Source organism: Rhinolophus sinicus, linkage group LG09 (genome assembly GCF_036562045.2).
Source record: "Rhinolophus sinicus isolate RSC01 linkage group LG09, ASM3656204v1, whole genome shotgun sequence".
NCBI lineage: Eukaryota > Metazoa > Chordata > Mammalia > Chiroptera > Rhinolophidae > Rhinolophus > Rhinolophus sinicus.
In genome coordinates, this window is record NC_133758.1 from 115,869,693 (window position 1) to 116,072,009 (window position 202,317).

Consider the following 202,317-nt stretch of genomic DNA (forward strand, 5'->3'; position numbering starts at 1 on the left):
TGTCACGTCCGCTTCGGGGCAGCGACGGGCTGAATGACGCCGAGCCGCGGGCACAGGGCTTTCCCCCAGCAGCGCGGCACCCGGCCACCCTGCCACCCTGGGCAGCCGTCTCGGCCCAGAGTCCTGAACCGGCAGCTCAGCCTCACAGCGGGAGGGGACGTCAGCCCTTCAGCCCTCTGCTCGCTGACAGGGGTGTAAGGTGTTCTCAGGGTCGTCTAGTTCTCATAGATTTCCTTTCTTTGGCTCAAACGTGTTAGGCAGCATATTTCCCCCCAGGCTAGGAGGGTGGCACCTGCGGGCCAAGCCACCTGGCCGTGCTTTGCCGCTTAAAAGTCCCAGGCAACCCGCCGTGAGGGTTTGTCTCATTGGGCTCACAAGACAGAGCCCCAGGCTGGGCAGTGTTAACACTGTTTGGGCTGAACTGTGTCTCCCCCAAATTCAGCTCTTAAAGTCTTCACACACACACACACACACACACACACACACACACACACACCCCGAACCTCAGAAAGTCATCTTACTTGGAAGCAGGGCTGTTGCTGGTGTAATGTTAGGATGAGCTCATAAGGCCGGAGGGTGGGCCCAGATCCAACATGGCCGTGTCCTTGTCAAAAGGATAAATCTGATGCCGTTTTGTCTTTTAAAAACAATGCAAATTTTTCACTTATCTCCACAATAGTCACTGTTTCTTTTCATATAAAAAGAAGGCATTTTCCCCAAATAGTTGAGTAAAATTGTCAGAAGAGGGAAAAAAGGATAAATTTTGACACTAATGTAGAGGGATGACCATGTGAGGACAGGAAGAAGATGGCGTCTGCGTGCCTGGGAGTGAGGCCTCAGGAGGACCCTGCCTGCCCACGCCTGCACTGAACACTTCCAACCGGGGAACCGTGATGATGAGCTAACCACCCACCCTCTGTGGGTGGGAGCTGATGCACCCCAACTGCCTGCTGGGCCAGGAGACGGCCCTTGTCTTGACTTAACAAGACTCCAAACCAAAGATTATTGGTTAATGAACCTCAGTCCCCCTTTCAACACCAACAGTCCATGCCAGCGACTTTCCGTGGAAACTTTTTTATTCCTAAAACCACTTACAGGTCATTATTCCTATAACCCTTTAGCAACACTTGTACCATCAGTGTGTTAATACAGTTAATGTTTGACTGTGTTGTTTGTTTTTCTCTACTATAAAGTTATTCTGCTATTTTTCAATAAATACACAACTGTAGCATCGTGTCAGAAGCCACCTGTCAATCTCTTCCAACCTGCCTCTCAGACATGGCAGGCTCCTGACCTTTCACCTCTCAATTTCCACTCACACCCTTAGCTGACCTTCATAGCAAATCTGACAACAAATAGTTAATAACTTGTAATTATACAAAACCAGCAAAAATCAATCTCTAAGGCCCAAATAATTTCTAAAAGAAATAAGAGCTACCTGACTTCTGGGGTTTGACATCTATAACTTTCTACAATTTCAGAAAAATACAGAAATCATGGCCAGCATGTTAATTGTCTCTAAAGGAAATTATTCTTTAACATTAAATTAGACTTTTAGCACCTGAATTCAGTGGTGGCCAAAAATCGCAAAGAAATGTGGGGTTTTTTGGTCTTATAAAAGGAACACACACATGCACATACACACAAAAGCTGAGGTTTGAAGTGGTTGGAACTCAGCCTGAGAATTAGTTCCCTGCATGGTAAGAAAACAAAAGTGGTTTCCCAGGTGGTTTTCTAAGGACCAGGCCCTCAGGTAGATGGCAGGAGGTGGACATGAACAGTGAGGTGCAGCCTGGGTGAGGTGGGCTTACTGGGGGTTCCCTAATGGGAGGGATGGTGGGTTTGAACTTGCTTTGTGTTGAGTGGAGAGCCCACCAGTGTGGAGCTGAGACAGAAGGGGACTCCGTGGTGAAGACACCATAGTTTGTGTTTGTATCTAAGAGAAAGTGTGGCCTTTTAAAGCCAGAATATGGAGGTTTATGCATGGGGAGGGATCTGGGATGCGAGGGCAACAGGCAGAAGTGTGTTCCTACTGAGACGGTGGCCAGTAGACTTTTGTTGTTTCCATCAGCCTCTAATGACCCACGGCTGGGAGAGGGCCACGGGTTTTTAGGATTAAACTCAGCTCCAATCAAAGTCCTCAGGGAAAGTGCACCAAACCCAAGAGGACTGCATCACCTTTCCTCGATGGAGTAAGGAATCAGAGCCCTGTCCAACTGGGGGTGGGTACAGCGCAGCCACAGGACGCCAGGTGCAGACAGAGAGGAAGATTCTCACACATGCAGAAGATGGGAGGCACCGTGACCTGCAAACGTCACTGCTGCATGACATGAGGGGCTGCGGGACGGGGCCAACCAGCGGGAGGCTCTGGGTCAGCTCCTCTCTGCAGTGTCAAACCCCAGAGCATGAATTGCTCAAATGAGAAAGAATGAACCAAACTGATTCACAGTTAGAAAGAAATGAATGAGCTATAAGCTCGCGTGGAAAGCATGGCTCCGGCCAGGGGTGTCAGCCAGTGCTGATGACCTTGCTGGACTCCCCGTGGGGACGCTCCTGGGACACTGTCAGCTGGCACCAACTGCTCACACGCAAGTGTCCTTCCCTCCGAGCAGAAACCCCGCTCCAGGAAGTTCATTCCAGAGAAAAATCCAGTAGAAGAGGCATCCTTCACACATAAAGATGTCATTCGCAATGAGAACCAGAATGCCCGACCTGAGGAAATGGCTGCGCAAACCACGCCTGCGCAACTGATCAGGTGCAGAGCCATCACCTAGGAGACCAAACAGCGCCTCTGAAATGTCGGGCTTGGGGGGGGGGGGGCGCAAAAAGCTATGGTTTTAATTATGAAAAAATATTGCATTCTATTCTTGCCTAATGACAAGAAAAGCATAAAAGTAGCAGACGCGCTTGGACAATGGAACTTTAGATGATCTTTAAAGCTTTCCTGACTGTTAGAGCGCTGTTTGCGCAATGAATAAAAATCAAGAAGAAAAAAAAAAGTGGTATTAAAATAGTTACAAAAGCATTCTTCTATTTAAACTAATTTTTTCTAAGAGCGGAATTTCAACAATCTATAAAGCTAAGTATGAAGACAAGCAGGACGGGTGCTAGTCATCCAGGCAACACTCTATTTTTCTGTCTGAAATGTCCATAATAAAATGTTTTCTAAAGGAACTATAATAATAAAATATAGTAAAATGAAGCGGGTTTTTTTTTAAGTAAACATAAAAGCGGACAAGTTTCCTTCAATAGTATACTCATCTTACAAGCAGTGCCCGAATCTTATTCACTAAATAAACATATATAAGTGGTCGTTTTATCACCCGGTCAGATTGGTCATCCCACAGTTTATGCCAACACCCCATTTCCATAGTCAGGAAGCTGCAGAAATGAAGAATTTACAGAGAATCATCAGAAAACAGGAGGAAGCTATGAAAAAACAGGTCAGTTTGAAGACCGTACTTCCAATGTGACAGCATGAGGAGATGAGAACCCACTCCCCTTCCCTTGGGGGCTCCTAACCCATCTTTGCAAGAAGCCTCGGGTCACCCTCTCTCCTCTCCCCACACTCCGGACTGGCTCCCTCCAATGTCAGAGGCCATCCATTTCCACTGTCCCTGAGCTTTGGCCAAATAAGAAAACAGCTCCCACTCGTAGGCCGGCCACTGCCAAGCACTAACTCATTTTGCAGCGAGGAAAACCAAGTGGAAGGGATCAGGAACGGGAACGTAAAGTGCCACACAGGGAAGAGGGTCAGTAATCCTGTAATAACTGTAAGGGGCCAGGTGGGTCCCGGACTTATGGGGGAGGTCACTTCGTAAGATATAGAAATGTCTAATCACTGTTATACACCTGAAATTCATACAGCATTGTATGTCAACCGTACTTGAAAACTAAATTTAGAAAAAGGAATCTGCCCAGCCGAGTAGACTAGAAAGCAGCGGGGGTGTGGAGCCAGTCTCTGCATGGAACCCCATGTTGCTTCTCCTTTGCTGTTACGAGCGGAGCTATAACAAATAACCTGTGCAAACACCACATGTGTGTGTGGACATCTGCAGGATGTGTCCCCAGAAGGAGGCTCACTACTGTGTTTCCCCAAAAATGGGACCTAGCCGGACAATCAGCTCTAATGCATCTTTTGGAGGAAAAATTAATATAAGATCGGGTCTCATATACGTAAAATTAGGTTGGGTCTCATATTAATTTTTGCTCCAAAAGACGCATTAGAGCTGATGGTCTAGCTAGGTCTTATTTTTGGGGAAACACAGTAGCTATGGCCTTGTATATCCCAGTGCTTCTCTCGGCCAGAACCACAGCCCGGGAAGGCTGGGCACTCATTTGCCTGGTTCACCTGGCATCCAGCATATAGCAGAGATGAAGTAAAGCTTGTATTACTTCACGCACTCATTCAACAAATATCATTAAATACCTACTAAGTGCCAGGCACTGTTCTGGGTGCTGGCCAAATACACTGGTGACCAAATCAGAAAAACTCCCTGTCATGGACCTGACAACCTCACCTGGGTTCCAGAGGAAATTAGCACATAGGTACACCTGTGGCATGAGGCCAGCAATAAATACTAAGTAGGAAGATACAGCAAAGGACGGGGTGAGGAGTCATTTAAATAAGTGGTCATCAAATAAATAATGAATGAAATATTTCTGATAAGCACATTTATCTTAGTAGCATCAACAATCGAGGAAATACTGAAACAACTCAAGTGTCCGACAGTGAAGGGGAGACGGAGCCGCTCTGAGGTTTAATTGCATTGATGACTGAGAGCAGGAAGAGTGGTGCTGGGAAACTGACCTCCCACAAGAAAACAGACTTAGTTCCCCCAAAACAAACCATGTCAATAAAATACACCGTTCGCAAACTGAAAAACACCTACATGTCCACCAGTGCCCCAACGATCAAACACAGAAGTCTCTCTGGTTCCCTCCCGACCTTAGAACTTTGGTGCAATCAAAGTTCCAGCTGGAATTGCTCTCACCCTGAAGATCATCCCATGAAAAGGAAAAATCCCCCTTAACATTGACCTTATGTTGAAGAGGAAATAAAGAAAATGAGAATTCAGAAAAATGGAATTCAATGTCAGTTACTGAATTTCTTCAAACAGAAGCAATGGTCAGCAGAAAAACCCCACTTGCTAAGCATGGACCTTAAAATCAGAAATTACGTAGATGTATGCAGGTCTACATCTACTGAAAGGGACATGTTCAGGGGTTAATTTCTAACCCAGCAGCCTCCATAGTAAAGGATGGCTCGTGGTAACAAGCCACTGGTTTCCACTTGGATAGAAGGCAGTTTACAGGGTATTTACCAAGCTTTAGCCCAAGGCTGGTTTGAGCGATTCCATCCACTTAGAGACCTTGGCAATGCCTCTGGGTACAGTTCCAAAGAGTGTGAATCAACACTGATGCTTTGACATGAAAGGCTACACTGCCAGCCCTGGGGACACGGGCTGCAGCCTCTGGCTCTGCAGTGAGCACCCGGAACTTACTATTTATGCGTAAATTGCATTTTGTGCTGCGTCCCTTCAACCAGAAGATTTGCAGCTTAGTTTTTACAAGATGCCCAAAACACCAACTAGAGCTCAAATTCCACTTTTTTTTTTTTTTTTTCAGTTTTTCTAAATTAGGCCTGTTCTGACAAAATGCCACGGGCTCGGTTTTGCACTGGTCCTGAGGGATCAGGCGCCTCGACCCTGAGGACAGGTCCTGCCCAGCACCACCCGCCTTCCCACCTCGTGGGCCCGGGGACCAGGCAGCGCGCACTCACCGGTTGCCTGAGTCTGCACAGCCAGTTCTTCCAGAGCAAGGCTCGGAACTGGCGCGCGGCCGGCCCCATGCCCGCTCCTGCTCGGTGGGGAAGCCGCGCGCCCCGGCCTTATATCTGCGGGCGGGCCAAGGCCTGCGCATTAGTCAATCCCAACAAAAGTGAGTGATGCAAAGCGGATTACGGGCGGGAGACTGAAGGAGGCGGCATGCAGGGACCCTCCCGCTGAGGACCTGTTGAGAAATCTCACCTTTCCACAGCCGGGCAGTGGGGGTGCGGTGGGGGTGGAGGTGGGTTGGGTTACAGGAGGCCCTTCCCTGCACAGTTACTTCCCAGAGCACAGGGCACCATGCGTGCGAGTGAAGTGCGCTCGCTCTCAGCACTGACCCCCTCGCCCTGATGCTAATTGGGGGGAATGACTCCTCTCCCGCCGACTGACCCCAGTCTCCATTCCCGAGAGAGCAAAGGGACAGGAGACGGCAGCCGTGTTGGTCTGGGGGGACGGAGCGAGTGTGGTTCAAGGTCAGCTGTGCTGTCACAACCCCCAATACCCCTGCTTCACCCATTTCCCCCAAAGGGCTGGACTTGAGCGTCAGAGGGCGGGAGGGGAGCCTCGGGCAGAGCAGGGAAGCTGAGTAAACCCAGCTGAACCAATAAGGCTGAACCGGGCAGCCCCTCTCGCACCTGTGACTCATCGATGCCGAGAGAGGCTGTGGCCAAGCTCGGTGAGCAGCCACAGGCGGTGCGTCCTGCGCCTTCCTGGAGGCCGGCAGGGGTCAGCAAGGCTGTGGGCTGCTCTGGACCCTGCGTGATTCCTGTACACGTTAACCTTATCGGCTTGATGGGTTCAGCTGGGGGGCGGTTGCTCCACCGTCCTGAGTTCCTGCACCCCTCCCCCACCCTGGGGCTGTGGTCAGGGAAAGAGCAGCAACCAGCGACCAGAGCCTGTGGTCTTCCGTTTCACAAAGCGATTTCCACAAGCCATGCACACTCCATGAAAGGCTTTTGCAACAGGAAACGGGGACAGGCTTCAGCAGAGGACTTGCCTCAATTATCCTGCAAACCTGCTTTGCAAAAGAACACTAGTTTTACATTTTATTCTATTATGTGTTATTTTGTAGCATGAGCACAGATGGGACGTTCCACGGGTTCTGGAGTGCAGGGACCTGTTTAAATTTGCACGAGTTTCCCAACTGTGTGGTGCTGGGAGCTCGCCTGGAACCAGGCAGCAGCGGACTCCCTTCGCCTTGCTGCCTTGTGTCCACTGGAAGCCGGACCTATGACCATACCTGCTTCGGGGTGTGGGGGAGAGTCCAGAACAATAAATTCACATGGGCATTTTTAAAGGAACGGTGCTCCCAGATGCCCACAGCAATCACCACAGAGACTTTTGACCGCCCAGGGTCGTGGATTTCCATTCAGCTAAGGTCAGAGGGGCTCAGCAGAAGCTCTACATTTGGGTCACTGGGAAAGTCAAACGCTGGGGGGGTTGCCTTCCCTTCATCTGCTTCTGAGCTGTTTGCTGCAGAGGGAGGCTGGGGCCGGCATGGAGGCCCCCCCAGTCACCCCTCAGCACAGTTTGGCCTCCCACAAGCCCCCCTCCTGTGCCTCCTCTCCGTGTGTTCAGTTGTGTCTACACCCGGCTCCCTCCCAGTCAGTGTTCTGCGTGGGTCACCGCTTGCTTTATTGTGTAAAATGTCCCAGAGGGCAGTCAGCAGGCGCACTGTGGGTCTCAGCCAGGCTGGCCCCTGAAACTTCCAGAAGTGTCAGGTCCTCAGTGCTTCCTGAGGAGCGGATGGCTGAGGGGCAGGTGACTGAGACCTAGAAGCAATCAACTGGGGCAGGTAAATGTAAGGTCCCCACGTGACCCCATTGCACCCACTTCCCCTCAGCAGATTCTGTCTTTCTCAGGGTAAGGGTCTTCTACTTTGGCCGTTACAAAAGGTCGATGAAAAGCCTGTTGTCACCACCTAGCAGCTCATTAATTGGGAAAGTTAACACCCAGCCAGTAAACTTGTTGGAAAATGATGCCACCAACACTACAGCTGGTTACCACTGAGAAAGACTTTTCTTGACCAAACTCTAGACAGGTCCCTCTGAACCCATCAAAGCCTCACCCTTGTCATGTCCTAAGGAGTGCAGTTTTAGTTTTGCCAGAACCCCCCGCTATATCTAATCAAATTCATCACACACACACCCCACTCCCCACCGTTCCCCAGATGATGTCCGATCACCCCCGGCCTGCCCTCGGCAAGAATCCTGGTAGGCCATTTTATCGAGAACTATCCTACCCTCTGTGAAGGTTCATTTGATATGTCAACTTGACAGGCTCAGGGAAGCCCAGAGAGCTGGTAAAACATAACTTCTGGGTGTGTCTGTGAGGGTGTTTCTGGGAGAATTTAGCTTTTGATTCAGTAGACTGAGTAAAGAGATCCACACTCACCAATGTGAGCGGCATCATCCAATCCTTTGGGGGCCTGAATGGAACAAAAGGAAGAGGAAGGGTGAATTCCCTCTGTCTCCTGGAGCTGGGACATCCATCTTCTCCCGCCTCAGACATCGGAGCTCCGGGTTCCTAGCCCTTCAGACACAGGCTGAACTACACACTGGCTTTCCTGGTCCTCCAGCTTGAAGATGGCAGATGGTGGAACTTCTTAGCCTCCATAATCACTGAGCCAATTCCATATATATATCACATTGGTCCCATGCCCCTGGAGAACCCTAGCACACCTTCTTAGTGCCTTTCCATCTCTCACTGTTCCCCTCCCCTGCTCTTGGCTGTACAGCCCCACTTTCTTTGTTATATTCTGAGTTGAGCCCAATCTTTCTCCCCTTTGTGGGTAGTCCTTACACCTATTGCAGTAGTCTTGAATAAAGTGTGCTTTACTGGTTTAACAAGGGTCAGGCATAATTTTTTCTTTTTCACTATTTACTCTGTATGTTTCTCTCAATATATGAAATATGCTTCCTAGAACAGTGTGAGGGTAACATATCATTACAGGGCAGTTTAAACTATGTGGCATCTGCCACAAAATTTTATCAATTTCTCTAGAAAACGTTTCAAGTGTCACATGACCCTCCCTGTTGCATATTTACCATTATGTCGGCTTTTTGCATAGTGGGACCAACTGCCACTTTCGGACATTGCACTCGCCCAGCCGTCTTGTCACATGCCCACAGCTCGCAGACACCAGATTTAATCTGAGCGCCCAGTCAACTCTGAAATGTGTCTGTGGATGGCTGTGATAGTTTAGTACATGGGAATCAAGCCTCCCACGAGCTTTGGCTTTCAACAGCCCGGGCGACTGGCAACGGGGAGGCTTCCAGCTTCCCACGAGGTCCAAGCTCACCGTGGACACAGGTGCTTCAGTGTTCTGTTGCCGAGGTAAACTGCGACACACTGGGTGGGCGCTTTCAAACACCCTTTGTCGGGGGCTGTGTGATGGCTCTATTCATGCTCAGAGGCCTCGCCCACTCCCGAAGGGGCAAGTGCGAGCAGAGGCACACAGCAAACATGCTGCCAGGAAGGACGACCTGCCAGGAGGGACCCATGCTTTTCAAAGTGTTTCCCTGCCTAGAGAGAGAAATCAGGCCAGCGGTTCCTCAAGAAGTTCAGTAGAACTTCTCCCAGATGACCCAGCAATTCCCCTCCTCAGCCCACCCCAAAAGAATCGAAAGCGGGGACCGGGAGGCACCTGCACATCTGCACTCCCACGTTCACAGAAGCCTCATTCACAACACGTACCAGGCGGAGACAACCCACGTGCTCACTGATGGATGAGTGAGGAAACAGCTGGCATGAACAGACAGCGGGCTATTCCTCAGCCTTAGACAGGAATGTGATTTCGGTATGTGCTATTGTATGAATGGGATGGACCTTAAAAACAATGAGAAGTAAGCCGAACAAAGAAGGATTAAATCCTGCATGAGTCCACTTACCTGTACCTAGAATAAGCAAACTCAGAGACAGACGGTAAGTTAGAGGTTACCAAGAGATGGGTGTGGAGTTTACGTTGGGCGTGATGAAAAAGCTTTGGGTGTACATAGTTGTGATGGTTACACAGCATTGCAAAAGCATTTAATGCCACTGCATTGTCCACCTATGGGTGATTGAAATGACAGCCTTTATGTTATATCTATTGTACCACAATAAAAAAGAAAGGTTAGCCCAGGATCTTGTTAATATCTATTACTCAATAAACTTGTCTTAACATGCAGTGGAAAATAATTGACAAGCCAACACTAATCGGTTCTATTTACTGAAGGTCAGATCTGAGCCCTCCTCAGCTCTGGGAACCCCACTTTCCATAGGAGGTTACTGGGGCTCAGGGAGAGGGCCCTGACAAGAGCTCATCACTAGTAAATGTCAAGAAGAATTAAAAATCAGAGCCGCTCAGGTAAACCCACCGCCTTGTGTCACTCCCTCTGCTGCACTTCTCACCTGAGGGACAGTTCTTAGGTTTTCTTCTGTAGAAAAAAAATGCCATGTTTCCCTAGAAAACTATATGTGTCTGCAGCTCACCCTTTCAGGTGGTATGCTCCAAGTAACCCATGGACAGATACAGTCCATCTGTCCCACCCAGTGGAGATTCTAAGTACCTTCCCCCTGCCCCTCCCTTCCTAAAATTCATTTGCATTTTTGTTTGCAATACATTTCAACATTCCTCAGTGGTTCAGATAAACCTGTGCTTTTTCCATTCTGTTCTGAACCCATTAGAATAGACTAGTTTCCTCACGTGAATAAAATATTTAACACACTTACTCCCATGTGTGTGGGGAGACCTGATTTTCCCTTTTTTCTTAAAGTTCTCTTGAACACTCCCCGTTGCATAACAGGGAAAGGGCAGCTGCGAGAGCAGGAGATAGGTGGGGCCATCCTGGGCCAAAATGAAAGCCAGCCTCCGATGACATCATGTGTCTCCCAAGAAAGAATGGACTCAGCAGATACTCAGGATGTTAGGAAAGCCCACCAGCTGGAGCTCACAGTGGGGCAACATGGACTGTGTTGGTCCACAGATAACTCATCTTCCAGGATCAGAACTCTCCTGTGTTTCCAGGGGCTTCTGTCAGTGAGGTCAGATTAGCCGTCCTGGGGCTCGAGCCCTCTACATAGTCATTAAGCCTCTTCTCTTCCTCAGAAAGGAAAACGCGGTGAAACCGTCACCGGCCAGCCTGGGCAAGAAGACAGCCGTGACCCCGATCCCTCAGTCCGTGGCCTGTCCACGGGCAGCTGACCAGTGTTCCAAACAGAAAGACCTGGACCTAATCTGAGGGTTGCTTTGCAACCCTGGGCAAGTCCCAATTCTGGGACCAGACCATCCTCTGTAGAAGGGGAAAGAGAAGACCTGCATTGCGAGGTTCTGAGAAGTCAGTGCAGCAAAGAGACCATAGCGGTGTTTTAAACATCGTGCCTGAGGCTCAGTCAACTCAGATTAAAAGAATGTTTCCTCTCCCCCCCACCCCCCCACCCCCGCCCCAGGATCTCAGGCAACCACACCTGGCCTGCGGTGGCGCTGTCACAATAAATGGCAAAGGTGTAAGACCGGACTGACTCTTCTACAGCGTTTCACTATCCTTATTACCATTTACAAAACCGAGTCTTCACTCTCACTGCTTCTGGTCAGGTGACATCACTGTCAGCGTGATGAGACGGGACTGGAGGGGGCGGCAGCAGCGAGTCAGTGGGAGGGGGCGCCACCACCTCAGGGATTCTGTGTCACAGCCCCAGCTCGACATGAGACATGAAAGCCCCGCCAGCTTCACCTGTAAGGGCTTGAACACCTCAGCCACAGGGATGAACTTACTTCCCTGTTACAAAGTGCTGCACCGTTATTCAAGTTTGGAGTCATTCTGAGTGCTTACGTACATCACGTCACCGCAGGATCACACACAAAAAAGGTGCGGTGACACTGGTTTGTGAAATCCAGGGGATTAGCTCCATTAGAACAAACCCAGTGACATCCCTAATTCTCTCTGACTTGCCGAGGCACTGAGAGTGGACTGTATTGGTGTCACCTAATCCTGCTCGGAGGGGTCCCTCGGCACCTGGAATGGAGGCAGACACAGGGACCAGGCCAGGAAACCAGGTGGGGTGGCCATGCAGGTGGAGGGATGGGTCATCTTGAGAAATCCAGGTAACACTTGCTTGAGGACATTTTCAAGGTCGGCTCCAGAGTCACCTTGGTAACGAAACCAAACTAATCCTACACGTTCCGTTGTCACAGGAATGGAATAGTTACTGTTCATCCATCAGAACAACATTTTGTTCAGCAGACGTTCCCTGCATGTGGGCACTGTCCGGCCCCCACAAGGCCATCGCGCAGCCTCACACTCCTGTGATGCCAGCAGGAGTCACCTGCGGACACAAGTGGCATCTGTGGGATAAGCAAGGTGCCCTTCTGCTCACGACCAGCAGAGGGCAGCGCAGGCACACATGGGAGCCTTGGTATGACCTCAGCATCAGAGGAAACACTGTCATCCATGGGAGTCCCATTCCCTCTGCCTGGCCCCAGAAACCGGTGTCAGAGTGCAGGTTCTAGGCCATACCTGAGAAGCCCAGCCCTTCTCTGGCTGGTAGCACCGTCCTCTTCAGTTTAAATGCCATCAATTGCCCAGTGTCTGAGTCCTCTCTGCCTTGCTACATGTCCTCGCGAGGGGTCCCCACAAGCTGGGGTGATGGGTCCTGTCTCATCCTCAGCCCAGCAGCGGCCAGGCAACAACACGCACATTAGTGAGCCTCTGTCCACAGCACACTGGCTCCCAGGGGCCACATGCAGCAACCCGTTCAGTGAGCTGGAGGCCACAGGAGACTGACCCACTCTGGCCTCAGCTGAGGTTTGACAGGCAGACATGTACCTAGAGGGGCTGGGCAACATCCAGCTGAAGTCTGGGGCACTTGGGAATCTGGGGACAGATGGGAGTATAGGGCAGTAGCCTGGGGACAGAGGGGACAGTCGGGGTCCTGCACCTTGTGCTGGAGTTGTAAGTAGACAGTCACCGCCAGCCTCCCCGGGGCTCCGGTCGGACCCCTGCCCTCCAGGATGCTTCCTCTGGTCAGCCTCTGATACTGGGTGCATCAAATAGCCACTCGACAGAGCCAGCCAAGGGAGAAACGCCGGGGTTCACCCTGCACACTCCAGCCTGCAGCACGTGAGCGGGGGGGCAGGAGAGGCTCTTGCTCTTAGCATCCCTGGGGCACAGGCTCAGTACTTGCTGAACATCTGGTTACCCACCCTCAGCTGGGGGTTCTCTCAGACTCACAGGGAGGGGCTTTGGGAAAGGAGTGTCGGCCACACACACACATCAACACCAGGGGTGTGGGATGCAGGAGGCTCTGCCTGTGACATGCAGCGTCCCAATTCTGACATCAAGGGTGCACGAGTCACACACAGAGGACTTTGACAACGGTTTTATTTGTGGCAACGACAACCACTCGTCCTGGAGACGCAGGGACTTCAGGCCCCCGCAAGGCACTTCTTGATGAAGAGGCCCACCAGCCTCTGCGGCCGCTGCTGAAACTCGGCCAGCACGTTGTGGGGGCTGCAGATCTGGTCCCCTTCCAGGCGGTCCAGAAGGGTGACACACACCACAGCCGCTGCAGAGAGAAAAGTCCAGGTCAGTGCAAAGGCCAGGACCTCTGGCTTAGTTCACTGAGACAAGGTGTCACCTGAGCCCCTCTGGAGAAGGGGGCAGCTCGGCAACCTGCCCCAGGGCATGTTGGCAGACGGAGAACACGCACGGGCTTGGAAGGCCCCTCCTCCTGCGGCTCCCTGCCCCCTCCCTCCTTGTTCTCGCCTGCCTCTGCTTCCCAGAGAGACGCAGGCCAATCTCAGGACCAGCTCGGGGCCTGTCCTGTCTTGAAAGACAAGTGACTGTGAGGAGGAGGCAGGGATCTTGGGACGCGGAGCCGGACATTGCGAGGGAAGGGGGGGCTAGGAATTTGGGGTGGATTAACCCCAATTCAGAATCCCAAACAGCTTTGAAACCCAAATTCATTGCAGGGCTGGCAGACTTTCCGTCATCGTTCTCAGCCCACTTGGTGGAGCAGGAGTCGCTGCGGAGACACAGAATCCTGCATTTGGCCACATGACAGTCAGGAGGACGGGGCTCAGGAGGGCACGTGCCAACGGGTCCAGAGCAGACCTGCGGGCAGGGTGGCTGGAAGGCAGAGGCTGGTGGGGGCTGGGAGGACCTGGGCCAGCAGGGCGGGAGGCGGGGTGGAGACCAGGCGCCCGCCTACCTCGGAGGCCACAAGCGCGGCACATGGCGGCGAAGACCGAGGACTCCATCTCGATGTTCTGGACGCCGGCCGCGAGCGCCGCTTGCAAGTACGCCTGCTTGTCGCGCTCCGTGTAGCAGCAGAGCGCGCCGTCCAGCCGGCCCTGCCCTGAAGACACACGCCGTGAGCCCCTGCTGCGTGCCCACTGGACACGGGCGCGCGACGGACCCCTGCCCCACTGGCCCCGGAGCGCTAGGGCCGCGTGGGAGCCGCGGTGAGACTGGAGCCGCCCCCTTCACCTTCGTAAAAGTCCATGGTGCACATGGTGTTGCCCACGACCGTCCTGAACTCGCGCAGGTCCTTGGAGCACTCGCTCAGTTCCTGCACCAGCCGCTCGTCCAGGTCCGTGGGGCGCACGACCCGCTTCCCCAGCACCACCTGCTCGAACTCGGGCTTGAAGTAGGCGTCCACCGCCTGCCGGGTAATGACCACGGAGCCGGGCTCCAGACCTGCAGAGAGGAGCGGAGTCATGGCCCCTGGGGCGGTAGAGGGCGCAGCGGGGCACGTACAGGAAAACAACCCATCTGCGCCCCAAAATACTGAAGCACCAGGAACATTCTGAAAAGGGATAGGCAAGGACCCATTCTCGGCATCACATGGTTTTCTCAAATGGAATTAGTGCACACGCACTGCAGAGAATGTGGAAGAGAAAAGCGCAAGGAAGAAAGTGGAAGCTGCCAGGCACGCAGCTCGCGGGCTACGGGCCCTCCAGTCACCGCTGCTTTTAACGGTGGGGCTCGCCCATACCGTCATGCACGTAATGGGTCCGTGTTTCTACCTTTTCGTTGTTTAACATTTCAAGCAAACACAAAAGTAGACAAGAAGAGTCTAATGCACCCCATGCACCTCAAGCCCAGCTCCAACAACGGCCAACTCTTGAGCACCCCACTTCCCTCCGCCTGAGGCCATCTTCCTGCCGCCTACAGGCTTTCCCGGCGCACCTCCCCCGCCTACTTTCATGTGTGTGGGGACATGATTCTGCTCCTAGTCTTTGCTCTTATAATATTAATAACTTTGCGTGGGACTAGGCCAGGAGCCCCCCAGTATTTATTTTAGTGTGAATGCTGATGTTACTGGTTTTCCTAAACAGTTAGGAAAGAGGGAGAGTCAGGAGATCCGTTCCAGAGCCCCCACATCAGCTGTTTCATGAAACATTGAAAAATGCAGCAAACTGCTGAGCTCTGCTGGCCTACCCCCTGCAAGTTTACCTGGGCTCCTTTCTCTTGCTCAGGTCCATTGTCTGCTCAAGTAAGAATCCTCTCAGAGCTTTCTCCCCAGATACTGAAGCTGGCAGTCACCTGGGCTGATGGCTTTCATGAATTCAACCCCTAGAGATCTTAGCATCGCCCCCAAATCAAGGTGGAGAGCTGGTCGCAATTTCGCTGCCACCCCAACACAGGCCCCGCACTGTCCTAGGAGAAGCTGTTGGGCTCCTTCTGTTGTCATGTCCGTCAGAACCCCCATAACCACCCTGGGATTCCTCTAGAGTGGGTAACCATGCCACCCTCCCACTGTCTCCATTTGGGGATTTGTGGGGACACAGTGTCATACTTTATCATCAATGTTTTCCAGGGGTTTGGGGTTTGGCTCTCTAGTTGACTCTCCATTTTTATGGGGCATTTTTGGGAGACTCCAAATATATTACTCCCTCTAGAATTCTCTCCGGTCATCGAGTCTAAAAATCCCTCCAAAGCCAGAACTCTGGAATGAACTGCTGGAGTTCTTGGCAGATATGGGCATGACGTGCACAGCTGTGAGTGTCTGTCTGGCTGATGGCATCACAAGTGAAGGCTCAGACGCTCACGACCTGAGTGTGTTTCACGAGAACAACGTCTTTAAACACTGAATTGTAATCTGCAAACAGATTTTTCATATGTCTAATAATGAAAAAGAAAGATGACTAATGCGTCCAGAAAACAGGAGGACCATAGCAACCCCCTCTCACAGTCAGAAAACCTGAATTCTAGAATTACCATCCAGGAGTGGTCAGAAACACGCTCACGGGCAGGCTGAGCATGGCAAAGCCCCTCCCGGCAGTTCCTGGGTGGGACCGAGAATTGCCAGGACCTGGTTCTCAGCCAAAAGGCTGGCATGGACTGGGGACATCAGAGAGGGCAGCTTATGTAACGCGAATGAGCCTAAGAGGCTTGCTTAATACCCAACACGATTGTTAGCTTGCTTTCTCATCACATCCCATTCTTTCTTTGCCATCTCTGTGGCTTCCAAAAAACAATGTTGTGGACAGGGGACTTTTTAGGCAACTTAAGGACACATCGTAATTTTGTATTCCATCTCTCTTCCCCTCCCCTCCTTCCCCTCCCCCAGACTTTGCTGTGGGTTCTTCCTGTTGGAACAGGGAGGAGGAGCAGCGAGCAGACCGAAGGAGAAAGACAAAGAGGGAAGGGGGTTAGAAAGACTAGAGAGAATCAGCAACAAGTAGGATCAAAGTGCATGGCCCCCACAGGACGACTTTCTGCAGCTGGTGGCCAGGTGCCCTTCTGCTGCCTGTTTCCAGGGTACAGGTTGCAAGAATGGGCTGCACCAAAAAGTAACAAAACGAGCTTATTTTGACACCTCCTGTTAATGAGCTTCCTAGAACAAAGCCGGCCCCACAGCAGGCTCCCAGTCGTCACCTCAGTGTCCTGTCACAGCCCCCGCACCCTTACCTATCCCGCCGGAGGTGCCGATGCGGATGATGGTGACACTGGAGCAGCGGGCGTGGTACAGCAGCTTGAGGAGCTCGTGCAGCATGATGGCAATGGAAGGCACGCCCATGCCATGCTGGAACCGGGAAGAAACCAATGTCACCCCCACTGCTGCCTGTGCGTCCTGCAGGCAGCCCCCTGGGAGTCACAGAGGGTGAACTGCAAAGCATAAACTTAAAAATGTCAACACCCGGCACAAAGCTGTGGAACAGATAGCCCCGTGTGACCCTCACACCCTGTGCAACTCGGCTGAGGACGGGAGGCTGGCCGGGCAGCAGTGGCTGCTACAGCTGGGTGACAAACAGCCCCGCTGGCACCGGGAGGCCCGCCCACACAGCGGCTGGATTTTCTCTCCTTTCACTTTGCTCTCCGCACTCTCAGCTTCAGCCAAACCAGCTGGTGGTCGTTCAGCAGGATAGATGCAGATGCCTCCTTGGTCCTGTGCCATGTCCTCCGTCTCCCCGCCCTCCCTGCCAACCTTGTGTGTCCCCAGCACAAGCAGGTGCGGCTCCTGAGGCACCAGCTGTCCTGCGAGAATGTGTCTGTACAGTGTCCTGCACAGGAAGCACTGGTGGCCGTGGAACTGAGCTCGTCTCGGCTCACTGGAGTGTCCTGGAGGTGGCGGCTGCCAGACCCGAGCCAGCACAAGGACCCTTAGCTACGCAGCATGCCATTCACAAAGCTACCTACAAAGGGAACCAAAACTACAAAACAAGAAGCTTCCTTTGGTCAAATACAGGAGATTTCTGTGTCCCCTCATTCCTAAACCAAACGTGTGAGGAAATCCCTGCGGGTGACAGAGGGCCAGAGGCTGGCACCAGGCGTGGCTCTCCCACAGCCCCGGCCCAGGCACCTCCTCGGGTCTCCAGCCTGGGAGCCTCACCGCGTGGGCACAGCCTGCTGGGTCTGCATGTGTCTGTGCTCTCACCTTGCCCCAGCCTGACAGCGAAAAAGGTGTTGAGGGGACCAGCTCTGAGGGGAGGGCAGGGGGCCTGCACAGCCCAGGTCTGGCCAATGGGAGCAGGTACTCACGCTGACGGACAGCACCGGCCCCACTTTGAACATGGCATAGCGGTCGGTCCCTTCGCAGATGTTGGGAGGGTCCTCGCCCGGGCGCCCGAGGCCCAACTCTGCGGCCACGTATTTGATGAAGCCTTTCATGCGGGAAGGGCTGCCCCCAACGCACACAAACTATGGACAGAGAACAACAGAGCCCCAGTCGGCATGGGCATCATGCCACCCTCAGGGTCCTCAGGGGGGCCCGCACCAGCAACATCAGCACCTCCCAGAACTTGTTAGAAATGCAAGTTCCCCCCCACCCAGACCGACTGTCTGGGGAGCCCTTCTGGTAATTCTGATCCTAACGCAGCTTGAGGGGCCCTGGCTCCAGGAATCACGGGAAGTGCGAGCTACGGCTCCACAAATGCAGGAGACGCAGAACCCTGCTCTCTGGGCAGGTCATTCCAGGTTCCATGCCAGGCCTGTCTCTGTCCGTCTTGTGGACAGCAGCTCGCTGTCCCAAAGGAGCCTGGGCTTGGAATAAGCTAGCACAGACTCCTGGCTGCATGACCACAGCCCCACAGCCCACCTGTGAAGTGGGCTTCTCTCCACCACCTCTCACCTAGCCATGCGATGGCCAAGGGTCCAATGACTGGAAAGTGCCAGGGAGCCGGTGGGCGCTTGGGAAATGGTAGGCATGGTGGGCGGGGGACTCTCAGAAAACTAAGCCCTTCCATCTACAAAGTGCTGTATACGAAAACTTACTTTTCATTTTGTTTCACAAGAAAATCAAATTAGCCAGTTTAAAGCCATCTGATGATCAAAGAATGACTAGTCTCGAAACACGAAGAGTGTTCAACTTAATGGAAGAACGGAAATGGAATAAATTAGGAACACATGCAAAGTGTTGAAACCACAAAAAAAGAAAGGACACGGCCCTGACAGGACATAACTGTTGTTTTATGAAGCGCCCGTGTAGCAATAATGGCTCCTGCTGTCACTGGTTTGTTTCTATTTTGAATTCAAACATTAGCCCATTTTGCCCACGGGGATTAGACATTTTTAAAGTCCTGTGCTAAGAGCAATCAGAAGCGAGGAACTTAAGACTCTGGAGGGAAGATGGGCTGAAAAGGCCGTAAGGGCAATGAACTAAATAGTATCAAGATGCATCTTAAATTACAAACAGCAGACAGTGTCATTCCTCGTTGTCCTTGCTCCCCTATAAAATGTTTAGCATCTTCTTTGTTCTATTCTCTCAATGAAGCACTAGGAAATTTAGTTTATATTGTTTCCATTACATACTAAATTGGTAGGAAATTACTTAGGGACCAACATGGCAGTACTCACAATAGTTTTCTTTCACTAGTTCGTACACCTGAAAAGTAACCCTTTGTAAAACTCTGCCAAACATAGCCCTTCATGAACTTGTCCTCTGTCACCTCAGCTTCTGTGAGGAAGCTGCCCATGCCACCTGCGAGGGGGTCGGTCTGGAGACAAATCTCCAGAGCGAAAAGCCCTGCTTCCTACCTTCACATCCCCAAACATAGCGGGGAGGTCGTGCGTGCTGGTGCTGAGGCCGAAATGGTAGAGAACGTCTTCCTTCAACGTGGCTATGTTTGGATTGCAAAGCTGTACAAAGCAGGCACTGCTCAAACCGGGAAAGCAGAAAGTTAATAGAACACCAGCGTCCAGTGGCCGACACAACGACACAAGCCGTGTCGACGGCCTGCATGCGGCACACAGTGGGAAGGCGAGACCCCACACTCACCAGGCTCCCACTCCCTGGTCTGCCTTCCTCCCCTTCACCCCTCTCCATACCCAGGGCCCCTTTGGAGGGCGGATGGGAACTCAGGGAGAGCACGAAAGTCAAGGTCAAAAGGCTCCTTCACCCCAGATAAAGAGTGTAGCCAGTTGCTACCCACCTCAAGTTCTCTCAGCACATAGACTTAACTACTTTTAAAATAAGAGATTCGTAGGAATTATGGACAAAATAGAAGAAAAATTGCCTTTAATTCTCCCTTCCAGCGCTAACCTTTCCAATCTGTACACCTTGTATTTCTTTTTCTTGCTACACAAGCCAGCACGTCTCCTATACCATGTCCAGCGGGATTGATGAGAACACACTTTTTCATTTAGTTTTTTTGTCCAACGGGGCTACTAGAAACTTTGTGTAGCTCACATGTATTTCCACTGAACAGCACGCGCTGGTCTAGCATAACAGTCAGCAAACTTTCCTTCACTAAGGGCCAGACAGTCAGTGGTCTTGGTTTTGCAGACCATGTGGGTTCTGTCACAACTACTCAACTCTGCCATTGTCACATGAAAGGAACCAGACAACACGCAAGTGTGGTTGTTCCAATAAAAGTTTATGGACAAACACAGATGCCCAGGTCTAAATTGTTATCTTCCCTGAAAAATCCCTGAGAGCAAACCCTAAACACACCTCCTCCCACACCTGTGCCTTCTGGGTGGCCACGGCCAGGTGTGCGTCCCAGAACCTGGCCCATCAGGGGCACAGGGAGAGACAGGTGCGGATCCCTGGCTGGGAACAACCAAGACCCTTTGCTTCCTTCTGAGTCCGACTTCCGTCCAGAACCCACTGACCACGTGTCCTCTTCAATCTAACCCAGTAAGAAAGAAGAAATGAGTTAAGAGAAGAACGTTCAGCTGCCCGTGACTTGGACACCCCATTCCAGGACTTCCCACGGGCCGCTCGCACGCCTCACGCCTGTGTACACCAGGCCCGGAGGCCACACGTCACAGAACCGCTGCCATCACACGTGGGGAGACGCTTCCCTGTGACCTGGGTCCCCAGGGCAGTGGCCTCTTCCAAGGGGGTACAATGTTTGGAGGTTTGTCCAACATTTCAAATCTAACCTAAAGGACACATTTCCCTATGAAACAGATGCTCTGGAGAGCTGTAATGCCTATTTTTACTTCTTTCTTTATTTTTGCTTGTTTCCCAGGGAAACAAGTTATCCCTGGGCTCTGAGTAACTGAGTCAGCAGTTGCCGCCTGTGCTGAATGAATACCTGGTCTGTACCAGACAAGTGTTAGAGCCAAGATTGCTCTAAGATCCTGACTGCGGTGTTCCAAATCCAGTAAGAAAAGCAGATGCCAACAAAACACGCCTCCTGGGGCTTCCTGTGAGATCAGCACCAGTGGCTTCTCACTGGTCTTAAAACCCTGTCCTCCCCTGGTCACACAGTCCGGTGACTCGGTCCCCTGCCCCCCGTGGAGGGTCCTGGTTGACACCTTAGCCCCTGCTCGGCTCCCCAGGCATGGGGAGGCCCTCTCCTCAGGGATCTCGTCCATTCCCCAGCTCTCTCTTCAGATGACATGCTCATTATACTTCGTCTACGTCTTCCTATAATACTTACATAATGAATGTAATCATTTTAATTATCTCCAGTAACAAACAAGTCCTGGCGGCCGTGACCATGTGTCACTGAGTCCCTGAGCAGACAACACACAGCACAGGTGAGCCCCCTTCACCCACCTTGTCATCTCTCTGGCCTGTCTACCCTGCCCGTCACTTTATCTAGTCTCCCTGCTGTCTGGCTCGGACACCAACAGCAGACACCCTAGCCCCACTTCTCTCCCTACCCCAGACCCCATTCCGCCTTCATGTTTCTCGCATTTCCCCTCCTAGTTCCCTCCAAATAAGGGCATCCAGTTCACTCCCATTCTCAAAATGCTTACAGAGGAAAGGTAAGCACAAAATATTAGAGAGAGACAGAAAGATCTTTTTATAAATGGGAGGGTGCTGGCTGACTGCCATGCATGAGTGTTAGACTTGAGATACCTGAACGCAGCCGTAGCTGCCACCGCGGTCACTTACAGACTGGGATGGCTGCACCCCGGGCACAGATGCTGGGAATCTCATGCGGGAAGGCAGGTAAGTGCCTGAGGTCCAGAGCCACACCTGTCTGCCTCAACGCCCTGACCAGTCCTGCCCGGCTAGCTGACTCTCCAGACTCAGGGCATTTCAGAGGCTTGGGGCGGGGAGGCCACTTGCAAGGGCCCAAATCCAGGCGTCTGTGTAGGGAGGACAGTCCCTTTTCAGTCTCTAGGCCCAGCAGGACTTCTGATGTCAACACAGTCACAGCATCTTAATTAAGCTCCTTTCATGACACATACTGGTGATTAATTCCGGTTCCTGCTGCCTCTCAGGGTGCTGAAGACACACACGAGAGCTAAGTGGCAAGCACTGGAACTGACACAACAGGATGTGACTATGACAACTTTGTCACACGTTTCTAAACAGAAAGCCTTTCTTTCCTGTTCAGTTCCAGGAAGAGCAGAAGGAAACGGTGCAGCTATAAGACCAGCAATGACCTCCCAGTCTGTGCAGGGGGCACGTATCACAGTGACCCAGATGTGCTCACACTTGTTTTTTAAAGGAGTTTAAAATAACAGGTCAAAGACATATTCCTTGGAAAACGGTTTCTCCAGTCTACACACAATTTCAAGTGACCTTATTTGGCTCTGTTCTGTCACTTTATTCATTTGACAACTATGCACTGACCACCTACTTTGTAACAGAAATGCATGAGATGCAAAACAAATGAAAAGTGGCTTCTGATTGCAGCTCCTCAGCAGGGAAGACAAAGTATTACTGACCCTCATGCAAACTGGCCCACGTGTCTTAGGCCAGGTGGGGAGCAGAGAGATGGGGGACAGCTGGGGGAGCTCGGGGAACCTCAGCTGAGGCTAACGCCAAACCCACGTCAGGCTGTGCGCTGGCGTAAGGAACACAAAGATGAATAAGACGGAAGGCGTTAGACTGTGTGGCAGGCGATACTAACAGCTGGTACATCACTCCTTGAGGCTCACAACTGCTGCAGAAGCTGGGTTCTACCCGAACCCCACCTTAAAGGTTCACGGTCCTGACTTTAACAAGGGGCTGCACTCAGAGGGCCAATGCCACTCACAGGCCTCCAGGCGACAATAAGACTTTCCAGGGAGGGTAAACCACAAAGCGGAGGGAAGGTGACTCTGCAGCGGAGTCACACACGTGGCACTTGGTGCCCACCCTCCTTCGCCAGCTTCATTTCAGCCCCTCCACCTTGGTGGAGCGGGGCTCAGAAACTGGAGATAGGGCATGTCTGGTTGTTGATGACTGAAAGCACAAGGGCCACTATTAGGTCCATAAAAAGGTCACCTCTGCAGGTAACATCCAAGACAGCTTGACCCATGAAGATGGACCTCAGAACCTACGCGGAGCGACCGAGGTGAGACGGGTCCGTGTGGAATTACGACCTGGACCAGTGACTACCATGTGTGTCTCCAGACAGACAGGCCTCAGGAGTCACAGAGGACTTCCTGAGAAACCCCAAGCGAGGGCTCCCAGAGGGTCAGGCACAACCCTGGGCATCGCCAAGGTCAAGGTCACTGGGACCTGGAGGCCACTGCAGCAGGATGGGATCTGCCAGGTAACCCTGGCAGAGGCAGGGGACACGAGGGTGTCGAGGAAACCAGAAAACAGTGGATTTAAAATCCATGTAGCAATCACGATTAAGACGAGAAATTCATGCTTTTCCAGCAAATGAAATAAACACAAAAAAGGCGCCGTGAGAATCATAAACTAGACTTATGAAAAACTGCAAAAAAATCAGGAAAGTATTTAAGATTCAGGACCGGGAAGGAGATGGACAGAAGCAGGGAATGAGTTTCAGGAGTGGCCAGTGGTCAGATCAGCCCCAGCGGACGTGGGTCTGAGCAGTGCACGCCTGGTCTGAGGGCAGCTGGGTCCCAGGCCAGATGCCAAGTCCGTTCCTACGCAGTTCTGACCCCACCTGGTCTTCATTCCCTCCAGGCCTCCGCCTCTGCCATGAGATCACATGTGTTAACCCGTCAGCTCTCACAAGTCACAAGAAACCCAAAATGCTGCCAGAGCCTTACTTGTCATTCTCAAGTTCCTTTGTCTGGGTCCCTGCGGAGGCCATTCTCTCAACTGAGGCAGGACCTGGGAGAAGACAACAGAGAACAGTGGTAAACGGTACACGAGGTGTGTGAAATACCAAAGAGTTCACCTGAGCACAAGCAGTCGGACGGGGCGGCACCGACCGGAAGTGGTCAGGAGCCTGCAGAGAACGAGCAGGTGGGGGAGGGAGCCGGGGGTGCCTGCCCGGCCGTAGCTGCAGCCTGGTCGCTGTTGACACTGGTTGTCCTGGGTTTTCACTGCGGGACCTCGAGGCATTTGCTGAGAGTGTCAGAGCCCCCAGTCCAGTGCCTCCTTATTGAATTAACTTAACAGTGGTGAATCCTAATGGGAGCCCAGGTCACTGGCCAGTGAGGCCCAGCTAACCTGAGCTAACCTGCAGAAGACACCCTTACCCAACAGACCACACCCATCTGTTCCACCCTTCAGGAATCTTACCTGTCCTTCAGGCCTCAAGGACAGCACAGGGGAGAGGGAAGGATCCCAGAAGGCACCAGCCCTCTGGGACCTGGCGCCCCCACCCAAAGTCAGAAGGAAGAACCACCCCACAGACATAAGCTCAGCTATTTCACTGGGTCAGCAATCAAACACCTAAGACCAGCCTCCACCTGGAGGAGGGAGAGCTGAGCCAGACCACGTGCAGGGCTGCGGGGGACCTCAGTTAAAAGGCCCCACAGCCTGGCGGGAAGGGCACTGAGCTTTGGGACAGGGTCACCCAAGGCCGGGGTAGAAAACCATGAGTGTGTCAGCGACGTGCAGACAGGCCCATCATTTCCAGGGCAGATTGTCAACCTTGCATCTCACCACCACCCATCAAGCATTGACTGGGGCCCTTGTGGAGAAAGGGGTTGGTAACTGTTATCCCCACAGTTAAATATGGGTCATTTTTAGCAAATTCTGAAAACCAGAGAAAGTTATAATAGTTGGGTCTGGAGCAAATGTTTGCCTGAGTCGTTACCTGTCTCTCACCTGGCTTTGTCCCCCCTCAGCGTTTAGAAAACACTGCTTTGGAAATGGCGGCCTCTCAGTGCAGACCAGGGGAGCTGAGGAAGCAAGTGAGTTGTAAGAGGCGCCAGCCTCACCCAGTACCAAGGCGGTGGGGCAGGAGCTGGTGGGCGATAGGCAGGGCTCCCTCCATGACTGTGGTACAGGATACAATCACCTTTGCAGTTCCCCCATTTCCTGCAGAGCTCCTAAAACCCTTGCCATTTCCTACGAGAATGATCAAGGTGTCTTTTGTTATGTAAATGCTGACTGCAGGTCCCCCACCTAAAGGCGGCTGGTGGCCAGAAGCAACTGAGATGGGAGCTGGAACTGCAGCCCCACCCCCGACTCAACTAACCGTTGAATCAATCACCAGAGGCCAATGATTTCATCAATCATGCCTGTGTAATGAAGCCTCCGTAAAACCCAAAAGGACAGGGTTCGGAGAGCGTCCGGGTTGGTGGACACGTGGAGGTGTGGGGAGTGGCCACCTGGTGAGGGCCGGGAAGCTCCACGCGCTTTTCCACGTCCTGTCCTGTGTGGCTCTTCCATCCGGCTGTTCCAAGCTTATATCTTTACACTCAATCAGTGACCTAGTGAATAAAATGTCTCCCTGAGTTCTGTGAGCCTCTCTAGCAAGTTAATGGAACCCAGGGAGAGGGTGTGGGAGCCCAGCTGGTGTGGGAAAACCCACACACTTTGTGCCCGTAATAGGTGATCAGAGGCCTCGGCCCTAATTCCAGGTCTTCACAGCAGCGGTCACACAGACAGCCCCACTACCCCAGTCTGGTCTCCAGGAAGCACACCAGCTGTCAGCGAAGGGAGGGGCTCTGCCTCTGGGCCCCGCCTCCCCAGCCCTGCCAGTCACGGGGAGTGGGCCGGCTATTCCACCTGCAGATTCCCCCAAGGTGGCCTGCACACAGCCCTCCTTGCAGCCCGCTCACTGCTGCACAAAGAGAAGCAGCAGGACTTGGGGTCGTGCAGTCACCACCCCCAGGGCCAGTGTGTGCGGGGCAGGGATGTGCTTAGCAGGACCAGTGCAGGCTCAGAGGCGTCCCCGGGCAATCTGCCCCCCACCCCAGGCTGCTCTGTATTCCTTTAGGGGTGAGGGAGAGGAGCAGCCCCAGGGACCTGGAGAAAACAGGGGTTGGAGGGCCTTCTGGGGCAACTGCAAGATCAAAGGAGACACTAGAAGACACCCTGCTCCCCAGAAGGTTCCCAGAGTCCAAACCCCACTTCCCAGGAAGACGGGCCACAGAGAACGCTCCTGCCTCACCTTCCAGAGAACCTGTCACTCTCAGTCTGGCTGAACCAGACACACCATTTTCCTGCCCAGTCTTTGCCCTCTGCCACTTGACACCGACGGCAAATCCTAACAGACCAGGTATATTAGAATGTAGTCTTCTCCTAAAATCATAAAATTAGCCCTTCTTCGAGTCAGAGCTCATTGCTATGAAGCCCCTCCTGGGAGCAACTCAATCTCTGAAAAAAACCAGACACTGTCTCTACCAAACCTCTCTTCTCCAGAGGGACCATTTATCTTTCCAAAGTCTTTCTCTTGCTTATCTTTTGTCATTTTATTTGCAGTCCTGGACAAACTGAACCCTAGAAGACAGAAGTTCCTCCGCCCCCCCCCCCCCCCCCCCCCCCGCAGCACAGGTGGGTTTGAGGGGCGCTAAGACCCAGAAGGCCAGGCATAGTCTGGATCCGGGAGATGACACCCCAGGCTGACTGACTGAAGGGGGTGCCAGCGGGAGGCTGTCAGGGCCGCCAGTATCTCTAGGCTGGGTAGGCCAGGCGCTGTCAGGGCCATTTAGTCTGAGGCACCATGGTTCCTGCATAAGGTGGCTGAGGGCATCACCCCAGGGGGGAAATGAACCCTGAGTCAGAGCACAAAGCACCTAGTGAAATGTGGGATGACACCAGGTGGGAGAAACAGGGTGGGTGGCAATTAGGGGCCTGCAAACCTGGGACCAACAACTGAGAGAAGCCCAGGACCAAAACCACAGAGGACATCAGGGAGGGAGAGGATGGCGGGACAGTCTCTGTGGACGCACTGATTAAGTCTCTGTCATTCAGAAGTCTAACCTGTGAGCAGCGTGGGCACTGGGTGTCGGCTATGACACTGTGTGCCCAGTGTCCTGAGACAGAGCTTCCAGGTGAACCCACAGATGTTCCAAAGCCCAGCCAACATCACAGAAGGTGACGCTGGACCTGACACCTGAACACGAAGTCAGCGGGAGCCTGTTAGGAAACATTTCTTCTGACACTGGACCATGATACACAAGCTTCACAACTTCACACTGAGGGAAGGGGGGTAGGGTAGTCATGTGTCCTGAAGCTAAGCCTCCCCTTGCCGGCCTCTCCAGGGCCCATTCTCTCCACAAGAAGAGGGTTTCCCTGCCTGGGGCTCCCTCCCAGGCCCCTCAGGGAGGAACCTCTGCTGTGAGCACTTGGGACTTCCCCACCTGTCCCAGATCCAATTTGTTAAAACAAAAGAGAAAACCTGAGTTGTTCTGTTTTCAGGTTTGTTTTGTTTTGTTTTGTTTTTGCTTAACAATAACCCACACCCTTCCGACCAACTTTGTTTTTAGTTTTAACTGACAAGAAAAAAAAATTCTGAGATGTTCTAAATTAAAATTACAGCGGCAGTTGGGTGACAAAAAGGGGTGGAACAGTTAGCCTGTTAAAAGCTGTGGACCAGCTCTGCCAAAAGACTGCCTGTGTTCCCGAGTATCTGTTGGAATTTAGGATTAACTTTCAGGTGGCGCTTTCCAGGAGAGAATAGCCAGGCTCGGTGGACAGCCAGGAGTAGCCTGATAAACCTTTTCTTTTAAAAAGACTTTCAGCCTTTTTACAGTTAAATTTGTTTCGTTTAATATAACCCATTAAAATAAAAATTAGGTAGGCAGATTATTTTGTGTAAATAGCTTAGTACGTAAACATTTGTAATATTTTGAATGAACATACTTCAGAAGTGAATATGTGTGTGTACAGAAAAGAGTGAGGGGGAGAAATGAAGATTGTTTACCTTCAGGGAGTAGCAGACATTAGAAGTTTCATTCATTTTCTGTTACAAGTTTGTTTGTTTTGGGTTTTTTTACAATGAGCTTGTATTAACTTTATGATCAGTAAAGACGACAAAAAAAAAGTCTACTTGGACAAAAGCCAATGTAAAGGAAAACTAGTTTATCCTTTTCAACTACAGTGTTGTTACATCAGTGGCCACCACCAGTGCTGAAAGTACTGGACGGAAGAAGAATATCATTTGCAACCAGCAAGCCAGTGCTGAATGACAGCAGCCTGCAGTCAAGAGGCTTATGCAAAGAACTGGGTCCACGGCGCCTCGGAAGAGGGAAAAGTAATCCCAGAAGATGATGGCCCTGCAAAGTGAGCAGCGGGGCACACAGTGGTCAGCCCTGGGAGGGATGAACAGGGGATGGAACCCCAGTGAAGACATTCTTTCTATGCAAGGAAATCGCAAATCTTTTAAAAGCCAAGCTCACAGTCAATGAATGGAACCAAAGGTCTCCTAAACCCAGAAGACTCAGGAAGGGTGTCAATGAGCCAGAGAGGCCAGGCCTCAGGGCAGGGGTGGGCGGGGAAGGAAGGAGGGAGGGAAACCACCAGGGTGTGCGGAGGGGAAGGTCATGGACCCCAGGCTGTCCCAATGGCCTTGCCAGACAGCCCCTTCTACTTGGCATTTCAGACGGGGCTTCTCTGTAACTCGCCCTCCAGGCAGAGCAGCCCGCGACCTCCAGCGGGGCAGGTCCAAGACAGGCCAGTTCCAGGCGTACCTTGAGTCTCCTGGCCACGACCTGACCTGGGAGGGAAATCTGGGGACAGCGGTGAGGCTGCACCCGGTTCTCCTCTCGGGGCTTTTTCAGGTCCAAGGACAGTACACCATATACAAGGATTATAAAAGGACCCTGCCCTGCACAAATTATATTCGTGTCATATAATTTATGACCGTAAAGCTTCTCTTTTGAGCTACCAGTATTTTATGCCGGAACACTTTGGTAAATGTTGGCTCAACATATTCTTGGGTCCATTTGAACTTTGCAAGTTTGCGAAGCAACCGTCTCCAAAATGTAATTTACTCCCCACATGAAAAGGGAGGGTTCTAGGTGTTCCCACCGGGTTTGGGCCGCGGGAGCCGAACCTGCCCGCTCCGCCGGCACCGAGAGGAGCCTGGCGAGGGGACCGGCAGCACTGGACGCGGGAACCGCCGGCGGGGGGCGGACTTGAGGGCGCGCTCGGCTCCCAGAGCATCCTCCCGCCCCCGCTCCCGTCTCCCGGCTCCCGCGTCCCCGCCCGCTCCCCGCACATCCTTCCTGCAAATGGCCGGGTCTACGCGAGCCGGAGTCACGTCACCGGGCCGCGGACACTCACCTGCTACGCGAGCTTCGGCAGCTTCGCGCGCCACTGGCGACAAAGACCGCGCGGGAGCCGAGGAACGCGCGGCTCTCGGGAAGCGCGGAGGTAACAACGAGCGACAATTTCGGATCCAAGTGCCAGCGGAGCCCCCTCCGCCCTCCCACCCGCCCCAGGCCGCCCCGCCCCGCCCGCTCCCCGCCCGCTCCCCGCCCGCTCCCCGCCCGCTCCCCGCCCGCTTTTGTTTCCTTCTAGAAAAACCCAGCCTCTGGCGGTACTAGCAACCACCCACCCACTCTCTTCCTCCCCACGTAAAGCACGGACTCTTGGGGGCAGGCTGACCACCCGCGGCTGCCGCTAGCGTGGAGCCCTGGTCGGTCTGGGGGTGTCCCCCGCCCCGAGCACGAGAGGGACCGGCCGGGAGAAAATGCCCAGGAATGTGGCGCCAGCCAGAGCGAGGGGTCAGGAATGGGGCCGGGCCACCTCCTGCGGTCCCCCTGACCTCTCCGGTCTCAGTTGCCCTGTTGGGGCGTGTTTCTGGGAGCTTCCTGGCCCCGGAGTGCCCCGTAGCTGGGGGAAAGCTGGGCGCCACCGGCGTGGAGAGAGGAAGTGACTCATCCATTCAGAGTCACCGCTGAGACCTCAGAACTGCCCAGCCCAGACTGCTCACTGACCTGCTTGCCGGGCACTGCCCTCCAGGGGCCTCCTTGGGTCGGGACAGCAGTGGCCTGGGCCTCAAGGACATGAAGGGCTCTTTCTTTCACTTCCAAAAGGCTGCACATGAGCTGGAAAATCAAATGCTGAAGACTTACTTGTCAAGTTAGAACTTTGTAAATGTGATAGACTGGGAACAAAATTATGTCTGGCCATTTTTAAACCACACCTGGAAACACAACCCCCAATAGGCCACCTCCTGCAGCAGCTGCTACAGGCAGATATTCAGCCCAGGATCCAGTCTGTCACCTCCAGGCCACCCTGGGGCTTTGACTCCTTGGGGGGGGGGGGGGGGCCTCTGAGAGGCCTCACAGAGAATCGATCACATGGCCAAGACCCAACCACACCAAATCATGACACCCTCCCCTGTCGGGCTCCAGGACCCAGAGAAATTCCAAACAAACGCCTGAAATTCTTCCAACCCTGGGAATATTTGGGATGCATGAGCTGAGGCTTCTTGTCTGCTGCTTTGGCCCACTCCCCACTGCTGGGCCCTTTCCAATCCAGGGTGCCTTGCTTCCTAGAACACCACTCGGATATGGAAAACCTTCCAAGCACAGTGTTTTTCAGAGTGCCAGCATCCCAGCAGTAGGTCATGAACCAATGTAGTGGGCACAGCCAGGGTTTGGATGGTTAATGAGACAGATTGGAGGAGGAAAGCACCCCCACATGGCCTGTGGGAGGCAGGTACCTGAGGGTCACACACAGAAGGAACATTCGCAAGTGGCCAGGGGCGCCAGATGGATGCGGGCAGTTCTTGCCCTCTCAGTCTTCACCTGCAGGAGTGTGGCTGGCCGGATGCAGGCAGGTGCAGGGCCTCGGGGAACTGTCCAGTCTGGGACCAAATGCAGAGGACAGCCGAGGACCCGCAGAGTCATTCTACCCCGTGTTGCCTCTCCCCCGTCTGCACGTGGTTTGCACACCCTCTGTACCTGACTGCTTTCCTTCTGTCTCACGTGGAGTCTTCGCCGTTCCACCAGGAAGGAGCAGTGAGCTTCCTGATGTTCCGCTCATGGTGCTTCCCATGACGTCTGACGTCCTTGGCCCTGCGGCTTGCAGCTGTTGATGGTCTGCAAGGTACTGGAGCCCACTGGAGCTCCGTGTAGCAGACGGAGCGATGCCGGTTCTGCAGCAGGGCCTCAGGTCGGAATGTGTTATGGCTGGCACGTTCTCGTCAAGCTAGTTTCCCTCAAGCTGCCACTCATCACACAGAACTGGCCAGGACCCCCGACACTGCTGTGATGGCTGCTTTTGTAAAATTCAGGTGTGGTTGCCACCGATAGCCACAAAGATGTGCTGGCATAAACTAGGACGGGCCAGTCATTTTTGGGAAGTGCAGCAGGCGACCAGCTCAGGGAACAGAGAAGCCCTGGGAACTGGAAGGTGGAGGGCATGCAGATGGCCTGTCCCCATGCCTCTCCATCCATGTGTTCCCTGCACACACTGAATTCAGCTCAGGCCTGTCCACTGGCGGTACACTCAGGCCACAGCATCCCCTCCTTCCTTATTTAGACCAACTGGAAGGTCATCTCCATGAGAGCCTGCCTGACCCCCAGGCCCCTCCCAGTGCCCCACCCCTGACCTTCCAGACCACTGCCCCACTGCAATTTTTAAACTGATTTTTTTACTAAGAAAATTGTGAACTGTTGAGATAATTACATGTACTGATGTTTGCTATGGTGTGAATGACTGCATCCTCCTACCCCAAGGGGATGATATAAGGACAGGGCCTGTGAAGGGGCTTTTCCCACTCAGCAGAATTCCTGAGAGAGTCGTCCACATCGCATTTAACAGTGGTTGCTGAGCTATATCCCATGACATGGATGTGACACTTTGCTTAACCGTTCACATGCTGACACAATCTAGGCTGTTTCCAGCCTTAAGCTCTTAAGAATAAAGCTGCTGTGAAATGTAATGTACAGGTTCTTGTGGGAACACACTGTTCATTTATCCGGGATAAATGCCAAGAGTGTTATTGCCACGAGGGTTTAATGGTAATTGCACATTTGCTCTTATCAGAAACTGCCAGTTTCCCAGAGCAGCTGTTATATTTATGTTCCCACCACCGTGGGTGCCAGGCCGTCTGCCCGAACCCTCACCAGAGCTCGTAATTGTCTCTGTTCGTGGCGTGCTGAGGTCTCACGGTGCTCTCCATGGGCACGTCCCGATGGCCGTGCTGCTGAGCACGTTGGATGTGTTGCCAACATCTGTACACCCTCTGGTGAAGTTTGTGTTCACGTCTGTCCCCCATTTTCCAATTGCATTGCTTGCTTTTTCGCTATTCTTGTGGGATTTAAGAGTTCTTTGTATGTTCTAGATGCAAGTTCTTTGTTGGATATATTGTTTGCATATATTTTTTCCAGTTTGTAGTTTGTCTATTTATAGTCTTCATTTGAACTTTCAAAAGGAATTGTTTTTAATTTTGATGAGATTGGTTTGTTAGTTTTCCCTTTTAAAGGTCATGCTTTCGTCATCACGGCTAAGATCTCGTTACCTCGTCCCAGATTCCTCAGGATTTTCTCCATGTTTTTTCCTAAAACTTTTATGTTTTACGTCAAAGTTAATGATTCATTTTTAGGTATGATGGTTGGGTGAAGTTGTTTTTTTGTTTTTTGTTTTTGCCAGTGCCTGTTCAAGGGTCCAGCACCATTTCTTGAAAAAGCCTTTGTTCCTCCATTGAAGTGCTTTTGTACCTTTGTCAGAGCTAGCTGAGCACATTTGTGTGGGTGTTTCTGGGTTTTCTATTCTGTTCTAGTCATCTGTGTGTCAATATTGTACTGTTTTGATTACCGTAAATGACACAGTAGACTTTTATATTGGGTGCAGTGACTTCCTTACTGATTCTTCTGTGTTAGGATGGTTTAGCTGTTCCATAGAAATTTCCATAGAAACTTTAGGTAAGCCTGTCTATGGCTGGGGTTTTGGTTAGGGAATGCCTTAAACCCTTAGATCAGTTTGGATCCTGACATCGACTCTCTCCTTGAGCCAAACTTGGGTCAGGCTCCTCTGAGTCTTCCTTCTGACTGGGCCCCACCCTGGGTTCTGCCTTCTGAGTCCAAAGTTAGCAAAAATCCTGGTGAGTCAGTTTAGTGAACATCCCCTTTCTCCCCTTAGTGTTAAGGACTGAATGTTTGGGTCCCCCCAAATTCATTAAGGAAAATCAAACAATTTTTATATCTTCGTTGTCTGTGTTGAAATTGTGTATTTCTCCTGTCGTCATGATTTCTGTCTCCTCGATGTTCAAATATTTATCCTTTACATATAAGTGGCGATTAGGGGCTTGGAATTTTTCTGCCCCGTCCCCACCATTGTCCAGAGAGGTGAGAGGGGCTGGAAATGGAGGTAAGGGTTGATCATGCCTGCAGGAGGCAGCTTCCCGAAAAACCCCCAAGGGAGGGGGTTCAGAGAGCTTGCAGGCTGGTGGACACGTGGGGGTGCGGGGCGAGGGACGTGCCCAGCTCTGCAGCCCTCCCCACTTCCCTCTCCCTAAGCATCTCTTCCATCTGCATGTCCATCTGTACCCTTTGTCACGCCCTTCGAGCACAAACCGATAAACACAAGGAAGTGTTTCCCTGATCTCTGAGCTGCGTCAGCAGGTTAATCAAACATGAGGAGTCTTGTGGGCACCCCATTTATAACCAGCTGGTACAAGGACAGCTCACAACCTGGACTTGCGGTTGGCATCTGAAATGGGGTGGGGTCATGTGTGCTTCTGAGCCCCTCACCTGTGGGGTCCCATGTTACCTGGGTAGAGTGTCAGAAGTGAGGAAACATTGTACGTCACCCAGCAGGTGTCTCAGAATTGCTTGTTGGGGGGTAAACCCCAACACATCTGACGGTCAGAAGTGTCAGAAGTAAAGTATTCCAAGTAGCAGAAAAGTGAGCAGTAGAGACACAGGAGGAGACAATATTTCCTACACAGACAATATTTTGACTTTTTCTCATTGTTTAGTAGACTATCTTTTACAGCAGTTTTAGATTCACAGCAAAATTGAGTAGAAAGCAGAGTTCCATACCCCCGCCCCCACATCTACGTATCCTCCCCCTGAACAATGTCCCCACCAAAGAGGAACGTTTGTTACAATGAACAAACCTACATTGACACTGCATAGCCCCCCAAAGGGCTTACTCTGGGTGGTGCACATTTTACGGGTTTGCACAGATGTATCCTGACGTGTCTGTCACTGTGGTATCCTACCAAGTGTGTTCACTGCCCTGAACGTCCTGGGGTCCCATTCATCCCTCCCCCCAGCCCCTGGTGACCACCAACCTTTTTACTGTCTCATAGTTTTGCCTTTTCTAGAATGTTACATAGTTGGACTCCTAGAGTATGCAGCCTTTTCAGACTGGCTGCATTCACTTAGTAACAGGCATTTAAGGTTCCTCCAGGTCTTCTCATGGTTTGTTGGTTCATCTCTCTTTAGTGTTGAGTAATGTTCCATCGTCGGGATGGATCATAGTTTATCCATCACCTGCTGAAGGACATCTTGGTGGCTTCCAAGTTTGGGGCAATTATGTCTTTGTCTGGTCTTGGTATCCAGATAATGTTGACTTCATGAGTGAGTTAGGAATTAGTCTCTTGGTCTCTATCTTCTGGAAGAGAGTGTTGAGAATTGGTATTATTTCTTCCTTAAATGTCTGGGAGAATTCACCAGTGGCCCGATCTGGATGTTCTGCTGTTTTTTCACGTACAATTTAGCCAGTTTTTGAAGATGCTTTGTGGGACCCCGGTGAGCCCACCCTTGGGGTGTGAAGTATCTTCTCCTCTTCCACCATCATAGCCGCTCTCATTTCCAACAGTTATTTCTACTTTCCCCTTTTGCTTTACACCTGTGGTTGGTACTGTTCTCCTCCTTGAAGCTATTCCCTCTTGTCTTTCCCCTGGTTCACTACCGCCTTCCGCTTTACCTTTCTCAGCTTGGCCTCCAGCCCATGTCACGCACATCACCGGGCTCAGTGCAAAAGAACATTACTGGTAACTGCGGTTCGAATCTCAGCTTTCTCCAGTGATGCTGGCTTTCCCACATGTGCCTGCGCCTTGCTTTATGGGCAAACCAACACCCCAGGGAGCCCCGGCTTCTGGAAGCTGAAGGGGAGGACAATTAGTCAGGCATCACGTTAGGAACTTTACTCTGATTAATGCCCTGCCTGGGAATTATCTCCATTTTCCATAGGAGGAAAATGGGCTCAGAGCCAAGCTCTGTGAGCTAAGGCTGTGGTGAGGTGAGGTGAGGTTGCCAGGTGCCTCCACAGAAATGTCAGAACCTGAGAGGATGTGTGTGTGCACGCAGGCACACACAATATAAAACTCGTATTGAACTAAACAGGGTTTTTGCGGGTTTTAACTGACAATTTATATTTAGCACAATCTTCAATATTTTTATCTTTTGGAAGCAAATCACTTACTTTGGAATAATTTCACGGAATTTGTAAGTTTTTGTTTTCATAATATGTTTGTTGTATTTTATGAGCAGAAATTTCACTGCAGGACTGGCTTTTTCAGTAATGGACCCTGGCTGCCCAAGATCTGATCACAGGAGCATACTCCCAATTTTGTCCTCTCCCTAAAGCTCGGGTGTCTCTTAGCCTAACAACCTAAAAAAGAATTAAAGAGTTGTAAGCTACTGATAAGGAGCTGTAAGCTACTGAGGAGTTTTTCTTAGGATGAGGACGTTGAGAATGAATTTAGAATTGAGGTAGAGGAAGAAAGAGGAGGGAAAGAAGAAAAGAGGAAAAAAATAAATGTCTTACAATAATGTTATATTCTTTTTATTCAATACTTATAGCCATTCACATCTTTTTCATATCGCATATATTCCCCACTCTACTCTCAGTTTGATCAAACAATGTAGAGACATGTGCTCAATTAAGTATCTCATTTAAAGAACTAACTTAAAACTTCTATATTTTAGGTGAGCAAAGGCATGATAAGTTTACTCTGGGAAAGATGCTAAAATATCTGTGATCTTATTTGGCTTCCTGAAAATATTCCAGCAGAAAATTATTACTTTACTATTGAATTAAGTGCACAAAATATAAAACCACATTTTAATGCTATTTACTTACATATAAACTAACAAAATTTATGAAACAAGAGAATTCAGTCTGATGATTAAACAATTTTGTGAAGACAATTTTGTGATGATTAAACAATTTTAATTTTGTGAAAATTAAAATTTGCATATTTTACTTAAAGGACGAAACATAAATCTTTAATATGGATTTCAGCCTATGCAAAAAAAAAGTTAGCAAAAATTTAAAACTAGCAAATGCGCCAATGTTTTTTATATTAAATGTTTAAAACTTCAAGGCATGATAAATTAATCTTTTTCTTAATATAAACTAGATCACAATATTCTAGAATTAAAGATTTTTCGTAACAGAAAATTTTTTTCTGCAGAGATTACAGGGGCAAATACAGAAAAGGCTGTGAGTTTCTTCTAGTTAAGCGTGTAATCAATGGGTTCCAATAGGAATGTCACCCACGGAGGTGCACACAGGAGGAGGTGATGCCAGCTGGTGACCGGGCGGAAGCGGCTGGTTCTGAGACCCGAGGCATCCCAGGCCAGCGAGGCACAGCGACGTAACATCCCGGACAAATGCAGGAAGCAAAACCCAGCACTTGTACCATCTAAGCCACGGCGACGACAGTCTGCTCTAAAACGAACTCTTTCGTAAGAATCTATGCTCACAAAGCACAACGGGAGCCTCGCAGACAGAGCTGTAACCCCGCCGGGCCACACTTAGCCGTCAGACAGCGACCCTGGTGCTCTCGGTGCAGGTGTCGGGGTTATTTGAGTCCCTGAGGCGTCGATGCGGATGGAGACGCTGCTGGGCCTGCAAAGCAAAGCAACGCAGTGAGTCGCCGGCTAAAGAGACAGGTAAGAGGGCATTTTATACATTAGAAACCGTAACCATTAATTTTCGATAAAAACCCCGCATATTTCTGCACGTATTTGTAAAGCTTTTGATGAAGTCTGCGTGACTTTAGCGCGCGGTTGTCCCCGCAGGCACCAGTCACACAGCTGGAACCCGGCTCCCCCTTGTGGCGGCGGCCAGGGGCCGAGCGCCCTCTCGCGGAAGGTCGTGTGGAAGGTCGTGGCCTGCATGTGTTGAAGTCTCCGCTGAGCTGAGCTAACAGGGTGAGCAGCTCCTGGGGAGGCCGGTGGCAGGACGGCGACCACGTAGTCGGAGGAGGCCGCCCGCTGCCCAGCCCCGGGACACTGGCTCTGGTCCCTGAACTCACGTCCTGCACCCGCATCAATGTCGGCTCTTTCAAAGTGCAGTCCTGTGCCAATCACCAAAAGGCCAGCTTTCTGGCAGAAACTTCTAGAAAGGCTGCAAAAAATTGCAATAAGGAAAAAAAAAATCCTGGGTCTTGTGGAGGGAAAGCAGCATTAATACGAAGGCTTGATGAGGTCCAGAAAGTTATGGCGACAGCGTCCCTCTAGCAGTCGGAAGGAACAGACATGCTCTGGGCCAGTTGTTGTTAGCAAGTTGAAAGCCAAAGGTGAAATAGGAAACAGGAGTGTGTGGCTGCCTAGACTAGAGGTCAGAAATTCTGGTGGGGGCAGGAGCCCAAGTTTCCGCATTGACCCCTTAGTGAACAGGGAACCAAGTTACCCCGACCAAGTGGTCATCTGCCCAGATCACAGGGCCTTTCCGCTTGCTTCCTCCTTCGTTAATTTTGAACCGTTGCGATGTTCCTCTCGGACTATGCAGGACTGCTGCTCATTTGCACACACGGATCACACAACACGCGCAGTGATTTATTTCCCCATAGAAAGGGCACAACCCTGTCCTCATGTAACACGATAGTTCCTGGCTAGGCCATACACTTTGCTGGTGGTGAGGTAAATTCCACCTGTGTAAGACCATGCAGAAAAACTGTGCTAAAAATCTTAACTACCCCGTGGGTGACCCCAGGCCCTCTGCGTCTGCCGTCTTCAGTCCGGGGCACCCCCGTGGCTTTTCACTTCTTTCTTCCATTATTTAAACCCAGCTCGCTCACGTGGTGTGTAATACAATGTACGTCTCTGAACTAAACCATGTTTTATTTTCTGGAATATGCATAAAAGGACAAAATAATCTTGGAATAAAGTGAGTGGTCCTTCTTTCGCTGCCCCCAATTCGTGTAGTCAGAACAGATGCAGTATGGAGACAGACGTCGCAGGGTGCCGAGAGACCTCCACGTCAGGTTCAAAAACTTTGCCAATCGCCTTTATTCAGTGTGAGATAGTTTTGTATTTTGGTGCAAGTTGGTCTCTATAAACACTCACTCGTTGGAGAAGACTCTGTAATAAAGAATAAGTACATAGTTGTTCAATTTAATGAAACAGACCAAGAATTAAAAGAATTAGTAGTTTTAATAATTACTTAAAGAATTAGTAAGAGGCTGTATTACTTAAAATGAGAAGCCCCAGAACACAACTGCCATTGTAAAGTTCCAAAGGGTACTTTGTACATTGAGTGTGAGCTAGTCACGATCCACCATGACAATGGAGACAGAGGGTGTGTTATCACCAGAGCTGGCCGGGCCAGCTGGGGCCAGGTCGGACCAGGGGCCAGGATGACGCCCCTCACTGGTGAAGGTGCTGCCGCCAGCGTGAGGAGCTGGATGCGGAAAGGCCAGCGAGGTCGCGCTGACAAAACATTACGTGAAGCACTTCGGATGCTTGAAGGGACAGAACACGCCGCCTTCCTCCTAATCCAAGAAATGAAGCCTCAAGAGTATAAATGACCAGCAGTCCTGGAGCTACGGGAACGGAACCTGCTGCCCGGACACTTTAAGGTGGACGTGGCGAAAGTAAGGAGAACTGTACCTGTGACTGGACTGTGAAACATGAAAGCTACTACAGTATCCTGAACATCGACAGGGAAACTTCTCAACTATCCCGTTTAACTACAAAGTTTAAGAAACACTGAGGAAGGAGCAATTTCAAGTTGGAACGTGCGTTCTTTTCAGAGACCCCGGGGCTTTCCATGAGGCTGCCTCAAAGGGACCAGCGGCTTCCACAGGTGCAAGCACCGCAGTCAGAATCTCTTGGATCCAGGAGAGTAAAACTGATATTATTTAGCACATTATTAGTTTGGTATTCCAAACGAAGGATCGACACTCTTGGCAATTCAAAGAAAACGTGAAGTGACAGCAATCATGACCTTCGCTATTCATCTGAATATAGGAAAAAGCAACACATACGTTACCCTCCTGTGTATGCACCTCAGTACTTCCCGAGGTTCTCGACATATTTTTTAGGTCACTCATTACAAGACACATAGTGAGACAAGAGAAAGTGGCTGCCACGTCAATGACCAAAACCTCGGGGCACATGGGTGGCTGGGTGCACGTCACCTGGGTCCTGTGCAGATTCCTGGGGGATCTTGGGGCCTGGGAGCTGCTCCGTATCCTGGCGCCCTTCGGGGTCTTGGGGGGACTGAGACGATGTGGATGCGGTTTTCCTGTCTGTGTCCTCTCGCTGCTGGAACCACTCATCCCTATACCCATTGCTGATGAGTTTGGAGAAGTTTGTGGGTGAGCTGGTTTTTTGACCAGGCCTCAAAAAGAGAAAAATTAACATCAAACTTAAGTATAAAGCTTAGTGAAAATCCAGAAGAGTTCTAGGCATACGGGTAATAAATTAGATGTTTATTGTGCCATAAAACATAACGGGGAGATCTCTCACTCTCTCTCTCGCCCCCTCTTTCCCTCCCTCCCCCCCCTCTCTCCACTTTTAAGCCCCAGTCAGCACACTTCCAAGCATTCCTTGTATGTGGTGAGAGCAGGCTTAGTTGTTTTCAAAGCTTTTCTTCGTGACAGCCAATCAGAAAAGAGTAATTCCAGCCCCTTTCTAAGAAAACACTGACCCTCTCCATGGTGACAGGCGCTCAGCCTCTGTCATTTTGTAACAACTGCTTTCGGAACCACTTCCTCCTCGTCTGCATTATGGACCATCTCTGCTTCTGTGCTCAGCTGTGCTTCTACCTGGCGTTCACCTGTCGCTGCATCTCTGCAGATCTTATCAGAACCTACACCTGTGCAGACCTTATCAGAACCTACACTGAAGACTGACAGAGAGGTGTGACCTGGTGGAAGCAGCTGGAGCTTGGAGGTCAGACAGGTCACACCTCAGCTGCTCCTGCGGCCTCAGGTCTCCTACTTGTAAATCCGTTGTTAAGGGTGTTCCCATTGGCCCCCTCTTTCCCTAAATATAATGTAGCTCCCTCCCTTCCTGTCTGAGCTCGGTGCTCGCATGGCGTGTGTCACATACTATGTAACTGACTGCTTGTTTTTCTCCCCACTGGATGAGAAGCTGAAGAATTAGACAACGGCTGACATTAACTGCAGCACCAGCTAGGATTCTGACACAGTAACGAGACAGATGAAAATGTCCCCGCGCCTCACAGATCTTCCTGCGCGATGCGTAGCCAGAGCCCCGGATGCGGACAGCAGCATCCAGACCTTGGTGACAGAAAACGGCAGCCCGAGCAACACCCATGTCAGGACAGGCGGCCCCACCGTCAAAGGCGAGGCTTTGTGAGGATGGGACAGGGAGGCAGGCGGGTCTCAGGAGGACCCAGGCCTGCGGCGCACAGGGCAGCTTGTTGGGGGAACTCAGCATCTAAACCAGAAGACCACCCGACAAAGATGAGGGCGAGGGACAGACAGGCCACGCAGGGCACAACCACCATCAAGGAGGGAGGGAAAGGGGCCAGGAGGCCAGCGGGCCAGGAGGGTCAGGCTCTGCAGGCCAGGCTGTGGGAACTGTGACATGGCGTCTCATTGCCACACCTGCTGGGGAGCCAACAGCATTAGGCCAACATGAGCAGAGCACGTTGTTCCCTCATTGTCACTGGGACCAGAGAGCACAGGCCGAACCCCAGGCGAATCCTGACTGTGTGGGCTGTGCGTGCACTTACATGGGGGGAAAGCAGACTCTACTTCCTGCAGGGTCTTTGGGGTTCAGCGGGCTCCCCGCTTTGCTGGGGCTCTTTGAGTTAATGGCTGGCAGCCTCTCCTGTGGGGAGAAACACACCAAGTCCCGATTTAGTGGAGCGCTCAGCAGCTCAGACGCCAGAGGGGAGGGCAGCCCACAGCTGGCTGCACAGCCGTGCAGTGCCAGGCATGGAGTGTGGCCACCTTCTCACGGGTGACCAGCCACAGGGAAGGCGACAACCCGCTCGACACACTGATTCGGAAACTCACAGCAGTGGTGGTTTTCCAGCAAAGATGCATCTACTCTGGAAGAAGAGCATGAGAAGCTCCCGGCTGAAATATTAGGGAGCCCCCTCAAGGGGCCCCAAGAGGACGGGGGTCCCTCAGCAGAGCGTGGGCAGGGCTTTTTCCCTGGATGCGTCTGCGAACAACCTCCCCTCCTTCACCCTGAACCGTCAAGTGGGAACCAGGCTGGACACGGGGCTTGGACACCTGCCCTGACCTCACCCTTGAAGATGGGCTCACACCGCCCAGCCACGGGGGGACAGTGCTGTGAACAGTGCCAGCCGCCTGGCCACCGCTGCTCTGGCATGACCCCACTGCAGACCCCTGAGTGTGTGCGTCCGAGGGACGGATGCAGACGGCCTGGCTGAGAAACCCAGGGGGGTACCGAGGAGGAGGCTGGGGCAGGCCGGTATGGGGGATGGGCTTGGGCACAGGGGACAGTGTGGCGGGAGGCAGAATGCGGAGAGCTGACTCAGAGGAGACAGACGAGTGGGCCAGAGGCCAGGAACGCCCCACCCGGATGGCGGCAAGGGGAGGAGGAGGGGGCTGACATTCAGAACAGAACCCGGGGCCTGGCAAACGGCAGGCACGAGGGGTGATGGACAAGGTGAGTCCTGAAATGGAGGCTGGGCACGTGCTGGAAAGTGCGCCCAGAGGGGCCCACTCCAGTGGGGTTAGAAGGGGGAGGGGCGGGCGGCTAAACCTGGGACGGGAGCCAGGACACTTAGACAAAGACACAGGAGGGAAGTTGTGACCTGGGACCAGGCAATGGTTTCGTGGACATAATGTCAAAAGCAAAGTCATACATGAAAAACTGATGAATCAGACTTTGTCCAAATTAAGAACTTCTGTTCTTCCAAAGATGCTGGTGAGAGAACAAGAAGACCAGGCACAGACTGGGGGAAAATAAGTGCCAGACTCATCTCTGGGAAAGGACTCATCCAGGATATGAAGACCTTTCATGTCTCAATAATAAGAAAACGAACCATTAAAAATGGGCAAAAGATGAGGACAGACGCTTCACTGACAAAGATACATGCGTGGCAATGGAGCATGTGAAAAGATGCACGATGTCACCAGGCATTGGGGCAATGCAAATTTAAACCCAGGTGGGGAGGCACCTGCTAGAATGGCTTCAACCAGGCAGGGCCACGTGCTCAGAGCGAGGGTGTGGGCTCCGGACCGCCCTGCAAGGTGGGGCCATCCCGGGCCTGAAAACAAGCCAAGGGTCTGTCAGCTGGTGACAGCCCGACTGGGATGGCTCTCGGTGGCCATGGCCGTGGGAGAGGCCAGGCACAGGACCACACATCGTGTGGTTCCCCTGAGTTGGCACCTGGCAGAGAAAAGGCTGGGAAGACTGAACCCGGACCGTGTGTGCCGGGGCTGCAGGCCTCGTCCCTGCAGTAGATGTAAGTGTAAAGGTCTGACCTGGTGCTGATACCATGGCAACAAGAGACACAGCACCGAGCAATAGCACCCCACTGACTCAGGCAGCCACCAGCAAAGGGGTGCCGTGCCATCCATTACGGCCCCGTCACCTGTTTGCTCTCCTTTTCAAGCTGCTCGGTCTCTCTCTGCCACACTGTCTTCACATCAAAGTCGAACGGGCCCCTTCTGGGCTCGTGGTTCCTGTCGGCCGGGTCTGGGGTGTACTCCTCGTGAACCATGTAGTCCGGCATGTAGGCAGCAGGCGCCCTGTGGAAACAGGGGTCACCTCCACCCTGCTGGGCGCTACCTGACCGCCCCCCTCCCCAGTCTCCCTCTCCGCCTTCAGGGAGCAAACGCCATCCTTTCTCCCCCTGCACACCCCACACGCCCGCAGCCCTCTCTCCCAGTTCTGTCCCCAGGGCCTTTTTTTTACGGGCAGAAAAAAAGCCCACAGGGACTGACAAGGGCTGAAAATAACAGGGCTGGATGGTTCGAGAAACAGGTGAGATAGTGTCAAGTTAGGCAGCTCATTGGCCCCAAAGTTTCAGGGAAGGAAAGCTCCCCCGACCTCCCTCCCCAAATGCCCCTGAGTGACCAGAAGATCACACAAACTAGATGCTATGGGACGCTTGGAAGATAAGGTCACTCAGGGACAGGAGGGGACAGCAGTCTCAGCCTTCCAATTTGGGGACAGAGCAGAAGCAGGAGGGACAGTCCAGTGGCTGGTGGGAGGGGAGAAGGGCTCCGCTGAGCACCCATGGGTCTCGTGTCCAGGACAAGAGGAACTAAGGTTCTAGGTTACTGGAAGCCCCTTCCTGGGAGCCCAGGCAGCGTCTGGCCCCTGCTTCCTTGTGTCACCTTCTCTCTGCTGTGCCCAGTCCCTCCCCTCCACAGGGGTGCACTGTGAGCCAGATGTTTCCAAGACGCCACAGGCACAGCCTCCTGGCCACACTGAGGATGCACAGCACGTCTGCCCGACCATTTTCTAAGCCAGACCAGGAAAGCCAGCTCAACAGCTTTTCACCGGATTTCCCAGCCCAAGAGGTGGCTGGGAAGCGACAGTTTGTGTACGAATTTCTTAGACGTTTCGAATCTTACAGGGACAATGGCTCCCCAGAACTCTGGTGGTCAGTGTTACGGTAATTTAGGATTGCCTGTGTTTCTGCCTTTCTCTAGCACCTCTCTCCTCCAACGAGAAGGCAGCTTTGGGACAAGCTGCTGTCATAGGAGGCAGGCCCCCTGGCACAGGCACGTGAAGCAATGCGCCCACAGCAGCCACTAGAGGTACAACTCGAGGGGGGCAGACACAGGAGATTTCCAGAACCCTGGTGCTGCAGCCACTTACCCTGCACCCCGCAGAGAGCTGGCCGCTGACAACACCGTCTGGACCCGGAGGTCACCCTGTACTGCGTATCAGTGTTTGTAAATATCAACAAGCTGTTTTTCCCGTATGAAGACAGACGATACTCACTGCTTCCCGTCGGCTGTGGGCGGCTTGCTGTGGTGGATGAACCAGTCGGGCAAGGAGTACGTGGCTGGGGTGCCTCTCCTGGTCCTCATTCCAGTCTCGGTTCCGGGGGCACAGTGCATCAGCAGGTCTCAAAACCAAAAAGCAGCCCTGTGAGTGGGGCCTGCCCACCAGGCACCAGGCGTGACGGGCAGGCGGCTCATCTTTACAAGGGCACTGTGACTTCTGGGGTTAGCTCTGGGCTCTGGGGCTCCAGGACTCGGGGCGACCAGGGCCCTCACCGCCTGTGCACATGTGCCTGGTACTCAGGAGGGACATCCGCATGCAGCCCCCATCCCGCCCCTGGTCCTGAGCTGTCATCTGAGCAGGCCAGCATCCACCTGTGACCGGGAGTGATGGTCATCCCTCCAGGCCGACATTGGGGGAGCAGAACTCAGGTCTCCAGGGGGCTGCTGGCTGGCTGGCCCTCTCAGCTGCCCACACCCATCCTTGCAGCCTGACAGTCCCACTGTTCTCTGCCATGGTGGGGCTGTCCCTGACCCCACAGCATTTTAGGGAGAAGCTGTCCCCTCCAGCCACTGACCCACCTGTCCCCTCTTGGGTTTCTCGAATTTCGCCTCCTGTCCTGCCTCCCACCACCCCCCAGGGGCTTTTTCATAGCTGGCGGCTGGGCGGGGCGCCAATCACTGGTTAAGCCCAGCAAAGTGGTGATAACAACAGAGTAACAACGGCAGCAGCCAACATTTATTGATTTCTTACTATAAGAAATTCTTAACCTATTTTAAACTTCTGATTTTTTAAATATTTCTGACTGAGAAAAAGGTGGCAAGAATAGTATAAGAATTCCCCCACACCTTTCAGGCAGACTCCCCCAATGCTAACATTTCATCACATTTGCGGTATCACGCCCTCACCTCTCTCTCTGTCTCTATCCCCTATTAGTACGGGGGTCACTGTCACTGCTGTTTGGGGACAATGGGAGTGAGCTGCAGACAGGATGCCCCTAACCCCTGTCTCCCCCAAAGACAATTACATAATCACAGCACAATGGTCAAAATCAGGAAAGCCCTGCTGCAGGCCTTCATCCCACTTGCAGACCTCAGCCCATTTGGACAGCTGTCCGCCAGGGTCCCTTTCCCCAGCGGCAAAGAGTGGGGCGGTCCTGTCCTATGGGTGACACGTGGGGGGAAGCCAAGGGCTTGTTCCGGGTTTTGTAACATTGTAGCCCAGATGTTGTCATTTTGTTTCCTTTGCCCTGTGACAATCTCCTTCGGGGTAATGGCAGCCAGAAAGAAAGGTTAGTATCTGCCTGCCACTTGTGCCACAGGCCAACTACAGGACATTTCAGTTGGGACTCCTTCCCCGGTCAGCGATTCCTCTTGGTACAAGTGGGCGGCACTGTCTCAGTGACATCATGGGTGAAGTTTGGTGTCCATGAGCGCAGCCGCTGAAACTCACCTAGGTCCCCATCATCCACACCGTTTTACTGCACAGGACGGGCAACAAGAGTCAGCCACAGGGAAGATGCTTCCCGAGCTGCTTAGGGAGGGGTTGGACACCCAGCCCATTGAAGCATAAAGACAGCCTATCATGCGGGCAATTTCCTGAGACTCTGCAGTTAGAAAATGAGCTGGGGCGGAATCACAGCCACCGTGTCCCTCGGAGGAGAAGTGCTCCGAAGCCACACCCAAGAATTCAGCCCACTGAGTCTAATTCGTCATACACGGTTAGCGGGTCCCTGAAGACCACACACATCGCCAACTGCACCAATGAACACAAGGCTCCAACGGCTGGGGCAAAACTCATGATGTTTCCAGGCACCGAAATGGTGACAAGCGGCCCTGTGGCTGCCCCACAGAACAGAGCCGGGTGTGCTTACCGGGCCGGCCGCCTTGCTTGGCCAGCTTCACGTACTCCGAGTCGGTCTCTTTGATCCAGTACCTCCGCATCCCCTGCATGTGCCCACTGGGTGAGTCCCCAAGCTCGCTGAGACCTGGGACCTGGGACGCTGGTGGCACATCCATGGCCTTCTCAGACTGCCTTGCGGGAAGGTCGTAGTACCAGTCTAGGGAGGAGGGTGGGTTGTTATGGTGAATTCAGGCTAGTTTAGTGCACTGCCTGGAAGATGGCTACGCACCCTCCCTGGGACCTCAGGGCGGGAGAGACTGACACAGGACGTCAGCCAGAGAAAGAAGCAGCACAGGACGTGCGCGCTCTGAAGGCAGCATCTAGGTGAGATGAACACACAAATCAAGGCTTCACAAAGCCCATCACCCTCCCTCATGGGAGTGGAGGCTCATCCAATCATTTCAAGGATGTAGAAGACTGCGTTCCCTAAGGGGAAGGAATCAGCCTCCAGACGCCTTCAGACCAAGCCCTGCAGTGTCAGCTCTGCCCTGCGTCTCCAGCTGCTGCCCACCTGGCAGACGGTGGACCTGCCGGCAGTAGGCACATAGGCAAATAGTGCTGGATGGGTCAATTTACGCAAGCAAACAAGGGTCCGTGAACAAGCAGGAATCGTCCTCTAAGCTAAAAGCTGACATCCCATTTCTACTTAGGACTGAAGCTGGGATCCCTGCATACAAGTAAATATTTAACAAGGCAAACCTTTTCAATATCCAAAGGACAGTAATTAGCTGGATCGACACTACAGTTTGGAAAAGGAAAAAAAAAAAAAATCCCTGGGGAAGATGTGAAGACTTGTGAGAAGCTCACAGAGAATCACTGTAAGAACTAAGAGTTTAGGAGCTTTGTACTCTCATCATATGCAGCTCAAACCATTTCCTTAGAGGGAAGGCACTTGATTCTTGCTTCGCTTTTCCTCTCTGTGTTTTGATTACTAATTAATCCACAGGGAACACCGTGCCTTCTTCCTTCTCGTTACTGGAAGCTTTGGGTCCACCATTTATAACCGTGTGCAAAGGAGCTCAGAGAGCCAGGGCCCAAGTCACTGAGAACCAGCTGTCACCAGCACACACTCGGCGTCCTGTAACCTCTGTCATTCACAGGTTATTAGGACTGTATGGCCCTGCATCACCGTGGTGTATATTTCTATGAGCACGCTTATTTTATCAGTAAGGGGACAGCTGAGAGGGACAAGATGACCCAGCACCCACAGCCCTCTGCTGTCAAGGCACCCGGCACTGTCACAGGGCCACAGACCACAGGAGATCCGGAAGCAGCCACTGCCCCTGCCTTTGGCTGCCAGAGTCTCGAGGGGTTAAAGCCTGAGTGGAGGAGCCATCTGTGAGGGGTGTGACTTCTGGCACCTTCTAAAACTGTGCCTCAGTTTCCTCTTCTGTAAACAGGAAGAGGATACCTCATGTTTTGAGGTTAAAGGTTGCTGTCTTAAAGGTACTTATGACAGTGCTTGTGCATCCAGGGGGGCCGCTCACTAAGGCATGGAAGGTCACACAGAGCCTAAGACCCCGTGGAGAAGGGGGGGCTGCCAGGCTCTCCACCCCCCAGTACCGCATGGGCCACGGTGTCACCAGCAGTGGTCACAGTCAGAGCTCTGGGCTGGCAGGCCAAGCTCTGTCTGCTTTTGGGCAGATACAGGGCTGCAGGGTGCCCGCCTGCCCCCACCCTGCCTCTCCCAGCAGATCCTCTCTCCAGCCCTCGCCCAGATGGGGAGCAGAGCAAACAACGGTGAAACCAGGCACAGCCTCGGGCCTTCCCCTCTGCCCAGCGTCAGCCCTGCTAAGTGAGAAGCCTGGAGGAGGCCACAAAGCCCTGGTGTCTGCGGCCAGGCACTGAAAGCCGGACACGCTTAACTCGGCTGGCAAGAGGCACCCAGCGGAGGCCCCGGAAGCGGCGGGAGGAGGAAGTGCCTGAGCGAGCGTTCGGGGAAGGAACTGCGCGAGTTCCGGGGTTGCGCGCAGAGAAAACGCAAGGAGACGCTATGGCGGCAGCCGCGTTGAAAACAGAGAAGAAGCCCACCCCCCGTTCCCTGTCAGTGGGGCTCGGGCTGCGGCGCGCGTGCAGCGTACCCTCTCCGGGGTGCCCGGTGCTGGTGCGGCCACACGCGCGCACGCCGGCTGCGGAGCTGTCCAGCAGCCCAGGGCTGGCCCTCCTCCCGCCGGTCACTCACCGCACGGGGCGTGGCGGCCCGCGGCGCCTTGCAGGTCCTTGCTGGAGTTCCGCATGCCGGAGACGAGTCACTGCTCCTGGGGCGCCGGAACGGCCGCCTCCACGCACACGGAGGCCGGCGTCTCCCACTCCGCAAGGGCGCGCAGCTCCACGCGGTGTACGGCAGCGGCACACGCACCAGCAGGGCCACGTCCTTGCCGGGTGGGTGCAGGGGGACAAGTCCACTCAGTGTGCAGCAGAGAACCTGTTAGTGAGAAGCCTCCCGGGACTGACCCTCCCGCCCCAGTGCCAGGTGGCACGCTCCCCTCCCCGACGCCGAGGCGCCCGCTCCCGCTCACCGGCTCCTGAGGGTCTCTGCGGGTGCTGCTTGCCGCCCAGAGGCCAAAGCCTACGCCCTGCGGGAGGCGGAGGACAGCCCCAAACTCCCAGCGTGGCGCCGACCCACAACTCCCGGGACCGCAACTCGCGTCGCCCGGGCAACGGCCCCGGTGGCCAATCGGCGGGCGCGGCTGGGGCTCCCGCTGCCGACCCAGGAGGGCCAGGGGCGGAGCTCGGGATCCGCCAGTCAACCGCCCGGGACGCTGGAGGGGGCGTGGCGGGGCGTGGCCGGCGTCCAGGCCTCAGCCCCGCCCCGTTCCCCCCACCCCCGAGTTTCCACAGAGCGAGCCAGAAAAACGAGTCAGATTTGCGCGTCGGCCTCCCGTTTATGTAATGCATTTTAAAAAGAGGACGAATATAATAAGTACCTGGGAACACTCAGCAGACAGTCTGCCAACTGCATCAGCAGTAAAACGGTCCTGCAAACATCCTTCCTCAAACCTCGCCTCTTCAGGAGCATTTGTGCTGTGTGAGCTGAGAGGCGCTTTCAAAAGCCTTTGGCCCTGTTTCTACGAAACTGTCCAGCGTCCCAGCCCTGGACTTCTTAGTAAGAGCTTTTGGCCTGGCTAGATTAGGGTTCCACACAAGTAGGGTGCTCCGTGCTCCCCAGAATGGACAGCACCTCTCAGCCCCACTGCTCAGTGAAGCCACCGGCCACAACAGCCATGGCCGTTTTGTCGGGAGACAAGAAGACAACTTGTGAGAAGAATTAACCCTAACTCTGGGGTCGAGCCAGCGCTCATGTAACATTGCGATGAATTCTCAGGGTTTTCAGCTGGCCCAGTCACACAGGCATCGGGACTTCACATTGCAACATCAAATGTTTGTTCCACTGTGTGCAGGGCCACTTCCAAGAATAAGGGGCTTTCTCTTACCTAATTCACAGCACCCTCTGCCTAGGGGGTTACAGTCAACATTGAAGGTTGTTTTTAAAAATAGTTGATCATAGTAACTGGAGCCGTTGCGACTAAAGAATATCTTTTTCTAGTTCTGAACTGGTTTAATAGAAGAGTTAAGAACTCACCCAAGTTGACAACTTTCCTTACTGACTGAAATCATAATTTGAGTTATAATGAAGACTGACCATTCCTTAGAAGAAAGTTTTGATTTTCGGAATGTGACTGAAATTACAAGTGTCTGCAGACGCCAACTCAAATAAGCTCTAGGTAAGGTGCAGTACGAATGAAAACATGACAGGAAAAGAATCTATTTGGAATGAGAATAGCTCACAGTCTGCATTTCCTACACGCTATCACACCTGGTCCTTCTGTCACATAACGGCTCTCGGTGCTTAGAAGGATCCAACATTTCCTCACAGACAACCTCAGTTTGTGCACAATTTTATTCAGTTTTATTTGTAGATGTTTAGATAAGATATGTATCTTATTAATAGAGATCTTATATACCTATTTCTATATAGATATCTCTATATGTCATCTTATATATACCTGTAAGATATAGATATATATTATACATAGACATAACAAGTATCTTACATTTTATAGAGAGAGCTCCTGCTCATGAGTATTTTGAGACGAGGATAAAAATGTATTTGAGTGAAATTCCCATTATTCAAAGCCCTCGACCCTTTGCTGCCTGCTGCTCTCTCCTGGTTCACACTGTGGTTGACCGAAGCGGCTTTACGTAAACTCCCAGGACACATCTTCACTTTCCGCTTTGTCCATTCTGTTCAGTATTCCAACCCCAAGCAGCTAAGGTGCCTGTACAATCCCGTTCCCGAGCCGTCATCACAGGGACCCAGGACCCGGGACCCAGTCTTTCCCCCTGTCAATTATGCACCATACTCTTTAGACCAGAGTTTCATGAACCCGAGGGGTTTCTAAATTTTGTTTTCTTTTTGATGGTAATCTAAAATAATTTAAAGACAAATACTTCCTTTTTGACAAATATTTATGTGTTTCAATATTATGTTGCAGTTCAGGTTTTCAGCCTAGTTGGGAAAACAAGACCATCATCTCAGTAAGCACAGAGGGAGATGGGGGTTCTTTATGTCCCTATCGGCATGTAAGAAGCCTGGGAGCCATGGGGAGCCATGACACGTGGAGCAGGGATGGCAGTGAAAGTAGGAAAGCCCACTCTGAGTCAGCCTGCCATCCAGAAACACTGGGGCACCGAGGAACCGGGCCACACAAGATGGATTTTGTTTTTCATCCAGTAGTTTGAAAGGGTTTTTAAATTAGTACACAAGACATAAAGCAATACATTGAAAATTATACTAATTTTAGAAAAAAAATTTTCAAGCAAAAGGAGGAAGACATGAAATAGAAATGGGTAGACAAAAATGCAGAACCTAGCAGAACATGGGTTCAGCCAGGTGAAAGAAAAAGCTGACTCGTTCATCAGAATGCATAAGGAAACTACTCTGAGGTACCATTTACAGATCTATTGGATTGGCGGAGAGAAGCCGTTTGATAAGACATCGTGTCAGTGAATGGAAGCGCAATCTCCTAAGTTCCTAGTGGGATGTTCAAATGGTGGTCTGTGCAGAGGACAGAGGCGGGACTTCCCAGACCACCCCCCCCCTCCCCGCACAACAGCCCCTCCGGCTGGACGGCCCTCCAGATGCGCTGCTGCCCGCAGTACAGCTGAGCACTGGACACGCTCACTCACACACACTGCCCCCAGTGCCAAATGCGCACCGGTAGGGAGTGGTAAGGCGCAGTCACGGTGAGACATAGGGCGGCCGTGGAGGAATGACGGAGGTCACTTCAGGTAGGACGACTCCCATGGCATGTTTTGAAATGAAGAAAGCAAGAGGGAGACCACCGTTTATAGAAAGCCAGCACCCACTTTACACAACGTAAAGAGATGAATCTATCCACACACACACACAGGTAGATGGACATAAACACATTTTACCTAAGTATCACTTGCATATGCAGACCATATCTTTCCAAGAAAATGATAACATGGGTGCCAGGAGTGCAGAGACCCAGAGCTCGGAGGCAGAAGGGGAACAAGCCAACCCTGCACTACGTAACATTTTGTAGCATTTGGATTTCAGATCGCGAGCTCAGGAAGCAGAAAGTCTGGGCTTCCTTGGACTATCCCTGGGCCTCACAGAGCAAAGAGCAAATGAGTGAGTGTGAAACAGCACAAGTGAATTTATCCAGACACCAGCACAGAGTAACAAGAGAAAAACACAAAACCAACGTGAAGTGGCATAATAAATTAGAAGGAATTCACAAAAGTCACAGCTGGGCCATCCCAGGAAAATAGGCGCAGTGTCAGAGAAGCAGTGTTTAAAGAAGAAATGGGGCTGAAAAATATTCCATAATTTTAGAAATGCAGGCGTACTCCAATCGAAACTGTTACAGCACAGTAGTAGGTCCGGGGCGTTCATACTACAGGGCAGGTTTGGAAGGTGGTGCAGTAAAGCTCTGTCAACACAGACAGGACCATGTGCCAGTCGGGTGGAGACGTGGCCCTGTGACACGGGCACTGTGCCATTATGACGCATCACAGAAGGGTGATGCAACAGAGCAGTCAAGACATTTCAGGATTTGTCCACTTGGGCTCCCCCTCGAAGGAGAAACACTCGTGAAGACGACAGAAAGCCCACCCCAACCTGACCCCCTACGTGTAGTGTCATGTCTCCCGCAAGATAGAGAAAACCTGTGGTGTTGTCCCTCTCCCGGTGACCTGTCACTGGGGGATGAGTGAAAGGCCGAAGCCGCCTCGGGGCGCCCCGATTTTCAGGGGCCACCCGGAAGAAGAAGGCGGCAGCAGCGCCAGTGTCCAGGCTTTCCTGCTGGGGCGCGAGGACCCGGACTCCAGCGGGTGTGTGACTTTGCAGAATGAGCCCCATACCAGTAGTCTTAGGTGCTCTGTTTACTTGGAAAATGACCCAGTGTGAACGACTCTCCTCAGAGGAAATCATTTACAAATGCTTGCTTCTGAAGGTTTGTCCTGCTCACAGCCCTTCCTGTGGCAGGCTGTCTTCTTTCTGTTCAGGGCACTGAGATTAATTACGTGGGCAGGCGACAAAGATCAGGAAGGGAAGCCCCCTTTCAGGAGCCCGGACCGCAGCGCAGTGAGATGGCTGTCACCTTCCAGCCTCACAGAGCCCTTTCCCACCAGTGCGTCCCTCTGAGGGCTGCGTGCTTGGCGATGGTGCAGGGCTGCAGACAGCTTGGCGTGTCCTACATACTTGGGTGGGAGTGGCCTGCAGTATGAGGCAAACGTGTGGGGCTCCTGTCACCTGAGCATGTGCGGAATCGCCTGCAAGGAGGCAGCAGGGACACGCTGGCCACTCAGGAGGACCAAAGGCCCACGCCCCTTGCCTGTCTCCTCTGTGCTGCCTGCTGGGAAAGCAAAAACGGAAAATAAAACAGCCTTCCCAGGGGAAACTGTGAGGCTGGCCCAGAAACATCCACAGAGTGCTAGGGAGTTGTCACACAAGAAGAGCTGACTGTGTGAAAGCCACACCCTCAGAGCGAAGCAGCTCCCGCAGAGGCAGAAACCCACAGGCAGCCGAGGCCCAGAGGGGCTTTGCAAAGCCCAGCCTGACAGCAGGGTTTTGTCACAAACCTTACTCACCTTTGGTGAGAGGTAACCTGGGAAGCTGCCTGTAATCAGCCCATTGGGAGGATCTCCTGGGTTGTAATGACCTTTGGATAACTCCCTTTAGACAATGGGCCCCCATATGGGGGGGCAGGGAAGGGGGGTTTCAAGAGTGCAAGGCCCTGGCGGGAAGAGAAGTGCTTCTCAGTGGCTTTTAGCACAGTCACAACCCTGGACGGCCAGCAGGCAGGAAGGCATGTTTGGGAGATAAGCTACTTGAGGCGTCTGCGTGGAGGCTGGGTGGCTCCTCAGAAGCCTGGTCTACTCTCCAGCAGCGCTCTGATCTGATGCTACAGAGGCAGTGTCACAGCCACAAGCGGCAACACCGCTGACAGAGCACATCTGCACATCACTTGGGTAGCTAAATGGAAAAAATTAATGTCGTAATCTGTTTACTGTCAATTGCACATGAACTCAAAGAAAAAACACAATGTAAAGATGTGCACATAGTTAAGTACAAATGGAGGAGATTCCAGACATCAGGTCACTTCCGTGGCCATTCTTCGTGGACCTGGAGCAGGGAACCGTGCCCCTCAGCTGATGGACACCAGAGGAAAACGGAAGCCCACACTGCGGGAGTGACCTGCGGGGCCCTCAGCACCAGCACCTCCCCCTCTCTGAACTGTGACCCAGCGCTTCTCCTGCTCCACCAACTTGTCATCTGTACTTAATGGGTGATCCACTCCAATCTGGTCTCACAGATGCTTTAAGTAGAAATCTTTTGTTTGCCACATTGTCCAGAAGCTCCTAGTCTCCTGTCTTAGTTTCTGATCAGCCTCTCTTAGCCGTTTGCTTTTCTTTTTCCTTTAGAGCACTGGGTGTAAAAACCTAGTTGCAACCACTCTGTAAAGCTGTGTGGCAGGATCAGCTGAGGCAAAATACACGCACAGCCGTGACTCAGCAGTTCCTGTCTTGGGAGCACACCTCGTGTGCTCATCAGAGATACATACGGGAGTGTCACAGTACCGCTGAGTATGAGAATGTTTACAATGGCGTGTTTATCATAGCCCCTGACACCCATCACACCAGGATGGATACGGTAGTGCGAAGGAAGCAACTACACCACAGCCAGAGAGCATGGTGATTCTCAGACATGCTGAGCAAAACAGCCACACACCCCGTTCTGTTTAGAGAAGTTCAAGACCAGGCTGGCCTAGTCAATGGGGACAGGGCTCGGGAGGGAGGTGACCTTCAGGGGTGGGAGTACAGGGTCTGAAGGGGGCGGAGAGGGCTGCAGGTGTGCTTGTCCTGTCCTCCTGAGATTCCGTGGGGAGTTCATCTTTGAAGGCGCACTGAGCTGTGCAATTATGGTTTGTGCCCTTTCCTACATACGTGTGTGCTATTTGGCAATAAAAAGTGGACAAGGAGCATATGATTACATTAGAGAATTTTAGCAGATAGTTGTTCATCGTCATAGTTCTTTAGCTTAATACCTAATTTCCACAAAATCAGACTCCAACTTTGGTTTCTAGTTCATTCTACATCCAGACCTCAAGGATAACCTCCTTTGTTGTCCACTTCATAAGTATTTGTGCATATATGAAAAGGCACCATCCATACACATATAAAAATGCGTAACAGTAACGTGGGTGAAAGTGAGGGGTATCTATGTATGGATGAATATATATATATATATATATATGCCATCCTGAAAACTATTTTGTATCATTGCCAAAGATAATGGATTAGGAATTAATTCACAAATTCAACCTAGAATAAGCACATTTGTTGGCTTGATTGTAGCAGTTAAAGTTCAAATTCAAGATTCATGGTAATGTACTGTTGAATTCCTTTTGTTTCTATTCTTTGTAGGTTGACTCGATCATGGAAAATCATCATAAGCATGGTGTTTACAGTGATTTTTCTTCTTATAGGTGAGTCTTACTAAGCAATGACCCTTACAGCAGGGTTCTTTTCCTTTCAGCATGTTAGATATTGAACTACCTTCTGGCTTTTATGGTTTCTGATGACAAATATGATGATGGTCTCATTGAAGACTCCTTGTGCAGGACAAGCAGTACTTCTCTTGCTGCTTTCAAGATTCTCCATCTTTGGTTTTTGACTGATTGATTATAGTGTGGCTTGGTCTAAGTCTCTCTAACTTTATCCTTGTTAGAGTTTGTTGAGCTTCTTGGATGTGTAGATTTATGCTTTTCATCATATTGGGAAGTTTTCAGTCATTATTTCTTCAAATATTCTTTCTGCTTTTTTCTCTCTCTTCTTCTGAGACTCCCATAATGTGTACACTAATATGTTAGATGGTGTCCTGCAGGTCACTTAGGCTCCTTTTTCCTTTTTTCTGTATGCTTTTCCTGTTCAGATTCAATAATTTGAATTATCCTATCTTTGAGTTCATTGATTCTTTCTTCTGCCTGCTCAAATCTACTGTCAAACCCCTCTGAAGCATTTTTATGTATGTATGTATGTATGTATGTGTGTGTGTGTGTATGTGTGTATGTATGTATTTATTTCAGTTGTACTTTTGATTGTACTTTCTTTTGTACTTTTCAGCTCCAGAATTTATATTTGGTTCCTTTTATAATTTCTCCATTGATATTCTAATTTCATTCACACATCATTTCTTAGGTTTTCTTTAGTTCTTTACCCATGGCTTCCTTTACTTTTTGAGCGTATTTAAAGTTTTTCATTTAGAGTTTTTGTCTAGTAAGTGCAATGTTTGGGCTTCCTCAGGGATGGTTTCAGTCATTTTTCTCCCCCTTTAATGGGCAGTACTTTCCTGGATTTTTTTTTGTGTGTTTTTTTTTTCCCATTTTTTTTCCTATGCCTTGCAATTTTGTATCGGAAAATGGGCATTTCAATATTATAATGTGGTAACTGGAAATCATATTTTTCCCTTTTCCCAGGGATTGCTGTTACTGCTTTTTGAGGGCTGCAGTTATTTTAGTGATGGTCACTGTTCTGATATCTCAGTGGTCAACAAATGACCTGACAGAGATTTATTGGAGTCAAGGAGAAGGAAGGAAGATAGGGAGATAGATAGATAGACAGACAGACAGACAGACAGACAGACAGACAGATAGATAGATAAACTACTCTCCCAGTCTTGACTGCTTGGCTCTAAGCTGGGCACTCTTTCAAGGCTAAGCTGAGCCACCCACAACTCCGCCTTAGCCTTCACCTCCTGCCTGCCTGGAGCCCACAGACCCGTCCAAGCTGTACCCCCAGAGTCTCTCTAGGACCTTTTCTGAGCATGCTCACTGCGTTCCCTTTTCCTTCCCAAGCCCTTATCCCCACAAGAGATTGTCTCCTCTGCCTTCTCCCTGCCATGCTTTTGGGTCTGTCTGCCACTTGCCTCATTCACTGTCCCTTGCTCAGGTGGGCATGGCCAGTTTATGACTTTAAATCTTTCAGCAGACATGGCAGTCTCCCAGAAAACAATTCTAGCCCAAGGAAATGGAATAAAACAAAGGTCAGCCTCTGCACCAGCTAATCAGGGGAACAGCAGGCAGGTCAAAACTCACAGCCACAGCATTTTCGAACAAGGCCTGTGTCAGCCCAGTGGTGCCAGCGAGCTGTGTCAGGAATGTGACTAGCGTCCCTACCACGCTGGGGAATGGGAGGTGCTAGGCAGGTGAGCCAAAGTGCCAGACTGCTCTCTTGCCAAAAAAAATCTGCTCTTTTCTTCAGTCTTCTGGTTGCTGCAAATGTTGGAGATTTCAGAATTTTTAAAAAGTTGATCCTGTTAATCTCTGCCAGCTTATGGTTGTTTCAATAGAGGACAGATTTTTTCAGAGCTCCCTTTGCTACCATTATCCATATTGTCACCCAAGGGTCTAATATTCTTTTTAAGAATATATGCACTCTCCACGCTTAGAGAAATTCCTATTAGTTCATCTAGAATATCTCATAGATGTTTTCAGATAAACTCTTTAATCAGAGTTGGTCTTTTCTTTAACAGGATTTAGAAATCACATGTGGTTTACGAAAACAGAGTTTCCTCAGAAATCCAGACGATTTTATGCTGCAATTACAGAATATAGTTCAAGGCTTTATCATTACCAGGTAATGTTTTAGTAAATCATTTTGTCTGCCATTCATTTAAAATTTAATACACTACAAGGTAAGTCCAACTTGCAATGTTATCTTTGTTTTGCAAGTGCATAGCTAATAGAAATAACGTAGGGACCAGAATTCTATTAAGTGACTTCATCTAATGCCAGTATTTTCCATGAGGATATGGTTTCACTCTGGTCATTTCATTATCGACAAGTTACTCTGATTTTTACTCGGAAGAGGGCTCTGTTAGAAACCACCTACGACTGACTGTGACTTGTTTTGTGTCACCTCTGGACAGATCCTGAGACACACGCTTTAGAAACAACTTTGTGGCTGCTTTTTATTAAATTAACAACAGATTTTAAACACGCTCCCCATCTTTACATATTGTTTTACAACAGCATTTTATGGCTGACTAACAATCCTGTGAATGATATATTCAATAAATACTTCCAAACAATCGAATCGCTTGCAATTTTTCAATATTACAAACATAAACTTCCTTGTTGCTAAATCTTTTCACCCATCCTTGATTTTTTACTGAGGATAAATTCCTAAACGAAGGATAAACAAAGAATAGTCACAATTTTAGGTGACTTTCCATAGGGAAACTTAGTGACTTAATACTGCTTTCCAAAAGCTGGATGTGTGTCCCCATCTGCTCCACCGCCAAGAAGGGGAGGACAATAACTATGGACTAGAAGTGACTGTAGGCTCGCTGAATGCATGTCACTTCACCCTTGAAACGATCCTTAATAAGAGTATTACTGAATCCATTTATTGATTGGGAAGCTGGGTCAGAACAATTAAGGAAATGAGTGTGTGTGCCTGAGGCAGCTCAGCTGTACGTTCTGGAGCTGAAATTCCAGCCGAGACTTTGCTGACACTGGGTCTGCCAGTCTGAGCTGTCTGCTGCTTATGCTGAAGACACAGTGTTACTGTCACGCGAGGTACAGCCTCAGCAGCCATATAGTCACTGTCACGATGAGCAGCTTAAACCCATGACTGCAAAGGACTTGCGCCAGCATTTAACTGGTTTCTGTCTGTAGCCTGCACAGAGCAGCATGCTTACTCGGGCACAGTCTGCAACCACTGTACCTCCTAGGATTCACCGAGAAGCTGTACAGTTTAAAGTGAGGAATCTGGTGGGAGTTTTTATAAAGGAAGAAAAAGTAAAGGTGTTTGTGAACAACTTGCATCAAGTTTGTCCCAGCTCAGATTCCGGGAGCCATGTTCTAAGGCATAAAACTTTGGGTCTCAGTCAACATGACCTGAATAAAACAAATATCATATTTGTTCCGATAATGGAAGCCACCTGAACTCCTCTGTAAATAAGGCAAAATAAAAAAATGCTTTTAAATCTGGAAAATTTTACTTTTCAAGAACTCTCAAATTCACTTAGAAGCAAATGAATGAAGGACTGTTCTGTGTATGTTCTTTTAAGGCCAGAACAGAAAAAAGCAGCAAATTGAAAATACTGCCCCTAGTGACGGGAAACTTACACAAACAGAAACTGGGAACCTTACACAAACAGAAACTGAAAAACTAGAAGACTCACTCCTACCAAAAATAAACTCCCAATCCACGCCCCTGCCCAAAGAAAACTACTGAGGAGCACGCATGAGAAATGTCACTGCTTGGCAGGAGAAACCTCAGGCTCACAGCGCTCTCTGTTCCACACTGTTCCACCCCCTCCACTGCCACGGCCTCTTGCAGATGTGCTCTGGAGCAGCACACTGAGAGCAAGTCAGTCTTAAAACCAAAGGACATTTACCAGCAGAGGATGGAGCATTATTTCCCAGATTACACACTGATGGTCACTGTGGTGGGCTGAAAAGTGACCCCCAAAGGACGAATTCCACAGCCTAACCCCCAGAACCTGACTTTTATTTGGATAAAGGCTCCGAAGATGCAATTCGAGATCTTGAGATAAAATCATCCTGATTTCCCAGATGGGCCGTCAATACAGTGACCAGTGTCCTTGTAGAGACACCAGAGGAGAAGGCCATGTGACGAAGTAGCAGAGCCTGGAGTGATGCAGCCAGAAGCTCTGAGGGCCAGGGGTCCCTAGATGCAGGAGGAGGCAGGAACAGAGTCCCTGGGAGCCTTCAGAGGGTTGTGTGGTCCTCCCGACACCCTGACTGGACTTCCGGTGCCAGGACCACAGATTTCTGTTGTTCTGAGCTGCTAGGTTTGCAGCCATTTGTGGGAGAGTCTGGAACCCACAGGGCACATGGAGCTCGGGGCACCGAGGGAGTAGCTGGGGCCAGACAGCGGGAGTGGGCAGCTGTCCCGTCGCTGAGGGGGCCTGCTCACTGCCACCTCCACCGGGGCGCAGGTTGTATGTCCTTAACAGCAGCTCTGCCCCTGGCGGCTCTCAGCCTGGACCTGCACCACCCGTGGAAACATGAGGTGGTCCTGTTCAGGTAAATGCCTGCAATTCTTCTGAGGTTACTGCTAATGGAATCCAGTCCCTCATGTGGCAAGGGGAAGCCCCCTCACTGTTGACAGGGTGAGCAGTGGCCCCCTCAGCATGGCCCTTGGATGCCTGGATGTGCGCCCCTTCCCTGCTTACCCCTCCCCTCCACCATTTCACACATCTTGCCCCTTCCGCCTCCTTTGCGTGTCCTCCGAAGGCACTCAGCACTTTCCCTCTTGAGAATCAGGGCTTGTTACACACATCTTAGAGCTCCAGTACAGGCCACTCCTCCGTCACTAAACAGACATGGGTGTGACCTCGTCACCTCCAAATACAAGTGTTTGCAGGAAGGCTGAAAAGATGAAGGCGTCCTGGAGGACCCCGTGTGCCCCGCCCATCACGCACGTCCATCAAGAGTGGATGTGTGAGTTCTTTCCCCTTTGTGAATAAGAAAAAAAAAACCTATTTGATTTGTCTTTTTTATTTTCAGGCCCGACTTTGGATGCCAAAAGAGCAACTGGAACTTTTAAAGTGAGTGAGATTTTCTGATACGTGGGGCTTTGTGGTGTGGTTCCAAAAGCTGAAATGTTTTGTAAAATTGTAAGACTAAAACCATTTCTACTTCTATGACAATTCTTTAAGGAAACATACAATGGGAAGTGCTTTCAGTATTTATGATTAAAACAATGGAAAACAACCGAGACAGGATAAATGGGCCAATGGTTGAACACCTTAGAGCATATGCCTTAATGGAGAATTACGTAGCCATTAAAAGAATTCTAAAACAGATTCAACGATTTGGGAAGTGCAGGGAGACATTAAGACTGTAGACATGATCTCTGTTTTGTTACTATATTTGCACAGAACAAAAACTTACAAACACACTAAACTGTGTTTACCTCTTCAAAAGTTTTGTGTGTTCTAAATTGTAGACATGTGATGTTCTACAAATTGGAAAAAAAGTGCTAGATAAGCAGTGCTTACATTTTTTGCTTGTTTGTTTTTTTTAAGTAAAGTTTATTGGGGTGACAATTGTTAGTAAAATTACATTGATTTCAGGTACACAATTCTGTATTACATCATCTATAAATCACATTGTGTGCTCACCACCCAGAGTCAGTTCTCCTTCCATCACCATATACTTGACCCCGTTTACCCCCATCTCCCACCCCCCACCTCCCTTACCCTCTGGTAACCACTAAACTGTTGTCTGTGTCTATGAGTTTTTGTTTCTTTGTCTTGCTCCTTTGTTGTCTTCAGTTTTATATCCCACAAATGAGTGAAATCATATGGTTCTCTACTTTTTCTGTCTGACTTATTTCGCTTAGCATGATACTCTCAAGATCCATCCATGCTGTCACAAATGGCACTATTTCATCTTTTCTTATGGCAGAATAGTATTCCATTGTGTATATGTACCACATCTTCTTTATCCATTCATCATATTTTTTTCAACATAAAGAGATACCTATTGGCTGGATATTTTCTTATTCTGTCTACCAGTAATTTTCAAACTATAAAAGTAGCAGAACCCATTCTTAGAAAGTAAATGTGCCCCCAGGGGCCTCCACCACCCTGGCCTGAGGCCAGGGCACAAACCTTGGGGGCACAGGCTGAAAACTGCTGCTCGTCCCTCCCACACTCCATGTGAGCTGTCCCTGTAGGGAAGGGGAGAGTGGGGACTTGGCACTGCTCGGTGACGTCACCCAGCCTCAGGCAGGGCGGCAGAGCTCCTGGAGGGAGGGAGGAGGGTTGGTTGAGCCCCACTTGCCTGCCTGAGCATACCCCAAGCCCCAGAACACCCTCAGGAAAGCGTCCCCTGGTGTCTCCTTCTCACGTGTGCTGAATGCAGTGTTCAGGGCACACGCCCCCGCCCCAGCTGCCCTCATGTGAGGCTTTCTGTACAACACAAAGCACCTCTTCACTTTGCTGCGGGAGCCAGCACCAGCGATGCCGGACGTGCACCTTTCCTCCTCTCACGTGGCGGGTCTCCATTTACAGGAAAGAAAGCCAGGCTTTGGAAAACAACTTTCGTGAAATTCTATTTTTAATTGAACAAATCAACGTTCTGAAGGCATTACTTAGAGAGACACAGGACGGCCTGCACAATGACAGCCGGAACGCGGATGGAGACTCCAGCGAGGCCCAGAACGCCACGGAGACCACTGACGAGGTGCAGTGGGGCTGGGGGACGGGGCGTGGCGAGGGTCTCCTGCTGGTGCCACCTCCCAGCAGGCCTCTGACAGGGCGTGGCTGTGTCCTCCTCTCCAGTCCTCCCTGACTTTGCGTCCTTTCTCCAAAGCCCCTGGAGCCACTTTGTCACCATGGCTTTGTCACAGAGAAGACTTTGCATTGAAATCGCACTTCCCACCAAAATAAAGACCTAATTCTGTTTCATTTTCCAATAAACAAACAAACAAAAGGTCATTCAGAAATCGCAGCCTCTGAATGTCCATACACAAATACTTTAAATAGCAAACTATTTTTATCCACAGACCTAAAACTAGTGTATTTGACCTAATTTGCTCCAGATTAGGCAACATTACAATGGAAAGCAATGAACTTGGTTTTGCTTCTCTTCTTCTTCTGCCCAAGGCCCAGAAACCTAACCCAGGCCACCTACTGCCTGGGACACTGTTCTGTCACTGGGGGGTGCTGTCACTTAGAACTGCCTGCTCCTGCAGGATGCTCGCTTCTCTACAATCACACGTCCTTCAGAATCCAACATTACTTCAAATGAATGAATGATTTCTAAGACAAGCAATCTGTACTTCACGTCAACTGCCTTTCTCCCCAAATATCTACAGAATGTGCGAGTGTCTGAGCAAGCAGAGAAACGAATGAAAGAGGGGACTCAGCATGTCACACACGCAGCCTCCACTGTCTGTCTCCCTGAGAGCCGACATGTGGTCATTAGGGCTTCGGAAGGGGCCGTGGGTCTGACCTTGCTCTGTAACCTTGGAGGAGTTAGGGGACACAGCCTAGCTCCCTCAGCTGCCTGAGACGCGCCAGTCACACCGAGCTGTGAGGGTGACACTAGAAATTTGTGCGCAGTGGCGGGCTTTGCGTGTGACTGAATGGTCACCGTTACTATTTTGCAGATTAGGGGACAATAGTGTGAAATGTCAAAACTCCAGCAGTGGACAGGGATTGCTAATGGAAAACTATTTTTCACTTTGTACAGGAAATGGCAAACTTGGTAAATTATGTACTTAAAAAGCTGAGAGAAGACCAAATCCAGATGGCTGACTACGCCCTTAAGTCAGCAGGTGAGTGAAGGAGTGAAAGGCCAGTGTAAGAAGCTCATACTTCAACAGCGTCTCTGATCTCGCATTTCTTTATGAGGAAAACATGTTGATCTAGCTGGTCATTTAAGGAGTGAAGTGAACAAATCTACACAATGAAGAAGAGACTAGAGCTGATTGCAGCGGATTGCTCTGAGCTGGGTGCAAATCTCAGAGGGAGTGACATTGCAATCTCATGGCATAGAAAGGGGCCTGGGGAAAGGCGGCACCCCACACCCAGGGGTCTTCGTATGTGTTTAGGGAACTTTCATAAAGACAAATTATATTCTGGGCGACAAAGCCCCTGGGATCTGAAACAGGTATGTCAGCTCCCACATTCCTATCCAATATTGTAACAGAAGTCCCAACCACCAAGAGAAGAATGGGGGTGGGGGGGAGAAAATTGGAAAGGAAGAAATAAAAATCTTTTCACAGACAATATGATGACTTATATAGAAAATCACCAAAAAAAGCTACTAGAACTAATTAGCGAGGTTAATAAATTCGATTGTATATATATGATTTTTAGATACTACTAATAAAATATTGGGAAAAGAAAATTTAAAAACAGTAATATTCATAACAGCAGTAAAAAAACACTCAGGCATGAATCTAATAAGATATGCATAGGATCTGTGTGCTTAAACCTAAAAATGTTCTAATGAAAGAGATAAAATTCAGAAATCAGTGGACAGATACAACAGGCTCACGGATTAGAAGTGGGAGGGTTGTTGAGATGGCAATTCTACCCACTAGGCTATTGATTGCAGGTGACCCCAATCACAATCAGCAGGACCGCCACTAGAAAGCTACAGGCTGTTTCTGAAATGTACATGGAACGTAGAGGAACTAGAAGAGCCCAAACAGGTTTGAAAAGAAGGACTCTTCAAAGTTGGAGGACTCACGCTACCTGATTTGAAGGCTTATTGTGAACTGTGGGAATCAAGAGGCACCAATGCAACAGAACAGAATGTCCAAACGTAGTCCCACCCGTCTGCAGTGAAGTGATTTTTGACACAGGAAAGAAAGCCAGTGGTGATGGTGGAGTTAGGCATCCCTATGCAAACATGAGCCCTGACTGCTAACTCCCACCTTACAGAAATGAAGTCAAAATGGTGATAGACCGAAATGGAAAGTTTAAGATAAAGCCTTTGTGATTTTGAGTTGGGAAAAAATTTCTTAGATAAGACACTAAAGACATAATCCATAAAAGGAAAAGAATGGCTAATTCGGACTTTATCAAAATTACAAACGTCTGCTCTGCAAAAGGTAATTAATAAAAAGATAAGAACAGGCCAGCAGAGAATATTTGCAAACCACATATTTGACAAAGGACTTTTATCCATAATTTATAAACACTCTAAAAATTTAACAATAAGAAAACAGTCAACTAAGTAAAAAGCAGCAAAAGATTTGAAAGTAAGTTTATCAGAGAAGATATATGAATATCAACAAACCAGATAAAAATGCTCAACATTATTACTCATTAGTGAAATGTAAATTAAAACCACAATGATCCCTATTAGAACACCAATAACCACCTTTAAGAACAGCAAACAAACGAAACCTGACCACAGGAAGTGCAGGCAACAATGAGAAGCACCTGGAACTCTCATGATCCTGATGAGAACGGAACACGATACAGCCATTTTGAAAGCCAGTGTGACAATTTCTTATTAAGTGAAATATAACACAAGACCCAGCACTCCCACCTCTAGGCATTTACCTAAGAGAAATTTAAACTTAACGTTCACAACAAAACCTGTACGAGGATGTGCATAGGAACTTGATTCATCGTCACCCAAACCGGAAATAGCCAAAATGTCTGTCAACAGACGACTGAGGAACTAGTCGCGACTGAGGAACTTTGTGCCCGTCCAGCGGAATGCTCCTCAGCCATGCAAAGGAATGGACTATGGGCACTCACTGCGACACCCAGGGATCTCAGAGGTGCTCCCTGTGCCGCATGACAGAGCCATACTGCAGAGGCTCCACACTGACACAGAGGGACAGCGTGTGTGTGTGTGTGTGTGTGGGGGGGGGGATCCAGAATACAGAGTAGGCACATCCTTAGCTACAGAAAGTAGAGTAGTGACCGCCTAAGGCTGGGAGGAAGTGGGGGAACTACTAAGTACTATGGGATTTGGGGGCTGATTGAAAATGTTCTAATATCAATTGTTCTCATGATGCACAACTCCAGACTGAAAAACCACTGGATGGTACACTTCAAATGGGTGAATTGTGTAGCATGTGAATTATATCTTAATAAAGCTGATTAAAAGGAAATGAATGAAAAAAGTGAAGAAATATGAATTTAAAAAACCCCACATACCACAATTTAAATGTGTTCTTGAACAGATTAAGGGGGTGGGGCATCAGCCGTCACCCTAGCCTGTGAAAGCCCTTACTGTGTGGCCAGTCAGTGGAGTAGGAATGTTGACTGAGCAGAGTATCAGCTCTCAAAGCCAGGCACACACAGGCGGCCAGAGAGAATAAAGGAGGCCCAGCTACATGTGAATTTCAGGCAAACAGCAAATAATTTGTTAGCATAAATGTATTCCAAATATTACATGGGACATACTACTATAGTTCCAAAAAGTTACTGTTTATCTGAAATTCAAATTTAACTGGGAGTCTTGGATTTTTACTTGCTAAATCTGGCAACCCTAGGTACAAATTCAGTTTCACACTGTGTCATCTTAGAAAAAGCACTGGGAATCAGACACTCAGTCAGGCACATGCATCTTAAATATTGTGATAGCTAAATGAAATCTGAGGAAATGATTTGCATTTTCTTTATGTCTTTTGTAAAAATACATTTTGCTTCTAAAATGAAGTAACCTGATGGGATAATATTTGATGAGTATATTTTATATATCTTTGACTAAAATTAAAGCTTAATCTATCTCCAGAATTGCCATCATGAATATAATGTGTTAGTACATTTATGTCCTTATTGGTTTTTATGCTTTTTTATTTTTGAGTGAACTGGGCTGACATAAAGACTTGTCTACTCTACGAGCTGTTAAAATATGTGGTTTATATGTCTCTTTGGGTAATAAACACCATCCATGTGATATTTCCATCTCCAAATCAATTGCTTCAGAATTAAATATTTTATCATAAAACAAGTTTCAGAAATGTTGTGAAACTACACAGAGCAAACTTTCTCAGAGTGACGATATTTTGGCGGTAATGAAACAGGAAGTCAGACTTTTCCTACCAATTCCTGAGTATGAATTTTACCTTATTCATAATTTGTCCAGTAATAGTTTTCCAACATAATTAAAATCTAAATGAGATGTTTTGAGTTGTGTCTAATTTTTTATTTTAAAAACTATTTTATAATTTTAGGAGCCTCCATCATTGAAGCTGGGACCTCGGAAAGTTATAAAAATGATAAAGCCAAACTGCACTGGCATGGGATTGGGTTCTCAAATTATGAAATGCCTCCAGATATTATCCTTCAGGTAAAAGTTACATTGAGAGTAACCTGTTTATATTTTACTATTTTCTTCCTATTATTTATCATGAAAATATTAATGTCTAAAATGGAGGCAACTCTGAACTTATCACAGATTCTGAAAGTCTCTTTGTATTCTTACAGTCATCAAAATACATGAGTTATTTCTTACTTTACGGTCTGTAAACTATGAGTAATTATTATTTTTTATTTTAAAACCAGTGAACTAGATTATTTACTTCTCAAGTAGGATATTCGCTTCTACATCTCTAAGTGGATTCTGTGGCCTACCTTTTCCATTGGCCAATTCAGTCAGTGCACACGCATCTACGGAAGGTGCACGCCCCCTACGTGCCTGTCCTGAGCTACGTGCTACTCAGGCCAGCACATTCTTGTAAAGTCCAAGTATAACAGGAGAAACTTCCAAATAAGATTTCCACTAACATTTCACTTCAACCCAGGAGACAGTAGACATCAACAGACAGTAGAGCTCTTCTTAACCGTAATCAACACACCTGAAGTTAGTTTCTAATTTAGAAATACCTTCCGGGGCAACCTATGGATCTCACTCCAGAGTACAGTCTAGATCTAGAAAATGGTACACCATTTTTCTTCCTTACCACCAGCATCAGCATCACCATCACTATCACCACTGCCATGCTAACCACCACCTCCACACCATCACCACCATCACCACTATTACCACCATTAACATCGCCTCCACCACCACTCCACCACCACCACCTATGCCACTACCATTACCACCTGCACACCATCACCATTACCATCACCACCACCACCACCACCATTAGCACCACCTGCGCCACCATCACCACCTGCACACCATCACCATTAAGCACCACCTGTGCCACCAGCACCAACATTACCACCACCATCCTCACCTCCATCACCATCACTACAATGACCACCACCATCACTAACTTCTCCACCATCAGTACCACCAGCCATCACCACCCATACCAACCAGCTGTCATCTAGCAGCTCATAGTCCAGTCAGAGCAATGAAAGATACTCGTATAATAAAGGGCTCAAATAAATATAAGCATAATGGGCACTGGAAGAACAATCACCCTTCTGGGTGTCTGGAAGTTTTCCTGTTTGATACGCAGAAGGGAGCTCTGTGGTCCGTAGGGGTGGATTTAATACAACCAGATAAGAGATTAACTCTTGTGTTTTCTTTGTAGCCGGATGTTCACCCTGGGAAGTGCTGGGCCTTTCCAGGTTCCCAGGGGCATGCCCTAATCAAGCTGGCCAGGAAGATCATACCAACTGCAGTCACCATGGAGCACATCTCAGAGAAGGTGTCGCCCTCAGGAAACATCTCCAGTGCACCCAAGGACTTTTCTGTCTATGTGAGAAGCTGTATCAGTCTTTGCTCAGAGTGGGTTACGATACGAAGTGGGTGGCTAGGGATTAGGAGCTGGGGTCTCATCTGAACTGTGCAACTAACTATCTCTACCACAGTGAGGAGGTCACTTATCCCTTGGACTCTGCTTTGTCATCTACAAAGTGACAGGGTTTAACCTGATGATTTCTACTACTTTACTTTTTTTAATCAAAGTGAGACACGTACAATTAAAAACTCTAAACATGTCCACACGTTTAGAATGAAACACGGTTTTTCCTTGTCCTACTACTCCCACCCCCCAATTTTTCCTCCCGGAAGCTTCCACTTGCAAACGTTTTGGCTATTTATTTGGGTTCTTCCCTGCATGTTTGCTTTTCCTAATTCTTAACTTTTCAGTTTTGGTTATTGTCTGCTGACATTCTCTGGTGGAAAACGAAGATTAGTTCTCTTCCGTGGCTCTCTCATCCTACCAATGTGTTGTGTTTTACTTTTTTATTGAGCTATAATTCAGACACCATGCAATTCATCCATTTAACCTGGATACTTCAGTGGCTCTTAGTATATTCGCAGAGCTGTGTATTCATCCCCACAATCAGGTTTTGGATATTTTTATCCCTCCCAAATGAAACCCTGGACCTCTTAGCTGCCGCTGCCCACCCTCTATCTCACTCCCCCAGCCTCAGGCAGCCACTAACTACTTTGCCTCTCTAGATGGGCCTCTTCTGGACACTTCATATAAATGGAATCACAAATGGTCTTTTGTGAAGGGCTTCTTCACTTAGCATAATGTTTTCAAGGTTCATCTATGTTAGAACATAAGTATGTTCTCTTTGAAAATTGCTGACTAATATTCCATTGTATGGATGGACCACATTTTATTTATCTGTACATCAGTTGATGGACCTTTGAGTTTTTTCCACTTTTTTGGCCATTGTGAACAACGCTGCTGTGAACATTTGTGCACAAGTTTCTGTGTGGACATTGATTTTCATTTCTCTGGATCTATACCCAGGAATAGAAGGCTAGATCACATGGAAAATGGGTTTCGTGTTTGGGGCATGGCTAGATGGTATATCTTACTGTTGGTTTCAATCGATATTTCGTGTGTTCACTGTGACTGTGGGGAATATTCTGCCCTCAGCTGAGCCCTACAGTGTACTCCAATGGTATTTGCTTCGTGTACATTTTTAGATGTTCCTGAGGATAATTGCCTCCTCCTAATGTCTTCTTCAGACGTGTAAAAATCCTCCCACTTATGTCAGATAACTTATAAACTTCTTTTTTCATGTTTCTTTTGGGACAGCCTCTGGATTGTCTGCCTGTTTGCTCCAATCTGACTTGTTGCCAGTTATGTACGGCTGCTCTCAGGGGTTTCATTTCCACACCCCAAGGGTTCAACTGATTACTGATTATTTAATCTGTTATTTTAAAAATATTTTCTCTTATTTTCCTTTTCTGTTCTATCTTCTGAAAGATATTATGAATTTCTTTTAACTTCTATGTTGGATTTTTCATTTCTGCTGTCATGATTCTTCTTTCTAAGATGTTTTCCTATAGTCTTTTCTTAAAAAAAAAAAAGATTTTATTGGGGAAGGGGAACAGGACTTTATTGGGGAACAGTGTGTACTTCCAGGACTTTTCCCAAGTCAAGTTGTTGTCCTTTCAATCTTAGTTGTGGAGGGCTCCGTTCAGCTCCAGGTCCAGTTGCCGTTGCTAGTTGCAGGGGGAGCAAGGAATCGAACCGGCAACCTTGTGGTTGAGAGCCCACTGGCCCATGTGGGAATCAAACCGGCAGCCTTTGGAGTTAGGAGCACGGAGCTCCAACCACCTGAGCCACCAGGCTGGCCCAATAGTCTTTTAAAGTCTAAATTTCTTCTTCTGTGGATGCAATGTTTTCCCTGAAGTCTCCAGAGATATTATAGTTTTGTTTCCTGTTTTTCTGCTCCCTCCCCCGTTGACAGGGTCTCTGTCCTTCTCGTTATGTGCTTTTCTCACATGTTTGGTGATGCTTGTGTCATGTTTAAGAGCTAAACAGTAAAGAGCCAGTGAAAGCTTTGCACACTTGGTAGGGTGGGTGGACCAGGATCTTCACAGGCAGTGGTCTAGTTGGGCCATTTTTTCTGGAGACTCCAGAGTGTGGGATTGGGCAGGTTGACCCTGGGAGGAATTCTACAAGCTGTGCCCAGGTTTCAGCTTGGCGACCACATGCTGGGGGCTGCTGAGAGAAGAGGAGCATGGCCCGCCATTCAGCACACAGGGTATGCCCTCACCTCTGACATGTGCAGGTCTCCTGAGCCCAGCTGTCCCAGAACTGGGAGGATGAAGGTAGTTTGTGCTGGGCCAGGCCGGGGTGATTACCGGTCAGGGGCTGGGGCCTAACTGCTTCAGCTCCCTGTCCGCTGGGGCCCCTGCAGCCCCATGGCCCGCCTCTGGAGCTTCTGGGACTTGCAGTGTACATCGTGTCAGCATGTTCCCACAGCCAGGGGAGTCTGTGTTTTCTCCAGGGCACCACACCACTCGCCCTTTGGCCACGTCCAGGCTTTGTGTCTGGTGTCTGCTCCCATGTCTTCCTTGTAGGTTTATGCTTGCCTTCAGCCCCCTGCTGTCCTGCCTGAGGGAGGGCTCAGAGGTAAACGTGGTGCTCGGCTTGCCTGTTTCATCAAATGCCTCTGAAGGCCATGCCTCTGGGCTGCAGAACAGAAAGATGACCACCACCCTCTGCTGCAAGGCTGCTGCCACCCACGATAGTTGCCTGCTGAGCCCACAGTTGAGTTGGGCTGAATTGGAGCAGGTCAGACCCCACCTCAGACAGGTGCACACAGTTGCTCATTACCGAGGAATTATGGGTGAATCCTTCAGTAATCAAAACTACTTCTCATTGTTTTTCTTATATTAGCAAATTTATGAACCAAGTAAAGTTAAAACAGGGTAATAAAGAAGGTGGAAATAAAATAAGCACTCCTCCGTACCCTACTAAAGGAACCACGTGAGGCTTGGGTTTTCTGTGTCTGTAATCATGGGTGTGTTGTTTAATCACAATATATTCAATTCTTTTAATAAAACTATGTTACAAATAGTTTGAATATTAATATGTTCATTATAAAACAATTTAATTAATGAACTCTTTATTTTGTTGTGTTACTATGATTTAAGGAACCTAAAGATCAACTTTAGATAGTCACGAAAGAAATTAATTCCCACCAGTGTATTTTCCTCTCAAAAACCTTCGATTTTGAAAGGTAGGGAAGGAAGGTAAAATAAATAAATAAATAAATGAAACTGCATACAAATATCAGTATTTTCTTTCAGTCAGCAAACACTTTTTGGATAGAGTTATTTGTATGATCAGTCTGGAAATGGATTAAGTTTATCTTATTTTGGAAAACACTGGGTCAACATAGGGACTTTTGTTTTATTTTATTCAAAGTATTCTGACTGCCAATACAGTTATTAGGCCAGAGATTTGTTCTATTTATCTATCTATCTATCTATCTATCTATCTATCTATCTATCTATCTATCTTCATCCACCCACCCACCCACCGACCGCCCTTCACCTGCATCTCAGGGATGCATCTATGCATCTACCTTGTTCCTACCTGTCTAGTGAGCCCTGTGCTCAGCCTGCCTCTTGCCTTGCGAACTCCCGAGTCCAACACCTTTGGGGCACCTAGGCCAGCACTGCGCCCCCGGAGGACCCCAAAGATGTCTGGAGAATTATTTTAACCGAGCACCCATTCCTTACGACCTGTGTGTCTGTTACTTTTTTCACAGGGCATCCTGAAGCAAAGTGGAGGAGAAGAGGTTTTCCTAGGTCAGTTTTTATACAACAAAACAGGAACCACGGTTCAGACCTTTGAGCTCCAGGTAATGAGGGCCCTGGATAGGGGTGCGGGCTCCGCTGCTGGGAGGGGTGTGTTGGGGCTGCGTGTGGAAGTGACGTGTGAGATTAACCACGAGGCTCTTCTGAGCTTCAGTTCTGAGCTCCCAGTGCTGATGTGCATTTTAATGCAAGACAGGCAAACACCAAAGTGTGTTCTAAGCCTAATTCTTCCTCGTTCGCTATCACTTTTTAAAAACTGTCTTCACCTTCTCAGTCCTTCTCTTATCAGTCTGGTTCCCTTGCACTGTTAGGTTAGACAGTCACTATCTCAACTTTCTTATGAGGGCGATGGTGCAGTAGGAGATGGTTAGAGGCAGAGAGGAACTCAGGGCAAGAGAAAACAAATATTTAATACCAGACGATACAGGCAAAACTTCTCTCCTTAACTCAAAGGGGAAAAAGCACAAACTGTTAGCATACAAGGCCCCCAAAAGTCATTAAGGTGCATGAAATATATCTTCACTGTTTCTCATTAGCCACAGGAAGTAATGAAGAAATACAGAAGGCGTCTCATATCATGTAAAAGCAAGTGTTGTATGACACTACTTGGCCAATGGTGAGAAAATCTAGGCTGAAAACAACGTATGTGTTAGAACTGAATGTGCCGGAGGAGTTTCCTACATGACTCTATAGCTGTGTCCCTCCCTCCCTCGTGGGCTGGCCATGGAGGAGCACGGTGGGGGCATCTCAGAGGAAGTAGAGCACCTGGTGTCCAGGCTGCCATATTCTCTTCCTTCCCCGGAACGTGTCTTCTTAGGAGCTCTTTACTTACGGTGGCTCATTTTCTCGGCCACTACAGTGATGTTTGAATACCCTGTGTTAGGAAGGGAGGAAGGAAAGAGTTTGAATTTCCCATTACGTCAGCATTCCTCGGGATTCTTTGAGATGGATTTCTTGATAAGGCATTAATTTTATTTTTTCTTTATTTTCAGCATGAAGTTTCTGAACCCTTATTATGTGTGAAACTTAAAATCCTCAGCAACTGGGGACACCCGAAGTACACTTGTTTATACAGATTCAGGGTGCACGGCACCCCGGGAGACCACACCTAGAGAGTTGGTGCAGAAGGTGACGGCCAGGGGGGTAGGACAGCCAAGTGTCCCTGCCCCTTAGCTTCACTACACTCAGAGGGGTGGACTCGGCAGTGGGAGGGAAACCTCAAAGTGGATGAATTTTACTAGTAAAAGTGTAAAAGTGACTCAGTCTCCATCTGGTAGCTTTGCTTTGGGGATGAATGTCGCTGGAGCCCTGACAAGTAAATCTGTCTCGAAGGCGGTATTACTCAACAGTCTTTCTCAGAGGGGCGCCTCTGCCTTCCTTAATTTGTTCATCCACCCCAGGCATGGATGGCCCGTTACCACTGTTGTTTAACACGTGTCTGGACACACAGGCCAATCTGCTTAGATAAGTGAAAGAAATCAGAGGTTAAAAGGAGTGAGGATGTCTGATCATGACTATTTGCAGATGATCTGATGAATTCCTTCAAATGCAATAAAGTCAATTAGAAAATACACCACACACAGGAAAAACTGCAGTAAGTTAGTGGAAAGAAAATTACCACATGTAAATCAACATTATGTATAAATACAAACAACCAGTTAGAGGATATAATTTACAAAAGCCACAACAAAGATGAAAAAGAATCAGATAAATGAAACAATTAAACTACCTGTTTGAAAACACTCCAAACAGCAGTGGATCATGAGAAGACGTCAATGATGGAAAGACACACCTTTCCTGTGATACAAAAACTCCGCTATCAAGAGGTCAGTGTTCACTAATCTATAAATTCAATTTAATCTCAAAGCCCAGAAAAAACGTATTTCTCAGACAATTACGGGAAATTAAGGATATTTCAGTGCCTATGTGATAATAGTATTTCGATGTTATTACAAAAAAAGAATTATTCTTGTTTAGATTTATATATTTAAATATTTACAGATGAAATGACATATGTGGGATATGTTTCAAAATAATAAAATGAGGAAATGTGTGGGAGGATCCACAGAGAAGACTGGCCACGCAATGATCATTGAAGGTGTGTGCTGGTCCATGGGGGTTCACGCCTACTGTTCTGCCTTCATTTATATAAGTAACCAGAAGTGTTGTGTTTTAAGCCAAATTGATTCTAAAGTTCATTTGGAAATATAAACTTAGTAGGAAGCCAGGAAACCTCTGGAAGAAAAAAAAAAGACAAAGAGCTGTATGATGTTGATTAAAACAATAATTAAAATTATGTGGTGCTAGAACATTGATAAACCAATGGAACAGACAAAACAATTCAGTGTCTGATATATCAGAAATAGATTTATATCTGTGTGGGAATTTAGAATATGATAACGGTGGCATCTTAAAAGCAGACGGGAAAAAGTAATGGTTTGGGACAATTACTCTGTCATTAAGAAAAGAAAATTGCACCCATTATTTCTCACTTTGCAATATGATGAATTTCCAAAATCATGATTATTTATAGGTAGGTAATGAAACCATAAAACTAAACCAAGAAAACTTGGGCTGAGTCTTGTATGGCACTGGGTAGAGGGAGACCTTTTCTACATGAGACTCACACTGACATAAAATTTAAAAACCTCTACATGGCCAACAAAGTCTCTGAAGAGCCGCTGAAGCAAGACCCATCCCTTCATCTAGCACGTTTCTCAAAAGACATTCATTCACTCACGCCACACGGTAGGCTGTCCCTCGTTTTAGTTTTCTCATGTAAAAGAAAAAAAAAGACAAATCCAACTTGAAGCTCTGAGCTATGCCCGTGTCTTTGCAGTGAGCAACTTGTTCCGCATTAACTGCTGACAACAGGGCTGCAAACGGTCCCCCCAGGGCTGGGGAAGGCGAACAAGCACGGGATTGACACGGCAGGACAGACACGGGGCAGGACAGACACGGGGCAGGACAGACACCGGGCAGGACAGACACCGGGCAGGACAGACACCGGGCAGGACAGACAGATGTGGGGCAGGACAGACAGACGTGGGGCAGGACAGACAGACACGGGGCAGGACAGACACGGGGCAGGACAGACGCGGGGCAGGACAGACAGACACGGGGCAGGACAGACGCCGGGCAGGACAGACAGACACGGGGCAGGACAGACACGGGGCAGGACAGACACGGGGCAGGACAGACACGGGGCAGGACAGACAGACACGGGGCAGGACAGACAGACACGGGGCAGGACAGACACGGGGCAGGACAGACAGACACGGGGCAGGACAGACACGGGGCAGGACAGACGCCGGGCAGGACAGACAGACACGGGGCAGGACAGACGCCGGGCAGGACAGACAGACACGGGGCAGGACAGACACGGGGCAGGACAGACAAACACGGGGCAAGACAGACGCGGGGCAGGATGCCGGCGCTTCCTGGCACAATGAACAAACATGATGCACTTTGAAAACCAAGTTGGATACAGTTTTCGTTCTATTCTTTTTTCTTAATTGCGCAACGTCATTACATCATTTACGCGTTAGGAACCTGACCAGGACCCGGGGAAGCTCATCACGAGACAAAGGCGCAGCGGCATCGCTTCCCGTCAATGCTCTTTAAACACAGTCGCGCTCCTACCGGTTTGAAAGCCGGACCCAGCGCGGTGCCCGGGCCCAGGCCGCCAGGAGCGCGCCCCGCGGTCGGAGCCTGGGAACCGCCCTGCGTCGGACAGGCAGCCGCCTGAGCGGCGACTCTGATGACCTTTTATACACACGCGGTGGGTTTCACGTCTCGCGTTTTACAGACGTGGCCACAGGTGTCACAACGTCCTTTCAGAACGTGAACCCCCAGACCCACCCCTCACACCGGGGGGAGGGCTGCGCGCCGCTGAAAGCAGCCGTGCTCCCCGCGGGGGCGGCACCGACCCCGCCTCCCCGCGCACGTGACGCAGAGCGTAACACGGGGGCGGGACGCGGCCCACGTCAGGCCAGGCCGAGCCGGGCGGAACCTACGGGCGCGCGGCGGCGTTTCCGGGGGGACGCTGAGGGCGACACCGGGTACGCGGGTGACGGGTCCCCGCGCGGGCCCACGCTCCGGCATGAAGTTTCGCGCCAAAATCGTGGACGCGGCCTGTCTGAACCACTTCACGCGTGAGCGGGGCGGCGTGGGGAGGAGCCCAGAGGGGCGGGCGGCCGGAAGGAGGCTGCGCGCGGCGGGCTTCGGGCGGGAAGCGCGCGGGGTGCGCACCCGTGGGCAGGGCGGCCGGTGCCCGGGGCTGTTTCTAAACCCGATCCCCGGCCCGGGGCGTTTCCTCGTGCGCCGGCGCGGGCCGCGGGGGGCAGCCGGACGTGCGCAGACCTCCGTGGGCCCGTGTGCTGGAGGCGTGGATGCGTCCCGCGGGCGCCGGCCCCTGCGAGCGGCGGGCGCCTTGTCGCAACCTGACGGGGGCTGCGTGCCTGGCCGGGTGCGGGGCGGCTGCCTGACTCCTCGGTGCTAAGGTGCTTTCCAGTGGGACCCCACTGCGCACGGCAGTCTGTCCGCCGGGAGGCTGCACCGTGTTGAACTAGTTCTCGGGCTGAGCTCTCGGGCTGAGCATCTCGGGCTGGGCTCTCGGGCTGAGCATCTCGGGCTGAGCATCTCGGGCTGAGCATCTCGGGCTGAGCATCTCGGGCTGAGCATCTCGGGCTGCGCTCTCGGGCTGAGCATCTCGGGCTGAGCATCTCGGGCTGGGCTCTCGGGCTGAGCATCTCGGGCTGAGCTCTCGGGCTGAGCATCTCGGGCTGAGCATCTCGGGCTGAGCATCTCGGGCTGGGCTCTCGGGCTGAGCATCTCGGGCTGAGCTCTCGGGCTGAGCATCTCGGGCTGAGCATCTCGGGCTGGGCTCTCGGGCTGAGCATCTCGGGCTGAGCATCTCGGGCTGGGCTCTCGGGCTGAGCATCTCGGGCTGAGCATCTCGGGCTGGGCTCTCGGGCTGAGCATCTCGGGCTGAGCATCTCGGGCTGAGCATCTCGGGCTGAGCATCTCGGGCTGCGCTTTCGGGCTGAGCATCTCGGGCTGAGCATCTCGGGCTGAGCATCTCGGGCTGAGCATCTCGGGCTGGGCTCTCGGGCTGGGCTCTCGGGCTGAGCATCTCGGGCTGAGCATCTCGGGCTGAGCATCTCGGGCTGCGCTTTCGGGCTGAGCATCTCGGGCTGAGCATCTCGGGCTGAGCATCTCGGGCTGAGCTCATGGGCTGAGCTCTCGGGCTGAGCATCTCGGGCTGAGCATCTCGGGCTGAGCTCACGGGCTGAGTTCACGGGCTGAGCTCTCGGGCTGAGCATCTCGGGCTGAGCATCTCGGGCTGGGCTCTCGGGCTGGGCTCTCGGGCTGGGCTCTCGGGCTGGGCTCTCGGGCTGAGCATCTCGGGCTGAGCTCTCGGGCTGAGCATCTCGGGCTGAGCATCTCGGGCTGAGCTCTCGGGCTGAGCATCTCGGGCTGAGCATCTCGGGCTGAGCATCTCGGGCTGAGCTCACGGGCTGAGCTCACGGGCTGAGCTCTCGGGCTGAGCATCTCGGGCTGAGCATCTCGGGCTGGGCTCTCGGGCTGGGCTCTCGGGCTGGGCTCTCGGGCTGGGCTCTCGGGCTGAGCTCTCGGGCTGAGCATCTCGGGCTGAGCATCTCGGGCTGAGCTCTCGGGCTGAGCATCTCGGGCTGAGCATCTCGGGCTGAGCATCTCGGGCTGAGCTCTCGGGCTGGGCATCTCGGGCTGGGCATCTCGGGCTGGGCATCTCGGGCTGAGCATCTCGGGCTGCGCTCTCGGGCTGAGCATCTCGGGCTGAGCATCTCGGGCTGGGCATCTCGGGCTGAGCATCTCGGGCTGAGCATCTCGGGCTGAGCTCTCGGGCTGAGCCGGCCCAGGGGCCGTGGGGAGCGCCCCAGGAGTTCCTTACCGTAGCCCCCCGCTGCAGGAGTCAGCAGCATGGTCGCCAAGCTCGCCAAAGCCTGCACTCTCCGCATCAGCCCGCGTCGGCTGAACTTCATCCTCGCTGACAAGGTGGCCAACGGAGGGGTGAGCATGTGGTGTGAGCTGGAACAGGTGAGCAGGAGCTCCTGAGGGGCGTCCGACGCTGCCGAATGGGTCGGAAAGGGCACAGGGGTCCCTCCTTTTCTTCCCTTAGGAGAACTTCTTCAACGAATTTCAAATGGAAGGTGTGTCAGCAGAAAACAATGCGATTTATTTAGAGCTAACGTCAGAGAATCTGTCTCGAGCCTTGAAAACTGCCCAGAATGCCAGAACCTTGAAAATCAAGCTGACCAATAAACACTTTCCCTGCCTCACAGTCTCCATAGAGCTGGTGAGTAGGAGGGGAGCGATTCTGAAACTTCCCGGAAGGAACTGAAGTGGCTGGCTGTTGGAAGTTAACTGGTTTTCTGGCACCTAAATATTTTCCACTGGACTCAGTTTCTCCTCCTACTTAATGGCATTGGCTTGTTCAACACACGTCCCAGCTCCTAACCCAGAGCAGACCACGCACACCCTGAATATTTGTTGAACAGGTTTTGATGAATGGATTGAGAACATTCCACTTAGATGTGGTATGTTAGCTTTTTTATTTTTGTCCCTTAGTTTTGTTTTTGTTTTTTAAAAATATTGACGTTATAAAAATAGTGTGTAATTCTTCTCTTGGCAGTTATCTGTGTCGAACAGTAGTCGCATTGTAACCCACGATATCCCCGTAAAGGTCATTCCTAGGAAACTATGGAAGGATTTACAGGAACCGACAGTCCCAGACTGTGATGTGAGTGATGCTCATTTTTAAAGGATACTCCACGAAAAAAAAGTGGAGTATTTGCCTTTTGCTGTTTACATAAAGATCTTCAAACAGTGCAGAGTGTAGCAGTAAAGCCACACGCCACAGGTGGGAGATAGTGTCGTGCTCAGCAGTGGCGCTTAAATAAAACGACTACACGGAGGGAGCACTGTGGGGGCTGGTTTCTGTCGGGAGTGATGGCTTAGGCACCTGTTTGGGTCTCACAGAACGTGATGGTACCTCATCCTGTAAGGAGTGATGCCTGGGGTGTGCGTAAGAGCCAAGGGCAGAGGCTGCCTCAGTCCTGGCAGGAATCCCAGGGCAGCTGGCAATAAACATGAGGCCCAAGGGTCTGTTGCTTCTTGCTTACGATTTGTTGGAGAAGAGACCGTGGAAAAGGAATTTTACTGGAGGATATCCGCACCTCCTGGGAAAAGCCAGCATTGTATCCAGCACTGTTGGTGACCTGGTCTGAGCGGGAGTGCAGGGACTTCCTCGTGGTCCTTTTCCGGGGTAAGAAGGCCTGTCTGGCTGTGCGTCCCTCAGAGTCTTATTCCCCTTGGGTAACATAGGGCCTCTGGCCGGAGTGCCCACAGGTGTGTGGTCGCCAAGGTAACCACAGAGGCAGGCGTGAGTTAGGGAAATAAAATTTTTTTTATTTATTTTATTTTAAAAGGACAGTGTAAAACCCCAGATTCCAGAGCTGCTAAGCGTGCACGTGTGGCAAACCTAGGCAGTAGGGTGCACCTGTCAGCACTTGACTACTCACATCTTTAATTCTCCTGAGTTTTCTCATTGCTTTCGTAGGTTAGTATTTATTTGCCAGTCCTGAAGACTATGAAGAGCGTGGTGGAAAGAATGAAAAACATCAGCAATCACCTTGTAAGTTACAGCTTCCTCGGAAATGAGCCCGGAGTATTGGGTTCAGGCTGCATGCCTGCCACAGGTTTGGGTCCCCTGTGGGTACCCGGAGGCCCGGTGCGGCGGGCGCCCTCACCGGCCTGTTGTTCAGAGCTGCAGTTTCACGGTGTCCGGGAAACCTGTGCTGGTGCTTTCCTCTCCCTCCCGGGGGAGGCTTTTATGTTTGCCCTGGTCCATCACACTTGTATTTATAGCATGTTAACAATATAGCCAACTTCTGGCTTCCTTCACTTGTGTTTTGGACAAACATCGCAGCTTGCCTGCTGCATGTATGTGTTTTATGAATCACTGACACTGGCAGTGAGGAGTGTCCTGTCTGCTTAGTGGACGTTTCAGCGAGCCCAGCACGGAGCCCCCCAGCCCACGCCGTCTCCCCCTCATCAGCTGTCTGCCAAGTACATGGACGTATTTCCTTTGCTGTTTGCTTATGTGGCGGTTGGTCCACTACCGTGTAACAAAATGCTACAGCATGTGACAGTGCTGGGGAAGGGTGTGGATGGTCCCCAGTCACCCCCGGGATTCTTTGAATTTGAATTCTTCCTTTACTTGACCCCAAACATTTGATTATGTCCCGAATGTTCTAAAAACCGCCATCAGCCTGACGAAGTGTCCACTTTTGATCTTCATCTGCCTGGCCTCGTCCCTTGTCACGTGGCCACACCGTCCCTGCAAAACCTCCCTCGACTCTTGTTCTTCCCCACACTGCCAGCTCTTTCCAGGCTCTGTCTCGGCCATTTCACACTCGCTGTCTTGTGTCCCACCTCCCCCCCGCCCCCCACGCTTAGCCTCTCGCCATTCGCTGTAAGTCTGTGCTGAGTGCTCCACGCTAAGTGACCTGCCAGCATCGGAAAGGGAAACGCTATCTCAACCATCTTTGTGTCCCGGCCACCACTGTAGGACTGTCACCCAGCAGGCGGTTAGTAAGTGTCACATGGACCTGGAATGAAATGTACCTTCAAGTGATCTTTGGAATTGCAAAGGTTTTCCGAGGCCTCGGAACCGTTTGTGGGCCGTTCGTATCTGTGACGGTGCTCACGTAAGAGAGATTGTCGTTCTTGGCTTAGTCGCCTAGATGTCATTTGAACTTGCAGTCGGCTTCCGCTGCCGCAGTGGGAGCTGTGCTGCGCTTGGGGTGCTCCCCTCACTGCACCATTGTTGACCCAGTTGTCAGGCGGGAAGCTTCCACTGCCAGGGCAGGGGCCCTGGGGACCTGAGACAGCTTCCGAGAGGCCCAGGAGAGGAGGCCAGGCCAGGCAATTCATCTGCGGACCCCATTGTTTTGTTCTTTCTGTCCAAGGGCAATGAGTTGGCCCAGTAGCCTGGGTAGAGAAAATCATCAGAAGTGTTTTTCTCCAGAGTATTTAAAAACAAACAAAAGTGTTTGGCATGCCTGCTGCCATCTGCCCTCCTACATGGAAAGTTGTCATGTGTGGGAAGTAGAGCCAAGGGCCTGAGGACGTCTACCCGGGTGACAGGGTCTGTGTCTGAAGGTGACAGGCAGGGGACGTAAGGCCGCTGAGTGCGACTCAGTACGTGGAAAACACCTGTCCCATGGGGAGCTGAAGCCACGTGCTGAGGCCCCACCCTCCCTCCTTTCCTTTATGGGAGCCGTGGCCGCGGGGATGGGCAGTGTGAGTCGGGTGCGAGCAGCAGAAACAAGCACCCTGTGCAGGCTTCCCGCGCTGTCCTCCTGCCCACGTCTTCACCATGACGTGGTGCTGTCAGCTCAATTCTGGCTCCGCCTCCTGTGGGCGTGGCTGGGACTTGCTTGTGGGGGAGGGGGCGTGGATAGGTACCGGCATTTCCCCACTTTCTCTGGCGTCCAGGTGTGCGGCCTCCACTTGGGAGGTGTCTGGTGAGCACGGTCCTCCTGCCGGACTCGGGGTCCCCCACTCTCACCTGCTGTCCAGATCCTCTCTACCTCCGTTTCTGTTCGGTAATTTGTATTTTCTGACTTTCTGCCTCGTCTTCTCTTCCCGCGCTGTCTGTGTGCCCACGTTCTCCTGGTTTCTTGCCTGTTTACTTTCCATTTCCAATATTTGCCCCTATATTTCAAGTTACTTCCTGAGTCCTGTCAGCTCTCTTTGTACATCTGCAAGCGGTCTGGTCACGTCATGTCGGAGTGTCCCTGATTCTGACCTATGCTCTCCTTTCGTAGCTTCACTGTCCTCAGTTTCTTCCAGTTCTTTCTGAAACACAAGTCCCTCCCTCTCTGCGTCTGCTTCGTGCAGCACCCCCAGGCCCCTGAGTGCTTTTGGCCAGTGTTGTTCCTCTCTTTCCAGAATGTCGTGGTTTGGAGTCTGACCACAATCCCCTTAGGACACGTATTCCTTTCAGGTGGGGGAACCGGGTGGGTTTGTGGCTTCAGCACTGAGGGGTTCTCTGTTCCCTCATGACATCAAAGTGTACGGCACGCGGCCTTCCCCGTGGCCAGCTCTCCTGGGCTTCCTGGCTCCTCCCCCTCCTCCTCCTCCACAGAACCCAGGGTGCCCACCCTGTGCAGGCCTCCCCAGTTCCCATCTCCTGGCAGAGCCCCCAGCGCCACCTGGTTTGGGTCTCTGCCGAGTTCTCCAGGCTCCTCTCCTGCGGGAGTTACAGGCCTCGTCTTCTCTGTTGCTGATGCTGTGTGGGTCTTGGTGCCATCGGAAGTGTTCTGGGGGTTGGTAGGGCTACCTTGTCACCTGGTTTGGTGGAAGCCGATGCCTGTGGTGTTTTTTTGGGGGGCGGAGGTCATTTCCTGTTCTTTTTTAAGACTGAAATGCTCCATTTGCAGATAATTGAAGCAAACCGAAATGGGGACCTGAACTTGAAAATAGAATCTGAGCTAGTGTGTGTTACAACTCATTTTAAAGATCTCGGAAACCCTCCATTTGGTAAGTTTCCTGGTGGGTTGTTTGCTCCTGATACATTGTTTCAGATGACCGATACATTGTTTCAGATGACTGATACATTGTTTCAGATTACCAAGGGTCTAACCACAAGAGGTTGTTTCAGTGCCTGTGACTCAGGCCTGGGGAGGGGACATGACTGAGGTTGGTCGCCTGCCACTAGCCTGTGGAATGGGAAGGTGAGGGCCTTCCCTTTCCCAGAGGTGACAGGACGTTTCTTCCTCCTGGGAATGAGAGGCCTCCCATTAGCTGCGTGTGTCTTAGCTGTTTGGTGTACGTACACACACGAGGAGACACCGTGATCTGGCCTAATGGGGACACTGGGCCATATTTTGGGTCCCCGTAAGTGAAGCTACCCTGTAAATTAGCACAGTGTTCCAGAGTCAGGACTTGGTCCGTTCTCGCTGACCGAATGATTACATCCGCGCTTTGCAGCGTTTCTGCAGCACGCTAATCAGGGTAATGCAGCTCGTTTACGTAAGTGCCACTTCGCTTCCCTGGGTTCCCTGTCATGTCTGAAGGGTGTCCCTGTGGTTTTAGCCTCTGAAGACGCCTCTCAAGACAGAAACCCAGCGCACATGGTAGAAGTGCACGTGGATATCAGAAAGTTCCTGCAGTTTCTTTCTGGACAGCAAGTGAACCCCACAAAGGCCATCTGCAGTAAGTGCGTTTTCTTCTGTTTTTCTCTTTCCAGCACATTCATCTCCTCTAGCTCCCCAGGTTGTACGCGGCCTCGCAAGTGTGTGACAGCTCGGTCATGTGGCCTCTGGTTCTCCAGGCCCCCGGGTGTTTGGGTTTCCTGGGTTCTGAGGTACGCAGAGGCACCACAGGAGACAATTGCGGGGTCGGGCTCCTGCAGGCCTGGCGGGGGTCCACACCTTCTCGCCAGGCGTCATACATGGTCTGTGCCTGGAGAGAGGCTGCAGGAGGACGGGTACTGACCACCCATCTTCTGCACTGACCCAGCCTGAGGGACGCGACACCCTGACACGCTGGGCTTGACGTTCCCATCGCGATGCCCTCGCTTCCTTCCTGTGTCTAAACCTCACCTGTCCCGTACCTGACGCCTGCATCCTCTCGCCTACCCCCTGGATTCCGTCTCCCGCAGCCACACACCTGCCTCGGCATCCTTGCCCATTGGCCGTACCTGACGAGGGCTCACTCCCAGGGTCTTCGAAGGCTGGCTTTCTCCTGGCCACAGAGATCACAAGAAACGGTCCTCTTAGTGACAGCTGCCAGGCTGATGCTCAGCCACCTGTGAGCACAGCTGAGGAGGAGGAGGGCCCAGAATGTACCTGGTAACTGTCAGATCGTCAGCACTCTGTGGAGAAGGGCTGGAAAATGCCAGGGGGCTGTGTCGAGGACCAGCCTGTACAATGAGAGGCTGGAAGAGGAGGAGAGACCACAGGAGGGCGTAGCCTGGGTGTCACAGGAAGGTGTTAGGTGGGGCGGAGGGCACCGGAGGTGGGGGGTGGCCGCGGGCCGGGAGGGGAGGAGGGCGGGCCTGGCTGGGTGGGGCAGCGGGCACCAGTGTCCGCGTGTGCGGCTCCTGGAGAGGCTGTGCCGGGCTCGGGCGCGTTTCTAGGCCGAGCGGTGGGAGCGTGCTTCAGCACAGGGTCCGTGCAGGTTTCAGACGCTTTGCACGATGCCAGCTTGCATGGCTGCCAGGGACCTTGCTGAGTGCATGTGCCTTGTAGCTCTGGGCTCGGCTGTCGAGTCTCAGTTCTGCCATGTTCTGGGGGCAGCCTGGCAGCTAGTGCCCTGCCTGCAGAGTGGAGGCGGGCAGCAGGCTCTGAGCTGCACTGTGGCCAGGAGCCAGAGTTGTGTGTTTGTCACTGGCCAGACTGACCGCCCCCACTCTCAGAGGGACCCACATGTGGCAGAGCCGCACCAGCCCTGACAGCAAACACCGCGCTTCTTTTACTGGTTCTTTACTCCCCAAATCTCCTTTTCTGCCTGCAGTTCTGTCCCTGGGCGACCTCCGTCCAGGGTCCTTTCCCCATCCCATCTCTGGCCTCCGCTGTCGTCCGTGTCCACCTGTGTGTGCCCGCACTTCTGCAGGGGATTCTGTCCCCCTGGGCCTCTGGCCCCCGCCCCGTGACTGCTCTCTCCACAGCTGGGGCCCAAGTGCTCTCGTTACCCTGTTGTCCTCACCGCGGCTCCAGCGGGTTCAGCGGGTTTCCTTTGGAGCAGCAGCTCTGTCCTGGTCCCTGTGGTGAGGGCCCTGGCTGCTGGGCCTTGTCACACTGCGGCCACCTGTCCTCCTCTGTGGCACTTGCTCTCTGGTCTTGTGCCTCTGCCTGGACTTTGCCCTGTGGCCGAGGCCTTCGCAGGATTGGCAGGTTACTGAAGTCCCTGCGCTGCTGACGGATGTGCCTCCTTCTGTCCCCTCTTGTGCTCTCATGTGTGACACAGCCTGTCCTAGGGGCAGTGAAACCGCCCGCCCTTGGCTTCCTCAGTGCACTGAGTCCCTTCCCTGTAGGAAGCACTTTTCCCTGGAAGACCATGGATTGGGGTGAATGTGGTGCCAGGCAGCTGCACTGTGGGCTGTTCACCTCAGGCCTTGGCAGCTTTGCGTCTCTCTCCCGAGCGCAGCCGGCATCCAGGTCAGCTGGCCGGTCGGTGGCAGGCACACACCGTCCTGGGGGGCCAGGCGCTCCGTGAGCACAGGCTTCTCCAGGGGGCCCCAGGGTGGACGTGGGAGCTGGGAGGCCTGCCCATCACAGCTTTCTTCTCTCCCTCCCTAGATATTGTCAGGAACAAGGTGGTTCACTTCGATTTGCTCCATGAGGACGTGTCCCTGCAGTATTTCATCCCGGCGTTGTCATAGCAACACCTGCCGGATTGGGCGCCTGGGATCTCTGGCACCACTGGCCGGAAGAGGCTGTCGGGTGATGTGTTCTGTCGTTTGTCCTCGCAGCAGCGCAGAGTCTGTACATTTCTCTTATGTTTCCCTCTGATATTTTAACTGGACATTGAATTCGTGAAACACAGTTGGATAAACATTACTTCATATTCTTTGTTCTTGTATCTGTTTTGTTGTGCTTTTAAGACATTGGAAAGAGTGTATTTATCCAAACTTTGAATAGGACTTGCTCATCGAAGGTGTGAAAATCTTCTTGTATTTAGAATTGGTCTAGAATCCAAATTCACAGAGCTGCTGTCTGGAGCACGGGTCTGCTTCCGCCTGAGCATCCGGTGGGGACAGCCTGGGCATTACGGGTCCCTGTGTCACCTGTCCTGGCCTGTCCCTGGGAGCCTGTGCCATGCCCGTGGCTCAGAGTGTGGGGGTGTCTGGCTACAGCGTGGGGCTTGTGATTCCCATGAAGCTGTCCCGGCTGCCATTCCTGCCAGTGTCCCTGAGGCCACTGTGGGTCCCAGGTTCTAAGTCTTTCTGGAAAAAGCGCCTGTGTGTTTACAGGAAGAACAAACAGGCCTCCTCAGTCAGTGTCTGTGCTCAGTGACAAGGCCACGTTTCTGTTTGTGCGTCATGGTCACCGAGCCCTGCGGGGTCCCTGGTGCGTCTCATCATAGTTCCCAGTGTGCCCGACTGTCACCTGCCCTGTGCAGGTGGACATCGTAGGGTGGCCGTTATCTCAAGATCCCATTGCAAATGGAGCAATAAGGCAGTTGCATAAGATAAGAGGAAGAAATGGGACATTAGCAACAGTGAAAATTGTTTTATGGCTGTTTCCTATGATTAGGTAAAACCAGTGTTTTTGAGTGCCTCTTCTCAGGTGCACTAACGTTAGCTCAAATAGCATGTAGTGTTTTGTTAAACTCATACTTTAAAATCACGATGTCATTTTAATTTCGCAGCCTCTCTCCTCTGGCCTATTGCAGTGATACCTGAGGCCCGTTTATAAAACCTAGACGTCTGTTACCGAGAGCGTGCTAGTGCTTTGACCGTCTGCAACATTGTTACTTCTGAATGTTTAAATGACATTTCATGTGTAATGAAAATACAGAAGGTACCAAACAAAAATGTGTACACATTTTAAGAAAGGAAAAAACTATCAAAAAATTGCAATACTCAATATGTACTGATAACAAAAGATGAATACAAGTCACGTTTGACTTCTGCAATGGCAAGAGGTGCTCAAAGTGGTTCCCATCAGCGTCCAGACACTTCTGATGACGGCGAACTACTGCTTGAGCAACGTTGACCAAAGTGCCCACTTGTATACATTTTTTTATTTTTTGGCAGCCCCGGTATATTGCTTCTTATAGAAATTAATAGTAAAAGCACATTTCTCTCCATCTGCTTTACACAGACTGCCCTTTGGTTTTCTTTCCTCAAGAATTTAGCCGGCACATCTGACCTTCCGTTGTTGGGGTGTCGGGGCCATGCTGAGGAGGACACGGGGCAGGGCCCATCCAGGTCAGAACAGCACAGACGTTCTGAGGTTTTGCGGTGTGGCCTCACACAGCCAGGGCAGGGATGGGATTAGAAGCCAGGACTTCTGACTTCTGACTGTAACCTGTCCCCTCACTTCTGCTAAGTGGCTGGAATAACAAATAACATTTCAGAGTTAACATTCACCAATCAGTTTTCGAATCTGGAAAGAGCATCTCAAGTTTTAAATCTGCTATAGAAAAGTAGGTTTCCATGGAATTTTTAAGAGGTCCTAAAGCCAGACGTAATTTCCCTCAGTTCTGTATGCTATTAATTTAAGTAATACCTGATTTTGATGATTTTATGGATGGCTCAAGCTTTTCTGTGTGGGCGTGGGCAAAGGGCCCTTCCTGGGGATTCGGGGGCAGGGGCCTATTTCTCCTGGTCCTCGGCAGCACTGGCTGCCTCGTTGTGTTTTCAGGGCCTGAGACCCCCAGAGAGCCTTGACCGGGGTGGCTTTTCCCTCCCACCTTGGGGGCGGGGGGAATGGACGATAGAACCCGAATGCTGGGAGATGCACCAAGGCAAACTGTTAGGAAATAGCGAGTTAGTCCATTTGGAGGAATGACTGCAGTTTGAACAATTAGCTTATTTCCAGACTAACATCTCAGTGTGGTGCCGGTCTCTTAAAATAGCTTTCTGGATGGCAGACCATCGCTGACTGGCTCTGCAGCCACCTGCCATGTGCAGGACTGTCCCGAGTGGTCATTCTCAGGCCACACTCCTCGGGCCCGCTCGTGATGAATGCCCGAGTGCCTGACCACCCTCCCTGCAGGGGCCACTTACCCGCCACAGCCCAGGGCCCCAAGGAGGCCACTGCTCCGGGGATCCTGGGCTGGGACCTGTGCTGGGGGGTGTGGCCCAATGGGCAGCGCGTCGTCGTGAAGAAATGTAGTTCTGTCGTTTCATACGGGTTCTGTGGGGGTTAAAAGAAAGCCTGGGCATCTTTGGGTTTCTACGGCTTCTCTTCAGTACAGCCCTGACCCAGGAGGTGGTCATATGTGACGACTGGTGTCACCTTCGCCCCTTAGACACCACTGGTGGGAGTAGGCACCGATCCCAGTGTCTTTGGGGTCCAAGGTGGTTTCTACTGTAGGTGGAGTGCCTTACAAAAGGGGTGCGCCCTTTGACCTCGTTCATCATCTTATGGGAACTTCCACAAACATTGTGTTACATCAGAGGTGTTCTGCCGTCGTACTGAACAAACATGGAATGGGACTGGTTAGCGAGTCTGTGGCTTGACACAATTTCATCCTCTAAAAATAATGTTACAGAAAAAGTGTGCTGATGTGGCAAAACATTTCTGACTTAAGTTAAAAAGGAGCAGATCAGACAGGACGCGTACTGCCTGACCCCAGTGTGGAGAGCAGTGACGTGTACATGTGTCAATGATCGGAAGACACGGGGGAAACACGCCAGCATTGAAACTGGGTTATTTCCGGATGTTTTATTTCAATTCTTATAAATGTAAGTATTTCCTAAAAGTTTTGCAATCAGCTTTGTACCAAAAAATAAATTCTTTTGTAAGGGATGTGTAATGATATTTGTTATTTGAATGTAGTCCGTAAGTAACTGGCAGTTAGAATTTTCTGAACGTCAGACTTTAGACTCTTAGTTTTCATAGCACGTCCTCATTTGCATAATTAGGAATGTGAACTTTTATTTGTCTAGTTAAAATTATAACAGGTACAAAATACTGAGTCAGGTAATGTTGCACCCGGAATAATTGCCTGTCCCGGGCCCAGTGTGAGTGAGGCTCAGTCGGTGTGTGTGACCCCGTCTTCGTGGTCATGGGGAAGGACCGACATCAGGTCCCAGGCCTGGACCAGGCTTCCCACGGCGCCTGATGACAGCAGAGCCCCAGGGTAGCGCCAGGAAGCAGAGCCTCGGCTGCTCTCTCACCCTGACTGAGCCCCTGGAACCTGCTCAGCACAGAAAGGGGCCTGACGCTGGTGCCGTCCTGGCCCTTTCTGGAAGACACCCTGGTCCTGTCAGGGTGGTGGCTTCTGGCTGACTAATGCCGCCCGCCGCTGTGGTTGGCGTTTAAAGCAGCACAGCGCTCAGGCCTTGGCTGAACTGCGAGGTTCAGTAAACGCTCCAGGAACTGGGCATGCTTGCTGACGGGGGGGCCCTGGGTTCCCAGCCAAGGGAGCTCTAAGTGTTTGGCCCTTAGATAACACATGCTTCCCTAATGGGGAGGGACCATCACCATTGTCACCAGGTGCCTGTGCTTTCCTCTGCTGTTTGAGTAAACCGGCAGGGGGGCAGGGGGGGTGTGGGTGGGGTGATGTGAGGAGGTGGCCCTGCCCTCCCCAAGCTGGGCCAGACCCTGCCCTCTGCAGCCCTGATCCGACTTCGCCAATTTCTGGAGCGTGCAGTCTTGTCCAGTAGAGAATGTGATGCTCAGTGTGTCTTACTGTGTGTCACTTACCTGTTCCTGAAGGACATGGTGGGCACGTCTGAAATAAGCAGGAGACACCCTGGGCTCAGCGCAGCTCCATGGATCTGGGAGGGGCCGTCGGGGGACCGAGCTTTGTTCTGCATCGTTCTGTGCCTTGCGCCCTGTGTTTTGGAACTCAAATTCCCCCGTGGAAAATGTGTGTTGTGCTTTTCTTAATGATGGCACTGGAACAAGATAATGCAAACGTGGTTCGGTTCATTTCCCGCTGACGGTGTGTTTCTGAGAGAGAAGCGACGTGCTCCCCAGACCCACTGGTGCTTAGAAGTGATTTGCACGATGGCCGTTGTGTCCCTTCCGTGGTGTTTCCTGTGACTTTGCAGAGACGGGGCGGGTCTCACCCCCCACATCCGCAGGGGCCACAGGACCAGCGGCCTTCGGGGTGTACCTGTCAGGGTGTTTGAATGGTACCGAGTATGGATGTCTCACTCTATGTGGATGCCAGTGGGGAGAGAGGGAGGTTTAGAACAGCGGCTGCCATCCGTTAATTCAACAACTCTGAGTCGTACAAAACATAGGCGACCTTTAGTCCCCGGTGTGGCAAAGCTGTTTTCTTCAATTTGGAAAATGGCTTTAAGTGTCCTGGGGAGGCCCTTCCTCGCCAATCGCAGAGCTCTCAGCTGTTTGTCACAGTCACCATAGTAACCTCCGTTACTTTATTGGAGCTGCTGTTGAGCCTCCCAGAGGACGCAGGCACTTAACACCCTTCAGGACACTTGCCTCTGAGCAGAAGGAAGGACCCCCGGGCTCGTGGGGGGGTGAGAACCCAGCTCCTGGGGGGAGGAGGGTTTCTCAGGACGCTGTGGTTGGCTGCTTGTCCAAGGCGCCCACCAGGAGGCTCACGGTCCCTCAAGAGGAGGAAGGGCTGCCTGTTGCTTCAGGACCGTTGGCCGTGCGAGTCCCCCACCTGCACGCCTTCCCCAGGTGCTGAGCAGGGGCCCCATGGGGCTCGGGTGGAGGGCGCTGGTCCCAGCCCTGGCCTTGCTGTCCTCAGTGCTGTCTGTCCCTGTGAGCAGCTCCGAGCAAGGTAAGGGGACATGGACCAAGATCCAGCAATTTCCCTGTTTTTGCCCCGTTTAGTTAGTTACCCAGTGTGTCTTCCGCCATCCGACGCCCATTCGTGACGGGGTGGGGGGGTGGGGTGCTGCCAAAGGCTTTGAGCCTCTGGAGATGGGATCTGGTGGGACCACAGGGTGCCCTAGGCACAGTGGCCATGGCCGCGGCTGCGGTGAGATGTCAGGCACGTGCGATTGCTTTGCAGTGATAGGGCCGCAGGGCCTCCCCCCGCTGAGTCCATTGGGAGGCACGGGGCCTGGGGACAGACAGAGCCTGGCTCTGCACTGGGCCCTGGGCGTGGAGGTGAGCCTCACGACACACGGTTGCAGTTGTTTCGCCCTTTGCACCTACGTGCACACGTGCCCGAGTGGCTAGTATCGTGCTCCCCACACCTGACCGCACACGACATCGAGCTTCTGCTCAGGAAGAGCTGCTGTCCACTGCCCTTGTCACGCTGCAAACCGTGACTGCCTTTGCGTGGACTGCTGAAACCCTCCAGCAGCAGTGGCCGCATTCCAGTAGCCAGTGTTTCTCTCGATCTGTGTATGTCTTAAGTAGTTGCGCCTTTTGTGGAGTTAGGACTTAAGTAAACTGTTAGGGCAGTGCCAAAACCAGGATTAAACCTGAAATACAGAATTTGTGGGTAAGACAATCTAAATAGATAGCTTTTGTTCATCAAAACCTAGCCCAGACAAAGGAGAGCTGGGCAGCCAGATTCTGTGCTTTGCCTTCTGGAAGGTTCCCCGGGCTGCCCTGGCCTGGTGGCCTCCGCCTTCCACCCAGACCCTGAGGACGGCTTAGGGCCTGGCAAGTCTGACTGTTCCTGACCGAGGGCCTTAGATGGGGATTTAAAAGAAGCCACTTTTGGAAACCATTTAATGTAACTCAATATTTGCACTTAAAGTACCTGAGAAACTCCAGGTGCCACTGTCCATTTGTTCAGTGTCCCCGGCTTGCCCCGACGGCCCATCCCTCGTCCTCACTGGTGACACGGCCCTTCATGCTCCTGCTGGTGGGGTCAGGCTCGTGGTGACGGCAGAGTGCGACCCTGCGCCCTCAGCCCCGTCCACACCAGCGCCGGCCACCAGAACATTCCACAGTGACAGGCTTCTGTACCCGGTCTCCCAGCCCTTGAAATGTGGCTAATGGGACAGAGAAACTAACCCTCAGTGTTACTTAGTTTTAGTTAAACCCAGGTGGCCCCTGTGGCTGGCTAGCATGGGGACAGCTCAGGGACTGTCATGTCACCTGTGCGCCTTGTCAGCTGCTTGCACCTCGGCGTAGCTCTGTGGACTTCTCACACTTCATCCTGGGCCATTGCTGAGCGGCCCCACCGTGAAGGGCAGGTGAGGGAGCAGGTGTCATTCCGTCAGCCCCCGTGTGGGTGTCAGCTCAGCGGGCAGCTGGTTCTGACAAGGGCTTCATATTTGACAGGAAGGTGACAAATGCATTTCCTGCGCATCAGAGGAGACTTTGCTTGCTAACTGCTGTGTGTTTGCAGTGGGTCCCTTCTGTAGGCACAGGGCACTTAAAAGCATGTCACTGGTAAAACAGCAAAGTCCACGTTTCCCGAAGTCTCTGGGGTTTACCCGCCCCCCAGCACAGTGGGAAGGAAGCCAGAGGGCTGGGGTGGCTGAGGGGCCAGATGAGGCGCGAGGGCCTGTGTGCCAAACCAGAGGCGGGCACCTTTGAACTCCCCAGGGGCCTGTCTGTTTGTCCGGCTGCAGCAGAGTTGTGGGAAACACGGATTCACACACATTTGCCAGCCCGAGCCCCCCGCAGGCTCTTCAGCCATCTTCCCGGGACCTTCCGTGCCTCCCCACCCCCCCAGAGTCAGCCTGAGCCACACATCAGCCCCCCTCTTGGTGTCGCTTTCTTCTCCAGTTACACATTAATTCACACACCACCCTGGAGCAGAGGAAAATGTCAGTAAGACGCCAAATGAAAGAGCAGTGGGGGGCCAGCGAGGCTGCCGGTAGTTGGTAGTCGTCCCTGTGGAAACTGGAAGGTGGCCTGTTCCCAGATGTCACAGTTCCGGTACTTTATTGTCAGACTTCCTCAGCTTCCACCAGCTGTGTCTCCTTGGGGTGGTGACCAGTGTCAGACGGACACACAGACCCCTAAGTAAGCGCACGTGATAGGAAGAGCTTTTGGAAAGCAGAGGGAGAAAGCTTTACGTTTCTGGTTAGGGGAATACTGGTGGCGCTCTGGTCTTTCCGTCCCCGGTGTGATGCCTGTCCTGACATGAGTGCTCACGGGCGGAAGTTGGAAGCATGAGCTGCTCCGTTTTCCTGTTTTCTAGGACATTTCAGAGGAGGCTGGCTGGCTGACCGCCACGGCCGTGACCCACTGACCCCAGGATGGCCCTGGATCCCGAGGGCCCAGGAGCCGGCCAAGGGCATTTCCGACGACCGGGAACGGTGAGCTGCCTTTTCTCAGATGTCAGCTGTGTCTCAGAGTATGCATTCAGCATTTTTTCCTTCAAAAGGAACATTGTACTTTTAATGGAGAAAAAAAGCAGTTTTTAAAGAAGGTGCTGGGGTTAAAGAACTGTACACAGAACTGAGCTTTATCTCAACTGTTGTTGTCACGTGGTGAGGACGGTCCTGTGACCTGGCCTCCGGGCCTGGCCCGTGTGGTTGAAAAGATTAACCCCAAACCCTGACAGCTGTATGTTAACTTAGGCGAATCCCGATTCTGTCCCCATTTCTGCCAAAGGGGATGAGCTCTGAAGTGGCATTCTGGTGTCACCTGGGCTCTTAGGTCAGTGCTGGAGCAGTCATCACCTGAAGGGTTTATTTGGGGACCGTGGCCTAGCTGTGGGGGAGGAGTTGGTGGCTCCTGGGTCTCGGGGGCAGTGTCCACGGTGAAGCCTGAGGGAGCCAGTGGCCGGTGGCCGGGAGAGTGAGCTGTGACGTGAGTGCCTTGAGACCACATTTCTCCGGAGGCATTTTCGGGTTTCTCCGAGGGCCGCCCCTTCGCTCCTGCAAAGCCCAGGTGCCCTCAGCCTCAGGGTTCCCAGAACTGCCCGCTGCCCGCAGTGCACAGAGCCGCTGCCTCTTTTCTGTCGGGTCCCCTGTGGAACCCGGGGCAGAAACTCACACAAAAGAGACATGACTGGGACCACGGGTCTTACTTGCAAACGTCCTCTGCATGCTCTCTGATGCCAGCACACACGTCATGTTGGAACAGTGTGACACCGGAAGCTCTGCCATGGGACTGGCTCCTGCTAGTTAGTGTGACATGGCACAAGCATCTCATACCCCATTCCCCGGGCCCCCGGGTCAGAGCGGTGATGTGCCTGGGGGACGGGGTCCCCGAGACTGGTGGACCTGGTCTCATTGGTATCAGGCTTGTTAATGTTTAGCGGGACAGTCACTGGCACCAGGGCTCCTTGGTGACACGTGCTCAGGAACACCCCCTGGCAAGCATGATTCTTACAGTTGAGACACAGTGGCGCACGGTATCGCCGAGGCCAGTGTGTGACACGTCCTCAGCTCGCCGTCTATGACTGAGGGTGCGAGTTATGATGAGTGAGGCCAGCCCAGTGCCATGCCACCAGGGGCTGCCTGCGTGTGGCCAGGGACAGTCAATGCCTCTGAAAATAGCTGGAGCCTGCGGCCTGAACCTTCCTCGGGAGCCAGGGGAGGCCTCCCTTGTATGCGAACCATCCTTCCACTGCCACGTTTTGTTAGTGGAAAGGAGTTCTGAGCCCTCGGGCCCTCACGGGCACAGCCGAGGGGTTCTCACCTGCAGAGAGAGGGGCTCTTTGGGGCCGACCACATGCGAGGTGTTGGTGGACGTCACCGCACGTGACGGCACCTTCCTCAGGCCGACATGCCCAGACTCCACAGGAAGACCTTGGAGTTTGCAGCACGATGTGCTCGGACCAGCCGTGTCCCTTCCAAGTTTTTCGTGTCCTCGTCTCTCTGGCCTTCGGGAGACAGGTGCGGTCAGGGGCGGACAGGAAGACCTGGAGTTGTTCAGCCGCCTCCCGGGGGCCTTGCCCAGCGACCAGCTTCATCTTGCAGGGCCTCAGCCCCCCCACCCCCGTTCTCCCTAAAGAGTGCCCTCGTCTGCCCTCTGGTGGCAGCTCCTTGGTTGTTGCATCAAGAGCCAGGCTTGTGAAACCTGTTTTATCTGTGGAAGCCTGGTTCCAACTCAAATGTATGTTGCCAGCCCGTGGCAGCAGGTGGTTCTTTAGAATATCTGTTAGGCCGTTCGACACCATTGTCAGAGTCCCACTCCGCAGAGTATGGGCCTGACCACAGCTTCGTGGCTCCTAGCCTGTGGCCCCCAGGATGCGTTTTGCGTCCCCTCCACTCCCTTTGCTCTGGGTGTCACCGTTTCCACCGTGCTTCACTCTGCTGTCCCTTCAACAAGCCACGTCCCACCTAATGGCCTCTGTACTGCTGTTCCGGGGGGCAGGGCTTTTTATTTTTGGACTCACTGGGAAGTTGCATAGCGGGAGAGTCATGGCTGTAGACAGGGGCCCACAGGTGTTAGTGGCTCTAAATGTGTCCCCTCCTCAGTGACACCTGGCACCAGAATACCTGCTGCCGCCCTTGCTGGTTTGGTGTCCACCTGCATGGTCTCCCCAGGTGTCCCCTGCCCCCCACCCCCCGCAGGAACAGGTGCCTGTCAGGAGTTGTCCACACTATTCCCAGCTCCCCAACTATTCACAGCACAAAGAGCCGCAGGTGGAAATGATGGCACCCCCACATTGGGCAAAGCCGAGGGCATGCAGCGACCCTTCCCCATGTGGTGACGTGCTGCCTGCCTCCCCTCTCTGCCTTCCCCTCGTACTCAGGAGCCCCCGGGAAGCTTCCATTACACCTGCGAGCTTCCGGAGCAGCAGTGGCCCTGGCCGCCGTCGCCAACTGCCTTGTGCAGCTGGGGGAGCGAGTGGTGCCTCCTGCGAGCTGCTGCAGGTGAGTGTGTGGTGGGTGCAGGTGGCTGTTGGCCTGGGGGGACCATGTGGGAACTTCCGGTCCTGTGGACACGGCAGGGCAGCCCGGAAGCATGACTGAAATGCATCTCCACGATAAGGGAAAGTGCACTTGCATTTTTTATGTCTAAAAGAGTGGCATCTTTCAGCTGTGAACATCGATTTATTGCTGAGCGTATAGAATGGCTCGCTTTCTATTAGCTGAGCCTGGGGTGGGGGTGGGGGACAGCAGGGACTGACCACACCAGTCCCCAGAGTTCTGCGGAGCCTGCCCTGTCTCTCCCTCTGGCGCCAGCTGGGCGCTGTCTTGACTGCTGTGCTGGGAGGTAGATCTCCCTCCTCCAGCTTCACGCCACTGCAGGGCTGATTCCCAGGACCCAACCGGGTGTGGGAGCCATCTGACCGTGGAGACAGCAGTGCCACTGCCCACTGGGCCCTGTCACCACCCTCACTGGCGTTTAACCTCAATTTCAGTGCACGTGTCCTGCCAGCCCCTGCAGCCTGGTGGTAGAGACCCCCTCTTGTGCCACGGAACTGCTGTGCTTTGCAGAGGACGTGGCCCCGGATCTGCTTGCCGGGACTGATGTCACACCGGCCACTGTCACCATGGAGGCCCCCATCAAGGCGGCCGCATCTGCTCAGACCAGCATCCTGATGTCACAGCCTGCCATTTTGCCCAGCAGGTAGGGTGAGGGTGGTGTGGAGGCCAGTGTCTCCTCTAGGGGACTCCCTGGATTCAGGAGCCGTGCCCAGCGAGCGTCTTCCTTGGTCACTGCAGCGGCTATGGCCACTGCTTTCCAGTCACAAGGCCCGGGGCCCGCAGGTGCCGCCTTCCCACCCGAGTCCTGTGTCACTTGGTGTCCTTTGTCTGCCATGTGGGTCACGTGTGCAGCCTGGAGATTTGCCTGCCTGTGTGTGTTTCTGATGGGTTTCTGATGGGACCTGCACAGCGCGTCCAGTGGAGGGCCACCCAGGGTGTGGAGATGGCCATTAAGACACGTAACCTTGTGCCACTGCCACGGGAGTGTTCCGTGTCTGCTCGGAGGTTTTCTGTCCTTGGTTTATGCTGCCCATTGGCGCCCACCATCAGCACCACCCAGAACAGCTCTCAACAGGTCGATGACTGTCAGGGAAGTCCTGTGCTACTGGGGGGGGAGGTCCAGTTGTCCAGACCACTCCTGACTCCACGGCTTGCTCACGGCAGACACTGCTGCACGGAGACATGACAGCACCTGCCCCACGTTGAGCCTTCCCACAAAATCGTCACAGGTGGTGACTTCTGGGGGACACGCCTTGTGTGTCCATTACTTCAGCCATGAGGGAAAACACATTATGACTGTGACTAATGCAGCCAGAGCTCCCGCAGTGGTTCTCAGATTTTACCTCAGTCTCCTGGGGGCTTGCTGGCCCCACCCCTTATGACAGGGGGGCCCAGGTGACCTGGGGTTGGGTGACTCAGGCCTGGGGTGACCCCCGAGAACTTGCCTCTCTCCCCGTGTTGCTGGTCCTGCTGCCCTGGGACCCCACTCTGAGAAGCATTGAAAGTGGCTCTGTCACCAGGTCCCAAACCTTTGCTTTCGGCTGAATTGCTTTCGGAGTGGGAGTTCCCTCCTGCCGCCCACCCTTCTGGTGCCATGTCCCTGGGATTTGTCAGACGTGTGAGACCTGAGGCTCCTGCTCTCCCCAGCAGCTCCCGCAGCCTGGCTCCTGGACCTCGCCACCCCCACAGCCTCGCCACGTTCCAGCCTGGCTGCCGGCCGCTCTGTCCCTTCCCTCGGTGTCGTCCTGGACCCATCCCAGTTCAAGGTCCTGGTGACGTGCCTCCTGTCAGCCGTCGCTTACAAGCTGACCCTCCGGTACCTCTGAGTCTGGGGTTCCGGGTTCAGATGGCTCCCGAAGGGGCTCTGTGTCTGCGGATGGATTTCGGGGACAGTTCCGGGGTCCAAGTGAGGATGCACTGTGTGTCTGAGGACGTGGCCGTTACCGTCTACCACCGGTACAGGAAAGGTACGCGCACGCTTTCAGTGTCAGGGACATGGCAGGAAATGCTGGTGAGGGTGAGACCGTGGGGTCAGCAGGAGGCCCTTGACCCCTGTGCGTCTCTCCCGTCCTGACGTGGAGGCTGGGAACCAGGCTGTGGCCGCCGTCCTGAGCTCCCTCCCACTGGTCCTGCCGCTGGGGTAGCCAGAGCCACCGCCACTCACAGGAGCCGTGGGCGAGGCCGGGAGAGGTGGGCTGTGACTGAGGTCACACCGCTGACCTAACAGTGTTGCCTCCTACACAGGGAGACTGAAGCTATTGACTAAAGTCTGTGCGCTCGGTTTTCCATTCTGCAAAACTTGGCAGATTTGGTAACACTCCCTGCGCGTCTTAAGTGGTTTGTGCTGAGGTCTGGGGATGAGGAGGCTGGCAGGGAGGGGCCCCGAGGAGGAAGCCCACGTCCTGTGGTCAGTGGCCAGGCACAGCCGTTCCTTCTGCCTGGTCCGTAAGCTTCAGAGGCTGGGAGGAGACGTGGGTTGGATGGGGCCGGGCCCCACAGGGGTGAAGGGCAGGAGTGTGTGTGGGGCAGGTAACGGGGAACCAGCTCCCCAGGGGGGACCAGCTGAGGGTGAAAGCCAGCTAAGGATTGCATCCTGGGTCACGTGAGAAGAGAAGTCACCCAGCATTGGAAAGCCAGGGAATCTAATGAACAACTGAAAAGCACTGTGTGTGGGGCTGGGATTAGTGGCCGAGGGTCTTTGTCAGGAGGACAGGAGTGGCCTGCTGCGGCCCAGGCCCCCAGCAGTGCCCTAAAGCACATGTGGCGTCGCCCCTGGTTCTGCTAGGAGTTCTTGGGTCTGAGCCGGCCTCAGACGGGCTCCTGTCCCTGAGGGCACTGCTCCTGGAGTGGGGCTGGCTGTTGGCCAGGGCGATGGGGTGTCAGTCACATGTCCCTCGTCACTCAGCAGGCAGGCCGGCTTCTTCCCATGGAGCAGTGCAGGCTCCCGAGACCAGGCGAGAGCAGCCCAGGTGTACAGGCCTGTGGGCCAAAGCCTGGCGCCAATTCACGGGCTGGAGCAGGAGGTGCACCCACGGAGTGGGAGGGTCTGGAAGGTCACACTGTAGCCAAGTCACCAGGGTGAAAACGGGAAGATCCGCGGCCATTTTTGTTACCTGCCATAGTGTTTCTTTAATATACTCCCATGTGGTGGTTGCCCAGCTGTGGGATGACCGATGTGTGTTTGTTCTTGTGACCATTTCCCAGTGCATGGGACTGGCCACTTAGTTGTCAGGGCAAAAGGAAAATGCAGCAGCCTCGTTAGAACAAGTTACTAGGAAGAGCTTGAGGGCACATGCTGCCAGGGCGTGGGGCCCGAGTGCCTGCAGCCTCTCATGCCCACAGCGGCCCTGCGTCAGTACCAGTTTCCATGTCCGTCAGCCCGTCGCAAGCAGCCCACACGACAAACGTCTGCGAGCTTGTAACAGCATCAAACCTCTGTTCTCTTCCCTGTAGAAGGCGTCCACGTGCTCAGGGCAGCTCTTCATAACGAACAGCGTGGAACTGAGCTGGAGCTGGGGCCCTACTATGTGCACGTGGGCCGAGCAGCTGCAGCTGTGTTTGTGAACTCCAGCAGCGTCCACGACAGTGAAGTGTTGGCCTTTGGCAGCTCGCAGGCAGATGGCCAAGGTGAGGCTGTTGGGGCGCCACCCCGGGCTCTGGGGGAGGCTGCCTGCCGGCTGTCCCATCGGTTTGTAACAGCTCCGTGCCTTGGTCCACTCTTCCCTCCTTCGGAGGACGGGTATTGTGCATTGTTGTGCCCTGAGGGGACACACACAGGCAGCCACACAAAGCCCAAGTCCGAGGCATTTATGATCAGGGAGACCCTGAGAACCACAGAGGAGAACTGTGAGCAGGACATGAGCGCGCCCGGAGGAGGACGAGGCTGACGGAGGTTCCTGGGCCGGGCGTCGTGTGGGGCCGCGGGGGAGAGGGCGCCTCAGGGGGGAGTTGGCTTCGATGAGGTCACCCCTTCGCCGGGTATTCGCTCTCCAGAAATTCTCATGTGCTGCTGCAGAGCAAAATGCCCGCACTGCTCTGTCACTCATACGCGGGCACGTTATTATAAAACCTACACAGAACAACAACAGTAATGTTGGCAAAAAAACCTGCCTTCTTTCTTAATATCCCTTTCTGATTTGTGAGTTGTTCTCAATCTTCTAGACACCTGGGTCCCCTCTAGAACCTGACAAGATACTTGGTATGTTCCCCTGGTACATACATACGTGTGTGCCCGTGTGTGCGTGTGCCATGTGCACGCGGACGTGCGCCATTCTGCACGACACTTCAGAGGCTTCAGAGCCCGAGGTTACCTGTGGACCCTGCGTAAGCTGCTTAGTGTGCACACTGCAGAGCTGCTGTAAGAACAAGGCCACCTGCAGCAGTGATGAGCACAGTTCAAAGGAATGAACTGTACTTCCTGTGGAGAAAGAGAGAGAGAGAGAGAGAGAGAGAGAGAGAGAGGACACTTGGAGAACATTCTAATGAGAGAAGTTTTGTGACCAAGTTCGTATTTCCCAGGTCTGATTCCAAACACGTGCTTCAAATTGAAATGTGTTGGGATTCAAAGAGGGAGCTAAAAAGTGCGAAACATCACCTGTGTTGTGCGAGATGAATGCCCCAGGTTGGCACTGTTTTTCCCAACCTTCTTTCCATTCCAGGCACTGTCCTCACACACCGTTTTCCATCCGTTTCCTGCTACAATGTGTCCTTTACCTCCCACACCCTCGTGGGTGACGGCCAGGCCTGGGCCAGCGTGACCGTTCGGTACCAGCTGCAGCGTACGTGTTTCTTCTACTTCAAGATTTAACGAGGCCTTGTCACTGTTGGTCGAGGTCACAAAGGCCACAGACGATGCAGCTTCTGTGACAGCTCGGCCGAGGCCCCACTTGCCCTTGACCAAGCTCTTGTTCACCTGCAGTCCGTTCTGGGCTTTTCCAGAAGCCACAGGCCTTATGGCTTCCACCTAAAGGCCTGAGAAGGGGGTACCATGCAGAATAGCCCGCCAGCTCCCCTGCACAATCCCAGAGGAGGTGGCCGTGTCACTTGATGAGCAGGGGCCCCAGTCGCCTCCCACCTGGCCCATTTCCCTGCTCGGGATGGTGAGGACGCCACTGCCCTGCGGTCCCAGCCCTTGGGGCTGAAGCTCCTCACCTCCATTTCCTTCATCACAGCCGTGTTTGTCTACACAAACGGGACGGTGTTTGCCACCGACGCCGACATCACTTTTGTAGCTGTTACCAAGGAAACCAGTGCCCTGGAGTTTGCGTGGTACTTTGGAGGCGAGCCACCCGTGAAGACAACTTCCAGAAGCATCAGGAGGAGACTCGGCGCCCCCCAGTGGTGCGTACGTGGTCCTCACCACGCCTGGCGGCCCGTGGCGCAGCCTTGGCAGTCTGGCGACAGCGTGCTAGCACCAAGCAAACAGAGTCACATCTGCACTCACTGTCACCCTGCACGTCCTGAATTGAGCCCCCAAAAGGAAGCGGGATGCCCCCTCTGAACAACCTCAGGGGGGTGGGGCTTTGGAACCAGCCAGTCCCAGCTCAGATGCCATCCCACTGCCATCGTGGCCTCAGCAAATTCCTCTAAGGAAGGGTGACAGTGCTGCTCTGAGAGCTGCATTACCTCGTGAAGCGGAGAGAGGGAAACCACTGGGTGCTGTGACAATCCCCACAGATTAGGCGCCAGCCCCTGGCTCTCCGGGAAGTAACAGACCGCGTGTCTCTGCCTCTCCCCTGGCTCCGGCCACCCCACAGGTACCGCGTGGTGGTCCAGGCTTCCAACGGCATGAGCAGCGTGGTCTCGGAGCCCCACCACGTCTGGGTGCAGCGGAGGGTGGTCCCCAGCCGGCTAACGGCCGCCTCCTCGGCCCTGGTGAACACCACTGTGACCTTTCAGTGCAGACTCCACTTTGGCAGCGACGTTGCCTACCTGTGGGACTTTGGGGACGGGGCGGCGGGCCTGGGAGGCAGCTCCGCCAGCCACGTCTACCACAGGTAATGCGCTCCTGTCGGCAGGGCCTCTAGGACGGCAGGCCCCATGTTCTCACATGCTCCAGGGCGGGCCCTCTGACGGGGGCTATTCTGTTGCAAATCCAGCAGTCCTGAATGATTGTCCATTTGCATCATTTGCAAAGCAAACATGCGTTTCCTTAGTTGGACAGGACCTGCTTGGCCAAGGGCAGCCTGCGCACCCAGCCCGGGCCCCTCCACCCCCCTCCCCAGGCTGGGCCCCTCCACCCCCAACAACCCAGGTCCCTCTGCCCCGCCCCCGTCTCATCTCCAGGCCCCGGGGTCTGTCCTGCGCCCCTGGGTTTGCAGGAGAACTGATCCCTGGGGCAGAGAACAGAACAGAAAGGTCATGCTCACAGATTTTCAGTCACGGGTGAGGGTGCCCCTTACACGGGGGACAGAGGAGCCAGACCATGGCTGCCGCCAGGGCTCCCCAGGAGGGATGCGTGTGTCCCCATGTGGCTGGTGGTTTTTCACATAGCAGGTGACAGCACTGGGGGTTGGGTCCCTGCCCTGACCTGTGCTTGTTGGGCAGGGTTCTATTAACTGGGCGACAAATGGCCTCTGGGAGTCGGTCATGACCGAGTGTCCTCTCCTCACTCACGGGCTGTCCGGCCATCAGAACCTGTGCTTACGTAGGGGGACAGCTGTGAGAAGGGCGGAGTGACTCACGTGTCAGTCAGTGTCTCTGCCTTGTCACCCTCAGGGAAGGGGAGTTCACGGTGGAGGTCCTGGCCTTCAACAACGTCAGCGCCGCCTCCCTACAAAAGCACCTTTTCGTCGTGCGGGAGCCCTGCCAGCCGCCCCCGGTGAAGAACATGGGGCCCGGGAAGGTGCAGGTGGGGCCTGGGGCTCACGTACCAGGCGTGTGGCAGCGCTTCCCCCGGAACCAGCGCTGGGACGCGAGCTCAGGGGATGGAGCCAGGCTTTGTCCAGTGTCTGCCTTGCATTTGGCACAGAGAGCGAGAGTGAGGGATCCTGGAAGGAGGGGGCGGGGGAGAGGGGCAGGAGAGGGGGGTGGAGGGGGAGGGAGCAGAAGTGTTTCTGGCCTTTGAATCCACCCTTTGTTCACCTCTGTTTCTCTGGAGTTCAGCTCACTCCGCTTTGAGGTTATTAAAAATTGCTTGTGCAAAGGACTGTAGCATTTCCGGGAGAAAGGGATGCTTGTGGGTATGTGATGTCAGAATCCACAGAAACGCTCAGTTACGTGTTGAGCACCTACTCCGGGCTACGAAAAATGGGGTCAAGTTTTATTTCTTTTTGGCGTCAAAGTGTTCCCAGGACATGAGGAAGCTAAACTCCCATGTCACCATCTCAGAACCAGTTCTCATCCCCCTGAGCGTGTCATAATTTTGTGTGATTGTTAGTCATCAATGGGTTAAAAATGAACTTCTCAGTGTTAAAATTTGTTGTAACTCATAAATCTGGCCAGTTTTGTGACAAATGCCAGAATGGTTTCATATTCAGAGTAGAACAACAAGAAATAATTTAAAAGTAATTGAAAGCGTCACTAAAATCACTTAAAGCGAAAGCCAAAATTCCATTTGTAACAAATACTGGTAGGTTTTAAAATCCTGCGTCCCTGCAAGTTCTTCCCTTCCCGCTGTTTATGGGAGCGCTTCATTTAAAATCCTCCAGGGGGCGCCCGTGCGCCTGCCGGCTCGGCAGCCCTGTCAGCACAGGGCAGCAGATCGTCCTGTGTCCCCACAGGGAGGATGACACTGCGTGATATTTGGTTCGTGTCACTCAGTTGTAGACAGTATCTTTCAATGCTCCCAGTGGCCTCTTTCGGGCTGAGGGACTCCGGGCTCATCTGGTGGCTTCTGCCCCAGCTGACAGTGGCTTCACCTCTGCAAGTATTTATTAGCAATTTTGCTAATAAATGTGTAAAATACTTTGAGAGCAACAGCACCAATATCACCACCAGAAATAAACCTTTTCAGGGAGCTTTCAGATTTCTCTGTAGTTCTCTTTCCCCTCAGAATATAACCTCAAAATACTGTGTATTAAAGTCACTTCAGATACCGCTTTCCCCTGTTACTTGTCTGAAATGCGGTTACATTCTTTGTTTCAGTTTGTTTGCAATGATCAGAAATTAGTGTTTGTTTTTTCTTTTTGCTTTACTTTAAACTTTGAACATATAAAACGTTTACCTGATTCTGTTATCAAAACCATACAATGAGGTAACAATTTATATTGTTGATTTGCCTGTTCATGTGTTTGCTCAGCTTTCTCTTGGTGACTTTGAAAATTTCCTATTGATTTTAAGGGATATTAACTGTCATGAATTTTGCAAATGATTTTCCTTTTTCTCTGTTGATTGCTTTTTAAAATTATATTTTTGACATTCAGAAGTTTAAGATTTTATGTAATCGAATCTATTAACCTTTTCCTTTGATACTTTCCCATTAATTTTATGCTTAGAAGGGTTTTTCCTCATCACGAGGATAAATATTTATTCTTTGTTCTCATTACTTTTATATTTTGACTTTTGACTTTTCTCTGTAAGATGGATGTCGTATTTGTTTTGGCACAGAGGGAATTTAATGAGACATCATTCTCTTAATACACAGGTGTGGCGGTCTCAGCCTGTGATGCTGGCAGTGACCTTTGAAGCCGCCATTCTCTGTGACATCTCCCGAGGCCTGTCCTACACCTGGAGCCTCCAGGACTGTGCAGGGCTGCGCGTACCCCTGCCTCCTGCCGTCAGCACTCACAGGCGGACCATCACTGTCCCAGCCTACTTCCTGGAGCCCGGGAACTACACTGCACTGGCCAAGGTGGGCTGGCGGCTTGCACGGCCACTTGCACAAGCAGTCTCGTACTTCCCAGCAGCCTGTGAGCAAGAGCCAGGCCCGTTCTGTCCAGAGAAGGGAGTTGTGTTCAACTGCAGTTACCTTTCCTTTAGTCCATATGTGTTTGGGAGTTACAAAGGGAGCTTCAGCAAAGGTAAGCTCAACAAAATCTACAACCACAGGAAGCTTGCTGCGGCGGCAGGTTTGGAGGCCGTGCGTGGAGCGTGTGTGCAGGCAGGTGTCGCCCCTCGAGGTGTCCCTGGGGTCGGGGACCCAGGGAGCCCAGCTGTGAGAGGAAAGTGCTCCTGCTCTCATTAACTCCTGCCACGTTGTCTCCCTGAGCACCTAGTAGGATGTTTATTTTGACAAAGGTGACTGGCTGGGGTTGAAAATAAGACTTTCTGTGCAGTAGCTGAAGCCTTGTTGGAGCTGACAATGCACTTGGACTCACCAGTTTCCCTCTAACTTGAAGACGAGTGTCGGCTCCGGTGAGTACCCTGCCGGCCCCCGTGACGCCCTTGTCGTCACGTTGTAGGTGCAGGTGGAAGGCAGCATCGTGTACAGTAACCACTGCGTGGGGGTGGAGGTGCGAGCCAGGGACCCCGTCAGCGTCATCTCCGAGGGCACGCACCTGCTCGTCCCCAGGACGCCGTCGTCCACCGTCGTGCTCACAGGCTCCCTGTCCTACGACCCGGACAGGCCTGGGGCCGCTCTCAGGTGAGCACCGAGGCCATGCGACTGCTCCTCCTCCGCGCGACCCTTCTCTTCGTCCTCCCCCCCCCCCCGAGTCACCTCTGGGGGAGCTGGTGTGAGAATTCTGCTGCAATAATTTTAACTGTTTTAAGTGTCTTAACTTTTTTAGTCTAATTAATATTTCATTTAGGATCAAAATATAAGGGAGGGAAAGGGGTGGAAATAAAACGTGAGAGGACTTATCCACTGGTACTTAAAGTATGATGTATTTAAATATGAGGTTTAAGTAGTGTCTCAGCGTGTTGAGGCTGCTGTCTCACAGCACCGACGGGGCTTAGAAGCATCAGGCATTTCTGCCTCACACTCTGGAGGCTGGGAGTCCAAGCTCAAGGTGCCGGCAGGTGCAGTGTCTGCTGGGCGTGCGCCGGGGTCACAGACGCCATCTTCCCGCTGTGTCCTCACACGGGGGCGGGACCAGGGCCCTCTGTGGGGTCTCTTTTCTAAGGGCACTAATTCCATCATGGAGGCCCCACCCCCATGACCTACTCACCCCCAGAGGCCCCACCTCCTGACACTGTCACCTTGAGGGGTTAGGATTTCAACATAGGAATTTGGGGGTAGGACACAGACATTTAGTCCATAGCAAACATGTTATTTTGTATGAAAACACTGGGTCTGTGCAGGGCTTTGCTGTGTGGGGGCTGGATTTCCGGGTGTTGCTCATCACTGTGTGGGTGGAGCCCTCAGGGTGGGAGGCCCCTGGCTCAGGCTCCTTTTCTGCACCCGCACCCTCCCTGGTGGCCGGACCCAGTGTCCTGACGTGGACACTGTCCACGCTCCACTGACCTTGAGCACCGATGTCCCCGGACACCACCCATGGCCTTGGACACACATGTCCCCTGGAAACCCTCTATTGCCAGTGACCTTGGACACATGTCCACTAGACACTGTCCAGTGCCAATGGCCTTGGACACACATGTTCCCCGGACACCACCAATGGCCTTGGACACACAAGTCCCTGGACACCACACACACAACAGTAACCTAGAGCACACATCCTCCCCAGAAACTGTCCTCACGTTCCCTTGCAGCCCCCAGAAAAGCCCGCATAGTGACACTGGTCACATACTTGACCAGAGCAGGTGTGTTCAGCCCTCCAGTGGCTTCCCCCACAGGTACTACTGGACGTGCACCCCAGCTGGCAGCCCCAGGGGCCCCTGCTTCACTGGGCCCTCTCCACACAGCCTGGACGTCGGGGCCCCCACCCTCTCCTTCGCAGCGCTCTCTCTCAGTGGCAGCTATGACCAGTTTCTCGTGACGCTGACTGTTTCCAGCGGTGGCCGGAACTCTTCAGAGGCGCAGGTGTTTCTGTCCACCCGCCCTGACTCATCGCTCAGGTACCACCTGTCCCGCCGTCCCCACCAGACGGGTCTGAGACTCTGTCCTCCGTGCCTCACACCTGCTGGTGTTGGGAGCCCACAGAGAAACCTGCTGTGTACACAGGAGATGGGGTTCAGGCATCGGATCCCCACAGCTTTGACAGTGGGGGCTCCGAGTGGGAGGCATCCCTCCCGTCACAGCAACCACCCCGAGATGGGATGGCTCTAGGGCTTGGGGCTGACGCCAGAGGGAGGCAAAACATTTCAGGGCCCCTGCCCTTGGCCTCCAAGTGCCACTGGGCAGCGTGGACCCTACCTGGGAGGTGCACGTCAGCTGAGTTGCAATGTCCAGAGTAGCCAGGGTAGAGGGAACACGGCACTGCTGTGACCACAAACCAAAACCCCACAATGCAGAGGTTAGAATAGCACCCGAGGGCCACACACAGCCCCAGACACTGCACGCAAGCTGACATGGGCTGCAGCTGCTCTGTCCCCCACGTGGGGGCTCGGGGTGAGCTGGACACCCAGTGACCACAGCTCTGCAGGACGTCTGAAAGGCCTGGGGCAGACAGGACTGCATCCATCACTGGACCCTGCAAGGGGTCTGGGCAGTTACTATGGTCTTGTGTGTAAAACAACTCGTGGCAGCAGCAGGGGCTGGATGAGTTCCAGAAGGCTTCCTGGAGGAGGAAGCAAATTCACTACGCCTGGCAGGACAGATCGGAAGGAGGGTGTCCTCAAGAATCGGGCGTGAGTTGTGCCACTGAAGTCAGAAAAGCTGCTCTGAGAGACCCCCTTGATTGGGATAAGGGTTTCAGGTGTGAAGCTGTGGAAACTCAGCCTCGGTGGACAAGCATGGGCCACGTCACAGGTGCTGTGCAGGGCTTCTGCGAGGCCACACGGCCCAGGCCCCTTGTGCTTTACTAGTATCGGTGTATACTAAGAGCGAAGAACTGCCAGTACAGGGCTAGGGATGTTGGGGCAAAATTTAAATAGTATATTCAATAAATTAGACACTTCTAAAAATACAAGGCACTGTATAATTCTGTCTCTCACAAGATAATGACAGAATTTACTTTAAGATATTCGTTCACCACGCACTGAAGTCACTGAATGAACACCTGTCAGGAATTATTTGAGCCTGTGTGACAATGTCCTGGGAGGTGCGGGGCCAGATGGGCCTCTCCTTGCCCGTGTCCACCCCCATCCCCACCACACACGCACACACCATGCACGGAGACACGCACACACACACACACACATGCACATGCGCATGCACACACACACATGCACACACACGCCTGGCCGGCACCAGGAGAGGACCCTTGTGGGCCCATGGGCCGTGCGTCCTGCTCTCCTGTGCTGGGAGCTGCGTGTGGAGGCAGCCACACGATGTGTGTGCAGGGAGAGGGGCCTTCACGTGGGAAACGCCCGCAGCACACACCCACTCAGTGTCTCCCCAGGTCCCGCAGGAAAGAAACCTCTGAGTCAGGCCTAAGGCAGCAATCCCAGAATCCCGTGTGGTCCTAAAGAACCACAGTCCACAAAATGCACTTTGGAGAGCGCAGTCAGCAAGAGAGACTAGAGAAGAGTTAGGAGGTGCGGGGCGGGGTCTGTGGGTGGGGTGTGGGGCCACAGGAAGGGCGGCCCCTTTCCTGTGAGCACCCTGAGTCCTGCGGGAATGGGGAGCCTGCATGCTGTTGCGAGGGTCCAGGTGACCGTGGGTTTGTAGCGGATTCAGGCCTCACTCTGCAGGGAAAATGGAGCTCCCAGGAGAGCAGTGTGCATAGCCTGGCCAGAGCCCTGCACAGGGCCCAGTCCTGGCTCTCCCCTTGCCTCTGTGTGACCTGGGGAAGTTGCACAGCCTCTCTGAGCTCTGTGGGGTGTGCTGGTGTGTTTGCCACCTGGGAACTGGTGGTGTCAGATGAGGACTTGCTCGGAGGAGCTCGATGCAGGCTGGGCCACCCTGTGGGTATTCAGCCGTGTCAGCTGTGACTCTGCTATTGAGTCACAAGTAAAGGCCCGGCGATTTGAACATGCCTACCCCGAGTGAATGCAGCCAGACAGCCCCATGTTGTTTTCCGAAAGTCTCAGACCTAATTTGCATGTTCCAGATTCGTCCGCATCTCCTGGGTCCACTTCAGAGACGTCTTTGTGAACTGGAACGAGGAGCTTTCTCTTCGAGCCGAGTGTGCAGGCTGTGGGGACGCAGTGGGTCCCTCTTACTCCTGGGATCTCTTTTTAGTCAACGCAACAGAAAAGAACTGTGTGGAAGGTAGAGATGATTGTTGCTTCATTTTGTGGATTCAGGAAACAGTGATTTTGAGATTGCTAAAAACTTGCAAAATGTAGTTCATTTGAACCAGTGTATCTGGTCTTGGCGTGATTGTGTCCCTTGCCTCTCCTGCTCTTATACGCGTGTGGTGACAGCAGAGGAAAGAGCCCCCATCAGCCTGGTCGCTGTGTGCAGGCCGGACCCAGTGTTCGCTGAAGCACTTTTACTGGGTTAGAAGTACAGGAAGCTGCTGGAAGTGACGCGTGCTGTGCCCGCTCTCCAGGGCCACGTCCCTCCGGCCATGCTCGTCCTCGGCATGCATGCCGGGCTCTGTGACAGCGCGCAGCCTGGAGGTGTCAGGACTCCTGGGTTTGGACCTGGGCAGATAGAGCTGTCCCTGGTGACATCTGTGATAAGGGCTCACTCTGAACAGCTGAGAGACGGCCTTTTATTTCTGAGCTGGCTCCGCTGGCGCCTTGCACGGAAGCTGTGCCACGCCTCAGAGTCTCTCCATGTCCTTGTTTTTCTCCACTCAGCAGGGCCGCGTAAGGCTTCTGTACGGGGAGCTCTGCGCCTGGCCGGCCTCAGTGCTGAAGGGATGTGAAGACAGAGAGGCCATGTGCCGTCTCCGCAGGGGTGGCCGTCCCATGTTCGTTAGGTGGATGGCTTTGTCTGAATCGAAGCCTGTGCCCAACCTGTCATGGGCTGAGTGACACGGCAGTGGTCCCACTTACGCCCAGCTAATGCTTGTCCCTGCACTGCGGCCGCTCAGCCCTGTGGTCACAGAACCTGACTGCCGTGGTGGAAAGTGAAAGCTCAGTGCGCTGTGACGTCATGTTCTATGTCCTTGCAATGTGTTCTCTGCTGCTCGTTCTCTCAGATCCCACCCACTCTGTGTAGAATTGCTGCACAGACTCTGATGGACAGGGAAGGATTAGGAGAAGCCCTATGAGCCCAGATCTTTTCTAGAATGCGCACGCACAGCCCCTGCCGGGTGCAGAGGGTTTGGGGCTCGGGGAGGCGAGTGGCGGGTGGAATGGTCAGGTGAGCCGTGTCCTATGTCCATACATCCGTCTGCTCCCTGCCTGCCTCCCAAGCGCAGTTTACGAATGGTCGCCAGGCTTGTTTCAAGCAGAACATGCTTATGTAATCTGTACACTTTCAAAACCACATGGTCCTTTCTCGTCCAGAGTTTTAACACTGAAGTCTTTGTTTCAGTTCCCTTTTGTAGGACCAGGGGGCTGCTGGGCTCCCCTAGTCTTGGGGCCGTTTGGGGGTCGTCAGAGTCTGCTGCACTGTCCCCGGGGCCAAGCAGGGCACTTCCCCATGTCACGTCCACGCCGTCCTCAAGGGAGCCGTGGCCACAGACCCGCGGCTGGCCTGACCTTCCCACCGCGGCGAGAACCTCCGTGGAATCCACGGCCATGCTGCACCGCGCCCCCCCTGCTGGTGACACCGCAGGCCCAGGGCCCAGTCCCTCAGGGGGCAGCCCAGCCTCTGAGGCCCCAGGTCAGTGCTGCCCGGGCTAGGTGTGAAGTCCCTGCGTGGCCCTCAGCTCACCCCACCCCTGAGTGCGACCTGGACGGCTCCACAGTCGCGACTGCATAAGCCTCTGGGCGCGTCGCCCTCCTCTCCCCCCTAAGGACCTCCGGGTCCCTTTACTGCTGGTTTTCAGGGTGGACAGAAACTATTTTGTGCCTAAAACTGGAGAGAGAAGTTCGTTGTTAGGGATAAAAGTTGTCCCTCCCCCGTGACGCCATTTCATGTGGCTGCTTGCGTTCAGGTGACAGTTCTTCCCGTGCCCTGTGCCCTGGCAAAGGCTGCCACACCCAGGGCTCTGAGCCTCAGGCTAGCGGCGGGGGCGCCTCTGTGAGTCCCTCAGCTTTAGGAGAGAAGCTCTGTGGGGACAGAAAGGTGACATTGGCAGCAGGACGCTCTTAGGTCCATTTCTCTCCTACGAGAAAAGAGCGAGGCGTGTCCCTGGAAGAACAGTGAGAGCTCCTGTGAGGAGAGCCCTGGGCTTTGGTCCCCACTGATAACTGGCTGTTTTGGCAGCCACACACCTGCTCAGGACTCCAGTCTCCTTGGGGGCCGGGGCCAGTGACTCCTGACTCCCTGCGGTTGTGATGCCGTGACCACTGCCTCTGAGGGGGTTTTGTGTCCCCACAGCAATAGACCAGGGGTGACGTTTGCGATCCATTGGGAGTCAGGATGAATTCCAGGGTGTTTGCGCTTAAACAAGATGTTCTGGTGTCCTTTCGTGCAGACTTTGAAGCCTATTACAGCGACCTCCAAGAAGCAGCAGCATCCGCAGGACGGAGACCAGGTGACTGAGCGACGGCTTCCTCCTTCCCGGAGCCTGTGCCCGGGCCTTCAGGCCAGTGTGCCAGCCACCCGCGTCGCTGAAACCTGGGTCCCACACGACTCCCTCACTTCAAGGCCGCCGAGAGCCCCCACAGCAAAGGGCACGTACATGCTCCTTTGCGGGGCTCGGTCTGGCTGAACCCTCATTTCCAGTGTGCGTGTGGTGGCATTTCAGCCTCCCCCCGCCCCAAACACCAGGAGAAGCTCTGGCCCTGGCTTTACAGAGCTTATGTAGTGTATCCTTGTGTGTGTTTCCACTCGCTCACCATAGAGGTTCTGATGGCGGCAGGATTCTTGCTCTAGGCTATTGCTATGTCTCCAGTAGACCAGCCCCTAGGCTTGGCGGGCCAGAATGGACGTGTGCTGGCTAGATGGAGGGAGGAGGGAGTGCGATGAGGGAGGAAGGAATATGCAGCTGCACCGCTGGTCATCTGATGGTGACGTCCTCCTGACCGTGTTTAGGGGGTGAGGACTTCAGAGAAGCAGGGTCCAGCCACAGGAGGACTAGTGACTGCTACTGACCTGGTTTGGGCCCAGCCCCTGAACTTCCCCATTAACCCTGTAAGAAGAGCGTTGACTTTTTCCAACTGTCCACGGGCTTGGTTCGTCTTCCTAGGGACCAACACCCACCTTGAGGAATCAGGAGCCAGTGCCAGTGCTGACGGGAGCCGCGGGGATGGAGACAACCTGCTGGGCCCCTTCGTCCCCGTTGCCGGTGCCAGGCCTGCACTCCTGGTCGACTGGCCCAAGGCCCTGGTGAGCCGAGCTGTTTTCCAGGGCTACACGACATCTGGTACGAGCGCCCCCTTCACCCTGGCCTCTCAGGGTTTGGGCCCTGGCCCCTCAGCTTCTGCTGTGCCTTCCCTTTGCCTGGAGAAGTACTGGGATGACAGTGGTTTTCCTACCTGGGCTTGTCCCTCTGTGGACGACGGGCTGAGGCTCTCGCCGGCCGCCCAGGGCCCCGTTTGCAGCCTAAGGCAGGACTGCTCATCTGGCCTGGGCACAGGGCCGAGCACGGAGCCGACACCCCTGTGCACACGTCCTGTGTGCCTCCCTGGCGTCCCTGTCACCCCACACCCTGAGTGCAGTGCCGCTGCCCCTAAGAGCCGTGGCGGGAGCTGATTTCCCAGCCAGCTCGTGGTCACACACGATTGTCCCCTCTGGTAACCCTGCGTGTCACACTGTGACCAGGTGATGTTGGTGATGGGGAGCCGTCCTGGTCCAGGTCGCCCGTCGTGCCCTTTGGGTCTCTCCCGTTTCATGGTATGCAGCTCAGGGTCCACCTCTGTGTGCTGAGGAAGCCACAGCCCCCAGGGGTCAACAGTCACCGGACGCAAGAAATTCTTCCCAAGCAGCGTCCTGCCGACACTTGGGTGTTGCTCTGAAATACCTCCATCCTACCTGGAGGTCACCCTGCGCTGATGCAGCTACTCGGAAATACATAAACGGAGGTCTCCCCGGCGTCCCCTCATTGCTGAGGGGCCTGTCTGGCCGGGTCGCTGGCCCGGGCTGTGTTGCTTCTGGGAGGCAGGGGAGCCTGGCATTGAGCTGTGATCTCTGTAACAAGGGGGAGAACACAGGTAGTGGCATTTGGAGGTAGGGAAAAGCAGGACTAACTTGACCTGTTTTACTGCCACCTCGGGACCGAGGGCGGCACCTGTGCAGAGGGCTTTGTCTGACCTGCTCTCCTTCCAAGTCCCCTGATGCTTGCGCCCCTGTGGCCCCTCCTTTTCCGTAGGGGTCACAGGACAGACAGTGACAATCAAGCCGTACTCACTGAGCCCTGGAGAGACATACGTCCTGCAAGCCTCTGTGGGTAGGTGACACTGCTGCCGCCTGCTTGGGGACAGTGAGGGCTTGGGTTCTGTGCAGTTTTTCCTGGAGATTGCAGTCACTTGTGACTCCCCAGGAGTGTCCGGAGGCTCCCCCACTTGCCCACTGTCACGTGTCAGAGGTCGGGAGGAGGTGCGAGGTTTCCCTGCTTTCACTCCTCTGTGCGGTCGGTCAGGTGGTGTTCAGAGAAGGGTACAGGCTGAGCGGTTGCCGTCTCTCAGTGACACATGTATTTCGTTTGTCCGGGACAACAGCATAACTAGACTCCTCCCCGGCAGAGTGGTCGACAGTTCCCACGTGTACCTGGAAGCCAGCAGAGTGCTGTGTGTTTCCGGCGCTGTTTCAGCATACCCACGTGTTACCCTTTGCACGGGTCCACGTTCCCTCGGCCGTTTCCTTGACACAGTCTGACATCTCCCTTTTGGGTAGTTTCTAGACACTTTGCCCATTTCCAGAGGCTTTGAGTTCCACGTAACAAGCAAGGATTCCACCATGTGTACGTCCAGATGGGCCCGGTTGGATGTGCACGTTTGGTTCCTTGAAGCCCGTCGCCCATTTCCAGCCTCTCCTGTCTCTCAAGTGAAACACTCAAGCCGACTTCCGTCGGAAACCCAGTGGTGGGGCCTGGCCAGGTCCCCAGGCCTTGTCTTGACTCTCCCTGTTTTGCTGACGTCCTCGTGAACGTCCTCCACCCCTCCCACTAAACCCAAGGCCCAGTTTCCACACGTGCCTTTAGCCCTTTGGCTAGAAGCCTCTCTTGCCTGTGAGATTTGTCCAAGGGACAACGGGACACCCACTCAGATGGGTCACCGTTGGCACTTGGGGGGCTGAGGACTGGCCCCGGGCACTCCTGTCACCCCAGCCCCTCCATGGCCCCATTTTCCCTGTGGTTGATTCAGGGGGCTTGTGACTCCCCCAGAGCCTTTCCTGAGCCAGCACGAGTCACGCCCCAAGAGGCTCAGTGCACCTCCTGCTGGGAGGACTTCCCTGCCCCCCGCCCCCATCCTCTGATCTGACTGCTGCTGTAGGATGGTCTTCCGTGGTTGGTGTGACAGTTGAACAAGAGAGCATGGGGACAGTCTCTGGCACTCAGCACCCCGGCCCCCGGACCATAGCAAGGGCTCAGCAGCGGTGCCCAAGTTTTAAACACGTTAATATGTGTATCTCACGCCTGTAATTTATCTCAAGAAAAAGACATAAAAGTGAAAAAAAAAAGTGCTGTAGGAGAATATTATTATTGGGTGATTCATAACAGCAGAAAGTGGAAAACAGTGTTTAAGCCTGGGGAGTAGCAGATTTGCATATTAAAGAATGTCTATTTACAACACTGATTTTGAATGTTGTGCGGCCACAAGGAAAGTCTTGACGATATTAACACAGTTAATCAAAGCCAAATAAACATCATATCAGTGCTCCAAACTCAGCTAAGCTCTGGACGTGTGTTTGTGGATGAGGCTTTCAGAGAGTGCAGGCTGCGTCCCGCAGGGAGGTCGGTATACGAGTGCCGTGTTCTGCAGGGTCTCCACCTGGACGTGCGTGCGTGGCTGCCGGCTACGTTGCTGTCTGGGCTCCCAGGGGGACGGACCTGGTCTGTCTCGTCCCCCGACCTCCCTGCAGGGCGAGGAGTCAGTGACCAGTGTCACCTCACTGGGCGCTGCGTGGCGTGCTCCTCGGCCCCAGTGTACGTCGGAGCCCCCGGAGGGCATGCTCACACAGACCGCTGCCCCCACCACTGTCTGGTCCTGCAGGTCTGGGATGGATCCAGGAATCACAATTCTAGCAAGTTCCCAGGGGGTGTCTGTGCTGCTGGTCTGGGGACCACACCTGGGGACCACGTGGCTCGTTTTCTAAGCTGGTCATTGTTGGCGTAACCCCCACATCGTCCTCTCTGCAGCTTCAAAGCACGGCTTTCTAGGGAAGGCTCAGCTGTACTTGGCCATCAACCCAGCTCCACGCGGCATGGCCTGCCAGGTGCTGCCCCACCGTGGCCTCGAGGCACACACCATCTTCAGTGTCTTCTGCTCCTCTGGGGGACAGGTAGGGCTCCATGTCTGTCTGAGGCAGCAGCAGGGCTGGAGGCGTGGCCACCTGTCTGAGGAAGTGCTGGCTGCAGGGCTGCCCCCTGGGGCTGGGAGGTGGGAGTGCGGTGGTGGCCTTGCTGCCAGGCCCTGCGCCTGTCCCCTCGGGTGGACCCCCACCTGCTCCTGTCCCACGTCCTGCCCAGGGTGCCCCTCTGGGAAACCCACCGGGACCCTGGCCCTCACTCACAGCCCGGCTCAGAGGCCCTGCCCTGAGGCCGAGACGTTGCCCATGAGTGTCCCCGTCCCGTCTCCTGTCTGCTGTGGCCCCAGTGGTGCAGCCTTGTCCCCTTCACCCTGAGGAGGCCCCCGTGTCTGTGTGACTGTGGGGAGGTCCCAGGCCGGGGAGCACGTGACTTTAAGGGATGGGCAACCCTCCAGGCTCTGTGGAGAAGGGGGAGGGCACCCCCGTGTGTGCGCTGCAGTCACTGAGTTGTCACCTGCCCCGGGCCTGTCTGCAAACGAGCCTGGGTGGCACGAAGGGGGTGGGTGTTCTCAGGATGTGACTTCTTTTGTTGACCTGAACTACTGTTTGCTCTCCATGGACGGGTGGTAGGATTTCCGCTATGAATTTAGTTACCAGACAGGAAACGCCCCCAAACGCACTTTGTACCGCGGGACAGATGCCCAGTATTACTTTGAGCTGCCGGCCGGGGACCCCTTGGACGGCTATCAGGGTGAGTCGCTGAGCAGGTGTGGGTGCGGCCGTGCTCACCTGTGCTTCTCGACCCTTCCCCTGGGCGTCCACAAACAAAACTGTGACAACTGTGTATCTAGAAAATACAGTTCTTACTCGTCCATCGTAGTAAAGTTCAGTGCCGTTGAGTTTGGTTGACTGCCAGCTCCTTAGTGCAGAAAGAGTGTTAGTAATAGAACTAAGTTCACTTTTCGTATCTGAAATTATAGCAAATACCATGTGAATGATAAAATGCCGAAGAACATCTCATATACGTGAACATTTGAGACTAAGCTGTCCCTCATTTATTAATGACGTGTGGTACCTGGTGGGCCTTGCATTTGTGGATAGACCAAGTCATGGCGCTCCCACCGGGAGGAAAGTGGCGGGGAAGGAAAACTGAGCTGTGACTGGTGCCCTCAGCTCCTCCCGCTGACGGCCGGGTCAGACCAGCCCCTGGAAACTGCTTCCATGGAGTGAGCGTGTTAGAAACACGCAGTTAGGACAACATCTTGCTCGGTCTGTAGGACCCAGACCAGTGAAATGAGTCTCTGGGCCTGAGAGGGTATGTTTTCAACTTCCGGATAATTCTGACGTGCAAGGCCAGAGTCTCTGGTCTAGGCGTTTCCTTGACGCGGTCTGCTGAGGTTATTTTAGCCTGAAATCTGGGCTGGTCCATGCACCGATTTATTCAGCTCTCACCTCTGCTTCAGGCCCAGCTAAGCCTCGCCTGACCCCAGTTAGAACCCCTCGCACTGTAGGACACTCCACACTCCAGGGTGGCACTTCTACTTTGTCACAAAAAGCATGGGGGCATAAGAGTGGTTGTCACAGACCTGCGTCTGTAAGTTCAAGGCTGAAATCACACCCGCTTTCTGCCTTCTGGAAATGTCCCTCAAAATGGACGCTTACCTTGTTGGTGTTGGACCTGCACCCTCGTCCTGAGAGCTGGGTCTGAAAGAGACTTATACTCAGGCCTGGCAGTTCCCACACCTGCAGGGGCGTGTGGGGGCCCTGCCCACAGAGACGTGCAGCGCACAGGACGGGGCACATGTCTGTGAAAGGACCAGGGCTAGGGCCTCGGCTCTGTCATCGCAGCCGCTGCCCAGGCTGACCCTCCTCTGCCATATCCCTTCGCTTCCAGTCCTGGTATCCACTGCGATCACAGACAGCAAAGGCTCCCAGGTGCAGCCGTGTGCTGTGGCCGTGACCGTGCTGCCACGTTTCCATGGGAACCGCTGCCCGGATGACGACATGTGAGTAAGGCCGCCCAGGGCCACCTGCGGCACGCCTGTGTCCCCCAGCCAGTGACAGCGGACTCGCTGACAAGCGGGGTGAACAGTGGGATGAGCAGCGCGGGCCTCACTCAGACCCACGAGGTCTGTGCAGGGTTCCCAGGCCGTGAAGCCGACTCCTCTCTCAACAGCTTCACTGAGGTGTCACAGGCCACGTAGCTGCCCATTTAAGGTGCAGGTCCTTGGGTGTCACACACGTGCAGTTGTCAGTCCAGTGGGAGGGCTTTGTCATCGTGCCCCCAGCCCTGGTTCTCATGGACAGTCGGTCCCTCGCCCCACCAGCTGGTCCTTGCAGCCCCGCTGCCACTCATCCACCTTCTTGCGTGCCGTGCCCGTTCCGGACGTCCTGTGCCAACGGGTGGTGCCCTCTGCTCTTCTATGACAGCTTCCTTCACGTCATGTTAGGACGTTCATCCCGCTGTAGCCGTTCAGGGCTCTGTCCTTGGGTCACTGAATAATGTGTGCTCTGCATGTGCCCCACGTTGTTTGCCCATCACTGGTTGGTGGCACTGCAGCTTCCTTTGCTGTTATGAGCATAGGGTGGACGTGTCCTCCTGGCACCCCCCAGGAGGGGCTGCGGGTCCATGGTAACTCGGTGTTTAGCATCTGGAAGACCTGCCAGATGGTTTCCCACTGAGGCTGCTGTGCCCCGAGCTGCAGTGTCTCCACATCCTTACCGCTCCGGCCCTGACGGTGGCTCACCGAGCTTCTGATCTGCGTTTCCTAATGACTAATGAGCATCTTTCCACGCAATTCAGATCCTCCTTGAGGAATGTCTGTTCACATGCTTTGTTTTAAATTGGTTGATTTGTCTTTTTGGATTACGTTGTGAGAGTTCTGGATGCTGTCCCTTGTCAGATACGTGATTTGCGCATATTTTGCCCCAGGCTGTGGGTTGTGTTTTTCATGTGCTGTCTTTGGAAACGCAAGAGTTGTTAATTTTGATGAAGTCCAACATAATTCTTCTCTTTACTGCTTGTGCTTTTAGTGCCTCTAAGATATTATCACCTAATCCAAGGTGACAAAGATTTATTCCTGTTCTGAGAGGTTACGGTATCAGCTCTTACACGGAGCTCTGTGAGCCACTCTGTGTTCATTTGTGTGCTGTGAGGTGAGGCTCAAGTTTGCATGTCAGGTGTTCCAGCACCATAGGTTGAAAAGATTATTCTTTCCCCCACTTAATTATTGTCCCTTTGTCAAAATGCAATTGACCATGAGTATCAGTGTTTATTTCTGGACTCTCAGTACTATTCCATTAAGCTGTATGTCTATCCCAGAAATTCACTGCCTAAATTACTGCAGCTTTGTAGTAAACTTTGAAATTGGGAAGCATGAATCCACTAATTTTGGTCTTGTTTTCGAGATTGTTTTGGTTATTCTGGATCTCCTGATTAATGTTTTGTCAGTTTTTACAAAAGTCATGTGGGCTTCACTGAATGTGTCGGTCACTTTGGGAATATTACCATCCGGGCATATGAAGTCTTGTAATCCATGAACACAGTTCTTCCGTTTATTTAGATCTTTAACTTCTTTTAGCAACAATATTTTATAGTTTTCAGTGTACAAGTGGTGAACTTTTTTGTTAAATTAATCATAAGTATTTTGTTCTTTTTAATGCTATTGTACATGGAATTTTTTTCCTAATTTGAGGGGAGTTTTTAGTGCTTGTGTGGAGATAACCATTGATGTCCACACACTGACCTTGTGTCCTGCGAGCTTGCAGGGCTCACTTATTAGCTCCAGCAGCCTTTCCATGCAGTCCTCTGGGGTTTCTATGTATAAGGTTGGTGCAAAAGTAATTGCAGTTTTTTGCAATTATTTTTAACCCTTTAAACCGCAATTACTTTTGCACCAACCTAATATGAGGTCATGTCATCTGTGAGTAGAGGAGTTTCACTTCTTCCTTTCCAATGTGGGTACCTTTCATTTCTTTCTCTTGCTTGATTGTCCTGGTGAGAACGTCCAGCTCAGGGCTGCATAGAGGTGGAAATGTGGAAATCCTGGGGGAGGCGGGGAAGCATCTAGTCCTTACCACTTGCTGTCCTTTACAGGGCTGAAGACGGTCCCTCGTATTCCGGGGTTTCAGGCTGTTCTATCACGAATGGGAGTTGGACTCTGTTAGTGCTTTTACTAGGTCTGTTGAGATGGTCATGTGGGTGTGTCCCTTAGCCTATTAATAGGGTGTAGCACACAGATTGATTTTCATACTTGAGCCCCTCTTATTCCTGGACAAACCCCACTTGGTCATGGTGGGTCCTGCACGTCCAGTGTGGGCGCCCACCCCGTTGTTGGTTTTGGGTGCCACCCACAACCCCACCTATCGGACCTTCAGCCTGCGTCCCCGTTGCGTTTCTGTTTCTCTGTCTGGCTCTGCGCTCTCCTTCGTCTGCGCAGCTGTGTCATTCTGCATGGCATCTTGTGCCTCTTCAGTTGTGACAAAGGGATTTTATAGAACTTGGATGTTGCTCCTTACGGTCTTTCTAGAGGCCGTCCACACAAATCGGCCCTTCCTGAGCCCTCCTCTCTCTGCCCTGATCCACGCAGGAAGCGTTTCTGTAGCAAATGCCACGAGCTCTGGGTCGGCAGCCTGAGACGTTTTGCCGTGGGCTGCACTGACCATGGTCACTCTTGTATTTCCTTCAGATATAATTCCAGCCTGAAAAGCCTGTCCACCCTCCAGCTGATGGGGAGTTACACCGAAATGAGGAACTATGTCTCCGTGCTCACCTCGGTGCTGAGTCGTTGGGCTAAGGAGGACGCCAGTCCCTCATGTGGCCAGTGGTCACGAATACAGGATGCTTTCATTTCTTCAGTCTGCAGAGCAGCTCTGCACGACCAGGTGCGGCCCAGAGCAGGGCGAGGCCAGTGGCCGTAAGTGGCATCGACACAGTGGGGACGCAGACTGGGTGGCTCTCTGGCAAACGGTCATGGGTACAAAACGCAGTCAAGGAGTGAGACCAGGCGGGCCCCCCAGTGAGGCTCTGCCTCGTGGCTGTGGCCTCTCCCCCACTGCTGGTTTACTGAAGAGAGACGGGTACAAGCCACTCGTCACCACAGCTAATTCTGCCCACGTTTCCAGGACTGAAAACTCTGTGAAGCCAATTGATGTTCTCTTGGTAACTATACACCAGAGTCGGGTTATGACACTGCCACCCCCACGGCAGGGGCCACATACCCCAAGGCTGTTGTCCCAGACCACAGCAGGGGTGCCACTCCTGTCCTGTGATTGTCACCCCTCAGTCACACCTCAGAAGATACCTGTTCATTGTCGTTACGATATTTGCATTTGAATTAATGTTTTTTCTTTCTCCACTGTTCTCTTACCCTTTTCAAAGTTCCTTCAGCACCGTCCCAGCTCCTGTCACTTTCCTAACGGTGGGGGAGGTGGCCAGTGGGGGCCCAGGGGAGAGATGCTGCAGGGGCAGGAGACACTTGGGACCACGGTGCTGTCTCTGCGAAGCACGTCGTGCCCCTCGGTGTCTTAGCGCAGACACGCGGGGTCTGCTCTATTTGTGCACGAGCCGACTGAGTCGTACGCTTGACACTTGAGAAGCTAAATTCTCGTGCTCCCCTGCTGTTTTCCTTCCGTCTGACGCCTGTGTCTCCTGCGCAGGAAGACGTGATGGGCTCTGTCCTTCTGTTGCGGGACCTCACAGGCTTCCCCAACCAGGTGAGCGCTGCTGCCGTCCGGGTGTGTTTCCTGCCTGTTGCATAATGAGGACCTGGGTCATTCTTGAGGAATAAATCGCAGGGTCCGTCTCGACACTGAGATGGGAAACGGGACTTTCCCTGAGAATTCATTCAAATAGCATCGCACTCTCTGGTCATCGGTGAAGAGCTGCTTTCTGATACAACAGCTCGAAAACCCAAAGTGGAAACGGGTTAACACCAGCTAAATACGCTGTGGAGGGAGACTGTTTATTGCTAAGCCATGGGCTGGGTTTTCCAGCCTCACCCTCTGTTCTCAGAGCTCCAGCACCGTCCTGCCTTTTCAGCTGATATCCTGGCTGCTCTCCCCACGGGGACGTGGGGACAGAACGCACAGAGTCTCTTCCACACCACCTGCAGTCAGCCTACCCTCTGTCACCTGGCAGGGATGTCCCCACTCCCCGCAGGGGCTCACCCCTATGTGTGTTCAGAATCTCGTCCAGGGCCACCTCTCACCCCTCATGTCAGCCCTGTGACAGGTGCCCTGGTGTGCGGGGCTGTGTCAGCCCTGTGACAGGTGCCCTGGTGTGCGGGGCTGTGTCAGTCCTGTGACAGGTGCCCTGGTGTGCGGGGCTGTGTCAGCCCTGTGACAGGTGCCCTGGTGTGCGGGGCTGTGTCAGCCCTGTGACAGGTGCCCTGGTGTGCGGGGCTGTGTCAGCCCTGTGACAGGTGCCCTGGTGTGCGGGGCTGTGTCAGTCCTGTGACAGGTGCCCTGGTGTGCGGGGCTGTGTCAGTCCTGTGACAGGTGCCGTGGTGTGCGGGGCCGTGTCAGCCCTGTGACGGGTGCCCTGGTGTGCGGGGCCGTGTCAGCCCTGTGATGGGTGCCCTGGTGTGCGGGGCCGTGTCAGCCCTGTGACGGGTGCCCTGGTGTGCGGGGCCGTGTCAGCCCTGTGACGGGTGCCCTGGTGTGCGGGGCTGTGTCAGCCCTGTGACAGGTGCCCTGGTGTGCGGGCCGTGTGGCCGCAGGAGGTGGGCCTGCCCCCACTTCGCCTCATCCGGTTGTGGCCTTTGGTTCCCAGCTGCCTTTTCCATTCTTCCCTCTGCTGGATGGTCGTCAAATGCTAGGGTCTCAGTTATTAGCAAAATCCCTGTGGTGAGATTGCACCATGTCCCACCGACACCTCGCCCCACGCCCCTCTTTACAGCAGGACACGTAGCGTACAGGCTGCTGTGCGCTGGTCTCCGTCTGCTGTCACTCACACATTTTCAGGCTTCCAAACGTGGCTGCCAGCTCCCTGTCAGCCCTGAAGCCGCTGCTGTCCGAGGCCTGGAAAGGGCAGTGCGGCCACACCCACTCCCCCTCTCTGCTCTGCTCACCCTGAAGGGACAATCTGTGGGAGTGCACCTCCTCTGGGGACAGCTGCTTGGGACTCAGCACTGCTGGCTCCGCCTTCCCCTTCCCTGGGGTGGGTACCTCGCTGTGTCCTGGCCCCACACCTCTGTCTGCACCTCTCCCCGTCTGTCCTTTTACAGAAAGCAAGCCGAGTGGTGTGAGTGCACTTGCTCTCTGTGACCTGGCTCAGAAGCCTTTGCTTCCCGTGGCAACACGGCCCGGTCTAGGGGCTCTTCACAAAAGCACGTCCGGCCTTGACACTCATTTGCTTTAAAACACTGATGTCTCCTGGGCACACAAGGACGAAGTCTGTTCTCCTGCGGGTCACGCAGGACTTCCCCGGTCCCCCTTCCCCTCTGCCCTTCCCCTTTCACATCTCCCAACGTAGCACCGTCCGGGTTCCGTCACCACGTGTTTTTTGTTCCTATGTTGTCCCTTAGCCTGGAAGGGTCCCACTCCTCTTCTCCTGGGGGACAGTGTTTTCTCCTCCAGCCGAGCCTCAAAGCCCACCTTCTCTGTGAACCCTTCCGAGTCCTGAAGGCAGAGTCCCTTCCATCCGGGATAAGTCTGCACATGACTCTTAGAACCCTTAACACCTTTGGTGCACATCTGTCTTCTGAGATGACTTACCTTCTCAGATCACACCTGTGTTAGGTGAAGTGACGTCAGTGGCTCTGGCAGGTGAGCCAAGATCTCAGCGGTTTTCCCAGCAGGCGTGTCCCCATTCACACGCGTTCCGCCATCCGCAGCTGGCGGTCAGTGGGTGGTGTCCCGTGGGCAGTCGGGACTCGGCTCCTTTCATGTCGGTCCCCAGCCCCTCCACCTGGCTTCCTGAGCTGGGGAGCGGAGGGGGTGCCCTACGTGTCGATCACGTTGCCTCACTCCACTCGTGTTCCTGGGCCACACCTGGACTCCAGGTACCTGGGCTGTGACCCCGCATGAGGGGAGGACCATGAGCCTGGTGGCAGCCAGATGCTTCTGTCCCCCATGGTCGGCCGCAGCGCTCGGCTCATGGTGGTGGGTGGACCAGAACGCGGTGGCCCCTTCTGATAAATGTCACCTGAGAAACGGCCAGTGTGAAGCCACACTGAGGTTTCTTCTACGCGGTATGTTCTTTCAAGCACTTACGTTCATTTAGACAAAAGATTCTTCTTCCATTTGAGTCTGTTTCGATGGTGAGTTACCTTGCGTGCGGGGCCTGTCGTCGTAGTTTGAAAGTATTTGCAAGTGAGTTGGACTTTCTTGTTGCAAGGAGCTTGGTTTTAGGAAGTGTCTCTAAGCTGCACTGCTTGAGCACGACCGCCGGGGAGGGGATGCTTGCTTTCGTTTCTTGGTCTGCATGTGCTGAGCCATTGCCAGGAGCCAGGCACGAGCAGAGGGTGCCGTCCTGTCCCTCAGGCTCTGGCGAGTGACGCTAAGTGGCATGAGGTGGACGTAAGCAGACCCATCAGCTCCTGTCCGTGGACAAGAGGGTGACAGGATCCTACTGGCGCAGCCACTGTCGGGGCTTTTGAAGCCAACTTTCACAGACAAGTAGGAAAGGATCACGTGACCCTGTTGGATGTGACAGTGGCATGTGGGCCTGTGTTTGCAGAGTTCTCGTCAGCCGGCGTTTGTGGACAAAAAAGTGCTCGCCGCTCACTGCCCCTGTGCCCGTAGTGCTGAGTGGGCACCAGGACAAAACCCGCTGCCAGTGAATGTGGGCAAACGCTGTGCTTACAAGTCTCTCTGCTTTTGTGTGTTTGAAATGGTCCATACTGCGAGTTTAGGAAAAGAGAAAGCGCAAAGTAGGCTTTTGCCAGCAAAGACGGGGTGAAGACACTGCGGGAGACTCGTGTGTCATCAGGCAAAGGCCTCGGTCACTTGGGCAGGAAGAGGGTCTCTGTGGCTGATGGCTGTGGGCGTCAGGAAGCGACAGAGCTCTAGAAGCTGGAGGTGGGGCCAGTTCGGGAGGGATTTGTGAAGTGGTTGTTGGGGTTCAGAGCAGGAGCGTCTTAGCATAAAGGGCTGTTAGAGACCATTTCTTCCTCTTTGGTCATTTTATGAGTCAGGAAACAGACGTCAGAGAGCAAATTGTTATGCACAAGGTTGGCCCAAACCTGAACGTGGCTCCGTGGTTCAGCAGTTCCAGTTTCTAGCCGTAAGGGAAGGGGCGGGAGTGTGTGCGTCACGTAGAGGAAGCATTGCATTTACGCGACTGCCTCGTGTTCTGTGTAGCTAAGCCTCGCGAGCGCCGCTCTCATCCTCAAGCACATCCGGACGCTGCTGGCCCCCAGCCCGCTCTCGGCGGCGTTTGTGGCGGACAGGGCACGGGCGCGTGAGCTCGTCCTTCTCGTGTCCGGGGTCTTGGAGGTGGCCGCCCGAGAACCATCCAGGGAAGCAGACCTCCTGCATGTGGAAGGGATTCAGGCCATCTCGGACGTATTGTTGGTAAGTCACACGGTTTCCTCCATGGGGGCGATGCAGCCGTCCCTTCCCAGGACAGAACCCTGCCTGTGGTTCCTTCCAGAACCCAGAAGCACCCTGGCTCCCGAGTGCTATTTCTTATGCTGCGTGATAGTTTGACATGTGGAGATTTTCATTTTGAATTTTAATTGTTTCATGGGACTATTGAAATGTTCCAAGTGAAACTTTGGTTCTGTCCCATCCTCTTATTAGGTAGGTTTCCATTTGGGATGTTGGGGACACGTTTTGACATAGAAGCTTCATTTCTCAGGATACTTCTGTGCTTGAGGAATGCAGGGCAGTGAGGCAGACGGTTTCTAGCAGCATTAATGTAAAAGCTGCCCTGCTGATGTGTGACTGCTACAGAGAACCCACCAAACTTTACTTCATTTATTTCTGCTGCAGTAACGATGGGAATTTGTCTCCGGGATTAATTGGGTTTCTTCACCTTGGGAAAAGCCACTGCTCTCTAGAAGCTTCTGTCTCTCCTGTCTCCTCATGTATCCTCCCTCCCGCCCAGACCTGCTGGTTTATTTCACTGACAGTTGGTGTAATGTTGGGAAAACTGGAAAATAAATAAGTGCTCAGTCTGAACCTAGTGACAGCAACTAACACATTAGAAGCTGCACAGCTGGCGCCCTCCGTGCACCAAGCCCTGGGGCCCTGCCCGCAAGGTCACTGCCAGGTCCATGTGCAGTGGAAACGGTCATGATCCTCAGCCTCCTTGGGGCAGGCTGAGAGCCCCAGGAAGTGCAGCAGCTGCACAAAATGAGTGAAAGGGCCGCAGAGCGACATGTCAGAACAAAAGCACGCAGTTGGTTGTCATTGTGTTGGCAGTGCCATCTCCTCCAAACTCCTCGCTCGGGCAGAGAAGCCAGGCTGCTCGCCCCTCCCGTCCTGCACTCCAGACACTGCCAACGCCCCCTCCCCGTGTGCCGTTCCAGGGCCACCTGTTCTTGGGCACCGAGCGCCAGCTCCACATCCATGCCGGGCACATGGAGTTCAGCATGAGGCTGCACGCTGCCCCCCAGGACGTCCTGCAGAGCCTGGGCTCTGTGCAGGTGCTGCTACCTGCCGACCTGGCCGGGCCGCGTGCCCCTGGGCTGCAGACACAGAGCCTGTGCTACGTCAGCCAGCTCATGCTCTCCAAGAACGGCCCCTCCCCCTGGCGACGCGGCCCTGACCAGGTACTACAGCCCTCTGATGACCAGCTGGTCACCTGCTGTTCAGTTCCAAGCGGTGCTGCCGTTTCTGCTCCCCTTGGAAGAAAATCTCAGCAAAACTTGGGGTTCCTGTGTCCAGGCTGTGGGGCCACTCTGACCTACCATCAGGCAGAGGCCGCAGTGGGTCCAAGGGTACGGCAGGGCTGGGGCGGGGCACGGTCCCTCATTCTCCGGTACCTCTCTGGTTCTCTGCACTCAGCAGATACGTCTTCTGTGTGGTCTCTTAAAAGATAAAAGTACTTTCAAAAACTTTAAAAATGGTTGACTTAAGTCCGCGTCCTGCAAACGGAGCTCTGTGCTCCCCCGAATCCTGGTGTTATGACCAGTAAACCGGTTCTGTGCCCGTATCACCCCCGGGCCCCGTCTGTGATGTGACGTGACGGACAGCAGCACTGCTGCGCTTCGCTGTCTGCTTGTCTCCCTGGGCTGAATACTGGTGTCGCCTGTGTCCCCAGGTGGGTGTCACGGTCACCCTGTCCCTGTACCACTGCTCCAGCAGAAGGCCCATCCGCAGACAGTGGCTGAGAACGCCTGTGACCGTGGAGTTTGGGGAGGAAGCCGGCCCAGTAAGCACAGCCCCTGAGGGCCACTGTGTGTAGGGGCGCTGGCCCGTTTCTAATGCCTTTACTTTTCCAAAGGCAGATTTTGGTCAACTTGTTTTCCATTTGCTGACAGGGTGACCGGAGAAATCAAACCGTGTTTGTGTTGCTTCGGGACAGAGTGAATTTTCATCAGTTCTTCAGGCGTTCTGAGAGCCCCCAGGACTCTCTGCAGATCAGGATAGAATTTTCCAGGCCTGTTTTGAGGGCTTTCCCGGTCATGTTGCTGGTGAGGTGTGTGGTGGGCCGATGGCTGAGGTGGGAACGGGGTGGGAGCAACAGATGGCGCCCGTACGAACATGTCATGAAAAAATTAGCAAACAAACTTGCACCTTTGAAGCAGTCGTGAGGCTCGTTGTGTAAAGAAATTAAGTGAAGTTTCTGTTGCCCTGGGAAGAAAGATGCCCGTCTGTGTTTTCTGAGATGGGACCTCTGCCACTGAGGTGACTGGAGTGAGAAATAGCGGGACAGTCGGCGACAGTGCAAGCGGCCGCGTTAGGAATCTAATCCCCTCTCACTGCGCAGACCGGGGCCAGTGTGCTCTTAGTTTTCATTTTATGTTTTTCAAAAGTAAAAATGTTCACAGTGACGTACCTGAGAGGACTTGGTAAATGAATCTCCCTTCTCAGTGTGCTGAGTTGGTGAGACTGGGGTGGGGCCACTTGACGATGACGTCACATAGGGACAGTCATACGAGGACACCTGCATCGGGCCGTAAGCTCCCACCAGGCCTGCACGGCTGAGCGCCGTGGAGAGTGCGTCCTCGTCCTGCCCTCCTCTGAGTCCCCATGTCTCTCACGTGGGACCGAGATTTCAGCTGTTCCCATTTAGGGGGCAGGGGCGGCGTCCACAGGGTCAGCACCAGCTCAGTGCTCACTGGGCTCCATGCCCATCGCCACCTGAGCTAAGCCATCGAGTGTCTGAGACCTGTCTACCGACTTAAAGAGTTTGCGTTTTGACTTAATCCTTTAAGTCGCAGACGAGAAAGGTCAGCTGGTTCTGAGCAGCTTCTCCCCCACTGTGCATACTGTCCCCCGGGTGTCATTCCCGGCTGCTGACGTCACGTAAGCAGCTGATTGTGCAGACACACGCCCGTGCCCTCGGGAGCCTGCACTGTCCTCCTGCCAGCTGGCCGGCGACTGCTCTTGTTTCCTACCGAGCTTTTTGTTCTGTGATGAAGTGAGGAACGGAAGTGTGCCGGAGGTCCTTAGTGAAAGACCGGGAGGGCCGGGGCGTAAGCATTGTGTCCCCATTCCTCCCAGCCTGCCTCCTGGCCCTTAAAAGGGTATTTGCACCACATTGTATGACTGAAATCTCTGAGAGGAAAAAATAAAGCGAAGTGAGCCATCGCTCCATTTTTGTCCCCTAGGTTCTCTGAGAAGCCTACTCCTTCTGATTTTCTTGTGAAACAAATTTTCTCCTGGGACACACACATCGTCCACATTTCTATCCCTGCGGCTTCACTGCAAGGTCAGCGGGCAGGACACACACCCTTCAGTTCTGTTCCTGTGACCAGCCTCTGCCCTGAGATCACTGCGGGCACACTGCTTGTCTTTGCTCCGTCCCCACTGTCTGCCGCTCGGTCCCCACTGTCTGCCACTCGGTCCCCACTGTCTGCCGCTCAGTCCCCACTGTCTGCCACTCGGTCCCCACTGTCTGCCACTCGGTCCCCACTGTCTGCCGCTCGGTCCCCACTGTCTGCCACTCGGTCCCCACTGTCTGCCGCTCAGTCCCCACTGTCTGCCGCTCGGTCCCCACTGTCTGCCACTCAGTCCCCACTGTCTGCCACTCGGTCCCCACTGTCTGCCGCTCAGTCCCCACTGTCTGCTGCCCTGTCCCCACTGTCTTCCGTTCGGTCTGCGTTTGGAATGGGTCCTGCCTTGGTGCAGACTTCGGGTTGTCATCTTCACTCTTCTCTCTTAGACAGCACGTTGGGGTATCTGTCCTTATTCGATGCCGACCACGACAGAAAGCCCCGGAACAAACATCTGGCCGAGGCAGTGAACTACACTGTGCATTTCCAGTGGGTGCGCTGCCTGTTTTGGGACACGGGAGAGTGGAAATCTGGAAGTTTCTCTCCGCAGCCAGGAACGTCTCCAGAAAAAGTGAGCTGTAGGTATGGACACACTATTGGGGGAAAGGTGCAGATTTTTAGTGAGCGGCTGCCTTTCCCCATGTGGCCCTTCTCCCCTGTGAAAATGGAGCAGTCTGTGCAGCCCACGCCTCTTGCCCCCCAGCTGTGAGCTCAGTGCCCCCTGAGCCACGTCCTCTGGAGGAGCAGGGTCCCGTGTGCCTGTCCCCTCTGCACCCAGGAGAGGGGCGTGGACCAGCGCTCAGCCAACTCTGTTGGAGAAGCGAGTGGACGGGTGGTTGGCAGTGCCGGGCGTATGGGTTCTGTTCACGAACGCGCCCTGATAGTCCTCAGGGGACACAGGTACAGTCGGCCACGGGCCTCTGCTCGCACCTGTCCAGGCCAGTGACCTTGTGCGCCCCACCCCACGTGGTTGTGAAGGTGAACTGTCTGACACAAGGAAAGTCCCCACACCAGCTGTGGCCGCCCTCTCAGGAATTTTCGGGTGTATCAGTCGTGTCATGGGTTAGAAATTCTTTGTTATCTGGCTGCAAAACTGAGAATTCTGTTAGAGGCTGTTGTCTTTTCATTAGAATTGGGAATACACAGTTATCAGGCACATTTGGAAACAGTCGTTTCCTTCTTAAGAAAAGCGAAGCCATGAAAGACTGTGTTTCGCGGCTGCCGGCCAGGAGGCAGGTGTTGTCCGGGCTGCACCCAGTGTCGATCGGGGTGACGCGTCATCACTTACTGCCTCTTATACCGCACTTGTTCTACTGCTGGGACGTGTCAGCCTTGCTGGTGGAGCCCAGCATTTCATTCGCTGTTAAATTATCCACGACTCGCTCATGTGCCACCCATTCTCCGTTATGCACTGCTCTCTGCTGGGCCAGATGCGAGACTGAATTCAGCATGGCCCCGCTCACAAGATGATAAGGATGGATTCGTCCCTGTTTTAAAAAGTTAGTCTTCATAGCAGTTGTCACGCAGGTGTCCTTAGGGACAGGATGTCTGTGACGCCAGATTGGCGCAAGCCAGACGCATAGTCAGTCGTCAGTCCCTGGCCAGAGACACTCTGGACTTAGGCTGGACTGTGCAGGGGCCGTAGTCGCTGAGGTGGCTGCGATAGCTCCCATGTCCACGGCGAGGACAGCAGTGTCACGGCAGCCGTGGGGCTGTGTGCAGACTCACCTGGGAAGGGTCGCCTGGTCGTCAGAACAGAGTCTCTGATTCTAGCTCAGGTTTTAGCTGAGGACTTTAAACTGGGTCTGGCTGCTGGGACTTGTCGCCCACCCCACCTGGCCCTGGCCTGCTGTCACACTGCACACACGTGGTCCCTCACCCGCGTCTCTCTCGCAGCTATGACCGCCTCGGCACGTTCTCTGTCGCGAGATCAAACCTGAACGCCAGCTTTGAAAGGTGTGACATTTCCAAGTTACAGCGGTAAGTTCTGTTTTCTAAATCGGGTGCAATTTCCCTTCCCGCACACGTGGGCCATGCAGGACGCCGCAGGTAGTCAGCAGATGCCCGAATCCGTGGAAGTCATTCTCATTTTCCTCGGGGTGTGCGTGTCGTAGGGAGTTGGTGCTGAGATCGTGTGGTCCTCATGTCCGGCCGTCTGTCCACTCACTGACAGGAGCGCACGTCCTAAAGTGCCGCTCAGCTCAGGATGGGTCTGGCCCCTGTGGCTGACCGGGTCAGCGTCGACAGCGATGGCACTGCCTCGTCCTGTCCTGCTCTGTCCTGCTGTCACAGTGTCCACTCAAGGAGATACATTGAAAACTCACCATATTTTGTAGCCACTGTTTTGTGTACAACAAATATCCATCGGCTCTGAGATGTGGGTGGGTGTGGACAAGTGCGTGTGGCAGGACCCCCTGCCTCGTGCAGCCGCGTCCCCACTCCATGCCTGGCGCTGGGGCAGCACCACCCGGTGAATGCCGGTGGCAGAGCCTGCATTTCCCGGTGAGTGCCAGTGTTAAGTTTTTCTCCCTTTCACGGAGGTGACCGGGAACTCTACCTTACTTTATTCTTTAATCAGTCAAGCGGATCTGACACTTAGTGATAAGAAGTGATTTACTGACGCTACAGATGCGGGTGGCTGTGAAGGTCACCAGGAGTCCCGTGGTCGAGACTCAGGACAGTAGGCTCAATGGTTTTGGATGGGGTTGGGGAGTGTCGGGGGATGGGCAGCCATGGGGGCGTCCAGACGGAAACAGTACCTGAAGGCCTGGGGTGGCCAGAGTCCAGGCTAGGACAGGCTGGAGCCACGGAGCCGTGAGCTCCCTGCTGAGCTGATGGCTGGGGTTCGGAGCACGGCCTCAGCCTGCGGGACAGTGTCCGGCCGTCAGACGGGGTCAGAGGGCAGGGTGACGGACAGGGGCCACGTCCTCACGCAGCACGGCCCCGTGCCCTCCCTGAAACCCGCAGGGTCTGTAGGACACAAGCCAGGCAGAGCTCCTTACTGGTTAGGGTCCCGGCCTCAGTGCCTTGCTGTGGGCCTGGGGTTCAGTGATCCCTGCCAGCACTGGAGACCGGGGACGCGGTGACTGTACAGCAGATGGGGACCAGCAGATGGGGAACAAGTCTCCTGCCTTGTTCTGGGAGGCAGGGCCCTTCATCACACCTGCACGTCTCACTGTGACATGTTATGCCACTTACTCTGATAATGACAGAGGGTGGCATTCTGATCCATAGTTCACGACGGAGTTCCCCAGAGAGAGCACGTGGTCCCCACACAACACAGCTTCTGGACGTGAACCCGCTCTGTCATGTGGCTCCTTGGTCCGAGTCCGTGCTCGTGGGTGCTGGTCACTGCACACGGCAGCTCTGTGCCTGGGGGCCTCTTGGTCCCACCTCGGCACCTCCTCCCTGAGGGGCTGAGCCTGGTTCTCAGGTCCAGACACGGCAGAGGCCACCCCTCCCCCCACCCGTCCCTTATTGGCCACTTTGCCCCAAAAATCAACTTTCTTCTTGAGTGAGTTTAAAAGCAAAGCAGTGAAGACAAGCAGGGCCGTGTGTGTGTCTCTGTGTGTGCATGTGTGTACGTGTGCACGCGTGTGTGCGTGTGTGCGTGTGTGCATGTGTGTGTGTATGTGCCTCTGCATGTGTGTGTGACCCAGTGTGAGGGGAGCCGGGCAGTGTTTCTTTTCATGAGTAACACTCTATTCCTCTCCTTTGTTTACAGACAGCCAGAAAACCTGCTTCCCAGTCTTTTTATTATGGTTTTTATGATTCTTTATGCACTTTTGGTTAATAAAAGCAGACATGTAGATCGTCGTGAAAGAAAGAAAGCTGGTTACATTTTTCTGGAAGAAAATGCCCTGCCCGGCCACCAACTGTACGCGGTCGTTGTGGACACTGGCTTTCGGGCTCCGGCCCGCTTTACCGCCAAGGTGACTGGGTGTTCAGGGAAATGCACGTGGGCATGAACAGGTGTGGGCGAGTGTGCAAGCACTGCTCAGTGATTCAGCCATCTGTCCTATCACCCTGCACCGCTGGCCCCATCTTCCTCCTGGGTGGGCTGGCTCGCCTCCCCCACCCGTCCCCTGTCCCCTGTCCCCTCCAGCCCCTGTCCCCCGCACCTTCACTGGACAGCAACCCAGGGCGATTCGTCTCCAAGTCAGACATTGAGACTCTGAGAACTAGGTTGTGATCTTGTAGTTAGTGTGACTCCGTCACCCGCCACCCACAGGGTGACCTCGGGACAAAGGGTGAGAACTGTCTACACCAACTTTGGGGACAGGCAGGGACGTGGCTGGCAGTGAGTTTGGGCTAAAGATCATCTTCCCAGAGTTGCTGATAGATGATGGTGTGCAAGGGACAGACGAGGTGTGAGATGAAGTGGCAGGGCTGAGACGGGCCATGTGCAGCCCACGTGCCGGCTGGCTGCAGAGGTGGGGCTGCAGGCGGAACCGGAGTCCGTCTGAGTCGGCTGTGTGATGGAGGTGTATGTTTGCACGGATCCCACGGGAGGGTTATTCCCGCTGCGTTTGGAACTCACCCCCCATTTCTCGAGGGAGCCAGGGCTGCTGTGCAGAGCCCACGCTGAGACGACAGGCAGGGCTGGGTGTGGGGTAGGGTGCAGTGGTCAGGTCAGACAAATGTGCAGGCCTGTCCTGGGGCTTCTGTGATCGTCACTCGCTGTGCGCCCTCAGTCTGCCAGGCTTGTGTCAGTACAGTCCGTCAGTACACACTCCGCAGCCAGCATACCACATGGGACGGGTCTCCCTCCTGCCCAGGATCCCCCTCCAGTAAACATTACATTTAACGTGACACCTCAAACAGTGTCTAAGGGACCTCTGCTATTGTCAGTGCTATTCGTCATTGTCCTGGAAACTCCAGTAAAGACAAGACAAGAACCAATACAAGAATGTGAGATTTGGAAGGGAAGACAGAAAAGTTGTTACTTATAGGTGATACGATTGTCTACATAGAAAATGTAAGGGAATATTCAGTCAAATAATTAGAATTAATAAGAAAGTTAGCAAAATTGCTGGATACACGTTTAAGAAATAAACCATCAAAGACATGTCCATGTGACAGTAACCACTTAGAACCCGCACCTGAGACCAGCTGTCCGTCGTGGCCACAGAATGCCGGCGTGCCCGGAAGGACATCCACTGGACACGTCTGAGGCCATCGCGGAGAGCATGTGGGCACTGTGCACAGTAGACCTACACAGACGGGAAAACTAAGTTTCCTCGTCATCTCTCCCAAATGAATCTATCACAATAATGATAATAATAGCAGCTAAAGTGAACTGGGACTTTTCTATGTGTCCCCTTTTTTTATTCCCCTCAAATCTCAAAAAAAACTCTTTGAGAAAAAGTTGTATTAATATGCCCCGTTTGCAGATGAAAAACAAGACGTAGGTTAAAGTCAATGAAATCCAACCAAAATGTCAGGAAGGATTTGGGGGAATTTGAAAAACTGACTCTAAAATCCATGCGGAAGAAGAGCAGAGAGGTGACTCGGGGACACCGAGGCTGCGTTGAAGCTGAGAGTCGCGTGGCCGGGAGACGGACCGACGGATGAAGAGGACGGATTGGAGGCTGCAGAACCTGCCTGGACATATGGGAAGGGAGACCCAGAGGGTTGCATGGGTCACTCAGTAAAGTACTCGGGGACAGTGACTTTCCTTGTGGAAAAAAGGAATATTAACTCTTTATGCCCCAAAATGACCTCCAGAAGCGTAGGGTTTTAAAAATGAAACACAAAATTTAGAAATGACTCGAAGGAAACATATACTTTGGGATAGGGTAGGATTTAAAAAACAGAAATAAATCAGGACTTTCCTTAAATGAAAGATTGGTACATGACACTACATCAGAATTATGCATTCCTGTGCAAACCCACCCAGGAAGGACTGGCAACGTGCCCATCTGGGAACGCGCGTCTACGAGGCCCCTCACCCACCCCGCCCCAGCCCCCCAGTGTCCATCACCCCTCATCTCCCCGCTGAGCTGAGGGAGAAGATGGTTTCCACTCGTGACTCAAACACGTTCCCTAGTGAACCCGAGGGGGCACCCGCTTTTCTAGATCTAATAGGTGGAAACCCAGCCGACCAGGCAGGTGCAACTTCCCTTCAGCCCGTGGGTCCCTGCGGGGCACTGGCCTTTCAGGATGGGGGGTGGGGTGGGGGGGCTGGCGAAGGCGCAGGGACGCCCCTCCCCAGCGTAAGTTACTGATGTGCGTGTGGCACATGAGCACTTACCCTTGTGTCTTTGTTTTGAGGTGTACGTTGTTTTATGTGGTGAAAATGGACATTCAGAACCCAAAGAGCTCTACTGTCCAGAGAAACCCCTGTTCGAAAGGAACTCCAGACACACGTTTGTCCTGAGGTAACCGAGACCTGCCCCCACGGTCTGCGACAGGCCCCTCAGAATTGCCGTGGCCTCCTCACAACTCCCAGCTTCCTAAAAGGGGCAGCGAGCTACATACAAATATGTCATAAAGCTTCTTTCACTTCGTTACCTGAAGTGGATTAAATGGCGTGTTTGTATGGAGACGGAGGACGGAGCAGACGCGTGGGGGCTGAGTTGGTTTCACATGCTAGTAAAACTCATAATCACAGTGTTTTCTTTCTTTTTACCCCAAAATAGCTTATAACTCATTTTTTATTGGTAAATTTCCATGCTAGCAGTGTCTAGAATGATGCACGTTTAGTGGTTTTTATAATTACTTTTTACTCTGTTGATAAAATCAGTTTTCTCACTTAAAAAAAACAGCACAAAAATGATTGTGCCAAGTGATGGCTTTTCATATTTGTGGGGTTTTTTTCATTCTTTTTTTAGTTAAATTTTTTTGGGTGACATTGGTTAATAAGACTACATAAGTTTCAAGCGTACAATTCTGTAATAATTCATCTATGTATCACATGGTGTGATCACCACCCAGAGTCAGTTCTCTTTCCATCACCATATATTTGACCCCCTTTACCTTCACCTACCACACCCCTCCCCACTTACCTTCTAGGAACTGCTCAACTGTTGTCTGTGTCTATGAGTTTTTGCTTGTTTGTTTGTCTTGTTCCTTTATTGCTTTCAGTTTTATATCCCACATATGAGTGTAGTTCTCGACTTTTTCTCTCTGACTCGTTTCATTAGCATGACAATCTCAGGATCCATCCATGTTGTCACAAATGGCGTATTTCATCTTTTCTTGTGGCTGAGTAGTATTCTATTGTGTATACAGAGGATGCCAACAAATGTATACACATTTTAAGAAAGGGAAAAAACTATATTAAAATGGTAATACTCAATATATACTGAAAAAAACACAAACACACGAATACAAGTCACGTATATACATTTTTTTGGCACCCCCGGTATATACCACATCTTCTTTATCTAATCACCTCTCAAAGGACGCTTTGGTTGTTTCCATGTCTTGGCCATCGTGAATAATGCTGCAATAAACATAGAGGTACATATATCTTTATGGATAAATGTTTTCAATTTGGGGGGATAGATATCCAGGAGAGGAATTGCTGGGTCATATGGTAATTCTATTCTTAATTTTTTGAGGAACCTTCGTACTGTTTTCCATAGCGGCTGCACCGATTTATATTTCCACCAACAGTGTATGAGGGTTCCTTTTTCTCCACAGCCTCTCCAACACTTGTTATTACTTGTCTTATTGATGATGGCCATTCTGACTGGGGTGAGGTGGTATCTCATTGTGGTTTTTATTTGCATTTCCCTAATAGCTAGTGAAGTTGAGCATCTTTTCATATGTCTGTTGGCCATTCATATGTCTTCTTGGGAGAAGTGTCTGTTCAGGTGCTCTGCCCATTTTTTAATTGGATTTTGTTGTTGTTGTTGTTGAGTTGTAGGAGTTCTTTATATATTTTTAATATTAATTTCTTATTGGAGGTGTTTGCAAATATCTTCTCCCATTTGGTTGGTTGCCTTTTTGTTTTGTTGGCAGTTTCTTTTTCTGTGCAGATTTTGGTTTGATGTATTCATTCAAAAAGAAATGAATGATATATTTTCATTCATTTATTTTTGCTTTTACTTCCCTTGCCTTTGGTTTCAAGTCCACAGAAACCCCTGTGAGACCAGGGTCCATAGCTTTCTTCTATGCACTTTATGGTTTCAGGTCTCATACTCAGTCTTTAGTCCAATTTGAGTTAAGTTTTGTGTTTAGTGTCAGACAGCAGTCTAGTTGCATTCTTGTGAAATCACAGCGTTTTCTATGTCATTAAGCCGTTCATTAGTTTCATCGCGAATTTGGAAGAGCGAGGAAATGTGGGAATGCAAAGATGGTGGTGTTGGAGGAAAAGGGGTCCTTTATCAGGAGTACAAGCACCTAAAGTTTCAGAAAATATGAAAGAAATGAACAAAATATGTTTTTCTCTGGGCCAATTTCCTTTATAATATTTATGTATTGGTTTGGGAATTCTGTGTTCTTTAAGACAGAAAGGGTTAACTTGGGACTAATCCACACCCGACACAGATGTGTCAGTGGGGTTTGAGTGAACTGGGTTTAGGAAGAGCTCTGTGTGGCTGGGGCGTCTGTACCCTGTGACGCGAGGGACTGACGGGAATCCACTGTCACCTTCCCATGCTCCGCGGGCTCCGTGTCACTGCACAGTGCTCACTTGTTGACATGTGCCGTCCTCCCTGAGGCTGAGACCCGGGTGCCATGCCCTTGTTGACGGGATGCTGCTATGTCCTAGCGTCCCCGCCCCGCTGGGCCCACTCCGGACGGTCCGCCTGTGGCATAACAACTGTGGGCCTTCTCCCGCCTGGTACGTCAGCCATGTGATGGTGAAAGAGCTGCTCACGGGATGCGGACACAGCTGGTTCTTCCCCGCCGAGTGCTGGCTGGCGGCAGGCAGGTGGGACGGCCGCGTGGAGCGGGAGCTGGCCTGCCTGCGCCGGGGGCCTGGCTTCTGGAAGGTAGGTGGCACCGTGTCTCCATGTGGCACCCCTGGACGACTGGCAGATACAGTGTCTAGCTCTGCTTCTCTGGGCAGTGGCTTCTTTAAACTCTGCCAAGTTAAGCTGTGCGTTCTTTCCTTGGCTAATTGCAGATAGCTGGGTCTCCAAAGACATGTCAGTTCAGTGGCCGTCCAAGCATGGACTAATTGCCTTTCCGGTTATTAATCATTGTAATAATGTGTTCTTCTTTTAATTGTAACTACAATAACATTGGCAGAATGCATGGTTGCCTGCAGTCGGTGCTGTGCCAGGGGCCGCTAATTACAGTCTTTGAATGCCCTGCAAATATCCTGAGCAACCAGGACGGCTGATAAACAGTGCAGACGTGATCAGGCAGAATGGCAGCAGCCTGAAAAAAGGCAAAATCACCTAGAACTTCATAAACCGAGTTTGAAAGTCGACCTTTGCCTGTTCCAGCCTTTCCCTATATGTGAGTGTGTCTTATACAGTTGTCATAATAGTGCTTGTGAAGTTTTCACTTCCTAATTTCACATTTTAAAGTAAATTTCTTTGTGACTTTTCTTTAAAATTATCATCAAAAGGCCATATAGCAGCACTATTTTTGTTGACGTTTCCACCTTTGGCACACTTAGAATTTTCTTCTGTTTATTTCCATAATAGAAAGTGTAGAAAACATTTTCCTGCATGACTGCGTTTCTGGTGAACAGCTTCTTAGGCTGGTCTCAAACGGGCAGGAGCCCAGGGAGTGCTGACATTTCCCGTTTCACAGGTCTTTCCTTCCGCTGTGCTCCCACTGCCACCTGCCGGAGGTGACAAGGCCAGGCTCACCACCTCGGCATTTTCAGGCGTGATATTGCTAAGTTACTCCAAAAAATAATTAATTTGAAAACAATTTTCAGTCACCCACAGTCAGCACAGGGAAATCCTTAGACAGTTGTTTCCGTGTAAGTATAACTGACTAAACGTGGTCACGACACTGATTCTCCAGCTGTCTGGCTGGAGAACTTTGGAGAGAAACCTGCATGGCTGACCCAGGCGTGCGGAAGCACAGGGGCGATCCCACGAGTGGATGGCAGACCCTCCAGCCAGTCCATTTATACACAGATGTATCTCGTCCTGTTAAGCCTGTCCTGCTGTTGGTTGGGTCTGTTCTCACCAGGACGACACCAAGGGTCCGCTGAGTTGGGCTGGACCTTTTGCACTCAGTGCAATTCCATAAGGGGCGTGTCACCTACCACATACTCTGAGGTGGGCAGTCCTGGCTCTCAGGGAGCTCGAAGCCCCCAGAAAATTAACTGTAGGGGCCAAGGGCTGAGAATGGGGTTTTATAAAAGTCTATTAGGATCACAGAGGAGACACATGATCGGTTCCACCAGGGTTTGTAGACAGAGGCTCTAGAGGGAATGATGACACTCGAGACAGGCGAGGTGGGGGACAGGTGTCCCCCAGCTCAGGAGCCCCAGCGAAGGTGGGATTGGGCATGTGCAGGGCGCTGAGGGGAGGGCGGGGCGAGGGGAGGGGGCCTGGCAGCTGTGAGGCACCCCCCAGCCTGGCTCCATGCCCCACTGAGGACCTGGGTCCAAAGGAGCACGTGAGCGGTGTGTCTGCTCAGAAAGCCGCTGAGGGCGGCGCCGGCTCCACGCAGTGTGTGCTGGCCCGACGGCAGCCAGGGTCTCGCTTTGTCGCAGCTCCTGTACTCCAAGTTCACAGAGTACCTGGAAGACTTCCACGTGTGGGCCTCTGTGCACAGCCGGCCCTCCGGCAGGGGCCCCCTGCACACGCCACGCCTGAGTGTCACCTTTACCCTGCTGTGCGCCCACGCGTGTGTTGCTGCCCTGGTTGTTGCCGCCGGACATGAGCAGGTGGGCCGTTTCCTCACAGTCGCTCTTGTGTCCAGCCCTGCCGTGTGAGCCCTTCCGGACACAGGGATTGGGAAACTGGTGCTCGGAGGGAGGTTACAGTGGGGAAGGGACCCCGTGTGCTGCAGACCAGGGGGACATGGGCCATGGGATGGCCTCAGCTCACTGCCACCACTGAGCATGGCTCTCCAGGGGCTCAGCAGCCTGGAGTCTCAAAGGAGAATGTGCCTGACTTTTTAAATGTTGGCAATTAGTTCAACTTTTTAAAATCCTCTGCCCAAAGAAACAGAACAGTTGTGATGGCCATGCTTGGCTGTGGGACGCTAGTTTGCAATCAGCAGCTTTGGTGTAACCACCCCTATGAGACAGAGATTTACCGCAACTCAGCACGCAGTTGGACGGAGACCCTGCTCTGCTGCGGGGTGAGGACAAGCAGCCAGACTTGCGCTTATGCCAACCTGCTGGCCATTCCCGGGCCTGCGTCCCAGGCGGGCCCAGCCGTGCGTCCACAGGGAGCGGGAGGGTTCAGAGTTCACACCATCACATGAGGGGTCGGCTGATTCTTTTCTAAAAAGAACAGCAAGTGTGTAGAACCTGTAAGGAAATGACAAGTGTCATCCAGTAGCAGGAAGGGAACAGCTGTATCCACCTGGACGGCAGCGCCATGGTCAGGACACCTCAGGTTGGCCTGTCCTCTGAGGTTGACCAGTTGTCTCATCTCTTTTCTGCTTCTCTTTGTTGGGGACACTTTGGGGGTGTTGAAAGCTTCTCGTTCGATTATAGCAAGAATTGAATCAGCCGATCACGTGGCCTGATGTAAAGCAGGTGCTCAGCAGATGTGTTTTCAGTCCTGAAGGTTTTGTACAGGATAAAAATAAAAGGGTTCCTTACGGTTTTTCCGTTTTCGCTCCTAAGGTGGGAGGTGAAAGGTTGAGGGGCAGAGAACTCGGGGAAGTAGAATGTGTCACGTCAGCTACATGTGTGTTACCAGTGAACGTGCACTTCAAGTCGGACTCATTGCAGGCGTTGCTGTTGTCACTGCAGCTCCCCGTGGGCGTCGGCCCCACTGGTGTCCCTCTTGGGTCCTTGAGGACGGCTTTCCTGTGCACCCTCCTGCTTTCTTCTGGGGCGCAGCTCCTGTCGCTCCTCTTCAGGATCAGCGAGGTACCAGCGGGCGTCCGTGTGGTCCTGTCCTGGGCGGAACACCAGGGACGCCCTGCCTGACCGACCTCCTTACTTTGCAGGAAGCCAGCGGGCCACCCCGAGTGGAGCCCTGCCAGCCCCCGAGAGGAGCGCCGACAGAGGCAGCTGAGAGTGCGTGGGCCTGTGGGAGCCTAAACGGCGCTTTCTGTTTGAAACTCACAGCAAGAGGGAAATGATGGGGCCTGAGCAGGGCATCCAGGCACACGCCCTCCACCCAGCGCTTCCTGGGCTGCCCACGGGCTAGGCCTTGTATCTCCCCTTCTCCACGTCCACTGAGCTCATTCCGAGGAACACTGAGCTTCATGTCAGACATTTACAGGACGTTTTAAGGGGAGTCTGGCCCCACCAGGATGGCAGTGCCCTCGTTGTAGCCATGTCCTGTGTCACAGGGAGGCCTGTCCCCTGCAGTCAGAGGGTCCTGAAGAGCGCTCCCCCCAGGAGCCCTCATTCCCTGGATTAATGTCATAAATTTGACTTTTTTTTCAATCAGACCCCAATTCCGATAGAAGGATGCCAGAAGCACAGATGACATACAAGGTAAACACAGTAAAACGCCGCAGCTAATTCTAACAGTTAGGTTTCCTGGCATCCTCTCTTGGCTGTGGTCTGACCCCTGATGGTCAGGCCCAGGGTGGGGTGGATACGAGGAACCCACCTTGCTGGCCGGGCCAACAAGCAGGGGTGCGTTCTGCAGAGACAGAAGGCCATCTCCCAGGACGGATGCAGGCCACAGGGGCGGCTGGCTGTCCAGGAGTCTCAGCAGAGGCCAGCCGAGAAGGGGTGCAGCTGGCAGAATCTGGAGCCAAAGTGGATGGGCAGTGACGTGCTAGAAGCTGGGCCGAGGGCCAGGATGGGGTCGGCAGGCCCAGTGGGAGAAGCACTGTGCAGCCAGGGCCCGGTGTTTGCTTGGCCCCCTGAGCGGGGGCAGGAGGGGATCCCCATGCTGGTGCCCCCATTCCAGGCCTCAGGCGAGCAGACAGGGCCTGTGACAGGGGACCAGTCAAAGGGCAGCTTCTCAGTAGCTCAAGCACATGTCACTTGGCATTTGTGCCTTGTCTCTGTGATGGTGGCTTTACCTTACATGTGGCTCTTGCCTGTGGAAGCGTGTTGGGCACGCGTGTTCCTGTGCTTTCTGGCCTCTGATTCCCCGTTCCCGAGCATGGTACTCTGCCCCAGGCCTGTCCCCTCCGCTGTCCTGCTGGGACCAGTCCTGACCCCACACCCAGGCTGGCTCCCTATCCGTCTGCCTGAGCCTCACCCAGCCCGCTGCTCCAGCCAGAACCGCCTGTTCTGGCAGATGCCGCTAGTCCCCCAGAGGACAGCAGCATGGTCACTCTCGACCGTGAAGGCACGTTAGTAGTTAGCCCTCCGTCATTGACATGGGCACCCTCTGCAGGGGACAGGGGCCTGGCCCAGGCCTGCCCTCCACCTGCCCCAGAGGCCATCCCCAGCCGGAGGCCCAATGCGGGTGGCCGGGCCCTGCCCTGTCCCGAGAGGCTCGCAGACACATCACTACGAAGGGCACATGTCCATAGAAGCATGAACCTCATCCTGATCTTGTCTTTTCTAGCAAAACCCGTCGGCCATCCTCTCTGGGAGTGCCCAGGCCAGCAGCGGTGGTGCAGGCCGTCCGCCCCCTGAGCTGCAGGCCTGCAGGGCTGACCTTGGCCCGCAGGCGCCGAGGGAGGAGAGTGACCGCTGTGCTCCCGGTATGCAGGTGACATCAGTGCTGGGCGTACAGCACCCAACCCCTTCCGCCACATCTGGCATCAGCCTGTTGGGAGGGTCAGGGAGCAAAGGGTGGGCGTTGGGCCACCTGTGACTGAAGCTTCTGGTCCCATGGAAGCCAGGCCCTTCTGAGCGGACACCTCAGCTGTCACCGCGGCCCAGTGATTTCTGGCATATGCTTATGTGGCTTTGTCACATCTTCTGAAAAGTCAGTGACAGACACTTAACTTTTCCTTAAGAACCCTGAAATGGGGAGCTCCGCATTTGTTGATGCAAATTAGAGTGAATGTCACCCGCAGCTCAGACGGGGCCGGAAGCTCGGGGACGGGCCTGTAGACACGGCCTTGCAGGAACACCAGGGCCTGCGTCCCAGGGCCCGGCTGGTATGTCCGAGGGGCGCATCTCGGGCTTGGCCTGGGGGGACGTGTGGCTGCAGGCCCAGGAGTGCTGTGGACACATGCAGGGTCCTCACAGCGCGAGGTCACCCAGGCCTCGAGCACAGGTTGTAGCACTGGCATGAACATGGCTGGTGGCCCGAGGAGGGGACGCAGGTTCCAGTTCACGTCCCAGCTGGAGGGTCATAGGCAGGAGGCGTTGTCTCTTACTCGGCGAAAGGTGGCCTTTTTGTTCCGGTCAGGCCTTCACCTGATTGGATGAGGCCCACCCACTTTGGGGAGGGCCGTCCGCGTCACTCTGTCCACCGAGTCACATGTTCATGTCATCCAGAAACACACTCACAGACACACCCAGCATCACGTTTGACTAAATGTCCAGGCAGCGGTGACCCAGTCAGGTGACATAGCATTCCTGGTCACACAGGGAATGGATGGAGTGACGAGATCTGTTAACACATGTGCCTCCGCCCGCTTTCCTTAGCCCCCCGTGGAGAGTGTGAAGGACTTGCCACTGCCTGGTGGCCAAGAGCGCCTCTGCCATGGGTGGGCTCTGCAGCCTGGGCCGTTTGCGGGATGGTGTCCGTGGCCTGTGGCTTGGGGACAGGATTTCTAGGATACAGGTGAGCCATAAAAGTGTTCACATGCACTCGGGTCTTGGGATGGCAAGTCTAGCATTTAAGAAAACCCCTGCGTTTCTGGGAACCCAGACGTGGCTCTTGCTGTTTCAGCCTCTCTTCTCCCCCCACCCCAGGGGTGAGCAGCGCTCTGTGCAAACCCCACAGGGTCCCTGGCCCGGCAGCTCTGGGAGGGCAGCCTGGCTATGGAGTCCTGGGTGTTACGAAGCCGCAGGGCTCATCCCCAAAGCAGGAGGGACTAGCTCCTGAGCTGACAGGGCACAGAGCATGTCCTTAACTGTCACCTGTCTTCTGAGAATGCACACACCTGCGAGATGGGCGGTGGGCACAGGTCACAGGTCACAGGACCTGATTCTGTCCCACCTCACATGCTGCGCCGTGGGTGACCCCAGCGTCACACAGCATGGCTCGTGGGCTCACGTGGTCCTAAACCTTGAGGAGTAGTTCTGGCCGATGGTGCCACATCTGTAGGGTTTTGGGAGCAGGTGTAGTCCCCAGTGCCACCATGCCAGCTCAGGGCTCAGCAGATGCAGAGGTCACTGTTGTCACCACAGACTGTCTTCCTCCCTCCCACCCTGCGCTCTCCCGTCTGTGTGTGGGTGGTCCTTTCTCTTTCCCCTCAGCAGCTCCAGGGTGGCTGATGTCCCCTCTGGACAGGAAGCTGTCCCTGCCATCGGGCAGGACAGCAGGGTGGATGGCAGGGTGCCTTCCCCGCAGCCCCACGGCCTCCCAGGGCCACGCGTCACGAGGGCACGGGTGCTGCCGCCCCATGTCTCTGAGCACAGACAGGCGGGGGCTGACATGCATCTCCCTGGGGCAGGTTCGGCCCGCCGCAGTCTGTGCAGTGGCTGTGTCTGCTGACCCTCTCCGTGGCCTGCTGCGTCTTCGTCACCCAGCCACTTATGGTGAGCAGTGGCCATGTTGGAGTCACTTCCCATCAGCGAGGCCTGGGGAGGGGGTGACGACTCCATTTGGGGATGTATGTAGTTTTTCACAGCTTGCCCAAGATGTGACGAGAGAAACGGGGGGCCGGGGGGTGGAGCAGGGCCTGCGCTGAGCTGTGCATGGGCTCGTCAGTCCTCACGCAGTCCCCCTGCACCCCAAGTTTCCATTAGTGTCCACTGAGCCTTAGAGCGCAGGAGGCACAAGGCCACGCCTGGATGGTGCTGGGCAGGACTGGACCTGGGGGCCTGGTGTGCATCTGAGCGGGGCCTCGGCGTCCAGGCCTCAGTGGGAAGCAGGCCCAGCTCCGTGGGCTCGGACGGGCCGTGGCGACAGCAGTGTTCTGTGACCTGTTCCAGATTGGCCTCGTGGCTCTGGGCTTCGCTTGGAAAAGGCAAGATGACGCGCACTTCTTCACCACATGTTTGTGTGAAGCCACCAAGGACCTGGATGCTGAGCTGGAAGGACGCCGCAGGACCGGCACACCCCTTTCTTCCGGCCGCAGCGTGCCTGGCGGGGCAGGCAGACCTGAGAAAGTGAGGACGCAGCCTGTGGTGGGCACTGGCCTTAGAGAACCGCGGTGTGGCCTCATGCTGTATGTCTGAGCTCACGCTTTGAATCCAAATTTGGCTGCATTTTTGGAGACCCGTGGGTGTGTTTTAATTTCTATATTGCTTTGCACACACAGGATAGATGAAACCTGGGTTCCACTTCCTTACCTTCACCCCAATCTCAAAGAAATCAGACCACGAAGAAAACGAGTGTATTTTAAATAGTGAAGCAGATGAAAGATAATTCTTGGCCACGGTTTTGGGGTACTTGAGCCATTTGCATTGCAGTGGCCCCACAGAAAGCTTCCCCCCTCCCTCGTCCCACGTCAGTTCTTCTGTCCTGTGGACAGTGTTCTCCTGGCCGGCGTGGGTGACATGAAGGAGGAGAGAGGTCTGTCGGCCGCCCAGAAGAGCTGCCCCGGCTGCCTCTGAGTTAGTGCACGTGGCCTGCAGTAGGCGTGTGCGCTCCTGGGGTGACCAGCAGGCAGCCAGGACCTGGACAGGGCCGGTCAGCTCACTCACAGGCAGGCTTCCTCTCTACCACTCCCACCTTGCTCCCGTCCTCCCTGAGGACGCCCGTGACCTCCTGATGGCTAAATGGCCATTGGGATGGCCTGTCCGAGGCCTTCCTCCCCCGATCTGATGACATGATAAATGCATGGCGAGTGTCCACGCTGCCTGGCTGCTGTCTGGTGTCTCACGCCACATTTACACCTGCTGTGCCACCGGGCCTTAGGAGGTGGGAGCATGCAGGCCCGTTTTGAAGAGGGGTAAGAGTGACATTTGGAGCGGTGACGTAGTGGGACCCCTCTGTGTGAGGAGCAGCGTCAGGCCTGGGCTCCAACCGCGGGTGGCCGCGTCTCCTGCACCCATCGGCCTGCAGCTGGCAGCTGGGAGAAGCAGTCTTGTCCTGTTTCCTCACCCTCTGGGATCTCGACTCTCCTTTCTCCTCCAAAGCTGTCTGTCCTTCCTGTCCCACGGTCAGCTGCGCTCTGCCATCACCTGCAGCCGGAGACTCACATTCTCGCCCCCACAGGCCCTGGCTGCACGACAGCAAGCTCGCCGCCTACGCCGGGCACGTCCACCGCCCCCTGCCCAACTCAGGGCCACCCGGGAGAGGATGAGAAGAGAGGTGCGCACGCAGGCGGTGCTGAGGTGGGTGCAGGGCTTTCAGGGCGAGCCCACCTGCATCGGGAGTGCGAAATGCACCTGGGAGCCCCAAAGCCAGCACCGTGTGCCCCAGGACATGGGTTGCCTGGAAACTGAACTGGTGTCAGCTGGGTGGGGAGAACCCTGGCCTCGGCGGCCCCGCTGGTCAGATTCCATCCTGATGTCTGCTCTCCACATGCCTCCCGGGCTCACGTGGAGGTGGGAGGTGGGCACCTCTGCCTGGGACATCCATTTAGCCCAATGACAGTATTTAAAAATCTTTCAGTGTTGAAATACCTACAGATGTGTTATGGTGATCAACGCCAAATCAGCGTGGTTCTTTACATAAAACATAAAAGTTAAGAAACGCCGTGCTCATGGCAGCCGTTCCCAGCTCAGCCCTCAGACACCCTTCCTCACCGTGGCCTGTGGGACTGCTCGGCTGTGAGGGCCTTGTGCACCAATAGCCGAATCTTCTCTCTAAATCCCAGGCATTGCTGGGTCACTCTCAAATCTTGCTGATGTCATTTGTCAAGGATTTGGGAATTCCCGTCTCTTCCCCAGCACGGAGCTGGGAGGACACAGACGTGTACTGGTCAGGCTGGTAGATGCCGGGGAACGGCTTCTACAAACAGCGCCTGTCACATGTTTTCTACACAAACTCTGCCCCTGGCAATGGCGGCAGAGGAGAGCAGACACTTCTCTTCACAGAGGATGTGCAAACGATCCAAGTAGAGCCTGACCACTTAGTACGTGTAAGCATTGGTCATCAACAACGGCCAACACAAACCGAGAGGGAAAAACCAGACACTGCCCTGATGGCACGCACATCACCTGGGAGGTAACCTACCCAAATCAGCCCATCTTAACAGGGTCCAGCCTCTGTTCCAACGTGCAGTTCCCAGTGAGTGCGTGGCACGTCCCCATGGGGAGGAGACGGTGAGGACGACAGCACGACAAGCCAGCTTTCTCTACAGCAAGACGGGAGTGCTCCTACGGACACATGAGAAGAGTTAATGTGACTCACTGTATTAACAGACTGGGTAAGAAAAATCGTACAAGTATCTCAAGAGATGTAGAAAACGCATTCAACAAAATTTGACATTTATTCTTGGGAGAAAAAAAAAAAACTTTCAGCAAACTAGGAGTAGAGGGGACTTCCCCAAACTCCTAAAGGGCATCTGTGACACCTGCACAAACCTCATACTTGGTGGGGAGACACTGCTCGTTCAGGTCAGACACGTGGCCAGGATGTGCTGTCCCGGCTCCCCCTAAACCTCACCCCGGAAGTCCCAGCCAGCGCAGCGGGCAAGAAAAAGAAGTGAAAAGCTTACAGATTTGAAAGGATGGGATGAAACAGCCTGTTGCAGATGGCATGACTTGTTCATGCAGAAAATCATGAATAATCTACAAAGGCTCCCAGAACTAACAGAAGAATTTAGAAGTGTTGCAGGCATGTTCGGTACACGAGAACTGGACAGTTGGAACTGAAAGAGCAAAAAGCAGTGCTATTTACTGCAACATGAAAGAAATGAAGCATGTAGACAGTGTGAGAAAAGCTGCAGGACGTGAGCGCTGAAAACCACAAGACACTAATAAAAGAGCAAAGATCTAAAGAAATGGAGAGCGAGACTGTTCATTGATCAGAATGCTCCGTGTTGTCAGTGTCAACTCTTTCTGATTTCATCTGTAGATTCAGTGCAGTTCCAACCAAGCCCACAAGCTTTTAATGGATGCTGACACACGGGTTCTGAAGTTTATAAGGACAGCAAAGCAACTAGACTAGCCAAAGCAGGTCTGAGAACGCAGAACAGAGCCGGAGGACTGGCCCAGGGCCACAGTGCTTACACGTACTAAGTGGTCAGGCTCTACTTGGATCGTTTGCACATGAAGCCACAGGGACCGAGACATCGTGCACACAGTGACAGGTCAGACACATGGGTCAGGAACAAGACGAAGAGCCCAGAAATAGAGCCGCACAAACATGCCCACCTGCTTCTTCCCAAAAGCATGAAGGCAGTTCATTGGAGGAAGAATAGTCTTTTTCAGAGCTGGTTTTGGAAAAAGTTAGATGTCAGTGTGCAGAACAATAACCTCAACACATACCTCAACCTTTCTATGAAAATTTCCACCCAAGGACTCAAGAGCTGGGAGCCGTTAGGAATGCTTACTGGGTCTGCCACATGGGGTCTGTGAGGACACTGATTTAAAATGTCCTTTCTTATAGAGACTTCGCCATGTGCACCCTCATGCTGCTCCTACATTTGTTTGTAATGCATGGGAAGTTCTCCCAGCACGAGTGCTCCCTCAACCAAGCCATTCGGGACACGTTTACAAGGTAGGACGTTCTGGGGAACCTCTGTGAGCCTGGGCCACTGCACGGGGAGTGATGTGTTCACACGGGCGGGTGGATGCCGGGAGGGGCCCAGAGCCCAGGGCTCCGGGCCAGGATCACTGCACTCTGTTACCTTGAGCAAATCAAGAGGAGGGGACCCTCCGGGCCATCTAATCCACTTCCTAGAGACATTTTACGCAGACAAGGCTCTTCTCCACCAGCCCAGTAAGAAATCGGGAAAAGGTTGTCACACTGGCCTTGGGACACCCTTCTCCGCACTGTTCCTTGGAGGCCTGTTTGCAGCCGGGGCCTGATTACAGCATTGCATTTGGTAAACAGCGAAATAGTGATATTTCAAGGCACTTTGGGATCGGGAAGCAGAGATGCTTCAATGAAACAGGGCGTCGCAGTTTCCTTTTCGGGAGCACAGCTGAGTTCTTGGATCGCAATTCACAATCACTGCTCCCTCTGGGTGCGGCTGTAACAGCCACCCAGCCCCAGGCGATTCCCAGTGTACCTGGGTTTCCTCTGCTGTGAAAACCAATGCATGTTCGATGTTCGCCATCGGGGAACATGGAAGAACTGAAAAGCAGGAAGCTGGAAGCTTCCTAACGTTGCCACCAGAGAAGGCCTTGGCTGTGTTGTTTCTCCTCCTCGCTGGGGTGCAGGTCATGGTCGGTGTCTGCAGTTAGTGTCGCCTTTTTTACTGAAAGTTGCTTTTAAATCGATGGTGCGACTTTATTTCCACCCTCCAGAAATACTCAGTCTGATAGTTCTTTCAGAGCAGTTGGCTTTGAACTCTGAAGTGCATGATATTATTTCATACTGATTCTTATTGCAGTTTCAGTGGCAGGAAATAATGTGCTCTGAGGTTTACTTTCGCTGGAGAACATCTGAAAACACATTCCCATAGTTTTTCTATGAATATGATGCCTTAGACTGATTCAATTTGATGTAAATTCTTTTTGTTGAGTTTGTTTTTGGCACAGGTAGGTGGCTAGCAAGTCTGTTTAACATTATCTGTTGTTTGAGGACACAGTTATGCTCATCTTCTACGAGAGACGGTACTTGACGCCCACCAGGTGATGGCGAGTGAATCTGAGACCCGCTGGTGAAGTGGGACCTGGATGTCCGAGTTCATGAGTCTGGCGTCTCCCTAACTCAGTAACCCAGGTTCTCACTGGTGAACATGCTAGCAGTGAAAGGAAGTAGAATTTTCAGCAGTCACTTCCATCAACGACATCTTGTCAGCCAATCCCTGCAGGCGCAGCTGGTGCCACCAGGTGGCGGTGTGCGCACAACACACCGACCAGTGGGTGGCGCGCTGGAAAGGAAAGCGAAACCCCAGAAAGTGCTGGCTTTGCTAGCGTGCTTTTCACATCACATTCCGCAGGTCAGCGGGACCTGACGTTGTGCATAGGAGTTTGAGTCTTGCTGCACACATCAGAAATGGGGAGCCCAGGTAGTGCTTGGCTGTGTATTGTGCGCTGGGCAGTCAGTGAGCTGGGACAAAGGTTCAGAGGTGGCCCCCCGGTTTGAGCCCTCATGTTTCTCGCAAGGATGCTGAACCTCACTGTCTGCCACACGCTGCCACCACGCAGGAATATCTTGGTGTTCTGGTGTGTCCTGGTGTCCACGGGATGCTAAGTGCCCCCCCCCCCCACACACACACACACATACCTAATCCTGAACTGTCAACAGCTCCTTAGGGCACAGCGTTTGCCCCACCCCAGCTGGAATCAGGGGTAGAGTAGGCTTGGGCCCCAGGGACTCAGGCTGGGCCACAGCTCTCAGGCCGTTGCCAAGTGACTTGGGCAAGTCCAGTGACTGTGCCTTAGCACCTCATCTGTCACGTGAGGCCATCAGGCTGGTCGGTTTCTTGTGCCTTCATAAAAATGTGTCACGTTTTGGATTCTCATAGTTAAGTCTTATTTGAAGTCTTTCTGAGCTCAATCAAGTGCTTATGAAATTCCAACTAAAAAATTCAAGCACCAAATAAAGTGCCGGTATATGAAGTGGTCATTGTACCCAAGTGCCACCAGTGGAAAAGGTGGTTTCCCTGCTGCCGGGTGTAGCTGCTCCTGTGAGCCCGTCTTACCTAATTGCTCTGATCAACTGAGATGCTCTCGGGTTGGTTGGTCACTGCTCGCACTCCCAGTGGGTCGTGAAGGAGGTGTGAGCTATAAACAGACAGGACGTGCCGCGTTTGTCTCTGGGTCACACTCAGGTCTTTCCTGACCTCATTTCTTTAACGTCCTCCCAACAGGGAGCAAAGGTCAGGAAGTGACAGTATTTTCCCCACTTTGTGCAGACTCTGTCTCTGTTTTATAAAAATGCAGAATGTGAAGCGTGTCCTTCTAGAAATGGACAGTTTGTCAGGCAGATGATTACGACTGGAAAACTGCCATCGTTTCCGCCTCCACCCTGTCCCCGCGCTCCGCTCTCTGCGTCCCGTGCTCTTTACCTCCTGCACCTCTGTGCCCCCCACCCCGTGTCTCCCTGCTGCTTCACCCTCAGCCTACTTGAAATTTATATCAGAGAAAAATAACGTTTAGTTTCTGTCCTTGTGTCAAGAAGTGCCAGGAGCTCCTTCGGTGGCCTGGGTGGCGTGGATGCCTGGTGGGCTTGGAGCCTGACCACGCTGCTGGATGGCCTGTACCAGCACGGCCCCTCCTCCGCCAGCACGCCGGCTGCTCAGGTGGGCTTCCCTCTGCCCTTGACAGTGCTGTCGTCACAGAAGAGCCACGTCGTAGTGGGGTGACATCGTCTGCAGCACTAGTTCTGGACGTCGCTAGGCTGTGAGACTGGTGGTGTCCACGGCGGGTGCAGGTGGCCCCACAGTGTCCTGCCCCTTTCTCTGCCCAGCAAGTCTTTGCCCCAGCCCCGCACCCCGCTGAGCTGCCCGAGCTTCTTCAGAGCCCCCTGCATGTGCCAGACCAGAGCAGGACCAGGGTGTGGCTGGTCCACAGAGCTCGTGGGCCGATGTGGGTGGAAGGCTGGTTAGCACTGAACATGCTGTGACATGGGGCACAGGGCCACCCCTGGGGCAGAGGAGGAGCAAATAGCTAAGATGGGAGCATCGAGGAAACTTCCAGAAAGAGGCAAGGCTAGTCCCAAGAACTGAAGAAAAGATTACTAGGGACTATGCACTTTGTACAATAACCCCATTCCTTGCTTTTCTTTTGTTTTCTACCTTTTTAAAAAAGATAAAATGACTTTGTCTGTGTTCCTCAAACTCTGCATTTCTCATTCTGCTTTTGTGCTACTCTGTGTAGTCGACACTGGGGAACCTTTAGGAAAAGATAAAAAGACATCATTCTGATTTGGTGCAAAGACTGGGGGTAGCTGCCATCTTTCTTTGAGTGCTGGGTAAACCCTTAAAAGGAAAGTACGGTCTGGCCTGTAACTGGTGTCTGGGGTGGTCCAGCGCACACGCCTGTCGGCCTGCAGGCGCTCATACTCTGGGCTCACAGTGTGTCCGGCGTCCTCTCTTCTTCCTCAGCCTGGAGTCCTTGCAGGGCAGTGCTACCTACTGGGCACTGTGGTCATTAAGCAGCAGAAGGACCCTGCTGGTGGTTCACGTGAGGTAGGATGCTCGCTTCCTGTTTGCTTCTAAACACGAAGGAGAGAAGTCCAGGCGGCTTCAGCAGCCCATCCAGTCACCTCCGAGCCAGGCCGTGACTCAGTCGTCAGCTGCTGGGTCGGGAGAGCCGTGGGCCTCTGCCTCCCTTTCTCTTCTCCTGCAGACTCTCCCCAGTGTGCCTTCTGACCTGGCATTCTATGCAAAACTGGAGTGTTTCTGTCTTAAATATCGAAAACTAGAACACCCCATATCTTGTCCTATGGGGGAGGGTGCGTGAATATGCGAGGCCACCTGATCGTCCCTGCCCGAAACTCGCCTGACGTCCCAGCCCAGCCTGGGACACTGGGTGCCCCTTTCCATGGGGAAGCCTCCTCATTGTAGCTCAGGCTCGAGCCCGGGGACCACACAGGGGCTTGAGGGGCTGGGGGCCGTGTTTCAGGACAGTACACATGCCTCATGTGGCCAGACTCAGACACCCCAGGTTGAAGGGCGGACTTTGAAATGTGTATCTGATCTTCTGCAGCTTCCGAGGCCGTTTTCAGTGCTTCCTGAAGACCCTCATCCTACGTGTTGCTCCAAAGTCAGAGGCCCCGAAACCTCCTCCGTGACAGACTCAGAGATGCAAAGAGTGACCCCAAGTAGCCCCGGGGGCTGCAGGGAGGACTGTGAGCTGAGCCTGGGCAGGACACGGTGAGTGTGACTCGGGGACGGGCAGTGCCCAGGCTTGCACAGACGGGCTGGTGGCGAGGGGCCCACCATTCCCCAGGCCAAGAGCAGGGCTCGTGATTCAAATGATGGACCCGCTTGCCGAGCCCCACTGTTAGACTGTGACCTGAGTCAGGCCTCAGACTCTTAAGTGCGTAAGAAGGACAAGGCAAAGTTCCTTCAGAATTTTCTAGAAGGTCTGGAGGCCACGGAACCTAGTGGGCCTTTGTCGTGTGCTGAGCAGGGTGCGCACAGGACCCCACTGAGTCTCACGTGACTGTCCTGCCCAGTGCACACCCACGTCCGGTCGGTGGCACCGTCCGCACGGACCCCCCGGGATTGCACCGCACCGTAACACCGGTTGTCTGAGACCCACCGGGAGCTCGGCGCCTAACAGTGACATGTGCCTTTGTGTAATACTGGGGACAAGCAAGGGAAATCATTCATTGTTATTAGTATGGGTTGGTCACAGGTGGCTTCTCACAGGTGACTCCACAGCAGAGAAAAAAAGTGGATATTCTAGAGTCTTGTGGAGAGAGACGGGTATCTCTCTTCCCTCAGTCTGGGGGTCCCGGGCATGAGAGAGGGACAGTGGACTGTTAGGGGGTCAGAAGGCCACCTGTCCAGGCCTGTGAGCCCAGGGGCCCCATCGGGGTTCAGGTGCGGGGACTGGGATTGGGGCTGCACGCTTCCTGAGCAGCCTCCCGCCCTCTGACCAGCTGCCTTTTGCAGACTCGAAGCCTACGCCGCCCTAACCAGCCTCAGGGCCTGCCGGTGGGTCGACAGCAGCACCAGGGCCGTGTCTGTGCACTTCACCCTCTACAACCCTCCAACCCGCCTCTTCTCCTGCGTGACCCTGAGCGCCGAGTTGCACCCCGTTGGAGACCTCACCCTCTCCTCCCTGGTGGAGTCGGTCATCGTCTTCCACAGCGACTCAGCCCCGAGGTCCCACTTCATACTCCCTGAGGTGAGCTCACTGGCCGCTCGGCCCACTCGCAGAGCACAGGGCCACCGGGCTGGCACCCTCCACCAGACAGGCCTCATGCCGGCCACTCACCCGCCCTCCACCCAGCCCCTGCCATGTCCCCACCACACGGCAGGCATCCCACTAGATGTGGGCACAGGATGGAGGAGACCCCCAGTGGGGAACCAGCACATCTGTGTGGCTGGTGCAAATGCAGAATTCTTGGTGTGTCAAGGTCACCGAGGGTGAATTGGGACCGAGACTCAGATCCTTCCCGGGGGTCTTAGGTCAGGCTGCCCTAACAAGGGGCAGGGGACACGGGTGGGGAGGGAAAACTGCAGACATTGATGTCCCACAGTCTGGAGGCTGGAAGTCCGAGGTCAGTGTGGATAGCGTGGTCAGGTGACGGCTCTCTACCTGCCTGCAGGTGCTGAGGCCTCACATGGGGACAGGTGACTCCCCAGGCTCTTCCTCTGCTTGCGAGGACACTAATCTGTCACCAGGTCCCCACGTTTATAAGCTGATGTGACATTGATGGCTTCCTCAGAAGCCCCATCTGCAGAACAGCCACCTGGGGTCAGGGCTTCCCCATATGGGTTGGGGGGGCGAGGGGGAAACAGACCTTCAGCACCGCAGGTCTGAGCAAGATGGAAGACGTTTATGTGGCATTTGGGAACGAGGTGGGCACCGGAGCCATGCTGAACTTCCCTTGGGAACTTCCCTGACTTGAACCGGTGCCCACGCCCCTGGCCTGAGAGCTGAGATTGGCTGACGCTCCGGGTAGAGCAGCTTGGGCCTGGCCATGAGGACAGGACGAGGACATGAGGCTTTAGACTCTGGAGACTAATGAGCAGCAGCGTCCCGGGTGGACTTATGGATGGAGCCAGAGCTGGTGTGGGGACGGGGAGGGTGGGGAAGGCTGGGGGGAGGGCCAGGTGGGGCAGGTGGGGCCGGCGGGGCACTCACCTCAGTCATCAAGATGAGCAATATTCTCATGCAGCATTTCTGAAAATCAAAACTCCTGCAGAAACGTTTATGATGGACAAAATACCAAAATTTGCAGCACCCACTGGTGGGTTTGTGGGCACAGTGCCCATGAGTCCACGGGAAGAAGGGGGTCCTCCTGAGTCCATGACAGTGTCAGGGTTTGGACAGTGCTCATCCAGGAGCCTCGAGGCTCTGCCGTGGGTGGGTTGTGGGCAGAGGCAGGGAGGTTGGCACACAGGCAGCGCGGGTGGTGCGGTAACCCAAGGTTCATGTTCACAGCGCTGTTTTGGGTCACAAGAAGCCCACACACGTTACCTCATTTCAGTCCGTTTGGGAAATGCCCCCCCCCCCGTCTTGTCCTAGTGTTGGGGACACAGTGCCTGATGCACGGCGGCCCCCTGCACACCTACTTGCTCCGGGCCAGCACCGCTCCTCGGAGGGAGGGAGGAGCTTCAGAAAGAGGCTTCTTTAGCTTAACACTGTTCACTGGAAGGGTCCACAGGGGCTCTGCAAGGCTGATTTGTCATACAGGTCAGTCCACTGCTACTGAGCGTCACCTCCCTCCTTGCTCTGAGTGAGTGAATGAATGAATGAATGAATGAACGAACAAACAAGGGACTCATCAGTGGTGAGATAACCATAAACAGAAGTTTAAGAAATCACTTTCAAAGGTTTTGGTTGGCCAAGGGAACTGTATTGTCACACAGCGAGTATTGTCACACAACACATGGAAACTTGTCCTCATGAGCCAGTGGGGAAGGGCTGGCACGGCAGGGTGGAGACCTGCTGGGTGCTGTGCGACCCTGCCCCTGCAGGGCCCGTCTGGCCTGGAGCTCCTGTGTGCCCCGGTGCCCACGCCAGTGGGGTTTCTGGGGGTGCTGGTGTGTGAAGAGATACAGCCTGGCCACGGCCTGCCCAGGGTGTGCCTGTCAGAGCTGCAGGGCTGGCAATCAGCTGGAATCACATCCACTCCTGGGAGCCAGCCAGGGAGAACTCAGCACAACTCATCAGCACTTTCCTTGTCTTGTTGGTTTATCTCCCTCCCTCAGCTCGTCTTCCTGGTGCTCACACTGACCCACCTGTGTTTCCAACTCTACCGCATGGCTGAGAGGGGAGTCCACCGCTACTGGCAAAAACCAGGCAACTGGCTAGAGGTAGCCTGTCGTGTCATTCCCTTCACAAAATATCAGCATTAAATCCTCCCCTAAAAATAAGAATAACTGTTGGGGGAACTGGTCACGTGCCAGTGAATTCCAGCTTTCTTGCCATTTTCCCGCCATGTCAGTGTCCCTTAGGGTTGGTGCCCTGGGTCCCGCGGCCACTGTGAGCCGCCTGACGGCCTCTCGCGGTGACATTGCAGCTGACCATCGCTGGAACGGGCCTCGCCTGCTGTGCAGCCTCCGGCCACCTGCTCTCTCTTGCTGGGGAGGTGACCGACCAGTTCCGCAAAGGACTTTTCCTGGAGTTTATGGACCTCAGTCACATGGCATCGTGGACTCAGGTATGGCGGGCGCTTCAGGCAACACAGATAGGGGCCATGCTCAGTGACGCTGCCCGAAAGGGGGGTTCCAGACAAGGGGTTCGTCCACATGAGCGGTACTGCTCTGAGCACATAGACGAGGGCAAGCTGGGCAGGGAGGGGCCTGGCGTTCTCAGGACACGCTGCCAGCTGGGCTGCTCCCATGTGCGTGACCCTCTGGCGGAGGGAAGCGGCTCTGAGGCAGGAGGACTCGCCTGGACCCGCCTTCTCTCTTCATCTGACAAGAGCCCCAGTCGCGAGCAGTGTCAGCCCCCTGAGTCCCGGGGTCACACAGGACGAGTCAGGCTTCAAAGTCCCACACCTCCTTCTCCCCCCAGGGAATGGGCCCCCCCCGTGGGAGCTTGTGGAGGACATGGTGGGGGTGCTGGGCAGGCGTCCCGGGGAGGGGCAGGGGTCCAGGGCGGCCTGGCGGCCCCCAGGCCACTGGACAAATGGGAGTGGAATCTCTAGTTGTTGTCTTCACAACTTTGAAAAGGTGCTTGAACAGCGTCATTTCCTGGAACGCGTTCCCCGCACATGAAGGAGGGACCCGCAGGCACTGAGTACTTCCACGTCCCGCATGGAGCTGGCTTCTCACAGCTCAGTAACCAGGCTCCCACGAGGGTCTGCAGCCCTGAGCAGCTATGGCCGCCACGGAGACGCTGTCAGGCTCAGACCTGTGCTCTGCGCTGCCTCACAGCTCAGCCTTGCTCCTTTTTCTGACCCGTCCCCTCTGCGGACACCTGGTGCTTCCATCCCTCGGATGTCCGTGGCCTGTAGGACCTCAGCATGTCCAGTGCACCTCTGTCACACGCTCCCCTAGTACGTGGCACACAGGTGTGAACGCTTCCTATTACTGGAATGATGCACTGACGGCTGTGTCCTTCCGTCACAGGGGACAAGGTGGCTCCAGGGGACGCTTTCCTTCCTCCTGACCCTGAAGTGCCTTCATCTTCTTGGCCTTGGAAACACGACGGCATCCTGCTCCTTCATGCCACGTCCCTCACTGTCTGGCATCTTCGCTCCAGGGGTAAGGATTCTGTCTTTACCCCGTTTTCTTCCCGATAAACCGGCAGAAGCGGCCCCAGCCTCCTGAGTGCTACGGGGCTCTGCCCTCTCTCATGTCAGCAGTTCTTTAGGAAGTCGTGGCCTCCGAACACGTGCTTGCACCACACTTTCCTGGGCAGTTGTTATTACACTGTAAGCAGTTCCTATGCCTACTGTTCTCACTCTACCCTGTTCCCCCAAAAATAAGACCCGGCTGGACAGTCAGCTCTAATGCGTCTTTTGGAGCAAAAATTAATATAAGACCCAGTCTTATTTTACTATAAGACTGGGTATAATATAATATAATATAATATAATATAATATAATATAATATAATATAATACAATACAATACAATACAATACAATACAATACAATATAATATAATATCGGGTCTTATATTATTTTTTGCTCCAAAAGACGCATTAGAGCTGACTGTCCAGCTGGGTCTTATTTTCGGGGAAACACGGTCAGTGCCAGGACAGTGTGTGTAGCCTCTTGTATTTCCCTCACTTTGTGATCATAGCCAAGACAGGGCCAGCGGGTCCTTCCTCAAAGGAAGGAAGGGGGTCCGACCGCAGTGACGAGGCCCTGGGCTGGCCCTTGGTACTTGGGTGCCCCTCCATGTGCTGCCTCCCACAGAGGCCAAGAGGACTATAAATATGCTGTGTCCACATTAAGTGGCAGAATTCCGACTGCTCAGAAATGATAGGACGCCTGGGGGCGGGGAGCCACCCATGTGATCCATGGAGATGATGGCCTCCAGGGTGAGCTTCTTGCCCCGAGTCCCACCGATGGGGTGCGGCTCCTCCTGGGTTATCACCAGCGTGACTTGCAGTGTGGTTGTGAGGAGGTCTTGGGAGGCCCGGGCTACGAGCCAGGGGAACGGAGGCCACAGCAGGTGGCTGGGCTACCGCTCAGGAGGACCCGTGTGGACCTGGGACAACTGGCCAACGGTCTCGTGCAGGCGACAAAGTGCTGGCTGCCACCGGTGCCTGTTTGGGGATAGGGGAGCAGCTGTGTGTCTGGGGCCTGTGACACCACCCAAGTTCCCTGCCTGGTAGCACAGCCAGACAACAGGACCTCACCTGAACTGAAGCAAGCTCAGGATGGCCCTTTCCTGTCCTTTCTTCAGTGGCCTGTTTTATGAGCCCTTGCGGGTGCCGGGAGCAGAGATGATGGGACAGGTGAAGCCGGTGTGGCCTCCGGCAGCTTGGGGTGTGGGGACAAACGGGGGTGCTGGCGTGGACGGCAGAGGAGACTCACAGCGGAGGCAGATGAGGAGAGGGGCGCTGACTGGGCACCCGAGGTGGGGGGCAGAGCTGGGGTGGGACACAGGTGGCACGGGCTGCACCTGACAGACAGGTCTGTGAGGCCAAGGTCTTACGCCCAGATGGCGTGATCAACAATCCCCAAACTGCTTCTCCAAACTGTTCATTATTTTAAAGCATTTAGAAGCCCCCCCGTGAGTCTGGGGCCCCCACGACCCAGTGTCCAGAAAGTCAGCTATGGTGGCCTTTCTTTCTGCAGCTGGCAGGCGCCCTGGTGCTGGCCGCCCATGCCCACCTGCGAAGCTTGTTCCTCTCCCTGGCTCCACCACCTGGCACCTTCTCAGCCACCTTCTGCCGGCTGCTGTTTCATTTTCCAGGAAGCAACCAAAGAGCCATGTTCCTCGGCCTTTCCACGTCTGACCAGCGGGCCACAGCTTGGTGCTACGCGGCCCTTCTGACAACACTGAGTGCTCTGGGGTTCGGGATGGTACGTGCACGCACGCCTGACTTTGCGCCCAGTTTGCAAAAGCTTCACATGCTGTGGGGTGAAGTTCTCCTTGGCCCATAAGCACATGTCCACCTGCAGGCCACACCTCATGGTCATGACTCCCTGGGGCCCAGCTCTGCTGCACTGGGCAGGCCTGACCAGTCAGCTTGACAGTTTCTCCAAAGCAACTGACCGCTCCAGGGAGCCTCCCGCCCTCGGAGAACCGAGCCAGCCATACCTTCTCTCTGTTACCTAATTTCTCAAAATCTCCCATTGCTGCTTTGCAGGCGTCTCTTGCCCTGCATCTCAATCCTTCCGTCTTACGCGTGCCCCTCAATAGTCAGCCTTCATGGACGTGCTCTGCAGGTTCGGGGCCGAGTGAGGAATCAGGCGCCTCATTTCCCACCTTCCTGCTGATCCACCACTTACAGATCTAGTCATGTGCACACACACGCATCCACACATACATGCACACGTACACACATGCTCACATACGCACAGCCGCTGGCTTAGGCTTCAACAGAGGGCGGCTTCCCCTGACTCCCTGCCGCCCCCACTCAGGGCTAACAGATTTAGCAAATGAAACGGCAGGACCTCCACTTAACAGTTAAATTTCAGTGAACATCTAATAATGGTTTAGTACGTCCCTGCAGTAGTTCAGACACCCCTGTATTTAGCCATTTTTTGTTGCTTACCTGAAGTTAAAATGTAAGCAGTGTCCTGTATTTTATGTGGCCACCCTGCCCCACCGCAGCTCTGCCATCCCGCTCTGCAGGTTCTCAGCCAGCAACTCCCCAGGTTTGCTGTACCCTTTCTCGGGGGGTGGGGCCCAGCACCCCAATTTTGAGAAGACCCTCCAGGTGTTCCTGTTGACTCAGGGCTGCGACCCGGCTCTGTGCCCGAGTAGGCACGGTGCTCACGTGAGGCCTGCGTCCGCTGCTCCCTCACCTCACTGCCTTCCCTGCAGGCCCCGCCCTGTGCCCCAGTGGATGTAAATCCTACACAGCCTTAGAAGACAGTGTTCAGTGTAGTCACCCTAAAAGCTTTCCCTGGCTCCACCCCAGATCCCAGCTGGCTGCCATGGAACTGCAGGGAATTTTTACCCCCTTACGAGGCTGTATGAGCGACACCTGGACGGGTTTGCATGGGGGAGATGGCCTCGTACCATGAGACTGTCCCGTGGCTGCACTGTGGGGCCACCATCTAGAAGGGGAGAAGTGGGACGGGAAGTCTTGGGAAGGTGGTGGAGGGGGCCCTGCATGTGGAGGGGATGTCGCACGGCAGCAGGAAGTCCGGGTCAGAGCCCCCAGAACAGCAGCATTCGGGGTTTTGTACCTGCAAGGCCCCATCTGTCTCACCAGTGGCGACAGCCATCTGTGAGGGTTTGCGGATCGTGCAAAGCAAGCTCTAAATGGCGAAAGCTTTGCTTATTTGGGCTATTTTAAAAATAACTGAATGTGTAAAAATTTATTTGGTACTCGCAGGCTCTTAAGCTAACAGGTCTCAGTCTGCAGCACAGAAAGAAACAGCCTGAGGACAATTTGCATAGACGGTCATTGGCTCATTTATAACGTGCGTGAAGGCACAGCAGCCACTGTGACTCTGGCCCTGTCTCGTCTCTTGGGCACAAGCATGTGCTCTCAGCAGGGCTCACGCGCACCCTGGCGGGGCTCACGCACAGCCCGGCGGGCTCACCAGGGGGCACCAAAGCTGATGCAGAGTTTACACATGGACATGCAGGCCTAGTTCATAATCCTGCTCCTCAACTGTTAGGGATTGAAAACATCCTCTAAAATAAGATTAATTTCCATTGCTGAATTCATCTTGCTGCAATTTAGTTCAATTAATGAGAGAGACTTTCCTGATTTTTTTTTTTTGCTAAGCAATTACTGTCTTACTGAAAGGAAATAAAATCGCATCATTAGATATAATCTCCATATTACAGTCAAACAAATTGAAAAAGCTATTTTTATTTTTTTTTTGCTTAATAACATGCAGTTTGTCATTATTTTTTCTTTTCCCCAGTTGAGAGGCTCCCTCATGACTTTTGCCCGAAAAAGAAAATCTTTTCAAAGCAAATCTCTCGTGAGACTTAAAGATGTGACTGCATACCTTTGGGGGAAGGCCCGCAACTTGCTGAGGCTCGAAAGGCCAAAGCTCGAGGAGACCGAGCTGGCTGAGAATCATGTAAGCTGTGGGTCTTGGGTTAGTGAGCACGTTCAAGGTGCCGGCTTCATTGTAAAGATTTTCTCTAGGTTATTGAACATGATTGTGAGTCTGTGCTAAATATCATTGCACAGACATAGAATTTTCCCTTAAAATTCTAAGGCACTTTACAGGTTACCAAGCAATTCTCCTCCATTAAAACTCCCTCTATCGTTAGAATGACCCTGTAGGGTTGGAAAGATGGACTTTATGATTTTCCCCCAACACACACACACACACACACACCCTATTCTATCCCTTTAGTTTGTCACTTGAGTGTAGTCACCCAGACCTGAATGCAAACCAATCAAAGCAGGTGGTTGCACACGGATGCCCAGCTATTTCCATGGCTGACGTTTGGGCATCAGCCAGGGCAGTTCTGAAGCCAGCTGTGCGTTCTGGTAGCGCTTTACTGTTTATCATGTGCTCTCCCATACATTCTTGCCTCTAAATCCATTTAATAGGCCTTCGTGTCGCCATTCTGAAGCATAACACGTAGGTGTGTACCTTTATATGACATGGTGACTGAGGCACAAATGTACACACCTGTATGTGACATCGTGTATGAGGGAACCTAGATAGGAAATGCAGGCCTGGCACCCAGGTCCCCTAATTCCAGGCTCAGTGTTTCTGACAAAGCACATGCCATCTAAAGTCGGTACCACAAAATGCTTTAGATAATGAGGGAAGAAGAAAAATTGGGTTCTTGAATGCATTTGCTGGTCTAATTTTCTTCCCTTCAGAATTATTACCTGGAAGAATTTGCAGATCTGTTAGATGAACTTCTGCTGAAGATCAATAGTTTGTCCGACAACCCCGAGCCCCCTCTTCCAGAACAACAGTCCTGTGGTGCGGTTGAGGCCACGGCAGAAGATTGTTCCTTCGTGGGGGCTTCTGCTGACCAAGCCACTGGGGTAAGCAAAGGGAAATGTGTTTTTATCAATTTTTCTTTATTGTTTTAAGTCCTAAAGAGGTTTGAAATCGTCACTGTTCCAAATCACAAGACCATTTGCCTAAGTGTCCTGTAGGGGCAAGTAACACTGGTGCGAGCTGTGCTTTGGCAGAACCAAAGGACTGCCCAACCGCGTCAGCTGTCTGCTGCGACTTCCAGCTTCCGTGGCGGCAGAAGCATCTGTCTGCTCCTTAACCCTGATTACAACTGGGACCAACAAAGAGACGAGGAACAGGAAAGGGCCCTGCGTTCCCGCAGGCACCATCGATGACCCAGAAAATGACAGCCAATCCCCAGAATGGCAGCCAAGCATGATGAAGTTGAGGCCGAAGGGAGAGAGGACTCTGCCACACCCAGGGCACACAGAGTTCTCCCACTGCAACAGCTCACACGGAGGGCCGACCAAAGACCCCCGCTTTGGAGGAAAAGCTAACAGCAATAAAGAGCTGAAGGAATCTCCCTGAACCCCAACACCACAGAGTTTGGGGACGCAGCCTTGAGGAAAGCCATCTTTGTAAGAAGCTGTTGAAGTGGCAGCCAGGGGAGGAGCTGCTGGTGGCTCACAGGCTTAGAGCTGCACTGAAAAGCAAGATGAGCTGGGCTCCAGTGCTAAGCGCTTTCCAGCGCTGGCATCCTGAGTTCCGGAAAGGTACCCTGCAGCCCATAGCAGTCGTAGCTACACGTCTGATTGGCAGTGAGTGTGCCCCCTTGACGAACATGAGACTGGACGTACCTGCTCCTCAGACTCACCCCTAGTACCTCTGCCTTGTACCGACCTTCAGGGAAGGGCCCCCTATGCAAAGGTAAACAGCCAGAGTAGACGCAGGTCATTACTGGATCTGCGCACACGTGCTTGAGGGAAAGGGTCATTACAAAGGCCCACAAGAGAAGGAGACGAACATCAGACCTTTGAAAACAGTCGTAGGCGGGTCAAGTTGCAACCGAGATGCTGTCCACATAAGTAAACTCGTGAAAAAGTGCCGTCTTTGAAATAAGAGTGCAAAGCCCTGATGAAATAGAAAGACTAATGCTGTATTGAGGGTGGAGGACAGAAACGGAGAAGAAAAGGAACAGGGAAAAGAGATGCCGTAAACACAGGTGAAGCAAAAAAACACACACCAGTAATAGGTTCACAGAACAGATAGTGAAAAGTGTGGATGACAGATCTGAGAAAACTCCCCAAAATGAGATAAGAGTTAAAACTGATTTTAGGGAAGATAATACACATAGAAGTCAGACAAAAAGGAATATGCATACGGCAAAGAAAGGATATGTACATATAATTCGTGTCTCCCTCCACCCTCAAAGAGAGGCCAGAAAATGTAAACAGAAAAAAATATTTAAAGACATAATTTAAGAAAATATTCCTGAAATAAAGACACAGATCTATATATTTAAAAATAAATCGTATCCCAGGAAGGAAATGAATTCAACTCTATTAAAACCAGAACAAATTCTACCTTCCTACCCCCCAAAATCAAGTCACTGCCAAGTGATTAAAAATCGTTTAAATTATTTAGAAGTTATTTAATATTATTTAAATTATTAAAAACTGTTCAAATGTGCATATCAGTAGAAAATTGGGCAAATGATAGGAAAAACATAGGTTTTATAGAATAGGAAATATAATGACCAATTGTATAAATAAAATTAGAAGAAAAAGAATATATGTAAAGACGAAAGAGTACTACTTACATGAAGAAAAAGAAAAAAATTAATAAAATATTTCAGAAGAAAGATAATTGAATGCACTTATATTAATATCATAAGGTTAATATAGTTATTTCTGGATTATAGGATTAAAACAAAGAACAGTGTATGCTGCTAAATTAATGTTTAGAGGGAAATCTGTGGCATATATTATGGGACAACAACGAATGACAGTAAACTAAGTATGTATTCAACTCAAGTAGGCGGGAAAAATATGCATGCGCATGCATCCGCGCACACACAGACTAAGAGAGCAGGGAGGCGTTTGCAAAGATGAAAGGCTAATTTAATGAAATCAGTAGCAAAAATGAATTAACCCAAGAGATGACTCTTTAAACAGGCAATGAAATCAATCAATTATTAGTTAATACATAGTTAAATATGATGCGGAAAGTGAGTACAATAAATATACAAAATAAAAATGAGAAAGGGAAAATAACCTTACGGAAATTGAATGAATTATAAAACACTTGGAAAGAGAGAACAGCTCTCACTACTCTTGCGCCTCATCGAGTAGATGGAATCCTGAACAGTTTTGGAAGATGTAACCCTCCAAAGCCCCTTTGCCCAGATGCGCTCACAGGTGAAATACCCCAAACTACTAGGAAACGTGTACGTTCAAAATGCTCTCAAACTCTTCCAGAGCAGAGAGACAGAGAATATGCTTCCAAATGTGTTTTTAGGAAATAAAGCAATTATTGATACAAAGTTGGACAAAGATATCCCAAATTTCAAAAGACAAAACAACTGCTCATATATGCCAGTCTTACTGATTTTAGTACCAAAAAATCTACATTAGACATTGGCAAATAGAATTCAGCATCAAATTAAAAGACTAATATACCATGATCGTGAGTTTTAAATCAGGAACAGACATCTTTTAATGTTAGAAAATACATGAATAACCTTCACCCAAAATGGAGGAGACCAGCATTTCATTTCCTCTGTGACTGCATTTGATAAAACTCAATATCTATTTCTAATTTTAAAACATACTTGTAATAAAAAGGAATTGATATAACTTTTAAAACTAAGAATGTCTCTCACGTTCAAAGCAGTGCTGTGTCTGAGGATACAATATCTAAGCCATTCCCATTGAGTTCAGGACAGGGAGAGATGGCCAGCTCACAAGTGCCATCACAGCACCTCTTCCTGCGAACACACTTACCTTGCTTATGTGCTTAATGCTTGTGGCTAGAAGGCACTTCAGCTTAAATGTATGATGTAAGCCGTAGTCTTTTATGCGCTCAGCAGGGGCCATTGTAAGTCCCCGTTGAATCACAGCCTGTGGTCACTTAGACTCATGTCCGGAGGCCTAGATGACCATGCAGGCGGCCATTGTGGGCCTTTGTGATTTCGATTGTTCTAGGTTAGGGTGTGGGAAGTTCTCAGCAGCGCGCAATCTCTAATCTTAATTTGGTTCCACGGGGAAACGTGTTCTCCTGGGCCTGCCGCTTTAAGAGGCCCTCGGCACACGTGCCTGCACGAGTCCAGTCCAGTCGCCAGCACCACAGGGCTGGGCCCCACCTGGCTCCCGTGTGTCTGCGCTGCTGGAACTCAAGTTTCCACTGTGAGTGTGGCTGGGTTTGGTGGGAGAGGGCGGGAATGCACTGGCCTTGGGGACAGACCTGCCTTTGTATGCCGCCATCTGAGGAAATAATCTGTTTGAATTTCCTAACTTCAGGGCAGTAGTTTTTCATCTTAACCATGAATAATAAAGATTTGTATCTTTATATAAACTGGAAGGGTTGGATGCCTGGAGCTATCCATAACCACCTACAAATCACATTGTTCTTTGTTTTCTGAGTGACTCATGGCAGTGAAATGCCATGGGGCTGCCAGTCTCCCCTTCTCCTGTGAGGACCCTGGCTGTCCTGCCCAGTCTCCCCTTCTCCTGTGAGGACCCTGGCTGTCCTCCCCAGCAGCCCCATTCTTACCAGGGGAGCTCCAGGCCAGTAGTGCTTCAGAGCAGGACTTTGTCCCCTGGGCGACTCCCTCACAGATTCTCAATGCCCAGCTTTGCAGGACCCGCCAGGCCACTGAGAACAACTGTGGGCGTTAGAGAGGCCGAGAGGGTTTTCCCCACATAATTTCTTCTTGATTTGCTTTTTTGAACACGATTGAGTCAGGTGGGAACTTCCAGAAAAGCGAGTGTCCAACTCAGCCTACACAGTCTGCCTGAACAGTTTTAGTCCTTTTTAAAAAATAGTTTGCTTCCTTAGCATACACCTGCCAGGAGGTGAGGTGGGCAGTTCTGTCTGGCTATGGACATCTGCGTTCACTTTCCCCCTCTGGGGCCTCATGACAGGTGGTGTGAGTTTGCAGAACAGGCCTTGGCACCTGGCAGCCCCTCAGGTCCTACTGTCCTCCTCTGTGAAAGGGGACACAGGTAGAGAGTCCCCCACAGGGACCTGGTCCTGGCCCCCCCTCACCAGCCGAGTTGTGTCTCATTCCCTCTGTCCACAGGGTGGTGACTGAGTATTGAGCAGAAAGAGGCTACTGGGCAATGTGCTGGACAGAAAGGGGGCAAAGAAAAAATGAAGAATGAGGCAGAGTGCTCACAGGTGGCTCTGAGGGAAGGGCGCGAATGCTCATTGCACGGTACCTGCAGCTTCTTGACGACTTTGAAATCATTTCCGGTGAAAACTTTTCCAAATGAGCTATTGTGTTTACTCAAGTAGAAAGACGAAAAAATGAGAGTCACGATTGTGGGGTGCACTTGGTATTTCTGGTTCCTGTTGTTTATTCTAAGCTGTTGTACATGTCGACGTATATCCCGGAATTTTCCCTTGACGGACATCACGAGAAAAGCTAATTAAATTTAATAGACCTATTTAGATACGATTTAAAAATGCTTAATATGTTAGAAGTGGACAGAACCAGACAGAACTGTTGAAACAGGCAGCCTTCAAGATAAACTTTCTCGGCTTTCATGGGTCGGATCAAGTCTGCCCGTGAGAACTTCACAACAAGGAACGTTTTCCTAGCTTCTGATTCATTCCTTTGTGGCAGACAAAGTCTGGCAAAGCTGGAATGTTATTGTTAATCCCTTTCATTTAGATGTGTGCTGGACTAGCACTTGAAGTTCTGTGGATGTAAAGCAGGACTTCTGCATTGCTATAAAGACAGAATTTATTTTCTTGAACCAAATTATCTCATCAAAACGGCCAAGAAAGGTAAATTCTTGGAGACCTAACTGCACTCTCAGCGGGCTTCTTTTTGAAGAAGTTCTGTTTCAGCTCACAGTCTTACAAACTATAACTATTTCCCAAAATACTAAGTAAAAGACTGTATGTGTGTGCCAGGGCTTTTATAACAAAACCCTCAGACAGAAGTGTATTGACTAGCAGTTGTGGCATCCCCAAGTCCACTATCAGTCGCAGTGTCGCAGGGCCGAGCTCCCAGGCAGGAGAGAGTGAGGGGCGGACCTGGCCCCGACCGCTCGTCTCAGTCTCAGTGTGGAGGCTTGTGGCAGCGTAACCCCAGCTACACATGGCGTGTCCCTGCGTGCATGGCTCCATGTCTAGATGTCCCCTTTTTATAGGACACAGTCACAGTGGCTCAAGGCCCGCCTCACGACCTCATCTTATTTTGGTCGCCAGCAAATGCAGGTCACATCCCAGGTCTGGGACTTAGCACTGGAGCAACTCTTGGGGGACACAGCCATGACAATCATATCTAAACAACTGTCGGTATTTGAACACAGGGTTAGATAGTTTTTACATTAATTGCAACTTTTTGCAAAATTTAATTCCACTAATCTGACAAAAATCAAAACACTCAAAAAGTTTCAGACTTTCTATTTTCACTCTGGGAGAGCTGCATTCAGGAAGGCGGGCATGGGAATGATATCTGTGTGTTAATAGTTGTTGATTCTCATAAAATCATAGAACAAATGGGTCGTCTGAATTCTTTGACTCTGAAAAAGATACGGTCACAACCAAAAATGAACTATTTTTTGCTATATTAAACGGCAGTGCCATCCTCAGAGATAGGACACGATGACGTTGGAGGCCTCCGAGGTCAGGAGCTCCCGTTGCCGCCGCCCCAGGTACCTAAGGGACAGGATCATGTCAGAACCCCATAGAGACAGTAAAAGATTGTAGAGATTAGTTGATTGAATCCATTTTCCTAGTGGCTTGGAAGCGAGTGTCTGTCTTGCGTAAATTCTGATGTAGCGGTCACGTGCTGGTATTACCCCTCGTAGCTGCGTTCACGCAGCATGACGTCAAGGGGCATGGCAATCAGGCAGTTCAAAGTGGGGCCCAGGGAGGGGGAGAGCTGCTTCAGGGGTCCCTACTGGCATCCCGCTAGGTCGTTCTGGGGTGGAAGAGAAAGGGCCCAAATTACAGCTGGCACCCATGGGCGTGCCACACCCAACAATGCCACCACTCCCTGCCCAGTGTGGGCATTTGTTTGATGGGATCTTCACAATTCGAGTAAATGCAAAAGTGAAGGTGTGGAAGTCTTTGGGGCGGGGGACCCTATTCCAGGCTGACCTTCTCCCTGACATCTCGGAACTACAGGTTTGTATAATATAACGGAACTGGTTAAATAGCACTGAAACACTAACCTTGGGCATCAAACAAGTCCAGACATTAGGAAAGCTTTCTCTGTCGTTGGCCTGAATCATTTTCCAGAGTTCTGAGCCTGCCCAGGCTTCTCCTCACGGTCTGTGCTTTCAGAATTTACTGTCTTTGTTTTTTTTTTTTTTTCAACCATCTTGCTGGCCCTGTTGTTGGGCAGGGAGCTAGGAAAGTTGGTCATCAACGTTCAGGAATGTGAGCTGACCTCTGAGAGACCTTAGCAACACAGAGAGCCCTGCAGAGGCTCAGTGCTTTTCCTCAGAATCTCTGGGAGACGAAATCTAAATCTCAGAGATGCTGAGTCAGAGTGCAGGGTGCTATGCATATGGTGACAGTCCTCAGTAGTGGCTGGGGACACACACAGAGATCGGGGGACAGAACCAGGTCCAGAAACAGACCCACACAGGTAGGCCCAACCGTTTCTGACAAAAGTGCAAAAGCAGATCAGTGGAGGAAGAACAGCCTTGTCAACAATGATGCTGGGGCAGCTGGGCACCCAGGAGCCAGAACAACCAGCCAAACAAAAGAGACCTTAAACCTACACCTCACTTCTACAAAAACTAACTCAAAATGGGTCGTGGAATTAAATGTAGAATCTAAAACTAAAACACCTTTGAAAAAAGAAAAGCCGAAGGAGAAAATAAGCATGATCCATAAGAGAAAAAACTGATATATTGGACCTCACCAAAATTAGGAACTTTTGCTTTGCAAATGGCTGTGTCAAGAGGGACATACTTGCAAACCACAAGTTCAACACAGGACTAGTATCTAGAATATATAAAGAACTCTCAGAATGCAACAATAAAAACACAAATTCTGCAGTTAGAAAGTGGACCCAAAAAATGGATGGACATTTCACTGAAGAGAATGTGCAGATGGCGAATAAATGCATGAAAGGATGAGAACGTCACCAGCCACTAGGGCAGTGCAGTCAGCACAGTGAGATGTCACCACATACCTGCGAGAACAGCTAAAATAAGAGAGTGATGCCAAAAGCAGTGGCGGGGCTCAGAGACCATCACTCACACATGGCTGGTGGGGACGGATGGCGGAGCCACTCGGGAGGTGGTTTGGATTTCTTACAGTGAAACATGACAACTTATGACCCAGAAACGACCCCTTCATCATTTATCCCAGAGAAATGTGGACTTATGTCCACAGAAAACCCAGAGGAGTGTCGCTGGCAGCACCCCTGAACTGGAGCCCTGCCCACTGTTTCATATGGGTTGAACGTGTAGCTGGTGGCACCATCGCACGTGGTGTGCTAACGGCAACAGGATTTGCCAGCTGTGGGTGCAGGCGACAACCTTGCTGCGTCTGCAGAGACTCATGCTGAGTGCAAAAAGCCCAGCTCAGAAGGTCACTTACAAACCATGTGATTGTGTTTATATAACATTTTTGAAATGACAGCATTACAAAGAAGAGAACCCATTAGCGGAGGAGACAGGAGACGGGGCAGAGGGGTCTCTGGGATGGAATGTTCTGAATCTTAACTGTGTCAATGTCAGCATCCTGCCGGAGACGTTGCCCTGTGGTCGTACAGGATGTTACCACTGAGGAAAGCTGGCCAAAGGGGACCTGGGGTCTCTTTCTCTAATTTGTAACAATTTCATGTGAACCTACAGTTATCTCAAAGTAAAAAAAATTCAATTTTAAAATAAGGTTCTTATAACATGCAAAATTAACATAAACGGAAATGGTACTGACTTAAAAATTAATTAAAACTTGAACGATTTTTCTAGCAGCCAAGAGAGTGACCCCAATCAGAAACTGCAGCAGAAGAGGTGCCCCCCAACACCGCCTTCCTCCAGCTCCATGGCTCATCCTTTTCCCCAAGTACCTCTCACGGGGGAAAGTTCCAGAGCAAGAGGGCACCTGAGCTCTTGGAGGAGGACGTACTGAGTTGCTCTGATTTCTACCCCGTGTGACCCAGCCCCTTCTGGGCCCCATGCCGCCTGCTCCCACTTCTGTTGCACCAAGACCCTGAGGGGTGGAGGGCCCACCTGTGCGATGGTGGATCCTGCCAAGGCAGCGTCATTCTTGGAAGCTCAAAAATTCTGGATTATTTGGGATCAGAGTAACATGTCTGTGTCAGTAACAGAGCTCTAGAGAGAACAGCAGCAGGAACTATGGGGGAAGAACCATCAGAGGGAGAAGCCTAAGCCCGAGGGACTCAGAAGGCCTGCCCGACGCCCGACCCCTCCCCGGCTCTGCAGTCCAGCTGACAACTCGACCCAGTTGGCTCTACCCACGGGACCGTCTTGCCTCTCAAGGGGGAACCTCGATTTCACACCGTCTCACACCCACGTGTACGTGTGCACACCATGCTTCTGCCTCCAGCATCCACGCCTGGGGCTGCCCCATGCAGCCTTCCCCTCCCGATGGCACATTCTGCGGATTCCTTCTTCCTTCAGCTGATTTGGAATTTGTTTCAGTGTAAGATCCTTTTCCCTTTAGCCGTCGTATAGAAGACTCGTGACAGCCTGATCTGTGCTGAGGGGCTGTGCACGATTTTAGCAAACGTCCAGCTTCACGCACGAGCAAAGCCAGCACTCCAAGAAGGTGTTAATTGTTCCGGGTCACACAAGTAACGGGAAACTAAGGTGGCAATCGAGGCTTTTGTGTCATCAGCCTGTTTCTCAAAAAGCCCGAGTTCAGCAGGCCTGGGATTCCACCTCTGTCCTGTTCCCGCGGTTCCTTTGCCATGTGCCCTAAAGCTACATATAGTTAGATTGGTTGGTTCATTTAGTTTCCTAAATCTGTCTGAGGATCGAAAGACTCAAATCTTATTTGGTGGAATTTCTATTCTAGTCACTGAATATCTTTTCCTGCAAGTTATCACATAAATCTAATAAATGCAATGAAATGGGCCAGGACAGAATTTTGATGGTTAAATAAGCTTTTTGAAATAAAACCTTCCTTTTGTAAAGTTAACAGTTGAATCTTGCCAGATTAATAACTCTTTTTTTTCCTGAGTTACTAATTCAATATAAAATGCTTATTCAAACGAAACCTTTGGAGTTGGCTGGGCTGATGTTTCGAATCCATTTAAAGAGTGACACGCTCAGATCAGAATTTGCTAAGGAGATCATTGAATTTAGAGGGCTCAGACAAGTGCATGCACATGGTTTTGGATTCGAAATAGCTCCAGAATGCCTGGTGAGAGTGCATAAAACGGGGTGCATGAGGGCAGGCGGACACATGGCCGTGGCTCTGGCTTCCCGGGGTCTGGGCTGCCAGTCGGGAGCGGCGTGGGCCAGGCCACCTGGGGAGGACTTCTGGGGTTGTCCCTGGTCACACAGAGCCCTGGGCCAGCTGCACCACTGCCTGGAAGTGCAATTAATTATCTTATGGGCAAAATGGGAGTCGAGTGGAACCTACCAGGCAGAGTCTTACGTGACAGTGACAAGCACAGAAAGCATGGAGCCCGGAGCCCGACAGCTGACAGCCTGCGACCGCTGGGTGCTATTGACGTGACTGACGTGGATATGTTAGTCTCTGTGTGCGTTGATGTGTTTGAGAACGCAGAGGTCTCCTCCAAGAGTGAAATGCGTCATGGGTAGGCTGGTCTATTGGGGTGATGTGGCCCCATTTCCACATCCCTGAGCTGTCAGATGGCATCTGGATGCAGGAGACCCTGCCCTGCGTGAGCCCATATTGCCGGGTGTGTCATTGGCGGGAGGTCTGTCGGTCACCAGAGAGCCCCTCCTTCCCCCAGTGAAGTCGCAAGACGCCACGAGATACGTCCTCACTGAGTGATGTGTTGTTTCATTCCACAGGCTGGTTGAACAGACTTCTCTTCCTGATTCATTCATTCCCTTACTGAGCATGCCTGTTTTTGCAGGGCACCTGCTCTGGCAGCGAAGGTGAGAAGCCAGTGCACAGCTCCAGGAGGCGGCCGGATGGGACACAGGACGAACCCCAGAGCAGCAGGACGGCAGGCTGTCCCCTGGGGTAAGCACGCACTAAGGTCTCCCTGTGGCCCTTCTCTGTGCTGTGCGTGGCTTGCATGAGGACATGGTGTACGTGTAGGATTTGCATGGCCTTAAAATGAGGGGTGAGAGATGCACCACTCAACCCCGGAGCCTAAGCCCGCTGCAGTGGTGATGAAACGATGGCAGCGCAATGTGGGGACCTCCCACAACAGCCCCTGCATGGCCCTTTCCTTGAGTACGTGGGTGTGTTATTACTGCCGCCACCATTAGTGCAAACTAAGCAGCTTAACACAACAGAAATGATCTCTGAAAGCCAAGTCTGAAAAGGGGTCACTGGGCGAAAATCAAGGTGACCACCGAGGTCATTCCTCCCTAGGGGACTCTGTTCGCCTTTTCCAGCTCCTGAGGCCTGCACTGTGGAGCCCGGGGCCCTTCCTCCACCATCACAGCCAGCAGGGGCTAGTCAAGGACCCATGTGACCCATCGGGCTCACTGGATGACCAGGGTCCTCTCCCCATCTTAGGGTCTACTGATGAGTGAGCCGCGTTCCTCTGCAGCCTCTTCTTGTGTCAGGAAACATACTCACAGGTCCCAGGGGTGGATGTCTCGTGAGGGGCCCGCATCTGCCTCCCCCAGTGAGTTCTCGCCTCCGCCTCACAAGGACCCTTAGGTGGCACTGTTACTCCCCACCCGACAGGAAGCAGAGGGTGGCAGGGTAAGCTCACCATCCAGGGCTACGACTGCAGTTCATGTAATCTCACAGCTCCATGAGCAGACATGTCATCATCACCCATTTCATAGAGGAGCAAGCTGAGGCGCCGGGGCGGTCAAGTACCTTCCCCAAGGTCACCCAGTGAGTAAGTGGTGGGGCCAGCCCTCTGCCACAGCCCATGTGACTATAGTATGCTTCTATGGCTACCAGGAAAGTGGACATGAAGGAAGGTCCTGTTTGAGAAAATTAATTGGGAACCAAACCCCTGCAGAAGGTGTTACAGGAACTTTCCAGCACAAGCTTGAGAATTGCATGACTGGTCCCGGTGGCTTTAGCAATGCTTGGGACCCGCTGGGCGAGCTGGCAGTTTTAGAGCCTTGAGTGACTGTACATTTGGGGCAGGTAACGTTGTTCGGGAGCCAAAGGGACGGAGACCCAGGTCAGAGCCCTTTCTGTGCTCTGGGTCAACTGAGCAGCTCCCGATTTCCAGGAAGCACGGTTTTCTCATTTGTGAAAGGAGGACGGACACCTCTCCTCCCTCCCTAGTCGGGTAGAAAGAGCTGGTTGCTGTTGGTGTCCAGTTTCTGGCTCAGAGTCAGCCCTGGAAAACTGTGAGCTAATGCACAATTTCTCTGCAGAGTAAGCAGGATGAAAACGCGTGTGTTAGAAGCCGTTCGTACAAAGAGGGGTTGTTAACTGAAATTCTGCACATACAACATGTTTGGTTTTTCCGAAAGCCATGAGGTCCTAACAGCGCCTCGTGTCTGAGCCAGCTCACAGGGGACTGGCCTGCCCTCAGGGCCAGGTGCCCCAGACCCTCTGAAATCCGCTCTGTCCCCAGCCCGCTCTGAAAGTGGGCATTTTCCCACTTCTCTGAGAAACAGTGTTGTTTCCTCAAAAGAGCCTTTCATTTCATTGCGTCCTGTGGAATAGCTACTTAAATTAATTTTCCTGCTGAGCTTCCAGCTGCAGAGCCCCTCTGGGCACTGCCTTGGCACAGCTAATCCAGGACTGGGGTCCCTCCCATCCAGTCCTACAGGGCACCCTGACAGCCGCTGTCCCTTGCACCTGGGGGCCAGTCCCTCGTCACAGGGTGGACCTCAGCATCATCAGCTGCCAGGCCGACAATGACGAAAACGGCATTTTCTGTGAATCTGATTGGTAGTCACATGTGAGAAAACTAGAAAATAGTGTATGTGTTTCATTTTTGCTTTTATAAAAACAATTTGTTAAGTGAAATAAGTCAGACAGGGAAAGACAAATACCATACGATCTCACATGTGGAGTCTAAAAAAACCCCAAAAACCTCTTATATGCAGATTGGTGGTTGCCAGAGGTAGGAGTGGGGGTGGGGAAATGTGTAAAGGGGTCAAAGGAAAGAAATTCAGTTGTGAAATCGTCAGTTGTGTGTATGTCGTGTTCAGCATGGAGACTACAGGTAATACCACACATGTGAGCAGACCTTAAAAGTTCTCGTCACAAGGAAAGTTCTCATCGCACAATTCTGTGAGGAGACGGATGTTTTTGTGGTGCTTATTTTGCAATATATACATATATTAAATCGCGTTGTACACCTGAAGCTAGTATTATGTTACATGTCAATTGTATCTCAATAGAAATGTTAAATTCTATGATACAAAAAAGTGTTCCAAAAGCACTTTTTACGGCAAACAGGAGTGAGGTCTGTGTGTTTCCATTTCTCTTTTTACCTGGCCTCTCTCCATAAGTAACGTAGTGAGAGCTGTAGGAAGAAGGATGTCAGCACTCAAGGCAGGTCACAAGCTGGACGGGAGATGAGCGCTGTGAAGGGAAGGCAGGTGACACCCAGGAAGAAAACACGCTGTGTGACCGACAGTGCCTCCTTTACAGCGCTTGCACTGAAGCTGCTTTGGCCTTATGATGACGTGAGAGTGATACACACTCAATAGAAACCATGCTTCGACTTTTCGTTGCTAAGCTGTTCCCGAGCTAGCGGGTGCAGTCCCACACTGTCTTATGATCCTGGGAGGTGGGAAGTAGGCCTTGTGTGAGGTGCGTCAGCCCACCTGGAGGCTACTGCCTCTGTGCCTGTTCTGAGCACGTGCAAGGTCAGCCAGGCTGGGCGATGGTGTCCGGTAGATTGGGTGCATTCAGCACATTTTCGACCTAATGGTATTTTCGACTTACAATGGGTTTGTCCAAACATAACTCCGGTCTAGGTTGAGGGGCATCAGTAGATAGTAAAGATAACAACAGCAGACTGTTTGTGTGTGTTTAGAAACCAGGCACAAAGGAAGTTTTAAAAAGAAAAGCAGAAAAAGAATGATGAAGAAAAACAAAAGATTAGATTGGTAAAATATGTCCAAATATAGTTCAAATATGTCACCTACAACAAGAAATATGAATTTAACTTGCTACTAATAGACAGAAACTATCAGATTGAAATTTTAAATAACAAAATTCAGCTATGTGCTGTATATAAAAGGCATACCTAAAACAAAACACATAGAAATGGTGGCAATAACAATAAGAAAACTATACAAATGTTAACCGAAAGAAAGCAATAGAAATATAAAACAAGATAGGATTTGAGACAAAAGTATTAAAAGGAACACAAATAAAAGGAATGATCAATAATGAATTTATTTGTACCTAACAAATAAGTGTTGAATTATATGAAACAAACTGCACAGAATTGCAATGGCATAATGACGTCCAACTGAAAATGAAGAGTCACGTATGCAAACTAGCAGTAAAAACAGAGAAGACTTTGATAAACTTACTCATCTTGATCTGATTGCTCTTTATGGAACCCTGTACTCAGCAAAAAGAAACTGTACATTATTTCTGAGATCACGTGAATCCTTCACAAATATTCAATGTGCAATATGCTACAAAAGAAGTCTCAGATTTTTAAAGAATAGATATTATTCAGAACTCATTCTCTGATCACAGTGCCACCATTTAGTTACAGCAAAAAATTAAAAGCTTGTTTCAAGACAACCATATGACTGAAAACTTTAACTCTGAAATAACTCGTAATTACAGTGAAAATCACAATGCAAACTAACTTGTATGATGTATCTCAAGGAGTACTCAGAAGAAAAATTACGTTTTAAATACATTTATTATATTAATAAAGCAGAAAAGTTTTAAAATAAATAATTTTAATGGAAAACTCAAGAACCTAGAGAAAGATAAGTAGAAAAAAACAAAGAATGTAGACAGAAATGGAAAAGATAAGCACAGAAGGTAATAAAATAGGGGAAAAAATAGTAGAGTGACTCAACCAAATCAAAAGATGGTGTTTTGAAAAGAAAAGTTGACAAATCTCTAACAGAATTGATATATAAATAAGAAGAAAAATCACAAATAAAAAACGATATAAATTCAGATACAATAATATTTAAAAATTAGTAAGATAATACTATGAAGAATTTCATTCCAATACTTTTGAAAACTTAAATGAATTAGACATTTTCTAGAAAATATAGTCAATTTGACTAAGAAAAACAGGCAGACTAAATTATAAACATTAAAGAAGTAGAATTAGAAATCCTGTTTTCCCCAAAAATAAGACCTAGCCGGACCATCAGCTCTAATGCATCTTTTGGAGCAAAAATTAATATAAGACCCGGTACTATGTCATAAAATGTCATATCATATCATATTATATCATATCAGACCCGGTCTTATAGTAAAATAAGATCGGGTCTTATATTAATTTTTGCTCCAAAAGATGCATTAGAGCTGATGGTCCGGCTAGGCCTTAACATAGTAATGGTACTCAAAATCTCTAGAGCCGTTTTCACAAGAAAGTTATATCAAACATTCAAGAAATACATATCCACATATAAACAAAATCATATGGTATTTGTCTTCTGTCTGACTTATCTAATTTAGCATAATCCCCTCTAGGTCCATCTGTGTTGTCGCAAATTATAAGATTTCGTTCTTTTTTATGGCTGAATAATAATATTGCACTGTATATATGTACCACATCTTCTTTATCCAATTGTCTATTGATGGGCACCCAGGTTGCTTCCATATCTTGGCTGTTGTAAATAGCGCTGCAGTGAACATAGGGGTGCATATATCTTTTCAAGTTACTGTTTTGGATTTCTTTGGATAAATACCCAGAAGTGAGATTGCTGGCTCATGTGGTAGTTATAATTTTTTGAGGAACCTCCATACTGATTTCCATAGTGGCTGCACCAATCTGCAATCCCACAAACAGTGCACAAGGGATCCCTTTTCTCCATATCCTCGCCAGCACTTGTTGTTCGTTGATTTATTGATGATGGCCACTGTGACAGGTGTGAGGTGGTATCTCATTGTGGTTTTTATTTGCATTTCTCTGATGATTAGTGCTTTTGAGCACCTTGCCATGTACCTATTGCCTATTTATATGTATTCTTTGAGAAAATGTCTATTTATTTCCTCTGCCCATTTTTTAATTGGGTTATTTGGTTTTTTTTACCACTGAGTTGTATGAGTTCCTTATACAGTTTAGATATTAACCTCTTATCAGAAATGTGGTTTGCAAATATTTTCTCCCATTCAGTAGGTTGCCTTTTCATTTTGTTGATGGTTTCCTTTGCTGTGCAGAGCTTTTTAGTTTGATGTCGTCTCACTTGTCTCACTTTTCTTTTGTTGCCTTAGGTTTTCGTGCCAAATCTAAAAAATTATTTCCCAAACCAGTGTCAAGGAGCATCTTCTGTTTTCTTCTAGGAGTTTTATGGTTCCAGGTCTTGCATTGAAGTCTTTAAGCCATTTCAAGTTATTTTTTGTGAATGGTATAAGTTTCATTTCTATGCATGTGGATGTCCTGTTTTCCCAACACCATTTGATGAAGAAACTATTCTTTCCCCACTGTGTGTTCTTGGCACCCTTGTCAAAGATTAGTTGACAGTATAGGTATGAATTTATTTCTGGGCTCTCTATTCTGTTCCATTGGTCTATGCGCCTGTCTTTGTGTCAGCACCATACTGTTTTGATTACTATAGCTTTGTAATATAGTTTGAAATCAGGAAGTGGCATGCCTCCAGCTTTGTTCTTAATTTTCCAGATTGCTTTGGCTATTTGTGGTGTTTTATGGTTCCATGCAAATTTTAGGATTTTTTTTTCTGTTTCTATGAAAAATGTCATTGGAATTTTAGTAGGGATTGCATTATACCTATAAGTTACTTTGGGCACTACGGACATATTAACAACATTAATTCTTCCAGTCGAAGAACCGGGATATCTTTCTATTTATTTGTGCATTTTTTTAAAAAGATTTTTATTGGGGAAGGGGAACAGGACTTTATTGGGGAACAGTGTGTACTTCCAGGACTTTTTTCCAAGTCAAGTTGTTGTCGTTTCAGTCTTAATTGTGGAGGGCGCAGCTCAGCTCCAGGTCCAGTTGCCATTGCTAGTTGCTAGTTGCAGGGGGCGCGGCCCACCATCCCTTGCGGGAGGTGAACTGGCAACCTTGTGGTTGAGAGGACGTGCTCCAACCAACTGAGCCATCCGGGAGCTCAGTGGCAGCTCAGCTCAAGGTGCCGTGTTCAGTCTTAGCTGCAGGGGGTGGAACCCACCATCCCTTGCAGGACTTGAGGAGTTGAACTGGCAACCTTGTGGTTGAGAGCCCACTGGCCCATGTGGGAATCGAATCGGCAGCCTTTGGAGTTAGGAGCACAGAGCTCCAACTGTCTGAGCCACCGGGCCAGCCCCTATTTGTGTATTCTTTAGTTTCTTTCATCAACATCTTATAGTTATCTGTGTAAAGGTCTTTCATTTTCTTAGTTAAACTTATTCCTAAGTATTTTATCCTTTTTGGTGCTATTGTAAATGGACTTTTTTCTTAATTTCCTTTCATATTTATGACTTTACAATTTTTTCTCTGAAACAAAAAGCTATCGACAAAGCAAGAAGACAAGCTACAAAATGAGAAGAGATTGCATTAATACGTATAACTGACAAAGAATTGTGTACCGATGTACAAAAAACACCTGCAGACCAATTTGGAAAAGGAGGTTCATAAAAACAGGCAAAGGACAGAAGAGGAAACGGAACGGCCGATTCTACACGTGAAAAGATGTTCAAACTCATCAGTAGTCAAGGAAACATTAAAATAACCTGCACTCTTTCTACACCCCCCAGTGCCCCTCAGCTTAGCACAGACGCAGGAGTCTGAGAACACAGGAGAGGAAGAAGCGAGGAAATCCCTCCGTGTTACTGGAGAATTGCAAATTCCCACCATCGCTGTGAAAAACAATTCGGAGAGAAGCAAATCTTGTCACGTACGCTGTGTAGCAGAGGGACGGCGGTGTGCCTGCCCTTCGCGCCTTTCGCAGACCCCGTCCCCTGGGGCCCCTGTCGCCCTGCCTTGCTGGCGGTGCTGAGGCTGCAAAGTCCTGGCTGCCCGTCACCATTTTTCAGGGTTGATTTGCAGGGACGACCCTCTAAGGATGAGGCAGTGTCTCACTCCAGGACAAAGAGGCAGCCTGCCCACTGCCCACTCTAAATCATGGGGTCCTGTCCTGTAATGACCTACTGCATGTCGTCTGGCCTCCATGCACCCTGTGGGCACTAGGGCTCGGGAACCAGCACAAATGTGCTGGCCCTCTGGCTGCTGCTTTGGCTGTAAATAAAAAGCCTTTTATCTCTGACCCAGGAATCTCATGTCTTCTTCCAGCAACCCTGACACTGGGGCAGCCTAAGTGGTTAGCTGGCAAGTGTTATCCTTTCGTTTTTGACAGAAGCCACCTAAATATGCTTCATCCTCATGATCAATGTATAATATACATGAAATGAATTGCCATCCCCTAGTTAAAGTCAATGAATTATGCTACATCTGTCAATATTATGAAATCGGAAAAAGAAAATGTTGAGTGAGAAAAGCTTGATGCAGAATGATGTATTTACCTGAAAACGCGATACTTCCCCATACCGTTTATGGGTACATTTGTCTGCAGTCATAATATATCGTCCTGGGAAAGCGAAGCACCAGCTTAAGGACAGGGAGGGAAGCACAGGGGCTTCCATGGTCTCGGTGTTTGATTGCTTAGTGAAAACTGACATAAAGACGGCAGTGTTCCCTGTTCTAAATGGCATCAGTCTGCCTCGGACCCACAGCACAACCTCACGTTTCCTTCCAAACAGGAAATTTTGTTCTCACAGTTGCAACATTAATGCTTCCAAGCGTAAAAGCATAGTTTTGTAGTGGAAACGTCTCTCAACTTAAAACATTCCCAGACCAAGAGCCTGGGGAAAATATCATCGACGGGCCTGGCAGTGAGGAAATCAGAGACACTTCTGTTAAAAACACAACAGAAAACCTCCAGGGAAGTGCTACGCGAAGGCAGGAAAAGGCCCACTGCGCTGTCTGCATTTGTGCCCGACGGCTCCCCACCGACCGAGTCCGACAGTGAGCTAGCTCCTGTGGACACAGGCTTCCATCTGGGAGAGGAGGCTGCTGAGCTGGAAACCTGATCCCCGCCCTTCTGCTGGTACAGTTAGGCTCTCAGGCCCTTCTCTGCTCTTAAAACCAGAGCAGGGAACAAAGAAGGGCCGGGAGGGGCCTGGCTCCAAGGCGGGCGGCCATTCATCACCTTCAGGGGAAATAGGACATAAATGGGCTCAGAGTTCCTTTCTGGTGCTCCCTCGGCCAGGCAGGGCGGCCCTAGGAATACTCACCTTGTTTCAGTTAGCAGGGCAAAGGTCAGAGGTCAACAGGGCTTCTCCAGCCCCCCTGTGTGGTAGCGCAAACAGGCCACACAATGAGACACTGTTGAAAGTCGGAATTCCTTTCACCCTGCGTAAGTGCCCAAAGCACCGGGGTCACCGGGGAGTACCGGAGGGGACCCTGCGGTTGTCCTGCCTCTGTGACAGAGGACATCCAGCAAGTTCCGAGCAGAAGGAAGGCGCCTGTGCCCGGAGTCTGCCCCCTGGGAGACGTGCTAATAGGCTGGTCATGGGAGTACCTTGTGCCTCGAGGACATGGGCAGGCCAGGGAGCTGTCCTCGGCTGTGAGATGGGGACACGTGCTCAGTCAGGCGGGGATCTGCACCGTGGCAGGAAACAAGGCTGGTGGCCACGCCGTGGTCAGCACGGAGATGGGGACAGGTCTGGCCACACGGCTCAGAATCAGGTGGCTGGAGGTCCAGGCACAAAGCCTGGGCTGTGAGGCGTGTCCTGCCAGTGGCGCAGTCACATGACATCTCTCAGCACCTGCCCAGGCCCCGCCTGGCCTCCCCGTAGACCCGGGTCTGGGCCTGAGGAGAGAGGCTCTGCTCCGGCTCTGCCTATGGACAGAATCAGAGGTCTAGGGCTGCGGGCCGGGCAGTGCCCGGGCATAGTGGTGTCCAAGAGAAGGCAGTGGCAGCTGACTTCACTGAAGGAGGCCAGGCAAGGACAGGGAAACTGACCGAGCTTTCTCGGTATCGGCTCCCTCCTCCAGGGGACTTCCAGAAGTAAGTCAGGGTCTCTTGCAGTGGCGTGCTGAGGGAAAGACCAGCTAAACGTACTCGTGTGTAAAGCTGTGGCAGTAGGCCTTATTTCTTAGGAGACAACCAGAGGCAAGACGTTCTGTCCAAATGGCCTTGTCGATTTTAAGATTCTCAGTACACATCGCTGTGTCAGTTTGCCAGGGCTGCCATGGCCACGTGCCACATAGAACGTGATGGTCTCACAGGTCTGGAGACGGGAAGCAGCGTGTCGGCAGGGTTGGTTCCTCCAGGGGCTGAGAGGGCAGGCTGTGCCCCAGGCCTCTGTCCTGGGGGTGTCGCTGTCATGTCCCCACATCCCCTCACATAGTCCCCCTCCCTGTCTGCCCAAGTCCGCCTTTGTATAGGGACAGTCATACTGCTTTGGGGCCCATCCTGCTCAGCACGGCCTTATCGTGACTTGACTACATCTGCAAAAGCCGTATTTCCCAATAAGGTCACGTTCTGAGGGACTGGGATTAGGGCTTGAACGTGTGAGTTTTAGGGGGACACAATTGAGCCCATAATAATTGCCCAATCACTTGTTAAAAAGGTTAAGGCAGTTAGTTCTCTCATCAGTGTATTAGGGTATCATTTCATTGCAACCTCGCTGGCACGGAGTCTGTCTTTTAAAAGAAAAGCTTGCTTCTTGATGGGTGTGTTAAAACTGGTGCTTCATTGTTAAGTCCGTTGGCCGTGTATGAATTGGCTATTTGAGTCCCTGCACAGAACACAGAGCACTTCTGCGTCGTATTGGCTACAGCTGGGGAGCGTGCCAAGGAAACAGCCAGTGCACAAAGCCCGGTGAACGGGCGAGCTGGACCCAGCAGGGCTCCTGGTCCTCTGCCCCCGTGGAGGCATCTTCTAGAAGTAATCGTGACTGTCGCAGAAACGAGGGCAGGACTCAAGCCCCAGCTCTGGCACTTCCTAAATGTGGTATTTTTCCAGCCTCTTGAAGCCTTTTTATCTCCGAGGCAAAATGGAGACAGTCTTACCTTCCTCAGTGGGTTTCTCAGGGTTGAGTGGGGGTGTTACAGCGTCATGGCCCGGGGTGTGCTGTGGGTTCTCAGCGGCGTCCGTGGAACCGTTGGCACTCTGCAAGGACCAGATTCTGCCCGTGGAGTGAGCAGGTCACATGTCACTCGGAGCCAAATGACCGTCCACACAGGCTGTCTCCATGCAGGAGAGGGTTTCTGTGGGAGGACAGGCCTTCATCCCCTCGTTACTTGATCCACGTGTCAGGATTGCATCACACTGGAGCATTCAGGGACCTGAAATTCAATCACGGGTCATATTCTTTATCCAGCGTTTCCTCCTTTCCTTGGCAAATTTGATTTTTCCTTATTGTAATGAAGCTCCCTGGAAAATCTAATCATTGCTTCATTTTCATCAGAGTAATTAAGCTGTGATGGATGCGACCCAGCTGGGTTGTGGGGTTCGTGGAAGGGCCGTAAGTAAGCAGATGGTGGGAGGCAGGTTGTACGGTGGTCAGCTGTGAGCACCCGTGGAGCAGAGTGTGAACAAACTCCAGTTCTCCTGCCATCGTCTCAGAAGCAAGGGACAGCTTTCACACAGGCCCCGCCGTCTACACGTCTGTTCTCAGAAATCAAGGGGAAACTATTTGCTGACTATGTTCTCTACTGAATTTGTCCTTATAAAACACATCATTACGAATCAGCCTCCCGTACAACTTGGAACTGAGGTCTGAGTTCATCGTGCACGTCCACTCCGTGTGTGGGTCTCGGTCACCCCGATGGGCATGCCAGGCCCAGGCCACCCCCAAGCTCTGGTGGCACTCACACGTGCAGTGTCACAGTGTGATGTGTTCTCCTGCCTCCCCAGCACTGCCCTCCCAGCCCACCTGCACTGCAGGGCACAGTCCAGCAGTGGGTGTCCCCTCCGGCCACCGCCTAACCTCTGACCCAGGCGGGAGTCCCTCACTGTCGGCCAGTCGTCTGCACACCACTGTGCAAGGCCCTGCCGCCTCCAAAGGTGGTGCCTGGGTGCAGGACGGGGCCGGCCCCTCAGGAGTCCCCGCTCGCTCTCTCACATGCACACGCACAGATGCACACACACATATACAGGCACAGAGGCCCACGCACACACACATGCATACACACACACGCACACGTGCACGCTTGCTGTATGCAACTTTTGGGGAAGACTATGAAGGAAAAGGGGGAGTTTACTGTCTGTGCCTGTGGGTTACAGACAGAAGAGACAGCTGTGAGTACATGTGTGAGGCTGTGCATGAGTGTGAGTGTGTGTGCATAGGTGTGAGTATGTGGGGTACACCCTGGTTCCCCGAAAATAAGACCTAGCCGGACAGTCAGCTGTAATGCATCTTTTGGAGCAAAAATTAATATAAGACCCAGTATTGTATTATATTATATTTATTATATTATATTATATTATATTATATTATATTATATTATATTATATTATATTATATTATATTATATTATATTATATTATATTATATTATATTATATTATATTATATTATATTATATTATATTAATTATATTATATTATTTCCAGTCTTATAGTAAAGTAAGACTGGGTCTTATATTAATTTTTGCTCCAAAAGACCATCAGAGCTGATTGTTCGGCTAGGTCTCATTTTTGGGAAAACACAGTAAGTGTGTGGGGTGTGTGTGAGGGTGTGAGTGTGTGGGGGTATGAATGTGTGTGAGTGTGTGTGCGTAGGGGAGTGAGTGTGTTTATTTTTCTCTTATCTTTGTAATTCTCTGAATGATTTGCTTTGGGAAATCAGTGCGGTGAGACTCAGGACTTCTGTCATTATTTTTGCTTGTTTGTAGCCTGCCTTCCAACTCACATTCTTTCTCAGAGGCAACAGAGATGCAGCTGTTGGCGTGAGGGAAGGTGCAAGAGAGGGGAAACAGCAGGGAGCAAAGAAACCTGATCAATTTCTTAAAAATATATGAAAATACGATGCCCCCTGCCAGGAAATGACCACGTTCCAAGAGCCGCTCTGGGGGTGACTTGCCTCCAGGAGCGCCAAGACCCAGCGAGGTCCACCTTGGAAGACGAAATGCTCTGACAGGTGCAGGGCAGAGAGCCCGCCTGGACAGAGAAGGCTTCGTCCCAGCAAACGGGTGCTGTGAGCTGGGGCGGGAACGGGAGGACGTGCTGTGGGCCGAGGGAACACTTCCTGAACACGTTCTCCGGCCCAGGCACTTTGCATGTTTCATGAAACTTCCCCGTTTCACAACATCTGTCAAGTACATGATGTTTTCTCCACTTTGTGGAAGAAGAAACTAAGGCTTTGAAAGGTCATTTACCCAAAGTTTCCTCTCACAGTGGACGGCACAACCATCCACCCAGCAGCTCAAGCCAGAAACCGGATTCTCCCCAGACACCCCCGTCCCGTCAGCCCGCCTTCTCCATGTGTCATTCAGTTAGTGAAGCAGCCCCTTCAGGTGACCCCTAGAACTGTCACGCTGCGTCTCCCCCATCTGCTGCCATCTTGCTTCAGCCCATCCTGTTCTGTACGATTTTTACGATGGCGTCCTAATAGGTTCCTGCCCAGCGCATAGAGCATATAACATGTATTATATATGTTGGATTGAGGTTTGCAAAACGAGGACTATGGCCACACGTGTGTGAGACTGATCAGAGTGAAGTGAAAGGAAGCTGTTTACGTTTTTATGTGAAACTGAGCGTAACAAAACTGAGTGAGAAACACATTCACCAAACAACTTCTGGTTATCACCTCAGAGGTAAACAACTCCTGGGAAACCACTTCTGCTTATCACCTAAGAAGTAAACAAGTCCAAGGAAACGAAGATAAACGCAGACGTCAAGAGCAATGCTGTGAGTGGTCTGACTGGGCCTCTGGCTAAGCCCCTGTGCGAGGCTCTGGGTGAGACACTGTCCGACAGAGTCCTCTGCGAGGGGCAAGCCACAATATCGGGACTCTCTGAAGTGCTGCAAGACCAGCTTGTCTCGGACCCATCGTGGGCCCGGTCATCTCTCCTGGACCAGGGACCTTCTCCACCCCGACTGACTCTGGGACTTGGTTCGTTATTAAATTCTGTCCTATTCTGTACAACCTTCTGTGCTGACCAGAGCATTGGCCTCTGGAGGGACATTGGCTCCCAAATAAAACTGTGTTGCTCACTCTGTCTGAACCTGTGTGCCAGGACTTTGTTCCCCACTCGTGTCACGAGTACCACACAGGGACATAGGACCCTGCCAAGTGGTTAATGTCCCCTTGGCTTTCAGGAAGAGACTACAATGTAGTGACTGCCCTTCTAGGCGCTCGCAACACCCAGGCAGCTCTCCAGCCCGCCTGGGGGACATTGCTGAGCTTCCTGTTTGACCACTCGGAGACCTGCTGTAGGTTTCGCTTGCACACAGATCATTCACCTCCGTTCTCAAGAGGAAGCACGATCATTTTAGCTCTAGAATATTTACTGCAGCCTTAGGCACAAGATGGAATTTTCCATTTGCTCACCATCAAACTGAAACGTGTTTTCCTGAAATCTAAAATAATTTGCAGTTTATGAAATCAGAATGGTTTTGATCCAGACATAAATCCTTAGCAACTAAGAACATTTTTGCTTTTAAAAAAAATCTGTTTTAGTTTGTCTGAAATTTGGAAGACACACACAGCGTGATCAATTCACAAGAGTTAAAGTAGGTTTCAGTTCTGTTTTAACTTTTCACCTGGTCATCCCTAAACTGTGCCAAGTGCTGTTTCTGTGAAGCATTTACCAAGCGACCACCTGGTGCAAAAACTGAAGCTGCTGACGGGCACAGTGTGGATAATCTATGGCGTCAGGCCCCCGGTCTGTCACGGCTGTTTTCCTTCTGTTTGCTCTGTGTTCTCAGACACTCTGCCCCTAGACGTTAGCGGTCACCCAGGAAGGAACAAACGCTGACACGTTCCTACCTGCCTGGGGTTCTCAGTGCGGAACAGGAAGCAGGATGTTACCCTTCATTTTCTGGAAGGACATGGGAAGTAGCGAGCTTTATTAAGCAGAGAGCGCTGACTGGTTCGTGACTGCCTCATGTGCCTCTTGCCTGCTCTGCCCTTCGTCTCCTTGTTGGTCCGGGAGACTCCCACCACCAACCAGCACCGTCTGGGTCTCCTTCAGGTCCATTAGGTAGACAGATATTGTTACCTAGTGTCCGATGTGAGGCCTCAGGTACCTGTGACAGGTTCAAGGCCTTTTCCATGGCCACAGACGGCAGGGGGTGGGACCAGACTTGGAGACTAGGAGTCTTTTTTTTTTTTTTTAATTGTCAACAGAATTTAACCAATCCTTATTTCAGTCACTCTCTTTCTAAAACTTGTAAGTACATTTATACCCCCTTCACTCATTTCTCCCCAACCCACCCCCTTCCTCTGGCAGCCAGCAATCTGTTGTCTGTATCCGAGTTTGGGTTTTTGTTTGTTTTTGATTCCACGTATAAGAGAGATCATGTGGTATTTTTCTTTCTCTGTCTGACTTCTTTCAGTTAGTGTAATGCTCTCGAGGTCCATCTGTGTTGTCACAAATGGTAAAAGTTCATTCTTTTTTACGGCTGTATAATCTATTATGTGTATATATATATATACACACCACATTTCTTCATCCATTCATCCACGGACACTTAGGTCGTTTCTACCTCTTGGCTACTGTAAATAATGCCACAATGAACATGGGGGTGCAGATATCTTTTCCAGTTAGTATTTTCATTTTCTTCAGATAAATACCCCAAAATGGAATTGCTTGGGTCATATGGTAGCTCTATTTTTAATTTTTCGAGGAACCTCCATACTGTTTTCATAGTGGCTGCATCAGTTTACATCCCCACCAGCAGTGCACAACCATTCCCATCTCCTCACGATTTGTTATGTCCTGTCTCGTTGATGAGTCATCTAACAGGTGTGAGGTGATATCTCATTGTGGTTTGATTTGCATTTTCCTGATGATTCGTGATGTTGAGCATCTTTTCACGCACCAGATGTCTTCTTTGGAAAAAATGTCTGTTAATACATTCCCATTTTTTAATTGAATACTTGGTAGAATTCACCAGTGAAGCCATCTGGTCCTGACCTTTTGTTTATTGGGAGGTTTTTGATCACTGATTCAATCCTAGTAATTGGTCTGTTAAGATTTTCTGTTTCATCATGATTTTTGGTAGGTTGTGTGTTTCTAGGAATTTACCCATTTATTCTAGGTTTCCCCGTTTGTTGGCTTGTAATTATTCATAGTCATCTCATGATCCTTTGTATTTCTGTGACATCAGTTGTAACATCTCTTTCATTTCTGATTTTATTTATTTGAGTCTTCTGTCTTTTTTCTTGTTGAGTCTAGCTAGAGGGTTGTCAATTTTGTTTATCTTTGCAAAGAACCAGCTTTTAGTTTCTTTGATCTGCTCTATTGTCTTTTAAGTCTGTATTTCATTTTTTTCTTCTCTAACTTTTGTTATTTCCTCCCTCTACTAACATTGGAGTTTGTTCTTCTTTTTTCAGTTCCTTGAGGCATAGAGTTAGATTGTTTATTTGGGATTTTTCTCCTTTCTGAAGGTAGGCATTTATCTCTGTGAACTTCCCTCTTGGAACGGCTTTTGCTGCATCCCACAAATTTTGGTATGTTGTATTTCCATTTTCATTTGTCTTAAGGTACTTTTAAATTTCTCTTTTGAGTTCTTTGACCCATTATCTAGTAGCATGGTGTTTATTCTTCCCATGTTTGTAGCTTTTCTAGCTTTCTTCTTGTAATTAATTTTTGGTTTTATGCCATTATGGTTGAAAAGTTGGTTGATATGATTTCTTAAGTTTACTAAGACCTGTTTTGCAACCTAACATATGATCTATCCTGGAAAATGTTCCATGTGCACTTGAGAAGAATGTGTGTTCTGTTGCTTCTGGATGGAATGTTCCGTAAATGTCTATTGAATCTGTCTGGTCTAACATGTCATTTAAGGCTGATGGTTCCTTATTGATTTCCTGTCTGGATGATCTATCCATTGATGTAAGTGGGGTATTAAAAATCCCCTACTATTATTGTATTACTTTCTATTTGTTTCTTTAGTTCTGTTAATATTTGTTTTATATATTTAGGTGCTCCTATGTTGGGTGCATAAATGTTTACAAATTTTACATCCTCTTGTTGGATTGACTCCTATATCATTATGTAACACCCATTTCTGTCCCTTATTACAGTCATTGTTTTAAAATCTAATTTTTCTGATGTAAATATAGCTACTCAAACTTCCTTTTGATTTCCATTTGCATGGAGTATCTTTTTCCATCCTTTCGCTTTCAGTCTATGTGTGTCTATTACATCTAAAGTAAGTCTCTTGTAGGCAGCTCATAGATGGGTTTTGCTTTTCTTTTTTTAATTGATCAGCCACTCTATGTCTTTTGATTGGAGAATTAATCCATTTACATTTAAAGTAATTATTGATCGGTATATACCTATTGCCATTTTGTTAATTATTTGCTGGCTGGTTTTGTAGTTCTTCTCTGTTCCTTTCTTTCCTTGCCCTCTTCTTTTGTGGTTTGGTGACTTTCTTTAGTGGTATGCTTGAATTCCTTCCTTTTTATATTTTGTGTATTTACTATTGGTTTTTGTTTTGTGGTTATCATGAGTTCACATATAACAGTCTATATCCAAAGAGTCTGTATTAACTTGACAGCAACTTAAGTTCTATCCAATTCTAAAGTTCAACATTTCCCTCCCCCCCACATTTTATGTTTTTGATGTCGCAATTATTGCAATTATACTTATTTTTATAACTTTTGCCTTTTAACCTTCATACAAGTTTTACAAGTGATTAATCTCTACCTTTACTATTTACCTTTCCAGTGAGATTTATTCTTTCATATGTTTCCTTGTTTATGATTGATGCTCTTTCCTGTCAGCTTAAAGAAGTCCCTTTAGCATGTCTTGTAAGGGTGCGTTAGTGGTGATTAGCTCCTCTGGCTTTTGCTGGTCTGGGATTCTCATGTGCTCTTTGCACTGAGCGGTGCTGCTGTGAGGACCCGCACCTACTCAAGCTCCTGAGTGCTTAGGCTTTCAGCACATCCACGGCTGGGATGTGTTTTCAAGATGATACCGCTTCCCCTTAATCTGTGCGTGAGGAAATTGAGGTTCTGAGGCCTGGGCTGCATCCGTGCTGAGCAGACTTAGACTTGGAATCTGAGGTCCTGATTAAATGCCCCCTTGGCCGGGTCTGAGCAAGTTGGGCAAATCTTGTAACCGCACTGAGCATCAGGTACTAATATACCGCTCGTGGAAGTCTGGTGAAATCACTCTCCCAACGAGCAGGTCTTCAGGGTATATGCTCTCTGGTAAGTCCTAGGAGGCTGAGCTCAGGGTCTGATCGTGGGCATGACTCCTGGCCTGGTGGGTTCTTGTTGGGGGGAGGCAATCGGAAAGTAAATTTTTAAATACACCATTAAAATTATGCTGATATTTACAAAACTCCTGGTACATAGTTGATTTTCCACAAATGACTTGACCTCGTTATTGGCTGATGGTTTGAGTACCGAAAAACAAAATCATCAGGAACAAAAGTGTAGGGGAGGCTGTTCGATTAAAGGAGATTAAAGAGCAATGACAATCAAATGCAATGTGAGATCCTTAACTGCATCTTGGTTTAAAAAATTCTATAAAAGACATTTAATGGACAAAGGAAAACATTTGAATCAATATTAAGTTTCTTAGGCATGATAATGGCTTTGTGACTACATAGGAGCATATCTTTGGTGAGGCATTTACTCGTGGAAGGTTATTGTGTCTGCCACTGTTTTAAATGGTCAAAATATATATGAGGGAGAGGGAGAGGAAAGTAGTAAAATATGAGGGTGTGGTGAATGGGTATGTCATTCTCATGATTAGTCCATAGCTTTAAATGAAAAGTTGACAAATAAACATCAAACCTTCCTGAGGAAAGAAACGAAGCAGAGCCCTCGTGGTTCCAGTCAGTTCCCTCGCTTTGCTTCTTCCATCGTGTGTGGATGGAAAATGGACACTGCAGGGAGCGGTGGGCTGCTGACCCAGTGGCTGGCGACGGCCTCTCCTCCAGGGACAAAGCGTGTGCAGGGCGTCCTTTGCCACCAGCACCCACAGTTCTCCCTGCTGCACCTGCCTGCCACGCAGGCTCCTGGGGCAGCAAACACCTGCTTTTCCTGCTGGTCCTCTGTGTACACCCCCTAGTCATGCTGGTGGCGTTTAAGCAGAAGAGTCCAGGTGTTTAGCCCGGCCCACCAGCCACGTGTCGCCTTCCAGCATTCGCTGTCATGTGCAGGAGAGGGGGGCTTTCTGTGACCTAGAGAGTGTTGGTCTGCACGGGAGGGTGAGCCTTTTCTCATTGCCAGCTTCCCAAGGGTCCTATACGTACCTCCTTCCAGTTGTCACTCTGTGTCTCTGATGGCCTGCTCTTCCCTGGCCTGCTGTGGCTCTTTGGGACGTTACAAAGTTTGGGAGGCTCAACCCAGGACTCCTACAGTTTCTCTGCTTTGTCTTTCATCTGATACACCTGTGCATCCGAGCGGAGGTCTCCCCCATGAAGTTGGTCGTATACTTATAATGCCCTAGAGCATTCCAAGAAAGTGACCTCAAAATATTTCATTTTAAAAACGAAATTGAAATTCAGTAGAACACCCAGCTCTGCCTAGGGTCATTCTTTACAATGATTTTACCTGAAAAGTTTGAAATACGAATCACCTCCTACTTTTGGGAGGTGAACCTCCTTCTGCAGCAAACTCGAAAAGGACGTCCGTCCCCCAAGAAAAGCTTGGGCAAAATGAAAACGGACGTTTCTTTTGACTCAGTAATTACACTACGGAAATAGTCGCAGACCCAGCCCCCTTCTCTGCCGTTGGGTAGAAGCGGGTGCCTGCATGAGGGGCGGCTCACGCCCAAATGGATGTCCCACCCCTCCAATCGGAATCTCAAACAGAACGACGGGGCCGAATGACGTGCTTCAGCCCAGGAAAGTATGCTGTGCTTTGCGCCCTGCCCATCCAGCCGGCGTCACAGCCTCCTGCCACGGTTCTTTCTAGAAACCCATTTCCCTGAAGGTGTCCAGGGTTGGCTGTTGTCCACAACGGAAGAAACACAACGGATACAGCAAAGACACCCACTGTTCCCTGTTCTGCAGGAAGACCTGAGCGACAGAACGTCTGGCTGGTGTGGACGCTGAGCTAGGCGAGTCCCCTCCAGACGGTCTCCGGGTCTGTGGTGGGAGCAGCACCCTGCTCTCCAGGACACAACTTCCCTGTCCACAGAGGGACGCCGCCATTCCTAACTGACAGCAGGGTTGGATGGGAGAGTGTCTTATAAACCGTGGGACCCCGCAGAGTGGGGGCCACCAAGCTTCCCCAGTCCATACACATCCCGCCCGTTCCCCCCAGCTCTCGGCAAGACATGGACAGGCCGTCCATCCGCGCCTCTCAGGCCTCCTCTGCAGGCTGCCCTGCAGTCACTGTAACCTGATCCGTCTGTAGGAAAAGGCTGGGTCTGGTGCTGGTGCACTTCCTGTGGGTTTGATTAACAAGGCGGAGGAGGGTGTTCGGCCTGGCGGCTCTGACACTCGTGTCTCTCCAGCCTGGGGGACACTAATTATCTGCGTTTTCCTTGGGGGAAGGTGAGGAAGTGGGCTGTTAGTAACAGCACAGACTCGCTCATTCTAATAAATTGTAGTAAAAAGTAAAATAAACATGACCCCACTCATCAAGGGGGAATCTGATCCCCAAGAGCCCAGGAAAGAGACGACAACACAGAAAGGATGCATCCCCTTGGTCCGGCCAGAGGCGCAGGCAGGGGTGCGTGTCTACGGTGAGCGATCACGTCGGCATCCAGGCCAAGAAACTGCCACAGACGCTCGTTTTTTCTATTACACAAAGAACTCACACAAATTGTGAAAATCAGCTCCCCCAGGCAAGTGACTGATAAGTAATTCACAACAGAAGAAAGAGAGTTAGGGAACATACACGTGGGGAAATGTTCAAGCTTACTGGGGATTAAATAAATGAAAATTAAAATAATGAGATACCTCCACTTACCCATCAAATTAACAAAAACTTTAAAAATAATATAATACCAAATGCTGGTAAATCAAGGAAATTCATTTGATGCTGGTGGACATATAAATTGGTACGACCGTTTTTAAAAGCAATTTGGTGATGTGTGTTAAGAACCGTAAAAATATCCATAGCTTTTAACCGGATGCTTATATCACTTAGCCAGCAATTCACATCAGTAAATCTGACCAAAAGGAAAGCACTTCATGTATAAGAAATGTGGCCAAAAGAAACAAGTCTACATATGCCCCCAAATTCTATGTACAAAACTTTTCATCATCGCAGGATGTTTGGAAATCGCCTAAATCCGTGAACTGCTCTGCGTGCATTTAAAATAAGGTAGCAGAATCTTCCGTACCTTGTAGAGATTTGTGTGACATGCTGTCGGATGACAGAGTGAGTCGCAGAGTGTGGACAGAGCTCAGCTTCAGTTATACCAGCAAGACTTGACACAGATGGAGACGGAGAAAACAGACCAACTCGGCAATAGCAGTGACGTGTTCATACTTGGACATATTCAACTTTTCTACCTTGTTGGCATTTCTAATTTTCTTAAATGAAGCGTATTTTTAGTGGGAAAAACAAAGCAGGGTTAAGGATGAGCTCAGATCTTCCCAATGACCCGTGGCTCATCCATCATTCCTGACAGTATCTTAATCTTCTATTGTCAACCCACATGGCCTCAAGCTCACGAGGTCCTTGGTGTGTCACTGTGGACAGAGGGTGGCCCTTCCCACCCAACCGAGCCTGTTTCCTCAGAGTCTGAGGTGCCTCTAGGGCAGTCGGTGCCCGAGTATTAGCAGACAGAGGACGCGGTCTCCATGATCATAGGTCCCTTGACACGCCTGCTGCCTCAGTGGGTACAGACGGCGGGTTGAGAGCAGCCCCCGGCCTTTCCTGTCCCACCGCTCTGTTCCCTGTCACACCGCAGACGAGACCTAGAAGTATACTAAATAAATACATGTGGATAAAAATGGAAATAAGACCCTCCCAGCTGATAGCCCAGGAGCCAGCAGATACCAAGTCGCACAAATTCCTGGCATGGTTGTCTTGCTGCACCAAGGTGCCCGGTTTTTTCTGGCAAAGAAGGTCAGAGGGTCCCCAGGCGAAATCAGGAACTGCCTGCCACCAGAGCAGAGTGGTGGCCACAGCCAGCAGGGAGGGGCTGAGGCGGGTTCCTGCTCCTGCAGCACAGAGGAGAACAGAGAGGCCCAGAGACGCTGGGGAACCTGCACAGGGTCACACAGCACGAAGGCTCAGGAGCTGGACTCAGGCCGGGAAGTGCAGGCATTCCCACGGAGAAGCAGCCCAGGCCCAGTGGACAGGAGCCCAGCCCCGGGGACAGAGACTGGTGACTCATGGGGACCACAGAGCACTGTTTGGGTTACAGGTCAAAACAAGCAGTTTCCATGTGGGCCATGGAGCTGGGGGAGCTGGAGAGCCCCCCTCCTGCCAGCCCCGGGCCACCAGGCACAGGAGGACTTACTTACCTTAAGAAAGGACTTCCTGTTTGTCAGAACGCAGCACACGAGGCCACTGGAGATAAATGATACCACAGCTGAGATCTACTCTGCTTCTTAGGAGCTGAGCTGACGAGTTACATGCAGGCTGTTTTCCCTTCCTCCTGCTTTCGGCCTGGAATAGGGCTTGTAACTGGCCCTCCAGCAGCCATCTGATCCATGAGGAGCCATGAGCAGGAGCCGGCCACTGAGGACAGAGGCAGCCGGGCCTGAATCCCACAGCTGCTGGATGCCCTGCTCTCAGCCCGGTTTTGTGACACAGAAGAAAACAAGCTCTTGTTTAAATGTTTTCTGGCCTCTGTTAATAGTTGTCGAGTTCTAAGTGGCATAGCACAGCCTGGAAATAACAGTGCACAAATGGATCGTAACAGGGAAGCCCTCTGGGTGTCCCAAGCGCAGTCTCTGCTGTTCTGTCCCGAGCTTTGAGGCCTGGTCACCCCGCTGGGCCTTGGTTTCCTTGTCTGCAGTTTGGGTTGTTAGTGGGCTTGAGTGGGACAGGAGGGGCGAAACACTGAGCACGGAAGGTAACCAGCTTCTTCTGTCAGAAATGAGATGATTGGTTAATGCTCTGCTTTATTGGGAAAGAGAGAGAAATGCCCCACGGTGAGAGCAACAGAACACAAATGTGGTGGACGAGAATTTCCCTGGACTCTCAGGACACAAATGACGTGGCTGTGGGCGGCTGGCCTCGCCCCCACACCTCCCTGCGAGTTCTGACCGTCAGTCCCGCGGGGCTGGCAGGATCTCTGGCCCTGCCCACGGGTCAGCCTGTGTCCTGAGCCTGCAGGGGCACATGGCAGGGAGCCAGTCCAGCGGAAAGCACAAAGCTGGATGTTTCTTTAGCCACTAAATGTGCTGTGTACACAGGCCCCCGTCACCATTCAGATGCCCAGAATCGAGGCAACAGGTGACAAAGCTGTCTCCAGCAGGACGTCCCTCCTTCGTCTCTGTCATCATCACCTCCCAGCAAGTGACCACCATCAGAAAGACACTGACCACACCCAGAGAGTCCCCAGCGACATGCCCACCATGTGGCCGTGGGCTGTGCAGGAGTGACCCACGCAGGACACTGCCCACCCTCAGCGAGTGCTGGGGGGTCATGTGCCGTGGCGGAGACCCAAAGCTCGTTCAGACTAAGGCTACTTCCTTCCAGCAAGACGAAGTCAGTCTGGGAGGGACTAGCCACAGCCACGTGTACTTTCGTGTGACACGGCAGTGCCACAGAGCAGCGTCCCCACCGAAGGAAATTGTCATAGTGATTGGCTCTTTCTAGGTGCCAGTTACCATGCTAATTATTTTACACCTTCTTGCTGGTTTAGAACAAAAACTGCAGGTGAGTTCGTCCCACTTTGCAGAGGTGTGGCCCCGGCCCCAGGTGCTGTGAGCAGGAAGGACCCAGGCAGGCAGCCGCACCGGCAGTGAGTCACCGACACCACAGTGGTGAGTGGACGTGCTGGACACGGGGTGGTGACCGGAGCTTTGCGGGTCTCCTGTCAGCAGCTTTGAAGTCTGCAGCGCAGTGTTGTCAGCTAGTCGCCCGGCTGCCCACCACAGCCCAGGACTCACCCACTTGTAGCTTGGACTTTGGACCTTTTCACCCTCTCCCCCCATTTTGTCCACACCCACCCGACCTGTTCTCTGTGTCTACAAGCTCTTTTTGTCCTTTAGGTCCCACATATAAGTGAAATCCTACGTGTTTGTCTTTGTCTGACTTATCTCACTTAGCATAATGCCCTCAAGGTCCGTCCATGTTGTCACAAATGGTAGGATTTCATTCCTTTTTATGGCCGAGTAATATTCCACGCCACCTTTGAGTATAGATCACGTGTGCTGCATCTATGGCCCCACTGAGCTTTCCTTTCCACACCTGCAGTGTAGCCTAACAGTTGTCCCCCCCTCAGGGCTGGGGGAGAACCCAGGCCGTGTGCACCCTGTGTCGTCGTCAGCCACTTTCCTGTCTGACTCAGAGAGGGATGAAGGGACCGGGACAGAGGTGACGGGAGGAGTCAGAAGAGACCTGCGTCCTCTTACCCACATCGCTCTTCCTTCGCCTACTTTCCACTGACATCTGGGAAATATCACAGCCAGGTGACATGGCCTCTGAGGCCCCTCGCCTGGAAGATGCAACACTGCTTATTCTGGGGGAAAAACAAAACAAAATCCCAGGTGGCCATCTGAGTCCCTAAACTGAGATGGTGCTATGCCGATTCTGTCCAGTTCTAACAGGTGCCACCAGCACAGTCACAAGTGGTTGTGCTGTTATCTGAAGTAATGAGGGTCTCACAGCCGAAGCAGCCGACGTGAGGTATTCGCAGGCCCCAGAGGGTCAGGCCAGCGAGGCCAGGATGCAGGGAGGAGCCCTCCAGCCTCAGCGCCTTTCCCGGGCCTCCTGCTGCCCTTGGCCTGCGGCCACCTCCCCTGTGTGTCTGTTTCCGTTTGCCTCTCTCCGTAAGGACACCAGCCATGTGGGATCAGGGCCACCCCAGTGACCTCTTCTGAGCTTGAGCACCTGCACAGGCCCGACTTGCAGCTAGGTTCCCAGTCGTGGTGCCGCCGTCAGGACTCCAGGGTATGTTTCCTCCACAATTAAATTGTATTTCACGTTGATAGAAACCATAAAAAAGATTCACATTTCCCCCGGGACAGCACAGCATCTCAGTGGAAAGGCAGACCTCACGCGGTGGACAAGACCCTGCTGCAACCACAGCTTATGTTCTTGAAGAGAACGGGAAGGGACTTCGTGAACGGCTGTGTAACAGCTTAAATTCGGACGTAATCAGTGGCTTTGGCGTTAACTTTCTGTGTAGGCCTGGTAAACAGTGCCTGAGGCGTGTGAAATACCGAACAGTTCACCTGAGCACAAGCAGTCGGACGTGGCGGCACCGACCGGAAGGGTCAGGAGCCTGCAGAGAACGAGCAGGTGGGGAAGGAGCCGGGGGTGCCTGCCCGGCCGTAGCTGCAGCCTGGTCGCTGTTGACACTGGTGGTCCTGGGTTTTCATCGCGGGACCTCGAGGCATTTGCTGAGAGTGTCAGAGCCCCCAGTCCAGTGCCTCCTTGTTGAACTAACTTAGCCCATTACTAAGTGGTTTGCGTCACCAACAGCACCCGTTCCTAAAGACGGAGCCCTAACGTTGCTGTGGCCCCTGTAACGTGGCAAAGAAGTCGAGAAGACTTCAGAAGTACCGAGCACATGTTTTGCTCCGTATTAAACTGAGGTAACTCCGTCATACGTGTATCGGGTTCGGACTAACATTGTTTCCCATAAATGTATTTAAACCATCACCATGTCTTTTCAGGGGACGTGATTCAACCCGCAACAGTGTCCGTCAGGGAGTCGTTAGGGGCCGGTGCAGGAGCCTCAGAGGGCGTGTGGCCGGGAGGAGAGCCGAGTTCCCAGAGATGCCCAATCCCCATGTGGGTGCTGCTCCCAGGAGCCAGCGCCACTTGGAGACCAGCTGCTCCTCGTGTGGGGAGCGCTTGGCAGGGCCCACCCGGCTTGTGGAAACTTCCGCGGGCCCCTGTGGGTGTGGCCGTTGCCGACAAGACCCAGCTGGACCCTGGTCTTGCTTCAGACACATCAAGACACTTGACAAAACCAAGGACCAGCAGGTCACAGAGGCCGTGAAGCACGCGTGAACATGTTGGCCGTCCCCCTGGGAGGGACCTGGAAGAAAACGCTGGGAATTGTGAGGAATGGGAGACTCCAAAACAAGGGAAATGGAATGGGTGCCAAGGCATTACAAGAAAGCCTGAGTCAAAAGTTGGGGAATGCTGGGCTTCATTGCTCATGAGGAAGCGTGGAGTGGGGCGGGACGGGAGAGAACGTGGGTGGCGTTTGCTCGCCGGGCTGGGTGCTTGTGGGTGGAGGTGATGACTGCCTGTGTCGCAGTCGGTCAGGCCAACTCATAATAAAACTTTCAGCAAGTGTCTGCCTCCCATTCTGCTTAGACGTGATTCTCCTCAGAACGCCAAGTACTAGATGCCTCTTGCTTCCAAGATTTGGGGACTAGCTGTCAGTTTCAGGGCAACAGAGAGCCCTTCTCGTCACTACCACTGTCACACAAATCGGCTTTGAAGCTGGCGTCATTCTGGCAGTCCTGCTAGTGACAAATGGAGACTTTTAACTGACAGTATTTCAGGTTTGAAAACCTCTCTCCCAGCAGGAAAAGAAAAGGAAAAAACTGGCTTGACTCTTGAGTTTATGAAACTCTACCAGGAAAAATTAAGTTGCAAATAAGTGTGCACCCACAGGGATGACTGTAATAATTGCAATCGCCAGAAACAGCACCAAGTGTTGGCCAGGGTGTGGAGAAGGTACAGCCTTGTGCCTGCTGGGGGTGGGGGGGGTGCAAAGTGGCACAGCCTGTGGGACAGTCTGGTGCTGCCTCACGAAGGTAAAGCCAGGAAGCCTGCTCCGAGGCGTAGACCACGAGGGCCGGAAACACACCCATACAAAACTTGTGCACAAATGTTCACAGTGTCTGCAATGGCCCCGACGCAGGATGAGCCCAGGTTCAGGTTCCTGATGCGAGAACACAAGCGTGCCATCAGGTGTGACCAGGACTGAAGCTGTCCGCCTGCTGCAACTGGACGGACCCTGAAAGCATTACGCTGTGTGAACGAAGGCAGATGCAAAAACCCATAGATTGTATGAAAAATCGAGCACAGGCAGCCATGTAGGGACAGAACATGGCCTAGAGGTTGCCAGGTCTGTGTGTGCGGGGAGGGGGAAGGAAAAGTGGGATCAGTGGGACTGTGCCCCAGTTTTCATTTGGGGTGATGAAAGCATTCTGGGGTTAGATGGTGATAGTGGCGCCACAACCGGATGAAAACACTAAAAACCACTGAATTGTACACATTAAAATGGCCATGTAATGCTGATGTTTAAGCACATGAATTGTATCTTAAGAAAATAAATAAACACATAAAGGTCCAGGAGAAATGAGTGTGCAGAGGTCCTACCCTTGACTGACGTGAGAAAATCCTATTCTAATCTGTACAAAGATATGCACCCGCCTCCTGGATTTTCTCTCGGAAATGCGTTAGCTGGGGCTCTGTGGGGCACGTCAGCCTCCCGGTGTGAGCGGGCAGCTCGCAGACAGGACCTGCACAACCACTTTGGAAAACTTGTGTAGTATCTACAAAATCCAAGCATTACACACCTGACAACCCAGAGGTTTTGCTCCAGGTAAAAGCGCAACAGAAATGCAAACACACGGACATCGTACGTTTGAATGCTTACAGTGGTCTCATCTGTCATACTCAAAAATGAACACAGCAGAGTGGTGTGTGTGGTTCACTCGTACAGTGGACCTCATGGATTAATGCTACATGCACAGATGGGTCTACACAGCAGCACAGATGGGTCTACACATCAGCACAGATGAGTCTACACAACAGCACAGATGAGTCTCACAGCTGTGAGGTTAGCCCAGAAGAGCCCAGCCGAAGGCACACATCACGCACGCGTCCCATTTCAGGCGTCCTGCCTTATCCGCAGAGGACGTGTTGTAAGACCCCCAGTGGATACTGAAACCACAGATAGGACCAACCCTATATACTGTGTTTCCCCTATACATACATACCGATGATAATGTTTAACTTATAAATCAGGCACAGTAGGAGATTAACAGCAATAACTGATAATAAAATAGAACAATTGCAACAATATGCCGTAATAGCAGTTCTGAGAACATGGTCTGTCTCAGAGTATCTTACGTGCTGTGCGTACAGCGTGATACGCTGGGCCAAGTGGTGACTCATGTCCTGGGAGGGAGCGAGCGTTCATCATGCTCTTCAGAATGGCATGCGATTTATAACCAACGCGCAGTTTATTTCTAGAATTTTCTATTTAATGTTTTCAGACCATGGTTGCCCATGGGTAACTGAAACCATGGAAAGCAAAGCCACAGATAAGGGGGGTAACTGTCTGACAAATGCAAAGACAGGCAAACTCATTGGTGTCATTAGAAGTTGGATGGCAGTTACCTTTGGGAAGGAGGAGATGGGGCCGTCAGTGGGACAAGCCACAGGGGTTCTGGATGCTGAGGGATGATGGCGTACAGGTGTATCCGGGACAGTCTGTGATCATGCTTCGATCAGTGCAGTCATGACTGGTGTGCTTTCCTGTATGCGTATTACAATTCAGTTCTTAAACAAGTCTGCACTCTAAAGCAAGGTCCTTAATAACACGGTGCTTGGAACTATAGTGAAAATTCCGCCAATCTGGGCTTATAATTTGAAAACAGCATTAAGTCCTATGCTGCCCAGTCTCCCCAAATTCAAACATTCCATCTATAAAACTTTACATCTGCCTCAACTTTGAAAACTAAGATATCTCTGATATTGTAAACAGTCTGATTTTCATCTAAGCGACAACCACATTAAATGTGGAAATTATGGGTCCATTTGGGCCGTCCTTTTTAGTCATAACATTTCTTAAAACCAAGAGCACATCTGGTTGTCCTAATTGTAAACAGCCCCTTTGTAAAACATCTTGTAAAGGCTTTTCTTCCTCATGAAAGGAGTTCCATCGCTTTTTGGACTTAAACATTTGGAGAGAAGATGTTGAACTAAAAATTCCTCTTGTATCTCTGTATTTGACTTTGTTTTATAGTCTTGTAATTCTCTTTGCTGATTCTTGAATCGTCTCAGTGTTAAAAAAAAAAAAAAGGTACGTGTGTGGCCCATGGTACATTTCTCTTGAACAGTGGTGGTCTACGTAACATGTGTGAAAAAGAAATTGTGAAAACAACAACAGTCACAAAGTGATGGGACAGAAGAGGGTGTCCCAAGACCAAGGCTCGTGTTCCCAGCCGTCTCGGGCCACCTGTCATCAGAGATTGGCAGACACCGAGCGGAGGGACGGTGTACTCACCCCCCGCCTGCGTTTCTCCATCTTCTCCAGGAAGACATCACAGAAGAGGCTGCAGTCACACTGCACACAACACGTCTGGTTTCAGCTGCTCGCTCAGAAAGGGAAATGGGACTTTCCAGATTCGGGTAGACTCCCGACAGCAACACCTAAGTCACCTTCCCCTTTGTTATTCCCATCAGAGGTATTCCTGAAAAGCATTGATAGCTCAGGAAACGAAAATTCGCAACCAGCCATCAGAATAAAAGGGAATTCCCCTAACCTATGAGTGGCTAGAGTCTTCATAAGAAGGAGGTGTCTCCGTCACTGCACCCCCTGCCCAGGACGCCTGGCTGCGTCCGAGCACTGTCCTCACCGTGTGCCTGGCACCTGCTGCAGGTTCAGACGCAGCCGCCATCGGACTTCTTCCGCGGCCTCTGCTCTCAGCTCTCTTCCTCCCCACCACCTCCGAGAGTGCGTCTTGTGGGGATTGTGGCCCAAGGAATGACCACAGCCTTCAAATCATTCCTCAACTAAAATAGCTTCTAAAAAAAGAAGTGTTTTCCACAATCAACTGTATAACTAATGACGTGTTTAGAAGGAAAGTAAGCAGGTGTGAAGAGACATACAGGGAAAAGAGACCAAGGACTGTCACAGCAGACAGGCGTTATTCGCCTCGTCTTCACCTGAGTGTTTGGCCCATTGGAGGACCGTGCGGCAACTGCAGCCAGAAGTGAGTGCCACTCATCGCAGAAAGGACAGAAAAACATGTTGATTACAAAGCTGGTCACAGCCGTTTCTGGGCTTAATGTCAGGCTGCAGGCTGCTGTGGCGTGTTCTGTGTGCCGAGGAAATGCGAAATCTCCTTACTCTTTTATAATAAGATTTCCTATCGCTAATCTACAGCCAGTCCAGCAGAGCTTGAATTTCCTCCTAATAGGACATTTAAGAATGTACCAGGTTACGGAGAGTTCAAGACTGGCCAGGCTCTCCGTCAAGAATTCCTGATTCCAATCCTGTCCTGTGTTGACGGACACACACTAATGGGGACATTACATCTCTGCAAACCAGGGCCGTGCCCCTGTGCCTGGTAATCGGCTTAGCCCCCGCCATCCGGCTGCGATGCCTGCAGTGGCCCAGAGCGGCACACACCTGGCTGCACGTTAAATTGTGCACGGGGGAGTCAACCCTGGGCGGGAGCTCTGCACAGGCTTTGTGGGAAAGCAGTGGGGTGTTCTGGCAAAAACAAAACAAAACAAAAAAAAAGCAAACAACAACAACAACAACCGGAAGCGCTCTGGTGCCAGCCAGTCTGGTTGGAAAGTACCAGCCTCCTCGTAATCAGCCCTCCTGCCACCCACCTCAGGTCCCCAGCTGCTCTCTGACGTCCCTACTCACATGCACGGAGGGCTGTCATCTGTCGGTCACTGGCTCTTGGGGACGTGGTGCTTCACCTTCTCATTGGGCATGCTAAGCAGCCTGTGAGGTGGGTAGGACTGCCTGGTCACAGGTGAGGAAACTGAGGCAGAGACATGGAGGACACGTACCAGAGGACACCAGGTTGTCTGGCACGAAAGCCCGACTTCTTGACCAATGGCTGACACTGTCTGTGTTTTGCCTCTTTACTCGATTCCCTCAAAGCCAGCCGTTGGCGTGTTACCCACGTGAACTTCAGCGACAGTAAATGTCCTGCTACAAGCTGCCAAGTCAGGGCACTCGCACACAGGCTTCCTCCGTCCATCTTGATCCACGTTTGAAGTGGACACCGTGGGAAGAAGCAGACTTTCCTGCAGCCCTGCCTGAAGGCAGCACGTGCCCCAGTGTGCACAGCAGAACCGTGCCAAGAACTGGTCACAGGCCCCTGGCCCTTTCCTGGGTGCAGGTTCACGAGCAGAGCTGTTATCCAGGGGGCCAAGTCCACACCCCGACAGAAACAGGCACATTGCAGAATGGAGGGACTTCTCCTCTCTGCTCAGCAGGTCAAAGGGAGAACCTATGACACCTAAGGACGCCTCATGACGATTTTCTGAACAAATAAGTGTCTTTCTCTTAAGCCTTCAACTGATTGGATGAGGCCCACCACATTAGGGAGGGCAATCTGCTTTACTCAGATGTTATTATCGTCTGAACAATCCCTTCATGGCAACGTCTAGACTCATCTTTAACCAAATGTCTGGTACCATGGCCCATAAAATTAACCATCACACTCTTTAATCACATACAAATGTGTCCCCACAGTGACATCGAAGTGTCAGGCCCCAAGGGAGTCAGGGCTTTGGGCTCCTTCAAGGGCGGCCTGTTCTTAAACTTCCTCATTTGGGTCCCTTCTCTCAGGTAGTTTGTGGCCATCCCTGAGAGGTGGGCCGGAGGATGTGCCAGCCATGCTGGACCTCACAGGGCTTGTCCGTCCTGAGGGAAGGCAACCTGGCACCCACGAGCTGGCATCCACCTGCTGGCCTACAGGATGGTCCCACACACACACTTATACCCAGTGTGAATCTCAGAGCCGCGGGTCTGGACCATGTCAGACCAGGGTTGTGTTCAGGGGTTCCCACAGCGTGTGAGAGGGCCAGGACCCCTCACTTGTCCTGCCCACCCGAGCTGGTGCCCAGACTGTCCTTTGGACACTACTCTCGCCTTCCTCTGCTTCCCCGCTGCGCAGCTGGGCGCCACCGTGGAACCTGCTTCTGCGAACTCCAAAGTCAGCGCTGGGCACCTGGGACCTAAACCTGTGCGTCCCCAGGCTCATGTGTCCCTCCTCTGTCACTAGATCAAAGGAAGGGTGTGCGTTTTTTTTAACCATAGGCAGAAACTTGCTTGTGTCAGCGTTTCAGGTTACATGAAATCCAAGCTGACTGAAAGAATCCTAATGACTTCACCTCCAAATGCTTCGGACAGCATTCTTTCATGGGCCCTCCTGGGGCCACCCTGGGTTGGGGACTTGCAGGCCTTTTCAGCAGATGGCCTTTGCTGGGTGTCCACACGGACC

At 51.9% G+C, this 202,317-nt stretch overlaps 5 protein-coding genes across 17 annotated transcripts; 3 read left to right on the plus strand and 2 right to left on the minus strand.

Annotated features, from left to right (window-relative positions):
* Positions 1-13,172: 13,172 nt before the first annotated feature.
* On the minus strand, positions 13,173-29,759 carry UPP1 (uridine phosphorylase 1). 4 transcript variants are annotated; one of them, XM_074341069.1, is made up of 8 exons: positions 29,738-29,759; positions 23,666-23,729; positions 19,289-19,406; positions 17,795-17,953; positions 16,724-16,838; positions 14,297-14,506; positions 14,019-14,165; positions 13,173-13,373 (listed from the first exon to the last, which is right to left on the minus strand). In XM_074341069.1, the coding sequence occupies exons 2-8, from the start codon at positions 23,707-23,709 to the stop codon at positions 13,234-13,236; spliced, it is 933 nt and encodes a 310-aa protein (XP_074197170.1). In that variant the 5' UTR covers positions 23,710-23,729; positions 29,738-29,759; the 3' UTR covers positions 13,173-13,233. The 4 variants fall into 4 exon arrangements, with proteins under 4 accessions (XP_074197170.1, XP_019587252.2, XP_019587254.2 ...); XM_019731693.2 differs by lacking the exon at positions 29,738-29,759 and adding an exon at positions 29,082-29,237; XM_019731695.2 differs by lacking the exons at positions 19,289-19,406; positions 29,738-29,759 and adding an exon at positions 29,082-29,231.
* Positions 29,760-35,530: 5,771 nt separating this feature from the next.
* On the minus strand, positions 35,531-48,501 carry LG09H7orf57 (linkage group 09 C7orf57 homolog). 3 transcript variants are annotated; one of them, XM_019731602.2, is made up of 9 exons: positions 48,319-48,501; positions 47,982-48,173; positions 45,771-45,956; positions 43,895-44,021; positions 42,534-42,690; positions 40,695-40,792; positions 39,130-39,332; positions 38,057-38,071; positions 35,531-36,614 (listed from the first exon to the last, which is right to left on the minus strand). In XM_019731602.2, the coding sequence occupies exons 2-9, from the start codon at positions 48,034-48,036 to the stop codon at positions 36,568-36,570; spliced, it is 888 nt and encodes a 295-aa protein (XP_019587161.2). In that variant the 5' UTR covers positions 48,037-48,173; positions 48,319-48,501; the 3' UTR covers positions 35,531-36,567. The 3 variants fall into 3 exon arrangements, with proteins under 3 accessions (XP_019587161.2, XP_074197172.1, XP_019587162.2); XM_074341071.1 differs by lacking the exon at positions 38,057-38,071; XM_019731603.2 differs by lacking the exon at positions 48,319-48,501 and having other exon boundaries at positions 47,982-48,312.
* Positions 48,502-52,034: 3,533 nt separating this feature from the next.
* Positions 52,035-72,599, plus strand: SUN3 (Sad1 and UNC84 domain containing 3). The gene is made up of 10 exons (XM_019731558.2): positions 52,035-52,159; positions 54,755-54,816; positions 56,862-56,965; positions 59,869-59,909; positions 61,380-61,551; positions 62,563-62,647; positions 66,017-66,132; positions 67,331-67,498; positions 71,268-71,360; positions 72,309-72,599. The coding sequence occupies exons 1-10, from the start codon at positions 52,035-52,037 to the stop codon at positions 72,426-72,428; spliced, it is 1,086 nt and encodes a 361-aa protein (XP_019587117.2). The 3' UTR covers positions 72,429-72,599.
* Positions 72,600-75,283: 2,684 nt separating this feature from the next.
* Positions 75,284-86,187, plus strand: HUS1 (HUS1 checkpoint clamp component). 5 transcript variants are annotated; one of them, XM_074341075.1, is made up of 9 exons: positions 75,310-75,470; positions 77,267-77,394; positions 77,477-77,653; positions 77,990-78,097; positions 78,917-78,991; positions 81,804-81,903; positions 82,459-82,578; positions 83,027-83,216; positions 84,666-86,187. In XM_074341075.1, coding segments are annotated over exons 1-9 (951 nt in total). In that variant the 5' UTR covers positions 75,310-75,418; the 3' UTR covers positions 84,667-86,187. The 5 variants fall into 5 exon arrangements, with proteins under 5 accessions (XP_019587248.1, XP_074197178.1, XP_074197176.1 ...); XM_074341076.1 differs by lacking the exon at positions 75,310-75,470 and adding an exon at positions 75,523-75,818; XM_019731689.2 differs by lacking the exon at positions 83,027-83,216 and having other exon boundaries at positions 75,284-75,470.
* A 2,270-nt stretch (positions 86,188-88,457) lies between these two features.
* PKD1L1 (polycystin 1 like 1, transient receptor potential channel interacting) lies at positions 88,458-197,349 on the plus strand. Of its 4 annotated transcripts, XR_012498938.1 has the most exons (56): positions 88,458-89,799; positions 92,131-92,248; positions 94,639-94,759; positions 95,251-95,459; positions 96,464-96,783; positions 98,270-98,443; positions 99,475-99,594; positions 99,988-100,156; positions 100,573-100,812; positions 101,534-101,666; positions 103,401-103,607; positions 104,158-104,339; positions 105,491-105,712; positions 107,809-107,969; positions 109,188-109,478; positions 110,236-110,295; positions 110,950-111,126; positions 112,072-112,149; positions 114,061-114,203; positions 114,801-114,921; positions 116,065-116,176; positions 118,859-119,054; positions 119,829-119,885; positions 123,474-123,686; positions 124,646-124,888; positions 125,380-125,490; positions 125,600-125,757; positions 126,893-126,993; positions 127,447-127,639; positions 128,954-129,037; positions 130,782-130,989; positions 133,331-133,437; positions 135,777-135,999; positions 137,691-137,864; positions 138,906-139,025; positions 139,106-139,175; positions 139,555-139,601; positions 140,635-140,773; positions 141,669-141,807; positions 142,643-142,727; positions 143,124-143,300; positions 144,352-144,470; positions 146,692-146,802; positions 149,374-149,497; positions 150,302-150,385; positions 150,906-151,072; positions 151,820-152,054; positions 154,088-154,192; positions 154,399-154,539; positions 155,453-155,587; positions 157,134-157,361; positions 159,387-159,548; positions 160,310-160,480; positions 170,659-170,768; positions 195,578-195,690; positions 195,772-195,899. XR_012498938.1 is itself a non-coding variant. In XM_074341072.1 (55 exons), the coding sequence occupies exons 1-55, from the start codon at positions 89,715-89,717 to the stop codon at positions 196,109-196,111; spliced, it is 8,520 nt and encodes a 2,839-aa protein (XP_074197173.1). In that variant the 5' UTR covers positions 88,458-89,714; the 3' UTR covers positions 196,112-197,349. The 4 variants fall into 4 exon arrangements, 3 of the variants coding, with proteins under 3 accessions (XP_074197173.1, XP_074197174.1, XP_074197175.1); XM_074341072.1 differs by lacking the exon at positions 195,578-195,690 and having other exon boundaries at positions 195,772-197,349; XM_074341073.1 differs by lacking the exons at positions 195,578-195,690; positions 195,772-195,899 and adding an exon at positions 182,730-184,108.
* The last annotated feature ends 4,968 nt before the right edge of the window (positions 197,350-202,317 follow it).

Bases quoted from the DNA above. Each gene is read 5' to 3' on its own strand.
- UPP1 (XM_074341069.1), bottom strand. From the start codon at position 23,709: ATGGCCTCCGCAGGGACCCAGACAAAGGAACTTGAGAATGACAA. The intron at 19,407-23,665 runs GTAAGGCTCTGG...CGGTTTGAGCAG, and splicing joins AAGGAACTTGAGAATGACAA to TGCCTGCTTTGTACAGCTTT. The intron at 16,839-17,794 runs GTGAGTACCTGC...TCCCGGTTCCAG, and splicing joins GGCCGGTGCTGTCCGTCAGC to CATGGCATGGGCGTGCCTTC.
- LG09H7orf57 (XM_019731602.2), bottom strand. From the start codon at position 48,036: ATGCGGAACTCCAGCAAGGACCTGCAAGGCGCCGCGGGCCGCCACGCC. The intron at 45,957-47,981 runs GTGAGTGACCGG...CCTCCTCCCTAG, and splicing joins GGGCCGCCACGCCCCGTGCG to ACTGGTACTACGACCTTCCC. The intron at 40,793-42,533 runs GTGACGGGGCCG...TTCTCCCCACAG, and splicing joins TTGAAAAGGAGAGCAAACAG to GAGAGGCTGCCAGCCATTAA.
- SUN3 (XM_019731558.2), top strand. From the start codon at position 52,035: ATGAGTGAAAGGCCGAAGCCGCCTCGGGGCGCCCCGATTTTCAGGGGC. The intron at 61,552-62,562 runs GTGCAGTGGGGC...CACTTTGTACAG, and splicing joins CCACGGAGACCACTGACGAG to GAAATGGCAAACTTGGTAAA. The intron at 71,361-72,308 runs GTAATGAGGGCC...CTTTATTTTCAG, and splicing joins TTCAGACCTTTGAGCTCCAG to CATGAAGTTTCTGAACCCTT.
- HUS1 (XM_074341075.1), top strand. From the start codon at position 75,419: ATGAAGTTTCGCGCCAAAATCGTGGACGCGGCCTGTCTGAACCACTTC. The intron at 78,098-78,916 runs GTGAGTGATGCT...TTGCTTTCGTAG, and splicing joins CGACAGTCCCAGACTGTGAT to GTTAGTATTTATTTGCCAGT. The intron at 78,992-81,803 runs GTAAGTTACAGC...CTCCATTTGCAG, and splicing joins AAAACATCAGCAATCACCTT to ATAATTGAAGCAAACCGAAA.
- PKD1L1 (XM_074341072.1), top strand. From the start codon at position 89,715: ATGGGGCTCGGGTGGAGGGCGCTGGTCCCAGCCCTGGCCTTGCTGTCC. The intron at 95,460-96,463 runs GTAGGGTGAGGG...TGCTCTCCCCAG, and splicing joins CCTGCCATTTTGCCCAGCAG to CAGCTCCCGCAGCCTGGCTC. The intron at 136,000-137,690 runs GTAGGTGGCACC...GCTTTGTCGCAG, and splicing joins GGGGGCCTGGCTTCTGGAAG to CTCCTGTACTCCAAGTTCAC.